Source organism: Carassius carassius, chromosome 24, assembly GCF_963082965.1.
Source record: "Carassius carassius chromosome 24, fCarCar2.1, whole genome shotgun sequence".
Lineage (NCBI taxonomy): Eukaryota > Metazoa > Chordata > Actinopteri > Cypriniformes > Cyprinidae > Carassius > Carassius carassius.
The window spans coordinates 19,945,464-20,233,821 of NC_081778.1; the positions used below are offsets into that span (position 1 = coordinate 19,945,464).

At 37.5% G+C, this 288,358-nt stretch overlaps 14 protein-coding genes and 2 long non-coding RNA genes across 27 annotated transcripts; 9 read left to right on the forward strand and 7 right to left on the reverse strand.

Moving 5' to 3' along the window:
* Positions 1 to 6,325: 6,325 nt before the first annotated feature.
* Positions 6,326 to 20,235, forward strand: LOC132103109 (E3 ubiquitin-protein ligase TRIM33-like). Its single transcript, XM_059507947.1, has 17 exons — positions 6,326 to 6,693; positions 9,783 to 9,874; positions 10,635 to 10,773; positions 11,117 to 11,234; positions 12,267 to 12,383; positions 13,837 to 13,951; positions 14,570 to 14,713; positions 14,837 to 14,948; positions 15,051 to 16,942; positions 17,034 to 17,109; positions 17,197 to 17,239; positions 17,893 to 18,022; positions 18,133 to 18,338; positions 18,503 to 18,602; positions 18,769 to 18,837; positions 19,573 to 19,707; positions 19,811 to 20,235. The coding sequence occupies exons 1-17, from the start codon at positions 6,510 to 6,512 to the stop codon at positions 20,084 to 20,086; spliced, it is 3,948 nt and encodes a 1,315-aa protein (XP_059363930.1). The 5' UTR covers positions 6,326 to 6,509; the 3' UTR covers positions 20,087 to 20,235.
* A 709-nt stretch (positions 20,236 to 20,944) lies between these two features.
* LOC132103656 (ras-related and estrogen-regulated growth inhibitor-like protein) lies at positions 20,945 to 23,746 on the forward strand. The gene is made up of 4 exons (XM_059508747.1): positions 20,945 to 21,277; positions 21,387 to 21,440; positions 21,533 to 21,609; positions 22,504 to 23,746. Exons 1-4 carry the CDS (start codon positions 21,166 to 21,168, stop codon positions 22,912 to 22,914), a joined length of 654 nt encoding a protein of 217 aa, XP_059364730.1. The 5' UTR covers positions 20,945 to 21,165; the 3' UTR covers positions 22,915 to 23,746.
* Positions 23,747 to 24,960: 1,214 nt separating this feature from the next.
* Positions 24,961 to 35,353, reverse strand: LOC132103657 (perilipin-3-like). Its single transcript, XM_059508748.1, has 8 exons — positions 35,211 to 35,353; positions 33,777 to 33,814; positions 33,494 to 33,692; positions 33,223 to 33,305; positions 32,253 to 32,490; positions 31,713 to 31,903; positions 28,028 to 28,294; positions 24,961 to 25,484 (listed from the first exon to the last, which is right to left on the reverse strand). The coding sequence occupies exons 2-8, from the start codon at positions 33,798 to 33,800 to the stop codon at positions 25,032 to 25,034; spliced, it is 1,455 nt and encodes a 484-aa protein (XP_059364731.1). The 5' UTR covers positions 33,801 to 33,814; positions 35,211 to 35,353; the 3' UTR covers positions 24,961 to 25,031.
* A 6,434-nt stretch (positions 35,354 to 41,787) lies between these two features.
* Positions 41,788 to 49,239, reverse strand: LOC132103110 (synaptotagmin-11-like). The gene is made up of 4 exons (XM_059507948.1): positions 48,987 to 49,239; positions 44,117 to 45,033; positions 43,173 to 43,293; positions 41,788 to 42,560 (listed from the first exon to the last, which is right to left on the reverse strand). The coding sequence occupies exons 1-4, from the start codon at positions 49,018 to 49,020 to the stop codon at positions 42,250 to 42,252; spliced, it is 1,383 nt and encodes a 460-aa protein (XP_059363931.1). The 5' UTR covers positions 49,021 to 49,239; the 3' UTR covers positions 41,788 to 42,249.
* Positions 49,240 to 49,822: 583 nt separating this feature from the next.
* Positions 49,823 to 60,566, reverse strand: LOC132103111 (mothers against decapentaplegic homolog 4-like). Its single transcript, XM_059507949.1, has 12 exons — positions 60,528 to 60,566; positions 59,633 to 59,879; positions 56,121 to 56,295; positions 55,943 to 55,966; positions 55,486 to 55,677; positions 54,855 to 55,070; positions 54,594 to 54,698; positions 54,190 to 54,243; positions 53,925 to 54,108; positions 53,673 to 53,841; positions 53,287 to 53,425; positions 49,823 to 51,871 (listed from the first exon to the last, which is right to left on the reverse strand). Exons 2-12 carry the CDS (start codon positions 59,867 to 59,869, stop codon positions 51,660 to 51,662), a joined length of 1,707 nt encoding a protein of 568 aa, XP_059363932.1. The 5' UTR covers positions 59,870 to 59,879; positions 60,528 to 60,566; the 3' UTR covers positions 49,823 to 51,659.
* A 1,553-nt stretch (positions 60,567 to 62,119) lies between these two features.
* On the forward strand, positions 62,120 to 65,786 carry LOC132103113 (chromatin target of PRMT1 protein-like). 5 transcript variants are annotated; one of them, XM_059507951.1, is made up of 7 exons: positions 62,120 to 62,251; positions 62,443 to 62,557; positions 62,670 to 62,820; positions 62,916 to 63,072; positions 63,155 to 63,286; positions 63,944 to 63,988; positions 64,800 to 65,786. In XM_059507951.1, the coding sequence occupies exons 2-7, from the start codon at positions 62,493 to 62,495 to the stop codon at positions 65,003 to 65,005; spliced, it is 756 nt and encodes a 251-aa protein (XP_059363934.1). In that variant the 5' UTR covers positions 62,120 to 62,251; positions 62,443 to 62,492; the 3' UTR covers positions 65,006 to 65,786. The 5 variants fall into 5 exon arrangements, with proteins under 5 accessions (XP_059363934.1, XP_059363936.1, XP_059363938.1 ...); XM_059507952.1 differs by having other exon boundaries at positions 62,148 to 62,248; XM_059507953.1 differs by having other exon boundaries at positions 62,126 to 62,557; positions 63,947 to 63,988.
* An 8,772-nt stretch (positions 65,787 to 74,558) lies between these two features.
* Positions 74,559 to 116,149, forward strand: LOC132103114 (atrial natriuretic peptide receptor 1-like). Of its 2 annotated transcripts, XM_059507956.1 has the most exons (22): positions 74,559 to 75,190; positions 76,246 to 77,028; positions 85,649 to 85,833; positions 89,089 to 89,202; positions 89,767 to 89,902; positions 99,465 to 99,559; positions 100,742 to 100,877; positions 100,957 to 101,038; positions 102,647 to 102,767; positions 102,916 to 102,990; positions 103,430 to 103,507; positions 103,865 to 103,969; positions 105,501 to 105,572; positions 105,702 to 105,861; positions 106,011 to 106,166; positions 109,224 to 109,392; positions 111,641 to 111,787; positions 111,888 to 112,011; positions 112,099 to 112,167; positions 112,668 to 112,842; positions 113,059 to 113,157; positions 114,851 to 116,149. In XM_059507956.1, exons 2-22 carry the CDS (start codon positions 76,269 to 76,271, stop codon positions 114,997 to 114,999), a joined length of 3,207 nt encoding a protein of 1,068 aa, XP_059363939.1. In that variant the 5' UTR covers positions 74,559 to 75,190; positions 76,246 to 76,268; the 3' UTR covers positions 115,000 to 116,149. The 2 variants fall into 2 exon arrangements, 1 of the variants encoding a protein (XP_059363939.1); XR_009423339.1 differs by lacking the exons at positions 112,668 to 112,842; positions 113,059 to 113,157; positions 114,851 to 116,149 and having other exon boundaries at positions 111,641 to 111,791.
* A 2,515-nt stretch (positions 116,150 to 118,664) lies between these two features.
* LOC132103115 (GON-4-like protein) lies at positions 118,665 to 135,466 on the forward strand. The gene is made up of 31 exons (XM_059507957.1): positions 118,665 to 118,809; positions 119,331 to 119,578; positions 119,669 to 119,758; positions 119,895 to 120,136; positions 120,311 to 120,385; positions 120,517 to 120,567; positions 120,664 to 120,714; positions 120,816 to 120,914; positions 121,361 to 121,471; positions 121,578 to 121,751; positions 121,835 to 122,054; positions 123,110 to 123,211; positions 123,298 to 123,338; positions 123,409 to 123,521; positions 126,220 to 126,421; positions 126,951 to 127,037; positions 127,521 to 127,695; positions 127,801 to 127,951; positions 128,336 to 128,486; positions 128,825 to 128,941; positions 129,120 to 130,925; positions 131,363 to 131,657; positions 131,766 to 131,929; positions 132,029 to 132,226; positions 132,345 to 132,488; positions 133,132 to 133,437; positions 133,515 to 133,625; positions 133,790 to 133,964; positions 134,678 to 134,951; positions 135,043 to 135,145; positions 135,230 to 135,466. The coding sequence occupies exons 2-31, from the start codon at positions 119,350 to 119,352 to the stop codon at positions 135,341 to 135,343; spliced, it is 6,171 nt and encodes a 2,056-aa protein (XP_059363940.1). The 5' UTR covers positions 118,665 to 118,809; positions 119,331 to 119,349; the 3' UTR covers positions 135,344 to 135,466.
* Positions 135,467 to 136,198: 732 nt separating this feature from the next.
* On the forward strand, positions 136,199 to 139,379 carry LOC132103658 (G patch domain-containing protein 4-like). 7 transcript variants are annotated; one of them, XM_059508749.1, is made up of 8 exons: positions 136,199 to 136,301; positions 136,432 to 136,545; positions 136,690 to 136,763; positions 137,125 to 137,217; positions 137,601 to 137,711; positions 137,797 to 137,915; positions 138,035 to 138,085; positions 138,580 to 139,379. In XM_059508749.1, the coding sequence occupies exons 2-8, from the start codon at positions 136,467 to 136,469 to the stop codon at positions 139,370 to 139,372; spliced, it is 1,320 nt and encodes a 439-aa protein (XP_059364732.1). In that variant the 5' UTR covers positions 136,199 to 136,301; positions 136,432 to 136,466; the 3' UTR covers positions 139,373 to 139,379. The 7 variants fall into 7 exon arrangements, with proteins under 7 accessions (XP_059364732.1, XP_059364735.1, XP_059364733.1 ...); XM_059508752.1 differs by lacking the exon at positions 136,690 to 136,763 and having other exon boundaries at positions 136,268 to 136,301; positions 137,125 to 137,212; XM_059508750.1 differs by lacking the exon at positions 136,199 to 136,301 and having other exon boundaries at positions 136,326 to 136,545.
* A 419-nt stretch (positions 139,380 to 139,798) lies between these two features.
* On the reverse strand, positions 139,799 to 143,174 carry LOC132103660 (C-type lectin domain family 9 member A). The gene is made up of 9 exons (XM_059508756.1): positions 142,959 to 143,174; positions 142,722 to 142,799; positions 142,291 to 142,347; positions 142,051 to 142,158; positions 141,500 to 141,534; positions 140,907 to 141,081; positions 140,677 to 140,834; positions 140,263 to 140,381; positions 139,799 to 139,985 (listed from the first exon to the last, which is right to left on the reverse strand). The coding sequence occupies exons 1-9, from the start codon at positions 143,026 to 143,028 to the stop codon at positions 139,799 to 139,801; spliced, it is 987 nt and encodes a 328-aa protein (XP_059364739.1). The 5' UTR covers positions 143,029 to 143,174.
* A 1,074-nt stretch (positions 143,175 to 144,248) lies between these two features.
* LOC132103508 (nestin-like) lies at positions 144,249 to 149,664 on the forward strand. Its single transcript, XM_059508630.1, has 5 exons — positions 144,249 to 145,061; positions 145,410 to 145,534; positions 146,442 to 146,515; positions 147,163 to 149,579; positions 149,626 to 149,664. Exons 1-5 carry the CDS (start codon positions 144,249 to 144,251, stop codon positions 149,662 to 149,664), a joined length of 3,468 nt encoding a protein of 1,155 aa, XP_059364613.1.
* LOC132103117 (uncharacterized) lies at positions 149,653 to 155,309 on the forward strand. The gene has a single exon (XM_059507958.1). The coding sequence runs from the start codon at positions 149,694 to 149,696 to the stop codon at positions 155,301 to 155,303; it is 5,610 nt and encodes a 1,869-aa protein (XP_059363941.1). The 5' UTR covers positions 149,653 to 149,693; the 3' UTR covers positions 155,304 to 155,309.
* Positions 155,310 to 162,681: 7,372 nt separating this feature from the next.
* On the reverse strand, positions 162,682 to 225,941 carry LOC132103118 (myocyte-specific enhancer factor 2D-like). Its single transcript, XM_059507959.1, is given in 12 exon segments — positions 162,682 to 162,862; positions 162,864 to 162,963; positions 168,317 to 168,530; positions 169,175 to 169,297; positions 171,654 to 171,684; positions 172,785 to 172,960; positions 177,002 to 177,058; positions 178,871 to 179,078; positions 183,113 to 183,247; positions 189,572 to 189,775; positions 192,977 to 193,417; positions 225,718 to 225,941. Coding segments are annotated over 11 exon segments (1,347 nt in total). The 5' UTR covers positions 193,031 to 193,417; positions 225,718 to 225,941; the 3' UTR covers positions 162,682 to 162,817.
* Positions 225,942 to 243,664: 17,723 nt separating this feature from the next.
* LOC132103120 (uncharacterized) lies at positions 243,665 to 263,032 on the reverse strand. Its single transcript, XR_009423341.1, has 4 exons — positions 262,897 to 263,032; positions 251,655 to 251,879; positions 248,782 to 249,355; positions 243,665 to 243,828 (listed from the first exon to the last, which is right to left on the reverse strand). It is a non-coding gene; the product is annotated as an uncharacterized LOC132103120 (long non-coding RNA).
* Positions 248,834 to 252,994, forward strand: LOC132103119 (uncharacterized). Its single transcript, XR_009423340.1, has 2 exons — positions 248,834 to 248,973; positions 252,044 to 252,994. It is a non-coding gene; the product is annotated as an uncharacterized LOC132103119 (long non-coding RNA).
* Positions 263,033 to 272,049: 9,017 nt separating the features above from the next.
* On the reverse strand, positions 272,050 to 279,534 carry LOC132103121 (ammonium transporter Rh type B-like). The gene is made up of 10 exons (XM_059507961.1): positions 279,227 to 279,534; positions 276,925 to 277,111; positions 276,375 to 276,525; positions 275,660 to 275,807; positions 275,417 to 275,583; positions 275,194 to 275,331; positions 274,971 to 275,104; positions 274,434 to 274,555; positions 272,475 to 272,548; positions 272,050 to 272,255 (listed from the first exon to the last, which is right to left on the reverse strand). Exons 1-10 carry the CDS (start codon positions 279,414 to 279,416, stop codon positions 272,178 to 272,180), a joined length of 1,389 nt encoding a protein of 462 aa, XP_059363944.1. The 5' UTR covers positions 279,417 to 279,534; the 3' UTR covers positions 272,050 to 272,177.
* Between the last annotated feature and the right edge of the window lie 8,824 nt (positions 279,535 to 288,358).

A 288,358-nucleotide genomic window follows, 5' to 3' on the forward strand; every position in this document is an offset into this window, starting at 1 on the left:
AAAATGTGGCATTTGGAAATGCTGCCAAAGCCCAGGAAGCTGAAAAGCATATCACACTGGAGTGTGCTTCACTGATGCGTTCAAACACAAATCCTGGTGAGCAGTTTCAGTCTGTGTTATGTTATGTAATCTGAATCATGTAATATAATATATCCTTCATATATGCCGTCAGTTTAGGATTTGTTACTAATTGCTGTTTTCATTTTTATTCAGACCCAGAAATGTCAACATCACACCCATCATCATCATCATCACCATCACCATCAACATCAACACCAGTAGAAACACAGGACAGTTTATGGGAACTTTTTGATACTCGCATCCATCAAACCAAGATGATACACAATGCTACAGCTGATGCCACAGTGGAAGTGAAAAAATACATCAACGATGCGTATTTGCCCAGAACTCATGATCCACTAACTTACTGGAAAGAGAGAGCAGTAATCTTTCCTCATTTGTATGTCCTTGCAAAAAAATATCTTTGTATGCCAGCAACAAGTGTCCCTTGTGAGAGGATTTTTTCAAAGGCTGGAGAAATTATCTGTAAAAAAAGAAGTAGGCTAAGTCCTTCCACAGCAGATAAATTAATATTTTTGAATAAAAATCTCTAAAAAAGTGAGACATTGTGGCTTGATTTCTTTTATTAATATTCATTTTTCATGACCAAAATAACATTATGCACAGTGAGGAGCCTATAGGTTACAAGCTTCACATATTAGAACATTATAATAATAAAAAAACAACACATTTTTTTAATGGCTCGTCAAGGTTGTTTCAGATCAACACCTGCAAGTGACCACTAGGTGTCACCGTTGAGACGGGTGTCGGATTGATTCGAAGCCTCGAAACAATATGGCACATTTGGTTCAACTGTTTCATTGGTTCACGAGGCCTCGATTTTGCCATCACTAGTTAACCCCTCCCTCCTAGCTCAACTCACTCACACACACCGGAGTCTAACTAACTGACTATCTTCATCTCCGGAGGAACTATTGTCCTCGAGAGACAGCCAAACGTAACCCCACAAGTCACCCACCTCACAGCCACTGCTACATCTCATGCACCTCCTTTTCACGAGTCCTTTGATGTGGCAACAGGTGAATACAATCAGAGCAAATCACATAATCACCGGATAACAACGTTCTACAATACTGAGACTAATAGACTGAACTCGGTCTGAGTTGGGAGGGGAACGGCCACTCTCTTATACCTCTTCAAAACAATAAGCCTCGTGACTAAACTGCAGCCACGTCTCAAATAGATATAAAAACATCGGTAATATGCCTCTGGTCGATACAAAAATATCCACGTATGCCGCGTGGCTTGGTTTCACTTCCACATTTTAGAAGGTCAGCATATAATTACGGCTGTTTTGACTATGCTCAGTTGAATACAGGGTTACAAAATACCTCAGGAGATTGGCTGTATTGTCTCCCTTATCAAAACTCAAAAGGATAAAAAATAACTCAAGATGCAGACGTGTGGAACTAAAACCCAGACAAACAAAATCATACAGCTCAAAAAATATATATATTTATATATATATATATATATATATATATATATATATATATATATATATATATATATATATATTTATACATACACACACATTATAAGAAAAAATTTAAGTATATTTATAATAGTATAGTAACCAACAGTACCACCTTGTGGATGATTTTCATGAAATATTAAGCTCGACACTGTACAAACAAGTCAAAAGCATATAATTAAAAACCATGAAAACCCTAATTAATTAATTATTACTTAATTAATTTATTATAACTTTTTTTGTCAAATCCAGGTAATTTACAGACATACAACGTTTTTATAACGTTTGACTGTTATAGCACCAGCTGTGGTCTGATCTACCTGAAACTTTGCATGCTTGTTTAGAATCACCTGTTCAGATGTGCTCAGTGGGTTTGGTGAAGTTTTGAGTTTTCCTTTAGGCTTTAGGGTATATTTGGACTGGGTAAATTTCAACAGAGAATTGCACTGCAGTGTTTTTCTGAGATTGAGCAAAAAAACTAGGACTAGTTTGCAAAAGTAGGTTTTTCACATCTTCCCAATCATTTAAAAAAAGGTTTTTGGTTTTAGACCACAAAAAACGGCAGTGGTTCTAGAGGCAAAGTTGTTTGGAACGAGGAGGTATATCATACTTTATGAATATTGCTTTTATGTGCAGAAAACCACTCAATGCACACCCTCAAAAAATGCAATTACTGGCCCCCAGTGGCCGATTTCTTTAAAATTTCTCACAGATCTTTGGGCTCACAGCAGCTCACCGAGTTTTCGTTCCAATCGGCCTTCGTTAACTTTGTCTGATAGGTGCTCAAACTTTATTGGCCAATGGCAGGTTTTTTTTTTTTTTTGAGATACACAAATTTCCTCTTTTGGCTTGACTTTTGGCACTTTGGACCAAGACCGTGCACAATGATTTTCATGGATAAATGGTAGTCTAGTTATTCCTCATACTGATTACCAATCTTTACGATTTTTTTTTTCCTGTGTCCTCAGCTTGAGCTCTTACATAAGTGTTCAGAGATTGGCGAAGATATCTTATTCCGTTATAGGCATTTTACTAAAAGTGGCCCTTCATAAATGTAATGACTACTGCAGAGGATTAAAGTGGCCCTGCCCCTTTCAAACGTTTTGGCATCCCTTTGCGACGGGTGAGTCGAAAGTTCAAATGTTTTTTAATAATTATTGATATTCAGAGAGAGAATCTTTCTGCACTGGTTTGGTTCCGGTCGGGCAAAGACCCTATGAGTAGTTCGCAAAAGTAATTTTTTCATAAAAAGCTAAATAAAATGTGGGATATGAAATCACCTGAGACCATTCTAACAATTACAATAGGATTTCAGCACTACGCACTTGAACCATCTAGTGTCAGGTTGAGGTGTGTCTGTGCCCCTGGTTAGTGGTGCATGTGTTAGATGAAGAAAATCAATACTGTAAGGACCCACCTGCCAGCCCAAAAAGCGGAACCCAGCGGCCTGGTCGAAGGTCTAATGCATATTCGGTTACTTGCACTTCTGAATTTATCAGGATTTAGTGTAAATTTTAGCCTAGCTCTGTGTTCAGTCTGACTCCAATTTCACATGATCATTAAATTTGGGCAATATTTCTATCACAGATATCGACTGTTTATTTATTTAGATATTTGAGTATTCTGGAAATCACATACTTTCAATTATTTGTTCACTGGGGACCAGGTATAGCATAGGAATTACACTCAGCTGATAGTGAACCCACGGACACAAACTCGTCAGTTATTATACATTTAAGTGAGCTACACCCTGCATGCTCATAACAAAAATGTATTTTTCCCTATAACCACGAGAGCTACATCGTGTTAAGTCAGCGACAGTCAGAAATCTGAAGCCCCTAATGGTGTTCCCCATGGTTCATCCATTGGTGCTGCAGTATGATCTGTCCTGAATGCAGATTTACGGAAATACCACTACACATTAATCTACTTGAAAATTATTTCAGAAGAGATCAGAATAAATCAAATATAACAATTTTAAACTTAACTAGCTTAGTAGTAGCACAAAACAACTATACAGTGTGCTCTATAGGCACAAAGAAACAAAGAAATTTTCAAATCAGTTGTAAAAACATAAAAAGTCATTTTGGTTCTTTAGGTTCCCGTGGTCACATCAGGGTCTTCCCTGGCTGGAGTTAAACATTCTCAAAGACCCCTAAAGGGGAACACACCCCCTTCTTAGCAGAACGCAATTCTACCAAAGTTCTCAATCTTTCTTATAATACAAGTGACTACTTTGAAATTGAGACCAATTTACCAATCGCACAGAGACCTTTAAAATGATACTAAACATTAAGTGGAAAAAATAACATATTCATAAGATATAACATGGCATATGGATATTCTTGCTTTTGGGGGAGAAGAGTGAGAGTCAGAGGCAGGGAGGGGAGAGGAGAGGAAGATGGAGGAAGGGGGTCGTAAATGAGCAAGAAGATAGGTGTTGTTTACTCACCGAAGATCTCTTTTTCAGATCAGTTTTATTGTTTTATTGCATGGCAGCATGGTATCTGTTTTCTGTGAATTCCAGAGATTTGGCTTGAGGAGTTAATTTCATAAGGAAATAATTTCACTCCTTTCAATACAAACATACCTTCAGTGACTGGACCCCTAAAAAGATTGAGAAGTAATGCATTCCTCAGACGCTGCCTGCATTTGTAAAGTAGGTCTGATACCCAACCTAGAAACACATCTTCAGTACTGATTATTAATCAATACAATATTGATTGAATAATAGTGCATCACATTTTAAAAACCAAGTCTTAAAGAAATTGTTTACCAAAAATGAATATTTGCTGAAAATAGCATTTGCGCATTATCAATGGATAATTTTCAATGTAAATGGGTGCCGTCTGAATGAACATTCAAACAGCTGATAAAAACATCACAGTAATCCACTCAACTCCAGCACCACTAACAACTGAAAACAAACAAAAAAACTTTTTTATTTATTTTGATGTGAGAGGACAACAAGGTTATATATGGCAATATATGTTTAAAACACCCTAGTTATGGATTTGTTACTTAGAAACATGCAGCTTTTCACTTTAAGTCTTTGGCACATTAATCTTCATTTTCAGCAATGTTCAGTATTCACAAATTAAATTTTATATTGAGAAGATCCTTTAGTGAGCAACTGATGTAATACAGATTCCACTCCACAAGGCTTGTACAAATATAGGATTCCTCAAGTTTTCTATTTCACTGGGTGGAGCATGCTTGAATATTCATAATCTACCCTATTGTGGGTGTGTCCTTCTGACAAGTAAAAGCATTGGAAATGTTAGTACCAACTCCTTATATCACAGATTTATGGAGTTTGTACCATTTTATATAGATTTAGAATATTAAGTTGATGTAATTTTATGTTGTCGCTGTTTTTGCTTTTTTAAGTACAAAAAACTTCTTAAGTAACAAACATTTCAAGGTTAATTTCCACTATATGAGGAACTAATGAATATTACACAAGGACCCATCCCTCAAACAGAAAAGTTTTAGAAACTAGTGATGTGAAGTCCGATTCTTTTCCGCGAACCGGTTCTTTTCGAACAGTTCGGCTCATTGAACCAGTTCAGATAGCCGATTCATCGGTTCCTAGCGTCATCAAGCAATGATATCGCTATACACATTTCTTCTCTAAAACAACTCAGTGCCATGCGTACAACAAACTAATGTCACAGGTATCGTGTACTGTTATCGAATGTAGCCCAAGTTATTATCTGTTGAACAGTAGACAGCACACGCGGTGTTCATCTAATAAAGATCTTCATCGCTAGCAAATAGCCTTTGCAGATTTGCTTTAATTCAGTGCAGTTCTATAGCCACGTTATCAACGCTGCTAAAGTTAAACGTTACAACTCTGAGTGAACCACTTCAGACTCTCAGCGCACGCGGCAGGGAACTGAACGAATCATTCAAACTGACTCATGAACCAATTCATTCGTTTGCCAACTGGTTTGATCAAGCCTTTGAACAGAATTGACTCAAAAGAATGAATCATTCGCGAATGAGCATCGCTCATTGCCCAGAGAAGTAGACGGCGCGTTTGGAATTAACTGAAGCATTTATAACATTTATTGCATTAAGATAAAGTAACGAGAGGAGCGTCGCCCACAGTAACGGAGTAAAAGTACATATGTTTTTCCAAAAAATTTACTCAAGTAAAAGTACCCATCTTTAAATATACTCAAAAATGTATTAGTTACCCCAAAAATTCTAATAAAAAGTTATTTGTGTGAATGCACATAGCTGAATATTGCCTTTCATTCACTCAAGTTAATGATGTCAGTGGTCAGTTTCTTTTGCGGATACGACTGACCAGTATTGACTAACCTAACTTAAGTTTCCTAAAAGTTTCGCACCTAAAGCACACATTACAGACACTGATGAACAATCACGTATATGTTCTAGATGTCTAAAGTATAAAAAAAATAAACCTGTCTTATAAACGCCTTGATTTCGCTTAAACAACTTAAAATATGATCTGCATGCAGAATAAACCGTGTTAAGGTTTCTCCAGTAACCTTCTCCAGTATCTCCAGTAGCCTATGTTTCTTTTGTTTGTTTTAAGAAACTTTTCGTATCAGGCTCGTTCAGGTTTCGGTGATACACACGCAGTGCAACTCACTCGTCAGAATCCTCGGCAAACTTCGACAGTTGGTTAAACCCAGAGCCAATTCTCATTCGGTTATTTTCGTGTCGGATTTGCTACTTCGGCTGTGCGTACTGCGTCATCAACCCGGAACTAAAGTTCGATTTGTGAATCGGTTCAATTGAACGATTCGTTGAAGAACCGAACATCACTGTTAGGAACGACACAATCATCGGCTAACCGTTAGCTCCACTAATGCTTCATAAAATAATAACCGTAACGCGTCGATTTCCCTGTGTGGCATATCAAGATACCTTTCATCTGCGGTTACACCTCTGATTACATAAATTTTTTCTCAAGAAACAGATGTTTACCCCTCACCAAACGGGGCGTGCAGCGTCGCCTCACCCGGTTTTACAAAGTGTTTACGGACGCTGCGCTGTTTGCAAAGTACACCTAAACTCTTCTGCAGACCCCAGACTTCTGCCTTGCCTGCATATAGTTTGCAATTCGTGCCTTACGAAGATCTGCACAGATGGAGCCACACGAGGTGAGAACTCGCTTTTACTGTTCACAGTTTGACTGGTTTCAATGGGCCGCTCGCTAAAGTCCAACTCTGTAACGTTAACGTTACGTGACGTTATTTAAAACGTCGAAATAGGCTCTCACGGGTTTAAATGACTCTGTAACGTTAGCCCCGACGGTTATTTACATAATGGGTCTTGAAGTTATTGTCCGGGGTCAGGTTGTGTTTTCCATTGGGGGCCAGATGAACAGTTACAACTAACGTTAGCCCTTATATATATAAAAAACATATTATCTACATAGTAGACAAAAATTGTATGCACTGTTTTTAAATAACAATATTTCAGTGAAATTTGTAACGTTTAATTACTTTTTATGAATGCACAGTAATGATCTAACAAAAAAAAAAAAAAAACCGCAGATTACTGATGTATTTCCTATCGATACAGGAAGTTTCGACGATAAATTTCTTTTTTTCTTTTTAAGTCGCCACTTTACAATGCCTGAAAAATAGAAACGCTACGTTTCTTTGACGTTTCTTTGATGTCATGTTTACATAGGGAATATATAATTGCTACTATAATTCCTAATATATATTGGTTTCAATAAAAAGAAATGCAAGCACATGTAATTTTGATTATATTTTATTAACAAGTTTTTTTTGTCATTTACATGTTGCATATAATTTGCATTAACATTAAAGATACCACAGTTCATCCTTTTGCTGAAAGAACTGTGATTCGTTAAAATCAGTTCAATTTGGTTGATAAAACTGTCAAGCAAACAAGGTGTAGTGTAAAAATATTTACCATGCCTGGTAACAATTTATAATAACTAGGGCTGCAACTAACGATTATTTTGATAATCGATTAATCTGTCGATTATTTTTACGATTAATCGATTAATCGGTTTATGTACTTATATTTTAGTTTTTCCCATTTTTTCCCCAAGTAAATTATTAATAAATGGTCTTTATCATTCAGCATAGATTTAAGAGATTGTAACCATTTTGCATTGTCATATCCTCATCAAAAATATACCTGGAGTTTTATTGTGTTAGTAATCCTTTGTCGAACTCTTCTGCAATCAGAACCCTGACCCATACTCTAGCAAATTTCACAAGGAGATTTCAAATAATGTTTTCACCATGGCAGTCCTTAGAGCTCCTAAAGTAGTTTAACATCCTGAACAAAGCTTATTAAGGAATCTTTCAGAACATATTTTCACGAAGAATAAGGATAAAACAGAATAAAATTGCAGTGCATTGTATTTTATTATTTACTGGGAAACAGCTTTATAGCTTTTGCTGTGAAATTGTAAACAATCCTTCAAAAAAAGTGTCAATGGCATGAAACCTGAATGGAACTCACAATTTAAAGTAAAATCCATCAGAAGGTTGTCCAGAAAAAAACAGGACACACACAAAAAACCTGCTGTGTGAAAAAGAGCAGTGAATACTTAGAAAATAAGTGCATTTCAAATATCTACATTTACCTCTCTCATTCAGTCATAATTAGGCTGCACGACTGATTTTTGAACTGGTAAACGACAAACTGATCACAGAACATGTTTGTAAAGCTTTAAATGTTAACTGTTAAAAAGCAATGTTATCAGCTTTTACGACTAAACATTTGCAAACAACATTGTACTGGAGAATCTGCACAAATGAAAGTCTTAGGGGCCGTTCACAAATCGCGCCTAAAAACGCGTGGAAAAAGCTAGGCGCACCGCTTTCTCCTCCTTTCCAAAGCGCTCGCGCAGAAGCGCCCCTGAGGCGTCTGCCTTGGCTAAGCAACCATGACGTGCTCTCTCCTTGAAGACGCGGAAATTTCAGCAAAGGATAAATGGATTTGCAGCTCAAATAAATCGCTTGCAGTAGCTCTGCTACTAAATTTATTTCAAAATGGAAATCCATATACAACTATGATCAGCTGTTCCTTTCATCTTGACTGAGCTTTTAACGTTGTTACGGGAAAGGATGAAGCTGATTGGTTAGTTCTTGTCACATGACCCGCGGTGCGGTTGCGGCATTCTGAAAAGTTTAAATGTTTTTAACTCGATGCGGTGTTGGAAATAACGAACTTGAGCGCGCAAAAGACGCGATATGTGAACGTCCCCTTAAACAGTGCAGTAGTGCAGAGTTTACAGGTTACTCTTCTTTTTTAAAGGCTCAATGTAAAGTACTCCCACATCACGCTGAATGCTGCAGACATAGACATCATATGATGTCTATGGCTGCAGAGACGCTGCTCGGGAAGCACGTGACAAAACAAGGCCAGCTATTGGCTATTCGCTACTTCTCCTGTTGTACTGGCTGAGTAAAACCTCCGGTGGCTCATTACTGCCACACTTTGGTCACCGCAGATTTGAAATATGCACGAAATGAGCCGCTTACGGCAAATAAAAGTTATTTAGCAACGAATCGATGACTAAATTAGTTGACAACTATTTTAATAATCGATTTTAATCGATTAAATCGATTCGTTGTTTCAGCTCTAATAATAACTTTAATAAATCATTAACAAACAATATATAACTCTTAATGGATCATTAGTTAATAAATATTCAAAGAGTTAGAAACGTGAGATAACATGCTTGTTAATGTTTGTTAATAAACTTACTAAACATTAGATGATGTTCAAACAAATCTTTCTGTACGGGTCTTTCTGGACACTTTTTGTCATCGAGAGGACGTTCATAAAGGTATTGATGATTAGTAGACATTAATAAACATTTGCAAAAGATGAACCATTTCCATTTTAAATTGGGTAGTGCAAAAATATGAACAAATAATTAATAGATTATGTGTAAATAGAGGTCTACTCTACAAAACAAACGAAGACAAACGCAGTTGCAGATCATATGAACTGAAAGTTTAAAAACATTTTGTATTCCAATTTGCATTAAAAAAATCATATGTTATCTGTCATTAGGTAATGATTAGTAAGTTCATTATTAAACATTGACAAGAACATTATCTCATATTTCTAGCTGTGTGAATATATTAACTTATGATCTGTTAAGCATTATATAATTTTTGTTAATGATTTATAAATGAAAGTTATTATGAAGTGTTACCGTGTGTCTGAGGCTTTTGTTTCTTTCTTCATCTAGATTGTCCATTATGTGCACAGTCCTTTTGCTTGTCTGAGGTCACAGAATGTGCCATTTTTGAAGACACATCCAACAATAACAAGATTCCCAAGGTAAGAGTGCACAGATTATGGAGAAAGTTTTGAATAAAATGGTACATTCAGTTCACTCCCTACTCATTCTGCAGAAGATTTTGCCAAGTCATATAAAGGGTCATTCACACAAAGAACGATAAAGGCCCTTAAAGTGCATATTGCAGGTTAGAGACCCACTGAGCCAATGTATAGAAAAATTATGTAGAACTAGATACCTAGATTTAGTTTAAAATACACTTATAAATTTGCTACTTGATGCTTCTGAAGTTCTTTTGTGAAACAATTTTTTACTTCTGCATCTTAAAACGGCTAAAATAGAAGTGGCGTGACAGGAGGGAGTGCTGTCAGTTTAAATAAGAGAAGAAAAATGGCTCCCAATGACAGTTCGGATGCTGAGGAAATTGTAAATGTTTATTCATACTCTTATAACAGACCACAGCCATACAATTATGAGCCTGCTGTCCGGCCAAAAGAGCAGGGACAGGCCAGGATTATTTTAATAATAATTCAAGTTTATCCATGCCATTGATCCTGGTGACCAAGAACTCAACTACGAATAATATTGCTAAGAGGTCTTTCTGTCCATGCAAAGAGAGAGAATTGAGATATCGAGAGAGAATTCCTACATCATTTTTCTATACGTTGACTCACTCGGCCTCTAACCTGCAATATACACTTTAAACTTGTCCAAAGAATTCCAGCACTTACATAAAAGAGGCATTTCCTCTTTGTCTTCCATTGTTAATCTTAATGCAAAATGTTAATTTCATCTTTTCAGTGTGCCGGGTGTGAAGAGAGTGAGATTAGTGGATGGTGTGTCCAGTGTGAGGAGGCGCTGTGTTTGGACTGTACTTCTGCTCATCGTAGGGTAAAAGTGACCCGTGACCATGAAGTCACACCCAAAAAACCACCCACAGGTAAGACTTAAAGTCCCTGCACATTTCAGACTAACACTGCTATTGTGGTGGAAATTCACCTGTAAAATTAAACTCAGACCACTCAATGGTTTAAATTATCAAATCAAATTTATTTGCCTGTAATCGTGATCCAGGGTAGTTACAACCAAAACATACCTCAGAGAGCTACAAGATAAGCTCTAAGCAAAACAGAGAAGTTATTCAATATAATCATGCAAATTCATTTAGCATTGAACAAAGGCAGTGACATTGATATACATAGAGAAAATAATATTTTCTGTTACACTATAAACTGTGCTTCTGTGCCTTAGATCTGTTCTGTTCTGTTGTTTGTTTGGTTTAGGTTGGATACAGAGAAGACCCTGTCCCTCACACACTCAGGAGAGCTTGAGGTTCTTCTGTCTTGTTTGTGAAGAGCTCACCTGTAAGGACTGTCAGCTGATCAGTCATAGGGGCCACAGGTATAGTCCATATTGACCCACTCAGAGCAGTGCATGTGAAACTAAAGGTGAATTTTTTTGTGTTTTGGATTATTGTTTCACTATTTGCTTCGCTGTACAACCCTCTATGGACACCTTTGCAACTGATTCGACATTGGCCAGTAAATTGTTTAGTTTACTCACCAGACTATATATATATATATATAAATATATGTATATGTATTATAATGCTTGACTGACTGATGTTAAGAGTGTACTTTCAGATATTTAAAAACTGTGCCTTTTTTACAAACATTAAAACTGTTTTTAAATATCTGAAAGTACAATCTTAACAACCTTATTATATGATGATCAGGTATTATTTAATGATAGAACTTCAGTAATTCGAATTAAAACTTTATAACAATGTATTAATGCATATTAGTCATTTTAACTGAACTGACTGGTGGCGGTGCTTTTTGGTCATTCAGTGTTTCTGTAAAACAATTGGGAAAAAACTAACAAAAATACTGTTAAGATAATAATGATATGAATTATACTAATAAGAACACTATAATAATAACTAAGGATGAATGAGATGCTGGGTTCATGAATATTAATTAGGTTTTGTGCGTTCACTCGAACTGATTTGCTGAAATCAAAACAGGGACGACAATAGGTGAGCGCCAGCCAATGAGATTGACGTTTGCACATTAGCTCCGGGACAACCCGGCACTTCTTAAACTGAGGAATTCCAAAGGAACGCTGTTATTTTGACAAGAAAATACAACAAAGAATATCGTTTACATGTAGAGCGTCAATTCTCTCTCTCTCTGCGTGTGTGTGAGAGAAAGTGACGGCAGGGTTCGTGCCTTCACACTAACTTAGAGTTTGTTAAGTCAAATAGGTGTGTTTCTGCTTCCATTCAGATGAACTGAAAAATATCACAGATCAGCTGAAGGAGAGTGAAACTCTATAACGCTTAATCAGAGAGTGTTCGGCGAGTGAAAATATATCTGTGCTAAATTTATACTTAGCCTTGCCCGTGTTTTTACATGTCCATCTATGTGTCAGTTTTGTGCAGCAGGAGGAAGCTGTGGGATCTCAGAGACAGCAGCTGCAGAGTTTGTTGGACTCCATCAGACATCAGAAAGATACAGTCATCAGCAGCCTGCTGCTCCTAGAGGCAAGGTAACTGAATGGAGCCATGTAGACTTGCATCTTATCTTGGTAAAATCTACACTACACCATTTAAATCACTGGTTCTCAATTCCAGTCCTGGGGACCCCCTGCTCTGCACATTTTGCATGTCTCACTTATTTAACACTCTTGATTCAGATCATCAGTTTGGAGAGAGATCCATGGACTGAGCTAAGTGTGTCAGATAAGACAGAAAATGTGCAGAACAGTGGGTCCCCAAAGCTGGAATTGAGAACCACTGAGATAAATGAACAGTCTGTCAATAACAAACTGGACATACTGTTAAAAGTCTTTCTCAAAGGTCACATCCTTGTTTCACTCATAGTTCTTAAAGGGATTTTATTTAATACACGTGTTTCACAATTTGAGTTGAATTACTGAAATAAATGAACTTTTCCACCACATTCTAATTTATTGAGATGCACCTATGTGTTAAAACAATTAGTAATCAAGTAACTTAATGTTAATAAGATCAGTAAATTAATGTATTATCGACATTTTGGCTTGAAAACAAAGAGAAAAAAAAACAAATCCAGTCAAAGAGCCAAAATTTGATTTTTTCATTTCACATTGCAATATTAACAATGGACATGAAGACAGATCTTTTTACAGCTTTTTCGGCTTTAGATGGTGTATTTGAGGCTTGGGTTGGCAAAGGACGTAAGATTTTATCAAATGTGTGGTGATAATGAGATGAAGACTTTTGAAAACAAAACTAAAATATGCATCATATAGGAAATGATCTACAAATAATAAGTTTCTAATAATAAGGAAAAAAAAAAGAAGACAAATGTTGTTTAAAATCAAATTTCAAATGTTCTAAAGTATATAATTTAATAGGACGAATAAAATATTTAAAGAATTTAAAACTAAGAGTTTACGTAATTATTCCACTTATACTACGGTTACCACACCTCAAGACATCGATCAGATGATATATTTAAAGGGATCCGTCTGGTTTTTGTTCTTAAATCGCTATTGTGAGTAGGATTATTTCTTCAGCATCTCATCCAGTGCCTCTCTTGCTAGTTCCAAAACATCATTTTAAAGCTGGTAATGGAGGCTTGAGCCGTTGATTTAATTCTAATGCAGTTATTAATGAAGTTATTAGAAAGAAAGAGATTGGCCTTTAAGTTGCTACACTATTTAGGCTAACTGATAAAATCGCCAGGGCACCTTTTTGTGCAAACTGCGTGACCGTTATGACTGTTAACTATGCGAAGTGATATGGAACTGTAATGTGGTCACAATATTCTTTTCAGACTGTCATAGCTCACTAAATATCGCAGGACAGTAGCAGTTTCTAACAGATGTGCTTGCAACCAAAGTTGCATTATAATGGTTTTGCTTTGCAGACATTTGATTTTCCTCAAAAACACAATAATTACACACATCTTCCTCTTGTGTGTAGTTATTGTGTTGAGAATATTTTTGTCTTTGTTAGATTGCAGGAAATTAAACAAATTAAAGTAGCAGCAAAGAAGATGTTGACACAGGTAGTCCACTCCATTTATCAGACTCTGGTTCTGAAAGCGACACAGATGTTGAAGCTGATAGAGGTAAGCATTTAGAACTCAATAATCCTCATTTACTGAAGCATGCAGTACATGATTTTTATATTTATAGTTTTGATTGGTTACACTCATCTAGGCAAATAATTTCCCTAGACTGCTTCATAAGACAGATTTAGTTATAGTATACATTTGTACCAAATCCTTTTATGAATGTTGTTAGATCTACTTTTGACCTTCCTAGCTTAGAGCCAAATACATTTAAACTTTTTGGATTTCAGTATAAGCATATCACTGTTAAGAATATGAAACAGTAATTAAGCAAAACAAATAAAAGCAGCATTCAAATTAAAAGGTTTGTATTGGAGCACATTCTCTAAACTCTCCATCAAAGAATTTCCATCACATCATAAAAACGATCTTATACTCTTTCTGTGCAAAAGATTCTGAGCTATAATAAAGGCTGAGGTTTGGTATCAAAGTTCAAACTCTTATGAGAAAGACAAGAAAAGTACTAACTCTCCCTGAGAAACACCCATATACTTTAGCATTACCTGAAAGTGCTCAGCCTTTCCTTTGTATGACTTCCTTGTCATTTATCTCCAGTTCTGTTCAGGAACCTCAAGCCTGTAACTGTTGATTAATTTTTAAATGTTTGATATTAAGGCTGTATTTGCGGAGGAGGTGGGGTGTTTGTTGGAGAAGAAGACATCTCTGAACAGGTTGGAAGGCTGTCAGGAGTATATAGCAGCTTTTATTGACAAGATCCTATGCACAGAGGGCCACTGCCTCCTGGTCCACGCAAAAAGGGTAAGCTGTTCTGTTTTCTGCGTGTCGTTACTCTATTACCATATTTGTGACTAAAACTTGAATTCATTCAGATCCTAAATGTTTGTTTAGCCCCCTGCCATATGTTTTGTGTTTCTAACTCAGATTGAGACCCAGGGGAAAAAGCTTCTGTCCCAGAAGGCATACACCCCTGAGACCATGATTGAACTGCACCTTCAGATTCAGAATGAACTCTGTCAGCACATCATGAAATTTGGTAAAATAAAACTTTCCACTTTTTTATTAGAAAAATGCATCTAAGTTTTATAAAAATCTATGAATTTAATCTTTTTCTTTCTTAATTATCTTTTTTGCCCAGGATTTTTGAGGATTAAAAAGGTTCTTGTCCCATTTACCACTCGGAGAACTGATTCCACTCAGTTAGAGTCTGTGTCTGTGAAAAGCTCAAATCCTAATTCTCCTATAACTGCTACTGATTTTCATCCTGCACCCAGCTCCTCACGTGTTAATGCACAGGTTCCTGGTGAATGGATTTTCAACAGCTCTAAACTGCGTCCATATGCCTCCTCTAGGACTGAGCAAATGAACCAGTCACTTCATAGAGTGCTTGATCCATCTCAACCCAGCCAGCCATCTCATTCTAACCAGGCCCACTCTGCATGTAACAGTGTTGCCTCATCCCAACCGAATCAATCTAAACGTTCCTCTTCAGACCATCATAGTTCATCTTCCTCACCATCTGTCCAAGTCCAGTCTCATGAAGTCATGCCCCAGCAATCCAAGCGTGCTTACAGTTCCTCACTGAACCCATATTTTCCTCAGTCTGCTCCTAAAGCTCACATTCATTATTCTCCGTCTGTTTATTCTCAGCCTCTTCTTCCACTCATGAGCTGCACAGCATCTCAAATAAACAATAACTCTGAGTCAGCCAAACACAGGAAGGCCGATTGCCCCACCATGCAGGTCTCTCAAACACACTTACTCACCCGCCCATTACCAGTCAACAACCAAACACCTGTAACAACTCATCCAATACCAGTCAACAACCAAACACTCACACAAACTCATCCAATACAAACCAACAACCAAATACCTGTACCAACTCATACAATACCCATCAACAACCAAACACCCATACCAATTCACCCAATACCATCCAACAACCAAACACCTATACTAACTCATCAAACATCAGCCAACAACCAAACACTCATGCCAACTCATCCAATGCTAGCCAACAGCCAAACACCCCTACAAACTCATCAAACAGCAGTCAACAACCAAAAACAACCAATTTCAGTCAACAACCAAACACCCGTAACAACTCATCCAATATCAGCCAACAACCAAGTGCCTGTATTAATTCAACCAAGTTCAGTCAACAACCAAACACCCATACTAACTCATCCAATACCACCCAACAACCAAATGCCTGTATTAATTCAACCAATGCCAGCCAACAACCAATCAACCATACTAACCCATTCTTTACCAATTTGCAACCAAGCACTCATACTGACCCATCCAATGCAAACCAATTTCATGGGGCTTGAACATTCTTTTTCTATGCAACCCAATATTCCCTTAACTGTCCTTTCAACCATAAACACACTTTCTTTAAATGACGCTTCTGCAGACTCTAATGTGCACTCCACTGAAGCCTCCAGTGGTAGGATGAACCATTTTCCCCAGGACCCTTGTGCACCAAATCCCTCCAGTACAATTTCTAATGCTATCCCAAGCACAGCTAGTGGTTCTTTACTTCCTGTAAACCCAATGACTTCTGCTACCATTAGTGGCAACGGCACCCACCAGAGTAAGAGCAGCACCTACAATAGCATTAACGTCCCAGTCAAGGCCTTGGCTGATTCTGCCTGTGATCAGGATGCAGATGTGAGCAGCACGAATTTCACTGATACGGATCATCTGGAGAGCAACTTGCACACCTCCCTTGTGTCAGAGACCGCTCCAAAAGAACCTTCACCAGATCCTGCCCACTCCTCTGGCCCATCCAACATTCACCGGGATTCTCTCTCCACCATCACAGAAAAAAGCTCAAGACAAACTCTAGACAATCAGTCATCGACCAAGGATTACTCTGGACCAAAACACTGGAGCGTTGGCATGCCGACAACTTTCCGTCAGCTTGTAGAGACAACAAGCATACCTGTCACGTCAAAAGACAATGTGAACACCACACCTCCAGCGGATTCAACTCCTTGTAGCACATCAGAAGACCTTGACGGGGAGGTTGGTGGATGTTTGATTCTTACAGATAAAAGTATGGAGAGTTGTATGTCAGAGATCTGTGTTTCATTCAAAAGCTTTCTTTTCCTACTAGAGTACAACTCATGACAAGACTGTCAGAAGTGCTTTTGACTACAGGGAGGCGAAAAAAGAAGACAATGAATCTTCAGGTGATTTTTTTCTCAAAAGGGTTGTCAGAAGTATAGTGTTTGTTTTCCTCACTCATTTCTTTTTATTTCTTCCTCTCTATCTTTTAGTAACGCTGGAACACTTCAGGAGACAAATCAAACAACTCAAGAGGTGGACTCAGTATATAGTATATAGTATAGTATTGGTTGAAGACCTTCTTCTTAGTGTAATCTATAGTGCTTATTTACATCCTTCCTGCATCACATTAATTATTAACCTCATTTATGTCACAAATAATGTTTGTAATAACAATTAATAATGTTATTAACAGTATTAATAGTGTTAATACTATTTACACTACCGTCCTAAAGTTTTTGAAAGAAGTATCTTTGCTCACCAAGGCTGTATTTATTTAATCAAAAATAAAGTGTAACACTGTGATTTATATTATTACAATTTAAAATCTCCATTATTTTCTTTTGTAAATTCCATTTTAATGTATTTTAAAATGAAATTTATTCCTGTAATTCAGAAGCAAATACTCCAGTCTTCAGTGTCACTTGATCTTTTTGAGCTGATTTGGTGCTCAAGAAACATATTTTTTATTAATGTTGAAAACGGTTGTGCTGCATAATGTTTTTGTGAATACTGCGATGCATTCTTTAATGATCCCTTGATTAATAGAAAAAGTTCAAAAGTACAACAGTTATTTGAAATATAAATATTTGAGTAACTTTATTATATGTCACTTTTGATCAAATAAATGTGTCCTCACTGAATAAAAGTCTTTGTTTGACCGGGGACCTCTGTTTTCTGTCCAATAGGTCTCTACGTGTTTCTCTTGAGTGTCTGCCCATCTCTCTGCCTCCAAGTGGACAGCCACTCCCAGAGTTCCACCTCACTACAGACGCCTCCACAGGTCACATCTTTGTGCAGGAATCCCAGGGTGGACAGGTAAGGACTGGACACTTAGAGCTGGAAAGACCTGAGAACATATGACTCTTGCTAGAATAAAGCCATGTTAGCACCACAGCTATTATCAGTTGTGCCCTGTTCTTCCCTAGGTTTACCAGGTGTGGAGATGGCATAAAGATCCATTACCATCTAGATCCTCTTCTTGCTCTGTATCCCAAGACAGCGACAGCTCCTCGGCATCTGATGTAGAGTTCTGTGCCGTGTGTCTGTCTGCAGGAGCACCACTTCTGTGTGCAAAATGTGGCTATGCTTTTCACTATGACTGTCACATTCCACCAATTCTCAAAAAACCTCGGTGAGACCGTCGGAAACGTACATTTTATCACACTGTACAATTCTTGATTTTAGAGTATCTATGATTTATAAGAATTCGGAGTTTGATAAGCTTGCGCGTTTAAGAACAATAACTGTTTTCTTTGTCCACTATTTGAATCTTGGTGTATTTCTTTTCTCTTGCAGTAAGGACTGGGTGTGTTTGCTATGTCAGGATGTAAATGAAACCATTGTGTATGGCAGTGAGGAGATGAGGACGCCTAGTCTGAGTCGGGAAGATCAAAGAGTGAGACACCACCGGCCTGAAAGAATCTGCATTCATAGCTACACTTTTTAAAAGGATATTTTAGGAGAGGATTGTAGTTTAGTATAAAGTCATGCGACATATTTTATCTCTTGTCCTAAAATGATATAAAAAATCACACCAATACAATGTCATCTACTCTGTTCAGAAGTGTGAGAAGCTTCTCTTTGGTCTCCTGTGTGATGAGAACAAGAGCCTGCTCTTCAGCGCCACCAAGGTAAATACACAAAAAATTTTGTATTTAGCATAACCTGAGCTTCTTTAGTCCACAATTGACTTTTTTTAACAGTAAAATGTGAAACAGTCACAAATACTGATGATCCTCCAATATTACAATAATATTATTATTCCAGATAGTTTATTGAATGGTCTATGACAAATAAGAATGTGTAAGGTAAAGATATGGTTGATTTAGCTTGTGCTATGTTTTTAGAAATATATTTTTTCTATTCGTGTTGTTTAAAAAATAATAATAAATAACTTTTTTTAAAATTTTTAACAAAAGTTTAAATTTAATTAAAAATCATGTGGTGTAAATATCAATTAAAAACAAATTTTCATTACACCTTGAATACTTGCAAGAGTTTAAATCTTAATGTTCAAATTATATATATTTTTTTATAAATGTTATGCTATTTAATAATATATATGGATGTAAAGAAATGAGTAATAATAATACAATGATTTATTCTTAATTATAATGTACCACCTGACATTTTACAACCTGAACTAACTTTGCCATTTTATAGGCAAATTATTAGATATATTAATAGACTTCTTGAACTTGATACATAGTCATGACAATCTTCAGTCGTTTCCTTATTTGCCTAAATGCTTCTGCCTCTGTCACACCACAAGGTTTTGTAGTTTGCTTCACATTTGAACGTGTTTTTGAATAAATGAATAGATCCAGATTAAAAATGACCTCATGAGCTGTGCTTTGTTTTAAAAGAATTGCTCAAAAACAGCTGAATTTGATATAATACTCGGCCGACTCCAGGGGAAACGGAAGCCGCCTTATCGGACAGTTGCTGAGCTGGTGTCAGATGTTTGGACTCTTTTTGACATCTTGATGATGAACTCTGAGGTAAATCACTGCCATTCAGCTGATCACTGCTAAGCTTCAAACCTAATTATCATCGCATTGAATGTTATACAATAACAACATGCTCTTTTTGTTATTTCTACAGAGGAAAAACATGGTTGTCAAACTTAAACAATCTTTCCAGCAACAGCTGAATGAATCTTTTGGGAAGAGTCTTCATGCTTCTCTCCTAAATCACTCAAGCAGCAAAGATCCAAGCAGAACACCAGAGACAGAGACTGAACATGAGAAGCACAGAAACACTTTGAAACGCATGAGAGAGTTTTTCACGGCGAACTGTGGCACAGCTGCAAAGAAATCCTGCACTGATAAAGGGAAGGAAAAGGATGGCTGTGAAAACACTACAGCTGCTGAATATTAAAGTGCCTTAGTCATGACTTTTGAAAATTCTTCTGTATTCTCTTGTGAAGTGGGAACCAAACCAATTTTGTGTTTATTATTGTAGTTTTCTTATTTAGATTTAACTTTAAGTAAGATGTGTATTAAACAGATTATTTTTATGCAAGGCCACATTTCTTTCTCTTGTCACTTTATGCATTGATCTGCCACGGGACTCAAATTATTAGCATCAATGTTGTCATGTAGCTGTGATGCCAGCAGAGGGCGCGAGGGTCCTTTGGTTGCATGACGTTGCTCTGTTTTCAATGTGACTTATCGTTAGCGCTTATTAAAACAATCATCACTGCATCAGTCTTACACATATATAGGCCTATACCTAACTCATAATAACCCTATATTTAACTTTGTTTAATGTGAAATATCGCATTAAATTGGTTGATGGTTTTTAATTTTATTCTTTCTTTAGATTACAATAAGTGGAATTTTAAGATTTAAATTCTAGAGCGGGGGCTTGGTGAAATAACATCGTTTGGGAAATTTATATATATATATATATATATATATATATATATATATATATATATATATATATATATATATATATATATATATATATATATAGGAAATAAATGAATAAACACAGTTAAAAAGACTTGTCCACCATATACCAAAAAATAAAAACGCAAAAATTATACCTTCATATTACTTTTGAACTGTCGGTTTAAATAAAAGTCAGTCTCTGGAATATAATTATGGCATAAATTGTAGTTGTATCCCAACTATTTGTTATAAAATATTTTAAAACCTTTTTTTATTGCTGTATCTCTTGCGCTAGCTTTAGGGCGGTTTGAGTGGATTGTGGTGGAAAGACGAAAAAAAAAAACCTTGCTGTTGATGTAGCTTGTGGACGTCTAACTGGGCTGATCACGTGGCTACTTTAGATTTTATCGGTTTGCTAACGCGAACAGGCGCACTGTTCTCTGATTGGTTTAAAGTCGGCTCAGCTTCCATAAGCCCCACCCACTGTTTTTATATATAGTTGAAGTAGCTTGTGAAGCTTACACTCCACACTCAAGACATTCACGTTCTTCACTCGGTGAAATGGTTGTTCTGGACAAACCAAATCTTCAGTTGGGCAGCAAAACGATGGATGGAAATCAACACAAAGAGGCCAATGTTCTGCTGCTTGGAGCAGAAAATGTTGGGAAGTCAGGTGAGCACAAAACTGAACTTGACTTTAAATGCAGAAATTTATGTCATGATTCTATGGTCTATTTTGTTAAGCTTGCGAATAATAATGTATTATATTTTTTGGTTTGCAGCCCTCACTGTGCGATTTCTCACCAAAAGGTTCATCGGAGAATATGGGGACATTGGTAAGTTAAATTAGATATAGCCCACTATAATACCATTCATAATAGCATACAAACTATGTTGTTCATTTTAATTTCGATATGCTCTCTTTCAGAATCAATATACAGTCATATTGACAAGACTGATGGGCGAGAGATAGCCTTAAATATTTGGGACTCCCTGTATCCACAGGTATGACGTGTATTTTGTTTGAAATATTACTAGAATGCATAAAGAGGTCAAATTGTGTTATGTTAATTAATTTGATAGGTTCTGTTAATAATAATATTTAATTCCTTGACTCATTCTTGGTCGGTCAAAAAATTTTGTCAGTTTGTTTTATTCTGATTAGATAAAAAAAATAAAGTTAGTCCAAATTAATTTTTACTCGTAGGCTATTAGGACAAATCTGTGTTAATATATATATATATATATATATATATTATTTATTTATTTTTTTCTATTTTACATTAGTATACTATATCATTTCTAAGTATTCACCATGAATGTTCACCATGGAGTTAAAAAAAATGGTTTGTGAGTGTCAATTTTATATTTTGTTGAAAATTTTAATTGTTTATTTATAAGTTTATTTATTAAGCTTTTTTTGGTCCTAGATTGGTAGGCTCTTTATTATATTAAAATAGAGTTAGGGTAAATACAATAAATAAATAAATAAATAAATAAAATACAAAACTGTATAAAATCTGAAATTCTACCTACAGCACCAAAGAAAAGTTTAAACACCTGACTAAATTAATATTTCTAATGAGCCAGCATACTTTTTAGGCTGAGGAAATATGCTTAAATACATTAAATTTGATTTACTGACTAATAAAATTGTGCCTATGAATTAAAGAATGAAGGAAAAGCATAATAATTAGTCAAATATAGTGACAATAATAATCATATTGAATTTTATACTTTATGTAGGTGTGAAGTTGACATCAATAATTTTTTTATCATTTTTAATTATGCTGGAAATAAAGATTAACAACAGCATTTATTGCATTTGTTCAGGTTTTTTAGATCATCCTTTATTGTTGAAGTTGATGTGATTTGACCCTATGAATTCTGATTCTCCAGAGCTGTGAAACAACTGAATCCATCAGTGACAAGCAGCTGCAGTGGGCAGACGGTGTGATCCTGGTCTACAGCATCTGCGATCGCTCCAGCTTTGAGGTGGTCCGGCAACAGGTGCAGCTCATCCGCCGGACTCGGAAGCTGTCCGCATCTACCCCAATCATTATCGTGGGGAACAAGCGAGACCTGCTGCATCAGAGAGCCGTGTCGAGCGAGGAGGGCAGACTGTTCGCCCTCTCGGCAGACTGCGGTTTCTTTGAGATCTCGGCAGCTGAAACTTACCACGGTGTACTGCTGGTTTTTCACGAAATCCTGGACCTCATCAAGGAGTCCAAAGCACTTAAAAAGGGAATGGTTGGAATCAAGGGTATAGTCAGAAGCGTGTCCGCAGTGTTTGGAAAGAAACGAGAGTGAAGAACTGTTGAAGATGATGAGCGAGATGAAGATATGAGGCCCCTGGCAGCCTAGCATCTAAATAGCTGAGAGGAGGACCCCGGCTGATGGGTTTTTGGGGCCGAAGGAAGTCGCTTTTGCCTTGTTAACCTTAATGGATGCTGGAAAGAAGTAGTATGAGAAGACAGCATGTTAAAAGTTCAGAGCCCAGTGTTATGGTGAAGAAAAGTATATGATGTTTGTTACAGCAAGGCGATAAAAGATGTGCTGAAAATAAGTGATCCTGGGCTTTGATGTAAGTTGGTCACTGGGTATGTGTAATGAAATAAACCAAGAGATGGCCCAGATCTGTTCTTGTCATTTCTCACAGAAAGATCTGTCAGCTCTGAACAAATGATTTAGACAAATTCAAGTGAGCTTCTGCTTCGGATTTCAGATGCCTGAAATATAATGATGGACTTTATCTGCCCTGCATTGTTCCCATTTGAGCCTCCACTGCCATTTAGATGTGAATTATTAAATGTGGCAATTGAGAGGAGACTATGTGTAGGTATTTGATGTATATATTGTAATTTCCGTAACATAATTTCCTGGATAGTTTTTTTTTAGGTTGGTGGTAGTATAAATGCAACTTGAATAAAGGCATGTTCACACCGAGGGCGATAACTGTAACTATAAACTTTAATTAATCATTCTAATGAATGATACAAACACTACTGCTGGACAGCCAATCAGAATCAACATGACTTGAGCTTTTATTGTCCATTGGTGTGTATGCCAACATAGTTACAGTTAAAGTTATCGTTAGAATTTTCTTTCTTGGTGTGAACTTAAGAGTGACATATAAAGAAATTCAGAGTGAGATATTAAGAGTGTCTGTACATGTTATTGACTTGTATATATTTTAATCTTTCACTTTTGTATATAACCACGCTGCCTTTTGTTAGACCTTTTTTGGAATGTTTTTATTGCTTGTATCTCAACGATTGATTCAATAAAGTGAAATAAAAAAAACATGCCTTGATTATTTTTAACAATATATTTACTGTATTTTATTTATTGGATTAAACATTTGGACTGTATTTGAATCTATTCAAAAACATTTTACTGACCCCAAAATTTTGAACAGTCGTATTTTCTCTCAAGCTAAAGATTTAACAAAAATAGAATATTATTATAATATAACCAAGGGACATTTACCTTTTTTACACAATCAGCTATTAATTCTATACTCAAATATCACTCCAAACAGCAATAATAATTTATAAAATGTTTTATTCAATTTAAAGTCAATATAACATTTGTAATAGGAAAAAAGTACTACAGGATAAAGGCTGTTAGGATATTAGCTATAAATGTCTACCAAGTCACTTAACACCATTTAGTAACATTACATGTCTGTCTATGTATAACACACTTCATTTTATGTTTCTCACTCCGTAGTTACACATCCTTGATCTTAATACATAAAATACACCATGAATAATCAAAGTAACATTAACAGTATCTTATCCTCTCCTTGGACTGGATGTCAAACCAATTTTAAACGTTTCATTTCCAACTGATCAGAATCCTTGCATCATCTTGTTTCACTCAGTGCACTGATCTAACTATCAGTCATTCATTGACAGTCTATAGATTAAAAACTGCTTCTAGTGTATAAGAACTAAGAAAGCTGAAGAATAGAAAGATTTATTTGATCTAAACAAAATGTTGGGTTACATGCTATTAATGATAATATATATAGAAAAAATGGCGCTCTTTCATTTCTGCTCATTTGTTAAGTTGTTTATTTGCCCCAACTTCTAGAAACAGGCATTCAAAGCTAAAAAGCACTACATATCCAAACGGCACTTCAGAGCACAAATCTGTACTGTTTTGATTTCAAGTAATGCACATAGTTGAAACAATGCTTTATTTTAGCTTTTAAACCATCTACACATTCTGAATGCTAGGCTAATGATGTTATTTAATAATTAGTCACCAGATTAGTTTTTTTAGGCCTACTACAGAAGCCACTGTATGGATTGATGTTTGAAGGTATGTTTGCTGTATTATCAATACAGCCTGTGAGATGCAGCGATCTGCTTTTAAATGCTCTGATTATATTTAAATCTTATGTTTAAGAAAAATGGAGCCTAATGTTCTGTGGTTTCCACCACAGGTATGACCTGATCATCAGATGAAGGGCCAGAACTCAGAAACTCAAACGCCCGTTGGCTCTGTGTAACTAACTGCATAATGGGAGCCAGCAGGACCTCGGTGGCTGAGGAACGGCGGCGGATCATATCGGTGGTGGGCATAGCCAGGGTGTCAAATTCAGGAGTGCCTGAAGGCTGGGAATCTAACTTCAAACTGCCTTTACGGCCATTTGCTGGGACTGGGGTAGGAGTTGGGGAGAGAGCTGGGCTTGATGGAAGCCCGCTGGCAGACCCACGATGGGAGCCGGTGTGAAGGCTTCTGCGGCGACGCGGGCCACCGTCCATGGCCTTGAAGAAGAGGCTGTTTGCAGAGTCAGGGCTGGAGGGACTCTCAGGCAGTTCATCTGGAATTGGACTGTTTGCTGCATCGAGATCAGAAACCTGTTTTACCTGAGAGGAAAGATCAGTCATTTCATTTACTTATATAGCACAAATAAACACAACAGGAGTCGACCACTGAGCATTACAGATTATAAAACTAAGATAAATGACAAAGAGAGAATTGTTGTTGTTTTTTTTAGTCGTAATCCAAGACTATTACTTTGATTAAGGTATTAAGTTAATTTATTATATTTATTGAACAAAATAAATAAATAAAAAATCACTGGTCATATCTGCTCTTGACTGAATAACTCCTTTAGCTTTAATAAGGACTATATATATATATATATTAAATGTAAACATTATAGTATTTCATACCTAAATACTGTTAGACATACCTGAAGAAAAAAAAGTATGCTATTTGGCTATTGCTTGTAATTTGTTCGTAACTGACCATTTATTTTAATGTACATTTTAGTAAATGTTTAGTTAAAGTTTGTTTTGTTCTTTTTTTCCCCTTTTTTCAGTAATTGACACATTTGAAATTTTTGTAATTGTATATTTTCCTTAAGATACTCAAAATATGCAACTTAAATTATCTTCATATAATTTACTGATAAAGTATGTTCTTTTTAATTTTGATAATCCATTACATATTAGAATGGTATATTGTCACTGAAATGAAAGCTATTACCTTCACCTCACTCCACCTGTTAGACCAGAGTTGCACACATTTATGCAGTCTTTTAAAAATATATATTTTTATTAAAATGCATTTTGCTAATTTCGGAAAGCAGAACTATTTACGGACAAAAAGTCCAAATATTGTCAATTTGATTTGAGCTTCAAACCCATTTAAACAGACTGAAACCAAAAGTAAGTGTATTTAGACTATAACAGTTCTTATATGTGGTTGAAGTTTAATTAAGTTGTACAGTGTCTTGAAAGCATTATGTACCTAATCTAAAATTACATGGTAACCTGGAGAGAAAACAAACCAGGCCATGTGATTAATGCAACACACTATGATGAAACAAAGATTTACTCATTTAGTTTTTATGGGAACACAGAGTGATATATTAGACCCTGGACCACAAACCAGTCTTAAAGGGTTGGTTCACCCAAAAATGAAAATTATGTCATTAATGACTCTCCCTCATGTCGTTCCAAACCAGTGAGACCTCCATTTATCTTTGGAACACAGTTTAAGATATTTTAGATTTAGTCCGAGAGCTCTCAGTCCCTCCTTTGAAGCTGTGTGTACGGTATACTGTCCATGTCCAGAAAGGTAAGAAAAACATCATCAAAGTAGTCCATGTGACATCAGAGGGTCAGTTAGAATTTTTTGAAGCATCGAAAATACATTTTGGTCTAAAAATAGCAAAAATTACGACTTTATTCAGCATTGTCTTCTCTTCCATGTCTGTTGTGAGAGAGTTCAAAACAAAGCAGTTTGTCATATTCGGTTCGCGGTTCGTGAACGAGTCATTATCTGACTCGGCTCAGTGTTCATCTTCAGTTCTCTCTTCACAGCAGTTCAGTCAGTGTACTGTTTGAGTAAATTAATTACTCCGGGATATTGGTTTGTTTGAACTCAGAGGGAGTGTCAGCCACATTAAAAAAGTTAACAGCTTAAGTCATTTGCGGATTAATGCTTATTGGAGACGAGAACCGTTACAAACGATTCAGTTCCATTTGGTGAACTGATTTAAAAAGATCCGGTTACATCGAATGATTCGTTCGCGAACCGGATATCACAAACTGCTTTGTTTTGAACTCTCTCACAACAGACACGGAAGAGAAGACAATGCTGAATAAAGTCGTAGTTTTTGCTATTTTTGCAACAAAATGTATTTTCGATGCTTCAAAAAATTCTAACTGACCCTCTGATGTCACATGGACTACTTTGATGATGTTTTTCTTACCTTTCTGGACATGGACAGTATACCGTACACACAGCTTCAATGGAGGGACTGAGAGCTCTCTGACTAAATCTAAAATATCTTAAACTGTGTTCCAAAGATAAATGGAGGTCTTACGGGTTTGGAACAACATGAGGGTGAGTTATTAATTACATAATTTTCATTTTTGGGTGAACTAACGCTTTAAGTCTCTGGGCTATATTTGTAGCAATAGCCAAAAATACATTGTATGGGTCAAAATTATTGATTTTTCTTTTATGACAAAAATAATTTGGATATTAAATAAAGATCATGTTCAATGAAGATATTTCCTACAGTAAATATATAAAAACTTAATTTTTTATTAGTAATTTGCATTGCTAAGAACTTCATTTGGACAACTTTAAAGGCAATTTTCTCAATATTTATATTTTTTTGCACCCTCAGATTTCAGGTTTTCAAATAGTTGTATCTCGGGCCAAATATTGTCCGATCCTGAAAGACCATACATCAATGGAAAGCTTATTTATTCAGACTTTACCGTTATTAAATTTTATTAAACATTATTAAGGTTTTGTGGTCCAGGCTCACATAACATGATTCTAGAGTGTTCTTTGTCACTAGAACATATACTTGGAAGGTTTTGAATTTTTGCATTAGAACAGGTTGTGTACAGTATATGTGTGTGTGTGTGTGTGTGTGTGTTCTCACCAGGTCATAGAGTGGGGTGGTGTTGATGAGCAACTGTATGAGAATCTGTCCCAGTTCCAGTAGGTCGTTCATGATAGTGCGCACCTGGGTAGGCAGAGCCAGTATCTGCTGTACAGGGGGCAAAACCTTCAGTGCCTGTATACCTGACGTGAGCTGAGCTATGAGAAGAGAACGCAGCTCCGCCATGCGATGCACCTGACTCATGTAAAATGACAGAAGCAGCTGTAGCAGGGACTCCACCATCGCCATCAACTGCATTAGACCCACCTGACAAATGACAAACAATCCCTAATCAGGAAATTAGTGACAATGACAGACTTGAAATTAGCTCATTAGGCATTAAAAAGAGCAATACACGGAACTTTAATTAAGTCACGTTTTTATTGCTGAACCTAGTGGCCTGGAAATGGGGTCCACACAGCCCCCAATGCCACATGCAGCCAACCTCTCACATGGAGCTTCATCTGCTGCCAGACAACGTGAGCGTGAGTACACAGAGCAAATTAATTTGGCCAGTCTGGCAGACACAGGCACAAACAGTCCTGCTTTGGCAGTAGGGCCTTCTTATTGTCAGTTCATTTAGGTGAAGAAGAAAGTGGGTCAGCCAAGTTTGAAGGACCCCTCTGTGTTCTCAATTCCCATTGGGCCCCCACCTCGCCACCAGTTCACTGCACAGCACGTGACCAACATGTGAATTACTGTAGGACATTATGCTGCCAAGTCTCACTGATGTATGTTGCTGACAGATCAGCATCACTCTTGGTAGAACACAATCTGTCACTCACATTTCTGCAATCCAGGACCTCTGGGGTGTCTTTAGAGTTTGTTAATTAAGACTCTTTTGAAAAAAGTGCATTTGGGCTTTCATGCTCTCATCCCCAATTACTCTCCACCCTCCTGCTGCGAAAGCACCAAAGGACCCTGTTCAGACAATAGTCCACCTTGACCCTTTGATCCTCAGCACACAAACTTGACTACCCATATTAAACATATGGGTAGACAAGTCTGAGCCTGTCTGTTTGCTAGAGGTCAGTTGAGGTAGAGTCTATCTGGTCACGAGAACAACATTTTCCCATCAGTCTAACCAGGCAGAACTGAGGGGTACTCTATGCTTGATGGTATTGAGTAGAATCTTAGGAACGGTGGTAAAATGGAAAATAATAATGGTGTGTAATGATTATTACTCTAGGGTTAATATCTGAAGATATATATACCAGAGTTCTTCTAATGAAAACAAAATTATATATAAATATATATTGCCACTGTATACAAATAAATATACACATTAATGTACCTCTCACTCTACTGATTTATGTGTGTATATATGTTTTGCAGTTTCTTTATTGGACAAGATGTGGATATGTCTGTCTTAGCCTTTGTATAATAACTCCTTTATCAGTGTAATTTAATTTTTGGATGCTGGTGGGGGTAGGGGGATGGGACGATAAAATGTATATGAAAAAATATTTTCTTTGGATATTTTCATGTTATCTTCAATGTTTTTTTTGTTTTTTTTTCTAAAAAATATGTAAAATATAAAATAAAAAATAAAATACAATGTCAAATTTGTATTATAGATTTATAATTTATTAACAATTTATTATAATTTTATTGTTGATAAAATCTTGATGTTTTTTTAAGTCTCTTATGCTCACCAATGCATCATATTTGATTGAAATACAACAGAAACATTAATATTGTGAAATATTATTTGAAAGAACTGTTTTCTATTATAATATACTATAAAATATAATATATATTCCTGTGAGTGCAAAGCTCAGTTTTAAGTAGCCATTACTCCAGTGTTCAGTGTCATATGATCCTTCAGAAACTATTCTAATGTGATGAGTTGGGATTCAAGAAACATGTCCTATTATTATCAATGTTGAAAAAAGCTGTGCTACTTAATATTTGTATTAGGATTCTTTTATTTATAATATATATATATATATATATATATATATATATATATATATATATATATATATATATATATATATATATATATATATATATAAAGAGCATTTAACTTTCTGTAACAATATAACAATAATTAAGTATTTATTTCTATAAAATAAAACTCTGACCCCAAACTTTTAACCAATAGTATATATATACGTGCTGTCATATATAAATTCTGGCAAACAGAACAGTTTTCTAAAGAAAGAGGGCTTGATTCTCCCGAAAGCTAGCAGAATGTTTGTTCTCCTCATCCTGAGTGTGTTATCTGTGTGAGTTAGTGGGTGTTTAAGTCAAATGCCTCAACCGCCAAACAGCACGTAGCATTAGATCCCACTGGGCTTCCAGCTCAATCATGACCATCTTCTCTCTAAACAAGCACTTCCATCAAAAACACACTGCAGCCAGACTTCTTGATTTCAGCTTCGATTTCTGGGAAACAAAATATTGCCTTCCTTTTACACAAACAGAAACGTTTCACCAATTCTTTTTATTGCCATTTTGAGTCGCTAAAGGACTAATATGCTAGACTATCAGATGCCAAAGTCTCTATCTAGCTTGAACATTAACTTTAAAATGAAGAAGTGTACAAATGAGTGATTCAAATCAGAAGTGATGAATCTACTCAACTTCTAAATGACTAAAAAACATAAATGTAAAATAACATTGTGTTATCAGTTAGGTGTGTTATCAATCTGGCATGGTGTGGATTAGTGTGAAAAGGGTCATACACATTTTGTTATCAGCTCAGGTTGTAATACAGCTTGAACTGTTCTCTCCCCTTCCCCTTCCCAGTGTCCTTTGCCTGAATGTGTCTCAGGGGTCTTAATTTGGAACAAGTTAATTACTGTTATTTTATTCTATGTGGGTGAGACTGCAGACTAGACAGGAAGCCCTGTGGGTGGCAGGGCAGGTTGAATGACTGCAGCATGGTACTGCAGCACGTAGACTGTCTATTTTAACTTCAAACTCCAAGAAGAGGGGATATGCTATGGTTTGAGGATGCTCTGAGGGGGCACTCCCTGCCGATATCATCCTGTCAGTGTACATGGTTGAATCTCTCACCCAGACATGTCTGCATCTATATTTATTTTGTGATTTAATCTTAACATACCACTCTCCATTACTGACTCATGACTCACGTCCTCATTATCCTGGGTGCCCTTCAGTGTTATTTTAGTACATATTTTCTGTTTTCATTTTCATTTAATTCACTCTTTTCATTCTCATTTAATTATTTTGTTGTTTTTGTCAAGGTTTTTTATTATTATGTCTATATAGCTTTAATAAATGTAACTTGTAGTTATTTTAGTATATAAAGTTAAACTTCAGTTTGGCAACTGGCTGAAATAAAAAATAATTGTATTATTTCAAGTATTTTTAGTACTTTAGTAGTAGTTTTAAGCTAAACCTGGTCTCTTTTGAAGGGCCCAAGTACCCCCCCCCCCACTACATTTAGGAAAGTAAAATAAAAACATTTATTTTAAAATATGAAAATTATTAAATTGGCATATAAAAATGGTTCCCCATTTACCAGTGATCATGTTTCAGGACTTGATAACGTGGATTTTTGGAGCCACTGAGAAACTGGTTGATGCAGTTAGTTTGGAAAAAGAATATTTGTACCATCCTCAAATAGTCACTACGACTTTATGAACATTTGGCCAAGCATTTAGTTAAGATAAGGTCAAAGATTTAGCCATTTACTTTTCTAAACAGGGCCTACCGTTTCAGCAGCCGCCCCCAGCATCTGCAAAACGCTGTCTAGTCTTTCTCTCAGCTTCGTAAGTCTGTGGTACAGTTGAAGGTACAGACACAACAACAGGCTACGGATACGTGTCCACATTCGAGGCTCTTCTTCATCATCATCATTATCTTCATCTTCATAGCTCAGCACTCTTCTCTCCCACTCAAGACCTGCAAGACGAGAACGTGCACAGTGGTTGTGATTAAAAAAAAAAAACCTCTATTACTCATAATTCAACTGAAAGAGGTTATAATCAGTCTAAAACTGAACTCTTAGTGTAAAAAATATATCTAATTTGCTAAAATATTAGCCTATGTTATTATTAAATGTTTGTCTAAATCCCTCTGAAAGTGAGATGGTGCCAAACGACTATCAAAACAGAAGAACATTTGCGCCCCCTTATGGTTAAGTCCTGTGTACGTATTTTTAAAACATTTCTTTAAGTGGTTGTTTCATGATAATTTCAGACAAAAAAATATGCGTCTCCCTGTGTGGTCAGAGCCTGTTTGATTTTCGTACGCAGCGTGGGTGGCAGAGGTAGATAGTAGGCCACTGCCGCCTCTGACTGCGTGATGAGCTCATCCAGACCCGCGCTGATCACTCGCCCTGCTGCTGACTCTTGAGCTTCCGCCAGGAGGCGCGAGCTTAGCTGTTTCAGTTTATCCCATCTGTCCACGGCTCTGTCCAGCTCATCATTCACTCGAGACTGCGCATCGTCCAGCCTCGAGAAGAAAGCGTCTTTCAGATCAGCAACCGCCTGAGGGAAGAGAAGGCAAGCTGATGAGTAACAGTAACCGTAAAAAGTAACAGTCAACCTTTTTTATTCTTCACATTACAGTGTCTCGATAACCGAAACAGTCAAAGACGCATGAAAGTCAACTAACAACAACGTTTTCCGTTCAGTGACGCAAACACTGATGAAACAAATAGGCCTACTGTCATTATTTGTACATAAGATTAATGTATATATATATATGTAAAACATAAGCATCAGCCTTAAAAATGACTAATGCACACAGACAAAACATTAGTATAAGGCTTCTGATGCGGTTATAAGTTAAAGATTAATCATAACAATAAGTTAAATATCCATAAATAAAAAATGATAGCAATACAGTCTTCTTGCCCTTTTAATTCTCTTAATGTTTTTTATTTATTTATTTATTTATTTATTTTTAAGTAACTGCTTACACTATTAAGGTCAAAAGGCAAACTCATATATACTGAAGGTCATTTTAAAAAATAACGTAAAAAAAAAAAAAAATTCTTTTGTGTATGTCCAAAAAGATAATAATAATAGTTCAATTTAAATACTTAAAGTCTAATTACTTATTTAAATGATTTAAAATATATAATATGATAATTGTAATTTAAATCATTAAATCAACTAATTTTGTTCAAATAAATGTGCTTTTACCAGACAGCCAAAATGTGGCAGCTGCGATAAACAACTGTTGCTGCAGTTCCTTCCCCTCTCTCACACACTCACCTCATCTGTGGGCTGGTGGAGAATCGGGAAAAGCTTCTCTAGCTGCTCTAAACCCACCAGTGCAAAACTGTTTACTGCCTCAACTGCAAAGGCAGACATACAATGAAATCACAATGATCACCCTTAAAACATCATGTATTTTGTTAAATGTTTTAGAAGTGTATCTCTTTCTTTTATCCATTGATGTCCTGACAAGTATTTGATTTCCATTGGACATTTTTGATTTTTCTAGGTTTATGTTGTTAGAGATACCATATGAGGAGGAACTCACTTTCTGGTTCTAGGTTCTGTAGCAGAGGTGCTGCTTGTTTCAGGGCTGCTGTGGATGCACTACGGACACCTAGCTCTGCTACACCTCCTACAAACCTGAGCAGCGGGTAACGACCTTTCACGCCCATGTAGACAGAAGTGGCCTGCTGCAGCGCTGAGCTGATGAGTGGTAGTTTCGCCACACGCTTTAGCACATTCCCCTGCACAGGCAAGTCAGTGTCTTATTAAACATGGTAATGATGCAATAGATGAACAGTGTGGAGTGACCCTGCAAGAAAACTCACCTCACTGTTTTTTGTTTTAGACATGTCTTCTTTGTGCTCTGGAAGCAGAACATAAAACATTCAAGTATGATTACATTTACATTTATGCATTTAGTAGACGCTTTTATCCAAAGCGACTTATGATGTGGAGGATTTCAGTTATTTTTATTTCTTCTTCATAGTTCTGACAGTGTCATTTAATTTCAACTATGTCAATTCTGTTCTGGATTCAATATTTGACCTACCCATGCCAAGTCAGCTGATGTCACAAGACAATATCACTCTATGTTAGAAACCCTTGCTGTAGAAATTTCATTAAGCATTAAAACCACAAAGGCCAAAATGATCTACCATTCAAAGAGTAAAGTATAGAATATGGGGGGGATAGAAGTCTGTCTTGAAGCCTTAAAAATTACGGTGATCAAATACTGTGACTTTTAGACACACGTTATAAAAAAAAAAAACATGCACTGAATACTAGTTTATTTTTAATTATTATCTGAGGTATATTTGAGAAACATTCTTTCAGTGAACAATATTATGGGATAAAAAAGTGTCAAAAAAGTGGTTTAGAATCTGTCATTTAATCTCTGGTGCCCCTGAAATGTCATGTAAGGTATAATGGCCCCAGGCCTTCATCCAAAAGCAGCGAAACCATCCTAAAACATGTATTTTAAAATGTTTTTGAAGTCTCTCAAACATATCTAAAGATAAAATGGAATCACCAGATCAAAGGGTTCTTCAGAATGTTATCTCTTGGAATAATATCCATCTGTGTCAAATCTGATCAAAGCATTCCCACAGGCCCATTTATAATATAAAATCTGTTTAATTCAGATTCACTCTCACAGATCCCAGTGGAAGTCAGTACTGAGCTTACCTGAAAAAAAAAACTATATCTGAATAAACAATCATATTAAAGATAATCACAACAAAAACACATTTATGATCTGCTTTAATAAAATGGTCTAAAATGGTGTTGTGAGAGAAATAAATAGAAAATGTATTTTAAGGTGAATAACAGACATGATACTAGACTTGTAAAGCTTGTGTGCATTTGAAACAGACCACTGATAAAGTCTCCAATTCTTCAGGTCATGCATGCCTTCATTATCTATAATAATCAGATGCAAGGGAAACTGATCCTAATTCAGGACTCTAAAGGATATGTTAAGCACCTGTATATGTTTATGTTACAGTAAACCAAAATGATCAATCTCTCTCAGATACTCTTTGGTCGTCATCTATACATTTAAAATGTTGCACAAATGTTGTAATAAAAATGATGTATTTTTAATGACATTTATTTATTAAGATTGTAAAAATGTTTTACAATAAACCAGTTACTGAGAGTGGTTATGTGACTACAAATTGTGCGTTTGTCATGCTTTTGGTTATTATAAAGTAGACGGTATGCAGAATGTCATGAACGGTCAAAACAACATCAGTTCTTACCTTTAAGATGAATGAGCGAGTCCTTTGAAATGGTAAAATGTAGAAATAAAAATATCTTTATTATAAACCTACTAGATTTGCCCTTTATATTAGGTCTCAATCCTTGTCTGCTGTGTCTGAAATGAGGGATTGGTTGGATGGTTTTGTCATTTTTCATGGTAGATGCATGTGATGCCCCTCATTTAGGGTGCGGCCAATCCACGTATGCCGAGACATTTTCATGGCGTTTTTGCTAGCTTGTTGGTTTACCTAACAGAGACAAAGACAGTTGTAGGACTGTGTGATTGTGTCTGTTTCTCATATATGACATTTCTCACATATACGCTTCGACTTGCTTGCATTGATTCAGATGAAAAATAGTCTAGGACATGCATGGGGTATCATCATTTATACCATCTTTATTCTTTCAAATCTGTTGAAGGACAATTGTATATCAATGGAGATCTTTATTGTGAACTCTACAGTCAAGTAGAGTTGTATGATTGTATAAATTGAACTAATCTCAAAGAATGTAACCTAAATGTCACTTAAACTTGTGATGTATACAGAGAGTCTAGTCAGATAGTAGTCTGTTATGATTCTAATGTCACAGTTCAAAAGTTTAATGGGTGTTCAGCCCCATTTTATATCAGCATTCCTGTTCTGATTCAGAAATTGAATGAGGAAGCACGGTCTAGCTTAAAGCTTGAGGTTTCTTCCAAGAAAATCAGTCTTTCATTGGAGATGAAGTATATTAGGGTCATCTTACGTTGCCAAGTCATAACTGAAACCCTTCACAAAGGCCCTCTTTGGAGAGTCATGTAGTCTAATATCAATTTGCCTCATTTCCCAACTTAAAAAATGACTCAGTAAACTGGACTTTTTAATAAGTGTAAACAATCATTTGAGCCTGGGGAATTTCTCAGACTTGCCATGAAACTTCTGTATTTTTTCATTTCCTAGTCAAACATGTTTGATGATAACATTTAAATATCAGAATTTTTTAACTATCAATAATTTCATCAGTGATATAAGTGGGAGACAAAAGAACCCCTCCTGGGTAATTTAGTAACTGGTGTAAAATATTTCATTTTAATTGATGTCACTGCTCATACTGTACCACAGATATTTGTTTTGGTTTAGCTTCAATACCATTCATTTACATTAAGAAAACCTTACAGTTTTTCTCAATTGCTTTGGCTCAGTTCTCAAATTATTTTTTTATTTCCCAAAACATTAAGTTCAGATCTCTGAACAATTCACTTCTTTTTCACATCAGATTGGAATTTCTTATTGAGTTGAGCAAAATGCAAATGCTTTGGCACATGTGTGCAAAGAGTATATACAACTGTCTGCAGTTTGGACAACAAATAATTGCATATGGCTTGTTGATCAAAACTGATGACTCGATTCTCACTTACACTGTCAAACACTTCAGAACTTCTCAGATATTTTTTTTATTGTGTAAGCCATAACATTCAAAACGATCTATTCAATTATCATAATTAGTATACATGAATGTATATTCTAAAATATTATTTGTAATGTCTGCTAAATTGGCACATGACCTCTAATTGCATTCGCAATCTAATTGCAAATTACCTCTAATATGAATCAACCATTTAACCATTTAACCAATCAACTTTGGGAGTATATATATATATATATGTAGATTGCCCACAGTACAATCACTGCTGTAGAAGTTTTCGAGAATGGAGGACGTTCACAACCCTGAACTGCAGCTACATGCTCGTGGAAGAGCAATTGGAAGGCGTGTAAGAATATTTGGTGGTGGTAGAGGAAGAAATAATCGAGGAAGAGGTGGAAATAGAAGAGTCAGAGTCTCTGATGAAATCAGAGCCACACTAGTGGATCATGTCATAAATCGTGGTTTTACAATGGAAGAGGCTGGTCGAAGAGTACAGCCTAATGTAAACAGGTCCACAGTGTCATCAATTGTGCAAACCTTTCGTAGGGAAAACAGGTACATATGTTTTTTTTTGTTTTACAGTATGTAAGTATTTTTACAGTATAAACAACAATATTGTAAAGTTAAATGCAAGTCTATTTGTTTATTCTATAGAACTGCACGACAACCTCGTGCTGGTGGCAGAGCAGCACTATTTAACAAGAACAAGAAATTTGCAACATGGTCATAGCCAACAATTCCATCAGGCTAAGAGAGATCCAAAGTGCAATCATAAATGACAATGTCTTTGCAAATATAAATTCTGTCAGCATTTCCACCATAGACAGAGTTTTAAAAAGACATCAGATGACTATGAAACAGCTCTATAAGGTGCCATTTGAGAGGAACAGTGAAAGAGTCAAGGCGTTGCGGTACCAGTATGTCCAGGTAAACCATTGGTGTGCACTTAGTGAGTTTTCCGGGTTTTCTAAGATGCCTGTATTACTTTACTGTAAGTTTCAGAAACCCATAAGAAAATACATTTACTGTTACATTTTTTTCTGTGTTTCTTCATAGAGAATCATGGAGTTAGAAGTACATGAAACGACCCACATTCTTGTTTTTGTGGACGAGGCTGGGTTTAATCTGTCCAAAGGCCGGAGACGTGGTCGCAGTCTCATTGGACACCGAGCCACAATTGACACACCAGGCCAACGTGGGGCCAATATTACAATGTGTGCTGCCATTTCAGAGAACGGTGTGAGCACACATTCCACACATTGGGCCCTATAATACCCAGCTTCTCCTGGCCTTCCTAAATGCACTTTACAGAGACCTGATTCCAGAACAAGAAAGAGGTTTAGTTAGACCACATTTGCCTAATTATGTTGTTGTCTGGGATAATGTCAGCTTCCACCGAACCAACAGTGTTAGGGACTGGTTTGCTGCACATGAAAGGATAACAGTGGAATTCCTTCCACCATACTCTCCATTCTTAAATCCAATAGAGTTTTTTTCAGCATGGAGGTGGAAAGTGTTTGATCATAGACCACAAAATCAGATGTCTTTGTTGGATGCCATGAATGCTGCATGTGAGGACATCACAGCTGACCATTGCAGGGGATGGGTGCGGCATTCAAGGAGATTTTTTTCCACGGTGTGTGGCAATGGAAAACATCAGATGTGATGTTGATGAAAATCTTTGGTCTGACCAACGTGAGCGACAAGATGTCCACCAAGAATAATTTGTTTGTTTTTTTTCCCCCATGAATGTTATTTGTTGTTTGTGTATTTGTGGTAATACACAAATATGAAATGTAAAGTGAAATCTTGTTACTCTTGTCAGTTACTTTACATGTACAGTAAATGCACTTGTATTGTGTCTATACACATGAAGTACAAAAATAAACACTGTAAAAATACAAATGTTCATAGATTTTTTTTTTTCTACATACTATTGACTTTTCTCAACAAATATGAGATTTTTGTTTAAACCTTTAATTTTCATGGTTGACTGTTGGTGAAAAAACAACTAAATATTTTGACCAGTGTGGGTAACACAATGACAAAAATACTTTAGATTTTAGTGGCCTTGGCCAAATTATTGACACAATAACTAGGTTTTGAAGCATGAATTAAATGTTTTGGGTGAGTAACTACATTTTGCAGACATGCTATAAAGTTTTGAAGTTCCTGCAAACAGTTGTGACATTTGCACTCACAGTTTAGAGATTGTTTCGAAAAATGTGCCAAAGCAATTGAGAAAAACTGTAATACTGGCATTTAATATTTAGATTTTCCAAAGGTTCTTAATTTTGTTCGACCCATATCAACCAAGAAGCACATTTTAAAAAATTTCAAATAATATTGGAGTGAAAATATACTAGGAGAGACAATTCAATTGTGTATCACGTTTATTTTGCACATTCAGTGGGTGTTACGAACACTAACATACGGTGGGTGTGTAACATTAGCAGAGATCTCACAGCATTTTGCAGTACAGTATATGTCAAATATTCACAAGATATTTTTTTTAGTTTGCATGAATACAACATATTGAAGTGTCCTGCAAATTCATTTTTGAACACCAAAGTGATCGTGTATAGGTCACAATTTTTTTTAAAATCCTTTAATCTGTTGCTGTTTTTGTGTATTGTTTGTCACATGGATTGAATCTTTTAATATATTTCCTTTTTATTTTTTGGATAGGGTGCGCTTTTATACAGGGAGTGTTGCTTGAGCATGTAAGAAGCATGAATGGAAAGAAGCATTTTTCCATCCAGAATTACAGTTTAGAATCTAATATCTCTATGACAGACAAACCATGTGCCATAAAACCAGCTGACCGCTAGCAGTTCATTTGTGGGGAGTTGATCGGGAATGTTTGGATGTATGTATAGGAAGTGCCACTGTGCATTTTGAGCTTCTCAGATCTGTTATTGTCTCTGCTTTGATGGGGCACATTTCCTGCTTGAGATTGAAATAAGAGTATCATTTACATGTTCTGGTGTCAGTTCTGATTCTCATTCTTTAACAGTTGATTAACAATTATTTTTAATACTTTAAAAAGGAAAATATTTTTGGGGAAAATGCAATTACATTGCTAATTGCCAACTGATGAGTTAATTTCAATATTAAGTACAGTTAAAACTATGCTTATAATAGTCTTTTTAGGCAGCAAAAATGCTATCCAATAATTGACCTTAAATATATTTGACAAAAGTACTAAACAAACAATTTATTTTATTAATATTTATAAAATACTAATAACAAGATACATAATATGTATCTTTAAACTACACATTGTTGTCACTATGATGGATAGTTACAGAAGAGTCATTTTTGGTTCCCCAGAGAAACTTTAAGAGAACATTTCATAAAAGAAAAAAACATTCTTAGTGTAAAGAACATTTTAATAATCTAAAGATCCTTTTTCCACCAAAGGTTAAGGTTCTTCATCGAACCATCAATGCCAATAAAGAACCCTCATTGTTAAGAGTGTGCTATAATTGTGTTGTGTGTTCGATACATTAAAAAGAACTCAGTCAAGAGTTATTTGTTTGCGAATCCTAATATACTGGTTATGCTAAATGATTCTGATTCAGTTTAAAAAAAATAAATAATAATAATTAGAGACCTAATTTTCAGGAATTGCACTTAACTGTGCTGTATGTTTTTGATTCATTAAAAAGAACAGCACTCTTAAAAATAAAGGTTCTAAAATATTCCTCCCATTGATGAAATATAGGAGAGCCATTTTGGTTCCACAAAGAACCATTCAGTCAAAGGTTCTTTAAAGAACCATCACTTTATTACCTTTTTATAATCTGAAGAACCTTCTTTCACCACAAAGAACCTTTTGTGAAACAGAAAGGTTCTTCAGATGTCAAAGGTTCTTTATGAAACCATTTAGACTATAAGGTTCTTCTATGGCATCGTGAAGCACCTTTATTTTTAAGAGTGTGACTCATTATTGGTTAGGTATCTGTACTACACAGTCCACACTGTATGGTTTGATTCAATGAAAGGGCTGAATCATGAGCCATTTATTCTGCAGTTGGACTACACTGGGCTCACTACATGGTTGACACTGTAAATTCAGTAGCGGTGTTGTGGCACTGTGCTGAATAAATTGTGTAGGAAATTTAGAAAACAGGAAACTGAGTTTTTTTTTATAAATGTTAGCCAAAAATGCACATGCGATAATCGTTAAAGAAAATTTGTTTCCAGTATTTCTTTCTTTTTTTGTAATGGAATCAGCTCAGATTTTTGGTTCCCAAACTTAATTCTTACTCCATATAAAACAGTACACTCTATGCCAGATTCAGATCTCATTAACAGTGAGGAGCACCAATCAGCAGGCTATCGGCAGGCACACTGGCAAACCATGACTTTACAAGTTCTCAATATAAAAGAGAGATGTGACAAAGTGGTGTAAGACAAAAAAGTGAACATGAGGTGAAGGAGATATGCTTGAAGAAAAGACTGTTGTTACTGATAGAATAACATGAACATCTTCCCCCTTGACTTTATGAACTACTAATTATAAAATGCTACATATCTTTCCATTTCCCATACATCACACCAAAGGGCTCAGAATGACCCCGTAATATACCAGAGCTTTCCAGCTCCGAACTACAAACACACCTCTTTGTCTATATCACACAGGATTTAAAATGAAAGTGAATCCAATCCACCTTAAAAAGTTCATCTAATGAAATTGGCTAGTACAATCTATGAAACAGTGAACCACTCTTTTACGGTGAAGTGAAGCTCTGATGTATGAAATTCATACAGACAGTGACATTCAAAGTGTGTTTGTAGCATAGCAGTGCAGATTAAGTTATTCAGGGCCAGATTTACTCAAAGTGCATGATGAAGTCATTGCACAAGCAATAAATCAGGCCCAGAGTGCTGCCAATAGGGTTATTGTTGTACAATCACATGATTCAACTTGTAGCTGTGGAGAATGTGACACAGCGGGAATCTCCGAAACATCTCCAGCCAAAGCAGAACAGATCATACTTTAGCGTAGATCATACAACCTCTGTGTCACTTCAGTGTATTTCTCATACAGTGGAGAATCAGTACATATCAGAAAATGCTCGCCACAAGCTCCCTCAAATCAATCACCTTCCACTAACTTTAAATAATGTGGAATTCCGTCAATCAGATGCCTCAAAAAAACAGAGCCTGTTTAATGTGTGCCAGCATCACAAATTCACATAATGTCCTGTTCTGATGTGAAATATGGAGCATTAAGACATGCGTTAAGTTACAGGACAGTTAAAGAACCCCAAACCTCATAAACCTCTAACAGTCTGTCAATATATTTTTGTCATTTTGGTCTCGTTTATCATGTATGTTTGTGTTTAGGCGGTGTGTGTATGTGTGTGTATATGTGAGCAACTGAGCGAGAACGTAAATGTGTACTTGTGTTTTTAAAAAGATTCATTTCCGAGGCCCATCATTGCATTAGCAATGTCATAAAAGTTGGCTTAAGTCTGTTTTTTTAAGTCCTCCTGATAATCAGTTACCTTCTGTGTAGTGACGGTAACAAAGGCATCTTTTCCCAAAACTCTCTCTTTTATCATTAAATGGTTCCTGTGAGCCTGTGTTTGAGCGTGTGTGTGGAGAGAGCGTGGTAAAGCTCTAATATTCGCTGAGCGTGTGCCACTTTGAGATTTGGCGTCGTGGGTTTTGGCAGACCTCCTGCCAGTGGGTGGCTCCTGAGGGGCAGGGGCTGTTTGCGCCGAGCACCAGGCGTCCCAAGGCTTGGTTTTTAGTAGTGCGGTCAAAGTCCATGACTAGGAACTCAATAGAGATGTCTGGCAGCAACTCAGCTGGCACATCGTAGATGAAGGATTCGTTAAAGACTGGATTGAGCGTGAACTTCTTCACATGCGTTTTCTTCTTGGCAATGCGCTTGTGGCCATAGAACACATTCAACTTCACATACGGATCTAGGACACAAAATAAGACAGGTGTAAAAATAAGATAAACTTTTTCATTCTTCATTTTATATTTTTCATTTTCATATTCATTTCATATATTATAATAAAAAAAATGTAATTTGTTAAGGATTCATGGTGTATATTTGACTGTCAGAAGTTTTGGGTCTGTATTTTTTTTATTTTTATAATTACATTTATTCAGCAATTTATCAACATTTTCAGTAAAGATATAGTGTGTTACACATAAATCTATTCCAAATAAACGCTGTTCTTTTGAGCTTTCTATTCTTTAAAAAAAACATCACAGTTTTCACAAAAATATCAAAATGTTAAATAATAAGAACGTATTTTTAAAAAATTATCTTGAGCACTGGATTAGCATATTAAACTCGGGTAATAGCAAAGCTGAATTTTCATCACAGGAATAAATTATGTTTTAAAGTATATTCAAATAGAAAATTGCAATAATATTACTGGTTTACTTATTTTTGTTCAAATAAATGCAGCTTTGGTGAGCATAAGAAACTTCATTAAAAACATAAAAAAATCGTACTGACCCCAAAACATTTAAATGAGTGCGGTAAAAATAAATAAATAAAAAGAATTAAAATGTACAATTACTTCCAAATAGGCCAGTGATGTCCAATTTTGGAAGGTGTTTTGCTTTTAACACCACCACACTCAGTCTGTGAGAAACCGGCTGATAGGACAGAGAGACCAGCAGCTCTCCACGGCTCAAGCACTGCAGAAATAAAAATACACAGACACAAAAGTTAAAAATAGACAACCAGTTTAAGTATTTAAGACAACATAATTATTGAATAGACCTCTTTGGCCTGAATCAACATTACAATACATGTAAGAATATCCCTGGGTTCTCAATGTACCTCTACAGTACTTGATGGAAGAACTGCAGAACAAGCAGGTAAGTGATAATGTGATAGTAGCTATTCAGCACATGGTGTATTAGCAAAGAAACTGATCAGATGCATTAATAATAAGTAAACAATGAGTGGACTGATGACTTGTTAATAACTTGTTTCCTGTTAATCTTCGCAGCTCATCCTTCAGAGCTTGGGTTCTGTGTGGAGGCAGAAGGAGGCTTTCATGTACGTGCCAACTGGATTGTCTACGCATCCTCTAAACCCACTCAGTGAGCAGGAGGATACGCACATTTATCAATGACTCCAAACTTCAGTAGGAGGATGAGACAGTGATGCACAATGATTCAGTGCTGAGCTCATACAAGTGTCAGACTTATAAAAAGACCCCAGATGAATCAGTCACACAGTGCCAACACATTTCTTGTTATTATTACATTGTTATAAATATGCTTTTACAATTTTTACAATATATACTATAAATAATAATAATTATAAAAAAACATTTCTTATTCTTGCATTCAATCTTTTTTCACGCTCCATGTATAAAGCACTTTATAATGCATTGCATTGTGCTATGAAATGTAATAAAAAAATCAAAATTTGAACTAGGTTGAATTAGATGGACTGAGTTGGTGGCTTATATGTATGGTTTGTGTGTGTGTGTGTTATGCTCTTTCTCACCTGCATGCTTCTCTTTGTGATCTGTTGCGTAATATGGACCCGGCCTGTACTCGGGTCCACACCTGCCAGAGGAACCACCGCCTCCCCGATCACATCGTCTCGTGAGAACCGGTCAAAGCTCAGCACCAGGAAGTGCAGAGTGAGATCTGACAGGGAGCTGTATAGCACGCCATAAAATGTAAAGGTCTCATCAAACACAGGTTCCAGAGTCTTCCTCAGGACCCGAGTCTTAACGCGATGTTTCTTCTCTGGGAGAATGGTCATCTTCACATAGGGGTCGGCGCTGCCCGCCTGGCCTTCCACTGCCTGTAACCCCCGAGCCTCAAGGATGGTGACCACCAATGCCTTCTTGGGGAAGATATAGTCGATTGCAATGCTGAGATCTCCTCGGCTGGGCTCATCTGCAGGGGTGAAGGGTGTAGCCGTGTTGGAAACCGTAGTACTGGAGGTCTGACTGCTGCTAGCAGAGCTGCTGTCCAGACAGCAGTGATCAGCACACATGGAAAATTCCCTCTCCAGCTTGGGGACCTCATGGCCACTTTCCCCAAGACTCATCTGCATTTGTTTCTCTCCCAGCAGGCCACTTTCTGCTGCCGAGTCCATATCTATGAGCTCCACTGGGCGGCCATTGTTGCTTTGAGCCCCATCGGTGGTCTGGGATCGGGCCTGGCGTGCCACTCGTATGATCCTCTTGCTGCTGGTAAGCGTGTCGGGGTAGATGCTCATTCCTTTCAACATGTGAATAAACCTGTACGGAGGGTCTGTGAGAGGATCACTTTGTTCAGATTGGATTCCGTGAAGCTTGTAGTTCGTCCTGTTGTAATGTTTTTGACAGCAAGTCCACACAAAGATTACTGCAATGACTGCAACGACCAACACACCAGCACCGATAAACCCCGCAAGCACTGGGGACATATCTAAAAGAGAAAAACAGAGACACAAGAGTAAACTGACTGATGAACAACTAGGTCACGTCTGTCTACATTTACCCAAAGCATATTCCTACCTGGAAATGTTCGCAAGCTTAAATCGTAAAAGATAAAACCACAGTCTTTCTCGAGCTAGATGGTGAAAGCACAACAGCTCTGAACATTCAGACACTGACAAACCCACAGCAGACTCGCTTTATACCTACTTCATGCCCACTCCACCCGCAGATGCAGAGGAACACAATCATCCCACACTGAGACGGTTGCTTCCGGTCTCACTCTGCAACACCCCAGCTACAAAATATCAGTGTGTTTGTCTTTGGAATGTAAATGCATTTAATGGTACGCTACATTACAGATGTTGTTTAAAGGCATCTTTTTGGAAACAAATATGCCAGAGTTTTGATGGACATATGAGACCTCTTCCTACCAACTGAAACTTTTTGATATAAAATAAATAAAAACAATTGCACGCACAGTAAATGATAGAAGACTGAAGGACAGTTTATTTACTGAAGATTTCTGTCTTTGAGTAAAATTAAGACTAAGATAAAGGAAACACTTACTGTGGGGGAGTGTTTGTGTACTTGTTGATGATTTAAGACCAATGTAACAATAAAAGTTTTTTTCAGTTAGTGTTTTCAGCTTATTTATGTGAATATAGAAATATGGCATGCAGATGTTTATATAACAATTAAACTCCGCACACCTGACGGCAACAGACTGGTGCGTAGGAAACAAAGACCATTTTTTGTTTGAAAAAAAAAATAAATTCCTGATGAAGGTCATGCGACCGAAACATAATCATTAAATAATTTTTTTTGCATAGATAGTGTGCAGTTTTTTGTTTTTTTTTGCTATGCTTGTTTATAAGCAAAGATGTTTATAAATATGGGAAATACCATTGAGTGTAAATTTTGATAATCGTAAAATAATCGCAATTAAGATTTCTAGGGAATAATCGATACAATAATCATACAGCCCTATGGTGAAGGAAGACAAAGATTAAAAAAAGGAAGCAAAAGTCATCACAGCCCAGAAAGAACACAGCATGATGGAGCTTCAGCCAAAATTAACAGCGTGAGGCAGACAGAAAAAGATATTTGCCAGCGCTCCACCCAGTCTGTTGTTCTTTGCTCCATCACTCTCACCCAACCCCAGACAAAGACCTTCTCCCCACTTGCTAGATGATGCAAGACTTGGCAGGCTCCGAAAAAAAACAGCTGCTCCAATTACCTGGAAACATCCCATGGGGCATAGACACATATCAACCATATGAAGCACAGGCAAACAAAGAGCAGAGACACCTACACCACCCACACATGCCCACACTTTTGCTTGAGTTTTTCATTTAAAAGGGTAAAACTTCTGACCTCTCAGTGACATCTCCGTGTCTGAATTCTTGCAGTACCACATATTTCTCAGCATTTAAATCAAAATAACCTTCCTTTAGTGCCCTGACAGGTGTGTCTAGACTGTGTCTACAAAGTAGAGTGATCAAATATCAGAAAAAACAGATTTACATCTGTCTAGGGTGATGGTAGCTTAATGATTAAGTCGTTGCTAGTTAAAACATCGCAGATTGGATTGCAAGAAGGAAAGACCTGTGAGGGTTGCTAAAAGAGCCCTATCAATGTTACGCCCTTGAGGATGGGAAAATAATCTGCTAAATTACAAACAAGCACATCTGCCTGTGGGTGAGGATGATGAGTTGATGCATGATGAAATGATGCATGCTCGGACTTTCCCATACCAGAAAATGGCAAGACAATCAATTAACCAACCCTGACAGAAACTAGTACTGCAAGCTATTCCAGTCCTGCCTCAGTGTGGAGACGTCGTTCCAGAACAATACAGCAAAATGTCTACAAAAACATTTAACTTGTCCCATTTAAGTCATGATATAGTTGAAGTAGAGAGAAACCTTTTATTTCACAGGACATTTGTGACCCTGGACCACAAACCAGTTTTAAGTCACTGGGGTATATTTTTAGCAATAGACAAAAATACATTGTATGGGTCAAAATTATTGATTTTTCTTTTATGCCAAAAATTATTAGGATATTAAGTAAAGATCAAGTTCCATGAAGATATTTTGTAAATTTCCTACCGTAAATATATCAAAACTTAATTTTTGATAAGTAATATGCATTGCTAAAAACTTAATTTGAACAAATTTAAAAGTAATTTTCTCAACACGTAGATTTTTTTTTTTTTGCACCCTCAGATTCCTGATTTTCAAATATACTTTATGTATCTCAGCCAAATATTGTCATACCCTAACAAATCTCAGTTTGGAAAAATTGACACTTAAGGCTGGTTTTGTGGTCCAGGGTCACATATATGACAGATTATGAGATCAAAAATAAAAAAATAAAAAAATAAAAGATGCATCACGTTACTGTTCACAGTAAAACCATTAAGTTGCATAAAGAAAATAGCTAGTATGAATTTCCATTTTATTCTGACTTCAAAATCTTAATATTAAATTTAAGAAGTCTTTGATTATAGGGTTTGAGCTGTTACCCAAAGCATTTTTAATTAATTAAAAAAGTAATCACAGATTATTTGGTTGTATCTCAAACAAAAGATCATCCACTTTAAAAAAAAAGGCAAATAAATTGTTTTCTACACTTAATACTGTCTTAAAGGATTCTATACAAGGTCCTAGTGTAAATCCTACATGACTCTGCTCATTATCCAAAATGAGCAGGGTGAAGAAGCATGTCTGGAGGGTAAACGTCTCCCGGATGCTCATGCCAGATAGAGGTGGAGACTGTGGTGCCAGCTGGACAGTTCTTTCCGTCACGTTATCTCACACCCAGAGACACAACTCAGTTTTGCCTTTACATTAGCACTAAAAAGTTATATCAGTTTTATATCAGTTTAGTGACAAAAGTGAAATATATAAACCAGAGTGACAACATAGTTCCACTCCGTTTACAGCTTCTCAACTAAAATTGTTCCCACAGATTTGTTTTAATTCAGCCGTAGTATAGAGGAAATCAATTTTGCATAATTCTCAAAATAAACAAAATGATTTTAAACATAATCCCAATATATTTTGTTTTATACAAATATTATTTACAAAAAAATCCTAATGCCACTTCTATAATTAGAAACTGTAAATTGCCCCCATCCCATCTGAAAGGGGCGAGAAGATCCTCTTAATCCCAACACTTATAAAACCAAACACCCTAAACCAGTGGTTCTCAACCACAGGACCATTGCCCACAGGGGCATTAAAATAAGCTTTGAAGTGTGCAAAAACAAGGTTTGAAATATTCTAAAACAACTAAAAATCTTTTTTTTTGTTTTTTTGTTTAAAGAAATCCCTGCAACAACCATAGGACTGAAACTGGGACATGCGGGTGTCCAAATACCAACATAATTCATTTTAGGTTAAACGTTCCTATAAGAGGGTTTTGGACTATAATGATTGAAACCAGCACGGACGATCACTGCTAGAGAAAACACAAATTTGCATAATTGTGCTTTTGACTCAAACCTGGGACAGAGATTTAGTGATAAATTCCCCACTGTGACAACTAGCCCCTACAGTCTAGCTGGCGCTTTTGAGGACAGATGGGTGGAGACTGCAATCTCAGTGGTGCGCTTGTGTTTTTAACAAAGAGCCCTCGGGTCCAGTCCGGATTAGACATCACATCATTCCTGCTCCCATCCACTGCGCATCACTCCGTTAAAACACTTTTGCAACATGGCGACGTGATTCATAATTTAATGAATCACTACATGACTAAAGAACATACAGGCTTATTGTTTTGGTTATATAGTCTTGATTTAAGAAGCTCAACAAGCACTATCCAAAACCACACAGCATAAATTAGTGCTATCTTAACCAGGTCAGGTGTATCCATAATGCGTAGTAATAATCATATTTCAGGCGTGTCGGGATGTGCTCAGGCCTGCGCTATACTCACCGTATGCTGCACGTATTTCAGTGATCTCAGTCATTTTTAGGGTTGGGCGCAATGCGATCAGGATGACAGGCGTGAAATAAACAATAAATGTCGACGGTTCCTCGTTTAGCTGATATAATGAAGATGATTCGCGGCTACATCTCTACGATAAGCGATGTCCTCGTGTCTGGTCCGATCCAGGCCGTTGTCGGATGCTGCGCGCGCTGAAGGATGCTGAGCGTCGGGATACACTGCGTCAGATCGAGAGTCTGACCGTAAGTACCGCCCACCAGCAGAGCGCTTCTCATGGACATCACCCAAACACCTACAGTCCTGTCTTTTCCAGCATTTTCATATCCGCAGGGCTAAATAAAGTACGTTTCTAATGAGACTTCAAATGATTTTTTTTTTAAGTTTAGATATTGAGATCGCGGGGTCTAAAGTGTTAAAAAAAAAAGAAAAAAAAAAGGGAATAACAAACAGAAATGAATAATTTTATCAATATCCCATGATCCTTCTGGAAAAAAAATAGCTAAAACCATAATTTTAACCTGGCTTATTTATTATATATATATATATATATATATATATATATATATATATATATATGTGTGTGTGTGTGTGTGTGTGTTTATAAATAGCTCAGGTAGGCTAATTACAAAAAAGAAAACCCATTTGTGAATATGCATAGGTCTATATTTAACAGTACGCAAAAAGCATTGTTAAATAAGCAGGATGTCCAAAAATGGTCATGAATGAGAAAACTGCAGGGGCTTCATGAGTTGATGAAAAGCTTAATTAAATCCTAAAATTGTAAAATTAAAATGATTTAAAAATCAAAACAATCCAAATAACTTACGAAAAAGGGTTAGATACTTTATTTGTTTACTTGCATGTCATGTGACCATTAACTGTTACCAGAAAACTGTGAACATGCAAATGTGTTCTTAAATAATTTAATATTAACCTACAATCTCAGAGGGTATTCAAGTAAATATTTCAGGTCAAAGGGGTTCAATTCCTGACCTCTTTGATTGTGAACTAAGCAACCCATGGACCCCATGTTATCTCATGAGACCAGAGGGGTGCTATAAGTACCAAGAAACGTTTTTCCCAATGATTACCATGTTATGCCAGGTGCATCTTTTAGCAGATCTATGCTTAATGAATTTAGGATATTCATATTTTTATTTTGACTGTTGTATGGAAGCAAATAGGCACACGAGTGCTGTATTCTGAATATAGTCACAGCTGAATCAGTGCTGAATAAGGGTCCTGGAAAGGAATTTTTGAAACCCATCTCTTGGAGGCATCCTGCCTAACAACTCCATTTAGTGATGAATATATTCACAATATAGCAAATTCTCTCACAGAATCCTTGAATGAAATACAATTCATAATATATAAAGCTTAAACAGATGTATTAACCCAATTCTAAAATGCAAGGCTGTGCAGGAGTGAATGCAATACTTGAAACAACCACCAGCTGTCCTCACTTCTGTCTCAGTGTTATGGCTTAAGGTTTCAACATTAATGGAAGTTTCAAGACTGTTTTGGCACATAGCTCAGCAATGACTGTTTAAAATCCCTCATGTATAGCCAAGTAGGCAAAAATCCCACTAAACGTTTATCTCTAAGTCACAGAATTATAAACTATGATGGTATTCACAAGTTGATTGTCATTAAAACTGCAGATTTTATAATCTCACTTGAGTCTTTGGTCTCATTTCAAGATTTGTCAGATAAAATATACTGGCTTGTAGAATACAGCACATTTTATATCCTCTCTATTAGCGGTTTTTAAATGCATTTGTTCCTGGACGTCCTGTCTGCACTCAACATTTGGACAAGCTGCCACTTAAGGAACTATGCTAAATAAGATTGAGTCAGAGCTTTAACCCTCAGAGACCGAGCAGAACTGCAATGTTCGTATAAAGCCATTAAAATTAAACCCATACCCATTTTTCACAAAATGAAAAAAAAGAAGAAAAAAAAACCATTCATGAATCAGTGACTATTAAATGAATAGTACAAAATATATTCAATTATATTAAACTGCCATAAAAAACTGCACACTTTGATATAAATATTACAGTTAATTTTAACTTCTTAAACTTACTGGTTAAAAAACATTATCCAAAAACATTTGTGTGCTGAATTGTCAATTCAAAACTTTCACTATGCTTTTTTAAAAATAGTAGTGCAATTTTGCCATGCTAAATGCCCAGCATTCTAATTTTGTTTTAAATTATACCCCAATGTAACTGCATTTATAACCTATGGCTTCTTAAAGAGATGCTACAGGTTTAAAAAAAAAAAAAAATAATGATCAATGGTTGGGTCTCTGAGGATAAAGCATATTAACGGTGTTATCTATATGGATCATCCTCTCCCTCTTAACCAACATACTTGCACATCTTTAGGACCTCCATTAGTGTGAACTAATCAGTAGGGCCTTTGGTCTGTATTACTGTGACAACCAAGTCAACAGCACCCAAAAGTGGACTAAACACTGGTCAGTTCAAAGGCACATTGTTGGTCAAGGCTGTGGAAAGATTGTGTGTGAAGGTTTATGTGTGTGTATGTGGTACTATGAGACACCGTTTGCCTGCATAGAGTGTGTCTCTCTTTCTCTTCGTCTGTCATCCTCGCTGTTTTTGTGACAGGGCTTGTATATTTTGCACTCTCTGTGGGTCAGTTGGCAGGTCCAGGGTCAGCGAGGGGCATGGTGTGTAGGACCTCGTCTAGCAGCTGCAGGGCACGGTGTAGATGAACTTCCACCCAGCACGGTGTCTGTTTGATGGTCTGTCGAGGGTAGTCAGGTCCCCAGCCCTTTACAAAACTCAGCCGCAGGATACACAATCGCCGCAGGTCATCAACACCTATCCCAGCTGCTGCGGACAGACCTGTGAAAATGTATAAGGAAGAGTGTGTACTACAAGAAGCAAGTACAATTTAAAAAATGCATTATTTCAAGACTAGGGCTGGATTCTGTTTTACTAGCTCATGATTTGATTCAGATTCTTTTGGGAATATTTCCATTATAGTGCTAATTTTGCTGACAAATGAAGTAAATTCTCCGTTATAAATTGTACCTTACAGCCTGGTACATTACAAAAATGTTTGAGTCCAAGCATCATGCGTTTGGCTGCCACTTCACACTGAGCTGTTTTTTTGGTTTTGTCTTGTTTAAATATGTTTATGTCCTGAAATTCAACTGCACAATTAATTTTTGCGATTCTCTATGCAGCTTGTTGTGGTGTTGTTTCATCTGGCCTACCTGAACCCGCCGATCTGTCTACCTGGTGGTGTTTGTGGTGTGGATGCTGCGGAAAGATTGTCTACTTCACTGACAAGAGTTTTTTGTGGCATGGTGGACGTCATTGTTGAGTTTTCCTGCTTGCGGTTTGAGCTCTGTATTGGACGCTGTGTCAAAGTATTTCGGTTTATCGCCTGAAGTCCTGGAATTTGCACTCACTTGGAGGTTGTGTTCATGTTTTAATTTGTGAAGCGCTTTGAGCTCTGGAAAAAGCACTATATAAAATGTAACATTATTATTATTGTGATACACCTATGTGTAGTCACAATGGTGATGTCTGTTTTGTGATTATTTTTTTTATTATTATTATTTATTATAATTTTATGAAACCTTGAAGACCTGGAAGGAAAAACATCCATAGAACTGCAGCACCAAACTACCAATTTTCTATCTGTTTCACAGAAGAAAATATTTAGATAAACTCTCAAAAGAATAAAACAAATGTATGTGAACAAAATGCAAGTTTTGGCCATTTGCAATCCATAAAGTACCCGCAGCAATATTTCAATCATTAAACAGTGCCTTAATATATTTAAAACAGTAATATTAAAAGATAAAAATTTGTAATCACTATATTAATGATGCGTAGTTTACATAGACAAGCAGATGATGTTGGAATATGAACACAATCCGCTTAATGGTTGAGTGTTTTCCTTATAATGGTTTTCTATGGGAAAACATTTAACGTGAAACATTGCACAGTGTGTTTATATTCCGGGGTGATATGCTTGCCTGTACAAAATATACATCATCAATAATGCATTTACTGAATTTCAACTTTTAATATCTGCGTTTTAATACATTACTAAATGCAAACGGCGTAAAAATAACTGGTGGTCAGTGGAGCAAAGTTTCGTTTGCCCGCCAGGTGGGCCTTCCTATGAGTGTGACGTCACATGAAAACTATCAATGGGGGGTGGATCAATGGTCTTGTTACTGAGATTATTCAAATGATAATCATATTTAACTGGAAATTGAATGTTTTTGGGACTAGCAACTCACTGATGGCTGGAGCGATTCCTCCAACACTGCCTGGCCCCGGGATGTTCCCAGCCACCGCTGCAGCCTGCGCAGCCGCAGCTGCCTGTGCAGTCGCCGCTTGCTGCTGCATCTGTCTGTGACACTGACGAAGATCAAACACCTGGAGTAATACAATTGGATTAGTTCACCAGCAGGACAAACTGATCCAAATATTTCAGTCTTTGTCCACAACTTTACACTTAATTTATGTATGCTTGTCTCCCGAAAATATACATTTACTATACCAAATACATATGTTGTCTGTAATGCACTGACACAATGTGGTTGCCCTTCTGATTTGGATGTCTGGTAAGATTTAATTGCAAATCTGCAAGCAGTGCTAACGAGTGATGTCATTAAAGGTGCACCTTAATGAGGGCTCCTGGGTAGATCTTGTGAACGGCGTCCCCTGGCGCTCTCCCTGCTTCTCTGTCCAAGTAGTAACTTTGCACGAATACGGCATGGTCACTTAGGCAACGCATCCACACATCCCCCTCCCCACGGCATTCCAGCTGAACACCTTTACCAATGTGAAGCCTGTTTGATAGATGTCAGGTGTTCAAAAGCTTGAATCTGCGGCAATGAATGAATGTGTATAATTATGTTGAATGCACACTGACCGTGCTCTCTCGCTGGCATCTGTTCGGTGAACATTGCTGAGCTGACCCAAACAAAAGCGGTCCCCACCCGAAGGGTCCACATATCCATCCACCGTCACCACAGGACAATTGGCTAGAACCTTAAACATCTCCCCAACCTGCACATCCATCTCGAAGTAGGAGATTGAGCACCAGAACTCTGGGCCTGTAGTACACAACCAAATGACACCAGTTTAATACGGCGTGTGGTAGATGTACAGTGTGTGTGTGTGTGTGTGTGAAGTACCTGGATGGTTGGAGACTTGTTGAGGGTATGAGGCTGGTGTGTGATGCTGAGACCCTGATAACAGTATAAAAAATAACATTAACATAATAAACAACTACGATACAGTGATAGTGAGAAGTATAAATATAATAGTTATATCTTTACATAAAGTGCAATCATTGTATATAATTAATAAGATGAGAAAAAAATCTACATAATTGCAAAATGTATTACATTTAATGATACATGTATTTATATATTATATAAACTACTGTTCAATAATGACCCCAAACTTTTGAACAGTAGAATATATAAATATCATGCATTTATGCGTTTTATTTATTATATGAGATTATTAAATTGTTTTAAAATGATCATTATATACAGTATATTTAACAAAAACCATGACATGTAAATGTGCATACAGAAGTGGCTGGTATGAGGGGGAGGGGCTTGCTGATGACTCCGCCCATTCTGCTGTGGTCCAGCTGGAGAATAGGAGGCTGTGCTGCTCCCGGTCCAGGTTGTTGCTGAAAAGTTTAAAAATAAACACATTTAACATGACTTTATCAATGAAAGATTGATATATGAAAACAATGTAATGTCATATAGATGAACCGCCTTACAAATTTGTAAACGGTCAATAGTGAACATATGATCTGATGTGATTTATCAAAAGAACTCACTGTGGAAAGATCCCGGTGTCTGTGTGTGCTTGGAGGTGCTGTATTCACTCTGGCTGACAGAGGGCTGCTGGGATGAAGGCTGGCTGTGTGTGGGTGCATGACTGTGTGTTGGGGGGGAAGGTGGAGAGCTGGACGTCAAGGACCGTCCCACTGGTGGGGCGATCTGCAACAGTCCATCAGGGCGTTCCACCTGCATTGACAACCTGGATGCACTTGCTTTAGAAAGAGATAGACAGACAGAGGATGAGATTAATGATGTGTCAATACAATTATTCTGAAAACATTATTTTTGAAGACAGCAAGTCAAGTTAAAGTATGTTTTTCCATTGCTACTAACACTGGGCTAAACCCACCAACTAGCAGATTTTGAAAAATTGTGTTATGCACACCCCAATTATAATCAGTCAATCAATTCATCAAAATAATAAATAAAATAAATTGAATTAAAAAAACAAAAAAACAAATAAATACAAAAATAATTTTAAAAAGTGTCACATTAAGCAATTATATGATTTCTTGTTAGAATCATTCAGTTTCATTATTAGATACATGTAATACATTTACTATGTACATTTTTTTATGTTAATACTGCCAACACTGGTTTACTTGGTCAATCCTGTGCTGTACTTACAGGGTGGAGAGAGGGGCAGACTGGGGTAGAGAGTCACTGAGGAAGTGGTCCGCTGGGGTGGCTCTGGGGACATCAGTCTCAGAGGATGTGGGCTGTAGTGATCTGGAGGATGATGGTCTTGCTGTAAGGTCATACTTGACAGACCCTCCATCTGGATGCAGTCATGTATGTGCTCTTCTTTTATCAGCCTGCCTAAGGGATGAGACCGAGTGTCAAAACATCTTTGAGCTTCTATCCAAACTCCTGTTCCTTGTTTGTCTCTTTCACTGCAAGGCGAGTCCTTGCATGTCTCGATCCGACACATTTTATGGCAGTCTGTGTCTGATTAAAGGCTGGCTGCCAGCAGCGTAGCGATCAGGGTCATCACATCAGCAATTAGCCCAGATGAATGCTTTTACATGTGGAGAAGAAATACATGTGCTAATGTCCGCCTCTATTTATTCAGAGCTTCACTCACCTGGGTTTGGCAAACTGAATCCCACTGAGAAGAAAGAAAAAAATATATATAGAGTCAAATATTAATTGCACACTTTCGGTGCCTATTCTTTATCAAAATATTTTCTTGATAAAATTATAAAAGGGATGAAAAATGTTTTGCTAGTTTCATAGTTTGTGTTTTAAAGTAACATACGTACCAATCCCAGGGGACACCACACGCTCATAGTGGTAGGGGTTGACACACACATTATCGTACTTCAGATCGAATGCATACTGACAGAACTTGACATGCTTGAGTTCATTCTTGTGAAGGTCCGGCCATCGCCACAGACGGGCATATATGACATGAGGGAAACCCTTCCGCCCAGCCACCTGAGGAGCAATCACAACACTGGATGTCAGCATACAAAAAACCTCACAATACTGTCATCTAAAGTGTGACATTATAATGCATTTTTACATTTAAATAAAATACACTGCTTTTGGGGCTGTCAACTGTTTCTGAGGCTTGCATGTTTTATCACATCAGCAAATATCTACTGATTTTCTACCTACTGACTTCTCTATATTCTGTTAAAATTTTGGTTGATCATTTATGATCTTCTTGTATCTATTTAGTGTTATTATTACTGCACTGACCAGAATTGTTTTTGGAGTGCATGCACTGGTAATCACTTATCCTCAGTATCATATTCATTCTCCACCCTGTCCTAAAGTCCTAACACTGTTCCAAAGAACTATTCTTCTCTGAGAGAAAAATGAATATGATGATTTTGGCTCACGAGAAAGACATAACTAATGGCTTAGAAATAGATGAGCTTGTTACACTTTTTGCCAAACGAAATAGTAGACTGATGCTGTAATGTGGTGTAAAACACAATTGGAAAATGTGACAGTCACGGTCTCTTATACGTTTAATAGACCTGAAGTATAAAATGAATGTGAAAATTAGAACTCAATAATAATTACTATTAATGTCATGATTTATTTTCATAATGTCAAGTGAATTAGCTAAAAGTTTTTTTATATAACTCTACTGTTCAAAAGTTTGGGGTGACTTAGATGTTTTTTAAAAGTTTCTTATACAAAAAAATATTGAGAAATAGTATTACAATTTAAAATCACATTTATTTGCTTTAATATTTTTTTGTAATTTATTTCTGTGATGTTAAAACTTAAAAATAATAATAATAATAATAATTTCAGCATCATTACTCCAGTCCTCAGTGTCACATGAACCATCATAAATCATTCTAATATGCTGATCTGGTGCTCAAGAAACATTTATAAATATTGAAAAAAATTGTGCTGCTTATTTTTGTGGAAACTGTGATGTTTTTTCATGATTCTTTGATAAATAGAAAGTTCTGAAATGTAAAAATGTAAGGGTTTTACCTTAGTCATTTTTGGTCAACTTAATGCCTCCTTTCTGAATAAAAGTATTAATTTCTTACTCCCCCAATTATTAAAATCTTACCTCCCCCAAACTTCGACATGGTGGTCTATTTTTTTTACTGACTTTTTTCCCCCCCAGTTATATTTAATTTTAAAGAAAATGTTTTAAAGCTTAGTTTACATCATATAAGTATTGTATTAAATATTTAGATAACTTTTTGATTATTAAGCTAGATCTAAATTTCTTAAGATTCTAGGAACTTGTTACTGCTTCACAATTAATCCATATTAAACATTAACTAGACACGAGTAGAGAATGGTCAAACTTTTATGGATGGATGGACATGTCTAAAATCAGAGATTCTCTATCAAAAAGGAGACGGAGGAACACAGAAGATAAAATGCAGAGAAACATTTGACTCTTCTGTCAGACCATCTTCTCTAAATCATGATTGAGTGGCAACATACGGTGACCTCATTTTCTATTGCAATGATATACAATTCTCCAGCCAGGAGACTGACCTTCCTGAGCGAGTCAAAGCGGAGACAGTTGCACAGACAGAGACAGAACTGGTCCACTGCCAAACCAATTACGTTTTACAAACTCACACAAAGACAGAGCACCATATTAAACTCCCAGAACTCTCACATTTTCATAAACATCACATTTCTCCACTAACAAACCCTAACAGCATGCTTGACAAGAAACGGAGTTCAGCTCAAATCCATACTGATGCACACATACTTTTACAACTTGTTGCATAAATGTCCTACTTGAACACATTGCACTCATGCTTCAAATACTGACACAGTCGTCTCTGTGAGACAGACAGGCTTAAGCTTGGCCCTGCCCCTTTCCTGTGTTTCAGACAAAACAACCCTTCCTCGCCCTCCACCCGCCTCTCTCCCCGTCTACAGCTGGGGGAAGGGAAAACTCAGTCTCGCTCTCCACGGGCCTCTCTTCTCTCTGAAATCATGAAATGACTATTTTGGGAGAGAAGATTTCCATGTTAACATCACTCATACCTCGATTCTCCTCCTCTGATGGTTATAAACTCTGCAAAGGTGAAAGTCTGGCAGACTCTTGGTCTTAAATGTGAAAACTGATCATATAACAAAATGTCACACTGTTTTAGAAAACATTTAAGTTAATTACGTTCTTGAAAATTCATTACAATATAGATGACAAGCGCAGTCACGTCTGTCATGGAAGCTGCATGGAAGCTCTAGGAAAAATTTGCTGTCTTTTTCTGTATTTTGACACGTAATTAATGCTGACATGCAGGAGCTTTACTTGATATTGTTTATGTTCAGATTTCATTTGAATTGGAGAACTGGCCACATACCCTGTTTACACCATGTCAGTCACATGCAGAAAAAAAAAATGAACATTGAAAAATGATTGGGCTTTTCCATAATAACAGCCTATTTGTGTGTGAGATGATACCAACATCCTGGTATGCAATATATGACCCTAGTTAAAAAAAAAAAAAAAAAACCGGCATTGCTTACTTAGCATGCAAGTTTCAGTGTTATTTTGTATCATCTATATACTAGGTAAAAATTGATAGCCTGAATGCACTGTAAGTCGCTTTGGATAAAAGCGTCTGCTAAATGCATAAATTTAATTTAATTTAATATACTACTGTAGTATTCATATTTTGAATTGGCTTTTATTTTTATACTCTTCATTTTTATTTTAGTTTGAATTTTTGTAATTTTATTGCATACTTTTGTCATTTTTATTCAGTTTTTGACATCTATATAGCTTTAATTTTATTTCAGTTTTAATATTTTTCAGTACTTCAACCCACTGCTTTAACTTTGCACTCTTTTACTCTAACTTATTTCAGTTAGTGGTCAAGGAAACATTTCTAATTTTGTATAATTTTTTTTATTTTTTAAAATATATTTATTTAATCTTTAGTTAAATTAACATTTTTTAAATAGTTTGTTAAAAATAACAACACTGGCTTGCATATGTTGTGTTTCGGAGGCTGGTACCCAGCCTGGGACGCTTGTCTCTTCACCAGGCTTCTTAACTAGTTTAACTTGCTTGCTTATTCAACCAGCTTCATCAGAAGTCACTAACCAGTTTGTTGAACAGAGTCGGCAGCTAAGTTTTGCATGGATATGTTGGTTGACCAGCACCATACCAGCTGAATCAACATAGCTAGCTAGATTTCAGCAGGATAGATGCTGGTTTAGCTTACATATTGCTAACTTTTACTCCAGATCACATGCAGTCTTGATTGTCATTAAGAGTGATTAATGTGTGTTAAAAACAGATGATGTTGGCCGGTAGTGCTCTGACCTGCAAACGTCCGTCCAGTGTTCTTTGTATGGTGACACACTTGCTTGGATGAACTCCATTTGTGGTGATAGCAGTGATGAGGGAGTCAAGCTCATCTCTTTTCTCTTTGAGTTTCTTTACCAGGCTTTCAATGGCACGTTTGGCGAAGCTCTCGTTCTCTCCTCCCTGGCGGTGGCACATCAGGCTGTGAACGATGCTTAAACATGCATCACTGCTGCTGGGCGCATTCACAGACATTCTGCTCCCACTGTTTTAGAAGAGAAGGAGAGGGGAAAAAAATGGTATATGAATGCGGCCACTTCAACACTCAATGTATGAATGCAATGTCGTTAGACATAAAAACGAAATCATGTAATTATTTGAAAGAAGGACAAAAGCACAAGCACAGTTTTCACACAAAACATTTCACAAACTTTTCAAACATTTCATGTGTGTTAAGTCTCCAAAAGCTCTTGGGGCCACTGCATAGTTTTCAAAGCAATATTGAAAATTGATAAAAATACAAGACAAGAATGTAACTAACATGTCTCAGAACTGAGAGTTCAGACTGGCACTGCTGCACAGGTGAAAGGGAGACTCTGGGATTTAATTTCAAACAACTTAATAGCCAGCTGCACAAAAACATACCGACGTTTTAATATGAAAAAAAAAAATAATAATAATCTAATTCAAAGTCACTACATTTGTTCCTAAACAAATACATTGCTATGATATTCCACCACAGACGTGTCCATCGCTCTTAACTTAACTGGGAAACGCCGAACATTACTTCCTGTAACACACTATTAGTTTTACTCGTGCTGTGACCGCCTATAGTTACTAACACAACCATTAATTACTAAATACATAAAACAAAAACAGCAAATTCGTGTAAGTCAAAATAAGGACTACTTACAATGCAGTTAGGTGTCACATGTACGTATTCGTCGGTGTAGCTATGTCGGTATGTCTGCGCACTTCTGACTAGCTCGTCGTACTGTACGTGCGCGTTTATCCAGAGAGAGAGAGAGAGAGAGGTAACTCCCCTGGCGACACAAATGCAGTGTTATTTCTCAAACACATCAGGCACAGTAAAACTGAAATCTGAAACAGAGACAAAAGGCAACGGCTACAATTAATGTAATGTTATTTCTCAAACACATCAGGCACAGTAAAACTGAAATCTGAAACAGAGACAAAAGGCAACGGCTACAATTAATGTAATGTTATTTCTCAAACACATCAGGCACAGTAAAACTGAAATCTGAAACAGAGACAAAAGGCAACGGCTACAATTAATGTAATGCAATAAAGCTAAACACGCAGAAAAAATAAATAAATACAATACTATGCAAAAGAGTATAATCAATTTTAAGTGTATAATCTAATAGGCTTTCGAGTTTCGAAAACTTTCAAAACTTCTTTTGTATATAATTCATATCTTATGGAAACAGTCACATTTCAATTTATTATTTAATTGTTTCAATTCTGAAATAACATTGGAGTCAACAGGAAAAAAAATGCAATGTAAATAACAAAAATGGACAGGTGCAAAAATGTGACTATAAATGACTATCAATTTCTGGAGATCTTTGGAGGTGGTCTGTTGTTTATATGTGACCATCCTAATCGTTCTTCTCATTTCAGATATTTTTATCATCCTACCACATCTTTCCTTGACAATGGCTGTTCATGGCCTTCCATTTTCTAACAATATTTCTGACTGTGAACTGTGTGTGAGGAGGCAGAGATCTTACACCTTTGTTATATATATATGTATCATTCTCCTAATTCATATTGACAAATTATCCTAGTATGCAGTTCTTTTGAGGTTCGTATGTTGCTACTTTCAATTAGAGCATCAAGAAGCACAACTAGCAATTACTTAAATATAATTTTCCATGATAGGTTGCACCTGCGTTTACAGTGTAAGGTTCACTGAGCCAATCAAATCAATATTGTGTTCTTATCAATAACTGTAAGCAAGTGACCACAGGTATTAAAATCAACACAACTGAAGAGGTGGCCAAACTTTTGCACAGCCTATTTTTCACATTCAACTTTATAGCTCAATACTGCCACACTAAGAATTTCTGTATTGAAAATATCAAATTCGCAGTTTTCTATAGAAAATTAATAGCCTACCACTCTTAACTTATATAGAAAGAGTTCATTATATAAATATTATATAAAATATTATATAAAATATTATATAAATATTATATAAAAATAACCATATTTAAAAAAAAAAAAAAATATATATATATATATATATATATATACATACATACATACATATATATATACATATTCATATATATATATATATATATACATATACATATACATATACATATACATATACATATACATATAATATATATATATATATATATATATATATATATATATATATATATATATATATATATATATATATATATATATATATATTATTCTTTGACAGATTGTAGGGTCCATGTGCCGCTATGTCCGGAAGAGGGCGGTAAACATTGATCCGATCCACAGCGGCGTGGGTGAACCTGTCCCAAATACCGAGCACCTGGCAGAAAACCTCCGACCTACACTGCTCTAGTGACCTTGTTCTGTGCTCGTGTATTGATGCTTACTTTAATGGTGGTAAATCAGTAAACACGATTTTACAATTTTAAAAAAATATGCGATATTTCTGTCAAAGTTAGCACGTCTAACGTTAAATGTTTGCTAAGTTTTGTTTCGTGAGTGCTGAACTAGCCAAGACCCAGATGAACACTGTGAAGGGGTAAAGTTAGATGTAAACACTAATTTGACTTCTCATTCTACCATTTTAGCATTTGTTTGACTGAAAGTCTGACTTTTACACCGCAAGCTGGATGTAAAAATGAATCCTCTGGATCCCCACAAGATCATTCTGAACAGCACATGCACCGTCTCTCTGCATGACCGGTGAGAATTAGTCTTGCTGTCCTGCTATTGCCTAAACATTTTGTTTACAGTGCAACCACTAAGATATTGTGGTGTACTTTAAATCTCTGTCATCTTGTTCTCCTCCCTGAAGCTTCACCAGTTTACTGAAGCATCAGCCAGTGGATGTGATGGCCTTCAGAGCCGCAGTGAAGCAGCAGACTGCAGCCTCGCTGAGCAACCAGCATCTGGCTCTGGAGATGGCCAACAGACCTTCTGTGCTGGCCGCCCTAAATAACACATCTGTCAGGCACATTCTGTTTATCAGAATACAAAACGCTCAGAGCCGATGTTCTCTGATAGTAGACTAAATAGTTTCTGTGACTCTTCCTCTCTGCAGAATATAAATAAACAACTGTGCAAAGTGAGCATGAAGGCGAGACTCGGCCATCCCATGGTGAAAGGGGGCATGATGGGATTGCAGGGGCAAATGAGAGGAGGAGGCGGCGGCGGTGGCGGCAAAAGAGGATTGGTCAAAGGATTTTACACAAGGAGAAGTAAGTGAGATGGTAGATGAGATTGACATCATCATTACATTAAGATTGCATGTACATGCATGCATGTATGTGTGTTATGCAGGCATAAGTTGTCTGCGAGGGGTAGTGTCCTCTCTAGGTGTTCAGAAGGGGTGGGGCCAGCAACAGCATGGCGAAAATGTGATTTGGACTCGACCAATGGGAAGCCGAGGGGGAGGAGCCATTAAAAAAACAGGTGAGAACATGGAGGTTTATAATACCTATCCCAGTAACCACACTTAACGGTCTTTGCACTTGACCACTTGTTTACTTGCATGACATATTTCCCGTATTTGGTCTTAAGTGTTCAAGTGGCCATGAAGAGTGAAGACCGCAAGCATGTGGAGGACACACACACACACACACACACACAGTTATTTTCAATACGCTGCACTTTAAAATAATCTTCTTAATGTTAGTAGTTCCTGTGTGACAGATGGCAATTTAATTGTGGTGGTTCTAAATAAGATAAAAGCAGTTGCAAACATTTAGCAAAATAATTTACTCTTCTCTGTACCAGTAAAATGTGCAACACTTCACTAAATAATTCTAATTCTACTGAAAATCTAATTAATTTAACATACACTAACATTTTTCTTGATATTGCACAATTGCTGCTGGGTATCTGAGTAAAATGCTTGGCCCCAGAAATATGCAACTTGCATGCTGCCATCTTAGCATCTCTAAAACATTTACTGTAAATAATTTACTTTCATGCAACACAAAAATAACAACCTGAAAACCTCAAAAATAACAATTTTACACTAACATTTTTATTTTTGAGACTGAAATGATTAGGGAATTTGTTAAAAATTAACTTCAGAAACTCTTTCCTAATGTTTGGATTCTTTAGAAGGAAATGCAGAGCGGCAGGTGCCACATCCAGGAACAGCACAAGGTTTGGCAAACTTACTAGTTCTTCTTCCATTTCTATATATTTTAAAAAGTAATTTATTCATTTGATGGCAAAGCACATTTTCAGCAGTCATTACTCAAGTCTCTTTATTTATTTTATTTTAATATGCTGATTTGCTGCTTGAGATTTTTCTTTTTCCATAATTGAAAACAGTTGAAGCATTCAGTTCAGTAGTTGAAAATGTCATATTTTTGTGCAATCCAAGATCCTTTTTTTTTCAGGATTCTTTGATGAATAGAAAGTAAAAAGTTTTTTTTGATTAATCTTTTATGCACTAATCATACACTGGTTTATTCAGCTAATTACTCTGATAATGATGTCAAATGAAATATTCTGAAATGGAAAAAGCAAGCAACATTAATTAAAATATATTCCAGATAGCTTTAGATTTGCCTATGTACTGTATTTGATTAAATGTATGAATGTAGTTCCATTTGCTTTTTGGATTTTGACATGTTCAGTGCATTCAGTGAGCATCCGGAAAGATTGCAGTCATATACCTGGTTATAAAAACACTTTAAACAAATTGGCTCTGTTCCATTTCTTGTCAAATGGTGCAAATAAATTGATTTTTCTTGATTAATAATAATCTTTGCTGTGCTCAACAGCTCTGGGTACTAAAAAGCTGCCAGATGGCAAACGTTTCTCAAAAAGAGATTTTTCATACTATAGGAAAATCATGCATATTTTTCCCCTCACTGAAGTGATATGACTAGATTCAGTACATGCAAATGCTTTCATTGATAACCTTCTCTCAGTTTTAGCTATAAAATAAGAGCGTTATTTTGCGCAGGTGGTGGTTGTTTGATGTCTGTCAGTAGGGCCTATTCAGGGTGCAGCAGGGCCAGATTCGACAGCCACCAGATTCCTTCTCGAGAGCAGTTGGATGAACAACTGGATGACTACATGTCCATGTCCAAGAGCCATCTGGACGCAGAGCTGGATGCATATATGGCTCAGGTTGATTTGGATGACATAGTGTTTGGAGACCAAAGTTGAGCTCAACTGCATATTCCTTAGTTTAACCCTAACTAATGGAGCATGTAGTCTAACTTGCAGATAGACTGCTCTGTTACAGGGCTGTTTGTCTTTATTAATTGATTTCAGGAGACCTGAGCTAATTGTCTATAGTTGCTGTGTCCCTCAGAGCTCAGGTGCTTAGGAATCTTTGACTTCCAGTTTGTTTGTTACTCGAATTAAACAGTTATTTTTCCACACAGTCTTAACTGAACAAGAAATAATTGAAAGCTTTCCAAAGGCTTGTGCTGCTTTCTAGGAAACTCCTTTCAGTAATCCAGCATGATGTTGTTTCTGAGAAAAACCGTTTCACTTTAATTCATAAGCAGTTCCATTGATTGCTTGAATTGAATGGACATGAATCATCCCTCAGTTAAAAGTTTACCAGTTAATGTTTTTTATAAGCTGTTTGCAGTTACATAACAAATGCGTTTAATAGCCGTCACGGCATCTGTTTCCTCATGTTTTGGTTGTGTATTGTATCAAGAATCGTATGAAACCAGCAGTAAGACTTATTTGTGATTTAACTTGTCTATAGGAGCTACTTCATGTGTCAGCCTTCCTTTCTTTTTCACAACAGGTTTTTGTATCATTCCGATTCATGCAAGATTGATTGTACATATTTCTATATTGCTGGATTATGTGTTAGGCAGTGAGAGAAAAAAAAAAAAAAAAAAGGAAAGTTCATGTGAAACTGTTTAAACACTTACCCTGTGGTGATAGATGGTTTTTCTATTCTTTAATAAAAGATGTTTGCAAATTGCTGTCTTTGTCTTGGGCTTCGTTTTTCTTTATTTTACAGGCACTGGTAAACAAAATTCTGTGAATGTGAAAATATCCACCCTTCACTTGCATGTCTGTGTTTATAACACAATTTGCTCTGTGATTTTTCTTGTTCTCTCACAGTCACATATGAGCCAAAGGTGATTATTTTGAAATCCCAGACCAAGGGTGAGTGAAATCAAAACACATCTGCTGTATCATTAATATAAAAAAGTTTCCAGTTTGTATCCTCTCTTATCATCTGTAGTATTTTCCTGCCATGTACAGCTAAGTAATGATGGAGGACCGCAAAATTGTTTGTGCAGTCTCCTGTTGCTGTGGAAACAACTGAGTTGGCCTCTCTTTAGAAATCTATTTTTGCAAAAATTGTCCTTTCATGCTGTCATTTTGTAGATCAGTGCTTTTATGTAAGAGAACCAAGGGAAAATGTATTCGAGCATCCTTCAATATGGTACTGTTTATCCTTTTCCTCATAGTGAGTGTTACCCTGGTCTATAGAAGCATCAGATGACTCAATCGTTCAATCCCTCTGACACTCCAACCAGTATCCAGGGTTTCTGCATGTGTGAGAGGAGGATGAGGGTGTTCTTAGCACTCAAACAACTTCACACAGCTCCAGTTATTTAGTCTGATAGAAATATCCTGGTGGGAAAGAAACCAATTTCTAATAAGTTATGTTATTGCCAGAAAACGGAAAATGTGTCGCATTTTATACACACACACACACACACACAAGCTTAGTCAGTGTGTGTATATATATATATATATATATATATATATATATATATATATTTTTTTTTTAAATAAATTATAAAAAATTAATACTTTTATTTAGCAAGGATTCTTTAAATTGATCAAAAGTGATGATAAAGACATCATTTTACAAGAGATTTCTATTTCAGATAAATGCTGCTCTTCTGAACTGTCTATTCATCAAAGAAACCTGAAAAAAATTATATTCAGCTGTTTTCAACATTATCATAATAAGAGGGGTTTTTTTTTTCTTTTTTCTTTTTTTTAGCAGCAAATCGGTATATCAGAATTATTTCTGAAGGATCGTGTGACTGGAGTAATGATGCAAAAAAATTCAGCTTTGAAATCTCAATAAATTACATTTTGAAATATATTCAAATAGAAAACAGCTATTTTAAATAGGCTAGTAAATATATTTCAAAATTTCACTGATTTGCAGTATTGGATCAAATAAATGTAGGCTTGGAGAACAGAAGAGAATTAAAAAACATTAACAAGCTTACTGTTCAAAAACTGTTACTGTTCATTTATTTGATCAAAACCACATTGAAAGTTATATTGTGAAATGATAATTTATTATAACTGGTTTCCATTTTAATATATTTTAAAAAGTAATTTATTCATGTGATGGCAAAACTAATTTGAGCTGAAAATTCATGATATGCGATTAAACGATAGATGATTGCCCAGCAGGGGGTGCTAGATATTTGAAGTTTCAGATATATATGATAGGATAATATGATTTCAGAAAAATCATAGAAAATTTTAATTGCAGTACACTAGTATTTCAGTAGCTTTCAATTTACCAGAACTGCATGTGTAACAGCAATTTATAAAATACTAAGACCAAAAGAATCAGTTATGTATTTTATGCTATTATAGAAATTGATTAGTGAAGGATCTGCCTCCCCTGACATTACCATCACCTCTTTGATCGAAAAGTCATAATCTGAATGTGAGCAGGTGGCGTCACCTTTATTTTCTTCAATAACATGCACAACACAGCACAACCCCTTTATTTTCATGCTTCCATATAGGCAATTCATCTGAAATTTGATGTCAAATAAAAGCTGCTATCAGCCATCACCCCATCCCGCTTGCTCCATCTTTGCCCCCTGCATGTTTTTTATGCTTCAAGCTGTTGGCTGAAACATTGCCTATTTGACGTGGCAGATCACACTGTTTTCGATATCTTTCCTTGGCGGTTATTTTATTTATTTATTTTTACATCCAGAAAAAATATGTGGTCCAAATCCAATCTTCTTTGTCAAATTAGATGTTCTTCATCAAGCCCAAGCTCACTCTGGGGAGCCTGTCGGTGTTCATTCAAGAATTAAGTGTGTGATACAGTATATTCTGCTATTGTAGAGTGTTGTAGGTTTGTTGTTTGTTTACAGACTCACTGTTCTACAATATTCATTGCTTTACTGAATTATTAAGCACGTTTTACATTCCCGCTCTGTCATAGATGAGGGATCATGAACTGTGAAATGTTTCAGATAGCAACAACTTCTGAGCATAAATGAGCCATTTAAGACCCTGTTTATCAATTCAGCCAGTTCTCAGTTGGAAATAGGTAAAGCTATCAAGCCAAACCTTTCACAATCTGTGATGTACATTTTTATTTTAATATTTTTTGCCACTGTCATGCATTGGTTGTTAGCGGGAGCCAATTTGGCTAGTGGGCTGCCACCCTTCTCCCTTCTTTCCTGATCTCTAGTGTTTAGACTCTAATATGCCACTCTGAGGACCAGAGGAGGGTTGCCATGGCATTCCTGCCAACAGCACTGTATGCAGCAGGAGATGATGTCAGAGATGAAAGCAGCTTGGTAGAATGACGCTGGTTGTCTCCCCTTTGGCCCCCATTTGAACACAGTGTAAGGTGTGCAAAGACAGAGAATCAGGAATAAGATTACATGATCAAGGGTGTCACCTTCGCCATCCTGAGAAACTTTTCATTTTGTATGCAATAATAATAATATAATGCAATTATAATATAAAATGTTACTCAAAAGCCGGTATTTATCTTCCCAAGTAGGTGATTTATTACCTCTTTTAAACACTGGTTTTAATGTAACAGCTCCTATATATTGTTTATTATCTATGAGCTTTAGGCTGCTTACTGAGCACAGATTTTCATTCTGTGTTTTATAAAGTTGAGACCGCTGCAACTTCATGGGTGGACAACTTAATGGGTGGTGCTTCAGAAACCATGTTTTTAAGTCCCATTTTCTTAAAGATGGCCCATTTTCTTAAAGATTGCTTTCTAAGTTCCCCCTCAATGTTCCACACATACTTCATGAAAACTGGAGCTGAATACTTCACTTTAATTTTGTCATAGCTTTATACAGCAGAAATAGTCAGAGTATGCTATTATGCTTAATAATAATAATAATTTAATGATTTATCAATAGGTTTGCATCATGGATAGGTGGTTTACAGTAAAATGTATTCTAAGTTATCAAAAACCAACTGAAGTAACGTGTAGCAAAAAAATTACATGCTCCTTGGCAAAATTATTATTATTATTATTTTTTTACTGAAATGTTATTTTGCCCACATTTTTGTAATTGTTTGTATTATTAGAAAACTCGTGACTCTACAAAAAAGCAAAAAAAAACTGTAGGAGCATTACATAGTAACAGTGATGATTATTTATAAAATACATAAAATATTCTATGGAATATTATTTCTGTTACAAAGCAAACAAGACAAAATGCAGCCTGTATAAGTATGTACAGCTGACATATAAAAGGTTCAAAACACAAATAGAACTAGTTTTGGTATATGGATGAAAATCCTTCGTTGTGTTTTACGTTTTTGAATCGAGAACACACTTTGCTTTAAGTTCTTTGTTGTTCAGATATTTCTTGTATGGTAATTCTGTGGGCTTGTTTTTGAAAAGTAGTAGCCGTGGGCATGTGGCGAATTAAAATAATCCCTAATAGGGATACATCAAACAATAGAAATAGGGTTAGAACAAAGGTTTATCTTTTGTAAATCCAGCTAATATTTTGCATGAGAAGTTTGAGGACAATAAGGCCCATGTCCTTAGATTTCTGGGCTTAAGTTGACATGCTGCTTGCAGTGTCAACTGATAATTATTTTAATGTTTGTTTAACTGGATGTTTTTTTTTCTGAGACAGAGAATAAGTGCAAGATAATGTGAAACTAGTTCCTTGTTCTTTACATATTCAGATTTCCTCCTCCAACCTGCTAGAATTTTAAATCCTATAATGACTTTAGTTGTTCCTGCATTAGTCACTCTGAACACACTGTACTCAGATAGCAGTTGATCACAAAGCCCCCTTTAACACAGAGCTAGGAGTTTAATGCCATGGTAACACAGAATAGACTTAAGTTGACAATCTGTAGAGTCATTTTTAAATATCTGTGCTAAAGTCTGTTTTTATTAATTAGTAATCCACACATATGTTGCTTAATAAAATGAATATCATTTATTAGCCTTTTCTGAGTGCAGCAGATCTGATTTGCAAACTGGGTTCTGCATTATGCTAAACTATAATAGATTTGTTTAGTTTAAACTAGTGCATGTAAAGCTCACTCTGTGTGTTTATGCAGTGTTTATACTCCTATATTTCTTCTGCATGCAACTGTACTCCAAAGTCACACAAGCATGTCCAGCTGCCACTGTGTCCTGCTGCTCACCAGAATGAGAAAGAGAGCAAGGAACTGTCCTGCTTCAGAACCAGCAATGATTGTTTAAGGTGCGTTTACACAAAGGCAAAAAGCACTCTGTTATGAATGTCTGTTTGACACATTTGACAGTTTCACTGTCGGTCCAATACTGCTTCCTGTCTGCTGTGTGCTAGGTTTTTCTGTCTCAATGTCTCAGCTTTCCTTAAATAAGGGAATGGTTATAAAGGAATGGAATATGGAGACAGAGATGGAAATGTTGGGAGAGAGAGAGCGGGAGAGGGAGGGAGATGCTATTGTGTTGCATCCTGTTTTAGTAATTCTATCCATCTGACCATCCCTGGCTCTCTGAAGGGGGATGAAAGACAAAGCTAGAACTGACTAAACACTGATCTGAGTTCAGTTTGGGTCTTTTTTTAAACTTAACCTTTTTAATTATATGTAGCCTGACAGTCCCATTGGTAACGCTCAAATGCCATTTTATTGACATCAACTAGTATTGTTTCTTTTTAAATATTACAAATATTCTTCATAAATATTTTTAAATTATCCCTTAAACATAAAAAAACAACAACAATACTATAGGTGGAAAAACTCAGGTAGCACATGTATTCTTAGAGTGTTACTCCCAAAATAAAACTTGATCCCATTATTTTTTTTCCCTTAAAAATAGGGATTCACATTATATCAATACCATATTGATTACCTGCCAAGTTATTCTTAAAAAATATTATATAAATATTTTGTATAATATTAAATATTATAATTTATATTAATTAATTATTAAAGTATTGGCTATTTATTTATCCATCCACATTTATTATTTTTTTTCATATAGATTATCTTTGCTGTCATCTAACTTTAATATTTAATTAAAGATTAATTTGAGTTCATCTTTAAAAACACTAAAAATTTAAATAATTCAATTTTAATATTACTCAAAAATGTGGTCTTTAGCTAATCTCAAAATGAGCATCCATTTTTAACACTGAGCATTTATAATAATATGATAAATGTACTTGTATCATTTTGAATTATCAGGTTTCGTTGTAGACTTCTGTTTTGAATTTATTTAGACAAAATAATATTGAATTTTCTTATCAGCCATTTATCAGTTACTGGCCATAACATTCATAATAATTACATTTATTCACAATAATTTTAATTTCAGTGCATTCCTGCTTAAAAAGGAACGAAATGAAAAATCATAATATTAATTAATGATTTTTCTTCTTTCCCTTGAACCTGCTAAAGTATGTACTTCTGGTTAAGAAACACTACCATAAAGAATTATACACCCTTTTGATTCATTTATGCACTCCAATGTTAAATGTAATACAACAAGAAAAACGTCTATTAGAATTACCCGTAATTGACATTGAAATCTGTCACATTTATATCATATCTCAGTGCTTTTGACTACTACATTAACATTTTGTTAAAAAAACTGTAAGTTTGATTTGAACAGAGGTGGGTAGAGTACCCAACAACTGTACTCAAGTAAAAGTAAAAGTACTTCTAGAAATATTTACAAAAGTAAAAGTACTAGTCTGAATAGTTACTTGAGTAAGAGTAAAAAAGTATCGGATAAAAAATCTACTCAAGTAGTTAGTTACTAGTTACTTTGGGTCATATATACTGAGCCTATTTTTATTTAGATATATAGATAAAATGTATGTAATGTATGTGTGTGTGTATAAATGTATATATTTCATCAGCCTTTACTCCAATTTATGTAATTTATTATAAAACCCTGTCTGTTTACTTAAGTAACAGATATAGGTGTCATGCCATAACATTATATTTATATTAATTGATATTATATTTATATTATATTTATAGACTTTATATTAAATGTGAATTTAACATTGAAAGCTAATGTGATATAAAAATTACTAATCTTTCATTGTTCAGAAAGAGAGCAAATAACATTTAGATTATTAAAGATCATTTTCACTGACAGTCTATCAATCACTCTCAGAAACTCCCATTAAAATCACTGAAACTGTTAACACTGTGAAATCAATATCTTAATTAAAGATTCGTACACACATCTGCACATCTGCACGAGAGAATTCGCCAGAAAGAGGTATTCAGTCAGTGAGCGAGTGAAGGAAGCACCGGCATTTTAGCGATGACTCATCTGAACACCTCTGATTGGCCAATGCTTTCAAAAGCTCAACAGAATCTTGTGTGATTGGTTATAATGCGCAGTGCTGTAAAAACGCATCTATCTCTGGCTCAGCGCCAGCAAGCGATCACAGATCTGAATTTAGCAGCTGATGATATGACTTGACCGATGTGATTGTATTAAAATGAATAAAATCTTAATCTGCTATTTTTTGCCTTTTGGAAGCTGCATTCAACTTGACTCCCCTCTGTTATGAGCCACACACGTACAACAAACTAATGTCACAGTGGTATCGTGTACTGTAATCGAATGTAGCCCAAGTTATTACCTGTTAAACAGTAGACAGCACATGCGGTGTTCATCTAATAAGGATCTCCATCGCAAGCAAATAATAGCCTTTGAAGATTTGCTTTCAATTCAGTGCAGTTCCATAGCCACGTTTTCAACGCTCTTTCTGTTCTTAAACGTTACAACTCTGAGTGAACCACTTCAGTCGCTCAGCGCTTGCGGCAGGGAACTGAACGAATTATTCAAACTGATTCATGAACCAATTCACTCGTTAGCCAATTGGTTTGATCAAGCCTTTGAACAGAATTGACTCAAAAGAATGAATCATTCGCGAATGGGCATCGCTCATTGCCCAGAGAAAAGTAGACGGCGCGTTTGGAATAAACTGAGGCATTTATAACATTTATTGCATTAAGATAAAGTAACGAGAGGAGCGTCGCCCACAGTAACGGAGTAAAAGTACAGATTTTTCCCAAAAAATTTACTCAAGTAAGAGTAAAAGTACCCATCTTTAAATATACTCCAAAAACTATTAGTTACCCCAAAAAATTACTCAAGTAAATGTAACGAAGTAAATGTAACTCGTTACTACCCACCTCTGGATTTGAATATAAATGTCAGAGTTGTGCTGGAACACTGGTGGCTGAAAGCTCAAAAAAAAGAGTCTCTCACAAGTAACTCACAAACATACAAATACCACCAGCTTAAAGAAACCAAAGAAACCAGCTTCATACACACAAACACTCATCTGAAGAAGGTTAGTTGAGGTTGAACTCCAAATGTGTGGTGAGCAGATAGAGCTTGTCCTGACCCATATAGGGGCACATCTTGCTGGGCAGCTGGAAACCGCTCTGACCTCCTTCTCACAGGGTCACAGCAAAAAACAGTGAAGGGATATCTGCTCACAAAAGCATTTCAACCTTTGTAACCTCACTGTGGTCATATTCACCACCACTTTCAGCCCTGTACTTCCTAAGGCACAGTATGGTCTAGTAAAAAAAAAAGTACAAATATTTCCAACCTACTCCTGGAGAACACTTTAAGACTTTACAATAAGGTTCAATTTGGTAACATTATTTATTGCGCTAGGGCACAATACTTTGACAGCATCTATTATGTTCATTTCTACATGCAGTACGCGAATATATTTGCAACAGGTTGTATAAATGAACATCAGTGTATTATGAACAAACAATGAAAGAACAATATTCTATTTTAAAATCAATATTAGCCTTTATTAATAAATGTTAAAATAGTTTTCAACAACTGAATCAAATCGTACGATATCATAATTGGGTACTGGTAAAATATCTGTTTTACTTAATTATTTGTGTCATACTACAGGTCAAAAGTTTGTAATAATTAAAAGAAAATTATATAAAGAAATAATTTTAATATACTAATTTGGTGCTCAAGAAATATTTCTGATTATTACCAATACTTTTTTTTTAAATCAAAGGCACGTTGAATTGATCAAAAGTGACAGTAAATACATTTATAATTTTTTATTTTTCCTGAAAAGACTCCAGGAAAAAAATTTATCATGGTTTTCATAGAAATATTAAGAATCAAAAACTGTTTCCAACATTGAAAATAATAAGAACGTTATTAGTTATTGAGCATTAATAATAACTGAGCACCAGATCAGCATATCAGAACAAGGATCATGTGACACTGAAGACTGGAGTGATGATGCTGAAAATTCAGCTTCGCTATCACATAAATAATGACATTGTAAAATATTTGATGATAAAACAGAAATATTGTTGGAGTAAAATTTCACAATTTAAAAAAAAAGTATTTTGATTAAATAAGTGGAGCCTTGGTGACCATGAGAGATTTTTTCATAAAGTTATTAAGTTATTTTAAACCTTCAAACAGTAGTGTATGTTGCTTGCATACATTTTTAACAGTGATTAATGTTTAGTTCACTTTTGAATATTCCCTAATGGAGAAAGAGCTGTTTGCCCATATTTAACTACCAGCAGGAAATTACAGGGTCATACTAACTAGCCAAACCTTGACCTCTTGTTTCTTATAGGTAATATTCAGCTACGGCTATTCAATGCACAGAAGAAGCTAATGGATTTTGATGCCATTGATTTCCTCTGACTTGAAATTAGAGGAGTGTTTACACTGTTGATGTTTGATAGCTACAACGTTTGGATATGCTTTTCAGACCAAAGGGTCAACCTTTACCCTACTGGAATAGAGAAGAGAGGATGCATTAAAACACATCACGGCTGATCTTTCCTCTCTCTCTCTCTTCCTCTCTCTCTCTTCCTGCCGGAAGTAACTGCAGCTGAGAGGCATTGATACCCTCAGAACTCTGGAGCATGGCAGGGAATGCAGCTCGACATGGAGATGAGGTGGAGCTTTTTGTGAGGGAATGTATTTGAGAAAGTCACTGCTGCTCTTGGTACTCTTGGACACACAGTCAGACTGTGGGGATGAGTTTCACAGAGGCAGGGATGTGATTTGTGCTGTGTTGAGTGGATCGTCACAGGATTTTATCAGCTCATGTTGAGAATACCAGAAGGCACCATGTATAAAAGGTACTTAAGAGAGTTTTCTATTCTGCTTGGACACACTTGGAGTTCTGTAGTGTTTGATGTTTAGTTGATATTTTTTTTTACTATTTCCTATACCCTAGTTTCTTAGTATTTTTTAAAGATAAGTGCTCAAGCTGTACAGTTTGGCTAGCTTTCTACCAAGTGATAAATTAATTTATGCCAAAATATCATGGAGTTTGAAGCATGACCTTTGAAGTGATCATCAAAAATTTAAGGATTTCCAAAATGCTCGATTATTTATATTTGCATTGTATTCTTTCCCCCAGTGTGTTTTCCCTAATTTTTGCAACCCATTGAGAGTTGATTTTCAATAGGGAATGACTTTAATCTGTTCTCTACAAACAAAAGCATAAGATATGTTTTAGCTGTGATTCAGGATTCATTCAAATATCTCTGTCATATTTAGAGGTTTTTTTTTTTTTAGCTCCTTGTATTGCCTTTAGTTGCGTGTTTAACACTGCTTCAACAGTAGTAGCATAGAATAAAGTTTTTTTTCCTTAGAAGATGTTAGAACATTTATTGTTGCACATAAACAATATTATATTTAAACATTAATATTAACATATCAATAAATAGTTAAAATTGTTGTTGTCAATGGAACCTTACTGTGCAGCTATTTTTTTAGTATTTCCATTCACCTCCATGGCTGCTTGGTTGCCACAAGATGGGTTAAGTCTATATTTTTGGACAATAATGTTGATCCAAGATCATCAGAAGATGTTGATCCAGGAACATGTCTTACTTGGCAAAATCACTGTGACCCCAAACTTGGACAGGTTGCATGTTATGCTTTCATCCTTGAAAATTAACTACTAACTGCAATACTAGGGTATAACAATTCTTCTCAGAGATTCAAAGCTGATCCAAATATATACTGTAGTGTACGGGTTAGTAAAACAACAAAATACTTTCAATATACTTAAGAACATTTCCTTGTATTTGAAGTGTGTCTCAGTACAAAATAGCCTCTAAGTATTGTATGTTTACAAATGGGTTCTCATAAGATAAATCTTTGTGTGTCTAGTGCTCCTGAATAGTTGGAAGCTTGAACTGCAGTGATATGAATCTGTTGCTCTGGTTCGGTGGAGGCAGATCATTTCTGCTGCTTTTGATCCAGCTGTGCTGTGGGACCTTGCCAAACTGGACCAAGACCAGCAGACACCAAGGGTCCCGCAGACATGTGCAGAACCACACCAATGACATCATACTGGCTGTCATACTCCCTCAGCACAATACGTCCTACCCCTGGGCATGGCCTCGTGTGGGACCTGCACTGGAACGCGCCATTGCTCAGGTCAATGCCGATCCCACCCTACTGCCCCGGCACCACATTCGGCACATCTTCGCAAACAGTGAGGATGGGGACGGTATCTGCTCAGAGTGTATCGCCCCCCTCATGGCTGTAGACCTGAAGTTTGAACACAACCCGTGGGCCTTCATAGGGCCTGGCTGCGACTATACCTCCTCCCTCGTTGGGCTGTTTACTGCTCATTGGGGCCTCCCCATGATCACGGCAGGGGCCCCTGCTGTAGCTTTCATGCAGATGGACATCTACACTTCCATCACCAACACAGGCCCCACACATAAGAAACTGGGCGAGTATGCCCTCCACCTGTACAAGCATTTTGGGTGGCACCAACACACCCTGCTGATGTTTAGTGATACCAAAATGGGAGAAAGGGCCTGCTACTTTGCCCTGGAGGGGCTTTACACAGAGATGCATGAGGACAACATCACCACCATGGACCTGGTGTTCGAGGAGAACAAAGGGCCTGTTAACTATTCCGAACTCTTGCACAAGATCCAGGATGATGGAAGAGGTGAGTGCTTTGTTTCTCTTGTTTTGCTAGAACAGTCTGCATCTAATTGGGCATCTCTCCTTGTGTTAATAGAAGAATAGAAGCTTCTTCTACCACAAGGAATAGTAAGAGTGAATGCGAAGGTCTTATTGAGTGGCCTTGTACCTCTCTGTGACAGCACATTTGTCCTCTGAGCTTGATTTGTGCTGCTTTCTGCGATTCAGATTGAAATGCTTCAAGAGGTGCTGCTCAAGGCGTATGGACTAATTGCATGTGAACTAACATTATACTAATTCAGCATAATATCACACATATCATGACTGACTGAGTGAAGGAGAAGATTAGAGAGATAGGAAATATTTAGAGAATGAAGTCATCACTGATTTTCCTCCTTTCCTCGGCTATGATTGAATTACCTCAATGATGTAGCTGCTATATATAAATTTTAAATGTAGTTTCGGACTCAGATTCAGGCCAGACTCAAATTTTATGAGTGCCACATTTCAGTATGTCAGAGTACTTTCACTGGCCAACAGCAGGAGATACAGTTTTATAGTAACTATGTAGTGCATCACAAAATTGTGCTTGTTATTGTCTCTGCAGTTAAATGTTCCTCAGTGCTTTGACCTCGACATCAGATTAATGCTTCCTCAAAGAGGACCTCAAAAAACCTGTATCTGTGTTTTTAATGGATAAAATGTACTCAAAAATCAGTCCCACAGGGACATATAAATGTCAACCAAACAACATTTATTAACAGAGGTCATGACCCCTGTAAGAATGCAAGAAATTTTAGCACACATTATCTGATCTGTTGGCATTTCCTGCAAATGCAGAGTTTGTATTAATTCAGTGAGTTTTCAGTCTTTCTAACTGGTAAATTTGAATGGTTCATCATTAGTCACTGGATAAACTGTTGAGTCACTGAATGAACAGTTAGTAAGAAATGGACTTGCAGAATCCTATATGCACATCCGGATGTGTTTTCAGGAGATGGTATCAGCAATATCCCATTTTAACGATCATCCATAAAGTGAAAAGTACAATCAAACTCATGATGTAAAACATTGTACTCATAAAACACCAGCAATAAAGTCCAACTAAATTTAGTTTGCTCTCTCTGAAGGAAAGACAAAAAGCCTCAGTGATTGTAATGGGGTCAGATTGGGGTCTGTGCCAGAATAAGTTAGTTCTAAGTACACTTAATAGAGTCATCCACTGGTAAAATCTGTTATCAGCCAGAATTAGACATTTATTAATTCATGGCATTAGTTGATGTTGGAGATGTTACATTATGTTATTGTTTTGTATATGTACTATTGTTTTTCCACAATTTTTCCCGGTTTTTTTTTTTTTTTTACATTTACATTTGATTTTTGCCATCATCTAATGTTCACTTAAAGTTAATTTTCAAAAACACTAATAGTTTAATAATACTTGTTAATCGTTATCTTTAGCAAGATTCCAAAATGATTTAATATGTTTTCTTTTCTTACTGCACATTACAATGTCGTGATGCCTAAATTCACAAGTGATTTGGAATTCTTTTTACAGAATTGGCCACCAAGTCCAATCAGCCACAACATGAAAACAATTATCTGCCTAATATCAGTGTGTCCTTAAATTACCTTTTTGGGGACAAATTATAGAATGTTTTTGTAGATGCAGAAATCTTTTGGGGTATTTCTGACTTATTAACATGTGGTGATTACCTCTGGAGTCGTACCCTTTTCCGGAGATATCAGAAGAGCGGAAATGCCCTTCCTCATCTCCTGCTTCTTACCCCTCAACCCTGAAAAAGCATCCTCCCATCATCAGCAGCAGGAAGACAACACATGGAGACACACCACTTGCCGAGAGTGTTATCTCTAATGTATCCCTGCTCTTCTACTGGAGTTTTTCATGTGAGTGCTCTCTCGTTTGGAGAGTCAGAATGCTTGTCCTTTGAAAGCTCAGTTCTACATTTATAACTGAGAACATCAAGTGCATTTTATTTGAACAAATCTATATTATCACGAGTCACGACAGGGCAGTTTGGAAAACACCCAGCTTGTAAATGTCAATGAAAGAGGACTTGGCATTTAGAGTTTTTTAGATTACAACTATCTGAACATCCATTCGGAACATAAATTTTTTTGTATTGTTATTTGTTCACATTATTACACAAACCCAGCAACAAATGCACATTCATTCATAATCTTTCAGACTTCTCATTTTCTCTCTGTAGTGCTGAAGTGATGTGCACTTAGCTGCTGCTTTGCTTCTGGATAAAATCTCCAGCAAAGCAAGGCTGTTAATGGCCAGTAGTCAGCAGGTGCTTCAACATCAATCTCTCTCTCTCATACACACACTGTTGATGAGGACTGTGCTCCTCTAGTTGAATTTTTCCATGTACCCAATCAATTCAATCACACCTGATTCTGCACATGGTGGAAACCAGCATCAAAGAGGACCTTCGCTCCAGTGTGCCAACAAGAAGATCTGGTTTTCAGGCCCCTGACCGATTTTGGGACTCTTGAATTCTGAGTTGAGCTCAAATTATGTAAAATGTTTATAATAATTCCTCTTCTGACGGAGTGGCTTGTCGTCTTTTCAACTAAATTGCCGCTCTTTGTGACTAGAGCTTCTTGCCCTCTTCTCATCATGATTGCAGAGCGCAAGAGCGGCCATGCTGAACTAAACTACCCACAAGGCCATGCTCTGCTTCTCCCTGCTTTTCCATCCATCTGGATCAGCTTAAAAATTTATCAGAACTGAGGGGTAGAGAGAGATGGGAAAAAAATACACAAATTTGTCAAATTATTACACACACTTTAATAAACCCAGAACTGCTTCTCTGCTTTCTGGAGGAATGTGCTGTATTTTTATATTTCAAGTCGATATTTCCCATCGTGTCTGACCTTTGGATGTTGTAATGCAGAGGAACTGAACACCTCCAAACTTGAACCCAAACATTTCAAAAGCATCATTCAAGGTTCAAGCTTGTCTTTACTGTATATCAGTCTTGAATCTACCCCATCGTGAACAGAATATTAGAGTTATAATGTTCTCTTTGTGACAGCAGTACATAGGGTTTGTTTAACTTACAGTATGACCTCACATCCTCTAGATTGAGGTAATGTAAGACAGACCTCCCTTACATCACACAGGTTCCGGTGCTAATAGAATTTGTAACTCTATACTGTCTTGTGTTAAACAGCATTAGAAGAGAAATTAACAGACTTGACTCGACAGATAGAAATTAGTTTATTTTTATGTTTTTAGTGGCTTACATTCAAACATTAGATTTATGTTAAGCAGTTCCCTGTAAATGTGCTCAGTTTTTTTTTTCTTAGACTGAAGAAATTTTATTCTGTTGGTCCATTTAAATGTTACTGAATATCTCAAATTTTATGCAAAACCCTCACATCCATTCATTTAAAGACCTATAAAACTTGATAAGCAAGTTTTGTCAATGTGTAGGATCACTCCAAAAAATCCAAAAAAATCCAAAAAAAATCTAATTTGTCTAGGTCATAAGATGTAATGCTGATGTGCTATTTCATATGAATATATAATGCATTAATGTTAATGTATATCCATAAATACAAAATAAATGCTGAAGCAGTCCCGTTAAAGCCAGTCAGACCCTTCCATCTCATTTGCATTTTTGTGCAGAGCAAAGCAGAAAGAGCTCCTGAGAGTTGTGGTTTAAGCTTTCCTTTACTTCCTCTCGGGCCCATTTGATGCTTGTAGAGTGAATCTGAACACATCACTTCAGTTCTTTCATTTTCTGTCAGATCGCTCATGTTTAGATGGATTATCTTGTCAAAAAAAAGCTGAACAAGTAAGCATGGATAAAGCCCATCCATGTCCCTGTCTGCTCCCCCATCCTGGTCAACAGATGCGTTAGAAAATAGGCTTCAAGAATTCCATCCAGATCAATAAAACTGCTGCTGTTTCCTGTTGTAATTACTCTGATAGTTTTTGGAGCGGTGGAGTGTTTTGTGAGTGGTGTGCCTAGGGTCGAAATTCTTCAGAACAATGTTCTGAAACACTTTAATTACAGGATAAAGTAAAACTGTGCACTTTTTCTCTGATTCTGTCTGTCAGAGTAATCGTAGTACGTTTGTGTTAGAGAGCGACATTGCGGCAGTGGCTCAGTGGTTCATGTAGGTTGTCTACAAACCGGAAGGTTGGTGGTTCAATCCCTGGCTCCACCTGACCAAGTGTCAAGGTGTCCTTGAACAAGACACCTTACCCCAGCTGCTCCCGACGAGCTGGATGGCGCCTTGAATGGCTGACACCGCAGTCGGTGTGTGAATGAGTGTGTGAATGGGTGAATGTGAGGCAAATTGTAAAGCGCTTTGGATGGCCATGTGGTCTGTTGAAAGCGCTATATAAATGCAGTCCATTTACCATTGCATTTTCTAAGCTGAGACCATCATTATCATACGAGTGCACTGTGCAGCCATTTTTTCATGCAAGCAGGGCTGTGATTAGCTCTTGTTGGGAGGGCAGGCTCACTCTTACACAAGGTCTAGCTGGTGTGGTGATATAATGGAGTTCAGATTTTTGCATTTATAGACAATTCTTTTGTCTGTATGTAAAATTTTGGAAGTTTTTTCTCAGCTCGTTTTTTCTCCATAACAATAGGAGCCCATATTTATGAAGACTAATTAGAAAAAAATTATATTAATTTGACTAGATAACAAATAGCATAGCATGTTTTTTTTAAATCAAGATTTAAGCTAAAATATATGCAAGTAATGGGTATAGGAGCATTTAAAAATGCCTCCAGGTCCCCAACCCTCTTGATGGACATGAGCGCAACCAGGAGCGCTGTCTTAAATTACAGTAACTTGAGATCAACTGAGTCAAGTGGCTCGAAGGGGGCCCTCTGTAGTCCCACCAGGAACACAGAGAGATCAAATGAGGGAATGAGGCGCAATCTGGGGGATTTAATCTCCTTGCACCTCTCAGGAACCTGATGATCAGGTTGTGCTTCCTCAAGGATCTTCCATACACTGCATCATGATGCACCGCAATGGCAGCGAAATTCACTTTCAAAGTGGAGTGGGACAGTCTTTGCATGAAGGAAAGCACAACGGTGAGTGGGCATCTATGGGGTTGATTGGTAAGGGGAACACCAATCAACGAACAGACCAAGCGGCGACAAGCTGGGTAATGCCGACCCTGTGAGTGCCGGAGCACCATGCCCATCTCGGGACTCAGCTGTGCAGCCAGTGCTGAAGTGGTCACATATATAACAACATGAGCAACATTTCCGGCGGATGCCATATGACCCAGGAAACACCATACCCCGAAGTCAGGACAGGGCACCCTCTGTGAGTTTTGTAAAGAAACTGGGAGACAGGGGCACCCCGAAGGGGAGGATTTGTACTGATATGCCTGACCCTCGAAAGCAAACAGCCTGTGTCAAGGAAGAATCGAGACATGGAAGTACATGTTGATCACTGTAAACCAATCCTGGTGTTGCATGCATGAAAGAATGAGCTTCTGTGTCAATGTCTTGAACGGAAGCCTGTGAAGTGACCGATTCAAGACTTGCAGATCCAGGATAGTTTCTATCCCACCACTCTTCTTGGGTAAAGTGAAATAAGGACTGTAAAATCCCAATTTAATCTCGGCTGGAGGGACAGGCATTATTGCATCCTTGGCCAAAGCGACTTCAATCTCTGCAAGCAGGACAGGGACATTACTGTCTGTCTCTGACGTAAAGAGGATGCCCCTGAAACTGGGATGGTGCCTGGTGAATTGAATAACATAGCTGAGTTGAATCTTTCGAATGAGCCAGCGAGACGGTTTGGGGAGCATTATCCAGGCTCCCAAATTTTAAGCAAGTGGCACCATAGGAATGGTTCCTGACATAAACACAGAGGGGCAGCAGAAGGAAAGAAGAGAGACCAACCTGGGAGGCATGGAGTAAAGCAACCTTAATCTGCGAAGCAAAAATATTAATGAGTGGATGCACACCGCCATCTTATATACCTGTATGTACAGGAAGTGAGTTTTTTTGGGGGCAGTTCACAAAATGGCGTATTCATAACAATAATATAATATAATTGCATAATTGCATATGACGAAATGAATAATACTAAAATAAAGTAAAAAATTAATGAACTGTTTTATGATACATGCTGCTTCGGATGTCAGGTCAACTAATCATTTGCAGTATGTTTTGTAGACTTTCTTACCATAGCAACCAACTATTTGTACACTGAACACTGCTGAGTATATGCAGACATTAAACTGTTTTTGGCCCACAATAATTACACTCCTGTCCAGGGAAAACATGTTCAAGAATGTTATGTGTGTCTAAGAAAAGCAAAGAACTAATTTCCTCAGTGCTAGTTAATGTTTAACAGCATTGAAAATAGCATTTCCCTACCTTAGGTTGGATATCTGCCAGCAGCCCCTCTCAAGGTCTTTATCTGATAATAATGTGCATTTGAGTGTGTAATGGATTGTTTTATCTCAATGACAGGTTGCTCTCACACCCAGATGTACTCCGTTCCCAAACAAAATTGCATTTGTCCCACGGACATTTGATTGCACATCTTAGTTGTTTCTCCTTTCCTTCTCTTTCTTTAATTCTCGTGTGATAGACAGCTGGGTTTTGTCATGTGGGCAGGTATAGGTCTGGTTCAGTGGTAGTTCAGTATTGACTTCAGACACAAAGAACTGAACCTCTGACTCACTCACAGTAGGACTTTTGTAACCTCCTATACACTACCAATTTACTTTGCAATTATATGTTACTTCAGTAGCCTGCAGACTGCTCTGTGTGCGTTTTTCAGATCAAATCTGTTTTATTCTGACGGGGTGAGAGAGTAACATCCAAGATGTAGTGCCACACAGTTTCAAATAGATTTTAGGATGTATGTGTTTTACAGAAAATTCCTACAGAAAATTTACATGCTGCTTTTTCGTAATCTTAGCTTTTCAACCCTTTCATCCCTTCATCCCTTTCATCCCAAACATTGGAGCACATTGACTTCCATTGTATGGATAAAATCTTGCGACATTTCTCAAAATATCTTCTTTATGTTCCACATACAGGTTTAGAATGACATGAGGGGACGTAAACGATGACAGAATTGTCTTCTTGTGTGAAATATCCCTTTAATACGGCATAACCAACTGGTAGTTGGTTTATTACAAATCCAAAATTTCTAGCAGCTTGAACCAGCAAATGACCAGTTTAGATGAGTTACAAGCCAGTGTTTGTGTTTATTTCATATGTACTGAAAACCTCTCAAATTTTTTACATTTGTAGCTCACAGGTTCCATGTTATATTCTGAATTATACGCACATATGTAAAGCTGAGCAAGTTTTGCCTCTCATTGTCATTGTCACTCAGTCACTACTCTGATCGGCAAATACAATGATTTTTGTTTATAGTCTCATATGGATGGATGTTCCCTCTATACTTTAATTATATTACATTATATTGGCAGAGATGCTTATAGATAGATGTTCTTTTGCAAAACTCTTAAATTCTAAATCCTTTTCTCAGCTATACTCATTATTGTCCACATACTTGAAATCACATTGCGTCACATTCGCACTCGCACGCACACGCACGCACACGCACACACACACACACACACACACACACACACACATGTGACTGTTACCATAAGTGTCCTGCAATTACATTCACTCTGCAAATGACTGTCTGGTCTGGAGTCAAGTTCTATCGCTTTCACTCGCTATCGCTATGATTACTTCGCTCATTTGATTAATGAAGCATTTTGTTTTCTTGTCCAGATCTCTTTCTCTCCTTGCTGGTGGTTGCTTCTCGCACCTGTATGTTTTTATTATCTGAAATGTTGAGGAGAAGCTTAAAATCCATTTAATATAAAATCTATTCCTTATCATTCTTATGAAACATCCTGTTTAGCTCAATAAAAATGAGAATGTTTCTGCTGGTTATATTTACACTGCAAAAACCTTTTTCTTTATCAGTATTTCCCTCTCACTTTCCAATGTAGATATCTAAACATCTTTTAAACAAGATTAGTTTACTTGAGAAGCAAAACTACATTAAGTCCTGTTTCAGAGAATATATTTTATTTATTAAATATATATTATTGACCAATCCCATTAGCTTTATTTTTTTCATTTCAAATAAAAACCTCACAACATTTTTTAATAAAATAAATGTAAAAATGTATTTTAATATATATTCTCTGAAAACAGGTTTTAGTATTATTTCATTAATTTTTGCATAAACTTAAGTTTATCTCACAAATAAATGTATGTTGTTTTTAAGATATTTAGATAACTGGAAAACAAGACTGTTTAGGAAAACAATATTATGCAGCGTGAATGAATCATGCAAAACATGTACAGTATGACGTGTCATGCTAAAAGCAAAGAACAGACAGTTCAGGGGCATAAATGCATTAATGAACCATACAGACACATTTACACACATGAACAAAAATGCACACATGTACTAATTCCTGTCTGGATGTGTTAAATTGACACGTTATGCTGAGATAATGACATTATGGTATTGGTAAAAGTGCTAAAGGGAGAACAAATAATATTTGTGCTTTTATCTGTTGTGGGTGATGGAGTGGCTGAAGTTTTTCTCATGTCTTTTCTCTCTCTCGCTCTTTCTCATTACAGTGGTGTTTGTTTGCTGTTCTCCGGATATTTTCCGGCAGTTGATGGTGCACTTCCACAGGGCAGGTCTCCCTAAGGAGGAGTATGTCTTCTTCTACATTGACATCTTTGGACGCAGTTTGGAGTCTAGGCTTTCTCCGTGGGCCAGAGGAGACCCTGATGATGTCTTTGCAAAGGAGGCCTTCCAGGTGATTAAAGCCTTTCATAAAACCTGAGAATGACAGAGATTAGGAGACACATTTAAAAAAAATGAATATACTATATATAGTATATAGAGAGAGTATGTAGTCTCTGATAAAATAAACTTAATTCTAGATATGTTCTAGACAGTCAATTTGTCTTGCTCTGTATGGTGATAACTGTTGTTATAAGATGTCCTTATTAAATTTGTCCCGTAAGATAGGTCGGCACAGTAAAGCATCCCATAACACACACACACACACTCACACTTGCTTTCACATTTTAAGTTTCTCTGTAGGTTTGGTTCTGTGGTTATCAATTAATATCAATTTGATATGATAATGATTATGATGATAATGGAGGAGAGAAACAGTTATGGATCTTTATGAAACGTGTTCATCAGAATTGTTAAAAGTGCCTTGCTTTAAGTGTGTCTGGTGACATAACAATATGTTTAATTTCAACATCCTCTAACGCAAAACAATCAGTGCTGCCTTCATTGGGCTCAAAATCCCTTTTATCCATATTCTTATCAAATACTATGCAATATGGATTCGGTTGGTGTCACAGAACTGCAGTCACCAGCTACTGTGATAACAGCCGCCTTAGAGTGCAAAAGTTTCTGTGCAGAGTGTGAGAAAAAGTCTGATCTCCAGCACTCAGTTCCCTCTGATGAACCCACGCACAGTTACAGATACAGGACATGATGACGCTCACTGGAGCTTAGCTTTGGTAGTTTAAAGATTATGATTGCACACAACATACAAACAGACCATTTATGCATATTCTTAATTTTACTACCTGACCAAATTCATAAACTATTCATACTTAAACGTGCAGTATGGAATTTTTGGCCACCAGGGGTCACTCAATCAAAATAATAACATGAGACGTACTTTGATGACGTCGGGAAAGAGCGTTGGCTCATGGGAGTTGTTGTTCATTGGAACACGCGCTCTGTCGCTCCCCACATTCCTCACTCATTTTAACTGAGGCCGGCGTCTCAGCTGCGTGGCGTGTCAGTTTTTAATTCGGCTCCCATGTTAATAGGTTAGAGCTTGCAGACTGCCTGCGTGAGATGCGTGTCTCAGGCCCGGCTCGAGCCGCGCAGAAAACGTGTGCATGCTAGAAATAGAACCGACGCCTATTTTTCACGCGACACGTGCGCGTGTTGGAAGCGTTTCCAGGCAAAATATAATAGGAAAAGCTGGAAATATGTTTATATGTAATTTTGTACACAAATACATATTAATTCATGACATTTTGATGTTTGAAAGTCTATAGGTTGACATAAATTCAGATACAAATGTAATTTAAAAAAGATTTTCAAATATTGCACCTGTCAAACATAGTCTATTTTGCCGTCAATACTGTTGACGGTGTCCTTTATCAGTAGGCTTTATATTTATGTTCAACATGAAGTATAGATATTGTTGTCATGAAGACAAGAGCCTGGTCTGTCGGCGGTCTCCCCCTATGTCACCTACAGCAGCAGCAGCAGCAGCAGCAGCGCGCCGCGCTTCTGGCACGCAGCAGAGACGCCACGCAGCCAGTGTGTCACCGGCCTTAGTATTTTGACAATCACATATTTTCGAACGGAGAGATATATGAATTATCAGACCCCTATCAAATCAATATTCCATCTAGCTATTAGTAATATATGTTAAAAAAAACACGGTTGCCTTTCGTTAATAATTATAATTAGGCTACGTTTATACTATGATATCGAACAAGATAGTGAACTGCATTTGAAGCTACTTTATCCAGCTAGATATAGAACACATGTAGATTTACATTATACTCTACATGAGAGCTAGTCCGTCTGCGTTTTACACAAGACATCATAGTTTCACAAAATATACGGATAGATATAGTTAGCTGAATGGATGCATACCTGTTTATTAGAATGCAAGCATCTCTCTGTAGTTTCAGCTTGTCACGAAGCTCTCTCTATCTTGGAAATGCAACTCCAATATTTACCCGTGTCTCGTTTCTTCTTCGTCCCAAAACCTTCTCAGGTCATTTATTTCACCCGTACGTTTGCTCTTCACAGAACGTGCAGGCAAAGCATAATCATGATCCATAACTAAGTTATTGATTGAGGTATAAATACGAATATAAACAATATAAATATAAAATATAATAGTCTCGATCAAGGCTAGCTACTACTTTTTCTTCTTCGTCTCGTCTTTGCTTCGGTTCACCTTTGTATTTGGCGGTTCCGCAGGAAGTAAGATAAACTAGAGGGGTCAAAGTTTATATGACACCATAGACGGGCGACAAAACGGAAATAAAGAAATGTGCCGTGTCTTCTAATTAAACTATAATTTTCTCCGGATTTGAAAGTTCTTGGAAACTGTCGGGATAATGTTAGTACACAACCAAAAAATATATATAACATAGATATAGTGATATCTGCTATTTTTAAAGCAGAAAAATTACATATTGCGCCTTTAAGTTGGGAATTATAAGATAAATCTTTCAGTCTGACAAGAAAAGACAGGATTTGATCTGATTGCAGTTTTTCTGTAAATGTTATATGAGCGGTTATTCATCAAATGTTGGAAAAGAGCTTTATAACCAGGCATAAATCCAAATGCACCATATAGTCAAGCACACTTTTGGCATTGTAAAGAGCTGATTCTTTTGTCTTAATCACAGTTTTGATGGAATGGCTTACCGTGCCAGAAAAATATGTCGGATTGCGGTAGTTTGTTGCATTTTCGACAACTTAATACTCAGAACTGACCAACAAGATGGGATTTAGAAGGTTGATTTGCATACTTTATTCATATAAGATAAAAATATTTGATGTATTTACATTATAAAATACCAATCAAAAGTTAAAGGTCCAGTAAGAGCTGCAAGGATGCTTTGAGCTGATCAAAATTGACCATTAAAGAAGTTAAAGTTAAAGTTTAAGACAGTTTAAAGAAAATCTTCAATTTTAAAATATGCTGTTCTTTTGAAATTTTTAGTCTTGAAATAAAACTGAAAAAATTATGGTTTACACAAACATATTAGGCAGCATAAGTGATTTCAGCATTGATGAAAATAGCATTTGTCTTGAGCACCAGATACAGCATATTAGAATGATTTCTGAAGAATCATGTGACACTGAAGATGCAAGTAATAACTGTTGAAAATTCAATTGAATTACAATCTGAAAATATTAAAACAGAAAACATTTTTGTCTTAGCATATTCTTCAGTTTCACAACTTGGAAATGGGTATATTTTGGAAGGTTTTTTTCTTTTTTTCAGAGTGTGAAGATTTTGACCTACATTGAGCCGCAGAATCAGGAGTACAAGCAGTTTGTCAATGATCTAAAATCGGATGCCAAACAAATGTTCAACTTCACAGTGGAGGATTCTTTGGTAAGAGAGAATATTGTGAAGTGATTTATTGTTTTCTTGTTTTTTTTTTTTTTTTTTTTGGTTGTTATATTATTATGCTTTTTACCAAGACTCTATGCTTTCCATCTTTTCTATCTTCCCTTGAAATTAATAGTTATTTCTATCTTGTTAGAAACTCTATATACCTCCATTACAGTCAGGATTGTAACCTGAAGAGCTTAAAGGGACACAAAATCATTTAAATGAATGTATTTTCACACAGAAACAGGAGAGAAAACAGGGCTTGCTGAGCCATTTCATGGGATGTTTAACATAGGGTATGCTTCTGAGAGGAACTCTGTATGTTTATCACTCTTCTCTACCAGACGAACAAGCCATATGAGCACGGCGTCTTTCTTAATTTAACCAGCATGATGGACTTTGGATACTGAACACTGATTTTTAATGCTGATGAAACCATGTCAAATAGGAAATTTGATTTTATGTACTTTGAAAATGAAAGTAAATTAGTTGTTTTACAGTCTATGAGGAGGCTCATGCTGTAGTGTTCATCTCTGTTTTCACTTATGTATTTAATTGTTTCAGATGAACATCATCTCAGGTGGTTTCTATGACGGTCTGATGTTGTACTGCAATGCTCTAAATGAGAGTCTCTCAGAAGCATGTGATCGACCTTCAGGAGAGTCTGTCACAAAGAGAATGTGGAACCGGACTTATTATGGTGAGCACATGATCCAACTGAAACCCAAAATCCAGAACCTGAACTCAGGATTCGTCTTTCATAAAATTTTTTTAAAAAACTAGTTCAAGTGCTGATAATGTTTTATGTGATGCTGTTTTTTTTTTCTCGATTAATGTGTATCACTGGCCTTTTCTGCTCGCTTCTGTAGAGGTCACATGCTGCACAGATGTCTCTCTGGTCTAATATTCTGGTCAGTAAGGATTACTGAGAAAAGAGCTATGTTAATGTTCCTGGCTAAAGGTCAGGCGTTGTAAAAAAATATATATAATTGTTCAATGCCGGCAGTCATATCACCCTGCAGCCCAAGACCGGTTGCCCACTGAAGCTAAACAGGGCTGAGCATGGTCAGTACCTGGATGGGAGACCTCCTGGGAAAATTAGGTTACTGCTGGAAGAGGTGCTAGTGAGGCCAGCAGGGGGTGCTCACCCTGAGGTCTGTGTGGGTCCTAGCGCCCCAGTGTAGTGATGGGGACACTATACTGTCAACAAGCACCGTCCTTCGGATGAGATGTTAAACTGAGGTCCTGACTCTCTGTGATCATTAAAAATCCCAGGATGTCTTTCGAAAAGAGTAGAGGTGTGACCTCGGCATCCTGGCTATAAATTTGCCCATTGGCTTCTGACCATCATGGCCTCCTAACAATCCCCATATCCGCTGATTGGCTTCATCACTCTGTCTCCTCTCCACCAGTAAGCTGGTGTGTGGTGGGAGTTCTGGCGCAATATGGCTGCTGTCGCATCATCCAGGTGGATGCTGCACACTGGTGGTGGATGAGGAGATACCCCCCTGACTATGTAAAGCACTTTGAGTGCTTAGAAAAGCGCTATATAAATGTAAGGAATTATTATTAATTCATCATAAACAGATTATTTTTATTTTCTCTCTTTTTAGGTTGTGTTATGTGTGGGTTTGGTCAAGGTTGGTTGAGGCTTTTTTGTCTGTTAGCAATATTTTGTGTGTTCAGCTCAGAGATCTAAAACAAAGAAACGTCAGCGTGGAAACTCAAAGTGATTTCTTGAGGGATTCCGTGAGTTTATTTGCTACCTTATTATGAATCCCATACACAAATCCCTTGGCACTTCTCATAAAGAGTAGGGGTGTAACCCCCCCCCCCCCCCCAGGCCTTCCCCAACCACTCGATTGGCTGTATGACTCTCTCTCATCTCCACCTGTAGCTGGTGTGTGGTGAGCGCACTGGCGCCATTGTACTGTGGCTGCTGTTGCATCAAAAAAATAACTAAATTATTTCTGGGGAGCACTTAAAACACCCTTACCCTTTAGGTCTTGTGTACATTGCAGCTTAATTAATCATTAAGACAAAGAGAAAAGGACTCTGTCTGTGCCAGATCCAATTCGATTTCTATCAGTTAAACATAATAAGTAATAATGTGCCCTTCAGCAAAAAGTCTGGCATTACAGACCCTCTACAAACAGCTCAGTGAAGAGACAGATCTGGTGACGCACTTTCCAGAATTTTTAATTTGACTTCTAGGACTTCTGTGCAGACACCCACATAGACACTTTTCTAGCAAAGATAGATATTAATTAATTAGATCAATAACATGATAGTTCATGCAACATCTTCATGTGATATACAGGTAGTTTTCATACTGTTGGCTGACTATGCCTTTGCATTAATTTATTATGTATACAAAAAGTGTTGCCTTTATACAGTGTACAGTCCTTTTGTAAGTTTAGGTTCTTATATAACTGTACATCCAAACATGTCCTTCTGCATGTGTAGAGATTAATGAGATTAATTATGAAGTAAAGAAAAAAACTGCAATTAATCATCACCTGGGCGAATGGCTCTCGGATGACGAATCCTGTTGAATGATTGCTGTGGACAATAGACCAGACTTAAGACACTTTTTTAATGTCTGTTTAATGTTTTCATTTGCCAAACTATATATTATATTTAAATAATCTTCTTATGGGGCATTTTAGTTAATCTCTTTCTCTCTCACTTTGTGAAATATAAGAAATAATGATTATTTAATTAAGTATTAGGTAATGCATTAAGTATTAGTCTTAAGTATTATTAGTATTAGTATTAAGTATTATTCAATTTAGTGTGCATTAGAGACAGTGTGCTAATCTTACTTTTCTGCCACACCGATTCATTTCACGTCTTCTCTCTCACAAAAATTTACCCAGACTCATTTGTTGGTGAATTTATTTATTACTTAATTCATAGTTCATATGGCTCTTGGAAGCTTTATTGCTTCCGTGTAACTCTAATCAACTCAGTACAGATGTTCTCGCTCTCTTTCTCTCTCTCTCTCTCTCCCTCTCTTTCACTCCCACTCTATGTTGTGTCTTTCATTCCTTTATCAGTCGTATCTCTGTCCTTCCACCTGTTCCTCTCCCACTCCCTCCTTCTCATAACTCATTCACTCTTCTTGAGATGTTTCTCTATGAATGGCGATGAAGTGTCTAAAGGATATGGAGCCCCAAGGTTCCTTTTTCTCAACTGGTTAGGTTTTCATTAGTCATATTGTGTTCATTGTTCCTTGTCATATCACATCCTTCATGCAGCACCTTGCCTGTCAACACATTGTCAACACACAGTGCCTTTTTTTTTTTTTTTACCATTTTACAGAATTCAATAAATGATTGTTCTAATGTAATTCCGTGTTTAGCCAGTGTTTAGATAACAGGGCGTGATGTGTAATGTATGAGTCGAAAACGCTAGGCACATTCATTTTCACTTAAGCTGGTGAACGATCTCAGCGTCAGCGCACAAAGTGAGGAACTAACTGATCTCTGCTTCGTTACAGTTTGCACATATCGGGCAATCACAACGCACTGGATAGCACACCTCGCTTTTCAGACCGATGAACTTTGTAAAAATCTGCGTGTTTCAGAAGGAGGTGCATAGAGGAGAGACAATAATGTACGTACAGTATGTGGAAAATAACGTTTTTTGGACCTTAAACCGCATAAATACATTTCATAACACCAAATACACCAAATAATGTTCTTTTTAGCAGCATCATATGACCCCTTTAATCATATATTTTTTCACATGATTTGTGATAATGACTGACTGGCTGTATCGCACGCCTACTCATTGTAGTGTCTGGACCAATCAGACACACCATTTTTCATTTGATTTAACAAATCAATTATTCATTAGATCAACAAATGATCACAGACCCCTTAGCCAATAAACATAGAAGGTGCCAGGATGTCTGCGAATGACTCCAACCATGACACCTCAGCAAGACAAGTTCATTCTTTGAATGAACACATACTTCAGGTCATTGTGTATGTTGTTACTGTTCTTGTATATTGGTCTTTTTGTCTTGTATCCTGTTTTATGCATGCTTATGATATGAATTACTCGTTTATTTAATCTTACCATGTTTAGTATCTATGAATTCATCTTCTGATGATCTAATCGAGAGTGTATATTATATGTTGATACCTATGCAACATATTAGTGTTCTAAGAATCCTTAATAGTTTGTATATCAACTTGTCCACTGATCCAGTTACATATGCAAATTACCAGGCTTTCACACAAAGGCTTGTATGACTCCCCAGTATTTCTGAACTCCCGCTTGGAATTTCATCATTTCTCATTGGACAAGCCCTTCCTAATAGAGGCGTGAACCGTCTTAGATTTTAAAAAGGCCCACACACAGTTCTGCCCCACTCTTCGATCTCTTTTCCTTTCTTCTGCTAAGAATATGTGAGTTAGAATTCTCTTGGACCCCTAAGTCCGTGCCAGGCCTCGTGCCTTGACTTTCTAGTTACCAATGATCTTAAGACCTCAGCTGATGTCTCTCTTAGTCCTATTCACTTTCCACTGGGAAGAAACTCCCAATCACCATTGAGTCAGGACATCTTTGGAATTCATCACTCTTCAAAACCGGTAGAACGTGATCCCGACTCCTACACCTCCAAACCATCAAGACTTTGCATCCAGATGCTCATTCCAGGCCAAGGAAATGCAAGTATCATACATTTAACTAAATGAAACAGAGGTTTAGTATAAGCTATAGACCCCGTTATAAACGGCGTGATTGTTTTACTCAGGTGGTTAACTGACTCTTTTCGTATAGCTTCATTCTCTGGTTTTCCTGATTGTATCTTTCATCAAATCTCATTTACCCTTTCCCCTATATGAGTGAATGTATTTATGTTTCTTTGTTTGTTAGACTAGTTTGCGTTAGTGTTTAGTTAATAAAACTCTTGTGCACAAATTACTTGAGATTCTGATTCTGCCTTACAAATCAATGTCCCTTTACGATTCCAATTTTGCTACATCCTAATGCATTAATACTGTATGAAAGTATTTTCTGTGGCCACGAAAATATCCTTTCTTAGAGATGATATGAAATTATGTGGAATGTTCACTGGACGAACAGATTAGTTGATGACAATTTAGTTCTGCTACAGTTACTACTGGCAGCTCATATAAATAATTGTAATTAATCATAATTAATTTTAATTATTAATATACATTTCCCTTTTGAACTTAATTTACTACATTATAAAATAAATGTCAACATGAAATATTTTTATTAGATTTAGTATTTAGTATAGGCATTTTATAATAATGATGTAAATAATTAAATTATTAAGTAAAATTAAATTGCGACCAGGTGGACTGGATCATTTTACATAACTTGTTGCATAAATAACAATCAGGATGGTAAAACACAAAAAAAACACAATGCAATACTTGGACAGCTAGCCTATAATTTCCCTAAGTAAATGAACCCAGCACTGCTTGATCAATGTCGATGTTTCTCTACAACGCTTTTCGATCATTTGTGCAATTGACCAATTAAAACCTAAGTTCTGCGTCTCAATTGATTTCATTAAATTCCTCCATTTTGTAAAAGCAATATTTACCCCCAATATTTACCCTTGTTTTACCCCATTGTCTGTCTCTGAATACTTTGATAATTCTTTGAATTTTGGCTTGAACTTCTGTAACCACATCTGATTTTCTTTTCCCCTTTAACATGTTATCCAGCTAAACAACCTCTGGCTCAGCCTGCTACAGTAGCCACGCCCCAAACGCTCGCTATTGGTTGAGCTGGAAAGAGATTGAACATACTTCTGCATCATTCCAAAGTTTATAGTCCAAAAGTCTTTGTCTAAAAATTTTTTGATTTGTTATTTTATGAACCTGTTATTTTCCTAACAATGATAGATTTTCTATTATTTTCACGTTATGCTCCAGGTAAAAAATGTCTCAATGGGGCAGAGATTCAGTGAATTACAATACTGCATTATTTATGGTTATATGCTCTTCGAAGGACTCACATATGTGATGTATCCTTGTGTGTTTCTGATATGATGTTGTTTTTAATCCCTCTGTGTCACGGCAGGGATCCAATGAGGCACGGAGATAGAACCAATTGCGAGTAAGTCTTTTATTAAGGGCAATCCAAAAGGGTAAACAGTCCAGGCAGAGGTCGATACCAAACAAAACCAAACCAAACATAAACAAACAAGGACACAAGGCAAGAGCACGACAAGATGACGGACATGAATTAAACAACGACTCCGTGACACATACTAAGACAGACCGGGTTATATACACAAAAGGATAATGGGGAAACAGGAGACAGGTGGGGAACAATCAATTAACTAAACAAGGAGGAAGGTGACCAAATAAGGAGACAGGAAGTGATAATATGATAAACACCGTGGGAACTGAGGACACCTAGTGGAACCCCAGGGAACACAACCCAGACACTGTGACAGTACCACCCTTCTACGGAGCGGCTCCCAGACGCTTCAAGACAGACACAAAACAGAGACCAGGAGGGAGGTGGACAGGTGGAGGCTCAGGGGGAGGGACGGAGGGCCAGAAAAGAAAAACATGGGGAACAGGCACCAGAATGTAAACACAACACAGAAGACCAGGAGGGAGGAGGACAGGAGGAGGTTCAGGGGGAGGGACGGAGGGCCAGACTGACAGAAAGGAACAGGGACAGACATTAACACAAAAACCAAAGGAAAAAACAACATGAAGCCCCCCAGGGCGGAGCAGAAGACCACCACACCCTTGTGGTCAAGGCCAGAGCCCTCCAGGGCGGAGCGGAAGACCACCACAACCGTGTAGTCAGGGCAAGCGCCCCCCCAGGGCGGAGCGGAAGACCACCATGTCCGTGTGGTCAGAGCGGAAGCCCCCCAGGGCGTCTTTTATTAAGGGCAATCCAAAAGGGTAAACGGTCCAGGCAGAGGTCGATACCAAACCAAACATAAAAAAACAAGGACACAAGGCAAGAGCACGACAAGATGACGGACATGAATTAAACAACGACTCCGTGACACATACTAAGACAGACCGGGTTATATACACAAAAGGATAATGGGGAAACAGGAGACAGGTGGGGAACAATCAATTAACTAAACAAGGAGGAAGGTGACCAAATAAGGAGACAGGAAGTGATAATATGATAAACACCGTGGGAACTGAGGACACCTAGTGGAACCCCAGGGAACACAACCCAGACACTGTGACAGTCTCTGTCACGGCAGGGATCCAATGAGGCACGGAGATAGAACCAATTGCGAGTAAGTCTTTTATTAAGGGCAATCCAAAAGGGTAAACAGTCCAGGCAGAGGTCGATACCAAACAAAACCAAACCAAACATAAACAAACAAGGACACAAGGCAAGAGCACGGACAAGATGACGGACATGAATTAAACAACGACTCCGTGACACATACTAAGACAGACCGGGTTATATACACAAAAGGATAATGGGGAAACAGGAGACAGGTGGGGAACAATCAATTAACTAAACAAGGAGGAAGGTGACCAAATAAGGAGACAGGAAGTGATAATATGATAAACACCGTGGGAACTGAGGACACCTAGTGGAACCCCAGGGAACACAACCCAGACACTGTGACACTCTGCTGTCACAATTTACCCCTTTTTAATATATCTGTTTTGATTAGTTATAGAATTATTTTATTTTATTACTATTATTATTATTATTATTATTATTTTATTTTTTTGTCATGTTAGATCATGAAAAATATCTTAGACTTACGCCATTGCTTCTTTTAACTAAAGGTAACATTCTAATTTATGCTGTAATAGCAAAACATCATTTGCAGAAGATCTGTTCATGTTGTGCAGTATGTATAACATTCATATTTATTCGAGTGATTATTTGGCAGCTGATTGCAATTAGATCTCTGTAAAATGAAGACTTTCATTCAGACATCTGTAATAGCAGTCGTCCCAAAAACTGAAATGACTAAACTACTCTTTGATCCAGCTAGTACAGTTATTCTGTACTCCTGTTTAAAGACTTGGGCACACAAGGTTTTCACAGCAGTTTAAAGTCGCTGAATAGACAGGAAGCACAGAATGTTCTACATATTGTTCTGCATTTTACATGACATTTGAAAGGGGAAGAAGAATTTCTTAAGTTAGCTTCTTAAAATCATTCATACTCCTTATTGTAAAGATAATTAAATCCTTTTCAGATCTATTGATTGACTGCATAGTTCAGTTACATTGTGCTAGTTTGCACAGCTGACTCAGAAAGGGACTCTAATATCTTCCAAATGCCCATCATTTCAATCACCTTTTCACAATATCTGAGAACTAATTATAATTCATCTAAGGTTTAACCTAAAATATTAATGTTGATATATATATAAAAAAGTTGTTTCATTAAATGATAAGTTAAAACATCTTTATATAGGTAAAAAATTACTCCAAGTCAAAGACATCCATAAATACACTTTTGCAGGAAAATGATGGTATCAAATGCAAAACATTACTGATTGGTTAGTAATTTTCAGTATGTTTTTACTGCTGCTTCCAGTTCTTTCACAAGTCATTCTCACAGTTTAGACAAAACCTCAATTGTTTAGATAACAAAGTTTACAAGGCACAAATACAGACATCAGCTTCATAGGAGATGGGAAATGTGTTTTCCACTTCCATATTTTTGGAGACTTATTTTCCTGCTTTCAGCATCAATCTGCCATTTACATTTTCATTCTGGTAAGCCGTGCTCAAATACTTTCCTGTACTTCCAGCTGAGGTAGTCATAACACTACAATAAATGACATGTCTTCAATTCAGAAGACTTAAACTAACATTACAATTACACTCATTAAAATATCTTGATTACATGGTACAAACACACACTCTCTCGGTCTATCCCTGTTATCCTTGGTGTTTTGTTGTGTGTGCAATAAAAAATTTATGAGCTGGATTTAATATCCTCCAGAATAGTCTGTATGTCTTCTGAGAGAATGTTGGCTGGAGGTGTTAAGTGTCAATGTTCAGCAATATTTCCCTTTATCCTCTAAAGGGAAATATGTGCCAAACCATTCCTCACATTCTGAATGCAGTTTGCACAAGATGGGCAGTCATGGATCACTGTCTATGTGTGTGTCCATTCCTTTTATAACTCATTTGGGCTTATTAAAGCTATCCTTATCATCAGCCGATGTGAGGACATCTCTCTCTTCCTTTCTCCCTCTCTCTCCAATGGCTTTGACATTTCAAGTCTGATAAAGCTTATCAGTCTAAATGCCACTGTGTGTTTCCTCTGAGCTGGACTGGGCCATTATCTGTAGCCCATTTAAAGAGGTGAGTGGCCTCCACAGGAAATTACAGCCTGACCCTCATTGGCAGATGGGCACAACCGGAAACTTTTCAAGAGACTCGATCAGATTTGATTGAACACTTGTATACACATTCTCTATGTATGGGTTGATTTACTATGCTTGATTATAATCATTTTGATTACTCATAATGTGACAAAGAGGTACATGATGTTAATGTCTTCTTATAATTATTGCTCACTTACCAGGATAGTCCACCCAAAAAGGAAAATTGTGTCAATTTGCTCACCTTTATGTCATTCTTAAATCTGTATATCTTTCTTCTGTTTAATATAAAAAAAGAGATTTTGAGTTTTTGGTTCTCATAGACTTCCATTGTATATATATATATATTTTTTGAAGAATTACCAACAAAATTTTCGTTTCTGGAATTTGATTGCGTGGATCCGTGATACTCATAGAAAGACTTCAGATGATCCAGCACCTGTGAAGAGATGATGCTGACCCCTGCGAGGACCCCAGATGACGCCAACTTAAGTCGACATGCACAACTGCCAAATTTTCACTATATTGTAATCATTATGATCCCACTTGTAATAATCGCTTTAATGAGCTTCTGCCTAAAATTAATTCATGATAACTAACTGTATGATTCTATTATCCTGAACTGTTCATTTGTTAAATTAAAGTACTTGGACACATTCACTTCTGCTTTGTAATGCAGACACATGCCTTTTCTGTAAAACTGCTTTGAAACAATGTGTATTGTGAAAAGCACTATACAAATCAATTTAAACTGAACTGAGCTGCACTTGATCATTTGTTTCAAATTGTCATTTTAGCTATGAGACTCCTGCTTTATGGGGTTGAACTTCAGATTTATAGGATGACCAGGTCATCAACTTTAAATAAGTTAAATTTTTACACTTCACTTTATCAACACAAATTTTGATAGTTTGTCACTTGGTTTCCCCAGGTGTCACTGGTCTGGTGCAGATTGATGAGAATGGAGACAGAGAGACTGATTTCGCCCTCTGGGACATGACTGACATGAACAGTGGCAACTTTCAGGTCAGTGATAATCACATACTTTGTTCCACAGTTTTGTCATTTTTTATTGTTATTCTCAAATTAGATATTTTAGTAGGGTAATTAGCATTTATTTTTTTATTAACCACTGAAGCACCATATATTTTTTTTATTTTAAAATATTTATTTATCTATGAATTTCCTCTTCTTCTGCTGCTTCTTTTTATACTTCTTCATCATCTTCTTCTTCTTAATTTATTTTTTTTATGTATTTTAGACAAAGACTTCTAAGGTACCAAGGTGCCACCTTACTTTGAGTAGCAATTCTTCTGTTGTTAGTAATAGATATATGAAATGCAATCAAATTATTATTATTTTTTTGCCGTAGTTATGTGTGTGTGTGTCATCCAAACAGTTTTGCCTTTGTTACAAGGGAATTAATTAAAATTTAACACCTGAATCTCAAAACCAAGTGGCAGATTGGTGACACACACACACACACAATTGTTTCTGAAAGACACTTGATTGGTAATTGGGAGGCCAAGCTGTAGGGAGGTTAATTATACGATACATATTCAGTCAGGGGAATTTTTTTGTTTGTGTGTGTGAGCGAGTACAGGATAGATGATGAATAGATAGAATATAATTTTTTCTTAAAATCTGGAATTTTTCATTTTAACATTTTTGATTGATTTTGCCACAATTAATGCAGATTATTCACTTTGCATTTGCTTTTCAGCTTTTTTTTCTCTCCTATTTTGATGTCAAGTGGTCATGGTTCAGTTAGCCCCATCTGGTAGATGCCATAACTGTAACATCTGGACACACACACACACACACATACACAATTAGCTGTGTATTCTGATGGAATAATTATTTTATGCCAGATTCAGCAACCATTACTTAAGTCTGAAACATTCAATCTGAAACAGTGTAACAAATTGTAAATGTCTTTATTGTCATATTTGATCAATTTAATGGATCCTTGCTGAATTAAATGCATTTCTATTAAAAAAGTGGGAAGAAAATACTGACCCTAATCTTTTGAGCGGTACTATAAATGTCCTTCAAACTAATAGATATGAACTAAAAGCCACAATGTTTTATTTCATTTTTGGTCTGTAAGATTCTTTCCATTTCCATTTAGAATTTAATTTATTATATAAATACAATTATATAACTCCATTGCATTTGTTCTCTTTTTTCTTACATGTTGTCCTGCAGATTGTGGCGGTGTATAATGGCACTCAGAAGCAGATTAAGATTCTTTCTGGGATGACCATCCAGTGGCCAGGTGGCAACATTCCCTGGGATGTGCCCCTCTGCGGCTTTAAGAATGATAACCCTGCCTGTCATGCACGTGGGTATCATACAGTAGTTCTGCAGTCCAGCTGCTTATCAGCCTCCCACTATCTGTCACATTCCCTCTTTCCTTTTAGGAACTATCGCAATGCAACAGATGATTTCCATTGTCGTTTTCCTCATCCTCATCATCTTCACTGTGACTGTGTTTATATACAGGTGAGAGCTAGCTAGATGATTTTGATAACTGACCAGTAATTCATAAATGTGATTCTGTTTTACAAATACAGGTGCATCTCAAAAAATTAGAATAGCATGGAAAAGGTCTTTATTTTTATTTTTTTTTGTAATTTAAATCAGTGCACACAAACTGAAATATTTCAGGAGTTTTTTGTTTTAATTCTGATGCTTATGACTTACAGCTTAGGAAAATAAAAAATTCAGTATCTCAAAAAATTTGAATATTTTCTCAAAGATCAATCAAAATAAAAACAGAAATGATCGAGATCTCCAAAGCAGCATGCTTATTGTAAAGATAATTTACAGCATGGAGGCGATCAGCCTGTGGCACTGCTGAGGCGTTATTGAAGCCCAGGTTGCTTTGATAGCGGCCTTCAGCTCCTCAGTATTGTTTTTCAGATGTTACTCATCTTCCTCTTCACAATACCCCATAGATTCTCTGTCAGGTTCAGGTCAGGTGAGTTGGCTGGCCAATCAAGCAAAGGAATATCATGGTCATCAAACCACTTGGAAGTGGCTTTGGCAGTGTGGGCAGGTGCTAAAGTCCTGTTGAAAAAGGAAATCAGCATCTCCATAAAGCTTTTCAGCAGGAAGCATAAAGTGCTCCAAAATCTCCTGGTAGATGACTGCATTGACTTTGGACTTGATAAAACACAATGGACCAACACCAGCAGATGCCACGGCACCCAAAATCAGCTCTGACTTCAGAAACTTCACGCTGGACTTTAGATTCTGTGCCTCTCCAGTCTTCCTCCAGACTCCAGACCTTGATTTCAAAATGAAATGGTAAATTCATTCCACATTCCACATTCCTCTTTTCAGATGAAATTACTTTCATCTGAAAAGAGGAATGTGGACCACTGAGCAACAGTCCAGTTCTTTTTCTCCTTACCCAAGGGTAAATTCTTCTGACATTGTTTTGTGGTTCAGGAGTGTCTTGGTTCTAGGAATGTGACAGCTGTAGCCCTTTTCCTGAAGACGTCTGAGCGTGGTGACTCTTGATGTGCTGACTCCAGCTTCAGCCCACTCCTTGTGAAGTTCTTGAATTGGCTTTTCCTGACAATCTTCCCAAGGCTGTGGTCATCTCTGTTGCTTGTGCACCTTTTCCCATTACACTTTTTCCTTCAAGTCAACTTTCTATGAATATATTTTGATACAGCACTCTGTGAACAGCCAGCAATTTCAGCAATGACCTTCTGTGGATTACCCTCCCTGTGGAGGGTGTTGATGATCATCTTGTGGATAACTGTCAAATCAGTATTCTTTCCCATAATTGTGGTTTCATTTCTAAACTAACCCAGGAGGAACCCAGTATTTATACTCAAAATGAATCAAACTAATCAAGCTCAAAATGGAATATAAAACTTTTTTGAGATGCTGAATTTTTTATTTTCCTAAGCTGTAAGTCGTAACCATAAGAATGAAAAAAAAACTCTTGAAATATTTCAGTTTGTGTGCAATTAATCTAGAATGTAAGAAAGTTTGCTTTTTTAATTAAATTACAAAAAATAAAGACCTTTCCATGATATTATAATTTTCTGTGATGCACCTGTAAGACATACTGTACTAAGGCAGAAACATACACAGAAAGCTGAAGCTGGAGAAGGAGTTGGTCGCTCAGTTATGGAGAATTGCTTGGGAGGACATTCAGATGAGCAATCTGGAAAAGGCCATGAGGAGCACCGGCAGCAAACTCACACTCTCTCTAGTAAAATACAGATACAGTACATACTACATAGTGCACACTCATATTTTTAAATGTCTTCTCCGGCTCATTGGTTTTAATTTAAATACTTTTTTGTTGTTATTGTTTAATTTTCATCACCGAGTCATTTGATTTCCTTCATTCTCTACAGAGAGGTTCAAACTATGGATCACTGCTGACAGCTGATGGTAATTTCCAGGTGTTTGCTAAGACTGGCTATTTTAAGGTATCATTCTGTCAAGCTCTGGTTTAAATGTTTGCTTCGTAACCTTTTACAGGAAGGTTAAATTCGTTAGAATATTTGGTATTATGAACTAACAAAAAACAACATTATTAACAGCATTTAATAAAGTTTTAATGGGTTAATGACAATTAAAAAATATGATAATTGCTAGTTCATGTTTGTTTGTGATACATTCAATAATGTTACAGTTGAAATGTTAAAAATGTATTAGTGTTAATGCTTTAACAGTATTTTTCATTGTTAGTTTGATGATACATATAATTAATGATAACAATGAACCTTATTGTACAGTGGAACCTTTGTATGCATGTTAGAACTTTAAATTGCAAATCTCATTGCATACATAGCGTGTGTGTGTGTGTGTGTGTGTGTGTGTGTGTGTGTGTGTGTGTGTGTGTGTGTGTGCTTGCTTTTTCTCCAGGGAAACATTGTGGCCATTAAATACATCAACAGAAAGCGCATTGATTTAACGAGGGAAGTGTTGTTTGAACTAAAGCATGTGAGTGTGTCATGCTGTTATTTTGCTCTACTGAAGAATTATTCTGCAAATCTGATTATAATCATTACAATTTATTCACCAAAAACCGACTACATTGTAAAAAAAATTAGCAAAGTTGTAAATAAAAGTGATAATTGTTTTACAAGAAAATACTATCTCAGGTTGTCTACGTTAACATTTCAAGTTTAATCCAATATGTTACTTGCCATTCATTTGTAATTAATGGTGAAAATGACTAGCGATTTCTGAGTGAAATCAATTTCTTCACCCTTAATTTAGTGTAGTAGTAATAGTATTTTAAAAAAAAATTGTAAGGATATTCTGTGAATTTAAAATAATATTGTGTTTGTTCCCCAGATGAGAGATGTCCAGAATGAGCATTTGACCCGTTTTATTGGTGCCTGCATCGATCCACCCAACCTCTGCATTGTCACAGAATACTGTCCTCGAGGCAGCCTGCAGGTATAGATACTCAAGATTCATGTTTTCTATCCTTTTAAAAATGTTATCCTTATGATAGCATATTGAGCCACACTCATGCTTCAGTAAGAGCTATGTGCCTGTGGAAGATCTCAGGTTGGCTGAAAACTTGAATGAATTGATCTTTTAAATATCCTGAATATGTAATTATCTGCCTAAAGGTGCGGTCACATTAGTGAAATTTCAGAGTCAAAAAGGGTCCATTATCTATTGTCAGTAGTGTCGCGATGTATTAAGCATAAATAACACATTATTCTCTGTCAAACCACACACAGTTTTGATTTTCTGAACAATATGACGTCATGTTGATTATTGAGACTGTTTAGGTCTCAAGTTTGGCAGATAACCAAACTTTTATTTTGTGAAGACAGTTGGTAAAACAGACAGGTGGAAGAATGGAGTCAGGCTCTGTAGATACATAAAGTTATGTATTATCACCATAACAATAGAATTTAATACCGAATTTAGAAAAGATATTACCAAGTGGTAGAAGATATATAAGGAACAATATGGGACATAGGACAGAGCCTTGGGGGACACCACAGCTAACAGTAAAAGGTTGGGAATTTAAATATTTTTTAGTTGCACAAACTGTGTGCGGTTTGAAGGTATGAAGTAAACCAGGTAATAGGAATACCAGAGATAGAAATAGCAGATAAACGGTTCAACAAAATATTGTGTGAAATGGTGTCAAAAGCTGCATTCAAAACAAGAATAGATAAGGAACTGCCTTCAACAGCCGTTGACAGATCATTAGTTACACTCACCAGGGCAGTTTCCATACTATTCTTAGTAGAACTAATCCTGACTGGAAACACTCATATAAATAGTATTACAAAGGTTAGCATGGACCTGTGCTGCAACTGATTTTTGGAAATAAAAGAAAATTTGAGAGAGTACGGAAGTTATCTAGATGGTTGGGGTCTGCACCAGGTTTCTTAAGAATTAGATTATAGCAGGTGTTTTAAAAGATGATGAAACAATGCTGGAGCTAAGGGAGGTGTGAATAATACTGGATATAAGAAAAGAAGGAGAAGTAAGATAGGCTTTTACCAGATAATTTGTTATAGGATCGAGTAAACATGTGGAAGAATTAGATATGTAAATGAGATGTGAAAGTTCTAATTCAGACGGCAAGGTACAAGAAGAAAGATGAGTAAGGAGGAATCAGTTGAGACACTATATAGTGAACTACAGTATGGGTTAGCCGAGGAGGCAAACTGCTGGTGGATAGCGGTAATTTTGTTATTGAAAAAAAGACATAAATTCATCACATTGAGCAGTGCAGTACAGATGTGAAGGAAGGCTGTCAGGTGGTATCAGAATACGATTTACAGTGGAGGATAAGGCTTTATGAAAATGTTAATTATAAAGCTCCCTATGTACCATAAGTCCAGTTGTTATCTAATGCATTTGTTCATTATTAACAAATATTTAAAAATATTACAATATTTTTTGGGCCATATAGATATGTATATGCACTTATCTCAGATTTTTCTGCATCTGTGTACAGGACATTTTGGAAAATGAAAGCATCACACTAGACTGGATGTTCAAATATTCACTAGTCAGTGACATAGTAAAGGTAGAGGCCCCTCTCTGTACTTTCAATGTGCATTTATTTTCCATGATAACGTTCCAAAAGTGATTAAATTCCTTTTCTCTGATTGTGCTCTGTCCCTACACTCTTGCTTTCTTTTAAACTTTCCCTCAGGGCATGGCTTTCCTTCACAACAGTGTGATTGTATCCCATGGAAACCTGAAATCATCCAACTGTGTGGTTGACAATCGCTTTGTGCTAAAGATCACTGACTACGGGCTGTCCAGCATTAGGACAGAGTCAGAAACAGAGGACACCCACTCTCATTATGCACGTCAGTCATGTGACCTTTCAGCTTTGTCATTTTGTGTCAATTTGACTCACGTAGCTAAACGCTTGCATGCAAACCTTAGTAATGGACTCTGAAATTCACTGTCAGTTCCCTGTCTGTGTCTGTGTGCATCTGCATATGCCTGTGTGTAGGTAAGCTGTGGATGGCTCCAGAGCTGTTGAGAATGGAGTGCTTTCCTCCAGGAGGTACACAGAAGAGCGACATTTACAGTTTTGGCATTATCCTTCAAGAGGTGGCTCTGCGGAGAGGAGTCTTTTACTTGGAGGGAGACTCACTTAGCCCCAAAGGTCAGAGATCAAATCTTGCCAATACATGTTCTGACATCTTTCTTCTCTCATGAACATCTAGAGCCAATTTCGAGACTTTTTAGTGAATAACAACTTGAGACTGGAATACACTACATGATTTCTGAATTGATTATCAGTCCGGAGGAGTTGACACTAGTCGCTGAAAGCCAGAGTCAGTTTCAGATAATGGACAGTTCAGTATCTGAGTTGTCAGATTTTTACAAAAAAATTGCATGGTGTATGATAGGGATATACTTTTTTTTTTTAGCTTTAGACTGTGATTCCATCCAGTCAGAAGATATCAAACATGTTTGATATTTTGGAACACATTGTTTTTATTTGTCATGCATCTCCTAGCAACAAGATGTATGTTTCTTCATCAGTTTTTTGTGTTCAGAATTACTTGAATGTCTGATAGTGTATCCCAGAGGTTGTAGTTTATAAGTATTTCCTCTGTAACCAATTTATTAAGTCGGCAACTAAGTGCATGATGCCTAGTGTTTTAAAATCTGTTTAGATTTTAAATTGTGTTTATTCCTTTTCCTTTAAATTTAGTTTCTGCTTCATCGTTTTCTCACAAAGCCTTAGTTCCTATTTATTTGGCAGAAAAAGGCAATGGAAAATTGTTTTCCATTTCATTAATAAATTAATATAATAAAAAAATTTAGGGTCTGAAATACCTAATTGTCTGAGAACAATTTTAAGAGGATGAAAAACTAGATGGTCATGAGCTTTGGGTCATGACCAAAAGGACGAGATCCCGGATACAGGCGGCCGAAATGAGCTTTCTCCGCAGGGTGGCTGGGCGATCCCTTAGAGATAGGGTGAGAAGCTCAGTCACCCGGGAGGAGCTCAGAGTAGAGCCGCTGCTCCTCCACATCGAGAGGGGTCAGCTGAGGTGGCTCGGGCATCTGTTCCGGATGCCTCCTGGACGCCTTCCCGGGAAGGTGTTCCGGGCGCGTCCCACTGGGAGGAGACCCCGGGGAAGACCTAGGACACACTGGAGAGACTATGTCTCCCGGCTGGCCTGGGAATGCCTCGGTGTCCCCCCAGAAGAGCTGGAGGAAGTGTCTAGGGAGAGGGAAGTCTGGGTTTCTCTGCTTAGACTGCTGCCCCCGCGACCCGGCCCCAGATAAGCGGAAGAAGATGGATGGATGGATGGAAAAACTAGATTATCTGCCTCTTTCCCAAACACTTTAAAATATTGATGTATGGCTCAGCACTCAGAATACTCAGCCAAATTACCCTCAAGAGCCTCTGCAGTGACACGAATGAAAGACCATGAACCAGGTTCTTCAGAGAGGTCAACAAATACACAACCATACGCCATTCACAGCTGTGCTCACACACATACACATGCAGATTCTCACATCCCCGCTTTACCACAAATACATCAAAGTTGAATCTTTTAACATAGGCCTTCAGTATGTATGTATAATAACACCCTGACACACTCTTAATTTGCCAGTCCACTACCCTTTTCACTCCGCTGCTAGAGAGTTTGTCTGAAGAGGAAGACACTTGACATTATCTTGTCATCCTGCCAACATACTCACACACATTGCATCCCCTTCTTATGGTTCTTGTTTATAGAGAACAAGCCTTGATACACAGAAGATATTTTGTGCCAAACATTTTGAGTCCATATGAGTATACAGATTTAAAATCACGACATACCAAAACATCTCTGAAGTTGTAAAAATGCCTCCATTGCATCTACAATTTCTATGCGAATGAAATTAAAACAAAACTGTATAAATCACTGTCACTTTATATCATTTTCAGATACACTAAAAGGTTCATTTGTTCTCTCTCACTCTCTCACACACAAACACACAAACACACACACACACACACACACACACACACACACACACATCCATCCATGCTTTTCTCTTTCACTCTCTTTTCCTCTCTAATCTAATTCATGGATTTAATCATATGATTCAGAATACAGATCAAAGAGTGATGTGTGTGTGTGTGTGTGTGTCTTCTGCTACACCCACAAACACATAGGCTATCATGTAGGCATCCCTGGACCTTGTGATATCAGCACTATACTCAGAACTCAGCTGACATAGAAGAGAAGATCATATCAATCTTCACACATGCATTTTGGCACCTTGGTAATAAGATTACTGTTGTCGATTATGGTTCTGGTCTGGTGAACAAATCAGTCTAGTGAATTCCTGGTCAAACAATCAACCTGGCATCACTGGCACACATATAAATACAAAACACAAACACAAAGAAATTGTGCAGCAGTAAAGAAGAGCTGTTTCTTATCAGGCCAGATCGTCAGTGAAAAGCCTCAGATGGAGCTGAGAAGAGGTGTTTACTAGAGTACTACAACACACAGCCTTTCAGGCTTCAGAGCTGTAAGAGCCTGATTAATAGAGCTGAGAGAGATCAGGAAGAGGATGGAAAACAGAGATAAAACATTGTGGGAGTTTGTGGGAATAAGACTGATGGAAAATGCTCTGATGCAACAGATAGTAGAGAGAAAAGGAAGGAGAGCACTTCAGGCAAAATGTCTTCAGAAAGCTGACACTGTTAGAATTAAAGGAGCAGTTCAACTTAAAAATGACTTATTTTATTTTATACGCACTCCAATATTGAAGTTGTGACATAATGGAATAATATTTACATCTGAATAGTGATTCAGGGCTGAATCTTAGTGTAATTCATAATTGTTGATTGGAAGGAGGCAGATCTATTAAATTTCAGTACAGTTTTGTTAATAAATTAAATTCACTCAGTTAAAATAAATTAAAATTACTCATTTTAATTGTTACTTGTGAACATACAGCACTATGTACAGCGTACAGTATGTAAAACGGACATTTTGACATTCACTAAAGATTGTGTTTATGTTTAAGTGTTGTTATTAGAGTTTTTTAAGATGTTTTATAAATGGGCATTAGATGCTTGAAAAGGTTATCTAAATGAAGAAATATGATTTTGATTGTGAGTATATGATGACAGAACTTTCATTTTTGCGTGATCTATTCCTTTAAGCTCAAAATCTCCTCACTCTTTTTTTTCCCTTGTGTATAGAGATTGTGGACCTTGTAGCTCTGGGTGAATGGCCATATCTCCGGCCATCACTGAACCCTCAGGCCCACAGTGAAGAGCTGGGTCAGCTGATGCAGCGCTGTTGGGCTGAAGAACCATCAGACAGACCAGAGTTCAACCATATTAGTGCGTTACTCCACAAACAGAACAGGTCTGTCGCATTTTTGCTGTATTGGCTCACTTGTCTGTTCACATTTTTATAGTTAAGTCCTTTAAAAAGCACTTTTATATGTCTTATAGTTTACAAAGCATTAGTGTCACAATGCAAACATTGTGGAAACACCCTAGGGTATTATGGCAGGAAATACGATATCTGTGGCTTTGTTTGTGGCTGCCAAAAACCTATTACACAAGGTAGGAGAAAAGCAATGTAAAGGACCAGTAGCAGATGACAGCACAAGACTACCAGCTTGCCTAGCCTTTATGGATGATATTACTATAATGACTCCATCATTCCAGGGATCTCAGTAGATCCTAACTTCAACTGGGAAAATGGCTACTTGGTCATGTCTACAAATTAAACCAGGTATATCTAGGAGCTATTGTATCCTGAAAGAGAAGTTGCATGTTGAGGAACACCTTCAGTATTCAGGGGGCTACAATTCCAACTACTGAAGAACCAAGAATTTGATGTCTGTGAAAATGCTATGACTTCACTCTTAAGGACAGCACAGATCTTAAGGAAACTATATCTCAATTGACCATTTGGCTCAAGAAAATAGACAACAGCCAGCTGATTGGGAGGTTTAAGGTATGGTGCTTCCAGCATGGCATCAAACCCAGTCTACAATGACCATTCCTACTTGACTTACCCTTGACTCAAGTGGAAGCGATGGAGAGGCTGTGCAGCAGATTTTCGAGAAGATTCCTAGGTGTTCCTCCAACTTTCAGCTCAGTCAATTTGTACAGCAAGACCTCTAAGCTCCGTTTACCAGTCTCATCGGTGGTGGAAGAATTTAAAGCCGCCAAGGCAAGAGCAGTCAGCACTCTGCTACTCTCTAAGGATGAGAAAGTTTGACATGCCAATAAGACAGTCATGTGTTGCAGGAAGTGGAAGCCACAAGAGGCAGTGAAAGAAGTGGAATCTTACTGGAAACACCAGGAAATCATTGGCATGGTCTGTCAAGGACGATTGGGACTGGGAAACTACAAAGCCAAGAGTTGGAGTAAGGCCGATGCCAAAGGTAGGTGGACATTTGTGTGCAGAAGAAGACCGATGTGTAAGAGCAGTAAGGCTCGCATCTCAAGGGCAATAGATGCAGTGAGATCAGGTACTTGAGCATTCACTGTCCTGAAAGGAACTCTGGAGTGCTGACCAGGGCAAATTAACTTTCCTCTTGCGAGCTGTAGCTGACCCATTACCAACTCCAAACAACCTAAAGATCTAGGGCAAAGATGAGAATCCATCATGCCATCAGTGCAGAGCAGTCCTGTGTTCCCTGAACCACATTTTGACAGGATGTCCCAAGGCACTGGGAGAAGGATGCTACAGATGGGGGCATGATGGAATTACCAAAAGGACAAACTTACAGAAGGTTAAAGCCACTGAACGGAAGGCACCTCCACCCAGAGGAGTCAGTTTCCTAAGGCAAGGAGATAAGATAAGATACTCCGCCTTCTATTTTATATCAAGCATCAGACTGGGAGATGCAAGTGGACCTTAAAAAGAAACTTGTCTTCCAAGAAGAGGTGCCAGTGACTACACTCCACCCAGATATGGTTCCTCTGTCCAGGAACACAAAAAATAATCTTAGAAGTTGAGTTGACTGTGCCCTGGGAGGACAGGCTATCCATCTCTCATAAGTTAAAGAAGGCTAAGTCTCAAGACCTGATTAACCAAGCTTCTATTAAAGGATAGAGGGCAGCCTTGTTTGCTATCGAAGTCGGCTGCTGTGGCTTCCCAGCTACATCTGTACACTATTTCCTGCAGAAGCTTGGGTTGGAACCTAAACAACTGAGGAAAGATAGCAGCAGCAGCAGCAGCAGCCGAAACTAGCTCAAGGTGGTTGTGATTAATGAGAGATCGCAAGTGGAATCCTTCTGCAGGTGAAGACTGATATGGTCTTCGCTGCCCCGCTCAGGTGAAGCATACAGGTTAAGGGGCAAAACACTTATGACCCTGAGGAGTCTGTTGAAGATGCAGAGGGATTACCAACAATATCAGCACTTGGACCATGCTGCCTCCAATGGCTACCATGATTATATTGCATCTGTAGTTGCTCCTGCAGTTCCTGCTTGTGGCAAAGCATCACTGATGTTTATTTCACCTTCAGTCTAATAGTGTCACGATGCAAACATCGTGGCCACACCCTAGCAACCATTTGGTTGAAAATGTACAGATCTTTTTATTATTATTCACCTTATCCTGTTTCTTTATCTGTCTTTCATCCTCTTTTTAGGGAGCACAGAAGTAATATCTTGGATAATCTTTTGTCTCGCATGGAGCAATATGCTAATAATCTGGAGGAGCTGGTAGAGGAGAGGACTCAAGCCTATCTGGAGGAGAAACTCAAGGCAGAAGCTTTACTGTACCAGATCCTCCCTCAGTCAGTTGATTTACATAATAAACAACAAATAAATGAACTATAAAAAAAATCATATACACACTCGGCTTACTCTAAAAAGACTTACTTTCTGTTGTGTTAGTTCAGTGGCAGATCAGCTAAAGAGGGGTGGGACGGTGCAGGCGGAAGCTTTTGACTCTGTCACCATCTACTTCAGTGATATTGTGGGCTTCACGGCTCTGTCAGCAGAGAGCACACCTATGCAGGTATCTTACAACTGAACCCGAGAGTAATTCTGCATTGTTTTTAATATTTCTCTCTAAAGATTTTAGGTGGATGTGTCTCTCTTTTAGGTTGTCATTCTCCTCAGTGACCTCTACACCTGCTTTGATGCCATTATAGATAATTTTGACGTTTACAAGGTATTGCCAACTCATACCTGACTACATATTTGCCCCATACAGCTGTATAAAACGTATCTTTTGCAAACAAACAACAAATGAAATGTATTCCTTATTTAATTATTATTATTATTTTTTAAATTTTATTTAAAAATTTTAACTTTAAAAACGTATTAAACTCAAAGAAAACATCAAAAAACAACAAACAAAAATAAATCTTGTATTTCTGGTAACTGTAAGAGGGCTTTATTTAATTATTTTGCATTATAATTTTATGGGACATTTAATTCAAAGGGTCATGATCCATGAAGTATTGATTGAGAAGAAAAAATTAATGTTCAATATGTTAATAAATCTTGTATGAAAACGAATAGAAAAATGCGTATTTTCATACCCCTTAATGTTCATTTAACTCTCTTTAAAGCATTTACTGTATTTAATATGAAACATCTTCTTTGTTTGTGCCGAGAAGAATCATTAACTAATTAATGCTGTGGTGGTTTTGTTTCTTATTGGCTCAGGTGGAGACAATAGGTGATGCCTACATGGTGGTTTCAGGATTGCCGGTACGGAATGGGAAACTGCACAGTCATGAGATTGCACGCATGTCCCTTGCTCTGTTGGAGGCTGTCAAAACATTTAAGATTCGCCACCGACCTGATGAGCAGCTCAAATTACGAATCGGCATTCACAGTGGTAGGAATGATAGCTTCAAAGCTTACTTAATTTGAACTAGACTTTTTAACATACTAATTTTTAATTAGCAGAAACTGACAGGGATTCTTCTGGTTGTAACGAGCTTTGTTAATCTGTACACTCCGTACAGATGTACTTTTCAAACTCTCCCACAGAATAGAACATTTTTATATTAGCATGCATCATTTTGAACAGCATTTCCCATGTGTGTTTCAGGTCCTGTGTGTGCAGGTGTAGTTGGGCTGAAAATGCCTCGGTACTGTCTTTTTGGAGATACAGTGAACACATCTTCTCGTATGGAGTCGAATGGAGAACGTAAGAACCCACTGTTCCCAATCCCACCAAATAGCAACTTGCTTATAACCATAAAGACTGTAAAGTTCAAGAGTTCAGGTCAGTTTTTACAGGGTTAGTGGTTTGAGCATGACTCTATAATAGAGTATAAGTTATGGTATAGCATACAAGGTATAAGACAAGAACTGAGGCAGCACTTGGTGTGTTTCATTTCAATTCGAGATTTGGGATAGAAAAGAAAAATTTCAATCAGTGTATTGGTTTTTTATAATTTTATTCCTAAATTATCTTTTTTGGACATCTGCTTCAATATTTGAACACAGAGCTGCTTCTTCAGATGTTGCATTATCAACACCAGTTTTCCATAATGAAATTTACAATCATTCACGAAGCAAAAATAAATAATGAATAATAATGCTAAAAAAATTGATGAAAAGATTCCATTGTATTTCACATTTAATCACCTATTTCCCCATATAATTGCTGCCAGATAAATGAGAACTATCAGTGTTAGATAATGCTTGACAAAAGCAAAACAAATTGCAATCAGGAAAGGAATGAATTGTAAGCATTTCTAATCTATTTATCACAGGAGAAGATTAACATATACAGTACTGTGCAAAAGTCTTAGGCCATTAGTATTTTGACCAACAACAAAAATATATATATTTTAAGCCAGTTATTTCTATATCTTGCTGTAGTGTGTCAGTAGGAAATATCAGTTTACCATTCCAAGCATTCCTTTTGCCATTAATTGTAGTACTCTAGTGAGATTTTTATGTGCACAGCGCTCCTGCTCTGGTCTGATCATCTGGGTTTACATGAAGAAACAGAAAAAACTGAGACAGTCTACATCCAGAATAACTGTGGCAACGTCTACAAAACACTTGAAGAAACCTACCTCCAAAGCTACCGGAAAAACTATGTGCAAGTGTACCTAGGACAAAGGTTGTTTTAAACAAAAAGGGTTGTCACACCAAGTGTTGATTTGATTTAGTTAATAGAAGTTAATTGATAAATAAAATGTATTTATGACATTATTTTTGAAAGGATCCTCACTTTACAGCATGTTTACACAAGTGCCTAAAACTTTTCACAGTACTGTTGCTTTGCAGGGAAGGTTTCTTCAAGCATCTTGGAGATGTTGCCACAGTTCTTCTGGGTTTAGCCTGTCTGAGTTTTTTCTGTTTCTTCATGTCATTCCAGACAGGCTGAATGACAGTGAGATAGATCTCTATGTGTAGCGTTGGCTGTTGTCAGATTCCTTGTGCATACAAAGATCTCCCTGGATTATTACAATTAATGGCAAAAGGAATGCTTTAAAATGCAAACTGACACTACAGCAAGAGATAGAAATAACTGACTTAAAACCATTTTTTGTTGGTGAAAATACTAGTGGCCTTGGTCTTTTGCACAGTACTGTATATCTGCCCAGACCATCACAATCCTGACTGAAACGCTGTACTATAGGAATGCACATAAGAGCCACAGTGTACAGTACAATATTATATTACAATAACAATATTATACAAATAGTGCTAAACTAACACTGTGTGTGCCAATAAAAATTATTGGCCTGCTTGTATGGAAAGTACATGCTTAAATCATGTTTGCCAACACACATTAGTTAACCCAGTGAAGTAAGATGTGCGAACGCAACTAATCAGGATTTATACAGTAACACTGTAATCATTCACACGCTGTTTTCCTGCAGCTCTGAAGATTCATGTGTCATCTGCCACTCGAGATGTGCTGCAGGAGTTCAACTGCTTCCAGCTGGAGCTGAGAGGAGATGTGGAGATGAAGGGAAAAGGGAAGATGAAGACCTACTGGCTTCTGGGGGAAATAAACAACAGTGATTGAGATGGTGGGGAGAGAGAGAGCAAAAAAGCTCCATGGGACCAATAAACACACACTGACTCTAGTCAAACGCATCCACAGGAAAACCAAGCAAGACTGTTCTGTTGACCAAATGCACACGTACATAATCTTGTACAGCATTGGATGATGTCTGATCTTGTATATATGTACTTTAAGATGTTTAAGATGTAAACTATAAGAACACCAGCTGCAGCTGTAAATGGAGTGAAGGATGAGTGATTGAATATCATCCCCTGGTGGATAAGTAGCAGCACTGCTGGCTTAAAATATATTAGGTTTAATAAACATAACTTCCAGGATGAGTGTAAGAAAAGACATGTAAATATTAAATATAAAGAAGTATATCGATTTTAGTTCACCAAAAAAATCTCTTGGCTTTCATAAATCAAATGTTTTGAAGACAAACATTAATCACTTACTATTTTGTCATTTATTTCTCTTGAATGATATTTAAAAATTCTTCTATTCCAATTTTTTTCTTTTTTTTTCCCCCCAGTCAGACTCTTGCACTCATATTCTGCAAATTGTTTCTCAAGCCATCTAGATACATTAATCTCTGGATCATCTCCCAGATGTTTCTGCTGAATGAGAAGGGCTCCATTTTTGAGAGACAGTTGTTATTAATAGTTTTTGGTGTGATTGAAGGAACATTGTTGTGAGCCACACAGACCTAAAGCACATTTAACAAAGCATAGATAATCCATAAAAACAAAACCAAACTCCTTAAATTTTTAAGTTTGAACTTAGATCTTTTGCCCAGCTGTTTGCCCGTTACACTTGCAAAGCCTATTGGTATGTTTCATGAGACATTAATGACACTTTTTGATTTGACAAATAAGAAGCACTTTGCCTTTTTATTATTTTACATGCTTGTATATTTCCCTGTGTTTCTGTTCCTGCAGGACAGTTTTACTTGATTTCCATGCCTTCGTCAGTCAGTAAAGCAGTGTAACGGTACTTTGCATAGTGCTTGAGTAATAATACATCTGGCAAGATAGTTATAGGAGCCAGCAGACTATTTGCTGCATACAGTCTCTTTCTAAATTACTCACATAAGGTCACGACTACACTGCAGCACATTCATACAGACCCTGACATTATTTTCTTACTGCAATCGAGATCTGAATCCACGTATAGTCATATTTAATTTCTCACTGTTCTCTTGAGAGCCTGCACACTTCAGTTACCTGCTTTACACTTCAATTACTTTCAACCACCTTGAAATCTCACTGATTTTAGATTTTAGTCATTCCCTTGAGCACTTAAAGGTGACAGTATTATTAGTTATAAAAGAGTTATAAAACGGATCCTGATTGATCATTGCATTAAGGACACACATAACATAAATATTGCCATGTCATATAATTTGAAGCCCCATTTAATTCTCATTGCACCCATTATAGTGTTAGAAGCACAGTTGGCATTTAAACTTCATTGTTATATTATGAAGTTATGAAAGGAAAGGCTTAAGTTTATTTTCTGCTCAAATTTTTTCTTTGATTACCAATGTTGTGTTGTATTCACCATTATTATTTTTAATTTAGAATTAATTTTAGCACTACAGACTTGGAAGAGGAAAACACTTCGCTTTATCTTTTAATGATTCATTTCTCACAATTTCTTGCTCAAGCTAAATCTGTTCCTTAATATACATAATAACAGTGTACATAATGAGTCATTTTATTTATATGATTAAAATATGGTACTCATTCATGTATTTGAATATACACGTTTAATGGCAATGAATCAACATATCAGACAGTGTGTAAAGTGTACCATTTATCTGCATACTAAACAATACAAATATGACCAAACTAAACCAACACTCTTAAAAATAAAGGTTCCGGAAAGTTTCAAATGCACAAAAGGTTCTTTATAGTGAAAAAAGGAGCTTTAGATTATTAGAATGCTCCTCACACTAAGAATAAACAAATGATTCTTTGAAGAACCATTCACTGAAAGTTTGTTCTACAATATGACATTTATACATTATATACATTTGTTTTATATATTGGAAAATGCTACAAGTGCATTTATACAAAGTCAAAATCACACGAGATATGATGGATGTCCGATCTAAGTGGTGTTTGTTGGTGACAGTTTCTTTGGAAAATGAGACCAGGGAGCCTTACGTAAACACTTTATCCATCCTTTTTGTAAGATTCCATAGCTGAGGTGAGCAGGTCTCACTCCTTCTGAATGGTTACATGATTGGATCTGCAGAGGAGCAGAGTCACACGAGGAACGCGCGGACAAAGTTTTCACCTTTCCAACTTGTAAGAAAGAATAAGCCTGGTTCTTTGGTTTCATAGGACCTTGCGTAGTTAAACAAGGCGCACGTTCTTCATTTCTGAGAAATTCCTGAAACCTGTTTTCCTCAAAAAACAATGATTCCCTTCTGCAAACGCACGGACTTTCACCAAGTGTCAGAAAGCCGTAAGGAGTGGTGATTTTGCTGAGATGAGGTAATGACATTGCAGCTCTGGTGGTCGGGTCTGACAAAACGTAAGTCTGGAGATCATCCATGAAGCTCAGGTCGTGCTCCCCTGTGAACGGGCAGCAGCCTGTGAGTGCTCGGACCAGCGAGGATGGGTGCGTGGACCGGGGAATCGTGTGCCGCCGTCCACTCCCGCCTCCAGCCTTCTTCCTGCCGCATCCCATGAGTATCTCCGGGCACAGTGAGGGGATGGTGAACTCTGGCACAGTGTCAGGTGTCACCACCAGATTCCAAAGAGGCATATGCCTCGTTGATGTCGGTTGAATCTCCCGAGCGCTTGCTTGCCAAGGTTTTTCTCGCGTAGCAGGTGCAAATTCTGCAAAATCACGAGCTGGTAGATTTCTGCCCATTGTTTACACCTGGCATGTAACTTTCAGGTTTAATTAATGGTTTCGCTGGTTGTTAAGGGCATTTTCATTGCAGTCCATTTATTTTAAGATTTTTCAGAGCTTTCGAAAGTCTTGCTCTGCTCCACTTCTGGACAAGAGCGAAATACTCAAGTGCCAATATACAGTCGACAAGAATAAACTCCTCCCTTTTTGATGACAAAATTAAAAAGAGACTTAGGCAATATCAAATTTCATATAGGCTATATAAAGTTAACATTTTCTCTGTAAATGTGCAAAGCAATAGAAAACTATGTAGGCTATCTGTTACTTTTAATATGCTAGCCTAGTATAAGGAAAGATGAAGATCATTCAGGCTACTGTATGTTCTCTAACGAAAAGAAAATAATTAAGATAGACCGAAAAGTCTCTGTTTGTATAATTATTGTATTTTATTTTATTTTGTTTAATTTAATAAAAATTTTATTTTCACTCCCTGACTGTAGGCTATCGATGTAAAATAAAACATAATAATAAAAAATGTAGTTTTTTATAGCATAAATAGACTCACAGTCCGACAGCAGTCATAAAAACATATAATTGTGCCTAGAATAAAAAATGAGGAAGCATATCAGACGTTACAGATAATAGAAATATAAACGTTCATCATTGTCATTTTGAGGAGCTTTTTTCCATCGGGGAAGAAAATGTTTTGGCCGCCGTCGAAGCGCCATATTTTTAGCTTCTTTTCTTTCCCCTCGCAAAACGCTTGTCAGATTATTAATCTAATCGAATGTATAAACTATTGAAATATTGTGGTTGTGTGCACCTCTACGGAGGCGAGGGAATGGTTTGTCATCGCCTGTGTTTGTCAGGGAAGGAAATGAGCGCAACACCCGCCGTTTGTTGTGAAGCGGCGGGCTAATGTGAATTAGAAAACTACCGATGGCCTCAAACACTTGTTCGTGGGTAAGAGGATATTACATGATATTACATTACATGATAAAATGTGAACATAGCAAATAACGTCCTTCCGTGTCAAATATTAACTGTTTCCAAGTGGTATGTATTATTTAGGGGCGCAATGCTAACTTCAGTTAGCCAATAAGCTAACATATGTAGAAACAAACATACAAATTCACTGTTTGTGATTTCCATCTCTCTATGCTTGGTTAACAGTGACTTATAAATAAAAAAATGCTTATACTGTTCTTTTACACCAGAAAAACATTCACTGAATATAAACGAAACACTGCTGTATTTATAATTTATTACTTTCATTAATTGGCTCTGTTCCATACTAGTGAACTGTCTAGGCTTGGTTTTGAGACATAACCAGAAAGAATGTTGTACTGTTAGTTTTGTTTATCTGACTCTTAATTAATTATCATTATTATTTTCATAATTGCTTGAATACATACTTTAGAGGATTAACTTTGTTGCAAGACGTTAGTTTGTTTCACTAGGTTTTTTTTTACCTGTCTTTTCAGGCTCAGAGACAGATTGAACATGGGTTGGAAACGCAAGTCTTCTTCTTCAGAACCACAACCGAATCCCGCCAAAGCACCTAAGAGAGAATCTATCAGCAGATCTCCTTTCTCTCTCAAACTCTCTTCTAGTTCACGGAGGACAAAGGTCTCTACCCCCACTAAGAACAAAAGCTGGACCTCAATCCAGACACTGTCTCCAGACAAACATTTCCATCAGTCCATTTGCCATGAGCAGGACTCCAGTGCAGGTAGTGTAGAAACAAGCAGTATTACTTGATTGAAGTTTAGAGCAGAGCTTGATATTTGGTTATTTCCTGTGTGTGTCGGCCATGATTAAGATGACAGTGGCAGTGTACAGTCCTCCACTCCAATTTCATCCCCACTACAGTCAGAGGAGGATGCAGAGCTGGGTCTGGTCATCACTGTGGGTGAGTCAGACCATTTAGCCTTGCCATTAACCACTCTTCATTTAATTATGTTGCTTTCTATCTAAGATAAACAGCACTATTGAATTGAGTTGTTTTCCAATGTCTGATTGAAGTCTTATTGCTTGTCAACCTTTAGATGAGGACAGGTGTGAAGGGGAGGAGTGGCTAAAGAAACAGTATGGAGTGAATGTAAAGAAGAGTGAAATGACTCAGGTGGAAGGAGAGATCCCTGAGAAGAATGGAGATCTGGAGAAGACTACAGAAGAGCTTGAGGAAGACGATGAGAGTGAGGAAGAGCTGAGGAAGCTGGACAGAGATTTAACGCTCAAATCCAAAAAGCTCAAGCTCTCCTCTGTCAACGTTCGTAACATCATCCACGTGAGTCTGATTTCAAGTCCTTTAGTTTTTATGCATGTGTTCTTGAGACATTGAACAAATTATCTTGTAGTAATTAATCAATGAACCTTCAGGAAAAATAACATCATTATAAGGAAATTTTACCATCAAATCAGTAGTAGTTTTTTAACAAATAATTTTTTTGTTGGACCTCAGGAGGTGGTAACCAATGAGCATGTTGTGGCCATGATGAAAGCTGCTATAAGAGAGACACAAGATATGCCCATGTTTGTAAGTTCCACCTCTATTTTACTCTTATAGTGGATGTCCATTTGAAAATTGTAATTTTATTTATGTAATATTGTTCATTTATGTTTATTTATTACATTTGATTTATTATATGTATGTCCTGTTTTATGTAGGAGCCTAAAATGACCCGTTCTAAGCTCAAAGAAGTTGTTGAGAAAGGGGTGGTGAGTGTGATTTATTAATATTTTTCTTATGAGAGAAAAATGGTTTTGAAAATTTCTTACATGTGAGGGTGTTGATTTTTTTTTTTTTTTTTTAAGGGGATGGGCAATTGGGACATCTCTCCAATAAAGAAGCCAAGTGAGATTAAGGTATCAGATTATGATGTATCACCTTTGAGAATTTGTATTGTTTTGGGGGGGGGTTTTGGTTGATGTTCACTGCTAATCGGTAAATGGGACTCTCTCCTTAGCCACCCCAGTTTGTGGACATTCCCCTGCAAGAAGAGGAGGACTCCTCTGATGAAGAGTATTGTCCCGATGAAGATGAGGAAGATGAAACCGCTGAGGAGGTGCATATCACAAACACAATATATCATACTTATTAAAAAATATATATGTACTGGTAAATAGGACTTTTTTATTTAAATTATTTATTTGAATTGTATAAATATCATACACTACCTTTGAAAATATTAAATAAGAAATTCATACTTTTATTCAAAGAGAATAAGAATTGTATTTGTCAAATGTTCAATATCAATTTAAAATAATGATCTTTTTTTGTTAGAGGTCCATTTATAATACTTTTTTTTTTTTTTGCAACTTTTCCCTCTTTTTGGCCGATAGAATTTAACTGTCCATTTTTTATGCCTTTTAAGAATGCCCCTTTCACATGTGAAATTAAAAGGGATTTACACAAGCTGTTGTTTAATAATCACTTGTTTAATACTACCCTATTCTACAGTAACAGCCTCTTGACTGATTTCTTAAAGAATATATTTGAATTTTCTCTCAGACGTTTTTGGAGAGTGATGTGGAGAGCACAGCCTCCTCTCCACGTGGCAGCAGACGTTCTACCTCTCATACGCCTCGCCAATGTGATGATGCCAGCAACAGCCCCAGACTGGTACTTTACATAGTATTATGATCACATACACACTCATATTTCATTATTTTTGCACATTGTTCAAAGTTTAATTCTCTTTTTTTCCTCCTCATCTTTGTCACAAAAGCCCAAGCTCTCCAGGCACTTGAGAGTTGAAGCAGTGCCTATGGGTCCTCCTGCTCCACCTCCTCAATCCTGTGGCATCTCACGGTCCCTTAGGGCCCCTGACCCCTTCATTGAGAAACTACATGCTGTGGATAAAGAACTTGAACTCAGTCCTCTCTGCATGGAGCCTTACCAGGTACCAGATCACACAGACTCAAAAATCTTTTTGTCTAGTTTATTTGGTTCTCTCTCTAAAATGTATCTGCCTGTCTGCCAAAGGCTTTGAACAGTGGTGGCGGAGGGCAGCTGAATGACAGTCTGGTAGCTTGTCGTACTCGGTCAAAACGTCCACTGAGGGACGTTCCTTTAGATCAGCTGGAGGCAGAGCTCTGTGCACCGGACATCACGCCAGACATGTATGATAACGTCTCCACACCAGAGGACCCTGAATGGACACAATGGCTGCAGGGACTCATGACCTCTAATCTGGACAATGAAGGTTAGGAGGTGTAGCGTCTACTGCACATGATGTTCACAAAAAGATTATATTTCATTATATTATATATAAATATTATTATATTTAATTTGCTTTTATTTCTGTTAATATTGTAATCATGATTAAATCATAAATACATTCATTAATTTGAGTAGTATTTACTTTAAAAGTCTGTATAATTTTTGTGAAGTGTTCGGTACTTATTTACATGCAGACCAAAGTTTTTAGACAAGTTCTTACAAGTTAGAAGAAACTGTACTCTTAAAACTATTTTGAACATTACCCAAATAATAAATATTTAGCAAGGATGCATTAAATTGAAAAGTGAAAGTATATACTTTTGCATTTTTACTAAAGATAGAAAAATAAATAATTGCTATTCTTTTGAACATTCTATTGAAAATGATACTTTGGTTTTTACAAAAATATGAAGCTGTACAACTGTTTTCAACATTGATGATAATAGAACACTTTTCTTAAACACCAAATCGGCATATTAGAATGATTTCTGAACGATCATGTGACACTAAAGACCGGAGTAATGGCTGCTGAAAATTCAGCTTAATAAATTTGTTTTTTAAAATGGAAAACAGTCGTTATAAATTGTAATAATAGTTCACCTATTACTGTTTTTTACTGATTTTTGAAATAATAAATGCAGACTTTGTGACCATAAGATTTCTTTCCCCTAACCTTTGAATGGTAGTGTATTTGATATTATTTGGGGCTGTTTTTGACACCTCTTATTGTTGTGTACTGGCCTGGGCTGAACCAGTGAACCTCCAAGTGTGATCGTGTACTTTAAACAAATCACTGTCATGCCTGTTGCACACAGATGCTGTCAAAGCACTTTTCTTAAATGTCTTAATGGCTTCCTCTGGGTGTGAGTCTAGTTTAATGTGTGTGTGTGCCAGCGGTTAAATACTACCTCTGCTTTTTCCACTCATGTTTTTCATCCCCTGACCTTTTCCCCAATTTCCTCTCAGCATCACTGCTTAAGGTGTGTTCACACACATAACAGATACAGTTCTTCTGACGATTCTCTCTCTGTATTTCAGAAGAGGCTGATGAAGATGATGACCCTGAATATAACTTTTTAGATGATTTAGACGAGCCAGATTTGGAGGATTATCGAAATGATCGTGCTGTCCGTATCACAAGTGAGTTTTTGTACAGGTTGTAGATTGGATAAAACACTCAGTTTTAAGTATTTGCTTTAAGTAATGATTTCATCTCTCTTTTGCAGAGAAGGAAGTCAATGAGCTCATGGAAGAGCTATTTGAGACAGTAAGAGGACTTAACACTAACAGAAACTAAATCCAGTCACTCCTCACTCATTTTCCCTCCTATTTTATAGTTCCATGATGAGTTGGCTGCCAAAGAACAAAATGAGGAAGGTCATGAAGAAGAAGAGGAACGTGATGAGGAGGTCAATGATACGCCACAATTCAATGTCCCTCAAGCCATTAGGTAACATACCCCTCCCCCCAGCCCATGTCAAGGAATCAACAGTAAGGTTTTATTTTTATAGGATAGGTATTCTAGGAACATTCATTTCCACTGGCTCATCGTTTTTATGTGTGTTTATATACTTAAATTCATATATATATATATATATATATGTATGTATGTATGTATGTATGTATGTGTGTGTGTGTGTGTGTATGTATGTTTTGTTTAAACACATTTAATTTTCATTTTATTATAATTTTTTTTTTACTTATTTGTAACTGTATAATATATTTTTACATTTATTATTTAATGTTTGAAATATAGTTGGAAATTATATATTTTTTTGTATTACTAATATATTGTTATATTATGATTATTGTAATATTATGCACCATTTTTTCACATATGTAATTTTTCCCATACTTTTAAAGGAGCATATCTCTGATAACTATATACATACAGTACAGACTAAAAGTTTGGACACACCTTCTCATTCAAAGAGTTTTCTTTATTTTCATGACTATGAAAATTGTAGATTCACACTGAAGGCATCAAAACTATGAATTAACACACGTGGAATTATATACATAACAAAAAAGTGTGAAAAAACTGAAAATATGTCATATTGTAGGTTCTTCAAAGTAGCCACCTTTTGCTTTGATTACTGCTTTGCACACTCTTGGCATTCTCTTGATGAGCTTCAAGAGGTAGTCACCTGAAATGGTGTAGAGTTCCCCGAGAGATGCTTAGCACTTGTTGGCCCTTTTGCCTTCTGTCTGCGGTCCAGCTCACCCCTAAACCATCTCGAGAGAGAGAGAGAGAGAGAGAGAGAGAGAGTGACTATTTTCTTAAATATTTGTTTTCTTATTGTTGAGCCTGTATTTATTTAATTGCATGTGCATAAATGTTGCTATTAATTTTAATGTAAAGAAAGCCATATACAGTTGCGTTCGGATGAAACTCTATTTTCTTGTGCAAAATGCAAAGCAAAAAGACATGCTATTACATCCTCAAGTTGGGTCCTCCCTTTGGGACAGAGCAGCAGAGTAATGCTGTTGTCTGTTTGGGTAGGGAGGCAGATAAATGCTCTGAAGTGTCCCAATTGTTTCACTATAGACCCTGGACACGGAATGGACACAGCAGAGCTACATATACACATTCACTATAGTCTAAACACACTCTTTCCCCCATCCCCCTCCCACCACTGCTGTGTACTGTACAGGTGCAGGTCTGTACGTCACTGTAGACGTGCTGAAAAGATTTCACCTACGTGCGACATGCAGAATCCAAACACAGAGGCTTTAAATAGAGCTCATTTACTGGAAAACATAACCGCTACATGCACGTACGCGCGCACACACACACACACACAATCAAACCTCTGACACCTACTGAAAGGGCATCCCTTAAACTGTATGCCCTTTTTCTGATGTTATTATCATGAACAGTCCCTGTTTGAGGCCTTATTTAAAACCCATCATATCAAGCTTGTAACTTCTATGGTTTTTAAGAATGTATGTAATTAACAATCAATCAGTTAATTACAATCAGTACAAAACTATCTTGAGATGGACATCTCGCACACTGTTGCAGCTTATTATTTACCCTGAGAAGGGGTCATTACAGGTTGTAGTGTGTGTATGTGATCCACGTGCGTCGCTGTGTTCTGTGTGCAGACAGAGATGTGGTTGATGGGGGTTTTAAATGTTAACGAGGTACATTGACGTCTGTTCTGTATTTTCCACACTGAGAGTGAGTGTGTGTGCACAATGTCCCTGTAATGCTCATGCTCTAGGGTACAGAGGGTATAAGATGTTTGGTCTGTTTAATTTGCCAGTAATATTTGATGACTGACGTAACCGTGATTAGTTCTTTAATGAGTGTCATCATTTATGCTGAAGAAAATATACAAATCATTGAGTCATAATTCTGTTTTCTGTTGGTAATTCTATTATACAATTAGTATGTATGCAGCTGTCACAATTGAGCACTTTCATTTAGGTTTGGCTCCATTTTTATATGGAATGCCCATTTTTCTTGATCCTGTAAATTCTCTCTTGATAAAATCAACTCGCATTAATTTCTCCTAGAATTTCTTCACAATATGGAATTAAAATGAAAAGTAATTTATTTCATTAATTTTTGTATATTTATTCTTAATATATTTTTTAAATTCTGGTATGCTGTTGATAAATTGCTATCGTATGGCCTGTAACTGATAAATGGTGTATAATAAAATTTTACACTTGTTTTACAAATAAAAAATTATATATATGAATTGATACAAGTAAATTTGGGCATGAAATTGTGATAATGTATGAAATAATGGCTATTTACTATTAGATTTGATAAATATTAAATTGGAAAATTAAAGTGTTTTTAAACAATTAGTATTTGTAAAAATTAATTTGAAGTTGATTTTAAAGTGGTTAATTTACCTACAAAGGTAATCTAAATAAAAAGAATGAGGAAATGAGCATGTAGAGTTCAAGAGACAAAATCCAATAACAGCTGATAAAGTAAATTAGATATTCTTGTATATTGGCCAGTAACCTATAAGGTACTGATATATTATGTGTCCCTTATTGAGAATAATATTTTAGAAGTTTTATGTTTCATCAGAATGGCAGTTCAGCAGATTTTCTTGAACGTTTCTTGTGCACATATAAAAACATCCCTTAATCTCTATCGATTCACTGTTTCTATTTGTCATCAGGTTTGAGGAGCCATTGGCTCACATGTTGACTGCGTGCAGGCGGACAGTCAGAGAGCAGCTGGATGCTTTGCAGCAGCGACGGGAGAACCAGGTTCGGTTCACCCAGCATGCAACTGGGCCTGGCATGTTTCTTGTGCAGCCCACCTGTCCTCTGGTGGTCACGTCTCCTCAGAGAATACAACTGCAGCAGCAAATACAGCAAGTAAGAGAGTTTTAAACATCACAATGAACATGCTTAATTTACTTAATTTATCTTGGTCTCAAGGTCTGGGAAGTCATGGCCTAATGGTTAGAGAGTCGGACTCGCAATCGAAAGGTTGTGAGTTCGAGTCTCGGGCCGGCAGGAATTGTAGGTGGGGGGAGTGCATGTACAGTGCTCTCTCCACATTCAATAACACGACTTAGGTGTCCTTGAGCAAGGCACCTAACCCCCAACTGCTCCCCGGGCGCCGCAGCATAAATGGCTGCCCACTGCTCTGGGTGTGTGCTCACAGTGTGTGTGTGTGCGCACTTTGGATGGGTTAAAAGCAGAGCACGAATTCCGAGTATGGGTCACCATACTTGGCTGTATGTCACTTATAAATAAATAAAAATAAACCTAGTCTTTTGCCAAAATGCTGTTGCTCTTTATCTGAGTGTGATTTATTTAACACATAGGGGACACATCTTGTGTTATCTTGATATGATTTAATTTTGGTTTGAAATTTACCACCCCCCTCCCACCTCTGCAGCATGTCCAGTTACTGACACAGGTCAATATGCTGTGCAACCCAGTGAAGGCACTACAGAGTGAAGCTCAAACCACCAAACATTTCCTGGTAAGAAAATTTGGAATTAAACACACCAGTGTCTTTTTTTTTTTTTACAAAACAACAAAAGACTTTTTTTTAAGGCACAACAAAAGACTACTGAACATGTTTCAGAATTGACACATGGAAATAAAATGTTGTCTTGCTTGACAGATTTTTTTTTTTTTTTTTGCATGGTTATTGAAATTCAAAAAGTAGTACGGTTAGATTTTTACAAACATTTTCTTCCTTAATTTTGAGTTTTAAAGTGTCATTTTCCCCTTTATTTAGAGATTGTAATTTTTCAAGATGTTATGTTTTACATGAATCTATTTTTTGATACGTTCACAAGTACTGATGTATTATATACAAAATTTGTGCAGAGAATGTGATATGATAACAAAGTTTTAACATCTTTGACATCCCTTTATATATCAAAATCAAATGAGAACTTTCTCAAAAATTGAGATGTAATTTTACAATAATTGTTTGTTTCCTGTCCTGTGTTGACAGGGGGAGTTGCTGTCATTTGCAGAGCGGGCAGAGGAGGAGAGATCAATGGTTAATCCAGGTTTTAGAAGCATGTTTAGGGTGTGTAACTTGCAGTCCTCCCTCAACTTGTTGGAGGAGTTAAAGCAATGTCCTTCTCCTCTGTATCTTCCTCCCAAACCCATTCACCCAAACTCAGGTTAGGCATCTCATATGTATTTCAAATAACCCAGTTAATCAAATCAATTGCACATGCGTATATGTGTATGTATATGATGGATGTATGCTTGGTTTGTTTCTGTAGCTCATTCGTACCCGCTGCTTCCAGCTGGTCTTGCATGGTTGTTGGCCACACGCTCTGTGTTTCTGTACCCAGAGCTTCTTCCACACTGCAGGCTGGATCCAGTACTGCATCCCCCACGCAGCAAACATTCTTACACCAAAGGAGAAGACGGGTACAAATGGCTTTGACTCTCTACCCCATTTAGATTCAGTCATGGGAGTAAATGCTTTAATGTTTTAATCTATAAATAATTGAATTATCTATATATAGCATACCATCTAGTGTTTGTATATAATTTCACTTTTTAAAAACGTGTACACAATTTTTTTTTGTCTGAGAAGTTAAGATTCATCTTTTGCTTTCAAATGACTTACCAATAATACTGGAATTGGTCAGTGAAGAAAGAAATGTTAATATGGGTCTTTTGCAGAGTCGTGTTTCAAAACACACAATTTGTGGAGTTTGGACAAGTGACAACACCTAGTAAACACTAACCATACCTCCACCCAGTTTACCTTCTGCCTCTCTTTCATCCCCTGCTCTCATCTCTTTACAGTCTCTTAGTCTTGGGGTTAAAGCACTTTGCTCAAACAGAATTCCCATATCACCTTATAAGCCGCTATCTGATCCGGCCCAAGCGTCAGGAGCAGCTGCGTGTGCGTGTGAAGGACATGATGTCCCCCAGAGCCCCACCCAACATCATTAAGGTGATCTATCTGTTCATCATCTTCATATACACTAGTATTTGTGGTGTTGGACATTTGCCCCTAGTTTTCCCCAGTTTCTGTCATAATAAATACGAAGACGTATCGAATGGGTACAAAGACTATAGATATACAAAGACGGTTCACTCCTGTTATTTATGAATGGGAGAAACTGCAACTTGCAATTTGGCAGAATATGTCCCGCTTTCTAAATGAAAGCCAATCGCAGCTTGGTAAAGTTATTGCATCATTGCAGTGGCTGTTAGAAGTGCCTGTTCACATATAATCTTTGATGGGGGTTAAACGTTTTTATGACAATGTAATTTTGTTGTTTTTCTTAGTTTTACTGCCAGAATCGTGTGGTTCCTCCATTACCTGTGATGTGCAGACCTGTGGTGCCTGGAGAGGAGTGCCCTCCTGTGGAAAGAGAGCAAGACGTGATGCCCAACTGGTTGAAGGTATTACAACCTCAAACTATTACAACCTGAAGGTATTACAAGACCAGTGGTTCTCAACCTCAACCTACATGGCCCTCAACCTCAACCTTGAATGCCTTAAACTCACTAAAACCATTCTAAAATAATTTGATCCATCTGATTTTAAGTGCACTCCTGATGGTTTCAAAATTCTTTACAGAAAAGCTTGCCATACATCCATAGAGCAGTTTGTCAGAGCAGTTTACAGGGGACCTCCACCATCAAGTCTCCTACCCTTGTCTTCCCGAAAGGAACACGCTACCCACAGTTCCTCCCTAAAGGCGTCACTCTGCGTCTGCACCCTTCACAGAGACCAATTCGTGCTTCACAGCCCAAATCTCGACCTCTACGTGGTTTTGCCTGTCCTACTCTCACACCACTGGCTAAAGCGCCTCCATGTCCCACAGGTTCAGGAAATGTATTGACAAATGTGTCCACACCACTTCCAGCACATGGTGTAGTATTATTGACCCAAACTTCTATCACTCCTATAAATGGGGTGTTCCCATTGGTTCACCCCCATTTGACCCCTGCTCATGGGACTGTCCCACTGAGCACGTCTTGTCCTGTTAATTTCCAGTATGTTACTCCTGAATTGGGGGCTGGTAATCCGGCACACCCTCCTGCCAACTTGCCCCCCGCTGTAGTTCAGATACCCCAGTGTGATATCCCCCTACTTAGTACTGGAACAGTCAAGGCGTGTGGCATGCAGCAGATATCAAATAATCAGAAAAAACGTACCATACCTAGAAAACTTGCTCCTTTGAAACCAGCCCCCCGGTTACCCCAGCTATTGCCCCTGTCCTCTGGTAATATGAAAAACGTAAGCAGCCCTGCTGTCATTATGGACCAGCCAGTATGCATGAATGTCACACAGAAATTTCCATCAGATAACGTTGTTGTTATCAAAGCCCATGAAAATGCCGCCCCACACAGATTGGTCACATCTCCCTCTCAGGATCTTGTCATACAGTTAGTCCCTGGTACACAGGCCTTGGGACATTCCTCAAGTCCCTACACTGGAAAAAAGATGACGCAGAAGTCTGATTGTGTGATTTTGCAAACCATGAAGGATGGCACTCACATACAATATAGTGTGGAAAATGGTCAAAGGACTGGCTTCTCTCCTCTGACAGCAGCACCAGCAGAAGACAATTCTCAGTTTGTGCTGGTTCAAACCGTTTCATCTACAGGGGTTCCTCAGTTTGTACTTCTGCCTCAAGACTCCATCGTTCTGAACCAACCTGCTCTACTTCCTGCTGAAGGTGCACCAGGAAGTTTATCCCAGAAAACTGACATTCCTACTGGCTCCGTAATCCTAAATAACAAGGCTAGCACTGAAGTGCCTTTAAACATCATCACACCAGACACGTCATCGCCAATTGGAGGAGAAGATGCTGGGGAAAGAAAAGAGGATATTGAGGAAATGGTTGGAGACAGATGGGAAGAGGAAATGGCAGGCGCTTTGTTTGGTAGTCCTCTCCTGGCACTCTCAGAGTCCTCTTGCAGCCCTGACTCCAGTTCGACCAGCACGGACGGTGGTGATGAAGCTTCTGTGAGGGTGGAGATGAATTTTGTAGAGTGTCCTCCTGTCCAATCTGCCTCTGGCAAACAGGAAACACCAGGAGTGTGCGAACACGGCACTGGAGATGGGAGGGACCAACAGTCCAGCGGGGGAGAGACACAGAACCGTGGGAACAAGGAGGGACGGGGCGAGGAGAGGGAGAGTGGGGGAAATGAAGAACATGATGAAGATGAAGGCGAGAAGAGCGGTGATGGAGAAGGTGGCAGGAAAACGGATGGGGATGGAAGTGGCGACAAAGATAGGGAAGAGAAGGATGGAGATGGAGAGAAAGATGGAGATGAAGAAGAGGAGGATTTTGATGACCTCACACAGGATGAGGATGAAGAGGAAGTGATGTCATCAGCATCAGAGGAATCGGTGTTGTCCGTTCCAGAGCTTCAGGTTTGTCTAAATAAATTAAAACTAAAATACTAAAAATTCATATCAGTCATTTTAAATGCTACAAGTGAATTTAGGCATCACAGCATTAGAATATGCAGTATGAAAATACATAGTCATTTTGAGATTGCAAGGACACATTTAAATATGTTATTATAACACATTAAGTGTTTTTAAAGATTAGGTGAGTGTTAGATGACTACAAAGATAGAAATCTAAAAACAGATTAAATGATACATGCACAATTAATATATAACAGATACCAATAAATCAATCTTTAACCAATTTGGTACTGATATATAGTGCACTCATAAATGTGATGTGGAGTATTATGCTTGAATGCTTGAAATAAGTTCAGTAGACAAATATAAATGGAGTCATTTTAATCAATTTCTTTCTACAGTTTTATTAATTGGTTTCCTCTGTGTTCCCTTCGGTAGGAGACAATGGAGAAGTTGACCTGGTTGGCATCAGAGAGGAGGTTGTGCAGAGAGGGAGATTCTGAGGAGGACAATTCGCCCACTTCCCCAACATCCCCCAACTCCCCAAACTCCCAAAACTCCCCTGCGTCACAGAATTCGCAGGAGGAGAACTCAGAGGACGAGGATGATGGTGCGATGAAGGGTGATGAGATGGAAGCGGGGGAGGGAGAAGGTGGAAAGCTTCCTGAGGGAGAAGCACTGCCTGGTGATGACCCTCCACAGATCAGCGGGAGAGGAGGGGGGCGTGGAAGAGGTCAGCACAGCTTGTTTGTTTTCAGTGATGTTAAGTTGAATTGAGCTGTGGTTTGGTAAATTTTTCAATATGAAACATTCTGTTGATTCAGTTTATTGACTCTCACAGGCCGTGGTCGCCCACCCCCTCGTAGTCTGAAGCGTGTTCGACGCCAGGAACGAGGAAGTAAAGATGCCTCAAAGCTGCTCCTGTTGTACGATGACCACATCTTGGACAACGATCCAATGAGAGAGAGTAAAGATATGGCTTTTGCCCAGGCTTATCTCAACAGGGTCAGACCACTTGACTCACTAGCATCTCCTTTACATCGATTAGAAAAACAGTAATTGTTCCTGTCTCTCATCTTCCTTCCCTTTATTTTGCTGTTGTAGGTGCGTGAGGTCTTGCAAGACATTCCTGGTAAAGTGGAGGAGTTTTTAGGGCTGCTTTATGAGTTTGACGAGGCAGGGGAGAGTCGCAGTGTTGTAGAGTTGTTCTCCCAGCTGAAACTTCTGCTCAAAGACTGGCCTGAGCTCCTCAAGGACTTTGCTGCTTTCCTTTTACCTGAGCAAGCTCTGGAGTGTGGACTGGTAATTGCAATCATTTTACAGACAGAAAAGAGTACTGTGGAAATAAGTCATTTGATCAGTGTTGCTAAAAAAAAAAAGAAATCAAAACTATGTCTTATATATTCCGTCCCAACCCCAGTTTGAAGAACAGCAAGCCTTTGAGAGGAGTCGTCGGTTCCTGCGTCAGTTGGAGATCAGTTTTGGGGAGAATCCATCTCATTACCAGAAGATAGTGAGAGCGCTGCAGAGTGGAAGTCCTCTCAGTCCTGCTGGGATTGAAGAGGTATAGGATTCATTAATAAAATGAATTAGAACTTTATCAAAAAGTTGTAACATGTCTCTAGAACAGACATAAGTCAAAATAATCACTAAGTAAAGGTGTGACAAAATGTCTAATCTATGTGTTGCGCCAGGTTCACACGTACTCCATCTGCAGTGCGTATACCGTATGTGTCTCTCCTCTCTCTCAAACTGTGTCCTGTGTACTCACAAATCTCTCTATGCTCATGTACTAGATAATAATTATTTTCGCACCTTTCTATTTCTAACCTTTTCTGTTCACATATTTTACCGCATGCAGTGTGAACGTTATGATCCGTTAACATGGGCTCGGAAAAACCCGGTCTGCTCTGTTCTCGCACTACATTTAGGCACGCTGCATTCTGATTGGATCGAGAGGTCGGGCTGTGGAAAATCGTGCTATAAAGCGATTTAGAATTCGCGCACACTCAAATAGTAATTTTATGACAATTTAGATTAATCGCACAGCCCTAGAGTCCTATAGAAATACACAACCATTGTAAATGAATGTAGCATTAGTTGATATTATTGAATCACTTGTTTGTCTGTAACTTCACAGCAAATACTTAAAGTTTCTTAGACTGTTTGTTTTCCTAAATCCTGTTATTTCTGCTTTTGTAACTTAGCTCAAAGCACAGATGGCCACCCTTCTTAAAGGCCACACACACCTACAAGGAGAATTTTGGATGTTTTTTGATGAGATGCGTCCACCCCCAGCACGTCCTGGCCAGTTTGAAGAGGCAGTTTGGCCGGAGGACGTGGGCACTGGGACAGATGGAGAAGCGGGGACGAGTTTGGCCTCTAGAGGTGGTGTATGGGGAGGATTTGAGGAAGTCACTCTGCCTGATCTAGAGGAAGATGAAGAGTCTCACAAGATTCGACAGATCAGGAGCAGGAGGAGGAAAGAAATGCGCACACATGGCAACTACAAGGTGTCTTCATTTTGTTCATCCCAGTGAATTTGTTTCCCCCATTCTTGATAAGTTGTTAATCTCATGCTTTTTTTCAGGACTGTGATTGGCCTGAAAAAGATTGCTCATGTCCCTGTCATGACTCCGGCTATGAAGCCAAACATCGCAGGCATAAGAGGAAGGGATGCTTGCGTTGTAATGGCAACAAGGTGCTTGCTGTGCTCAGTTTTTGGTTTGACACAACAAAGCCTTGAAATATATGGATTGCCACAATTATTATAAGATGTTTTGATAGAGACTATGTTTCCTCAAAAATTGTTTTTCACATTGAGGAGGACTCCTAAATGTTTTTTATTTTGTTTTTTGTGATCAGGCCACTAATGGCTCCAAGGTACTGAAGAGTCGCGATTCTGCATTTCCGTCTGCGGATGCACAATCTGAAAGAGGAAGGGAGGAAAAGGAAGAAGAAAGAGTACAAGGGGAGGATGGAGAGGCAGAGAAAGAGGTTAAAGATGAGACTGGCAGTGGAACAAACAGTCCACATGATGGTATAGCATAATTTATTTCTGATTTACTTTTAGTTAGGTTTTTAATAATTATATATATATAATTGTATTTATTTTTTCCCAAAGAAATGAATGCTTTTATTCAGCAAAGATGTTAAACTGATCAAAACTGACAGGAAAGAGTTTTATAATCTTACAAAAGAGTGCCATTTCAAAAAATTCTGTATTTTTGTATCAAGGCTTTTGCAAACATAAGCAGCCCAACTGTTTTCAACGTTGATGATAGTCAGAAATGTTTCTTGAGCAACAAATCAGCATATTAGAAAGATTTCTGGAGGATCATGATGGACAATGTTGCCATCACAGAAATAAATCTAAATGTTAGAATATATTTAAAATAAAGAAACTGTAGCATTTAAAATGGTAATAATGTCCCAATATTGCTTTTATTTTTATTTTCAAATAATTGTATCTCGGCCAAATATTTTCCGATCATAATACACCATACATCTGTGGAAAGCTTATTTATTCAGCTTTCAGATGGTCTATACAACAAAATTTAGAAAAATTGACACTTAAGACCAGAATCATATATATATATATATAGAATATCGATTTATGTATTATATATACGGTAGTATAATATATATTTGTTTTAAAATGCAGGAGTGTTCATTGTCATATCTACAGTGTACTGACAGTTTACTGGAAACTCCTGATGTTAAAAAAAGAAATAATCTTTACCTGATTTGCAGATGGTGATAGGACTGTATGGGAGGGAGATGAGAGACCCACTTCCCCGGTCCTAGAGGAGCAGAAAATACAGAACAAACACGATGACAAGAAAAACGAAGAGGAGATGCATCATACAACTGCACTAAAGCACAGTAGGGATGAAGACGATTCAGCTGAATCAGGAGAGAGAGATGCCAGTCAGCAGAGCACACTGAGCCCAGTCTTAGACACACCTGTGTGTGCCAAAAACATCTCCCTCACTCCCAGTGGAGAGAGGGTCATTCTCTGGACTAGGTGAGCACAGCCATAGATCATGATGTGTTTTCGAGCATCGTCTGATGGTGCTTGTGTTTTACTTGGCCCTCTCTTATCATCTGATTCACAGGGAGGCAGATCGAGTGATCCTTACTGCCTGTCAGCAGCAGGGAGCCAATCAGAGCACCTTTCAGGCTGTGTCAGAGCAGCTCGGCAACAAAACAGCCAGCGAGGTACCAGAATTATAAAGATTCAGATCTTAGTAGCATTCTGGCATTCTTTTTTCCTTGCATTTTTTAACATCAGTGCCTCTGCAGGTTTCAAGGAGATTTCGGGACCTGATGCGTCTATTCCATACATCAGCATGTCAAGCCAGCTCGGAGGACGAGGCTGCCGAGCAGCAGTCTGCCACTGATGAGGAACAGGACTGAGCCCTGCAGTCATAAAAGGATCAGACTTTTCTCCATTCATATGAACTGCTGACTATGTGCATTAAAACACGGATTCAGTTCTTCTAGTTGGAGACTAGTCATGCACCTAAATCCTATGACTTGCACTTACACCTGTCAAAGGCGTATTTTAAGTATGGTGACAAAGGGTCAGAAGGTCTCTGTAACATATGAAGTATAACTCCACTAAATATGAAGGTGTTATCAAACACATGCTAAACACAGAATCCAACATACACAAAAGTTATTACTGAAGAATTGTAGCACAAAAATGGCTCCGGTTCTGACAGGGCCTGATTGTTGTATTATCGTTGCTGGGTAGATTTTATAGCCCTTTGAGCACAAAATTTAATTTGATTAGTGAAAAGATACAGAAAAAAAATTGTTTTCAATGTAAAGCACTAACCAGCAGATTCTCACCAACATCGTCGCCAACTGACTTATTGTATATTCTGTGAAAATATGAACATATAGGGGGTTAGGGGTTTATGTACAGTATTTTTATATTAGGGTGATTGTTTTTATTTTGCTTCTGATGTTAGTTTTGTGAATAATGCACAAATTGTTGGAAATCTGGAGAGAAAATTGGTAAAATTATTATTTATACTGAGTTTTGTGTAAGACTGAATACTAAAAAAAATGTGGCTCTGTGTGTATCACACGCAGTATAACTTGTTCACTGATTTTTATTATTAAAAAAACTGAAATCCATTACGAGTCTTTCAATATACTGCATCTGATTATCTGTTTGTATAATATTTACTATTTCATGTGTATTGGTAATATTATTTTTAATAAATATGTAAGATAAAGCAAAAAAGGCCTACGTAAGAGCGCTGAACCTTTTCGTTTTCCGTAGTTGCGTGTCCTTCTGGTGTCATGTCTCCTCCCTTGCAGAACACGTGGTAGCGATTATTGCCCATTTTCCTCTTTTATAGCGGTACAGCCTAAATTTATTTGTGTTATCGGATTTACAGTTCTTTGACAGTTTAAGAATTTATTTGGTATTAACAGATATTTAAAACCGCTATATATGTGCAGTAGCCTAATCCGTGTTTTACTAACTGCAGCCTCCTTGTGCAAGTTCTGAGAAGTTATTGTGGAAATGGCAGAAATGGTCCAAGAAAAGAGCACAGGACTAAAGTTCGCAGAGGAGCAGCTTCTGCGACACGGATGGGAAAAAGGTAAATCAGAACAGATAATAGGACCCGTGCAGACAGTTTTATACATCGGAATCACTGCATAATCTTTGGCGTATTCACGTAAACAATCGACTGACACAAGCCAGGTCTGTTTGATGATAACTAATATTTAGAATTGTATTGCAGGTAAAGGTCTGGGCAGGTCAGAGAATGGCATCTCAGAAGCTATTAAAGTCAAAATTAAATGTGACAAAAGAGGGGTGAGTGAGAGAACATCATTTTGTCATTTGATAATTGCTCTGAATACAGCATGTAGGTAGTTGACAACATGGACATGATGGTTGTTTGCAAGCATTTTAGTTATGCATAATGGACAGTTATGGTGCTCTAACTGGTTCACCCTGTATTTGCATTTTACAGTCTCTTAATATCAGGTCATAAAACCAGTGTGTTTAATAATTACACATGAATTTGAAATGTTGGCGAAAAGGAAAATATAGGCATATCTCTGTGCAAGTCAATTGTTTTTACACATCTAGCCTTTGAGATTTTAAGCTACCTGCTGTTATAGGCCTTATATGCACATTATGTTTGTATTTATTATGTACTGTTTGTATTCAGATGGGCCATAAGGAAGGCGAGCAGTTTACTTTCCACTGGTGGGACCATGTTTTTAATAAAGCCTCGTCCAATCTGGTTGTGGAAACAGGTCAGGTGAGTAATATGAAGAAGATTTAAGTACATTTTTACAATTACTTAGAAATCCTCTCTTTACAGTGGGTGTTGTTGTTTTTTTCGTAAGCATTATGTATCACATTTTGTGACTATATTTATCACAGCTCAGTTTTATCCAAAGCCACTTACAAACAAAAAAACATAACTAGCAAGGTTATCAGACATCTAGATTAGGAAATGCAAGGGTGAAATGCAGAAAAAATATATTTTTTTTATATAGGTTGTTTGTGATTTGATAAATCTGGTTAGTAAAAACACAAAATTTTAAGTTGTAAAAAATAACATTTATAGCAAACTGGGTTTTGTGTGAATGAGGGCATATTTGTTTTGTTGGATCATCAGATGTTGTCATTGTGGTTTAGAACGGTGTGGTGGTGAAGAAGTCAGATGACGGCAATGATGGATTGATCTCCAACAAGAAGCCACGCAAGGCTCAGCAAGCCAGGTCCATGCTTTATGGATTTTTTGTCAAGGTACAAATAATCAATAAAACAAATCAGTAGTGATTCAGTATTTGGATTATGCTGTTGTTGTAATGTCCTGTTTCTCCATTTTTAGTCAGCTACGCTGCTGTCGGGTGAGGAGCAGTCAGAAAAGACCGCTGAATCAGATGACAGCAGCAGCAGCAGCAGTTCTGAAGATGAGGACCAGAAACTGGACCTTTCCAGTACTACCAAGTATGAGCTGCCAATATTACAAAATCCTACACATTCCTTTAAAAACCTCATAGATTGAATACTACCATTGTTTCATGTCAGCCAGCTCAACTGTCTGTGTTTCTGTCTGTCTCTTTTAGGCTGTCAGATACAGATCTGCTGAAAGCTTGTGGAGGACGCACAGCACACAAGTAAGCTCTGATCTCTTCAGGTTTGCACGATGATGCATCCCAAGCTGCAGTATCCTTACATTAATGTGTGTTAGTCAAACTGGTTTAACTTTTAATACTAGAACTTCCTGCATTTAACCATTTCTATCGATCACATTTGAGCAGGACTTCAATCATAGATAGTGTAATATTATCAAATCAGTGTTATTTTACTAGAGTTATATATTATTATAGTATTAATAACCTGAATTAGCATTTTAGATTTTAAGTTATCACTTTAAGTTTGTCTGTTTGTTTATATTAGATTTTTTAACTTGATTTTTATTTTGTCTTTTAATTTTAGTATTTAAACTATTTAAGACTAAACATTTAAACATTTCTAATTGTTGCCTTGGTAATAGTACCTTTTGGTGTTTTGTCTGGGTGTGTGTGTGTATATATATATATATATGATATGATATGATAAGATAAGACATGTTGGTAACTTAAACACTGTTTGTTTGTTGTGTGAATAGAGGAGCCAGACATAGACTCACTATGAGCGCCAAACTGGCCCGGCTTGAGCAGCAGGAACAGGAGTTCATGATCAAGTATGGTAAGAAGAACCACACTGCTGAAACATCCACAAGCAACACCGATTGTCTAAATCCTGATGGACGTCCAGATATTAAAGAGAAAACAAAACGCAAGAAATCAAAAAGGCAGGAGGAACGATCAGAAAATAACATCCATGAGGATAAGATGACGACACGGGTGCTTTCGAGTTATGATACTGAGGACGGCAAACCCAAAAAAAGGAAAGAGTTTAATGATGCTTCTGTGAATGATGATATGATCGCAGATTCAGAGCCGAAGAAGAAAAAGAGAAACCGCAAAGAGAGAGAAGCACCTGAGGATCGTGTTGATGGAGACTGCAGCATAGATGTGAATGAGGCATTCACACACAAATCAGAGGAGCAAGACACACACCTGCCGACAGATGACAGCATGCACAAGAAGAAAAAGAAAAAACGGTCCAAGGTGGCTGCTGAGATGGCTGATGCAGATGAGATCAGTGAGGAATCCACAGACGCACACAGCAAACAACCACAGGAGGGCAGTACTGAGTATCAACAAACATCTGATAATACCTTCAAGAAGAAAAAGAGCTCTACCATGGAGCACTGCGAAGATGTGGAGAACTCAACTACAGCAATGACGGTAACAGAAGATGCTAGCAATGAAGCACAGATAATGGACACACAAACAGAAGGACAGGAGAACGACAGGAAGAAAAACAAGAAAATGAAACGAAGCAAAAAGGAATAGCACTCAATTCTCCAGTGACAGACTTTTAGCTGAGAGACTTTACTTGAAAAAATGCAATCCTGTTCAGATCATGTTTGTTATGCAGCATTCATATTTATTCTTACAAATTATAGTCAATTTTTAAAGCTTGAGACCCACAGGTGACATGAAATGTTTTTATTTGACTGATATGCAATACATTTGTATATCGAAAATTACAAAAATGTGATGAACTGTGAACAGTTTGGAGTGATTGATTTGTGTGGCTGAAGTATTTATTCAGTCACAATAAAGTTGGATGTTGTTTGCCCGACAGGAAGGATCGTGCATAAGTCATTTTCCTACAGTAGGCATCTCTCTAGGGGCTGTAACTTGAAAACATTGCTAACAAATCAAACTTCAACTGAATTTGAAAATAAAATCATTCTTGAGACGGTTGTCTAATGCTCATGTTGAGGGGCCACTTTGGTTTTGTTGGGCTTGTAGGAAGGTTGGCCATGTTAAAACTTCCACTTCGCAGATGTATCGATTCCTCATGTTACAACGTGCTGATATCCAGCTTTTCAGTGGGTTCTTGCTGGGCATTGACAGAACGCATTCCATGTATCCTTTCAAGGGGTCATAGACCCAGAAACTGAAAGGAAAATATGGAAAGCATAAGGTGGTTGCTTTTTAATTGTAACTGATTAATTTCTTTTTTGATTATTTTTTTCTTTTTCGTGGTTTTATCAAAAGGAAATTTATTTTCAGTTAAAAAAGAAACAAATATATATATTTTTAAATATATAAATACTGCCTGTTACTTCAGTAAAAATGATCAAATAATTATAAAAATGAAATAGTTTAGTTAATGACATTTCTTATTATTATTATCAAATTACTCTTCTGTTGCCATTTTTTTTTAGACTTACCCTTCCTTGAGTTCAGCGCCAGTGGTCCAGACCCAAGTTTCTTCTTTCTTTTCAGAGAGTCCGATCCAGTACCCGTGATATTCATCAAAATATGATTGGGTGTGCTGATTGATGAATTCCTGAATTTGCATAAGATTATAAGAACAGCATTATAATCATGGAAATCATACAGTAAATTTACTGTTGGCAGTCATTTATATTTTGTACAATGTAAACCAGATCCCTGATCTGTTGATCACAATGTCAATGTTTCAAAGTCACTTTGAACTCATCAGAAGAGATTTGTAGTTCTTTGCGGCTAGTGGAAAGACTGTAAGAACACTGACAAACTATTTTTAAGTTCGGAGATTAAGTCTTTGAGTTAGAGAAAAATTAGACCATTCTTGTTTATTTTTTATACTTCATTTTATATACCTGTTCCTCAACACTGTCTATTATGGCCAGATGAGCTCCATATTCCTTGCAGTATTCCCGACTCTCTGTCCACGATTTCCAGGGCCAGTCTTTCATGAAATAGTAACAGCTGGAGCCATTCTGAATCCAATTTTGAAAACAAGGTGTACACTGCACCCCTGTGATTGAGAATAACTCCGGTTAACTGGAGGAAAAACAAACTTCACTCCTGATTCAGTAAAACAGCTTACCATTTCCAGTGGACTGATAGTACTCATCCACTAAAAAGCGTCTCTTCTTCAGTATGAAGTCCAGTGTGCCATTCATCTGTTCCCCCTGTGTCATCAGCCTGGCTCTCTCTCGCTCCAGCACTTCCTTGTCTGCCAGTAGTTGCAGATTGGTGGCTTTCTCTTGAATGTGCTGGGCCTGTATAAAGTGATTTCCTGAGGTTAAACATTATTAAAAGTCATTTTCGTTAACCAGAGAGGAAATTATAACTATTTAAAGGGATAGCTCACCCAAAAATGAAAACTCATAATTTACTCACCCTTGAGTTGTTCTAAACCTGTACAGTTTTCTATATGGACACAAAATATATTTGAACAATGTGGGTAACCAAACAGTTTCTGGTATTGAATTCCATAGGATTTTTTCCATAGTATGGAAGTCGGTGAGGACCAGCAGCTATTTGGTTACCCACATTATTCAAAATATTTTATTTTGTATCTTCTTTTATGAAATTCATACAGGTTTTGATCAACTTAAGGGTGAATGATGACAGAATTTTCATATTTTGGTCAACTATCCCTTGAGGTGCTGTATGTCTTTCAGGCTTTACTCTTACCAGAATGTTGTTGTATTTTGACATGTGAATGTAGTCTGCAAGGCAAAGAACAACAAACGAAAGAAAAAAAAGGCAAATTGTTAGTTAAATATAAAGTACTTGTAGACTCATGCAATGCAGTGGTTTTGTGATATTTGAGTATTTATGAGTTTAGTAGGCATAGTCCAACCTGGTCTCATATTCATTAATCACTACATTGGCTTATATTACACCTATATACGCTTGTAAGTAATTGTGAAAGTTCTGACATAAGACAACATGACACTTGAGAAAGTTTCCAGTGTTGTCACACAGCAACATTTCTCTTCTTGACACATTTGTAAATGTCTATGTTGGGAATTTCTTTGAGGTTACATCAGGAGTACCCTTTTAATTTTATTTGTTTTCTTCTTATTATTTACTTTAGTTCTAGCTCTGATTGAATATACTTAAACCAGTTAACCGTGGTCTTTGAGCTTCCTTGCACAGGGCTAGAACGCAACCAATTGTGAACATCCAAATGTAGGACTGAATGATATTTTGGTGTTGTGTATATGAGTGGTTTTCCTTACTGAAAATGCTGACAGCTGTTAACCCAGCAAGCAGCAGGAAGCAGAGCAGCCCCAGAATAACTGTAGCTCGTCTGTACACTGAAAAGGTTGGGGTGGTGGCATCTTTTGCTGAATAAGATTAGTACTAGTTTGAGTCCAATAGTACGAGCTTATGATAGTGCATGGTAACATTTGACAAAATAAGACTTAAAGATGTTCTGTTTTGTTAGGATTAAATCATAGGTATACAATTTTCTGTACCTTCCGTCAGAGAGTCATGTGCTGGCAAAACAGATTTGTCTAATGAACACTCGGCAGCTGTACAGGAAAGAGCAGAAAAGGAAAAAGTACCATGTAACGTATAATTTTTTTTTTAAAGAAGTGAAATAATTTGTATGTCATTCAGACTTGTTAAAAAATCCCCCAATTTAAAATTGTGTGTGTATATACATATACATATATGTATATGTGTGTGTATATATATATATGTATGTATGTATATATTATATACATATACATATGTGTGTGTGTGTATGTATATATATATATATATATATATATATATATATATATATATATATATATATATAGTATCAGTATTACAGTTGATTATTTTAAATATGCTAAATACATAAATATAAAACTAGTTTTATAGTTAATGTCATGTTTTTTTTTTGTGACAGATCTCTTACCTGAGGTCTCAGGAGCTGTCTGTGAAGTTGATTGTTTTATGTTCACCTCCGCATATACAGACTCCTCTAACTGTGCCACTTTTACATTAATAAGACAAAAATTCATTAATTAATTAATATTCTGATTATTCAAATGAATAAAAATAAAAACTACTTTAAAATATTTCAAGCAGACTGAGCAAATGTTAATATTATTGTAAGATCTTGTGTTTCTTTGCCATCACTAAAAAAAAAAACACATACCTGTAGATTTCTGATTATCAAATGGCTTAAAGCAGACTGTTGAATAGCACAACTCTTCTTCCATACTCGCTCACCTACATAATCCACAAACAGAGAGAAAGCAGCAGTGTGATTAAATCCAGTCAGTCAGATTGAACAGAGACATTTGTGCCAATCAGAATTTGGTAATAACAGATTTCCCGGACAGCAACATAGTGTTGGCCCAGATCGTGAAATGTCTGGGTTTGGTCAGAAAACATGTCTCATTTTTCATATTCATACACAAGGAGGTTTCTGAAGTGTCTGTTAATGCTACATTCTACCTTTAGGGAAGCTTAATAACAATACAATACAACATTTCAATTATTATTGAAAGCAGAAGTGCTATCTTTCAAAATTGTGTTCTTCCTGCACTATGGCATAAACTTGTATGCTTTGAGTTTTGAGGAAGGTTGATATGTAGTCCTATCACTAAGAAAATATGAATTATTTTCACATATAGACATTATTATAATGTCTTAACTGAAACTTGACAGTAAAAAAAAAGTCGATAGATAGATACAAAAAAAAGTCGATAGATAGATACATTTGACATTTTTATCATAAACTTATATGTAAATGTGTAAAAAAGCCATAAACAATTAAGGCCTCTATATACACAATAATGAAGCAATATAGATAATTTTCACTGAAAGATCATTTTCATTCTGCCATTCATCCTTGGTTGTCAAGAAACTAATTTCTCTGATGTATTGTCATCTTATTGCCACAAGAGGGTGCAGTAAATTAAATTGACAAAATGTAGAGAACATCAAGAATTATTGGGATCGTTCAGCCAAAAATGAAAATTGTCATTATTTACCATCATGTTGTTCCAAACAGACTGGAACTTTTACTGTAAAGAAAAAAAAAATAGATGCACTGAAAGTGAATGGTGACTGAGGATGTCAGTTCCTAACATTCTGCCTTATATCTCCTGCTGCGTTCCACAGGAGAAAGAAAGTAGTACGGGTTTGTAAGTAATCCAGCAGTGGTACGGTTAACTCTGCAAATTACATCACTGCTTTCCCTGCATTCTGATCATCCACCCCTCCTCCTTAACTCCTTCGCCCTTCCCCTTCTCATTGTCTATGAAAGGAGGGTCTTTCTCTCCCCTGTCCATTCAGCCGCTGGGCACTGGGACTGTGGTCCAGACCTCACCCTCAAGCCTGTCATTATAATCACTTAGCAGTCACAAAGACCTCCAGCCCTTCACAGGCTCTGTGCACAGTTCAAGTGAGACTTAATATTAAACACCACTCTGAGATGGAACTTCTAGGTGGCCGAGTGCCCTTCACCCAGTTTCAGGAGGAAAAGTACCAGATGCTGGAACTGAACCAGCGACTCGAATCGTACTTAGGCCATGTGAAGCTTCTGGAGGAGGAAAACAAGCTACTGCGAGAGGAGATCCACACTCTCAAGAGCAGTAAGGAACCACCAGGCCAGCGCAAAGCTCAAGAGGAGGCTCTCAGCCAGGCCAGGAGGATGTTGGAGGAGGCCTGGAGGAATAAAGATCGTGTGGTAATGGAAGTGGAAAACTTGATGGAGGATATAGAGGTAGTGAGTATTCAAAGACAGAAGGCAAAGAATGCACAGGCAGAAGCTCAGAGAAAACTCATGGAGAGCAGGAAGGAGCTGGAAGAAGAAAATAGAGCTCCGATATGGCTCAGAGAAAAGGCTGGCCAACTTGAGAAAGACCTCTTGCTACAGATGCAAGTCCACCAGAAAAACATGGAAACCTTGCATGCCTCTCTGAAACAGACAAAGCAAGTCTTGATGGCTCCACAACCCACTCAAACTACCAGGATCCCAGACCTGGGACAAGAGTACAGCTACAGAGCAGCTCAAGCCTGGCAGGAGGCAACCAACAACTATCAGAGACTGGTTGGACGCCTGGAAGAAAGTCTAAACCAAGCCAAAGCTAACATGGCAAAGATTCATCAGGAGAAGAGAGAAAACCAGCATCAAGTTCAGCATTTGGCAAAGGAGCTTGAGAGCACTAAGACTAAAAGACAGATGTTGGAGAAAAATGTAGTGCAGCAGAGAGAAGAACATACACAGGAGCTTCAATATCTTCAGGTATTAGTTTCAACTTATGGCCAACCAATTCAATTTCTGTCATTGTTTACTTACCTTCATATCTTTCCAACCTGTGTGACTTACTTTCTTCTGTAAAAATAACATATTTTGAATAATGCTTCATCTGTTTTTGTCCACACTCATTTGGGTCCAAAACTTTTTTGTATGAACAAAAAGTACTGAGACATTTTTCTAAATATGTTCCACAGAAGGTCATACAAGTTCGGAACAGGACAAATTTATTCATCTGTGCTCCTTTCTAATATTGTATAAGAAATAATTAAATTTTCTGCATTCTCTTCACTTTAACATATATTTTTGAAGAAAACGTCTCATATCTTTGTGCAGGCCCAAGTAGATGCTCTGGAGCTGGAGAAAGACAGCCTGGGGCAGCAGATAGACAGCCTGATGGTGGACAGACAAAATCTTCTGCAGGTCAAGATGTCTCTTGGAATGGAGGTGGCCACATACAGGTACTTCTCCTCAACATCATCACCAATACCAGCAAAATACAACCTCCCTTTATTATTATCTTCAGACCCATCTTTACATGAAGTAAAATATGGATGTAGCTTTTGATGAGTCTCCCCTCCTCTGCACTGTGGAATTTATAATTTATGGAGGCCCAACTAATATGATCAGTGGCTCTAAAAAGCATCTCAGGCACCCTGAGAGGGGTAACTTTAGATAGGTCAAACCGAATGGACCCTCTCCATTTCCTACCTGGCACTGACCCTGATCCATCAGCGTGGAGGAGGGGCATTAAAACGGGGGTGGGGTGGGTGGTGTTATTCATTAAATTAAGTTTTTCCCAAGCATTTTAGCTGTTTCTCATTACTTGGTCTTCCATATGATGAAGTTGTATTCCATTACATGCACAGATTATTAAGAAGGATAGGGGAGGGTTTTAAATACGTGTAATTATAAGAAATGTGTACACCAGTTTATTATTACGGTACAATATGATGCCAGTGTCTTTCAAAAGACTTTTAAAGACATATTTTCTTTAGGTCTTTTAAAGTTTTTGAATACATATATATGAAGAAAGATCCACATTTGTTGTAAAAATGAATTGTGTATTGTTTTTGTTCATTACAATACATGCATTTGGCAGGATACCCATTACACTAACAGTGTGTGTACATTTGTAAATTCCAACACTTGCATATGTTCAGTGTTGCATACAGGAGGTAAATTAATTGATGCCAGACTAAATCCTGCAGATGGACTGACAATGGCAAATCTGACACACTATTTGCATAACAACAGAACTAAGCACAGGACTGCAGCTCAAGAACATGGCTCCATCTCGTTTAACCCAACCTTCACATAAAAGAAAGTGCTGTGATGCTGACAGCTGCTCTGCTGCTTCTTTTACAGAGCTTTGTTGGACAGCGAGGGCCAGAGAATTGACAGACCAACAACAAAAAAGACCAGTTCTGCTTTCTTTTTAGGTAACATTCTTTTAAAAAAATATATGTATTTTTTCCATTTATTTTATTATTCTTATTTTTATTATTTTCTTATAGTGTTGGCTGTTCGGACAATGGGGAAGTGAAATAAAACTTTTTTAAACTTAGTAAATCTAGCTTCCTGTGCTAATCCCATAGATCACTTGTAGCAGATAGCTTCACTTTCCAGTAATGCAGGCCTGGAAAGCATAAAGATGTTCAATACATCTCCATTACAGCTCATTCACAGTTCACGACTAGTGTATATTCTGATGACTCCCCTGGGAGGCAGATCAAGGGTCTATGTCTGTCTATTTCATACTGTCTCCATCTATCTCTTTAGCCTGGGGCTTTATTCATTCCAGTCAACCACATTTGTTCCAATAGCATCATAGTTATCAGGGCATGGGACATCAGCCACTCTGTATTTGAACTGTTAATAAACTTCCTCATATCTGTTGCATTATTAAAAGCTTACAGTGCAACCAGTGTAGTCAGAATCCTGAAACAATGACTTTGAAGATTTGGTTATTTTTAGTGAATCAAACACATACATCATACAACTAACTTAGAGACAAATCAGTGTAGCAAAAGCTTGCTCTGTCTGTGTGACAAAGCCTGTCTCACCAACTTCTTGTTTCTTGTTACAGATGTGCTCTCAAAGCCCACTGGGACCCAGCCAGCCTCACAGACTACTGCTTCTTCCTGCCATGTCAGCAATACTGTGTCTACAAGTCACAGATCAATCACCTCCTCTCACACTCTGCTGACCAGAGCGACTCCATCATGGACCCCGACTCGAGGGACTCCACAAAGAACACCGACCAGTACCTCAGTGACAGAAAAGACAAAGGTTCATATCTCAGAGGAGACTGAGAAAGCTGCTGAGGAGTCTGTGGATCATGTACAGCAAGAGAAAGTCCATGAAGACATGGTCCTCAAAACAACACTCCCCGCTGCAGAACCAGAACCACAGCTCAAACCAGAAGATACTGAGATTAAGGAGGATGAACCAATACAGTTCATGAAAGCTCAGATGGCTGAATGTAAAACTGATGCATCTGCATTCATAAGTGTGTCAGCTGACCAACCAAGTAAATTGTCCCAAACTTCAGAGACAGAAATCTGGGCTGGTCCATTCACAGATCCTGCAGGGGATTCAGAAGAAGGGAAGGATGAGGACACTGAAGTGTCTTTTGAAATGGCCCAGTTCTCACATGCACCTAAGGTTGCTTGTGAAGAAAATAAAACCGTAGCAAAGGACAAAAATGATGATGCCTCTGAGATGGAAGTAAGATCAGAGAACATCTGTGAAAGCCACTTATTTGCATATGGAGATGCAGAGAATGATGATGATGATGCATTAAAATCTAGCCATATCAGTGCAAACACCAGTATGATGGGTTCATCGTTCCTCGAGCAAGGAACTTTAGATATGGCTGGTGATTTTGGCTATCATGAACATTTAATGGAGGTAGATAAACAGGACAATGTGAGCAATATTAGTGAAGAGGGAAAAGAGCAAATGAACAGTGAAACTGAGGCAGTGATCGATTCAATGAATGAGTTGGATAGACAGGAAGAAATTGAACCAGAGAATGAGATGAAAGATGTGAGCCCTGACTCTGAGGAGGAAGAAAAAGATGAAATTAACATTGATGCTGACACAAAGGTTAAAAAAGAAGATACAAATGTGACTGAAATAGAAGAAGAAGAGATAGAAGTGATTAAAAGTGACTTTTCTATGCTGGATGAAGGTGTAGATTCGTCTATGAACAGTGATCATCAGGAGAGTTTAGAAAAGACTGTACTGCCAACTGAACCCTATTCAGATCAGACAGTAAATGAAGAAGATCTTTCGAAACCAGAAGATACTGAGATTAAGGAGGATGAACCGATACGGTTCAAAAAAGCTCAGATGGTTGAATGTAAAACTGATGCATCTGCATTCATAAGTGTGTCAGCTGACCAACAAAGTAGCTTGTCCCAAACTTCAGAGACAGAAATCTGGGCTGGTCCATTCACAGATCCTGCAGGGGATTCAGAAGAAGGGAAGGATGAGGACACTGAAGTGTCTTTTGAAATGGCCCAGTTCTCACATGCACCTAAGGTTGCTTGTGAAGAAAATAAAACCATAGCAGAGGACAAAAAAGATGAAGCCTCTGAGATGGAAGTAAGATCAGAGAACATCTGTGAAAGCCACTCATTTGCATATGGAGATGCAGAGAATGATGATGATGATGATGATGATGCATTAAAATCTAGCCATATCAGTGCAAACACCAGTATGATGGGTTCATCGTTCCTCGAGCAAGGAACTTTAGATATGGCTGGTGATTTTGGCTATCATGAACATTTAATGGAGGTAGATAAACAGGACAATGTGAGCAATATTAGTGAAGAGGGAAAAGAGCAAATGAACAGTGAAACTGATGCATTGATCGATTCAATGAATGAGTTGGATAGACAGGAAGAAATTGAACCAGAGAATGAGATGAAAGTGGTGAGCCCTGACTCTGAGGAGGAAGAAAAGGATGAAATGAACATTAATGCTGGCAAAAATAATAAAAAAGAACATGAAAATGTGACTGAAATAGAAGTAGAGATAGAAGTGATTAAGATTAAAAGTGACTTTTCTATGCTGGATGAAGGTGTAGATTCGTCTATGAACAGTGATCATCAGGAGAGTTTAGAAAAGACTGTACTGCCAACTGAACCCTATTCAGATCAGACAGTAAATGAAGAAGATCTTTCGAAACCAGAAGATACTGAGATTAAGGAGGATGAACTGATACGGTTCAAAAAAGCTCAGATGGTTGAATGTAAAACTGATGCATCTGCATTCATAAGTGTGTCAGCTGACCAACAAAGTAACTTGTCCCAAACTTCAGAGACAGAAATCTGGGCTGGTCCATTCACAGATCCTGCAGGGGATTCAGAAGAAGGGAAGGATGAGGACACTGAAGTGTCTTTTGAAATGGCCCAGTTCTCACATGCACCTAAGGTTGCTTGTGAAGAAAATAAAACCGTAGCAGAGGACAAAAAAGATGAAGCCTCTGAGATGGAAGTAAGATCAGAGAACATCAGTGAAAGCCACTCATTTGCATATGGAGATGCAGAGAATGATGATGATGATGATGATGATGCATTAAAATCTAGCCATATCAGTGCAAACACCAGTATGATGGGTTCATCGTTCCTCGATCAAGGAACTTTAGATATGGCTGGTGATTTTGGCTATCATGAACATTTAATGGAGGTAGATAAACAGGACAATGTGAGCAATATTAGTGAAGAGGGAAAAGAGCAAATGAACAGTGAAACTGATGCATTGATCGATTCAACGAATGAGTTGGATAGACAGGAAGAAATTGAACCAGAGAATGAGATGAAAGTGGTGAGCCCTGACTCTGAGGAGGAAGAAAAGGATGAAATGAACATTAATGCTGGCAAAAATAATAAAAAAGAACATGAAAATGTGACTGAAATAGAAGAAGAGATAGAAGTGATTAAGATTAAAAGTGACTTTTCTATGCTGGATGAAGGTGTAGATTCTTCTATGAACAGTGATCATCAGGAGAGTTTAGAAAAGACTGTACTGCCAACTGAACCCCATTCAGATCAGACAGTAAATGAAGAAGATCTTTCGAAACCAGAAGATACTGAGATTAAGGAGGATGAACCGATACGGTTCAAAAAAGCTCAGATGGTTGAATGTAAAACTGATGCATCTGCATTCATAAGTGTGTCAGCTGACCAACAAAGTAACTTGTCCCAAACTTCAGAGACAGAAATCTGGGCTGGTCCATTCACAGATCCTGCAGGGGATTCAGAAGAAGGGAAGGATGAGGACACTGAAGTGTCTTTTGAAATGGCCCAGTTCTCACATGCACCTAAGGTTGCTTGTGAAGAAAATAAAACCGTAGCAAAGGACAAAAATGATGATGCCTCTGAGATGGAAGTAAGATCAGAGAACATCTGTGAAAGCCACTTATTTGCATATGGAGATGCAGAGAATGATGATGATGATGCATTAAAATCTAGCCATATCAGTGCAAACACCAGTATGATGGGTTCATCGTTCCTCGAGCAAGGAACTTTAGATATGGCTGGTGATTTTGGCTATCATGAACATTTAATGGAGGTAGATAAACAGGACAATGTGAGCAATATTAGTGAAGAGGGAAAAGAGCAAATGAACAGTGAAACTGATGCATTGATCGATTCAATGAATGAGTTGGATAGACAGGAAGAAATTGAACCAGAGAATGAGATGAAAGATGTGGGCCCTGACTCTGAGGAGGAAGAAGCGGATGAAATGAACATTAATGCTGACACAAAGGTTACAAAAGAAGATACAAATGTGACTGAAATAGAAGAAGTAGAGATAGAAGTGATTAAAAGTGACTTTTCTATGCTGGATGAAGGTGTAGATTCTTCTATGAACAGTGATCATCAGGAGAGTTTAGAAAAGACTGTACTGCCAACTGAACCCCATTCAGATCAGACAGTAAATGAAGAAGATCTTTCGAAACCAGAAGATACTGAGATTAAGGAGGATGAACCGATACGGTTCAAAAAAGCTCAGATGGTTGAATGTAAAACTGATGCATCTGCATTCATAAGTGTGTCAGCTGACCAACAAAGTAACTTGTCCCAAACTTCAGAGACAGAAATCTGGGCTGGTCCATTCACAGATCCTGCAGGGGATTCAGAAGAAGGGAAGGATGAGGACACTGAAGTGTCTTTTGAAATGGCCCAGTTCTCACATGCACCTAAGGTTGCTTGTGAAGAAAATAAAACCGTAGCAAAGGACGAAAAAGATGAAGCCTCTGAGATGGAAGTAAGATCAGAGAATATCAGTGAAAGCCACTCATTTGCATATGGAGATGCAGAGAATGATGATGATGATGATGATGATGCATTAAAATCTAGCCATATCAGTGCAAACACCAGTATGATGGGTTCATCGTTCCTCGAGCAAGGAACTTTAGATATGGCTGGTGATTTTGGCTATCATGAACATTTAATGGAGGTAGATAAACAGGACAATGTGAGCAATATTAGTGAAGAGGGAAAAGAGCAAATGAACAGTGAAACTGATGCATTGATCGATTCAATGAATGAGTTGGATAGACAGGAAGAAATTGAACCAGAGAATGAGATGAAAGTGGTGAGCCCTGACTCTGAGGAGGAAGAAAAGGATGAAATGAACATTAATGCTGGCAAAAATAATAAAAAAGAACATGAAAATGTGACTGAAATAGAAGAAGAGATAGAAGTGATTAAGATTAAAAGTGACTTTTCTATGCTGGATGAAGGTGTAGATTCTTCTATGAACAGTGATCATCAGGAGAGTTTAGAAAAGACTGTACTGCCAACTGAACCCCATTCAGATCAGACAGTAAATGAAGAAGATCTTTCGAAACCAGAAGATACTGAGATTAAGGAGGATGAACCGATACGGTTCAAAAAAGCTCAGATGGTTGAATGTAAAACTGATGCATCTGCATTCATAAGTGTGTCAGCTGACCAACCAAGTAACTTGTCACAAACTTCAGAGACAGAAATCTGGGCTGGTCCATTCACAGATCCTGCAGGGGATTCAGAAGAAGGGAAGGATGAGGACACTGAAGTGTCTTTTGAAATGGCCCAGTTCTCACATGCACCTAAGGTTGCTTGTGAAGAAAATAAAACCGTAGCAAAGGACAAAAATGATGATGCCTCTGAGATGGAAGTAAGATCAGAGAACATCTGTGAAAGCCACTTATTTGCATATGGAGATGCAGAGAATGATGATGATGATGCATTAAAATCTAGCCATATCAGTGCAAACACCAGTATGATGGGTTCATCGTTCCTCGAGCAAGGAACTTTAGATATGGCTGGTGATTTTGGCTATCATGAACATTTAATGGAGGTAGATAAACAGGACAATGTGAGCAATATTAGTGAAGAGGGAAAAGAGCAAATGAACAGTGAAACTGATGCATTGATCGATTCAATGAATGAGTTGGATAGACAGGAAGAAATTGAACCAGAGAATGAGATGAAAGATGTGAGCCCTGACTCTGAGGAGGAAGAAGCGGATGAAATGAACATTAATGCTGACACAAAGGTTACAAAAGAAGATACAAATGTGACTGAAATAGAAGAAGAAGAGATAGAAGTGATTAAAAGTGACTTTTCTATGCTGGATGAAGGTGTAGATTCTTCTATGAACAGTGATCATCAGGAGAGTTTAGAAAAGACTGTACTGCCAACTGAACCCTATTCAGATCAGACAGTAAATGAAGAAGATCTTTCGAAACCAGAAGATACTGAGATTAAGGAGGATGAACCGATACGGTTCAAAAAAGCTCAGATGGTTGAATGTAAAACTGATGCATCTGCATTCATAAGTGTGTCAGCTGACCAACAAAGTAACTTGTCCCAAACTTCAGAGACAGAAATCTGGGCTGGTCCATTCACAGATCCTGCAGGGGATTCAGAAGAAGGGAAGGATGAGGACACTGAAGTGTCTTTTGAAATGGCCCAGTTCTCACATGCACCTAAGGTTGCTTGTGAAGAAAATAAAACCGTAGCAGAGGACAAAAAAGATGAAGCCTCTGAGATGGAAGTAAGATCAGAGAATATCAGTGAAAGCCACTCATTTGCATATGGAGATGCAGAGAATGATGATGATGATGATGATGCATTAAAATCTAGCCATATCAGTGCAAACACCAGTATGATGGGTTCATCGTTCCTCGAGCAAGGAACTTTAGATATGGCTGGTGATTTTGGCTATCATGAACATTTAATGGAGGTAGATAAACAGGACAATGTGAGCAATATTAGTGAAGAGGGAAAAGAGCAAATGAACAGTGAAACTGATGCATTGATCGATTCAATGAATGAGTTGGATAGACAGGAAGAAATTGAACCAGAGAATGAGATGAAAGTGGTGAGCCCTGACTCTGAGGAGGAAGAAAAGGATGAAATGAACATTAATGCTGACACAAAGGTTACAAAAGAAGATACAAATGTGACTGAAATAGAAGAAGTAGAGATAGAAGTGATTAAAAGTATCTTTTCTGGGCTGGATGAAGGTGTAGATTCTTCTATGAACAGTGATCATCAGGAGAGTTTAGAAAAGACTGTACTGCCAACTGAACCCCATTCAGATCAGACAGTAAATGAAGAAGAGCCTTTCCCTGATGAAGCTGTGGGAGAAGAAGAGAACCAAGGTGAAGACGATGACTCCCCAAACATAGCCTTTTGGAGAACCGATCCTGGTGAGTGTGACAGCTACAGTCAGGAGAACACACTGGCAGACACTCAGCCCTTGATTCATTATAAGAGTGATGAGGAAACAAAAGGGAATGTGCAAGCCTCACACCTCATTGGTGAGACTAGTGATAGTGAGGATGAGAAAGAAAGAATGGAAGGAGGCAACTTGAAAGAGGGGGCATCCAAACACTTCAACACCATGGAGGATCTCACAGAAGAACCAGACATGGAGGTCACTGGAGAGATGGTGACAGAAGATAATGCTTCTAAAGAAGAAGTGCAAGAGAGTGATATAACATGCATAAAGCCTCAAAGTGACTCTGAAGTCCACGAAGGAATTGAGCTCAAGGGAAACCTGGAAGAAGATAGTGATTTTATTACAGAGATGAGGAAAGATGAAGATCATGATGTCAAAGTTTATGGGCAATCACAACTGACTGAAAACCAGCATATGCACACTGAACAGCCTGAGGATGAAGCAGTTCATTCATATGAAAGTCAAGAACATCCAATCTCATTCCCTGAAACATCTCATCAACTTAAAAACCTCTTTGAAACTCCATCAACTCTGACCATGTTCCAAGATGCAGTTGCAACCAAAAATTCAGAAGATCTTATGGAAGCTTCCATGCACACCAACGTGGATCTCAAGCTGAGTCGCTCTTTGGAAAGTAAAATAAGTAGTCAACCTGACAGTATGACATCAGACATTCCCAACTCAGACCAGGAAGAGGGCAATAGCTCAGAAGATGAGTCTCCAAATGCCAGCCAGTGTTTCCAGAGCACAAGCCTTTTAACAGTGGCTACTCTTAATAAGCTGCCATTCACTTTCACTAATGGAGTCAAGGCTGACTCTGTGTCTGACGTCAACTATTTGCATGAAGAAGCAGTTAGTATGGAGAAGAACACTGAAGAACCTAAAACCCCTCAGACTGATGACTGGGAGAATTCTGACATCTGGAGCAAAAGCATGAATGCTCCAGATGCGACTGAGATCATGCATGCATCAAGTATTGATGAAAATACAGGCGTTTTCCCAGTAAATGAGACTGAGAGTTTAGAAATTCCAAATAAAATGGCAGAAAACATCTTTGGAAAATTTGAAGAACAATTTGAAAGGACAGTGGAGAGCTTTTCAGAAAAAGTGCTGACTGTGATGGACTGTGAGAGAACCAGTTCGGGAGATAATGAGGAATTTCAGTCAAAGGAAAAGAAAAGTGAGATTCATAGCTTTTTCAGCACTAGTATGAAGGAGGATTTTTGGAGTCAGGGGAAATTGGAGATGGTAGCTACCTATGACCCTGCCAAGACTGAAGACATAAACCAGGCCATGGTCTTTGGAGAGGAGTGGAGAGATATGGAGAGAATGCCAACAGCAAATTTAAGTCCTAAAGAAAAGATGGCCATTCTCAAAGGACAGGATGAGAAGCACAAAGATAAAAAGCCAACACAAGGCAAGATGGTCTTATCTGATGACTCTGTTGATGAGGGAGATTCCTGGTCTTCTGGTGATGAGTAGCAGCTTTGTCTGATGATATTTTCTCATTTTAGACAAAAAACAAAAAAAACAAAAAAAAAGTAGTGCTCATAGATGGACAGATTTATTACTGAGACGAAATGAAAATTCATGGTGGAATACAGCAACATCAAACACAAAGTACACAAAAAAAACACCTTCATACATTCACAGAAATTAAACTAGACAAGATTGCTCAGCGCAGTGTGTGTAATTGTAGAATGTGATCTCTGTAATGTGAGTTAACAGCTGTCGTCTCGGGATAGGAAGGCGTTGTACTCCATGACAGCCACGGGCTGAAAGGATTCTTAAAGATTTACTATAAAGCTTTACTTCATGCTTGTTGTTTCTGTACCAATTAGACCAGCAGTCAGTGTTAAAAATATAATACTTTTGTGTATTTTCACTGATCTATGTTATTATGGAAAAACCACAACATTTTGGATTAAAACTTCAAAATTGTAAAATTCTGAAAAGATTAATAAAAAGTAAAATAGCAAATCATTTGAGTTGGTGTTTCCTTTTTATTATTTTTTTCATTTTACAATTTTGATCATTATTTCGTTAAACTCACACTTTTTTAGACATTTAACACTTTTTTTGTGTGTTTTAAAAATACAGTTAAATATAGATTTAAAGTTCTAGGTTTTATTTCTCCAACCATTTCAGTTTCAGTGAATCAGAACTCCACTTGAACAGGCTAAAGTCTCTCGGAGTTGGAACCGAGTGCTGGTAGCCACACAATAGTGCTCTGAGACAAAGAGGCCACACTAGAAGAAAGAATGAATAATAGATGACATCACTTCCTCATCTCACTCTCTGGTGCCACCGATGGGGGGTGAAATGGGGCAATGGTGGCTTTATTGGATGAACACATCAGCCCTTTACCAAACATCACTTTCACCAGAATACATAGTCAGATAGGAACTGCTGCCATAACATCCTGTATAAAATAAAATAGAAATTAGTAGTCATATGACCCACTAATACAAGTGGGATTTACAGAGTCTTTTAATAGCTAAAACAAAAGTGAGGCAGCAGCTGGGTGGTCAGATGCTTCAACACCTGTTTCATGTGGAAGAGGACGCCACACAATCACCCCTGATGCAACCGCGTGCAACTGCACAACCAGCCTATTGAAGTGACGATCTGATCCTGCTGAAATGACAGAGGCTGTTATTTAAATCTGATCTCGATGGCATTCACACGTGTCAATGTGAGGGCTATTTGAGAGGAATGACCACAGAATCCCGAGACCACAGCTCTACAAATAAATCTCAATAAGCCTGAAATCTGTTCAGAGGCTGAGTGACATTCAGCTCTCTCTACCATCTGTCTGTGTTATTGATTGCTATTGATTATCAATGTCAGATAGTGAGTGACTGAGTGTTTTAAAGATTAGACAAGACCCGACATTCATCATCATTCATTTAACTTCTATATTCTAATGCAAATGTGTGACAAATCATTACTAATACTTAATGTGCATGCTGTTGTTTCCTCTACCAAAAATTATGTCTCTTCCTGGATGATGTCCTTAAGTAACTTTGGTTAGTACACAGAATACTACAAAACAGAATGTAAAGTAAAAAACATATGGATAGACGACATTTTGATTGTGGAAAGAATATATATATATATATATATATATATATATATATATATATATATATATATATATATATATACATATATATATATAAAGGGAAATGTTCTTAATAAATTGCCATTTTTAATGTCGGAAGTAATTTGGTAATGAAATAATTTTCATTTAGAAATTTCTAGTAAATTTCACAAATAATTGCAAGTAGCACAAGTAATACACTTAATGAAAAGACATTTTAAAGAAGGAAGACTGAAGTATATTATTTTCTTGTAAAACATACTTCAGTTAACTTGTTTTATTCACAACGAGTTTAGAGCTAGCAATATTATTACAAATTTACCCATTCAATTATATAAACAAATATAGATTTGCGATAAAACAAATGTAAATAATATGATTATATTTTTTCAAAATTGCGATTTGAATATTTTCTTATCCATATAATAAATATATAAGGGTAAACCAATGGCCTTTATAAACACAATTTAAATGAAAAAAATTATTAAGTTATTATATTAGAAAAGCAAATTGAATTGAAACTATAAGCTGGTAGCTTTATAGTTTGTAGCTGATTTTATTAATTATATATTTATTTTTTTATATTAAAAGCTAGAAAACATAGAATGCATTGTAACCGATCCCTCTGCCTGAGGGAAGAAAATACCAGCTGATCACGAAGACTAAGATATCTCATTGCATTGTGAGATTTCATATTGATCTGCCGTGATATGCATCCAAATATGTCTGTTTTGATGAGTAATTAGTAGGGTCTGTTTAAGCAATGCACGTTTGTTTGCCTGTTTCATACTCTCAGTCCTCAGACAAACGGTAGCCTGCTGGAGAGCTGAATCAATCTTAGTACAACTGTTAGAGAAATAATACAACAATACAAATAAAAGAGCACAATTATGCATGAAACTACATTAGAAATGGTTTGTGTGTTTAAATGCGAAAAATAGGTTGATTTGTCATCAAATAAGTGGGGACCTGTTACAAACAGAAGCACAATGGTTGCACCAGATTCCACAACTGACAAACTCAGCTGACGCTGTGCTCAGATGAACACAATGTCATTGAACTCAGTGCCACACCACCAAAACACACAATCAAGGTCATGTCACTGTGGCTGAGTCACTGTGATCTGTTGGTGAATTATTTGTGGCTTTTATTTCCAACAGCAAACCCAGTGTCTCTGAAAGGGGAACCACATTCTTACACAATTAGCTCAAAACCCAAAATTTTATCTCAAAGCAGTCTTTCTAATTAAATTTGGGTTCAAATAAACTTGGGATAAAACGAAACCGGAGACCTGAATTTCCTCTGAATTAAAGCATGTAGGTATAACAGAAAACTGATTTGATGAGGGGAAGGACAAAAAAACAGAAAAACTTTGGTTTAAAATTGTGAATTTTGTAGCAGTGTAGATGTGGTGAAAGGCTGACATCTAGTGGCCGGATATGAAAATGCCTTAAAGGGAAATAACGCAGCACAGTTTAAATAAAGATATTGTAAAAGGAAAGGCCATAACAGTCCCCTAAAGTTTCAAAAAGCCAGGAGATATATATATATATATATGACATTTATGTTACAAAAAATATTTGAAGTTTGCATTGTGAAAAATAAATATTAAGCAGCACAACCTGTCATATGACACTGAAGATTATATGTATATATATATATATATATATATATATATATATATATATATATAGATATATATTGTTATAATACTTAACAATATTACTATATTTTTGATCAGCATTAGTGCACAAAAGTGGGTTAAAACATTTGAATAATCTTACAAGCATCAAAACTTAAGTATTTACTTTTAGGATTTTGTCATACTTTTTATTGTTTGAAAGACATCTCTGCTTGCCTTCTTTGTTACTTTATGATTAAAAACGATTACTTGTTTTTCTACATTTGTCAGTCACTTTAGAAAAAAGTGTCTGCTAAATATGTAAATATAAATCTTATGAGTGTACAGACAACAAGACAAACCAACTTACCGTTTCATCCAAACAGAAACTTGTAAAAGACAGACTCACACTTCGGTGTAGGTCAACTTGTCTATTTAATATATAAAATACAATAAAACATACGCAAAAGGGGAGGGTCATAAAGGACAATGGATACTTTGGTACAATAACAAACACTCTTTTGTAAAAGCAGTATAGAATTTGTAATAACATATTCAGTGCATACTTTATTTATGAAAATATACACAAATTGTATATCATTCTCCGAAAACAACAGAACTTTTTTTTTTGTCTTTTTCTTTTTGAAAACAAAACTCAAAGCAGACTAGCCGAACACAATATATTAGCTATAATTTTTCTTTTTTAAACTTTTTTCTTCAATTTCTATTCTAGTTTTGTGTGGTATATTCTTACCGAAATTACATTTCAGTTTATTTATAATATGACTCATTCTTTGCTTGTCTGATGCCCATGCATTGTGTCTGATCAGAATAAATTAAAAGTGTGGGTGTCCCACCTTAACTATGTGTAGATACTATTGTACAATTGACTAAAAATTGCAGCATTGAACTGGTCATTCTATTGAACCTGTTTTATCGCTCCCCTCAGTTAGCAATAATTACTAATATTACTACAACGGTTTTGTTTTACTTAATAAATCGTGCAATATTAGTAACACCCCTCTGAAGGACAAAAAAAAAGACAAAAACAACATAAATGAAAATGAAAATATATTTATATAATATTCATATATAATCAAATTAAATGAAAATAAAATTGGATGTCTAACCTATACGAAAAAAAAAACAGCAAAAAATAAAAACCGTCTCTCTTAATTTATCATTATTATTATCATCTGTGATGATAACCATAATGGTAATGATAATCATCATAATAACAATTATAATAAACACAGACAATAAAACTGTCACCAGCACAAATTAACACGAGAAAAAGTTATGTGAGAATCTCTAGACATCATACAAAGGTAATACAGGGGCCAAAGTGAACTATTCACCCGACGATTGTCTTTTCTTTGATCACTCAGATTCCTAATTTTCTCACGAGGTCCATGCAAGAGCTTTTCGAACTTTGTCTCAGCCTAAAAATCAACATAGCCAGCGCTTCGAGGCACCGGACCATCCCTGGCACGACGCTTTACCGTCACCGGCCGTCATTTTATAAACGTACATAGAAATCACTGCATTTGTTCATAGCTCAGGACACAACAGTCTTTAAGTCAGCGGGAGCACTGCAGAGGCCTCGCTCTGCTATGATACGGTTCTAGAAAACATCCGCCCAGTAGCTTTAGAACCTCAGGGATACGAACGCAGGGCTGTGATGAGTCCCAACAAACGCTTACTCTCCCGGTACTGCATCCATCATGTGTGTGTGTGTGTGTGGAATCTGGTTTAACAAAAGGTAGGTCACCTGTTGAGGTGAAATTAAATGGCTTCTGTCTTCCTCTGTGAGTGAAGGAGTGGGGAAAAATGAGAAAAAGATAAGATAGGAGAGGATGACGGGAGAGGTAGAGAAGCCAATGACCGACAGGTGAGTCTCACCTTCAATATAAATATACTAGCACTTAAACTCGTCTTATTTTAGAGGAGAATATGCCATATTTGAAATAATTCCCTTCTCTAATGCTGTCTTCACTTAATCTGTCGTCATTTCTCAAAATCGTCTCGGAAACATCCTTCATCTCTGTCACTTGGAGAATACACTAATGCACAGAAAACGATTTGTGTACACAACTGTCACATCTGCAACACGTGTAAAGCCTAATCTAGATTTCAGTACAACAATCTTTTTTTTTTCTTTGTTGTCTTTTTTCTTTTCTTTTTACAAAACGTGACATATTTCTTCTATTTTTGTTCACAGTTAAACGTGAAGCGAAAAAAAAACAAAACAAAAAAACGCCCTGAATGCTTTAAACGTCTTATAGGAGGCTGTATTCCCTTCGGAGCTGTCAGGGAAATCATTCTAGAAAATTCTTGTTGGGGGGAATAGAGGTGTAGAAATGGCGAATAGTGGACTGACTGGTCGTGAAAATGGAAATGCGAGCAGGCATAAATCCCTCACGTGTCTGTCTAAAGGGGTGCGAGCGGGCAAGGGGGAAAGATTTTAAAGTGCGTGCCATCAGCATATAAATGACACAAAAGAGTCACGCTTAAAAACAGTCAAATCCTCCTTCGTCTGCTTCTCCACCTTGCTAACTTACAACATGGTACAGTTTATTTACAGGTAGAGGTTGACAGAGACGGTTCCACTGAGATTACAGCGCGGTTTCAGAAAGACCCAGCAGAATATATGTGAACATACATCGCTATGTACAATCTCAACGCTTCTCACACACACACACACACACACACGCACACAGCGCTACACCATCCTCCATCTCTTTGTCAGCTGAAATGAGCTAGCTGAGATGTGTTTGCCATCAACTCTTTCGCTATAGACTTGTTCTGAAACACTGAGAAATTGTGTATATATGATCTCAAACATCTAAAAAAACTCGCCATTCTGAGTTAAACAACTTTTTTTTGACCACTTTTCACTTATTCCTGGAATCTTACAAACAATAATTAAGCATACTCATCCCATAAAGTTAACTAATCTCTGAATTACACAGCCAGACGAAAATAATAAATATAGCATAATGTGGCCGACCGCTGGACAGTTACACTGCAGGCTGATACGAACACGTCTGTGTTTCCTGCATGCCTGGATCTCATTAGTACAGATAGATCTACATTTCCATCAACCACACCACATTTACAGTCCACACATATGCAGAAAAACAAAGACGCGGAGTGGCATTTGTGCTTCGATCTCTGCTGATAGACACACGCGTCTGAGTGTGCAAGCGAGGGGACTGGTGCGAGGTTACAGTTCGACGAATGATGGAAAACAAACATGATCGAGTGGAGCTTTTTTGGTTGAATTGTGTTTAGCGATCGAATGAATGAGCACCTCTGTCTCACAGCTGACACACGCACGCACACTATGCGTAGTTTTTGCACAGTTAGAAAAACAAAGATCCTACTTAAAAGTTGTTACAAAAAGGAACGGGAGCGATTCTAAAAGGCAGCTGCTCAAACAGATAGACAAAAAAACAAACAAAAAAAAAACTTAAAAGCAAGAGAGAAAGAGTCAATCGAGAAGATAAATGGCAAATTTAACCATTCATACAAAAACAAAACAAAACAGAAATCAATAATAAAAAGAGATTGACAGGCTTGTCTATGCAACATAACAAGCTGTTGTTATGCTTTTTCGACAGAGCAGTTCTGATTGGGTCGATGGTAAGGCCTGTAAAAGTTGATCTGAGATCCAGACGGCCTTTCTGAGCAAGGGGCGAGGATATCAGAGATGTAACATCTGGTACATCTCTTTAGTCTCGTATACGTGAATACGTTTACACCTGGATTGGCAAGTGTGTGTGTGAGGATCTAGTGCGTGTGTGATCATATATGCATATTTTATATAAATATATACACACACACCAGTAAATATGAGTGTGTCTGAGAGTGAGACAAGAGTGAGAGAGACAGGAAAAGAGAGAAAGACAGAGAGACAGGCGCATGCATGTGTCTAAGTGCGGACTGAGATTGGCTGCTGAAAGCAGGTGCCACTAGGGGTGTGTTTGTGTCGGTGTGTGTGTATGTGCGCTTTCTCTTTCAGCGTTTATGTGACCCAGGTGTCCAGTCTCATGCGTTTGACGCTGGCTGACTCCTGCTGCTCTGCTTGAGCCGGTTGCTCTCCGGAAGTTCGGAGGAGACCCAGGCTGGCGGAGCTGAAATCAGGATGGCGCTGCTGCCTTCCGTCGTCTCGGTCGCTTCCCTCGTAAGAGCTGCCGTTACTGCTGATGCTGTCGACCGGAGAGCGGCCGGTGGGCTCCAAACGCAGCGTCGCTGGATACTGGGTCACAGTTAGGCCTGACACGCCACCTGCTGCCCCGGCGGTGGAACAAGGGGTGCTGCGATCCCGGTTAGGAGACACTGGCTCGGATTTGATGCTGACGTTTGGGTTAGTGTTAACCGTCAGAGTAGCTCCATGAGGGATCGTTCCCACGGGCCTATGGTAGAAGGGGAAAGAGAAGAATAATTAACATCATGGATATTGCTATCAAAAAAGATATAATATACATTTTAAATTTGACAGACATACGGCACCCAAAGCTTTACCATGTTTTGCACTACCTCTGAACAGCCACATTTCAGCATTCCATCAATAATAGTACAACAAAGCAGCTATAAGATGCACAGAAGTCAGACAAATTATCTCTGTCCCTTAACTCCTGTTAGCCATGCAGTCACAACTTGATCAGCCTCCTTTCACAAAACACAACATGCCACATACCCTTTACTGCAGTGAGTGTGTTTGTTTGTGTGTGTGTGTGTAGTTAGACGGCAGCCTAACACACTGTACTTAGTCTATTATTGGGATTAGACTTAACTATTCCTGTGGTTTTCTGGAAAGAATTGGAAGGGAAAAGGAAGGAAAGGGAGGGGAAAATGGAGAAGAGAGGAGAGGAGAGGAGAGGAGAGGAGAGGAGAGGAAAAAGTAAAGGAACTGAAAAGAAAAATTAAAGGAAAAGAAACGGGCAAGGAAAGAATAAAAGAAATGGGAGAAACAGTAAAGGAAAAAAAACTGAAAAGAAAAAATTGAAAGGAAGAGGGAAGGAAATGGAAAAGAAAAGGAGAATAAATCAAAAAGGAAAAAGAAAAGGGAAAGGATGTGGATGAGGATGAGGAAAAGCAACAAAGAAATAAAAAAAAAACAGAAAAGGAAATAGAGAAAGGCAAACAGGAAAAAAAGGAAAGGAAATGGCAGAGGAAGAGAAAATAACAAATTTAAAAGGAAACAAAAGGAAATGAAGAAAAAGAAAACGAAAGAATGTAAGTGAACTAAGGGAAAGAGAGATAGGACAGCGAGAGGGTGAGTGGAAAGTGAAACATGGAGAGTTTGGTCTTGTGGTTCTGTACAGGTTGATTGATGATGGTGCAGGTGCTGTTTCAGTATGTTCTAATGCAAAACAGAAAGAAAGGCCAACTCAGCAAATCACTGACAAAGACAAAGCCCAGCTTCCTACAGCAAAGCAGCCAGAGACTGATAGAGAGAGAAAACAAAGAGAGCGAGCGGGAGAGTAAGCGCCATTAGCGCACAGAAAATGGCCACAAGACAGACAACAAACAGAGAGAGACGGAGAGAGGAAAAGCCAGATACAATACCAGCTGATCCCTTCCTCCCTGCCCAAGAACAAGCTGCCCTGAGATGTCACACTGCAGAGAGAGAGACAGGCGAAACCAACTCTAGCATCGACAGTAATCAAAGTCATGTGACAAACACACACGTACATCACAGCAGTTACTCATCTAAAACAGTTGAGAGACAGACAGGTGTCTGCACACAGTTAACATGGACTGCTCAGCAGGAGAAAGAAACCCAACTGAATGCTTACTTCTAAAAACAGAAATACATATCCCACTGTCATGCATAGCGGAAAGAGTGAGTCTTCACCCGTCTGGTCAGGAAAGGCCAGGTCACGCAAGTCATGGCGCAAGGGAAAATTATTTGAAGACATGAAAACAGAAGACAGGGTGGCAGAGCAGCGGGGAGCTCTCATGGCTCCATTAGCATTTATATTAGAAGGAACAGAGAGTCAGGGCCACAGTGGGACGTAATGACAGGTTCCTCAGGCATAACGAGAGAGAAATTCATTTGGAATTCACTGTATATTTGCACAGATCGCAGCAGCTGCTGCCAGGAGGATGGGAAGATCTGATAAAGTGGTGTGAGGTTTCTGTATTACTGATCAATGAAATCTGCTCGTGGCTGTACCGAAGACATGACAATACTGTCTCAATCCTGCTAAACCTAATACCTACAGCATATCTGGAATAATATTTTCTTCTTTGAAACAGAGTATGGAGAAGCCACTGATTATGGAATGTATTAAAACTACTTTTACATCTTCTTGAGGTCAGTGAAAGAAATCAGTTAAATGCACAAAAAACTTGTAGTTGAGTTATAGAGGGAAAGGCAGGACAAAACAAAAAATACAAAAATGATATGATGTGAATGATGACATTATATCATGTATAATAAGGAAACAGCTAGTGACAGAAAACCTACATTGATCTTTTGCTAGGCTCTTCATGCCTTGGTTACAGTTGCTCACTCAGAGAAGCTTTAGAGAATGTCCCATAAGAGTGAACTGTGCAGTGAAACTTTCATCGCTTGTACTATGACCTGACTCGACATGCAAATTAATTAAATACTTATGTTTAAATAAGCTGCTGATGTTTTTTTCATTTTCATTTGGAAATCCAGAGCATCATTGTGTTTTTTTAAATTTTTTACTTTGGTAAATAAATACCACCCTTATCCTTTCTGGATAACTTGTATCACCACTAAATGTGCCCTTGAAACAATGTTTTACTATATTATTGGATAATATCATTACAATTCTGTTTGAAACGATCAAAACACAGAGCATAGATTTACATTAGAAAAGATGTAACTATACTGCAAAAAGAAAAAGAAAAAAAGATTGTTCACGTGAACACAAAACAAAGATAAAGTTTTACATTAAATTTAATTTGTTACCATTTCTTTGTAACTTTGTGAACTTTTGTAACTTTATTAGCAATTTTGGGGTGACACCTGTTTGTACACCCAATTATTATTATTATTTTTTTTTTTTTTTTCTGGTGTAATAATATGGTGAAATGCAGCCATTGCTATTGTAGAATTGGCAACATATTCAAGGCAAGGCTTAGTGAAGGGTCAATTATTTATGAAAATTTCAGTAGTACAAAATCACATTAAATATATTAAATTCAGGATCTTCAACAGAGAACACTTTCTTACCAAAGTGACTACAAATAATGCACAAATATCATATTAAATGGGATCTACTAGCACCGGCATGTGAAAAAAGCAGACCTAAGAATTAATATGTGCAATATTTAACTATATTGCTACTAAAATAATACATTGTATAGCGTATTATTGTGCATTGCTGTCTATCAAATGATCATCTTAAAATAGTTGCAGATAAAGTTTAAAAGCATTGACCTACTGCTGTGCTGAACAGCCTGGTTTATATAATGTGTGGTTGCTTGAAGTGATTCAGAGCAGGATATGCTGGCGTGATGCTGGCCGGTTACAAACGGACGGACGAATGAACCCCAGAGAGTCCTGACCCACTTGGGAGGACATGATGGAAATGTCTGTCCTACTTTCGAGTACTAATCTCTACCTGCACAGTTATCAGGACATTAAGTGCTACATTTATTAGAAAAGCACTGAATTCTTGTGTAACTCTGATCATGTCGCGCACAGGATGCTGGACAGTAAACAATGAACAAGAAAAATATAAAAAGACACACATAAAATGCTAAATTCGGATTTAACAAGCAGAAATCTCTGATTTTGAGATGGTCATCTGTGAGAAGACGAAAGCGTGAACATTCTTCAGCATGGTCCGAAACGGTAACCATGACAACTAGGCCATGGCAGGTGACAGACAGGACAGCGGCATGTAATAGGCTGACACACTGCACCCACACAATATGACTGGCAACACAGAGAGCCCACGGTTTGACTAGCTGACACAAAGCACCCATAAGGCCCCATTCACCTGAGATTAGCAGCCAGACCAGAGATGCAGTGAGCCATCTCTCCGTTCTGTTTGTCTGAGCCCCACATGCTGTAAACAAATGAGAGAGAGCACACAAACACACACACACACACGGCAGGTTAGACCTGCACTAGAAATCAGCAAATCTGTACTCAGCATTAACAGAAGTGGCCCCTCCCTCTAAGCTAACGGACACACTAATGAGAGCGTAGCACAGCACTAACCCCGCTGTTAGCAGGCATTAAAGCCAGACTAGAACACCTCCATGTTCACCCCCCAAAGAGAGCAATGAAAAAAAAGGAAGAAAAAGAAGAAAACGTCTGTGTGGGAGACCAATTGACAGTTATTTAGGTCAATCTCTGAGGAAGAATACGCAGACATTAGGTTGTGCGCTACTGATGATCACTAGCCTCTGCGGTCATTACTTCTTGCTCATGTGATTGCTAATATGACATCATGACCCCTGCTATACTAATGAATACGACTGAAAAAAAAATAGCAAAATCACACCAAAGTATATGTATGCGCCGGCTAATAATATAGCATAAAGCTGCCCTTGATCTGTGCCCCAGACTATTATGTAGGTAGCGCAGGCTTTCAGCGGTTCACGTCCTGAACATAAAAACATCATATTCAGGGTGCCTAGATGTCCCTGTAACATAGTTTTGACTCACAGAGTGGTTGTGATGCTTTTTCAAGAGCTGATGAAGCAGAGACACAAAATGCAACTAGATTAAAGTGTTACATTTATGTGTAGTAATAAGATTGCAGATTTATAATGTAACAACGAATGAGCTGCTTAACTTAGGCAATAACGTCCATTTTTTCTAGGAAGGACACTAGTTAGTGCGAATGCAGCCTCTTAAAATTTATTTTAGCTTTAATGTTCTATTTTAATGTTAAACAGTAAGACTTTACAACAAGGTGTAATTAATTCATGCATTAGGTATCTCGAACAGACAATGATTTTTTTTTTCATTTATCAATTTCATAGATAATCATTTATTATCTAAGTTGATAATTTAAATGAACTTATACCTGAAATGTATTAGTATACAGTATGTAAAATGAATATTTTAACATTTAATAAATAAATACTGTAAACAAAAGGTTTGGAGGTGATAAGATGTTTTTGAAAGAAGTCTCTTATTCTCACCAAGGCTGTTTTTATTAAATCAGAAACACTAAAACAGAAATAGTGTGACATATATTACAATTTAAAATAACTGTTTTCTATTTAATTTCTCTTAAAATGTCAGATGTGATCCTTCAGAAATCATTTTCTGCTCAAAACATCTTTTATCATCAATGTTGAAAACAGTGCTGTTTAATTTTTTTGTGGAAACTGATACTTTTTTTTTTAGGATTATTATTATAATTATTTTTTATTAATAGAAAGTGCAATAGAACAACATTTCTATGTTTGGTTAGAATTTTAACCAAAAGCCTTTAATATGACGTTTGATCAAATTTAGTGCATCATTGCTGAATAATTATATTTAGAAAAATATATAAATCATATCCCAAACTTCTGAACAGTATATTAATTTTGACTTCATGTTATCTTCAGCATTAAATCTATTAAAATATATAACCTTATTGTAAAGGGTAAACTTTACAATATCTACCTAGATACAGAAACAGTCATCTCTACACTGAAGACAGGAAGTAGATGTGGTGCATGTGGGCTCACACGACGGACATGTGGTTAGTGAAGAACCAGGTGCATGTGTGAGTAGGTGCGAGCAAGAGACAGAGAGGCTGTAAAAGGCAGAAAACCTACACAAGGTTACTGAGGGAGGCCAGAGTTAGCTGCTGGGGTTGTTGCTGCTGCTGCTGCTGAGGCTGTTGCTGGGATACGGATGGCTGCTGCTGTGGTTGCTGGGATACAGATGGCTGCTGCTGCTGTTGCCAAGTGGTCATGTTGCTTGGCAACAGTGAACCCGACGGCGTAAAGGCCTGGAGGGCTGTGAGATCTGCACTTGTTAGCTGGTACTCTGCATGAAAACAAAGATAAACATTTTATGCATACCGTATTTTTTGGACTATAAGTCGCACCTGAGTATAATTCGCATCAGTCCAAAAATACGTCATGATGAGGAAAAAAAAAACATATATAAGTCGCATTTATTTAGAACCAAGAACCAAGAGAAAAAATTACCGTCTACAGGTAGACTACAGAAGCACTGAGCAGCATAGAGCGCCCTCTCGTGGCTGTAGACGGTAATGTTTTCTCTTGGTTCATTTCTCTCGGTTCATGTCAAATTAATTTTGATAAATAAGTCGCAGCTGACTGTAAGTCGCAGGACCAGCCAAACTATGAAAAAAAGTGCGAGTTATAGTCCGGAAAATACGGTATTTATTTACAGAGCGCTGTAGTTCTGATGATTTATATTCATGTATTTTTTCCTTTCATTTTCAAAATAAACTATTAAATGGAGCCTCGAAAGAGAGGTCAAAAATGGGGAATAGCAGAATATTAAGTGCAAAAGAATGAGAACAAGTAAAAGAACGCAAGTAGAGGAGATAAATTAGCCATGACCTTGATTTTTTCAAATCTCTCTGGAGTGTAAACTCAAGCAGCAGAGCACATTCATTGGTCTCTAATGTGTGCAGGCCTGCGGAGTGACGTAACTCTCACCTGTGTTGTAGGCGGTTGGCATGGAGAATGGAGTCAGGAGGCTCGGCGTTGCCACCGAAACCACTGGTGTGGTAAGAGGCTGGGTCACTTGAGAGGCGCCTAACCGCTGAGCATTCTGGAAAGCCAGAGGGACAGAAAACAAAAAGAGAGATAACATAAGATGACTGAGAAGCACATGAGCTCACTTTCTGGGCAAGGAAAGAATGGACATAAACACCTCTGAAAGATCTGTACATGTATGCATATGAATTGCAATCTTCAAATTTCAGACACTTCTGAAGATTAAACGTTTTAGATCATTTTAGAGTACTCAATGCAATCTTGATAATAGTAATAATCAAATATTATAACTAACAAAGTCCATGCAATCAACGTGAGCTCCACAGCTTCAAGCTGTCACTCTAAACATCTCTCTAGACTCTAAACTGAGTGAAACTGAAACTCTGAAGGGCTCAACAATAAGGATGGTTGAAGGCAAGTGTGAAAGCGTTTCGGGTCAGGTGACAGAACAGATATTTCTACTCTTGGTTTATATGATGTACTAGGGGTTGCACCGACTAATCGATTAGTCGACTAGTCGATTTCAATGCTCTGCCATGACGCCTTAAGCTTGATGTCGACTAGTTGCTGGTCCTATAGAGGGTCGCAACAGAGGGAAATAGATACATACTCCGAAAGTGCTCCACAAATCATGTGTGATTATATTACTGGATGCTTGAAACTGAACAGGAGAATGCACGTTTTAAACAGCTTATTGTAGAGTAAATTAATTGCTGTTCTAATCTAATGCGCTGCTGAACTCTAACGCACACACATAGGCTACAGACAGCAGCTCGTACTTCACACGCAGATTGCACACAAAGAATCATTCAACGCTATTCTGTGATTTCTCAGTAAAAAGCTTAGAAACTAAAAAGTTCTATTAATTATTTCTTTATAACTAAATCCTACAGCTTCACAACTGGTAGAGAAACGCTGCCATGTAGAATTAATTCACACATGCAATCGCTCTCACTAATTCATTCATATAAATGTAATCTTTACTGTGCTCCTTTATCTGTAACGTTATTGGATTTAGAATGAGCAGAAATCTGTGCTAAATATAACAACCCAAAGACAAAAGAACCATGTGGGCAGCGCTGTCATGTGCCATAGCTGTGCACAAGGTGTTTTTTTTACAGCTCCAAGCTTATGTTCATTAATGATGTCATCAGTGACTAGTTGACTTCGATTGTCGTTTTGAACATACTACTGAACATTGTTGTGAATTCTGCTCATTAAAATATGCCACTAAGGTAATATTATTTAGACCATTATTATTATTTAGGTAATAATGTTTTTATTTTGTAATATTCTTGGAAGTATCAAACTAATATAATATTTTAAATCATATGCAATTATTTGTAGTTTTTAAAATAAAACTATAAAAATATATATATATAAAATTAAATATATCAATATATTTTCCTTAAGAATATAATATCATAATATAAAATAATATGAAGAAACATAATAAGATGTTGCTAAAGATAAAATGAATGTATAAATTAATATAATAAATATATACAAAATAATATAATAAAAATAAAATAAACTAAATCATTCTTTGTGGTGGGGCTGTGGGAAATGTTGAGACTCACCACACAAAAAATCCTCATTGTTGAGCCAACTTCTCAATCATGCTGAAAAAAATCTAAACACTTCACTACAAAACACACAGTAACAAAATTGGTTGAGTGTGTCTGCAGGACAAACCAGTGTCAAACATTTGCATTTAAACCCCATGGGCGCTTGAAAGTCTTCTTGGTTCTAAAAAGGCACTGAGAAAGAGGACAATTTTTTTTTTGTCAGAAAGACTACCATGATTCAGCAGTCACTGGATATTGGTTTGCCCTGCTCATGCACGCACTCACAGATCCAGAGGCTGAGATGGTTTAAACTCCCTCCCTTTCCGCCCAAACTCAAATGTGCATGCACTACACTTAATGTGTCATTGGACCACAATCATTAGAGGAAAAGACATCAAGAAGTTAATGTAGGTGGGAGAGAGACAGACAGACAAATTGATCTCTGGAGTGAGGTCTTCTGCTCCGCTGAGCTCCACATTTGATCTAGTGTGTCTGACTCATGTGAGATCAACCCATGCATATGTGCATTTCGCCTTGAGTGTGTGCATTCATTTAAAACCGTACACAATAATCAGGCAGTCAGCCTGCAACTGAATAAACAGCACACATTTATCTCCAATTCACTGACCACCAATTAGATCATATATGAAAACACTGTATACACATTTTTTTTTTTTTTACAAATTAAACTCTTTAATCAATAAAATTTGATCAGTGAATAATGGCGTGAATAAAAAAGGTGAAGAAAAAAAATTGTTCAATACACAACATCCATTAACCATATCAAACACTTGTCAAATGTTGTGAAACCATTCACAGCACAACAGTCAAAAAAATTTGAGCTGTATTCACCTCACTCACCAACTCCAGCTCTTCATCTGTCTGCGAGGCCAGAAACAAATAGATAACAAAGATTACAACTCCAAAACACAAGCCTTGTTTTACACCTAGTTTCTGTCTCGGATGATTTGAAGTGACCACTTCTCGTCAGAGTTTGAAGGAAAGAGTCTTTATGATTGCACATATTACTTACATCAGTATGATACTGCATTCTGATGTATGTGCAAGAAGTAAAAATAATAAATATAAAAATGGGGGAACACTATTCAAATATACTTATTTTTTAATTTTAAACGAATTGTTCACTACTCATTTTTTTTTTAAATCAGTCACAATTATGCATAGACGGTGGATTATATAATCTGATTTAAAAAAAATAAGTACTTTTAATTAGATTAGATTCTTAATGTATTATTATTTTCCATAATTCTTCCCTTGTTTTCTTTTTTACATTTCTCTTTACATTAAAGTTTTTTATTGCTTTTAATTCAAAAAGTTGTTCAAAAAATTATAGATATATTTTTTTCATTAAGTATTCATTTTTCATCAATTCATGAACCCCAGTTCACGAAACCCTGACATAATGTGATGTTTAATGCACTTCATGCTGTTGATATTTATTTTTAAATAAATACATACATAAATAACCTTTTAATTAAATTAAATTTGAATAAATAAATAAATAATATTTTAGTTTATTTTCCTTTTCTTTAAAAGCTGCTTGAAACAAGCCCTGCTCTACAAAATGCTAGTTGTGGTGACAATTTTTCAGACTGGTTGACACCTTTATTTAGCACTACCCATCTGTGATTGAAGCAATCTGGATGGATTTTAAGAGCAGGTGCAAATGAGGTCACACACACACACACACACACACACACACACACACACACACACACACACACACACACACACACACACTGAGAGCAGACAGATGTGAATGAATCAGCTTAATGTATCTGACAGCTTTACTTCACCCTCTCACAGTCCCTGTGAGAAATTCCTTTGTAGCATCACATTGAGAGTCTAGACCTGTTCCCATCTCTAACATTAGCCCTCACATGAAGTAACACGGAACAGTTTTGAGATTTGATGATGTTTGACCCATTGAGGCTCCTGTAGAGTAATGTGGAAGTGCTCACCAGCTGCATGAGACCCTTGCTCTGGGAGGTGATGACCCGAAGGTCCGGTTTACGACTGTTCCCCATCTGAGTGCTGGACGGAGGGGGAGATTTAGCCTGGACTGCTTTCCCCAGGTTGTTTCCGTTGGAGACTGAGAGGAGTCCTGGGGAGGCCCTGGCGCTGATGTAACCATTGGCTACAGAAACAGAAAGAGAACCAGGAAAAGACAGCAAGACGTCAACAGAGGACTGCTGTTTATTTACAAAAAAAAATATATAATAAACCTTGATTGATTTTTTTTCTCACCAACCCTGAGAAACACTGCATTTCTTGAACAAAGAATTCAGATACATGACCACGGTCATATTTTCTGTTTTGTATCATTTGTATTGATGGGAAAAACACAATAATTACCCACCATGGAAAATAATCCTATTAGGGTCTCCCTCACCATGGCAGATGTGTTTTCAAATACATTGTGCTGCAAACCAAATGCTCTATTTTTTTTTTTTTGGATTACAGCTCTATTATGTTGTTACAGGATTATTAATTGTTACTGGTTTTTAGGTTGGAGAACTGCATTCCTGTCAGGGAGGAAATGCACGCACAAGCAGACACACACAGGGAAGGGATCAGGGTATTTAACTGACACCAGTTCATCCTGTTCCTCGACTTTCTTCCCAGCTTTGTAATTGAAATAATTTTGCTCTATTTTGTTTATGACGTTGTAGCACATGTAATGGCTGATCTAATCTGATTAGTAGTCAAACTCAAGGCCAGTGTTTGCAGAGTACATTATGATCTGCGTGTTATAGCAATGGCCGAGAGAGAGAGAGAGAGAGAGAGAGAGAGAGAGAGACTGGGGACTTTCCCAATGTTTTCCCACATTCTGGTACTGAATACCACTATTCTCTCAGCACAACATGAATGTCACTTGATAGTGCTATGGCAAAGTACTGATGTCTCAGATGTATAGAAATATCCAAAATATTTATACTACAAATATTTTTTGCAGTGCTATTTTAAGATGCTGCTGCAGGGGAGACGGGGTTGGTTGGCTACAAGAGTTGGATGGCACAGGGTAAATTTATGGTTCATAATAGGGTGCTATCACAATGCAGCACAGTAACATGGTGTAACTTCATCTGCATTCACAGTCATAGATTCTATCAAGACTATCATGACTAAAACCTGTCTGACAAAACAAAGTCTAATAAATAAATAAATAAATACAGTATATATATATAACAATCTATGTTAGTTAATTAAAATGGGAACCAATTATATTTTAATACAAGACTTATAAGAAATCGTGTTTTGGCAAATTCTTTTGGCCAAATATATGAAAATGTGTTATATGTGCCTGTTTTATTATTTTTATAACAATAATAATATATATTATATTTATGACAAGAGTTGGGTTGGTTTTATATACAAAAGATAATGAATAAAGTGAAAGCCAACCAACCCCAGTCTTCCCTGCTGCTTCTAAACTATAAGATGAATATAATACACTAAATTAAAAACGCCTATTAAAATTAGAGGTGTTCAGTTTATGAATCATTTAAGAGCTCCAGACTGGAGAGACATTTGCAGTTTGATATTTTACCTTATCTGAGCTCTGGTTACAGGGCAACAACAACTGCGTGTTGGGTCGCTAGACATGTGTGTGTGTGTGTGTGTGTGTGAGATCAACAACCGCGTCAGCAGCTCTGAATGGAAAGAGATTGCAAAGGGAGCTGCAATTCCTTAGCAGTAGAGAAGAGACATGCTCAGCTGTTCTCTGCCTCAGGAAACACAGCATTAAGTTCAGTCTGGTTTTTAGAGGGGGGCCGAGACAGAAACATATGTATAAACACACTTGTTTATGCTCTATGAACTTGGGTCAGAGAGTATGCTGGAAAATATAGTGGATATAAGCATGTATATGTGAGTGTGCTGTTTGTGTGAGTAAATACGTGTGAGTGTTGGTTGTAAGCCTCAGCTTCTACTAATCTCCACTTCAAAAGGACTGACTGCCTTTTTTTTCCGTCTCTGTCCATGTCTCTCTCACTCGCTGTCCCTCTCTCTCTTGGGAATGGTAGGAATGCTACATGACGTCAATGCTGACATTCCCAGAGCAACAGCTGAGAATGGAGGGAAGGGAGGGACAACGGAAAGCGCGCGAGAGAATGAGACTCAAGGAGTGGTTATAGACAGAGAGATAAGAAAGTTTCTTATGGGAAGAAAAAAATAAAAATCACTCCACATATACAAAAAGTTTTTCTTTTGATAACACTGTTCAAAGTTGAGTCAGATGAAGAACAGCAGTTTGGTAAAAGCAGCATGGGAATTCTTTGTCAAATTAATTAATTTATGTAAAATAATAAATAAGGAAAAATAAAAAATTTTTTACTAGGCTAATAATTTAATATCCATTAAACATTAAAAGTCACAAGTATGCCATTGTTTTAGTGTTGCGTTTGTCAATGAAAATTATGAATAAAATATAATCATCAACGAACCTTCATCACGGGACGAAAACGAGACGAGACGCAACATAAATGCTAGTCATGTGACTATGATTATAATTAAATGTATAATGCAATATTGTTGACGAATAAAAACGAGACTAAATGTGGTTTACAAAATAAAAACTATGCTAAAATGTCTCTTCATTTCTGTTGAACAAAACGAGACTAAACGAAATGTTATAACGTTAATTTGTCTCATTTAGTCGCGTTATTATTATTATTTTTCAGTATTTCTGTTTCCCGAGTATCACTTCAGGTGCTGCATTAGGTCGCACTGCACAGACGCAGGCGACGTCACTTCCTCAAGCCCCACTCGCGGCATAATTTAGAAGACGTCAACAAACAAAGTTAAGTCTGACACAGAGACAGGGACTGATGTGTGTACTTCTAACATGTTTGGTTGGTAAAATAAATTATGTAAATTCAAATCAGAGTGTCTTCAGTGTCTGGAATGGATGGAGTCTATAAGGCAATAATAATATAATAAGATAACCTTGTTTGAAATGGGTTTGGCTAAAATAAAATTTTGGTTTTGTCTATACTACTAGGTACTTATACTATATTAACTGGGTTAAATAGAACTGCATTACTAAAAAGAGTTTAAATAGACTAAATGTCATTAGTTTTCGTCGACTAAAAGTAGACGGAAATAGTCATGGATAATTCTGACTAAATTAAGACTAAAATGCTCATACTTTTAGTTGACTGAAACTTGACTAGACTAAAAAGGACATGGACATGACTAAAACTAATAAAAACTAAAATGACAGCTTCACACAAAGACTAGACTAAAACTACAATTAAAACAGGCCACCAAAAACAACACTACATTGTTGTATAATTTTTTTTCTCAATTGAATTCTTGGTTAAATTTAGGTTTAAATTGAATTCTTCACATAAAAAACTAACTCAAAAAAGGCATGGAACACCAAAATAAGGCATATTCATTGAATGTGCCAAAGAATACACCCACAATCCCGAGAAACCATGGGGGGTGTTTTTCAAGTGACTCCACAGCCTCTTCACTGATTAAATGTTCACATTTTAAATGCCCACTTAAAATGTCCATGAGACTCATGTGCTCTTTGATGATCAGAGGCAGGAGAACCTACAGCTGTCAGGGACTGTCAAGATTGGCTGTGAGGAGAGAAGGGAGTGTGACAGAGTGGGAGGGGAGGGGACAGAGCATGCTGGTTTAAGCTGGGCATTCAGAATGTCATGAGTGAGATATGAAAAACAGCTGAGAGGGGAAGAGTATGGGAAGACATTTATGCAAGGGCACATAAATGGAGAGGGAAAGAGAAAAAAAACCTAAATGATAATATAAGAAAATGGAAGGACGGAGTAGGAAAAATGACATCTGTGGTGTTGACCCATAACATTCATGTAACTCGGGCCCCATGGTCCCATGACGGTGTTTACGAGCATGCTTGGAGGGCACAGTTAGAGCTTCAGCTGTCACGAGTAAACAGGTGTGTGAGTGTACAGTGGATGTCGGATCTGATCAACCACTTTCAGTTTGTTGTGTTCGGACAACCTCATTTTCATAGTCACAGTCAGATCAGCTCATATCTTATCGGATGAGATTGAAAACTCTCATTCCACTCTGCAGGTCTAAAGCGTGCCCTTCGATTTCAAGCAGTTTGACTCACACTGATGCATTATTCAGGTGAAAATGAAGAGGCATTATCAGGGCCCTCTAGCTAGTAGGAGAAAAGACTTACCCACAGGGCTTGGGCATGCTCCATTTGAATTGTTGAGGTCACCTCCCAGAAGAGCACCTGGAAAAAGGACAAAATAGCTTACATGAAGGCTGAAATTTCAAGTCTAGTGTACAGAATCTAAATCGAGATTGAAAGCCAAACGAATTTGGAACAAAACAAGTTTTTGGACTAATGGAAATAACATTAGTCTTAGGTGATTTGATCACAAATAGTCAGCCAAGACAGACTGTTGTTTACACCAGGTATGAATGTGGCTTTTGGGGCATGGGATACAGAATTTTAAGGGAGAGTCTTATTTCTGGTCTATATAGATTAATTTTGGTGTTTCTTGGACACCAAATCAGCATATTAAACTGATTCCTAAAGGATCAGGACACTGGAGAATGAGTGGAGTAATAACTGCTGAAAATTCCGTTTTGACATTACAGAAAAAAAAAGGCAACAGTTATTTTAAACTGCAATAATGTTTCACAAATGTCCTTTTTTTCTGTGTTTTTGATTAAATAAATGCAATCTTGGTGAACAAAGCATTTAAAAAAATCATACTAACCCCAAAAGGTAGTGAAAATATTGTGCATACTGTGCAATACAATTGCTCATGTATACTTTTAAACGGCCTCATTTATGTTGCACAACTGTGGCTATAACACTGTCCACCTTCCCTGCCTTGTGGAAATAAAGCTTTTATTCCATTCTTAAATAATTAGATCAAGCAGTTGTTTTATTTCAAAGCTTTTTCTAGCAGAGATTACATGTTATGTGAGTCAGTAGTCCTTCGAGTTTCCAAGGATGCATCAGGACAGGCGTTTACACTACAAATGCGATGTGTCCCTGACCACCTGCAAAGGAGCTTTAAGTGATCAAATTACAACGAGACTGTTTACAGTTGTATGCCTCAAGATGTTTATACCAGGTGTACATGCTACAGCTCAGTTGATACTGACATACTGAAATGAAAACTTCACAGAATTGGCTGAGGTAAGACTGCATGATGTAAGGATGTATAAATATTACAATTCGGGTCAAAACAAAGATGCTAATTATTTTAATGTTATGAATGATAATTGATAAACGACCTGCATTACAATTTTGTCTTAAAACTTTACAAGAAGCTTCCATTAGTTAAAACAGGTTAAAGCACTAACAATCAATGATCAATAATACAGTTTTGAGTATTTTTTTATTTATTTATCTTTTTTTACCATTAGTTAATAAAATAACAACTGTTCATTGTTAGCTCATATTAGCTCAGGCCCATTAAATAATATTAACAGATTACAACTTTTGATTTTAATAATGTATAAGTAAATTAACATATTTTGTATTGTAAGTTCATATTAACTAATAACTAATGTTAACAAATATAACTTCATTGTAAAATGTTACCAATTCTATAATGTTTTGCCAAATAAATAAAAAAAATACATAAACACTAAAATCAGTCATTTTAAATGTTGCAAGTGTGATTTAGGCATTTACAAATGTATAATGTCCAGTAAATTTGCTTAAGATAACATTTTACAGTGTTATTCAACTGCCATTAAGTGATGACAAAGGTAATCTAAATGAAAAGCACAATTTCAGTATATATTCAATATCATCCAATGCCAAATAAATTGTAAAAAATCTGTAAGATCAGCTAGAAACAAAATAAGAAAGATCAGTACTATGTAAGCACTCCAGGAGGAGATGAAGGTTTGGCAGTCACCTTTATGCATGAAGCAGTGGTTTATATATCTCTGAAACAGTTGCACCAGGTAAATCTGACACCCACAAGGCAACATTATAAGCTCATGTACACAAAATGAGCTACTACTCTTCTTTCTGTTTTGCTTACTGGTAGCACCATTGATCTGCTCAGGATTTTACCTGCACTGGCAGGTCTCTGTGGCAGGCCTGGAGACACCGTGTTCCTCTGCAGCTGTGGTTGCTGTGGCGACAGCAGGCGTGGGTCTGTGAGAGTGGAGGTGACGAAGGAAGTGGTGACATGGCTGCTGGGCTGGCTGAATGGCAGAGGGCTATGACTGGACACCGGCACTGTGACTGGCATGGAGAAAGTGGGCGGTGGCACTGTGGACTGAGAAACACAGATAGAGAGGGAAACGTTATTGGCTTAAACTCGCCCACCTGCATTCACATCAAGACATTGCGCAAACGGTCACACACTGGTTTTAATAGCATGCAGAGACTTGTGCAAACATCTTCAAAGCAGAGCATGTGAAGCTACAAGGTGCGGAGTTAATTTTGTAAGACGTAAAATCTGTTGATGTTTTAGTGTGAATAATCCAGGCTTGAAATGAAAGGAACATTTGCATCTAGATTTCACTGAATCATCCGGTGTTTACGGTTTTATTTTAACACTTGTTTCGTAGCCCAGGATTTTACTCAATTTTAGTCTGCAACAGTTGTCTTTAAACTGGTAATATGGCTCTAGGGAATAACCCACCACACACAGTAGGCTCAGGTGTTTCAAACAACGGGCATGTGGCCATGACAACTCCTGAGTCAGCCGATCTTCGTTCTCTTGCTTTGTGAAGAACAATTAGCCAGCTTCGGCAATCAGTGTGGGCTCAAACTGTCCAGATGCTCTGATGGAGACCCATTTTCCCATGATCCTCAGCAAAACCAGGGCTTCTAAATTTAGAATGTGGGCCACAGTAGGCCTTCTGTGTTCTGAGTGGGACCCAGTTTCATAGAGTTGGTCTGGCTGTTCCTCTGTCCTTCTCCTTTTCTCCTCTAGCCTCTCTGTCTGAGCTTCAGCAGAAAAATGTAGTTTGAAATGTGCAGATTATAGTCACTACATTCTTAAAAATAAAGTTTCCAAAAGGGGGTTTTCACAGTGACGCCACAGAAGAGCCGTTTGGGGTTTCCAAAAGAACCTTTCAGTGAACAGTTCTTAGTTCTTAGTGTGAAGTACATTTTAATAACCTAAAGAACTTTTTTTTTTCTTTTTTTGCAATGGAAAGGTTCCATGGAAGTTGAAGGTTCATGGAATATAGATGCCATTAAGGAAGTTTTAGTTTTAAAGGGATAGTTCAACCAAAAATGAAAATTTGATGTTTATCTGCTTACCCCCAGGGCATCCAAGATGTAGGTGACTCTGTTTCTCCAGTAGAACACAAACAAAGATTTTGAACTCAAACTGTTGCAGTCTATCACTCTTATAATGTAAGTGGATGGGAATCACAGCTAAAACATACAAAAAATAAAAAAACATACACAAACAAAACCAAATTAAACTCTGCAAGTCGTGAGGGTACATTGATGTGTAAAGACATGATCGGAAAACGATCGGTCTGTGCAAGAAACTGAACAGTATGTATATAGTTTTTTTACTTCTGATGCACTGCAATGGCTGAACTGTATGAGCGCCTCATCAAAACACGGCCCAGCAGGTGAGGCATCTTCTTCTTCTTCTTGCTTTATGGCGGATCACAAACTTATAAGTGCATTAATGCCACCTATCTCTTAAATGGACCATCGACACTCAATCTACAATCTCAATTAGGAGTGTCAATGGTCCATTTGAGAGATAGGTGGCAGTAATGCACTTTTAAGTTTGTGATCCGCCTTAAAGCAAGAAGAAGAAGAAGACGACGCCTCACCTGCAGGCCGTGTTTTGAGGAGGTGCTCATACAGTTCAGGCACTGCTGTCCATCAGGGGAAACAAAATATATAGATACTGTTCAGTTTCTTGCACAGACCGATCGTTTGTGTCTTTACACATAATGTATCGTCACAAGCCGCAGGGTTTAATTTGGCTTTATTTGTGTGTTTTTTTTTTTTGGTTTTGTTGTATGTTTTAACCATGATTCCCATTCACCTCCATTATAAGACTAACAGACTGCAATGGTTTGAGTTCAAAATCTTCGTTTGTGTTCTACTGAAGAAACAGAGCCACCTACAGTACATCTTTGATGCCCTGGGGGTAAGCAGATAAAATCAAATAAAAAAAATTAGGTGAACTAACCCTTTAAGATTGTGAGAGTGACAGCTGGGTTTTGACCTCAGACAGCTTTATTGTTATATCCGAATATGGGTAAACATTTCCTATAAATACTGTTGGTTTTGCAGAAATTACTTCTAATGAGATTCTACTGATGTCAAAGCTGCTTTAAATGAATATTCCAAATTAAACATATCCAAGCTACGGTTCTGGAGGGAGTAACCAATGTAACATATGCTATATGGATAAGACTGCGGAAGAAGTAACTAAGTTCCAGTACTGCACGCAGGCCAGGCAGGGTGAAGGAAGGATCATTAGTGTGAGATAAGCAGCTGGTTTTAAAATATGGAGCACCAAGACAGAAATAATCTAATTTGCTAGTCTAATTTCTACTTTCTCAGCCAGAAAATGCAGTCTTACACTTCTGATGTGCCTTTAACAACTGAATATAAATACAACAGACTCAAGATTATGTCAGTCTAGACACACAGACACGCGATAGTCAACTGTGATAAGAACGACACTTGGTACAGAAAGAAAGACCGTGTTACGTTGACGAAAACATGACCAGTAAAGTGAGAAAGACTGACTGGTTTAGGAAACAAGTCGGCAAATCATATTCACATGAAGTCCCTTTGGCTTGGAGATTACTGCAGATCATGAGGAATGACCTTTCAGGGTCAATAAATAGATTTAATTTACAATATATATTTTGAATATAATTTATTCTGGTGATGGCATTTTCAAACTTTTTAATGGTAGTGTACATCCAACATGAACCGATACAAAAAAAAAAATATATATATATATATATATATATATATATATATATATATATATATATATATATATATGCTGATGCACAATACTGAAATATTACACTTTTTTTTTTTTTTTTTTTTTTTTTACTTAAATTAAAAAAGATAACAATTCCAGAATATATATTTTTTTTTCTAGGAAGAAAAAAAAAATCTCAAGTAAATTTCCTCACAATCCAGCGGCATCCACTGAAATTGCCATTTTGACAGTAAGTGGTGAATATATAAAAACTCATTACAAACTGATCATTTTCCGGCCTGTTAAGTAGAGCTTGTAGTACACATGCTGCTGGGTGTCCCCAGTGAGAAGGATTAAGGTTTTAGCTTTCCTTCCTCGGGCACTCATGCTGGGATTATGTGGGAGAGAAGAGAGAGGTGCTGGATGACTCTCTTTGTGCTCCGGCCCGTGAGTGGTGCACTGGGCAGAGAACGGGAGGGAGGCGAGAGAGAGGAAAACTGACCCTCCATCAGGTGACGAAATGCTTTTTGGATGTAGCTACCAAGCAATTTCTATTGTCCAGTCCCATTAGCATTAGAGAGAAAAGAGAACGCAACTTACTACACTAATCAGTCTCTGCTGCCCACATCATGTTGAGTCACGTTCATCATGTAAATGATATCAAACTTGAGCCCACGATACACTGAGAAAGCGAGCAGCACTTTCTTGTTTCTGTACCTTCTGAGAAGAGATTCCTCATGCAGAACTCATGCATAAAGCATCATTGACAGTGCTTTAATGAAAATTATCTTCACCGACGCCTGAATCGGGACCCAAATGAGTCAGAAGTCTATTCCTGGCAAACACGATACAAGCATCAGTCAAAGCAGAACATAAGAAACAACAGAACACAGAATCAAGCCAGCTATAAATCACAGGCGCATTTGAAAACGTGGATTGTCAGGATCAAAGGGATGCGGCCTACACTCGCCCTCTTGTCCCCGACTGCCCTCTCCTGGCCCAAGCACACACATTCAGAGGGGATTGAGGGGTGGTGGGAGGGGAATGGGGTGAGAGATGGTTGCTAGGTGCTCTGTGAGTTGGTTGCCGGGCCGACAGCAGGCTGTGTGAGTTGGTTGCCGGGCCAAAAGCAGGCCTCTTCACACAAGTACTCACTGAAAGCCTATAGCTCTGCATCATTTTATCAAACTCCTCGTCTATCTTTTTGTACTTCTCCTCTGTGTGAGGTGTTAGGGAGAATGGCTCCTCGGGGTCTGGGCTCTCCGAATCCCGATGCTCTTTCTTGTTCAGAGCCTTCATTTATTTCCGACCGAGGATAGAAGAGAGAGACAGAGAGGAAGAAAGAGAAGGAGGGAGGTTAGAACAACAAGGTAAAGAGGAATACTCACTCCGTAGCGTTTGAAGAGGTTGTCCAGCTCATCGCTTTTGTGGAATTTGTCCTCTTGTAACGGACTTTGGTCAATTGAATCGTCCCCATCTGGCTCTGGACTGTTGCACCCGTTAAAGCCTTTCTTTCTCAACGTCTTAAAGTATTTGGAATAGGAGAAGAAAGGGATAGGAGCATATTTCACATTTAGAAACACAAATGTCAATCAGAAAGAAACAGCACTGATTTATTAAACTTACAGAGTAATGTGTGACACATAAACCAAGAACACTGTACATCAGCAGATTGTTTCTTGAAGAAGTGAAGAGGCTAAATTAGATTTTACACATCGACTTGGAAAATGCTGAAAATGCACAGCCCATAGAAAACCGTGGGCTGAAAATAAGTTACACGAGGCTGAAAACGAGAGAAACTCAGCCTGAAAACAGACTTTTTTAAAGAAGATTTTCCAAACAAGATTTTCTCTAAGTAGCTTTGATGGGGGTATCAAGGCTGAATGGAAAACAGTTTTCAGCACTGCTTTATTCCTTTTCATAGAGGTCATAGTGACATTAAAAGTGTGCAAAGAAAATACAGCATAAAACAATGTAACCAAGAATTTTTTTTTTTTACACTACCGTTCTAAAGTTTGGGGTCAGTAAGATTTTATAGTTTTCCAAAAAAGTATCTTATGATAAAATACAATAAAAGAGTCATATTGTAAAAAATAATTCTATTTTCTATTTTAATATTTTTTTTTGAAATGCAATTGATTCCTATGATGAGCTGATTTTCAGCAGCCATTACTCCAGTCTTCACTGTCACATTATATTCTAGGAATCATTGTAATATGCTGATTTGGTTCTCAAGATTTTTTCCATGATACTTTGAATAATAGAAAAATAACAGCATTTATTTGAAACAAATCTTTTTTAACATCATAAATATCTTTACTGTCCCTTTTGATCGATTTAAAGCATTCTTACTGAATCTTACTTATCCCAAACTTTTGAACTGTAGTTTTATATTATATTACATTAGTAAATTAATTGAAATTAACTAAAATGCAAGTGGTGAAGCCTAGGGTGTTGTCAAACTGTTGCTATGCACTTGCTAAAGGTGTTTTGAGTGGAAAAAAGTATAATCACTTAGAAATTTAAGAAACACACCTTTCCACAAAACGCTGTACAATTGGAGGCTTTTTGAGGTCACAAATCAAGCATTGAAATGAAATATTAAGAAATAGGGGCTGTTGAAATACCTAACCCAAAGAATGAGCCTTAGCAAGCAATGCTACCAATTTATGGATTTGATGAATGAGGACAAAAATAAATAAATTTCAAACATTTGAACTAGCTCGATCGTTCAAACATAACACTCTCTCGCTCTCGCACACACACACACACACACACATAGAGAGAGTGGGTCAGCTGATCAGCCTGTCTCTGAGTTGGCTCCATCTGTTCACCTGTCCCTGTATTTCTCTGCCTGCTGTCTCTCCTTTATGGGGCGGGTGCGTGTTTGTGTTGCCAAGGGAAGATTCCCCTGCAGAGCTCCGCTGCCTCTGACTGGCTAACCTCGTTCAGTAGCGCTCCTCCCCCTGCAACCGCTTTCCTTCCCTCCCTCTGTACGGACCCCTCTCTCTAGCTTCCCCTTCCTGTCTTTAAATTATTTCATCTGTTACCCTTCGACCTTCACTTTCTTTCTTCTAATGTTTCTGGATGTTTTTTTACTTCGGGTCTCTTTTATAATCCAGTAATGCTCTCATTCTTCCAAGACTTACTGAGCTGACTCATTTCTGTCCTCTATTCCCTCCATCCCATATCCTCTTTTCAAACTCCCATTTTCTATGTGGGATGTTAAAAGATTTGAGAGGGGCCAAAGGTAAAGTTTAAGAATCTGCCATTGAAAAAGACACTGATCTGAAAATGAGGGGCCAATGGTGGTTCATGGTCTCAAAACATACACATAACTCAATTTCTCAAGTGTGTGCTGATATCTAATGCAGGCAGAATGTCATGTCACCTTACATGTGAAGTGTGTAAAGCAGAGAAGGCTGCAACCCCCCCCTCCGGCCATCTCTTGAGAACATGCTTAAAGCCTCGGCTTCGCCACAGCCAGCCAGTTTACACAGAAGACAGCATCCAGATACACCCATCTGACAGATTAGCGGCCCCTCCGAACCCTCCACACCTCCTCTTCTTCATCCTTCCATCTCAATTCCTCCTTTAAAGGCAGTGTGTCTGCCATTATCAGGCGAGTCTGACTGTAACTCATACATGAGGCTAATGGAATCATTTGAGCAGCTGATCTGGACTGATAGCTCACGGCTCAGCCCACTGTGGAGGTGGATCTGAGAGAACAAGCTGAAGTACACCATCTCGATATCGAAGAGGGCTTAGCCAATGTCCAGCACACACAGATTTCTCTCTCTTACAGACAAGAGGTTAAGAGTTCACAGTCATTTCATCTCGACAATCTAACGCTAGTGGTCACACTTGAAAGGAACTGCTGCTGTCAGGCATGTCAAAAGTGCTGGTGGTGCCGACTATGGTGACAAGCAGGTACTCAAATTCTATTCCGTCTGTAGCATTTGTAATTTAGACTATTACATTTTGTACCTAAAAGCTGTCTGGTGACTCCTGAAGACTCATAAATGTGCACTTCCTGGTCAAAATCCCAGCTTGGCGTGGCATCAGTGTAAACACAGCAGGTTTTTGCCACTGTCTATTATTGTAATTCATAATAATTAAACGGTAATGCTGATAATAAAAAGAGAAAACCACTTACTGTGTTACTTTATTTGTTCTTTATCACCATTTGTTTTAATAAAACTTCATTTTAAAACTTTACTTAAAACTTTTTAATTTAACTTAATTGACAAATATGTCAAAGGCTATATTACATTTTCTACATTTAATTTGTTAATATTAATAATAATAATATCAACTTTTTTTCAAAATAAAGCACTGTTAAATAGCACATTAATATTTGCTATGGTCTCAAGCTTAACCTTGATAATTGTGAAATTTAACTGGTATTGTTATTGTTGTGACAAAACTAGCCAATGTTTTTAACACTTAACTTTCCAGCTCAATATGGCAATCAACATTCATCAGAGATGCTGGGCCTTCTGACATGCACATCAGGTCCTATAAAACCCAATAAATGATGCCGCCTGAGCTGTTTGAATCTTCATTTTATCTAGTCGGATTTGACTGGATTGTGAAAAATGAATTATGACAATATTAATACTATTATTTTCTTCGCCCACATGACCTTGGTTATGTCAGAAAAATAAACATTGTTTCAGAAGCAGAGAAAGTTATTAGATTTTGATGAAAGATTATCATATTTTTCATTAGAAAGGTGAGGATGATGAATCACACCAACCCATTTATTAAGAAAAAAAAAAAAAAAAAAAAAATTATATATATTTATATATATATATATATATATATATATATATATATATATATATCTCATGTTGTTTTTAAGTCCCCACTGCCTCTTCATCTGAGCTGCTTATGAAAAAGGGCAAAGCCTTCTTACCACCTCTTTTCAATCTCAACTGATATCTACAGGATCTTCATCCTTAAACACCCACTCTTCATCTCTCTGTCTCTTTCTCCCTCTCTCTGTCTCTCTTCTGATTGGGATCTGCAGTCAAGCAGATTAACAAGCTCTGGCAGAAAAAGCAGGCAGCCCCCATACATTCACACACGCACACACACACACACACACTCTCACACACTAGGCACGTGCAACACGAGACAAGCGAGGAAATGAGAGCAAAGAGAGAGATGTGGCAAGAGAGAAGAAGAGAGGCTGTGTGAGTACATATGCATCTGTTCAGTCATGCATCAGTGTGAAAGCATGCCTGCCTGAATATGTGTGTGTGTGTGTGTGTGTGTGTGTGTACAGTGAGCTGTAGTGTGAAGGTGAATGAGGGTTTTTCTCTGGGTAAATGTAAGCCACTTCATAATTTATAAACAACAAATCTCCCTCACTTTATTGAATGGCCTCGTTTTGCCTGCATGTCTCTCTCTTCCTGGTCTCTTCCTAAGTCAAATAACCAAGTAAAGCAGAGAACATGTTTTTAATTGGGCATGAACCACAGAAAGGGCCTTCTGAATGGTACTTCCCCCGAAAACATCAGGCCAGACACTGGGATCTCAGTGCCAGGTCTGCCTCTACTGTCACTCTGCCTCTCAATATTGCATGAGACAGCCTTCAGCCTTTACACACACAAAGCAGCCCAGTCAGGCTTGAGCTGATGTGGCCCACAGCGGCCTAACGCCCTCACCACAGTGCATGCACACACACACACACACACGCGCACGCGCACACGCACACGCCCACGCCCACACACACACACCCACCCACCCACCCACCCACCCACCCACACACACACACACACACACACACACACACACACACACACACACACACACACACACACACACACACACACACACACACACACACACACACTCTATCTCAAGAGACTTCTGCAGCTGCACCCAACAGGAAACATGCACCTGTACCACTGGGGGCTTCTGCAAAAGAGTCATCAGTTTCTCAACATCAAACACTATACAGAATTATTCACCCTCTGATGACTGCATTGTAAAATGCAAGGCATTAACATCTAATTTTGAAAAGTAATTCTAAAAATCTACAGAAATAAACTTCTGTACACACACACACACACAAATTTTAAGTTTAAAAGGAACAGTTCACCCAGAAATTACAATAATGTTATGATTTACCCACCATCATGCAATTTCAATCAACATTCAGTTATTTTTATATTATTTGACTCATGTGACTTGTGCACTACATCCTGGATCTTCCTAAGTCATGATAGCTTTGAGTGAGTAAAAGACCCAAATTCAAGTGAGCCGAACTTGAGTACCAGTTCTATCCAATAAAAAGAAACCATACTATCTGAGACCATCTCTTACTCTTCCGGTGAGATTATATGATAGTTCTATAAGTTGTTGTTCACTAATAATCTTCTTTTCCAGTGAGCTGTTAACTCGAGGACCAAATATCCAAATCATTGAGTCAGTGAGCTAAACTTAAGAACCAAACCTGGTCCATTTGCAATATGAGCCATTATTTTCAACAAACCGCATTTTCCAATTAATAAATTGCATTGAGCTACTCATTATGGGAAACAGCTGCATTAAGGTGCATGAAGAGGAAAAATAAAACAGAGTACAGGTTCAAAATACCATGAGGGAGAGTAAATGACAGAATTTTCATTTCATACTAAGTAAACTATCCTTTTAATTCATATTGTGTTGAATACTATCTGAGACATTCTTCCACTGCTGCTGTTCTTTCCGAGTTAATGTTACGCGCCCCATAACAACATGCCACACACATGCAGTCGCCATCTTGTGTTGGACAGGACAGACACCGGATGGGCACCGTGTGTGTGTTTGTGTGTAAGCCACTTTTTCCTCTCTGGCCAAAGGCAGGAGGTGGTAGAGGGTGCAGCTGTCCCTACCTCTCCTGTCCCACCATCGTCCAGGCAGTTAGCCAGCGGAATATAGAGATCCACAAGCCTCTGAACAACCCTTCACGCTCTCTAGACGTGCACACACACTCTTTCTCTCAGATGTGCTCGGCCTCCTAATGGAAGAGTGTTTAGCTATGCAAAAGCCTTGGCATTTCTTGAAGAATTTGCAATGTTGTGGATTTACACTATGGTATAACCAATGTATTTTGGACATGGTAAAACCATAATATTCTAAGAAGCAGGGCTGTGCAATTAATCGCATGCGATTGTCATGGACATCTCATTAGTAAAGCCTCATCAGGATCTGTGTATTAAATGCCGCTCCATCTGAAAGCAGATGATGGAGATTTACTACTAATCAAGGAACTGGCTTTACTGATGAGATGCGCATGACAATCGCATGCGATTAATTGAACAGGCTTACTTTTTAAGAACCTTGGAGTAGCACGTAAATAAAGCAATATATAAATTAAGTCAAATTAGCATCGTAATAGCATGGTTTAAATCAATAATGAAGCTTCACTATGTAATAAAACAATGAATTTAGCTTTAGTTACAGTATTAGATAAAGGTCAAAATAAATTAGGAGAAACGTTATGAAAACAAGTCATTGCAATTACAGACTTTTCTACTTGGAAGGGATCATTCTCAGAGGACTTGTGTGTTGGGGGGAAAACAGTACGTAATTTGCTCTGCGGTTTTAACAAGGTTTTTGTGAGGAAAAACACAAATTTACCTGGCCTCCTCAGGGAAAACTAGTCCTGACCAAATTAGGCTATTGACTGAACTACTGCAACCGAATTAACACGGTTCACCAAAGACAGGGAGGAAGGAAGGAGTGAAGAGAAGGAGCAAACAAATAAAGGATGAATGAACCCAACAAACAAACAAAACAATTTCCTGCAACCTGAAATTGGAAGGATTCATGGTGGGTTTGTACGTCTGTGTTACCTCAATGATATCTGCATTGGTCCTGCTTTCGTGCGGCTCATTGTACTCTGTGTATTTGAGGAGTACTTTGTCCATGTCGGTGCTGGCATACTGGAAGAGCTTGTTTGAGTGATTGAAAATAATGAGGGCAATCTCACAGTCACACAACACACTGAGCTCATAGGCTTTCTTCATCAGACCAAACTTCCGTTTGGTGAAGGTCACCTGTGGATAGAGAGAAAGATGAGGTTGATGATGATGGAGGTGAAGATCTTTTATTTGCAGTGAAACAAGAAAGAAGATACTAAAGTTATTGTCCACTTAAAACAACCAATTATGCACATTCATGTTTTTCCAATCCCATATAGCTTTCTTTCCTCAGTGAAACTTTAAAAGAAGATATTCTGAAAAATCGGTTTTGATTTTCAATTGAAATTTAATTATCACAAATGAGGATTGGAGCTTTCAAAATTCAAAAAGGATGCAAAAGCACCATTATTATATCATAAACATGTTATCTTAAAATAATAACGATAAGATATATGATTATTTAAAGGGATATACTGACATTTAAGACAATCTTGACGTGCTGAGCTCTTTAGAGTTCACTTAACAGTTAACTGGGGAGATGCACATGCAAATTTGGCTATAAATTGCCATTAAAAATGCTGTTAAAAATGACACTAAACAAGGAGAAAAATGTTGTTAAACATTAAGAAAAAGAGGAAGACAAAGTTAGACAAGGATGAGTGAAGAGATGAGAACTATATCTAATGCAATTTTCTTCTCAGGTAAATTTGTCTTATTTTAAGGATGTTAGATAACTTTGGGAGACAAAGTCACAATTTGCACTATGGTGTCACAATGGTGCTTTTGTGTTATTTTCAAAGCGTGAAAGCTCCAGTGCCCATTCATTGTCATAGAAAGGTGAAGATGAACCAACTACATTCTTCAAAACATCTTTTGTAATTCAACAGAAGAAAACAAAGTCATAATGGTTTGGAACCACATGAGACCGAAAAATATAGTGACAGGATTCTTTAAATATTTTGTGAACTACTCCTATGGGAATTTTTGCAGTGCACAGAGGTTGACTAGGTATTAGCCACAGATTCTTCTCTCTCAAAATTTACCGGCTTTCTACCACTTTCTTGCTCACTTTTAGCAAAAGTGCCACCTCAAGAAAGAAAGTTTTTCTGCTTTAACCCAGGACTCCTTAACCTTAACAGCTCGACAGTGTTAGCAGACAGTGATTGCATCTCTGCAAATAAAAGCCCTTTTCCTTTGAGTGAAAGAATCTTCTCCAGCTCAACAATCAAGGAGCTGATGTTCCTTCTCTCCACGGCAGCACCAGGATAAACACCAGCAACATAATTGCCATCGAAAATAGAAATCGCAGGGTAACCAATGGCAACAGGAGAATACAACTTTATCACTGTGAAGAATACTGAGGTAGCGACCTGACTTCTTTCCACTTCTCTCTCAATCCAATTAACCTCAGGGCCGATTGCTTACCTACTGACCTTTACCGCACACGCAGACTCAAGCTCGCTCTCTCACCTGCTGCTGTCTGTCAGTTCCGGACGCCTCCGTTCTTCTACATCTCTCTTCTCTACTTGACTCATTGCTGGAGTTTGGTAATTAAAATGCACATTTTATTGCAGCAAAGACTGTAGTTCATATCCTCTTTTCATACTCTTTAATTCTTTAATTGCCCAAATACCTGTTACACCACAGGAAGATCGGAAGGACAAGATGTAGAGAGCAGAGTAGTTTTCCAGAAGGAATCTCAATTAAAAGTGATATTTAGTACAAATTGAGGCTTAATGTGGGTCAGACAAACTACACAACTCTTTTTTTTGTAACTTAAATATGATTAGTCAGGCACACCTGAGGGAGACAGAGAGCGCTGACACAGCGAAGCAGGCTAAGGTTGAGTATGCACACCTGCCCCGTTCAGAGTGACTACCACTATCAGCACAACTGTGACCAAAAAAACATTTCCCATACCTTCACAGCCATCTTTCTAAGAGATTACACACTAGTGAGTGGAATTTCTAACTCTAAACCAAACACCATAATTACTTTCAAAGCTTTCAATTGGATACTGTTATGAAGTTTGTGATTTAACAGGTTTTATATGAGAGGTTTACATGAGTGGAACATGGGGAGCCGAGAGAACAGAAATGAACCTTAGGTGAACCCCACTTAGCTGAATATAACAAAATAGCAAAAATGAAAACAACTTCTTATGTATTAATCTAAACAAGTCAAACATTGCAGTGTTTGTATAGTTAATAAAACTGCTTAAACAAAACGTACACAAAAAACTATTATATACTGTATATTTATATCATTTATTTGTTTCAGTGCTTGATTAAAAAAATTCGTTATCTGTTTGATCTTTTTTATTTATACTAAATTATACTAATTTATACTTTTATTTATACAGATTTTTTTTGTGGTTAATTTATTTTTTTACATTTTCAAACAGATACAATTGTTCATATTTAAATTTTATAAGGTAACGCATTACCTATGGCAGCCCTAAAATACTACAACTTAAAATTAAATGTACTCATAGACTAAAACAAACTAGTGATGCACAACATTATAAATTTAGCAGATGATAATTATTTTCATGTTATGGCTGAAAACTGATATAATTGGCCGCTATGACATTTAAATTTTTCTAAATAAATTCACAATAAAGATTAAAATCAGTTAGAATTGAATGTATGTATCACAAAATTAGAATGTACTGTATAAAAAATAGATATTTGATTTTCTAAAAATCAACTATATTATAATTATGTATCCAGTAATATCCAAGGTCAGACAAATCCAGATGAATTAATTTAACCAAAAATCAGGCAGTAAACAATATGGTACCGATTTAATGCACATTTCTGAAAAAAAACTAATACTAAAGCTCAAATTAATGTAAAGTAATAAAAACGGAACAAAATCCTGCTGCATCAGTTGAGCCATAAACTGAAAAACTGCACCACTCAAACAAACAGCAATGCTTTGAAAGCACCAGTGTTTGCATCCTAAAGAATGAAAACCTATCAGTAGTTAACTTGTAGTTGTCTCTGCTTATTAAACTATTATAGGAAAAAGTACTTAAAAAGAAAAAAAAAATCCACACCTCAACTATAAATCAACCAAAACCTTGCACTGGAGGAGTAAGATTTGATTTTGCCTCATGCTGTTTGCCCTCTACAAGATGTCTAACTTACAGACGCAACTTAAGGCAACTCAAGAGTCACAACTAATAAAAAGGTTTCCAGTTCTAATCCTGTGTATATTCCAGAGATAGCTGACGAAATGAATTATTTTCAGTTACGTATTCAAAACTGAAAACAATTCTCATATGTTCAGCTAAAAACACTGATGCTGCAGACCGTCAGGCTTTGCACTCACCTGTCTGTTACGCTCGTCTGTGATTCGCTGGATCTGGATCTTTTTCCTCCCCATGGCTGCTGTGATTGGCCGAGCAGGGGTGGGGGCAAGGTTGGAGATGTGGTGAGGTTAGAGGTCAAAATTTCTTGAGGCAGTTACAGGAGCACGAACAGCGACTAGTCGCCTCTGTGTATGAAGATGTGTATGTGAGAGAGTCTCTCTCTCTCTCTCTCTCTCTCTCTCCGTATGCCACCTGTCTGAGGCAGCTGGGCTCACCCGTCTTCCTCCACTGATAAAAAAAAGGAAGGAGGGAAGGAAGAAAGAAGTATGTGGCCTCCTGGTAGGGCCTTCAGATCATGTTCTGCTCGGGGTGCATGTCATCCGACAGGTGTCTTTTCTGATATCCAAACCCCACTGGAAAAAAATCTGGTGATGAAGATGATGATGGTCTTGTGATGAATTCTGTAAAAGAAAAGAGACAGAACTTCAGACAGAAGAAATAATTTTCTTTTCTTTCTGTGACTAAATTACTTTGCACATGTATTTAGATCAAAGTCATTCAGAACAAAAGACAAATGGGCTCCTTACAATATTATAGCAAAAAAAAAATATTATATTTGCAATACTTTTTTTGATATACTAAAAATGTATCATATATGTTGGTTAACTCATCAAATGAAATTTGCAATGCATCACATATACACAACTGGCTTGGTAAGAATATTTTTATGTTTTTGAAAGAAGTATATTATGCTCACCAAGGCTGCATTTGTTTTTAATCAATGTGTTACAATAAAACAGTAATATTGTAAAAAAAATACTACAGTTTAAAACAACTATTTTCTATTCTAATATATTTTTAACTTATTTCTGTGTTGACAAAGCTGTATTCAAGTCTTCAGAAATCCTTTTAATATGCTGCTCAAAAATGAAACCGTGATTATTATCAATGTTGAAAATAGTTGTACTGCTTAATATTTTTGTGTAAACTGTTTTTCTTGAATGACTTAAAAAAAAAATCTTACCAGCCCCAAATTGTGAACAGCAGTGTATATCAATATTAATATCATTTATTTATTTATTTACATAATTATTTGTTTAATTTTATATAATTAATTGTACTCATTTAAGAGCCCAACAAACTCCAACAGAATTTCGATTATATGTTTCTGCTCATGTAATTTTATTGTGTCATAAAAAACTTTTTGATTAAATAATCCTTTTTTTTTTCATAATTTCAAACACAAAGCCTTTACCACTGGGCCTGTCAAATATCTTGCGGTCTGTGATTATTGTGTCACTTGCTCATTCACCCCTCCATCTAATCAAATGAAGGGTGAAATTTTAGCCTAAAAAAACTTTAGGGTTCCCGCACTCTCGTCAGTAAATTTCCATTGTTTTTCCAGGATTTTTGCAAATCCATTTTTAAAGACTGGACTCAAAAAGAGTAATTTTTAGCTTAAATACTTCAACTAATCATAAAATAGAATAAATGAATTTCCATGACTTTTTTTTTTAAAGACAATGTTACTTTCTTTTTTATGCATGGAAATCACACTTTTGAAGTTCCCCAATATTGTTAGGTGTGACGAGTGGGGCGGGGCCGAGGGACATGGGAGCGAGGCCGGGGGAGTGATTGGAGATGAACTACACCTGTTCGTCCCACCGGTCTCGAGGCCCATGGAGGAGATGGAAGGATATAAAACTGGAGCGACGACAGTGAAGGACGAGAGAGGACCAGGCCTGGGCTTTTAGTTGTGTTTTGGTTTTTATTTTATGCGCACCAGTCGTCCGTGAGGGGCTGGTGCGCTGTTTTGTGTTTATTTTGTTATTAAAATGTTTTTGATTGTCCGCCGGTTCCCGCCTCCTTCTTCCGGATGAATACAAAGGTTTTATCGTTACAGTGGTACCGAAACCCGGGAGAAGGAGGGACGCGCTGCTGAAGATCCCTCGCCGCTGTGGTGAATCCGCGGTGCCATCGAGCTGGCGAGGAGTGTGCCGCCATGGACGCTCGAGGCGGTGGACTGGAGCGAGTTGCCGGGGACGGGCGAGCTCGCTACCGGCCGCCCACGATGTGGAGAGACGGCTGCCGTCCGTGAGGGAGCGGAGGAGTCGGCGCCGTTCGCCAGGTGGCCGGAGCCTGCTGCCATCCGCCGGAACGGGGAGGAGCAGGGAACGGGGGACTCCTGCCGGCTGCCCAAAACCGGAGGAGCCGTCGCCGTCCACCGGGCGGCGGAGGAGTGTCATGCCGTCCGCCGAGGGCCGTCCAGTGCCACCGCCAGGCACCGCGGAGGAGATCACCCAGCTGGTGGAGGGCCGAGCAGCGGTGCGTCTGGGAACCGGAATTTTTTTTTTTTTTTTCCTCTCTCCCCTCTCTCGTCTCTGTCGCTCCTCCTTCCATCTCCTTTTCTCTCGCCTCGCCTGTCCTACCCCCAGGTTCCCGCAGGTCCCCGGGAGCGGCCCCCCCGGAGGGAGGGGGGGGGGAGTAGAGCGCAGTCTCGGGAGTACCCCCCGGCCTGCGAGGGGCGATGGGGGTATGTGACGAGTGGGGCGGGGCCGAGGGACATGGGAGCGAGGCCGGGGGAGTGATTGGAGATGAACTACACCTGTTCGTCCCACCGGTCTCGAGGCCCATGGAGGAGATGGAAGGATATAAAACTGGAGCGACGACAGTGAAGGACGAGAGAGGACCAGGCCTGGGCTTTTAGTTGTGTTTTGGTTTTTATTTTATGCGCACCAGTCGTCCGTGAGGGGCTGGTGCGCTGTTTTGTGTTTATTTTGTTATTAAAATGTTTTTGATTGTCCGCCGGTTCCCGCCTCCTTCTTCCGGATGAATATGAAGGTTTTATCATTACATTAGGTTTCAGGACCATGATGGGAATCCTGAAGCTAAAGATCCCCTAGACAGAATAAGCAAACCTCCCCTCAACTATCGCTGGGTTAGCGACACGTAGCATGACATCCTCATATACGGCTGGCCAGAGCCCCTTTCTGCAACCTGCCAAAGCCTGTTTATGTGTTCCTGTTCACAAACCACCGATGCCGATGTGGCTTACAGACCTAAAGCATCTTCACCTGCAGGGAAACACCTGCTGAAGTGTCTCTGTACTTGAGTGTGTCATCCAGCAGCACTCACAGCGCTCTCTCAAGAATAAGTCTCCCTTTTAGTTGTTTAGTCAACATGGATATTTAGCTGCGTTTGAAGGATATGTTAATTTTTCACTTTAGAATAATATAAAAACATGCTGAAACAAACAGTGAGAACAGATGCCTGGGAGTGAGACGGCACAAGTTTGTGTGTGCATGAATGAATGGCTGCATGAATGGATTTACTGCCGCCTAAGAACTGTCATATGGGCCAGAGTAATTTTAAAACATGTTATTATTATCTCTGCCTTCGATTAAAAAGCAGCCAGGGGCTTAAAACAGAATTCTATATATACATCCAGACTGTACACTCTCACAGTCACACTCACACATCCCCACATGACTGCTGACACAAGCTGACTCCCTGATCAGGGAAGCCTTCAAACTTCCTCATTTCCTCTTTTCAGGTCAAAGTGCACATGCTCAGAGACAATCTTATGAGAGTCTGCCCAACTCGAATGATTTGTTTTTACTTCCTTGCCACTTTCCTCACAATAAAAAGCAACAAATAGCCCAAATTTTCCCTTTCAGTCCAGAACTAACATGAAATCTAGGCCTCTTGGAGAAAGCTAACAATTAATAAGTGTAGTTCAGAGTAATTGTTGAGAAGAAGCATATTAAAGACTGCAAAAAAAGCTATTCTACCTAATTTCTGACAAACAAAGGGGTGCCGTTTGTTTGCACCAACTGTCATGTCAAAATTACATCATAACAATCCTGATCGGCCGATGGCACCGTGAAAATGTAAAAGTATCAACTTTTTCTTTCTGAAAAGCAGACAAGAAATATATTTCCCCACTACAAGCTTAAGAAAAGTAAACAAAAGAACAAATACGTCTATTATAACAAAATTAAATTTTTACCAAAAACAAAGCAAATAATGGTGTAGTTATGGTATCTGAATAATGGTGGATGACTGCATGGAAAAGATGATCTACATGTTGACAGGAAAGGTTTCCTCAGCCGGCCGTCAGCAGCTCATGCTTGAGTTCAGAGCGACTCAGAGTCCGTCTGTGTGTTTTGGTCTGTGGGGCCAGCACATGAAAAGACTTCTTTATCTGCAATGAGAGTCAGAGTTTGACCTTTCACCCTGTGAGCTCTGAGAGGGGCTAATTCCCAGCTCTGATCTCAGTCGCTTGACAGGGGACCTGGAAAGTGTCCTCAGCCTGCGGTTCCTCACAGTCAGACTCTCTAGCCACAGAGAACTCGTGAAGTACTGCTTGATAATGCTGAAACTTGATAACATTATTCAAAACTGGGGTCTGCAAGAGGATGTTAGAGGATCCACAAAAAAAAAAAAAAAAAAAAAATAATAATAATATATAGATAGATAGATTTTGGCGGCCACCAAAACGATTTTTTGTCCCGCCAAAGCCTTATTTGATCTGTAATTGGGATTTGTGAGTGAAGCAGGCTACTGACGGAGTGACGGAGAGAACCCCCGCGTGGGCACTCTAACACAAGAAAGCATTCAAACACAAGACGTGGAAAAGCTCAACTGAGAAGCTGTTACTCTCGCGCTGTGTTCGGTGAGCAAGCGGAGAGAGAGTTCTCCTTGAACTTCCTTCTGCACCTGAACGAACAACTACAAATCGCAGTTTATACAAACAGAAAAGGATGTGAAAGAGCCCAATTCAGCACCGCGGTGTTCTGGTGTTCAGAGCTCATGCAGAGAGAGGCGTCTCAAAACACTTGAACACTGAATTTGCCTTATTTTGCTCTTGTATCGTCAAATACAAATACCGTCAAAATCATACCGTCTTGGAAAGTATGTCTTAAGTGAAAGTAAAAAGTTTAGAAAAAAAATTGACGTGTATTATATTGGATGGATTGTCTCTTAAAGTGGCCGCGCCTAATTTAGCTATATAGCTGCTGTAATGTTAATCCAAGAAAATGGAAAAAAGAAAATCACACACTGCTCTTGACTGAATTACTTTGTAGTTTTAACAAGAATTAATGCACAGTCAAACCAGCAATTATTCAGACACCAGATATATTTTTTTATATATTTTTTTGGTGCAGGACACTATAATACATTTATGCAGGTGAGTATAGCAAAATAAAGTGAACTGCGACATATTATACCCAAAAATTCTTCATACAGTGGACCACTAGTGAATTTGATTAATAATAATAATAATAATAATAATAATAATAATAATAATAATAATAATATTGATAATGATAATAATAATTAAATTGGGACCAAAAATTATTCAGCACCATATAAAAAAAATAATAATAAAAAGAAAAATCTATACAGTTATGAGGTATTTTGTGTGTGTGTGTGTTGACAAATCTTTCATGATGTCCTAACAGCCAGGATTCCCACACAACACGTCCGCTAAAGTCTGATTTGTGACCTAATGACTCCTTTGAGCTGATTCATTATAATGAATGGTTAAAGCAATTGGTCTGCCCGTCAGTGTCTGAATCGGTGTATAACAAACACTGTTGGGAACGTTACTTTAAAAAAGTAATTAGTTATAGTTACTCACTACTTGTTCCAAAAAGTAACTGAGTTAGTAACTGAATTACTCTATAATAAAAGTAACTCGTTACCAGGGAAAGTAACTATTTGCGTTACTGTAAAAAAAAAAAAAAAAAAGTTGCTAAATGTCAAATAATTTTTTTTTTTTTTTTAGCAGTTTTCACAAGTCAGTTGAAATAAGTAGAACAGACAGGTGTTCGTACATAACTTTAGAGATTTATTGCACGTCAACAGACAGCAAGAGTTTTATCCTGCACTCTTTGTAAGAAAAGTGTTTTTGGCCACTAGCTTTGTAGATGCGTGTGTGACACATTACATGTACACATTACATGCACGTTCTTGCCTTTGACTACAATGAATTTGAAGTAGTGCTTATATCTCCACCTTAAAAATGGCAACTTTTCATCGGATTGCTCCTGACTCGCCATTTCTGCTGCTGCTGCGAATCTCTGTGTAGCTGTTGCGTGTGTGTGACTGTGTGTGTTTGGCGCCGCTGGCGCGTGTGTAAAAACACTGGCTCTGATTGGCTACCATGAAACACATGACTCTGCCTTAGCCAATCATAATCGCTTATCTCGTTATTAACCCACCTGCTCACTCGCTGTGTGAGCCAGGGGTGCGTTCGGATTGCATATTAAATGAAACAGTTCAATGCATAGTAACGCACCGCATTTAACGTTCAGTAACGTTAACGGCGTTGTAACGACGGGAAAAGTAATTAGTTAGATTACCCTGTTACTGAAAAAATAACGTCGTTACCTAACGCCGTTCTTTTAAACGCCGTTATTCCAAACACTGATAACAAATCATTACTTCTTAGAAGAACATACACATCTGAAATCAGAAAGTAAGTGTGCTTACCCCATTTAGCAAGAGTGTTAAGTAAAATTTAGCCTTAATAATCCACAGTATGTATAGGCCTGTGTAGTAAGTGTAGTAAATTACTTATAAAATAATTTAGTTTAAAGTTAGACTGGAGTGAGATGAAACTAGATCTGTTGCTATAGCTAGCTGCTAATTTTATTAAATTTTATATGGTAAAAAATACACTATTACACCTTTTAACGTTACATTTTTAATTGATATGATTATACTAAAATAATTATCAGGTCTATCAAAAAAGGATTTTATCTTTCTTAACTATGAAAGCCAGTCGTGGCTTTTTTTGCAAAGAGGGCAAGAAAAGATGGCAGTGATCGTTTTTTCATGAATAGGATAAAAAAAACAACTGTTTCTTTGTATTTGTTTTAAATTTAACATTTATTGTCAATATTGGACTTGTGGACCATGTGGGTACTAGGGTACTCTTTGCTGTGTGTGGATGACCATGTCGGTCAGCCACCACGAAGACCAATTTTGACCCAGGAAAAACCCTGTAGATAGATAGATATTTTGGGATACATTAAATATTTAATATAACTTTTTAATATAACTTTTAAATTTTTTATATTATTGTAGAAAATAGTCATATATTTATTAAAACAAACTGAATACAATATGACTAGAATAGTTTATAATATTTACAGAATTATGTTTTTTACAGAAAAATTTAAAATCAAAATGCATGTAATTTTATGAAGAAAGAAAGAATGGTGTATGATTGACTAAACTAATTATTACATTTTCTCAGGAAAATAAAAGTAATTTTTGCCCCTGCAACACTTGCACCACAAATGCCAGGGTGTTAGGCAGTAACTATATGGTTTTTAGCACATTTATGCGGTTGCTAAACTGTGCTTGAAGTCAAAAGAGTCAAAAGGGTTGACGTAAGAACTTTTTTTATGCAGTTTATTGTCCGGCAGGTAAAAAACTAAGTCTTTTTGCTGAGAAAAATTACAGCACACTTCCAACAGGCTGCATGGTTTGAGGTATTATGTAAGTTTGTAGAACAAACGGTGTGGGACAGGTTACATGGCGAAGTTGGGGAACTCTGGGGTTTGTTTAGATCTTTAACCTTAAGGGTTAGCAAGCACCACAATTAAACAATAAAGAAAAAACAAAGAAGGTCACAGATAAAACACTGGTTCCTTTCCGTTTCTGTACTAGGGGAACCCCCTGCAACAAAGACAAAAATCTTCTTATCTTGAAAATTAGTCAAGCTCATGGAAGTAAACTGATGTACAATTAATAAACACACGTTTATGTACACACACACACACACACACGCGTGTGCATTTCTCATTGCTCTCAGAACAAAAAGGTGAGCCGATGTACAATGCAGCTGTCATATACACATACAGGGGGAAGGTGTTATAATTTTGAGCTGTGGCTTTGCTCATACCACTGAGGAAATCCTGCGGAACCAAGCTTCAGCGTGCAACACAAGCAAAACAACATTTACACAAGCTTGCAAACAAGTGAAAAAACACCTTGGTGTAAACACATCCAAAGGCACATGCTGCTAGTGAAGAAGAACCCAAAAGGAAAAAAAAAACAATCACAAGTTTGTGAGCTTTCACTAGATCAAGTAATTCTCCATCTTTGAGTAGCTCAGACCCACCCGTTTGGGCTGCAATGCTTCTTGCAAGGACTCTGAAGTACCAGAGCTCCGCTGGGATAAGCGCACGCTGCCCTCATCCATGTGTGGGCATATGGTATTCTGCGTGAGCGTGTATGCATGTGTAAGCATATCTCCTCCACAGGGTGTGTGTGAGAGAGTCCAGTTTTGTTATCCCTGCCTGTAACTAGAGGCAGAGTGGCCTGGGGCTTGGAGATAAGGGACCGTGCCAGAACTGAGCTTGGACCAGGTCCAAAGCTTTGCTGAGAAATCCATCACCTTCCCAGCTCAGAGCAGGAGGTCACCGACTGGGACAGAGAGTTGTTTAATTCGGCCGTTTACAGTTTCCGAACATTGGTGCTATACAAAACGCCCTATGACCACAGCTCTGTCACTGCTGGCAATATCTCGGCAGTCTTAGAGCCAATAAAAACTATTCTGTACTGAGGAAGAAAGCTAAGCGTGCTGATTGAGATAATGTGACACAAGAATGTAAAGTATAATGGATGTGAATGAAGAGCAGTACCCTAAAGAATGCATTTGTAATACAAATCATTGATTGCAAGTGGAAATTTCCTTTTACAAACTTGCTGAAATGGAAATGTATTTTACAAAGTTGTCAGTAAATAGGAACTAATGATGTGCATGTAATGATGTATAGAGGTACCTTTTATCAAAGTAATTCCCAATGGATAAAATCAAGCTGAAGTCTTGTTGAATATCCCTTTTTGCTCAGAAATAAAGTAAATAAGCCACATTATGGATAAAAATGGAAAATATTTTGGTACCATATCAGTTATTGGCTGTTATTAAAGATTTTTTAATGTACAGGACAGGTTTTAGTCAATGCTCATTTCCCCTTTTAACACTGTTAAATTGAATCTTAACTGATTCCCCAAATAAAACAATTTTTAACACTTGTAGCATTAACAATTCACTTTAGTGTTTATTTATTCATTTATTTAGATAAAATAGCACATCATTTTAATTTCAGCCATTTATCAGCCATAAATCTCACCATATAACCAATAATCGATGAATCATTATCAGCCAGATTAGTAATATCTCTCATTACAAAAGCAAAATGGCTTACAAATTATGTTTCATGTTGATTTTAAGCTCAATTCCCAAAACTATACTAGAGTCACTAGACTCTATATACTCTATATATTTCCTTGATACTAGAGAAAATCAAAGCAAGCTTGTCTGCTATATGACTCATAAAAGACAACAAAAAACAAACAAAAAAACAAGCTTGGCTGGTCCAACATGGAGCCACAAAGCCATTGTAGTGGAGGAAAGGTGTTCTGAGGAGACACCCTCAAGCTCGTGGACTTGTTTTTTGAGCTGAGTGCTCTTCAAAACATAAGCAGTGGCTAAACTGGGGCAAAAATGGAGCCCTGTGAGACCCTCCAGCGATTTACTCCAACCTTGGGGTTGTACTGCCAGCACCAACTGCAGGATATTTCCAGCCTGTTGACTCAACCTCCCCGCACGGCAGGAGCTCACCCTGTCCAATATGGCTACTCAGCTGCTGACCGCAGCGCATGATTTGTGTTTTTCAACACAGCCGTTTGTCCAGTACACAACGTATACTGATGATATGAGGGTGTTCGATGCTGAGTGCAATCACTGGACTTCCTCCAGGAATGGGGAGATAGGTGGCGTAATATCTGCCAAACCACAAGTGTAACCCAATCTCTGAGGCGGGGGAGGGTGATGGGTAAGGCACTGCAAGGACAGCATTTCAGGGGGAGGGGTGTAATGGATCTGTGGTCTTCAGCTTGTGTATCACACCACTGCTGTCTGTCCCGTCAACTCTGAAACAAACTACAATACTAGGTTACCACTTTCAACCCTAATTTATTTTTTATTTTTTTGGTGCCAGGCCGTAGGATTCAATTCATTTTTTTTAATTCTATACTAATTTGACAAACAAGACACTTGTGTGAACAGAAGAAACAGTTGTCTGTTGTGTCGTTTACAGTACTATAGGCTGTTGTTTACAGCAGCTTATCGTTTCCTGCATCAGTGTGGACAATGTGGTCAAACTTGTCAGTTAACAGCACTTCCATTCGGCCAAACAAACCAAGTAACCAACTAACTCTCAGGCTACAGGCATGAGCCTGCAAATAATAACATGCTGTTCTGGGGTCAGGTAAATCTGTTTCCCTCACACCCACCATGACTCTGATATGCCACTGAAGGTCTTTAAGACACACACACCTTACTTTGTAGCATAACGTTGGTGACATCAATATGACAATTGGAAAGGAGGGTGTGTTGCCAGCGGTTCGTCACGACCATGTCACAAGCGGTTGATTACACAACAAAACAAAAGATTTTTTGCTTCGAACAAAAGATAAGCTTGTTGGTTCAGTATTATATCATAATCATAATCAGAAGACAAGCTAGACAAGGAAAAGGTGTCCTTTGTGTTTCTGCAGAGGACTAGAACAACGTTACACTGGAAAATGACTATAATTACTGTATAGACATACATGACATGAATACTGATCTTTCTTTCCTGGTAATATTGACACACGTTTTCAAAAATGGAGTCTCAATGCTTTTCTCGGTTAATTTTCACCCGGAAATGAATGAATTGTTTAAAAAAATTCAACTATTATTAAGACTGAAACTGCTGGTAAAATCATTAGACGGTATATAAAAAAAACTAGTGGTTGACCGACATCATGGCTGGACTGGCCATTGGGCATACCGGGCATTTGCCCGGTGGGCCGACGTGCTTTTTGGGTTGATATCTCATACTCATACTTTTTTTTTTTTTTAAACGGCCCATAAAATTTGTACATCGGCGGCCCATTCGTTTTGTTTTGCTTAATTGGCGGCGCTGGGTTTGTGCCGGTGTAATGCATTGGTCAAAGTCAGTGTTAGTTTTTAGATTATTAGATAGATTATAATAGTAGATTATTTCCACATCTGCATAGTTGACGATTAACGCAATTCACTAGAAATTTAATAAGAGGCGTTTGTAAACCATGTTTTCCGCCAAAATAAAAGCTTGATGCAGTTTGCGTCAAAATAAAAGATCATGTGCTTATCTCTTTCAAGTATAGAAATTGGTTACTAATTAACTTAATTATTAAACTAATTAAGAAAGTTTCCTTTATTTTTTTGTGCATTTGTTTTACAAAATATGGCTATTACTGTCATTGGATTAATATTATAACTATTATTATGTATAGGTGTAATGTAAATAGACACTGTAACTAAAAGAGGTTTGAATTTTTCTTTGTTTAATTTGCACACTGAATATGGGTTGGAGCTTTTAATTTTGAACTCTCAAAGTGCACCAGATTAATGAATTTAACATTAAAATGCACAAAATTTTGTCACGGGGGGGCATGTCCCCGAACCCCCCTAGAAGGACCGAGGACCCACCACCATAGTTTTAACAAAAATCCTGTAAGAAACACTGGTATTGCTATGCCAGAGCCGCTTATAGCTTGTTTTAGGATTCGCTGTGGAGTATATAGTTCAACTGTATTAATAAATATTACATTTTGACTTATTTCATCTGTTAACTCTCACTCGTTCCTATACTCACTCATTACATGGCATTAGTGGTTTTAATGAATAGGAGTTGGTATGCATATAATTAAGGGCGTGCAAAGATGGGTGGTGTTTATGATCATATAGTGGGCCAGTCTGGGCAAAAATGCCCGGGCCGATTTTTTGTCCCAGTCCAGCCCTGACCGACATTGGATTTTTTGACAGCCGATGCCAATATCTTGGAAAGCAGGGTGGCCGATGGGCAATACAAAGCCGATATGATTTTATTTATTTTATTTTATATTTAAGAAATTGTAAATCATAAAATTTTTCACAAATAAATATTTAATAAAAATATAATAAAAAAATGAAGTAAACACTGTAACCAACAGGGCACTCAGTATTCTGGGTAGTTTGTGTGCATTGGGAATCCAATTTTTTCAAATAAAGCCAAGGTTACACTCATTTTACATACAGCACACAGTGAAAATGACATTAATATGACATTAGGCAAAATCATGAAGTGCAGGATAATTTGAAATCATGAGTTTAAAGTTTGTCGATCGTGCATCTCAATGAAGCTGAATTCTCCTGTCCCCATTTGATTCACACGGACTGACCGTCACACAGAGAACACGCAAACATGCAGGATACAAATGCACACTTCATAAGATCTCACAGCTGGATTTGACTTAGTTTGCAAGATTTTTTAAATTAGATGTTCATTTGTCATTCAAAGATTTGTTTCAATTATATAAATGCATATTTGCTGAATGCTGATGACAAACGACAAAGTATTATAATATTTGCCTTTCTATTACTAACAATTTAAAAGCAATCATTTTAATAGTTTTTTGTATACATTTTAATTCCTTTGTTTAACAGTTCTATCTGATTATTAGATAGACTTCTGTCTGTGGACAGAACTGTTAATGATGACAGTGAACAAGAGGGAGAATGCCAATCTCTGTGCTGTCAAAATAAAAGTCCGGCGCGCCTTTAAAAAAAAAAATCCATCACGAACACATCGGCCAAACAGAAAAACTTATCAGCCAATACCGATATTTGAAAAACGGCCTTGGCGATATATCGGTTGACCACTAAAAAAAAATTCAACTAAATTCCTATTCAAACACACTGAAAAGAAAGAATATTGTGACAAAGGTAAACTAAAAGCAAAAGAAAGACATGCAGACAGAGCTGTCATGCATTACAGCACATGGTTCTGTCACACCACGCCACTCTTCAATGCTCGGAAATACCCTGAAGGCAATCTCTTAGTGAAGTTTATGGACTATACAAATCTAAAAAACAAACTAGTAAACCATTTTAGGATGTTACTGCTCTATTTTTGTGTCACATTGAGTATTTTTTCAGAAACCAAAGTGTTTAAGTATGAAACTACATAAAATGAAACTTGAAGTTACACAATCTTAAAATAGCGTTATTGGCCTTGCATTAAGCTTCTTCTTACCCCTTATAAGTAAAGATGAACAAAAAGCCTCCTCACGGTCTCATGTGTCTACAGTTCCTTTCCAGTGGCCCAATCAAGCATCAAATAAAATCCAAGCAGACTACAGCATGGCTTGTCCCATGACCTATGTCAGGCTGACAGTGTAGACCAGTTCAGCAATGAGCTTGTAATGCAGAGAGCAGACCCCCAGCCCTCCTCTCAGATCCCTCCACCCTCACCCATTGCCCTAATATGCCTTTAGCAACTGCCTTTAATCCATCAGTGTCTTTGGATGTAATTGAGAGGGTTGATGTGTGTCAGGATTGGGACGCTTGTCAGTATGTCAGATCCTCTGTTCTCCTGTCTGTATGTGTGTGTTAAATGTAGTGGCAGCTGCCTACACACCTTTTGTTCCGACACCCCCTTGCGACATCTCTGCTGTCACAGATGTAGCAAATTCAACTATAAAGCCGCGTTTCCACCGCAGGAACTTTACCCAGGAACTAGGGACTTTGGGCTGGTACTTGGTGTGTCTCCACTGCAGGAACCAGGATCTAAATAAAGTTATGGTTAAAAAATTGCCCCTCAGGAAGTCCCTGCTGGCGAGTTAGTACTTTTTCAAAGGTCTGGAACTTTCTGGGGCATGACTTGGGCGCAAAACATGCTGATTGGTTGAGTACACGCAGCATTGTGATTTCAACCTCCATTTATTCGGATCATTTTCAAAATATTACTGTTATTGTGTCATAAAATGTAGTTTTAAAAGTATTTCAGACGAGAATGTAGTTATTTAAAACTCAAATATGTGGTTTATTTGTAAAGACAGCGCCTATTTAAAAATGTGTTTAGCCGATTTCGGAGTAAATCAGCTCCATGTGATCAGTGGGAGCTCATTTCTAATGTTTACCGTCAAGAGCAATCTCGACTTGGCTAGTCCTTCTGACATTTGCCGCTGGCTCTGGTGTCTCTTTAGTGGCTAAACATAAAATATAATTTGTTTTGGGTAAATCTAACAGGTAATCTTTGGTCTTTGTTTTATTGTAATGTAGGATTATATAGGCCTACACATTTCCCTGAACTACAGTTCTGCGGCTATTAATATGTTTTAATGAAAACGAAAGGAGGCAGTGGTGTTTGATATCATATTTTGCCTTATTGTAAATATACAGTGAGGGAAAATTGCAGTAGCCAAGGCGAGCGGACTGATGTTATCAAGTACGCTGTTGTTTGGAGAATTACCGGACTTGCGTTGTCCCGTCCGCGGGAGATCACACTCCTGAGACGAACTCGCAAAGTCTGAACTACCAAGAATGCAAGTCGGAAATTAGCGCACTTTATATTGAGAAAGTAGGCAGACCTATGTCACCAGATTATTTGCCTAATTTTCACGGTACTTTTGACCGTGGTGGAAAAGCAGAAAGCAACAGGTCTGGGGGTAAAAAAGTTCCTGTGAAAAAAGTTCCTGGTACAATTGTTCCAGGTAATTTCGGTGGAAACGTGGCATATGGGACCAAAGTTACTACAGACGCCACCCCACGTCGGAGCTTTAAGTATGGAAACCTTTTCATATATAAGTGCCAATAACCTGTTGTTTTCAAGTCAACAGTCTTTTCTGAAGAACAATCATGATTTCACCAAGACCAAATCTCAAGATTTGCCCTTTCCTGGCCTCAAAATCTCAGAAGGGCTTTGGTGGGAGTGTGGGAAACGCAAAGGCCATGGGTCTGTAAAACTGCAAGTGAGTGAGTTTCCAATGAGAGGGAAAAAAAACATTTAGGGCACAAATCACGCTCTGGCACTGAGAATGTTACGGGTTGAGGAGGACATCTGGACACTGTGGTTTCTCACAAAGAGTAACTTATATGGATAAATGGTGTAGATGAGGGGGGAATGAAACCTCCCTATGCTAAAATCAAGCTGGAAATCTGCCATTAGTGAGACAAAATACACAAACATCTTCAACATAACACACCTGAGCCAAAATCAAGAGGACACAATTGCTAGAACAACAAAAATCATTGACATCAGCCTGCTAAGATACTGTTTCCTTTTTAACTCGCTTTATTTATTTTGTAGAGAAAGAATTATATTTTCAGGTTTGGGAGGTGGAAAAAATGTAATATCATTGAACAACATGCATCACAACCATGTAGAAATACATTATTATGCGTATTGGCCATGTCCCCCATAAATAGTATAGAAGTTACATTGTACATGGCATCATATTATATTAGCTCATATATAAGGTTGTCAAAAATACAAAAATGGCTTGTGATAGTTTTGAAAACAAACCCACAAACTAATCAGATTAGTTTTTTTTTTTTTTTTTGCACGGCGAATGCCATGGTTTTTCAGCCAAAGTGTTCTTAATTAATTTATGGAGTTACAATATAGCTGTATTAATTTATGGAGTTACATTAAAGCTGTTTTTTCCAGCTTTTTGCAAATTTAAATACAAATTAATTTAAAGAAATAACTTTTGTAAATTATCTTTTGACTTTTCTTAAGAAATAAAAACAATTTAATATTTTATAGATAAAAATAAAATATTTTTTTGAAGACAATGCCAGAAAACCTATTTTTTTAAACACATAAAAATACATTGAAAATAAATTGATATATATATCAATGTACTGTTACACCCCTAGGGCCCTATCTTGCACCCAGCGCAATTGACTTTGTACACCGACGCATGTGTCATTCCTATTTTGCACCCGGGCAAAGCGTGCTTTTCCCTCCACAGAAGCACGTCGCTAAACTAGGGAATGAACTTGCGCTCCCTGGGCGGTTCAGTGCAAAAAAGGAGGCGTGTTCCGGCGCAAACGTTCCTTCATGCTATTTTGCAGGTTTAGAAAACAATTGCGCCACTAACCAGGAAAAAATAGTTTAAAGTCAGTGGCGCGTTGCGCATGTTATTCATATGCTATTTTAAGGGTGCATGCTTAGATAGATAGATAGATAGATAGATTTAAAAAAAAAATTTAAAAAATGTAAAAAAATTTTTTTAACCGGAGTTATTTTGGGTGGGTTTCTCCATCCCCAATGTCCCTGACGAGAGCGTTGCTCTTCTTGGCTGTGAACCGCTCCTGGCGTGCGTCTGGCAAATCCGCCGTTATAATAGGAATCCGCTTTAGAACAAGCGCGCCTGCTCTTAAAGGGAATGTGAGATGATGCTCTGATTGGTTTATTTCACGTAACGCCCAAACCACACCTATGAATAATGAAGCTACTTCAGACCAACCCATTTTAGATTTGCGCCTGGCGCAAGAGCCGTTTATCCCACCGGGAAAATAGCAACAGCGCCGAGACCCGCCCACAAAGTTACTTGCGCTTTGCGCTTTGACACTTGCGTTTCAGATCGTTAAAATAGGGCCCCTAATGTTTACTTTTTTTAATAAAATTGTATATGGAGAATGATATCTGACTCCAAACTAATTTAAAATTCTTCAGAATATGAACGAAAGAAGATTTTACACAGGATATGAGCAAAGATTGTTTCGTTTCCCCTATTTGTGCACCATCATATACAAATACAACACAGTGTAACCATAAAATTGGGAAGAGGTTTGATTTTCAAGGATTTCTTAGTTCCACATATGAGGGTGTGGGCAGAAAAAACGTCAGTTACTCCATCACATCTTTTCATATCCCCTTTCCCAGAAAACATACAGTCAGAAAAGGATTGCCATATCAGGAACAGCTGCATACATGTGGCCTTTTAACCAAGCAGACCAAATAACAGAACAAGCACTGTTCTATTTAAAATACTTGAGTTGATGTCAGCAGACGAATATCACTGTTAAAACCCATTATAAACATGGATTAGCCTGGACATTATTTAAAATAACTCTGAAAATCATATACAACTAGGATGGCTTGAGGGTGAGTAAATCATGGGGTAATTTTTCATTTTTGGGTGAACTATCCCTTTAATACCAGGTGTAAATGGGGCTATAGAGAATTGAGAGTGGGCTCTTTTGATGAGTGCCAGTAAATAGACCCCTAGCAACCCCATAGTAAACTTGCTAAAAAACCCTTAGAACCTGAATAGCAGTGCCTTGACAACATCCAAGGATTGTGTCATTGGATTTTACACAAGACTGCTCGATTTTTCTTCAGTAAATGTGGCTTTTAAAATTTAAGTTTTAATCAAAAATACTGTCTATATTGCTTTACATTTTTGTGTTTATTTTCTGTGAATATCTAGACTGAATTCTGATAACGGTCACTGATCTGGAATAAGTCATGGTTTAACACATGCTCTGGCTTGTGCCTGCTCAAGAGTTGTTTGAAGGGTCAGAGAAAATGATTTCAGATTGCGGCACTGACTTCTCGAGTGGCAGCTGAAGGGGCTTAGGCAAAGACAAACAGGTTGTGTTTCTGTTAGGACACATCTAGCTCCTCTTGACCTTTACCCTTTAGCTGTGACTGTCTGTCTAGGACGGGAGATACAATGTTTCTCTGAATTACAGAGGGTTTTTAGAGATTACAACGGGATGAAAGATTTGACTTTTTAAGCACATTTCTTTTATATCAGTGCATGAGAACAGCATGTATATTCTTCAGCTGGATGGATTGTTGGATGATTTTTCACTGATGGACATCTGAAACGTTAAAGTACTTCTGGAAGCAGTTTTTAACAGTGATATTCGTCTGCAGACATCAACTCAAGTATTTTAAATAGAACAGTGCTTGTTCTGTTATTTGGTCTGGTTGGTTAAAGGTGCCATCTGTCATATCTGGCAAAAAAATCAAGTCATACTCCACATTCCATACCAGATGGGGGCAGTATGCCTCAATAAAGTGAATTGGTCTACTCTAGAGTAACAAACGAGAAACAGCATAGTCTCTATGCTCCGCCCCTACCTTCACAACAACACTAGAGCATATCCGAAGCCTATAAGACAGCGGTTCTCGATTGCAGACCTCGCGCCCCACTGCTCTGCACATTTTGAAAGTTTCTCTTAGAGCTTCAGACATTTGTTCTATTCGAACATAAGTGCCCTGCGAAGTAGACATCACAGGATATTCAGCCATGATTCCAGTTCGAAGTGACCGTAGCTATATGTTCCAATCAAAGTGCATTGAAGTGTGCAAGACGTGAATTTAAATTGTATTGATTTACAGAGGTATATGATGTCACAGTTGTCCATGTTTAAAGACGCTGCACAGCACAAATCAGTGAATGAATGTTTCGATGTGAGGTAAACTTCAACAGATTTCCCCTGCTCAGAGATTAGGGAGCAATGAACATTTGAAAAACAGTTCATGCACGGAGTTCATTTCTAACGAGCTGATTATCTGAATCAGGTGTGTTAACAAAGAGAAACGTGCAAAATATGCAGAGCAGTGGGGCGCGAGGACTGGAATTGAGAACCGCTGCTATAAGAGGACGTTTTGCCTCCAGAGGAACGTTGGGTGATGTCAAGTGATTTTGAAACATGACATCTTCAAGCTACTCCCCTTCACCTTTACCAGTGAATATGTTCATATTCATTTTGTTCATATTACATTGAGCTGTATATACACATTATTGGAATTAAATTAATTTGACAGACAACATTCTGTCAACATCAAGCTAGCGCCAACCAACGCAACCAGAGCTGCCAATTCTCAAGTATTCACCGTGAGACACACGCAATTGACTCTTTTCACACGCTTTCACGCCACACATCAATTTTCTCACGTACAGAAAAACCACAAGCAAAGAGGACACGGAGACCAACAGACTAGACAGAGCAGGTTACTTATGATATAAAAATAAGTTATATAATAAAAGTTATAGCTAGCTAATTATCAAACGCAGCTACGGTTAGCCATCGCTAACATTAGCACGTTTATAGAACAGCCTTCGATACATTTCTATGTTATAACTTCCCGAAGAAAAATACACAAACATATAAAACAAACTTCAAGCGAAATACTAACAGCATCTAACTTATCAATCCAAAAGAAATGTTGCAAGTTCGGTGTCAAACCTCATTTCTTTCAGGTCCATCAGTTGTCTCCAGCGATTGAAAGCAGTGCCGATGTTTACTCTGGTTCGGCTCCTTTTCTTATCGGATTTGATTTGTGTTTCCGAGCGCGGTTGTTTCCCTCTAGCGGGTGGTGGTCTCTTGCCAAGGGCTTCAACCATCCTTCCGCTTGATTGACATCAGGTTAGATTACGCCCACAAGCCATGCGAGTTATTCGTGTATTGCAGGTTGGCTGGTGGTTATGTTGCCCGCATACAGCCTCCCATGGCCGAAACTGGTATTACGACACCTGTCGGGCCGGGGCTAGTAATGCTACTACTAATTAAGGTTGATATCTCTGCAGCACTATAACTTTACATTTTTTTAATGACATTATCGCCCTTATTTCTTCTCATACTTTTGATGCGTGTAGGTAATTTTTTGAATATTTTTAGCTCAATTTTTGCACATGGCACCTTTAAAAGGCCACATGTATGCAGCTGTTCATGGTATGGGAATCCTTTTCTGACTGTCCTTTTTTTTAGGAAAGGGGATATGGAAATATGTGACGGAATAACTGACACTGTATTCATCTGAAAGAAGAATGTCATATACACCTAGGATGGCTTGAGGGTGAGTAAATCATGGGGAAATGTAAATTTTTGGGTGAACTATCCCTTAAACATGAATTCTCTCTGATTTAATTTCTGAAATTTGACGGTGACCTGGGAACAAATCGAACCACATTTAATGAAGGTGTTAATGTAAATGTGTTTGCAAATTCAAACGCACAAATCCAAACGCATCGTTTTTCTGCCTCTATTTCTATATATTTATTCATATCACAACTTTGGATCAACATATAAACATACAAAACTGTCAAATATTATCTTTGCTATCGCAATAATATTATTATATTAGTCAATAGGACCACAAGTTGTTATTGCTGCCTAAAACATTTGATGTGTCTGCTGAACTGAACTGAATAAATTATGTTAACTAACCACATAAAATGTATTATATCTTTAGTATACTACTGCCATATGATAACCAAATACTTCCCAATTTTAACATTGAAACAAGCATTTTCTGAAAAGACAGCATTTTCTGTCTACAAATGAATTGAGGCATCACAAAATTTGCCTTTACTTTGACAAAGAGTCATCAGATGTCAGTAAGAGGTGATGTCTTCTCTCTACAATGTTATGGAGGGTGAGGTGTGATGGGTCTCTGGTGTTAAAAAAACTAATTCTCAAAAGGTATTTAACGAAAGAAGTGGACCCCACACACACACACCTTCTACCATCCTACCAAACATTCAAAGGAACTCACTCTCTCTCAAACACACACACACTTCACAGAAACAGCTGACGTTTCAATAGGTAACAGCTGACAGGCTACAGGTGGGAAGGGCACAATCTCTTTAACCCTGTACATCCCCTCAACCCCCAACACACAGCCCGTCCTCATCCTGAATTTTTACACTCTGAATCACACACACACACACACACACACATATAGGCACACCTGTTAGTACCGCACATAAACTGTGCTAAACCCTTTCTCCACCGCAGGTTATTTATTTTTGATAGCGGCCTCCCCGTCTCCCCATCACTCTTCCTCCTTGGTTTCCTCAGTGCAGTGAGTCTCCTTGTTCTGTCGGAGTCTTTGATAAACTCTTTTTTTTTTTTTCACTGTGTGTGCAGAAAGCAAAATATTCAGATGGCAGAGTCACGTGGGTCTGACATGCCAGCCTTGTGAAGGACTTTATATTTTTTACTCAATAACTGAAAAACTGTTTTTGTTTCTTTAAAATGTAATTTGGTCCTTGTAATCAGGCAAGAAAATAAAAAGTAAAAATGTGCCAGAGCAGAGGAAAACAGGCTATGTGTAGCTAGGTATGCACCAATATGGAATAAATGGCTGATACCACAAATTATTTCTTTAAAATAAATAAAAATAAAACACCAAAAACTACTGTTGCTACATGCACACAGCAACTCAAACAACATATACTTTATAATGTTACAAAAAATTGTCCCCAGCAACTCTTATTATTGCTGCAACTACACAAACTAGCTGGGAACCATTTTCAGGCGCTGCGTAATATCACTGCGTCTGCTGCATCCATGGTACGCAGCAAAGTTCCTTGAATATTATTGAAAATTGCAACTTTTCAATTTCTGTCGGTCTTAGTACACTGTGTATCTACAGAACTGTCAAGTTTAAAGTAGGAAAAATATAGAAAAATTTTGGTCATTTTTAAACGAGATGCTAACGGTCTAATTAGATTCAATGATCTACTGTATGCTAAGCTAAGTTGAAAGTGCTACCGTGAGACCCGGAGATCGGCTGAATGGATTCGAAAATGGTAAAGCACAACTGTTTAACTCTAGGGGAGTTGGAAAATGAACCTTTTTTTTTTAAGTGGAGTGTTCCTTTAAGAGGAAAGCATGTAGCAGCTTCTGGTTTGGCTGCATTTGCTCTCTGAAGCGCGGTGTCGTCTTTTATTGGATTTCATCTGGGTGGGCTGAATTACATTCTTGCGCAACAGCACAACACTGGTCAAACAGCGTTATTGCAGGATCTTACATTAGGTCATACGAGATCAAATGACTATTCAACGACTAAAATATTTTGTTGTCAATTTTTTTATTGCCAATTGCCGATAATGATAACAGAACACAGCTCTAAGTCAAATGTCCTAAAACGTCTATATTTAAACATTTAAAAACCCAAACATAAAGTAAACAAACAACAAAATCTAGCCTTTTTAAGAGATCTGTAACATTCTGGTAAAGCACTTGATACAGACTTGCAAAGCAGAAGAAGGAGAAGAAAGAAAGAAAAGTGCTGTCTGCTGCCCTCAAGATGGACTGTAGGAGTGCTTATGTAGCATCTGAATAATATAAACATTGGCTGTAATCCCCAGAAGAAAGCATGTAGTGGTTAAGATTCACAAAATCCTTGCTGAAGGCAGATCATGGAAACGATGTGTAAACAGTCACGTGTAAGCATGTGTGCAAGACAAAAGAGAGGAACAGCTAAGAAAAATACATATTTCACTAATCAATTAAATCCAACTCACCAAAACAAAAAAACAAAACAAAAAAGCATTAACATGAGGTAATATTTTATAGACCTCTACAAATAAATATCCCATGGCTGGATATGATTTGCCAACACGGCCTTGTTGTTTCAAGTGCACGATTGCTTTCAGAGCGCCATCTGAGAGAAGCGTGCATATTCACATGAGTAAACACTCACAAACACTCATACACACACACACACCAAGTGTGTCACGAAGTAGGATGAGGGGAATATTTTCTCCCTGTCCCTCCTCCCGCTCTGGCATATTTCCCAGCTCTCCATACTGCTGCCTGCATCTCCTGTGAGGAGAAGAGGCCAGCCAGCAATCTTCCATTAAAATATGGCGGAGATCGGCTAAACTAAGCTTCAAAAGCGAAGGAGACAATGTGTGCAGATGGCCCTAGACAAGAACCACAGCTGTACCGCCATAGAACTGTATGGCCCCATGAGAGAACGAGACAGCAGCAAGTAAAATAGCAGAATAACGAGAAATACAGCTGCAAGCAGCAATTTCCGAGGCCAAGCACCATAGGCATATCATCTATATTGAACTGTATTCAAATGTAAACGAAATTACAAAGTTACAAGAGTGAATAAATATATTCAGATTTGACCATTAGTTGGTGCTGTAAACAAACTGCTTTGTTGTCTTTAGTGCATGATGGCGATAAAATGCGGTCTATGATTGTTGTCCAATTAATGTTGCTGGACGAAGTTGGTCTGGTCCAGGTCCAGTAGTACGACTTCAGTAAAAACAGCTGGTACAATTTCAGTCAAACACAAAGCCTTAACAGTACACTTTTACAAAATGTTTTACAAGCATTTTAAAAAAAAAAGATATTGCTTTATACTGTCTATGTCACACACCTGGACTCATTTTGTGTATTTTTGCCCCTGTGACCCAGTTTCTGTCTCTATGTGGTTTGATTAGTTCCCAGGTGTGTCTAGTCATTTCCGCATGTGTTCCATGTCCCTGTTAATTTAGTCATTCCATCCACCTGTGTTTTCCCTATTATCCCTTGTACAAAAGCCTTGTCCTTTCAGTTCTGTTTCGTCGGGTCTACTCGTCTACTTGTTACTTGTTACCTGTTACTTGCCACTTGCCACCTGTTATTTGCTACTTACCTTGCCTATGTTTGATTTAATAAATCCTTGTTTCGTTTATCCCTCGGCTCCGTGTTCCTTCCAGCAGCGTAAGCCGTGACAGAAGACCCGACCTAAAAAGTTAAAAACTGCGTGTTTTCCCTCCGTTTTGTTTTCCGTTTTTTCACAGTCTTTTTCTTTCCGTAGTGTGTAATGGATCCCCTCTATCGCCCCGAATACCTCCTCCTCCTGCTGGAGCAGGAGGGACTTTCTCTCGAGGACCATACTAGACGGTTTCTCTTCCTAGCTAATGCCACCAGCTACCCGGACCGCGCGCTCTGCACCTTTTATCACGCCAGCCTGAACTCCAGGTGCAGAGCGTTGTCGCCCGAAGATGGTCCTCGGGAGGATTTCGCCGCATTCATAGAGTGGAATCTGGTGAGAAATGGGTCACCTCTCACGGTCGGCCCAATGGAGGATCTCGCCAGGTCCACTCTGGACCCAGAGCCAGGCCTACAATCTCCCCACGGTACGAGGCATAAGCCCGAGCCCACCGATGACGGAGAGCCAGAGAGCAACCCGTCAGACCAGGTGCGAGAGCCGGCGACACTGCCCACCACGAGGGAGCAAAATGAGGGGGTTTCCAATTCACCTATGCCAGATCCTCTGTTAAGCCCAGGAAGGGCTCCTGATCCTCCTGTAAGCCCAGGACGGGCTCCTGATCCTCCTGTAAGCCCAGGACGGGCTCCTGATCCTCTGTTAAGCCCAGGAAGGGCTCCTGATCTTCCGTTAAGCCCAGGACGGGCTCCTGATCCTCCTGTAAGCCCAGGACGGGCTCCTGATCCTCTGTTAGGCCCAGGAAGGGCTCCTGTTCCCCCGTTAAGCCCAGGACGGGCTCCTGTTCCCCCGTTAAGCCCAGGACGGGCTCCTGATCCTCTGTTAAGCCCAGGACGGGCTACTGATCTTCCGTTAAGCCCAGGACGGGCTCCTGATCCTCTGTTAAACCCAGGACGGGCTCCTGATTCCCCGTTAAGCCCAGGACGGGCCCCTGATCCCCCGTTAAGCCCAGGAGGGGCTCCTGAACCCCCGTTAAGCCCAGGACGGGCTCCTGAACCCCCGTTAAGCCCAGGACGGGCTCCTGATCCTCCGTTAAGCCCAGGAAGGGCTCCAGCCCCAGAGCTTACTCCAATGCCTGCTCCTCCAAAATTCCCACCCTCCCACCCACTCCTGCCTCCTCCTCCGCTGTCGTCTGGCTGCCCCTCTGCTCGCCCTCAGCCTACTATCATTGTGGTGAGAGCTCAGCGGGACCGCCATCCTCCAGCGACGCCTTGGTCGGCATCTCCCTCACCTCCGCCTCCAGCCTCTGAGGCCCGTTGACCCGTCGGCTCCACCATGGCTCCTAGCTCCTTCCTCTCCGCCGTGGCCCGGCAGTCCACATGCTCTGCCTGGCTCCCTCGTCCCTCCGGCTCCGCCTTGGTCTGGCGTCGTCCATCCTATGCCTCGGGACTCCACTCCTCCGGCTTCGCCTCATCCCTTCGTCCCTCCGGCTCCGTCAGGCTCCTTCATCCCCTCGGCTACACCTCAGTCCTCGGTCACTCTGGCCTCACCGCGGCCTTCCGGATCCACATCGCCGCGTCAGTCACCAGAGCCATCAGTTCCGCCTAGGACCTCCGGCTCCTCCCCGTCACCCTGGCTCTTCGGCTCTCCGTCTCCACCTCGGGCTCCTCCTCCACTTGCTCCGTTGCCGTGGGTCGAGTCCCTGGAGTCGGTCACCATTCCTCCTCCATGGCTCCTTCCACCGTCGGCCCCACCTTGGGCCGTTATGGCTGTGGCCTGGGTCCTGCTGGGTACCTCCTGCTTCAGATCCTTCCTGTCTCCTCCCTGGCTCCTCCCTCCGTCATCTCCTCCCTGGCTCCTTCCTCTGTGGTCCCTGTCTGCTGGCCCCCTCCTGGGAGGCTGTCCTCCACCGGAACCTCCTCTTAAGTTCCCACCCACGCCTCCCTTTGTTGTTTCTACGGTGCGAGGACGCACCTACCGGGAGGGGGGGGGGGGGAGTACTGTCAAACACCTGGACTCATTTTGTGTATTTTTGCCCCTGTTACCCAGTTTCTGTCTCTATGTGGTTTGATTAGTTCCCAGGTGTGTCTAGTCATTTCCGCATGTGTTCCATGTCCCTGTTAATTTAGTCATTCCATCCACCTGTGTTTTCCCTATTATCCCTTGTACAAAAGCCTTGTCCTTTCAGTTCTGTTTTGTCGGGTCTACTCGTCTACTTGTTACTTGTCAACTTGTCTACTTGTCCGCTTGTTACCTGTTACTTGCCACTTGCCACCTGTTATTTGCTACTTACCTTGCCTATGTTTGATTTAATAAATCCTTGTTTCGTTTATCCCTCGGCTCCGTGTTCCTTCCAGCAGCGTAAGCCGTGACAGTCTATTAGTTGGTTGGTATTTTATTGCATATCAAGCTTCCTTTGCTATTTTCATTGCAAAGGTTTTTAAAGTTTACATTAAAATATTCATAAAGAAAATGTGGTTGCACTTTATTTTACAGTACGTGTAATAACATGTACTTATAGTGTATAGTGTATTTATCTAAGAAAGTTCTGGTAATACAAGGTAACTACATGGGGTAGGGTTAGGTTTAGGGGTAGGTTCAGGGTCAGTACCTAGTTATTACATAGTTATTGTAATTACTATAATAAGTACATAGTATGTACATGAGGAACAGGACTGTAAAATAAAGTGCTACCGAAAACGTTTATGAGCTATCAGACTCTGGCATGAAAAGCATATTGTTAGATCTTCATTTGATATTAAGAACTTGTGTGTGATTCTTGGAATATTCTATTCGCCATTGTATATAAATGATCTGATTCCAGCAATTATTGAAAACTTTTACCCACAGGTTAATTTCATACGATTTGTTGTTCGTACATTGATCTCATTCCTTTTGCCATTTGTTGATGATGACGTAAGATACTATGGTAGTTTTAAGAAATAAGGGACACTTTAGAAGTATGGAACACTTTCACATTAGTCGGTCTAAAATCAAAGTAAGGGAGAATGAGAGAAATGAGAGATGAAGGAGTGCACAGTTTCGACACTTGGCTTCAGTGCTTGGTTTTAGCTTTGCGGGAGTGATGGCCAACCGTTGCTCTCACACCACTGTAACCCCATTAGTCCGTCCATTACCCGACACATGCAACGCTAGGTTGTGCGGTTGTGCCGTCTTTGTGTGCTTAGTTTTAAAAGCATTTTGCATTCCATTCATTTGCTGCAGGTTAACGGCAGTGTTTACCAAGTACTGGACAATACAGGCCATTAATGCTGATGCAAAAGACCTATGAATATGAATAATGTATAAAAGGTCCAATATCCTTCAGTAAGGACTGAACTCATATGTTTAAATGATTCACAATGCTGCTTCAGATTGTGCTGTTAATTAGATTTGTTAGAACTGCACAAAAATTACAACAATTTGTATGGATATACATTTTTACTAAATGCAAAATGAGTGTGAGTTAACGGGATACTCCACCCAAAAAAATAAAATAAAAACTAATGTCATTGTTTACTCCCCCTCATTTTGTTCCAAACCTGTATGATGTTCTTTCTTCAAAATAACACAAAGGAAGATATTCTGAGAAAAAAACTTCAGCGTTTTTTTTTTTGTCCATACAGTGGAAGTCAACCAAAACTGTTTGGTTATCAACATTCTTCAAAATAACTTCTTTTGTGTTCCATAGAAGAAAAAGAAATGCAGAGGAGTATATGATGAATTTTCATTTTCAGTCGAGCTAATCTCTATGTTAGGTCATATATCATTAGTAAGCCAGTTACTGACAGGAAGAACAGAGGAAGAGTTCCTGTTATCTCTGTCTTTATAAGAACATGGGATTGAAATCATTAGGATCTTATTCTATCTTCTCCTACATCCCGCTACAGAATCAGGTACAAGGTTGCAGTAAATGACTTTGTGCGTGTTCCCAAGGGAGATTTCTGTGTTGGGTATGCACAGGTTACACGAGACCTGACAAGATGACAGTGAGTTCTCTGCTTTGTTCTGGAAGGAAAAAGCACACAGAGTCAGACAGTGACAGAGAGCTGATGGGTAAATTAGAAGCTATTTGGGAAACACATATCATTGTTTTTTTGTCCATGCAATGAAAGTCAAGAAGATTGGACTTTATTGACTTCAAATGTATGGACAAAATATCTTATATTGTGTTTTACAGAAGAAAAAAAGTCATACAAGTTTGGAACAACATGAGGGTGAGCCGAGCGCCAACCTCCCGCTCTCTCTCATGAGGCCAATAAGGAAGTGACTAAAACTGCAATTCATCGACTGGCGGCTTGAGGCTGTCTGCAAAAGGGAGTCAGTCCCATAGACTCCCCATGTTAAAATGCCCAACTTTACAGCAGGAAAAAACATGTTTACAGCCTGGTTCAAAAAATGATTTTGGTCTAAATAGCTAATTTTGCCCTTCATGACAACTGTGAGCGGGGTGAATTTTTTTTATAATTCATCGGTTTAAATTATATTAAGACTTAAAGTTCTGCATAATTAAGGGCGTAGCGACTTGAGTGACAGGTGGACTGCCGCTGCTGACACTGCCGTCGTGCTAGGTGGGTGTGGCTACAGCAACTAGCTCCCGCCTTTTTGCCCATTTTTGATTGTCCGGGAGAGTCGTGCGATGACGCGCTGCCAAGATGGCGACGGCCTGCTCTACACACTTTAGGCTTCAAAAACTCTCTTCAGGAGTCTACGGGTGACGTCACGGACACTACGTCCATGTTTTTATACAGTCTATGGGGTGAGCAAATAATGACAATTTTTCAGGTGAACTATCACTTTAAGTACAGCAATGTATTCAGTAAACAAAAGGAAAAAAAATGGATCTTCATGAGATAAATATAATACATGTGAATATCAAAACAGCATTTAGGTCATGGCTGTTGGTTTTATGCAAGTGGATTTCTCATCCACTAACACTTACATTCAGCAGGAAATACAGAGGGGGAAAAAACATAATCTGGATAAATTGATGACTGAACACCACCATCATACAAGAGCCACAATACCCACACATATGCACACAGAAAGGAGAAGCCATTCACCATATTTAGAAGCTAACTTATAATGCTTTGCATAGATTACTCCAAAACTAAAAATAAACAGAATTAGATTTTTCAGGTTCTCATTTGTTTTCCTTTTAACCGCACGCCTGGAATGAGGTCACCACACATCATTTTAACTTGGGGGGGATTTTAAGGAATTTAGTACTACTGATGATGGCATATTTTGAGCTGAACTGAACAAGCCTGATTCACGATATGGAAATCAGTTTTTGTGGCGACTACGTGAAAATGTCTAAGCGTGACAGATGTCTGAGCTGCTTGCGTTCATTAATCAAGCATTCGCGTGTTAACCAGCATAAAGGCAGCAATTTCATCATTTACCTAATAATGCATTCAGTGTTTGGCATGATAAAATGATTAAAAGATGTTCACATGAGAACCAATTATTTATGCTGATGTCTTACTACAAAAAACAAAAACAAAAAACGGTTCTATGGTGTGGTTAAGAATACTGTGAAAGCATTTGTGCTACAATTACTTCTCATGCGGTGAAATGGAAACAGAAAATATGATCCAGAAATAAGATATGCACATACAGTATGCATTAAAGAGACACTAAAGGTTAAACTTGGGGGCTCTTCATGCAGTAAGAGCAAGAATGGTGGTCTGTCTTTTTAACCCATATGTTTGTGTGAATGCATGAGTGGTGGTCTTTATAAGGGATACAGCTGCTCTCTCCTCAGTAAGATGACACCAGTACTTCAGCCCTGAGGTGACCACACTGTTCTCTAGACCTTGTTTGGACTTCAAAATCTAGTCCAGAAACCTTTAACCTTCCAAGTCAGTCTTGCAAATTCATGCCGTCTGAAGGACACAGGAACTTGGATGAGGTCTTAACAATAATACTAAAAGAATAAACTGAACTAAAAGATTAGAATTTCATATAAACTTATTCACTAATTTATAAGCATTTTGTAATAACCGTCATTAATAATCATTATTACATTAAATAAAACTACCTGAAGAGTTGTCACGAAACGTCATGCTATTTTTATTTAGTGATGCACTGATGTCAAAATTCTGGCAAATAATTATTTTCACGTCATGGCCGATAACAAATAAATTATACATTTATTTTTAACTGTAAATTTGATTTAAAATAAAATCTAATTATAAATTATAATTAAAATAACTCATTTTAAATGCTACACGTGAATTTAGGCATCACAATATTATAATGTTAAGTATGAAGACTACTGTAGATATTAGTTTTGTGATTTGTTTAAGAAATATATAACTATTGGCTTGGTACCTATTATTATTCACATTCAAGCAAATATATAGATTAACTTAAGTATATAAATATATATAAAAGCACATTATTTATTTATTGATGGATTTATTTATTTTCATATAATAAAATTCACATTTAATATGTGCAATATATATAAAGTGTGTGCGTAGTTTGTGTGTGTGTGTGTGTGTGTGTGTGTGTGTGTGTGCGCGCATATACACACGTATTCACACAGCTGACTTGTTAACCAGAAAAAAACATTTTACATTTAAATGTTTATTGAAATAAAAAAGGAACAAGCATCAGCTTCCTCTCAAGTCTGAGATACCAAAGCACAATTTAAAAACCTAAACATTCCTGCTACTGATAACATTTCAAAAGCTCATTTTAAAAACATGCAACTCTGACTGCTTGTCAAAACCCCTAAAACCCTGCCAGTCTCGTCTCCTCTCCAGCAGAAAAAGGTTGCCCTCATCTTCAGTGGTTTCTTTCATACTGCTCATTACATTAATTGATGTTTAACCCCTAGATCAGCTGATGACGGCTCAATTAAGAGCTTGCTGGAGGAGAGATTAATAACACAGGGAAGGAGGGCTTCAGCCCTTCAGCGTGCCCTACTCCACCAGCCGCACAGCCAGTAAGGACACTGAAGCCATTTTGAATTGCCCCCCCCCCCTCCTCCTCATAAAACGTAATTTAATCAGCAGCGCTATGACCTTAAAGTAGATTTGTTTCCAATAAGATGCTGGCCAATATCACATGCCACTGATCAAGGACAAAATAATTATTGAGTGCAGAATGTGTTTTGTAATAACTGTCTTCTGTCACCATTTACACTCCTTCATGTCGTTCCAAACTTGTATGTTGTTCATAACACAAAAGAAGATGCATATGATGTGCCAGTGTTGCGTGTTTTTTTTTTCTTTATACAGTTAAAGTCAATGGGGTCCAGTGTTGTTTTTGTATCTTCATTTGTATTCCACAAAAGAAAGAAAGTCATAAAGGTTTGGAACAACATGAATGGGAGTAAATGACAGAAATTGTATGAGAGCTATTTCTTTAAACTCACCCGTATTTTACAAAAAAAAAAAAAAGTAGGTAGTGTGGGTAAAATCCACAGCAAGCATTTTTGTAAATGGAAAATGGATTAAACATGTGACCAGAGGACATTTCACAAATTTCACAATGAGAACAAAGTGAAGACCTGCTTTACAGGCGGCAGAAGACCTTTGACACATGCGAGAGCACATGTAATAAAATCCCCACATCAAATACAAGACAGCCAGATAGGCATCTAATAAAAACAGTGGTAGCATGGTCATAAATTTGTTTATGTGGAAAACCAGATAAGAAACCCTGGATGAACAGTCATTATTTTGACTTCGTGGTGATGAAAACATCACTATAGATGATCAGGATGAAGACATAACACTATTTTTGTTCTGTCATGTTTTGCATCATCCTGACCTGCTTAAATGGGTTTCACGTTCCGTCACAACAAAAGCATTTTCTGAACTGCATGCGCTTAATCATTCCCATGCAACAAACTTCCCAATAGCAAACAGCGCTTTTTCACAAAATGAATGCGATTGTTTGCAGGATGCTTGTTATTTTCTGAAACCTTATTTTTTTAAGCATTTCAAAACAGCAGTCGTAGGTTTCTAATGTGTGAAATAATCTTTTCTCTCTGACTGTTTTTGATACCCCAGGTGGGAGGTTTTTGGAGGTACAGAGCTGCCACCCTGCTGGGAATCATGACAGCACAGTACCTGTCTGCATGTCCTCAACATTCAGCTCATTATGAGAATCAGCCTATAATAAGAGCTGGAATTCTGATGACACCAATCAAAAGCTTTGTACACACACACACACACACATTACACAGCAAAGCATCTAGGACAGACGCACTTCACACTCACAACTCAGCCTGTGGAAACTTCAAACTAACATATTTATGAGAGACTAAAGTCACACTTTTACAACTTGTTAAAATGACATTTCTTCTCTAAATGCCTTAGGACAGGGGTTTTCAAACTGTGCTCTGAGTACCTTCAGGAGGTCAGATAGGAACATTTCAATGACCAAAAAATAAAATAAAAAAATGCAATAAATTATTATTGTTGTTGTTAAATGTACCAAAACTGCCATTATATGACATAAGCTCAATAATGAATATTATATCCTATTAATGACACAATTTAAATTTTATAGAAAAAAAAATGACTCACAAAAAAACAATGCTAAATTATTATAATAAAAGGCAATTATTTAGTTTTACAAAGTATTTAACAGTTACTCGTTTTCATAATATCAGAATTATTATTTTGATTTATATATCAGGAAGAGGATTTCTTTGCAAGGGGGATCATCGTGTTTGGTTGTCCTTGGCATCAAAAGTTTACTTTAGAGCCAGCAAATGTGCACAAATAAATTTTTTAAGAGTACGAATACACCAAAAACACATGTTGTTATTGCATAACAGAAAGAGAGAGGGTGGTGTCGCAGAACTGCGTAGGTTAAACCAAACTTTTGTTTAGAGTCCATGAGCAGGATCAACCAAACTTGATTCATAAGTGGCTTGAGTGCTAAAAAAAATATAACATTCAGACTACTCCACCCAAACACCCCTCAAAATACACAGTATCAGTAATTAACGCATAACATGTTATACCTCATAACACATGCTGTGCTGTAGCGCGCTACGCAGTGAGCCGAAATGTGTGTGACGGCATCAAATTCATGTTGACATTTTAGACATCGACTAAATCTGACAGCTCGTCAGAAGCACCACAACAATGAACAGCGTTCATATTGGCCCAGTGAGTCACGATTTACAATAATACACTAACTTTAAGGTAGATAATTATTTTAAAAGTCCCGTTATTGTGATGGGTTATATTTTATGCCCTTGTCACCAATTGGTTATTAAAAGCCTAGTCTGAACCTCCGTATCTCACTAGCTTCGATTACAGTCGCGACTCTTACACCCTTTGATGGAATAAAAAGACACATACAACAAATGACCAGTGTATGTTTGCTTACTGAAGCGAACTAGCCTTCATTTTTATATTTTAAAAAATAAATTCAGAGATGTGATGGCAATAATTCGCCACTGTAAGAGCTTCAGCTAACGTTAGACTGGACGAACGACTTACCGGAGCAGCTACAAGATCCACATCTGTGCGATAAACACCAGGTTTCTTACGGTCCGATGCGTGAAAGAAGTGTAATAAAGCTCAAACCAGGCAAGAATATAAAAAACACCGAGCAGATATCAGTAATTACATGTGAAATCCTTAACCCCTGTTTAGGGTTATTATTTAGCCCGTACAGTCAAAAGCCTCCATGTACAAAGTGTCCTATCCACCATGACTGGCAATGCATTATGATTGACAGATAATGTGGCCAATCAGAGATGAGCTTTGAGTGTTTCGTCCAATAGAGTTAAAGTATGGTCACTTCTGCGTAGAAGCAGAAATGTGGGCGGGGCTGATGTGCAATAGGAAGAGATCACGCTGATGTATTCATCCGCCTCCCCATCTTTAATGAAGAGATCCTGTAAAATTCCCCTCCGTGTTTACATGTGAGAACTGGAATGTAATAATTACACGCAACTGTATTTTATATTTGAAATACTTTTAATATATAAATTTCCTGAAAATTAACATTCAAGCATGCTGTTGTATTGTACTCGCGCGCTATAATAAAAACGTTTTATTATTTATCAGATCAGATGTGCAGGGTTCAGTAGGATACGTCAGCAAGTACATTTTTTCAAAACACAAATTACGTCAATCAATCATAAGTAGAATTTCATTCATTTCTTTTATTCGTAACTCGCTTAACCACGAGGAAATATTTGATATTAAAAAAACAGCCTATTTTGAGCAAAATATTAAAAACAGTGTTTGACCTGGCTAACTTAATGGTTCATGGTAGGACATTTTTGCTCAATCCAATAAAAGCATGGAGAGCCCTACTTTTCGTGGAGGAATATGGTGTTTACAGAGGGAATGGTGGTGATGCATACAGAGAAAACTGAAAATGTTCGAGTGTAGTAGGTAAGTTTGAAGGCAGCTGAAACGGAAATAGTTTAACTGATCAATCTGAAAATCAGCTCCACGGGTTTTGAAATAACACAAGAACCAAAAAAAATAAATAAAAGGCCGAGGTCTTATTCAAAGATTTTGATTGATGAGAATGCACTTGCGACACTTAGATCAGAGCTGCTTGCGTCACTGCGATGGAGGAACACTTACACAGCTCGAAAACAAAACTCAAGTCTGCGTTTTATTTGAGATTTAATACATGCAGCCAAAATACTCTTGAGGAAATTATCACATAAATCAACGAGCAATGTGTAAATTGTCTTTATTATTATTTTTTATTATTTTGTTTATTTATTTTACTTTTATTTTAGTTTAGTTTTTAAATTTAGTCAAAAGCAGCTATTTCATATTTAATAAGTCACTCGAATGAGTTGCAAACGTCATCAATAAGTGAAAAACAATATGTTGTATTTAACTAAATTTTAAAGAGAAAAAAACATTGATTTACTTAAAAGATGCAACAGGAATGTAGCCCGTTGCACAGGTCTACCTGTGGAGGAGAGAGATTACTCTGTTTTATTCCTTATGTAAGGAGCTTATGCACTGGGGTTTTGTGGAAGAACATTTATACAAACAGATGGACACCCTGTTGCCCTCTCTCAGATCACTCGCTTCCTACACTCAGCCTGCGCACTCAACAGAATGCCATTCAGCCACGAAACCTTCACTGCAGGCAAAAACAATCATGAAAGTGGGGCTGCAATGACAGAGATGACTCAGACAAGCCCTCTGATCTTGGAGCGGTTATTGACCGAACACTTTGGGCAGTTATGAGAGAGGAAAAATCTCAGATTACATTTTATTCAGCTTTGGTGTGCATAACAAAACACTGTGCAGTGTGATTCTAGATCAGTATGTACTGTATAAAAGATGTTAAACTTTAAATTAGTTTAATATTCAGCACAGGTGATGTTTCCTTGTTTATTAGTCATTATGGGGCTGCAGTGCCTGCGTGCTCAAACACGTGTTTCAAAACAGCTGCTTTCAGAGCTGAGAAGAGCTGGAAATTACTCTTTACGGATGGATTCTCTTCTCATATCCTTCTCTTTTTCCCCCACTCACACTCTTTCGTTGACACACAGATGCACCTGCAGATGCACACTTGCTTCTTTCTCTCCATGCATCGCTCTCTATCTGCCTCATTCTCTCTCTTTCTCTTTTCCTTTATTTCTGAATGTATTAATCCAGATGAAAGGTGTGTGGGTGAAAATTTTCCTATCTGCAGTGACCCGCTGATCTGCTGCACTTGGCTTTCGTAGCATCCTGTCTGCTGCCTAGCAACTCTCTGTATCTATGACAACAAAGCCAACAAACCCTCCTGCCTCTATCAAACGTACCCCCTCAATGAGCTGCTATAAGTATGGCAATCAGGAACAGACAAGAATTCAGTAAGTGGAAAAGCTTAGATTTATTTTTTTTTCATAAAAAAACGAATAATTCTTAAGTGTCTAGATGTCTCTCATGTTCAAATCGCTACTGTAAAGAAATGCAGCATCATGTATGATGAGGCTGTGTTATGTAATTACTATAATATCGTGCTGGATCTGTCCGCTACATGGTTAACCACCGGATCCTCCTGTAAACCCTATTGGGAAAGGGCATCTCAGGAACCGCACTCCAGTGGTTTGAGTCTTATCTCTCAGAAAGTTCCTTCAAATTATCTTGTAGAAGTAGTAGGTGTCCAAGTCACAACATCTACATTAATTACTGGAGTGCCTCAGGGCTCTGTTCTTGGACCACTTCACTTCTCTGTCTACATGGCATCATTAGGTTCTGTCATTCAGAAACATGGCTTTTCATACCACTGCTATGCTGATGACACTCAGCTCTACCTCTCATTCCATCCTGATGATCTGATGATAGCTGTACGCACATGTCTAACAGACATTTCTTTCTGGATGAAGGACCATCACCTTCAACTCAACCTTGCCAAGACAGAACTGCTTGTGGTCCATCAAACCCATCGTTTCATCACAATTTCACCATCCAGTTAGGCACATCAACCATAACTCTTTCAATAACAGCCAGTAAACTTGGAGTTATGATTGATGATCAGCTGACTTTGTCAGACCACATTGCTAAAACTGTCTGGTCCTGCAGATTTGATTTATTCAACATCAAGAAGATCAGGCCCTTTCTTTTGGAACATGCTGCACAACTCCTTGTTCAAGCTCTTGTTCTGTCCAGGCTGGACTATTGCAATGCCCTCTTGACAGGTCTTCCAGCCAATTCTATCAAACCTTTACAATTAATTCAGAATGCGGCAGCAAGATTAATTTTTAACGAGCTGAAAATAATGCATGTCATACCTCTGTTTATCAGTTTGCACTGTTTACCAATAGCTGCTCAAATAAAATTCAAGGCATTAAAGTTTGCCTGCAAAACCAGCACTGGCTCTGCACCCCTTTACCTAAATTCATTACTTCTGACTTATGTGCCCTCTAGAAGCTTGCGTTCTGCAAGTGAATGTCGCTTTATCGTGCCAGCCCAAAGAGGTGCAAAATCACTTTCAATGACTTTTAAATTAAATGTTCCCTCCTGGTTGAATGACCTGTCCAACTTATCCCTCTTCAAGAATCGGCTAAAATCACATCTCTTCCATCTTTATTTGACCCTCTAACTCTAGCACTCTCTATTCTAATTCTATTCTAAAAAAAACATGCCCCTTTTACACTTGCACACTATTTATTTACTAACAGCTTGTTTTCTTCCAAAGAAAAACACCATCTTCTCTAATCTTTTTGTATTTTGTTTTCTTTTTTATTTATTATATAATAAACAAAAGCAAAAAAAGGCCTCTGACTCTTGCTCTATTCTTTTCCTATTCTATCTTTTTATTTAATTTTCATTGTCTTTCTGTTTATTATGTGATTTGAAAAACCTTGCAACGTGTACTGCAAGCTTACTGAGACTTGTTAGTTGTTATAGCACTTGCATATCATTGCCATTGTCCTCATTTGTAAGTCGCTTTGGATAAAAGCCTCTGTAAAAAAAAAAAAAAACTAAATGTAATTCAGTGCAAATAAATCTTAATATTTGCATTTGCATCAGTTAAATAATATTTTCCCAGCTACTGTATTTATCCCATATATGGTTGCTGTTTTAGGTATGATTTGAAAGATGCTAATTAATAACAGCATGCTAATTAATGCATTACATTCTGTTGTTCTTTCGACTTAACAGAAAATGAAAATTGTCAGCATGGAGTATAATGTCTGTACGTTTTAATTTACAGTATAGTTAGTATTTGTTTTTTATAATCACTGTAAATTTCGTGATAATGTGTGGATAATCTGGAGAAATTTAGTATCCAAAATTTAACCTGCAAATGGATGGTGACGTTGTGTCCTCTAGTGGTCATACTGGGACAAGACCAGTGCAAGAAACAATCGTACGAGTCATATAAAATAAAATATTACTTAAAATTGTCAAAGACCTACAAGTGCTCCAGAATGACGTCATCGCAGAAGAGCGCAGTCACCTGCAAACTTTGTGATACTTAAACTTCTTTCACTGTGCAATGTAATAGTTACTCTATTTACTATTATTTATAGAACATAATATAATAATAATAATAATAAGTAAATCATAAAAATGTTTTATTTCTAAAATAAAAATGAAGGCTGCATCATTTTGTCTTTCTTTTTTCCACACAAGTAACTGCTCTGCATTTCGAAATACAAAGAACATAAAAGAAAAAGAGAGGGAAAAGATATATAGATACAGTACAAACAGGTAAAAATATGAAATCTCAATCAGTAAGAAAGATAAGATCATAGTCCTTAGTAAGAAAGTATTTTACAGTACAAGAAACTTTTGTCTGATTAAAATAAATGCAATGCAAAACAAATACATTACCAATATCTTGGTTGCTGCCAGAAGAATAGTCAGAGAAAAGTTTAAATCACATTTTATAAAATGAGATGAATAACAACTTAAAGTCTCCCAGTGGATCAGATTACACTGATATATTGCAGGTTTTGGCTAGCCGGGGCCTTCAGGTGGAGGCAAAATAAATAAATAAATACAAATCTTAAAGGGATAGTTCACCCAAAAATGAAAATTATGTCATTAATCACTCCCCCTCATGTCGTTCCAAACCTGTGAGACCTCATCTTCGGAACACAGTTTAAGATATTTTAGATTTAGTCCGAGAGCTCTCAGTCCCTCCATTGAAACTGTGTGTACGGTATACTGTCCATGTCCAGAAAGGTAATAAAAACATCTTCAAAGTAGTCCATGTGACATCAGAGGGTTAGAATTTTTTGAAGCATCGAAAATACATTTTGGTCCAAAAATAGCAAAAACTATGACTTTATTCAGCATTGTCTTCTCTTCCGTGTCTGTTGTGTGAGAGAGTTCGAAACACTGCAGTTTAGTGATATCCGGTTCGTGAACGAATCATTCGATGTAACCGGATCTTTTTGAACCTGTTCACCAAATCGAACTGAATCGTTTGAAATGGTTCTCGTCTCCAATACGCATTAATCCACAAATGACTTAAGCTGTTAACTTTTTTAATGTGGCTGACACTCCCTCTGAGTTCAAACAAACCAATATCCCGGAGTAATTCATTTACTCAAACAGTACACTGACTGAACTGCTGTGAAGAGCGAACTGAAGATGAACACCGAGCCGAGCCAGATAACGAATAAAACATTGACTCGTTCACGAGTCAAGAACCGGATATCACTAAACTGCAGTGTTTTGAACTCACTCACAACAGACACGGAAGAGAAGACAATGCTGAATAAAGTCATAGTTTTGGCTATTTTTGGACCAAAATGGATTTTCGATGCTTCAAAATATTCTAACTTACCCTCTGATATCACATGGACATCTTTGAAGATGTTTTTCTTACCTTTCTGGACATTGACAGTATACCGTACATAAGTTTTCAATGGAGGGACTGAGAGCTCTCGGACTAAATATAAAATATCTTAAACTGTGTTCCGAAGATGAATGGAGGTCTTACGGGTTTGGAACGACATGAGGGTAAGTTATTAATGACATAATTTTCATTTTTCAGTGAACTAACCCTTTAAATTGAGAAATCCTTTTGTAATTATTTATTAGAGTTTTATTAGCTTGGGTGGTTTGCTGCAACCAGGCCCCGGGCTGTAAAATGTGCTAATGGGGGGAAATATTACAAATTCAAATTTACTTTGGAAATAACAATAATAATATTACAATAACAGGCACATGAAGAAAGCATTGGACAAATCCATCTACAACTCTTTCTGATATGGTTCTCATACAAGAAATGATAATTTCAGTACAAACTGCCTTCTGTGGTTTTCTGTATCACAGTTCAGTAAAATAAATTGAAGTTCAAGCTAACTATGTGACTGTATTATATTATTACAAATATATTACCTTGAAAGAACCATTTAAGATACTTGTGAATTACCAATGTGAAGATGGAAACGCAGCTGGTTTTAAAAGAGTGTACGACTCTAAATGACCACCAGATGGCGTTCAAGGCTTAATCATTTTGCATCGGAAAGCGCTACAGTCCCCAAATTTGCAGATCACACACACACACACACACACACACATATATATATATATATATATATATATATATATATATATATATATATATATATATATATATAGTTTTGAGGAACCCATTTTATGATTACATTTTTCATCATTTCGTTTTAATTTGTATTTTTTTATCAATAGGCACTCATATAGAATCACAATATTTATAGTCTACCATATCAACCCTCATGCTATGGATATGTCACAGTAAAAGATATACAGATAAATGCCACTGAGTTTGTTTAAATGTACTGTTTGGAATATATCTCTCTCTCTAAAAATTATCAACAATAGAGGAGAAGTGTCAGTAGCCTATGGTTCCCTTAATTTCATTTTAAATAAATAATATAATGTCACTGTAAATGTGGTCTTCAGTTGTCATGTAGGCAAGTGAAAACTTTATAACAAGTCTATTAAGTCATAGTGATGGGGATGGAGGACATGGGAAGTGATCTGCTGGTGTCTGTGAATAAAGAAGACTAATCTCTGCCTCTCTTGCTCGGTTATTGTGTGGGCCCAGGCCAGCAGAGGCATGGGAAGGTTGGTTTGTTGCCCCCTCCTACTGAATTTTAGCGTGTGAACAGTCAGCTTGTTCCTGGGCCAACAGAGTCCCTTCTTTCTTCTTTAAGAAGACCGCCTGCGCGCGGAATCTAGAACCCTCTCTCAGTCTTAATTTATGTGCATATTAATTATGCTGCATTGTAATTTCTATGTGGGATAGAGCATGCAAATGAGCAGTCTATGTTTTATGTAGGCTACAATCTCCCTCAGGAGGGTGAAATTTAAACCAGCATCCAGGCCTGTTTTCATGAAGCCTACCTAACTTCTAATTTGAAGAAGCCTCATTTTAGAATTTTTTTGCAAACTGTGGGCCCTTCTTTGTGCCTTCCAGCTTCTTTCTTTATTCATCCCAAACTGTAAACATTCGATTTAGTTTAAGGTTACTTCATTTAATACCTGTCACTTAGAGTCAGAGGACTGGTTCTTTTATCATGGCAGCATGGATAATGACTTAGCATAAACAAACGTTTACCTAGACATCTACATGTAGACATTGCATAGACTTTTATTGTTTTTACATAAATCATTTAGTATAATAGTATTTACAGAACGCATTTTTACAATTTAATTTAAATAAGCTTGTTCCACAGACACACACACACACACACCACATACACGCACACACACATTTTAGAACAATATATTATCTGTTCCCGTGTTAATTGATTCAGAAATATTATATAGACCAATTAGGCTAATTATAACACTCTTGCACGTAAGACGCAACAGTAATATTTATTTCAGAATTCAGTAGGCTATTATCGCTAATATTTGAATTCATAATTCTAAAATGTGTCGTTACCGTGTGATCTTTATACTGATAATCCTCAACAAATATAATTTTAAAAGATTATGCGTTAATATAGTTACATTTAAATAGAAAATTATAGTCTCTATTTCCACATATATTCATTTGTATTATCTTACTAATAAAAATCAAATTGTATTTAAAAGTATAAATTGGTACAGTGCTTTAAAATCGTTTATTTATTTAATTGTTTTCGGGAAGACACCTGGACCAGGTTCAAGACGGTTAAATATAAACTCTGTGGAGTTTGTGGAGCTGTCGCTGCCACAAGTGATGAACGATATAGCGGAATATTTTGTCAAAATCTCGAGGATCTTTTTTAATCGTCAATATTTTAAGAAAATACTACAATATTTATTTTATTTAATATATAACATCACTGGAAATAAATTATTATGGCTTTAAGAAAGCGCTTGACAAGAACAATGTCAGGGTATTTTGTGCACTAACATTTACACTGTGTAACAAAATGTTGTATATTATATTATAAGTTATTATATTAAGTTAATTTTAAAGTTAAAATTCATGTAGTAGGCTACAACTTTCGTATAACGCAATGGACTTACGCTATTAGTCGTTTAAAGTGACTATATTTGCTAGTCCACTAGAGTATAAACTATAAAGAAGGCTACAATGAAGACCACTGTTTACGATGTTAAACTGCGCCATACAGGGAGCTGTGTACTTCGTTTCAGATGCGTTCGTCTGGATGATTAGGTTTAGATGAGGAGGTTTGCCTCATCTAAGAAGCCTACTGTGCAAAAGTAGTTGCCATGCTGCGCCACATACTCTACACAGGCTAGGCCTACTGTTTTCGGAGCAAAAGGAAGGGGACGACATGGAGAAAGACAGAGACGCTCCATTCTCTTTTGTTAAACCTGCCACATAACCAAACTCTATATTTAACATGTAGTATAAATAATATTGTAGTACAGCATACGGACATCATATGCTTTAACAAGACTTTTTCTGTCTCATTATTGTGTGTATTTTATATACATGGTCCAAAGTGACATTTACATGTAAGTCTTCTCTCGTAATATGAGATATAAACAGTGACGTTATTTACGAAATATTTCACGACTCCAGGCCCACAGATGAGAGCACCACGTGTTACGTCTCACTGTAAAAAATAGAAATTCAAATGCAAAGTCGGTGACGACTTGAAATTCCATTAGGTTATAACCGAGAATAAAAGTTTAACTTCATGCTAATTTCTTCAAAAGACTATCTGTAGCCTACTATCGGTGAACCGTGAAACTAAACATGGACAGCTAAGCTTTATCTACCTGAGCCTTAAATGTTTTTCATTATAGTAATCTCAGGTTGATTCAGTTATACTGAATAATATGTTTGAATAAAACCATTTATACGTTTTTTTTTTTTTGTTATTTGACAAAACATTTTGTATTATAGGATTAGACGAAATTGAAATGACTTGTTATAGGACTAACTTCAGCACTGTTTCACGGACAGCGACAGAAAGTTAGAGCGGCAAGCTTAGTCATAAACTATTCCAGTACAACAGAATAGAATAGATTTATACATAAGCAAAGTCACAAGTAATCATACTGTAGGAGTTTCTTGTTCCAAGTCAAGTGAAATAATTGAGCAGAATGATTTAGTCCTAACTGCCATCGGTGTGATGAACAACAAAACTACACAACAAACAAATAAGAACAAATTATTAAATGGTGGAATCAGGTGAAGAGTATGGAACTATCTAAACTCTCAATTCTTCATTTCATGTATAGCCTATATGTCTGGCTGTGGAGTTAAGCACGTTTTGTTAACGGCTGAGTTATTTTTTGTAGTCTGACCAGGTCCTCCTGATTCAATCTTACACTTATTTTACACACTATAAGAGAACCATGCTGATATTTCAGACGCCTGTTGTTACACTCAATGAGAAAGATAATCAGCCCTGTTGCCCCCTGCATCTCTTTTTCCTCTTTCAGTGTTTTCCTTGATCCCATAAAAGAGAAGGATTGGTCAAACAAGTCACCGAGTCAACTCTATTTCCTTCTTCTTTTATTAAGTCAGAAAGGGAATAGTCAGGGTGGAAGTTTTCCAACGACGTCCATTCATCCTCTTCCCCTTCCATCTGCTGTGGGAGAATAATTACTCTTATTATTGTAAATATAATAGCACTATAATAGATGGGAGACGAAATTTGAAGGTACTGATAAGATTATCCCTCAACTTTCACCCCAAGTATTTATCATAGAAATAATGATTGATTTATTGCACTTTTGCAAACTTTTGCACTTATGAAAAGGTAGACTATGGCAGAAAAATATACATTTTATTGAAACAAAAAGCGACACACATAATATCGCAAAGCATTGTCCCTCTGTTTATATATATATATATATATATATATATATATATATATATATATATATATATATATATATATATATATATATATATATATATATATATATATATATATATATATATATATTTCTCTATATTGCTTGGAAATAATGACCTCGGTAAAACAATCAAATACACACATACAACGACACCTACGTAGGCCAAGATAAAAGTTGGCACGGTTTCAGTGGTCAGATGATCTGGATTTACTTTAATAATTTCGTTAATTGCAAAATAAATTCGTTAACTCATAATCTAAATAAACCAAATTCTTACAGGTAAACTGCCGTATTTTATATGATAAATTCATAATTAGCTACTGTAATGGCAGAGGTCACATTTAAAGACTGTTGGAATTTCTTTCACACAAGCTGCTCCTTTTCCACATTATAAAACGGGAATAATTTCACGACATCAGGTATGCGTTTAGGCACGTTTGATTAACATTTCGTCAAATGAACACGACAAACATGCATTTATTTAATTTATATACACTGCAACAAATTCTAAACACGTAATCTGTTCGTAATACAATAAATATTATGACTAATGTCTTATACAGCCTGCAAAAAACAAATACAAAATAAATAAATAAACAAATAGACTGCTTTATAATCGTTCCATTTATGTACAATAACATTTGACTCATTTAACTTGAAAATTAAACAATTTCGTACAATTTAGTCTAGGCTTATAGTATAATAGTAGAAACTTAATAAACTCACAAACCCATCAGTTAAGCAATTAATTCAGCAGTCGATCTGCGCAACGAATGGCTGCATGATGAGATGCTTCAACACTATTTGAAATACATGCTGAATTAAAGTCCCAGACTACTCAAACAAGCTACTTAAGCAAAAGGCTACAGCATAAGGTTCTATCACTGAAAGTAATTCAGAAGTGTTAACTATATTCCATTGCAGAATGAACACCTAAAATGTGGTACTGAGAACATAACCATTGCCAGACTAAGAACAATGGTTTTAATCAGCTTCAAATAAATATTCTCTCATCATTTCAAGCCTAAAGATTACAATGGCATAAAGTTGTGCATTTAATCTCGGAGTCGTCTGCAGCTTCACTCAACCCCATTTTGTAGTCAAAACGAATTTCCAGATAATTTGCATATGCAAATTAGTGTTAATTGCAAACCCTGTCAGGCAGTGCGTGGGAGATGTCAGAACGCCATTTTTGTTTTTCATTTAGACCAGGCTTAGGGATTTGTCATTGAGAAAACGGTTCTTACGGTTTCCAATAAATTATATTCGCTAAAACTTGTTTATGTTCAAGTACAAATAGATGTGGATCAATTTAACCAGCCAGTGCCTATATGTTAGGGTATCTTCCCTGAAAGGAAACAAAAGCTTATTGATGATTAGTAAAAATGATTAGTTGAGAGTACATTTCAAGGGAACATTTCCAAAATGGTATGAAAAATGGCCATTTATTTATTTTATTTTATGCATTTTTTTGCAATTAACCAGTACAAGAAGATGCGCACGCTCCTCTGCTGAGTACTTGGATTTATGGGAACAAAAGATGACATTTAAGTTGCTTATCACGTACCGGGTTCTGAACCGACAATCGAAACCAGACCTTAAAAGTACAGCCCGTACGTCTACGTCAGCACGTACATCAGCTCACAAAATCTTTTTTATACAGTCTTTGTACACGTATTCTCTCTCTCTCTCTCTCTCTCTCTCTCTCTCTCTCATAAACACACACACACACTCCTTCAAACATTCACGTGTGTGGACTTACCTTACTTCCACCCTATCCTACCCATGTGCAATAAAACGATTATATAATGTCTTTACTTGTAAAAATATTTGAGAATTTAATTTTAGGCTACCTCTTAACGCTGAATTCACGTGACAAAAACTTACACCTGATAGCTGTTAAGAATCAGCAGAACCAACCATACTCTATTGTTGCATACAAATGTGATAGATGGTTATCATTTTTGAGGAGAAAAAACTGTACAGAAAATCATTATTGACTGGATAACGGGATGGCTCCTGGGCCAAGGTACAGTGTGTTCCCCTGAACGTAAGGGGAGGCCAAATGTGAAAAGGCCAGAATAGCTCTGCCCATGCAATACAATCCTTGTCATGAGTTGTACTGCACATAATCGCTTCGAGAGCCTTAGCACACTTTCGTGGCCGAAAATCGTTGTGCTGAGTTGGTCAAACGCCTTCTTAGAAAACACGTGTTCTTACTAAGAATTAATCTCAGCAGCCTGACTTCTGGAGCGCACGCTGCAGTTTTTGAATATCAGTCATTTCGCCCTGGCAGCGTCTCAAGCACACAAGTGGGCACATAATAATGCGAATAATTCGTATTTAAAACGTCATTATAATATTTTTATATATAGAAATATACTTAAATCTATATATGCTTGACTCGCAGCCTATTTAGCTACTCACTGGGAGGAGAAACTAAATTTACTTTACTTTACTTTCGCTTGTCCTTCCATGTTCACCACCACTGTCCTAAAGCCTGAGGTCTAAAAGTGACAAAGTGTTTAGGACATCCTCCTAGTGATAAAAACGTGTTGGAGAATCCCTTGGAAAACACGGAGATGTGTTAAAGCAATGGGCTAGTGGAAACATGTTGTTGGTCGATAATTGATAATAACCCGACATGCCATCACTGAGCAGTGTCTGATTCTCACAGCATCTCTGGAGGACACGATGCTTAGGCGCATTATCTCTAACTCATTATTTCTCGACGGGTTGCCTTTCACGAAGGGTTCGAGGCCTGTATGCCCCGGTGCCCTGGTAACTGCAGCTTTCGCGTGCTATCCAAATCTGGAGAAAGGACAACAAGCGATGGACATCGATGGAATTTGAGACAGAGAATACATTAAGAGTCTGAACTTGTAGAAAAGGGGACTCAGACGACTGATGAAAAAACCAAGAGCATGCAGCGGCCTCTGACAGAGTTGTCTATTTGGCAGTCGCGCCTCCTATTGAAGCGGTAATTTATTCAAAGGAGATTTTTATCCCCGGCGTTTTGATTCTTATGATAATCATCCGACTAAGACCCCTTTCTGTCCCCTTGTCTGGGGTCTACTATTGGTCCTGACGGTTAAAGCTGATTTGCACGGTTTCACCCTGCCGATTCAGTGGTCACATTCCTAGACACTTACAGAGAGAAAGCCAAAGACAAAGGGTTGCTGGGAGCGAGTGCACTTGATTTAGACTGTGGGTTAAAGTACAGTTAAAGAAGTCTCTAAGTCAAAGTGTTCTCGGTTCTTCTAAAAAAGGCACTTATTTAACCACTGCACTCCTGAGGCTCAGATATAGAAACTCCATATGATGAATACAGCAAATATTCTTATTTGAGTGTATGAAACTAAATAAAATTTAGTCATTGCATGTCAGCTATTCATTATAAATTTTACTACAGAGACACCTTAGCCTAGGCTACTATAGACCGATTTTTTCTTTTTTACAAAATAACGCAAATTAAAATGCTTCTCCTTAAGTTTAAAAAGCATTGCACTGCTAATTCAGGAGGGTGGGGACAAATTGTAACCGCAACGTGTCATAAGGGGAGGGCTTTAAATATGCTATATGTTTTTTGGCTTGCAGGTTGAGGCCCACAAGCGTTTAATACGCGGAATGATAAGAGGGGGGACAACGAGCAGCTCATTTCACTCTCCGTAGGGGAGGAGAGGAGCATCTCTATGGGAAATATGGGTGAAAAGACTGCGTGCAGCCCGATACGGGAAAGATGAATGGATGGGGCCACTGCAACGTCACGCGGAGCCGCAGCCATGAAGCGGAGGACCGAACGCTAGACAACATTCTGGAGTGCACGCAGCTGGCACGCGCACATTTATCATTGCGATCCGTCCTACAGATCGTCGGTGCTAGTGGATAGGAGTGAGTACATTCTAATATTTCCGCCTGTTTTGTAAAATGCAGTCATAGAACCACTGCACGAATTCTGTAATGGTGTTTTTTAAGGATAAAGCGAGAATTGATAGAAATAGCCTAAGTCCTAAAACGGGTTGCGCGTGTAGCGGTCCTTGTAGGGTTTGGCGCTCGAGACACGCACGCTGAGGTGATCAGGGTGCGTGCATCCTTCTTGGACGCAATTAACGGAAAATAGTCAATCGTATCATATAGTCATCTCATTTTTCATAGAAAGAAGCGAGTAGACGGTTTAAAGGTTATAGGAATTCATGATTCTCTTTCAGACTCAACTCATAAGTCTGTAAATGGACCCCATAATCTAATTTGGTAAATTATAGACAATTAAGAAGTCAGTGCTTTTGTTGGAATTTGTTTGCTTTATTGTTATATTCACATCTCTTTTATCTATAAACGACAGCGTCAATTGTTTTTATTTTATTTATTTTTTATTTATTTTTTTCAATGATAAATTAGAGTTACAGGAGTGAGCTTAATGTTTTAATTAAATGCTTTCAATCCAAATAATTATCAGTTTTGTGATAAATAGGTAGCCTAGTGTGGAAAAGCTCCTTTGACTGAATCTTCTTCTATCATTAAGCCACAGAATAAAACAAGAATATTTAATTCGCCTGATTCATTCAAACCACATGACGCGGGAAAAGCTAGCCTAATGTATATTTAATGAACAAGTAGGCTACTTTGCAGCAAACATACTCAAGAATAGGTTTTAAAAGCCTTGGCCTCAATGACTGTAATTTGTATTGTATGGCGTTTATTGTGAAAGAGGCCTGTGCGCGTGACGTGTCTAATCTGATGGCCAGCATTCAGATTTATCACAAGGCCAAATATCTGCTCTCCACGTGCCTCTTTCAAGCGCGTTTCTCTCTGTCGCTTGTAACGAACACTGAAACACGTTGTAATTTATTATATTATGTAATTTATAAATTCTGGTTTCATAGGTTTCTAAATTATAACACAGACATCATGCATATACTGCATGTGTATTATCTCCATGCCCTCACCGCACAACATCACAAAATATTAACAATATTGTGACAACCGACCTAAGGATGACTGACGTCAAACCTTGACTGTCCGACCATATCACAAATCTCATCCCCTCTTTTGTATTATACAGTATGTTCATTGATGCAGTAAGATATCAGCAGTCTGAAGTATGTGAAGAAAACTGTACATTTTGTGACAATTTTTTTTATTAGGTTATAGACTGTCGTGTTCGTTTAAAAATCCCCATCACGGACGTTAAGATTTGGTCTACTTCTCTTTTGCTTAGACAGGCTGTGTTAAAGGCTATATCATCCCAAAACTTACTATATATCGATGTAACACTCGATCGATAGTCTATTAAAGTAAAATAATAATAATAATAATAAGTTAACTTTTCTCACGTTGTTCTCTCTTTGCTTCTTTCTCCCCATGCAGGAAGTCCTTTAGAAATAGAGAGAGAGAGAGAGAGAGAGAGAGAGAGAGAGCGAAAGAGAGGGAGGGAGAGATTTTACGCGAGGGACAAGTTACACAGCTACACATATAAAAATATACTTTTTTATTATTATTTTTTTTTTTACTGTTATCGTATTATATGGTCTATACACACCCAGATAAGCTACACACACACACAAGTACGGACCCATTCATTCAGTGTGTGAAGCAGAGAGCATTGGATGACGATCGAAAGAGCAGGACACCAACGCTTTACTGTATACTTCATTTTAGCCAAAGAAAATTTAGATTTGTATTTTTTTTATCTCAGAGTTAAAATATTGCATCATCGATAGGAATAAAACGCACATAAAAATAATAACGACCAGCTGACGACAAAACTCGAATCATTCCAATTATTTTTAAAGCAATTTCTCTATAAATGTAGACCTATATGACAATATTTAGTGAAAAGTATAAAAACTTTCTAAATAACAAGTTTCGTCCAAAAAGTATTTTTTTTTCTTTTTAATGTAGTCCTGTAGCATAGTATTTTATTCGTATTTTTCTTAATCGTATTTTTTTATTTATTCTCACGTTCATAGTTTTCAGTTTCAGTTACTTAAAATTGATTGCATTCTCCATGTTGTCATGTATGAATTGTAAGATAAAATGAAGGACGTCTCCTCTTTAGTTGCTTACATTCTTATTAGGCCTTATTATCATGAATATTTTGAACCAGTGGCATTTTATCTTTCAATGAAAACTTAAGGACAAATTATTGTTATTTATTCTATTAATAAGTGATCAATATATTTTTTTATTCGTTTGAATGATTAAGATTAAAGAGAGAGAGAGAGAGAGAGAGAATTTTTTTGCCTAGTTATTAGCTTCACTAAATCACACAAAAACTAGATTGTTAGAGGACTAGATTTAAAGATCGGTTTATTAGTTTCAGTCAAGTCTAACAGATTAGTTAATTAGTGTACCTTTCCTTTAACTTTTGACATCAATTTTTTTCAGCACAAAAAAAACAGGAAACCTTAGAAGTGACCCAACATGTGACATAAATGTAAGCAATGCGATTATCTCACCACCACCATCATCACAACAATAAAAAACATGCATTAAATAAAAAATGTAAAATATGACAAAAGAAAATAAAAATAAAAAATAAAAAAATAGTATAACTAATATATTATTATTATTATTATATTTATCATCATTATTATTATTGAATTCATAATATTTAACTTTGAAGCTTTTGTTTTGGCTTAAAGCATGCATGTGTCTACCCGTTCATTTATAGGGAAATATTCTATAGCATTCTGATTTACAGTCAACAAGGTCTGTTGGCTGAGGACGTTTTGTCCTGTTACCAATGTTCTGGTGCTGTTAGTAAAATAATTAGATGATGAGCTGTGTGTAGAGTAAATAAAAGTGTTTGAACTCGCCCCTGTGTCGCCATTTTCACTAGGCTTGAAAGGCTGTAATAAGTGATGACACACTCTCCCCCCTCTCTCTCTCTCTCTCTTCTCTTTGATTACAACACCTCTGTGAGTGTATGGGGTGGGGCTCCTCTCACACAAAAGCTTTTAATTGGACCAGCTCCTCTTTTATTTGCATAAAATCAGATTGACTGAGAATCCTGAGAAAGAGAGAGTCTGAGAGAGACCTCATGATTCTGCCACTTAGCCCTGAAAGAAAGGCTTTTTAAACGCAAACAACAGCGACTCTTTGCGGAAAACTAAAACAGCCAGTGTTACTATTCTTTTTGCTTTTTTCCGTCAGCACAGTCAGGGTCTTTTTTCCCATTTAAAAATAAATCCCAGCCTTTGCAGGATGCGTTTGAAGCCATCTCTCACCCAGGGAGAATGATCAGCCTGCAAAGTAAGACAGAGACAACAAGCAGTGAATGAACTACTTACATCTCTAAAAACCAGTTTAGACTGGTGAACTCATAGCCAAGTTTATACTAGCGAGTTTTAACCAATCAGCTACCAAGGAGATATCTGAGAAATAATTAGTAGTCTAAAAGGAAGACTTTCCTTGCTCAGTCAGGGTCATTAAAGAATGACATGTTAAACACATCAGCTTTAATTAACACTAGTGTTCAATACTAAATACAGTTGACTTCAATCCCGTTGTAATTACAAAATTAATAAAAAAAATCTTCCCTTTGCAGGTCCCAGTTCAACCCCAGTTGAATTTTTCATATGGTGGAAGAGAAGGGGTGGCCGGAGGGGTTGGCTGTTATCTTTGGTTATCTAGCTGTATGAGTGTTATTCATTCTTCATAAAGCTAGATAACCGAAAGTAACAAGAATCCCATTACACACCTGAAAGGCATCGCCCTACCTTGAGATCTGTACTCCTCCCCTCTCCTCTTCTCTTTCCCTTCCTAAGTCTCCTTCTCTCTCCTCCTCAATCTCTGCATCTTATTGCAAGATCAAGCTACAAAATGGCCTCCATCACTACTGACAGAGAAGGTATGCAGCATCTTTTTCTTACATGGTTATTTTTCATGTGACAAACAAGCAATAATTGTACCCCCTTCTCATATAAAGTATTATGCAGCAGCATCTTTCCTCATAATGCCTTTGTCACTACCCTCTTTATAATGCATGTAAAAATAGTGCTTCCACTCTGGGATTGGGCTAATGCTATTGTAAAAGGTGAATTAAACCTAGAACTTAAGGAATATGCAAGTACAAAACAGCTAACCCTTTTTTTTTGAGAAGCATGTTATGGGGCTTTTTCATATTTGTCATACTAATTCAGTCTTATGTGCATGAAAAATAAAAGCAAACAAATAAGAGCACATGTGAAATTTTCAAACTTAACTGCAATGTCTTGATGTAAAATGAATTACTCAGGGACTAAATTTGGCATTAGACAAATAAATGGTGTGTTCAATTCATAGACCTGTTGTAAACAACGAAAAATTTATAGAAAGACCAAAAAAAAGCACATTCACGCCAGTAGGCAACAACTTTCATTACAAATAATGCATAGAATGAAAGTAATGCTGAACAAATATCAGCAGGATGCACTGATTCAATTTAGTTTTTTTTGTAGGAACGGGAATATGAAACAGGATGTTTTCCAATATGTAAAAACTGTGTATTTGTATGAATAAAACATAGTTTATGTGGACATGCAGGGCAGTGGTATGTTGATCAAACATGATCACATTTAATCTGTAAGCTGCTAGTCTCAGAGCACAAAGCAGCAGGCCAAGGCTTAACACAAGGGTCACATGACGATCACCCACGGGTGCCTGTGGTCCGGTGCTTTCCACAGTATTAGTCTGCAGCGAACACTCAAAGCTCATTCAGTCGTTACCTTTGTTCAACAAGGTTGGTGATTTGAGACCACATTATCTTTTTCAATACCAACCCGGACTCACTCAATTCAACTCATGCATCAGAATAATTAATGGGCTAAAGCATTCCCACACAAATTTGGCTGCTATTCTAAGCTTCAGATGCATTCGGATCTTGAGCCAGTGCTGAGAAACAAACGACAATTGTCTGAACTCGAATTTTTTAAGTTTGTGCTGAGAGGTTCTTGATTGGATGTGACAGCCCTGAGTTATGAATAGGGCTGGGATGGAGCCAGCTCCGGGACGGCTACTTTCTAAAAGTGGCAAAGCTTGTTGGGATGGTCCTGCATACAGGTCTTTGGGTTCAGCAGTTGAAACTGAACAGTCTTGGGGTATTAGGAGGCCAATTCCTTAGTTCCCTTGTGCTCAGTGGATGGATTTCAGCCACCAGATCATCGCACCTTTAAACATGTTAAATTAGATTTAAAGGATCTCATCTGGAATTAACAGATCACAGAGGATTCAAACTTCTGGTTTAGTAATGCTAATTAGTAACAGGTGCATTTTAGATGTTGAAAATGTAATCTATATGGTGTGAGGCATTGTTATTCTACCTGCTTCACTGCTGTAGCCACAGACAGTGCTGCTGCTTTGCTGGTGCAGGGATTAAACTGTAAATTTCTCAGAGCAAAACACAAATAGAGTTTGAATGTTTGAATGTTTGTTTGATTAGGGTTGGAGTTAAACTTGGCAGTAAAGTGGATCTCGCAAGCCAGATTTCAGGATCACTGGACTAGATCATGTCCTCCAATGATAAAATGTTTCGGACTGGTTTCTACTGAACAGATTTATTAAAACCACTGACAAAAGCTGCCATTTGTGTAGGATTGTTGCCTTTCATTCACTAATGGCAGCTTTCAAACTGGTGGTGAAGCAGCCGTTAATGAATAATGAATTTTCAAATGTATCCACCACAAATAAATAACCATCAAAACATTTGAAAGAAAGCCTTGGTTGGTTTTCTAGAGCTAATCAGAATTAAATTAGTTACTTAATACTTCTAAAAGAATAATTTTGGACAATTATTTATAACTACCCATTTTTGAGTAATAGTTTTTAAAGAATAAAAAAATTATATCTGTATTTCTCACCTCACACTTATAGTTTTGATTAGAATACTGTAGGCCTACATCACATCCAGTCTGGGGGTCGCATATGGTCTAGTCACAAAAGTATTTCACAAATATTTCAACACAACCAAAGCTCAAATCAGATCAGAAGATTCTAGATTCCCATATTGTCACAACTTCACACAGCTCCAATGCACAGCTCTCCATTGGACTTCCAGTCTATTGTTTGTCAGAGATTGAGAAAAGGCAGCTTTAGAGTTTTTGGTATAATTCCCAAACTATGTTAAATTTTTGCAATAACGTGCGGCAGACTCTCAATTTGTTTTGTCCTCATTTTGCCTACTTTCCTGGTATTAATTCGTTATCAAAAAGACCTAAACTGCAATTTCTATACTGCACTTACCTGTATGTAGCAGATCTTATCAGTCATCAATGTCTTGATTTGGCTTGATTTGCATCACTTGGTCATTATCCGTTTCTTTTGTTGACTCCTTTACACCAGCATAGCAGTGAAACTTCTATCTTGGCGTAGTTACAATAAGCGCTAAACCACATTCAATTACAAAATGTCCTTAAAAGTGGAATGAAAGAAAGATCTTAGAGTACATTCCATAGGTTTATGTTAAAAAAAATTTATGTGATGCTTCTCTGTAACTTACTTGAATGGTTAGCATACCTTGATTGTTTAGTGTGAAGGCAGCATTCAAGTTGGACACGGCAAGGTGTGTGAGAATTAATGAATTCTAATCTTCTAATCAAACTCAGAATGGTCTCCTCTCAGTTTGTCTGGAGAACAGGGAACAGAGGAACGCAAAGAAAAAGCACAAATGTCAGTTTTCTTGCACTTAGCATTTCAAACTTCAAGTGTCAACTAGAAAAGCAGGCATTGTGCCCTTATCTTAACCACCCTCCTCCCTTCTCCTGTCAACTGTACTGTCAATAGAGCCAGTTCACTTGTCACAGAGACAATGGATTCCTTTACCAACCTTTTGAAAGTGTCCTAGTCACATTAGCCAGGCTGCTTTTGCTGAGCACCGCTCTGATTCCTGCCCCAGGCAATGCTTCGCTTTCTTTGGACGGAACTCACCAACCGAGCCCCAAAATGGCTGCACGGTTGGAGAGGAAACTGAGGAATAGACGCTGTTCTCTCTGACCCCCTCCCGCCTTGACATCGCCCCAAAGAACTGTGAATTTCCTTTAGGCTGCTAGAGAAGTCAGTGGGCCCACACACACAAAGGGGACTCAGCAGTAACAGGTGTAGCCAAACGCTGTCCTGACTATGAAAGGCTGATTCATCACACATGCTGTACGGCGACTAGAAGACCACACCGTTCTCATTTAGACATTCAAATTTAGTCTAAAGGAATGACTGGATAATAGCACAATGGGTTCGTGTTTAGACAGTATCTGAAAATAGTTGAATAATAATATTGAAGCTACTATATGTATAATTTTCACTCAAGGATTTAAGAAATGTGTTATTGGAGGAGCAGTTAAATAAAACAAATATTCAGATGTTGTAAAATAATACATCTGCTTGAGTGTCCAATTTTAATAGGCCATTCTGTTGAAAGCTTGGCACTCGCTCTGGTGAAATGCCTTTTTTTTTCCCACTGAAGCATCATTTGGATGGCTTTTCACATGCTGTCCACTCTCTGCCACATTGTCCTGTGCTCTCTTCAACACACCTACATGTCCACTGAAAGCACGCAGTCCTATTGTTACCTCAGCTGTTAATGTCAGAGGCCTGACAATGGTTCCTATTTGCAGCATTTGCATAAGGCACTTTTCCAGCAAGCATTTGGAGTGGTCTTGAGAGAGGGTCCACTTTATCCAGCCACAGCAAAAAAATGTCAAGTGCCAATTAGGGAAGGTTTGCTGCCTTTCAGCAGAACCCCACCCCTCCAATCCCTCTTTATTTACCCCTCAGCCAACTCTCTCACACTTTGGCCCAGCTAACGGCACCTTAAAACAAAGACCATTTCTACCTCAGTTACCTCAGAGGGAAGTAAACTGCTCTATGTAAAGACTAACCCACCATGCTGAATTGTTTCCCCTTGTGAGGCTGTCCGTCAGACAATAAAGACTCCCACAGCTTCCAAGATGATTAACGGGGATTCAATATTTAATAATAGAATACAATACATTTTCACACACAAACACACACACACACACACACACACACACACACACACACACACATATATATATATATATATATATATATATATATATATATATATATATATATATATATATATATATATATATATATATAAACATAAACTGTAGCTATTTATTCAATACAAATGTATAAAATCTAATATAAAAAAGTAAAAGTGGTAAAATTGTTTTTGTCTGGTGGGCAAGACATTTACTTTTCCACCCTGATTCAAGTTTCATCCCTCATCCCAATGAATTTTTCAGTGTTGTCTAGAACATTCCCTGTGTTGTATATGACTTCCAATTCCATTATACTTACAAAGCTCCTACAGAAAACCGTCAACATGTGTACTTTCAGAGATACTATATTTCATTTAGAACTATGACATGGATCAGTAGCTACAGTACAGATATTGTGAGCTTTTCAATACTCAAATAAGTTGTGTGCACAATAACATACTGTGTAGAAAGTGTGTTACAATCTTAAATGGCCATTTTTGTGCTCTTTGGGACACCGTTGTTCCTCCACATGGCGTTTAGTTCTGTTAGCCGCCTCCTGCCACCCAAAAGGATTTATCTTTCACTCTTGGTCTCTTTCATTCAATATCTCTGTAGATTTTTTCCCAGCCTTGATTCTCAGATGGTTGGGTCTGATTTGCATGCATTTGCATAATGAAAGTCATTTGCATGCTCAGGGCAGACTTTACCATGAGAACAAACATGAAAAGGTGTGCGTGTGCGCGTGCATGTGCAATCTTGCTTATGCCCTCACATGCTGATGCATTTATGCCCTTCTTCCCTCATCTTTCCGTTTTCACTCTCAAACAGACCACACATCCTTGATGCCAGGGAAAGGAAAGAGTGAAGAAGTAGGGCAGGTCGGTTGTGTGGCTGCTGTCCTGCTGGCGTTGCTGCTCCCCTCCCCTTCGCTGCTCGCCTGCCCCCTTCCTCCCATCACGAGATGCAGTTTGCACAAAGCCACCATCTTAGAGCATGCGGGCATTAAATGGAAGTGGAAAATAAGCAGGTATGACCCACCATCACTCTCCTCACATCTCACACCCTCCTCTCTTCTATTCCACATACGGTCCCCTCTCGCTCCTCCTGCTCGAAGGCACTGTTCATTACAGCAGATGTGTTTGTTAATTGTGAATATCACACGTCCTGGTTGTGATAGGCGCTGAAGGGGGCGGGGAGATGTTTTGTAGTCGTTTGCATTAAATCATTCCTCTGTACAATGGCTGAGGCAGAGCTGCATCTGCGGGCATCAACGGTGAATAGATCGCCATCAGGGATTCTGCTGCCCCGTCGTTGTTCCATGCCAGCCATGGAGATGGCGTGCTGCCATAATTGAGAAGAACAGCAAGACTTCCCTCCTGCTTTCAGCTGTAGGGTCATCATGAAATTAGCTTTCCCATGAGAGAGGAGTTTAAATGAGCAAATGGGTAGCCATTTTTAGTCTTACATAACTATAGAAACCATAAGCTAATATCTTGGATTATTTAGCATCTATTTAAAGACAAATTCATGGGAAAACATGCTAAGAGAGAGCAAGAGTAGGAGCAGAGAGTGTGATAGAGAGGTCTCAATGAGGACGGGCACCTTTTGTACGTCTTGGTTTCTAAGAGTCATGGGCCAAACAAGTCCAGTATTGTTCTCCATGGCGAGCTTGCTGTGGCACACTGTTATTAAGACCAGGAAGCTATAAGTTTAAAAACCGCTTAACCAAAACACCCATTAGAGCCGACTGTGCCTGATGAAGTGAGGTAGCAAAGTAAATAATACAGGCCATTGTCCTTGATTCTCTCAGAGGGCTGCCTTTGTTTAAGTCCCATCACTGAAAGTCCAGACAATACCCTGAGCAAGAAGATACAGTGGAGGACTAGCTTATGTTTGGAGCTCTCTGTAGTATCTCTGTTCAAGAGAAGCATGTATACACTTGTGCCACAAATGCCACCACAGTAATACCATGTGGTAAGGTGTTACATGGCAATACTATGGTACCATGGTATTTACTTGGTATCTTCATGATATGACACCACGAAAGTACCAAGATACATGTCCAAAAACACATTATAATAGTTTTTTGTAAGTTTAGCACTGATTTTTACCAACATAAAGAAGCACTATATATATCAGAAACTTTGTTTTGCTTAAAAATACACTACTGCTCAAAAGTTTGGGGTGGCAAGATTTTTTAAAATATTTTTGAAAGAAGTCTCTTTGGCTCACCAAGGCTGCATTTATTTGAAAATGCAGTAAAAATACTTTAAAAAATGTAATATTTTGATTATTATTATTGTAATATTTTACAGTGTAATTTATTCCTGTGATGGTTGAAATTTTAACAGCCATTAATTCAGTCTTCACTGTCACATTATCCTTCAGAAATCATTCTAATGTGCTGATTTGGTACTCAAGAAACATTTCTTACTACTATTACTGTTGGAAACAGTTGTGACACTTCATATTTTTGTGGTAATTGTGTACATATTTTTCAGGAATCTATGATGAGAAAAAAATTCAAAAGAACAGCAGTGAAATAGAACTCTTTTGTAATACCATAAAAATCTTTACTGTCACTTTTGATCAATTTAATGAATTCTTGCTAAATAAAAGTATTCATATCCTGAAAAAAAAAATTTCATTCTGACCCCAAACAGTAGTGCATAACTAGTGCAACCACTAGAAAAGAATGTAAATGTAAGCAAATCAAACTTGCAGGACAGGAACACAAAGAGTTTTCCCACAAATGTGATTGCACAATAACTGCCTCATCGCAAAATGACTGCAACAATGAAACTATTTACTTTTTATCACATTAAAAATTACCTTTGAATCATTAGAATTAAATTGTGCACGGGTGATAAAACTCTTAATGCAGGTAGCACAGAATTACAAGATTGCAGTCACACTGGGTCTACAATCATGCCATTGTTTTCAGTAATCTAAGTGCGCTGCAGTAAACAGGTGGCAAACCGGGGAAGAGTGGCTGAGAGGGAACGGCACAGTAAATTATGCACAGTAAAAACAAAGCCAAAGCACATCAGATAAAAAGGAGCAAAGAATCTGCAGCAGCTTGTGTCTGGGAGCATGCGAGGTGGCTGGGGTTTGGGCAAAGGGGCAGACACCCGTCTGCACACACACACACACACACACACACACGCACACACATAAACACAAGGCTCTCCTCTTCTGAGCAGCTGCTCTTGCCTTTCCATGCAGGCACAAGCCTTGGGAACCACCACGACGAGGCTCCCCCAAAAAATGGGCACCGGGGGCCCCCAAAGTCTGAGTCTGTCTGCCCCCCCCCCCACTTCTATGTCTCTCTTTCTCCCCCTCTTGATGATGATGCTGGGTGCCTGGGAAGGACTCGGAGTTCATGGTCAGACTGCCTATTGAGCTGACAGGCTGACTGTTTGCTCAATTCAGTCTTCTATTCAGCCAGGACAGGAGGAGGGAGACCAAGACACAGTAACACTCAATGAGTATTCATTTAGGGAAGACAACCGGAGGGAGAAAGGGAAATCACGAAAGAAACAATGAAAGAGAAGCAGAGAGGGACATCCATTTTTTTGGGGACGCTGACCATCATACACAAACTTCGATCCACAGTTTTAAGACAATGAAAGAGAAGGATAGAGTCATTGCTACTCCATAAATATGAGCGAATTTGGATGTTTGATCAGCTCTTGTGTTCTTAATCACCTGCACGCCTCGAGTTGCTTGTTTAAGCCACGTGGAGCGATTAAACTCAGGAGTTCTCCGGGTTTAGGTTGTGTCACATGCCTCCTCTTTGCTTCAGTTCCACATTGTACCAAGAGCACATGCACCGTCAACTTCGGCCTCAATCTCTCAACCTGGCACTCGCTACGGCCCGCATGAGCCACAGCCGTCTGAGGTGTTCATTTGCTGCAACCTTCTTAAAGAATCCTATAAAATAGAAAATCCAATAGCAGAACACCTTAAAATACAAAAGCCAGTCCTGATGATGAGATAAACTGACAGTCTTCATTAATCAAATGTATATTCTGTTTTAATTTATAACAAATATTACTTCACTAAACACATTTCTCATTTCTTTTGTGTCTTTTCAGGTTTTTATAGTCAAGTCGAATAAAGTGACATCCATTAAATGGAGGATCGGAGCTGAAACGGGCTGATGGAATCAAACGGGTCTTTACAATGCATCAGCCCCAACATCAGATAAAAGACAGCACTTTAATTGTTCTACATTATTTCAGTCTTGGCATTTTCTATGCAGTTATACGGCTGTATGTTGCGAGTCAAGTGTATGTGTGTGTGTGTGTGTGTGTGGAAGATGAAAGAAATTCTTTATACGGTTCTGAGTCAAAGTACTCAACAAATTGTGTATTTGTACAAATGCGCTTGCTGGGGATTCTCCAAGTAAAAAGGTTTTATTCGGGTAGTTCTATAGTGAATTTAATGAAGGTTTTCTAGAAAATGTCGTTTCAAAGGCCAATCTTTTAGGTAATTTTTGATAAAAAGAGTTTAACAATCTCAGATCTAGTTTGTCTTGGTACAATCTTTAGCATAATGCACTTTATAACACACAAACTGATTTTTTTAGTTCAGTACTTTTCAATATAAAAAAAAATGTAGTGGCTTGTGTTCATTCCCTTATGTACTTATCTAATAACTAATTACTAATTAAATCTAACATGAATTATTAGAAATGGTGTGTGAGGCTCTGTAGATTCTGCATGTATGATTGTGAGACCCACTGCAGCGGTGAACGATACTGCACTCTGATTGGACAGCTCAGTGTGTTGTGCATCACACACTTATTGGACAGAGAGCTGTTGTCTTTAATTTCTATGCAATTGTGTTGGGCCTGTAATCACCTGAAAGAGAAGGCAGATCAGAGCAGCAATTTATGACAGCAGGTTAAACTTGTTTTAAGGTGAAAGGAATATTTAGCAGAATATATATGAATATTTTATTTCTGCTAAAAATGGTTTCAACAGCAAACTGTGAAGTCATTGAATACTGAGAAGCAGCTTCATCTAGCTTTTGTTGTTTCATTTTTTTTCAAAATAGAAACAAATTTAAGGGGTATTAAATGCTCTATAAATGTCTCTCTGTATTTTGTGTTACAATCAATCATGGCTGAAAAGAAAATTCAGTTCAATATGCAAATGTTTTACAAATGTATTACAATTTGAAGAGAATTGTGCAATCTATTTTATAATTATTTTTCTTAAAATATTTTAATCACATGTGCAGCATTATCCTTTCAGTAAAACTGAGATAATCTGTTTGTTTTTTTTCTTGCAAAATTTGACAAATCAAGTGACTGTGAAGACAATGGATTGATGAAATGGGGCCTTTTAAATGCAATTGTAGTTTTTTTCTGTGATTTTCAACATCTAACTGTAGGTTTTCATTCCACATTGAATGTGTATTTTTGTTTTCTTATGTTTTTGTATTTCCGCATGTGCCTTTTAACAATGTCCTGAATATTAATAAAAGTTTACTTTGAAAATAAACTTGTGCTGTTATCGTTAATATTTTTAAGAACAAATTTCATACATATTGGATTAAATTCAAGAATCCTAAAGGCACCACGTCAGATTTAGCATGAAACGTAAACTCATTCTAAGATGGTGGAAGCATGTATAAGACTACCTCATTTTCTTTTGGAGGTTGTTGTTTTGTTCTGGGTAAGCAATGAACCACATACAGTTTAGTGTATTAGTGTCTAGTCCAACAACAATATCTTGGCCGCTCAGATCTGTATGGCTGTGTGCCAGGAGACAAGGTGCATTAGTTTACTGTAGCCCATAATGCTGCCGATCCGCCACGCACTTTGGTGAGACCCTGAGACGGTGCCTGAATTTTAACCAGTCAATTAAACAACCAAAAATTAAGCTTATTCAGTTTTGGCATATAAGGCTAGGTCAATGAGTTTCTAGACATACCAATTATTTTTGGAGTTTTAAAAAAAGAATATTAGTTACAAAGAGTGCAAAATATGACAAAATGGCATCACAGAATGAATGAGACAGCATGTTGCAAATGGTGGTCTCTGTACTTTCTGGGCTGCAAAGAGAACACAGCAGAACAGAAAAAAAACATCTTCTTATACAACAGTGCTGCCATTTCAATACTGTATAAATCAGGTCAGTAAATGAACAGACAGAGAATCTGTGAGTGACCATCAGAAAGATGTGTCCTTAGGCTGCGGCCATTCTACCCCGTTGGTCAATGACTAAACAGTCAGTGATTTGTAAGAACGCTTCAGACAGGCTTACAAGTGACCAGAACTTCATACATTTAACATTTGGATTTGCCTCATGGGAAAGTGAACAGCCCCAGAGGGCGTGTGCAGCAGGGACGAAGTCACCGTAGCCCACCGTGCTGGTGTGAATGACGAGAGACCGGAGAGAGGAGGCAATGCAGACAACACAACAATGAGAGTTTAAGGGTGAGAAGGAGAGGAACAAGAGAACAGACCTGAGGTCAAGTTCAAGGCCATTCTCACTGTCTGGTGATGTAAATCAGGTTTAACACACACACACAGACAAATTCACACTTTTCCCAGCCCACACAGCGTTCCCTCAGTACAGTCTCTGCAATGAGCTTATGTTTGTGCAACTATTATTTTGCAGATTTAATAAGCTGTTTACATGAGAGCTAATATCTGCCTAAAAAAAAAAAACTTTGACTTTATTTCCCAATTATGAACTGATATTGTGCATTGTAAAATAACGTTATCAGCTACATGAAATAAATGTACATTATAATTTTTTTATGTTTCACTCTGAGGTGGAGTTTTATCAAATGCATCATAGCCAAAAGTGATATTTTATTAGTGTTTTCAGGCTATATTTTTCATTTGCAAAATTATAAATCTAGATTCTAGATCATTCAGCAACACAGATATTAACACAATCAAAATACTATGTTGTTCAATAATGAATGAGAATTATGAAATTTAAACTCCAGCATCTAGAAATGTTAACCAAAACATTCCATAGGACCAGATGTTTCGCTCCTTTTTCTTCTTTTAGTCTTTTAAGGAAACATGTCTTTAGAATTCAAATTCTTTTGTCTACCTTACAATCTTAAAAAATAACGGTTCTTCATTGGCATCAGTGGTTCCATGAAAAACCTTGCACAAAATGTTTTTTTTTTTGAGGAAAAAGGTTCTTTAATTTTTTTAAAAAGCTCCTCAGAATAAAAAGAATAAAAAAATATATTTTATGAACTCTTCACTAAAGGTTCTTTTGGGAACCAAAACATTCACCATACGAGACATAAGGAATAATGTCTCAGATGGTGAATTTCCAGCACATTCTGCACAACATACACACAAAGACGAACCACATTCTACATTAATGAGTCGAAACGGCTGTCACTAGCTGATAGACTGTCAGATGGATGCCTGTTAATTTGTTGAAAAAATAGAAAGCTAGCTGCACAGATTCACAAAGATTCACTGATAAATATCAGTACTTATTTACAGATACAACGTTTAGTCGTAACTGCAGACGAATTATACAAAATATTTTTTTCCCTACAGTATAGAATTTGGTATATGATTATGTGCTAATAGACAGGACCACACGCACACACACACAGTCTCTCTCACACCTAGAGAATGTGCACAGCATCCCAGTGCTGTTCCACAGCTGCTGCGAGTCGGCTTTGTGCCATGCTCCATCTCACTCTCTCCCTCAGTCTTCTCTCGCTAGCTTTCATGCTGCCTCCTGGTTGCCGTAGCAACTGATGGCACTGACTCAGAGAGGAAAGAGGTCTGCAGCAGGGAACAACACTTGTGAGCATACACACACACAGAACACAAATATATGCCAACGCACAAACAAACAAACACACGCAGTCATGGGAAAATACACTTGCACTGCTTGCACGCACACACACACACACACACACACACACACACACACACACACACACACACACATATATATATATATATATATATATACATACATACATACATATATATCTACAAGTTTTGAGAATAACATAAATATTAGTTTTCAAAAAGTTTGCTGCTAAACTGCTTTTAGATCTTTGTTTCAGTTGTTTCTGTGATGTACTGAAATATAATTACAAGCACTTCATACGTTTCAAAGGCTTTTATCGACAATTACATGACATTTATGCAAAGAGTCAGTATTTGCAGTGATGGCCCTTCTTTTTCAGGACCTCTGCAATTCGACTGGGCATGCTCTCAATCACTTCTGGGCCAAATCCTGACTGATAGCAACCCATTCTTTCATAATCACTTCTTGGAGTTTGTCAGAATTAGTGGGTTTTTGTTTGTCCACCCGCCTCTTGAGGATTGACCACAAGTTCTCAATGGGATTAAGATCTGGGGAGTTTCCAGGCCATGGACCCAAAATTTCAACATTCTGGTCCCCGAGCCACTTAGTTATCACTTTTGCCTTATGGCACGGTGCTCCATCGTGCTGGAAAATGCATTGTTCTTCACCAAACTGTTGTTGGATTGTTGGAAGAAGTTGCTGTTGGAGGGTGTTTTGGTACCATTCTTTATTCATGGCTGTGTTTTTGGGCAGAATTGTGAGTGAGCCCACTCCCTTGGATGAGAAGCAACCCCACACATGAATGGTGTCAGGATGCTTTACTGTTGGCATGACACAGGACTGATGGTAGCGCTCACCTTTTCTTCTCTGGACAACCCTTTTTCCAGATGCCCCAAACAATCGGAAAGCGGCTTCATCGGAGAATATGACTTTGCCCCAGTCCTCAGCAGTCCATTCACTATACTTTCTGCAGAAGATCAATCTGTCCCTGATGTTTTTTTTGGAGAGAAGTGGCTTCTTTGCTGCCCTTCTTGACACCAGGCCATCTTCCAAAAGTCTTGGCCTCACTGTGCGTGCAGATGCGCTCACACCTGCCTGCTGCCATTCCTGAGCAAGCTCTGCACTGGTGGCACTCCGATCCCGCAGCTGAATCCTCTTTAGGAGACAATCCTGGCGCTTGCTGGACTTTCTTGGACGCCCTGAAGCCTTCTTTACAAGAATTGAACATCTTTCCTTGAAGTTCTTGATGATCCTATAAATTGTTGATTTATGTGCAATCTTAGTAGCCACAATATCCTTGACTGTGAAGCCATTTTTATGCAACGCAATGATGGCTGCACGCGTTTCTTTGCAGGTCACCATGGTTAACAATGGAAGAACAATGATTTCAAGCATGCAATGAACAGCATCTTTTTCCTACGACTGCCTACCTCTCCAGCAATTTTACACTGGCAATTCACTGCAACCACAACAAGAAGCTACAACCATAATTGTTTCGGAATCTGAATTAAACCAAATTCTGCTGGTTAAACAGCGACCGATCAAACTCAACCATGATTAATAAAACAGAGTAAAACAAATAAACAAACAAAAATGTAGTTTTTAAGTTTAGCATAGAACTTCTAATACCAAAACAAAATGATCTTTAATTCCAGGTGTTTGAGAAGGAATCCAACCCCATAACAGGAGGTGACAGAACAAATCAAGGTCTTAAAGGTACAATTTGTAAGATATTTGCAGTAAAATATCCAAAAACCACTAGGCTAGTGTTATATATTTTGTCCAGCTGATTACTAACAATATCTCTAATGTTTTCAACTACTTGTAAATCATGATAAAATTCCCATTCTAAACAGTGACACGGGGCAGTGCAGTTGCCTGTCAATGACGTTAGTTACCCTTTGTTACCGCCTTTACTGACGTAGAAACCACGTGACAACAGTGTTGTGGACAAATGGAAGTAGCTTCGCGACAAACTTCAACTAGAAAGAGATGCCGATCTCGCTTGTGTTTTACTCGACAGGTGAGTTGTTTTGATTCGTATCTTTACAGGAAATGTATGCTATTATAACGATCAACAAGATTAGTATTTTGGGTCATACACGCCAAACACAGGGTATCGCGTCTCTAGACCCGAGCAAGGACGCGTCTGATCCATAGTCTGATCCATAGTCTGATCGCGTCTTTGCATTGACTTTGTATGTAATCTACTCGCGCAGATTGTTGAACTCGCGTTAAATCCATGATTTATCTTACCGTCTGATTGATGGCCGTCAGCGGTTGGGTAGAAGACAACAAATTCCATCATTCCACGCTCCTTGTTAGTGTCATCATACAATGCGATTGTTATTGTTTTGGTAGTGCGCCCTCTAGTGGCAGGTCCTACAACCTGTACCTTTAAGTAACACTTATTTTGCCAATAAACAGACAAGTGTTTAAAGGCATAGATCATCCAAAAATGACAAATCTATAATCACTGATTTACCCTTAAGTTGTTCCAAAACTGTATGACTTTCTCCTACGGAACACAACTTTTAAAGAATGTTAGGAAATGTTTAGAATGTTTATATATATATATATATATATATATATATATATATATATATATATATATATATATATATATATATATTTTTTTTTTTTTTTTTTTTTTTTTTTTTGTGAACTATTTAGTTTATGAGAGACACCACTCAGAAGTTCCCACAAAATGTCACCCACGATTCAGACAGATACGAGTCCATTCATTATCATGGAGTGACATGAGATTTGATGAGAAAGGCTCTCTCTGTGCCGTGATGCTGTAGACACAGGATGCAACCGTAGCAGTCTGAGAGTGCTCTTTAATGCTGTCCCTAATATATCACATATGGTCTCGGGATTAAGCGGAAGGCAGTCAGGAACACACATAAAACAGAGGGCCTGAACACTGGCTACACTCCACAATGACACTTTTAGGGGGCTGGAACCCTTAATTAAAGCACAGACGTGAACAGGGGGCGCAGACAGAGAGGAGAGCAGAAGAAAAGCAAATGAGATGGAGTCCTCTAGACTGTCTGGGAAAGAGTGTGGGAGCGTGTTGCCCCTTGTGCATGTGTGCATATGTTTGGGGGGGGGGCATTGACTTATATCAAACTGATACATGCACACTAACACTTTACTTGTTTCATACTAATGTTCAATGCTGTTCAGATATTTCAGTCAAACACGTCACCATACTACAAGTATAGATGTAGGGCACTGCACATATATACCAATCTTCTGTCTGAGAAGCACAAAGAGTAGGGGTGAAAGGTCAAATAAGCGCACTAAGATGGGTGGCTTTCTCATGCTAATTGCCATACCCATGCACCCCCAGTTCTGTCTGGTACAGAGTTTGGGGCTCCATGATGGCACTGGGTAACATCTACCATGAGCATTCTGGGAAGTGGGTGGTAACTGATGGTATGTGTCAAGGATGGATAAAAAGTGAAATATCGTTTAACATCATAGGGGGAGAAACGATGACAGGCCGAGACATTAGAGACATTGTGTAAAGAGGGACGTCTAGACACGAATGAAAGATATTTGAGACCGCATTCAGTAAGATCGGATTGTTTCTTTTAAATAAGTCAAGCTATCAAATGAAAATCTGTGTTGCATGCACAGATTTTAAATGTTGAGAAAAATGATTAGATTTATTCTGTTTCATGCACATTAGGGAAAAGCAACATCAATATCAGAGAATGTGACATTTTTGAACTGGAAGAACTGGTGGAATTCAGATGGGAGGTTTCTTTAGTTCACGCAGTCTTGGATGTTTAGAAATAATGCATGAAGATGCATGCATCAATAAATAAATAAAGTGAAACACACAATCAGCAAAATAGGCAATGACAAAACTTAATTTCTAAGGAAAGCACCTGTAAGATAAGGATGATTTTCACTTTCTGGAGTGAAAACCATCATTTAACACATCAACACACACAGTTTACTTAGCTATCTAAATAAGGCATTGCATATACGTCAATTGTTTTTATGTAAATATGTAAACCCAATCCACGAACTAAAGTTATCTCTAAGAGAAAACATTCTGAACTTTTGCAATTTTATAAAAAACTTTGTGATAAAAGCATTACATTATTATTATTTTTTTTTACATGTTCCTAAAATATGGTTAAGGTGCACACACACACAAACACACACACACACACACACACACACACACACAAACATACACACAAAAACAAGCAATTGATACAACAGGAAATAGACAGAGATAAGCAACATATATCAACAGGCCATTTCTCAACTGTGTGTAATTATTTTTAAGTACAGTCAACCTGTTAATGCAGTTACTTGCTAACCTAATAATGATGGTGGATGTAGAATTTTGCTGACTTGGAGCAAACTTCTGAAAAGAGAGAGAGAGAGAGAGAGAGAGAGAGAGAGAGAGAGAGAGAGAAAGGGAAATCCATTAGCCTAAACTATGTGCCAATTAAGCCTTATTAGCTAAGAAACTGTTTGGAAATTCAAACCTCACACTACCCTAATTCTCTCACTTTTTAATCACCCCTTTGTCATTCTCTAAACTGCATTCATAGAAACAGTCTACATAGCTTCACGATCAATGTATTAGCGGTTTCAGTAGCTGTCACTAACGTGACAATCCGTGAAATTGTAATGAAGCGAATCCGCGCGCGGCCGCAGGGTGTGTCTGGGAAATCACAAAGCACTACTGGTTTCTTTCTGAAGTAACCGTGATAGCGACTCGCCTGGATGAAAGGGTTAATACCACCAACTTGCCGTACAATGTAAAAGTGAGTGATCAGATCAGACTCTGATCGATGTGCCTCCATCATCTAGGCTATGCTTGGGAATCGGATATGGTATAAATATTCTACAAGACAATCAGATTTATAAATAAATAAATAATTGTGTCGGTTAGACTGCATCAGCCCACTCAGTGTTGTTTACTTTGTCTATTTCTAATTTTTGTCTTATTTATAGGCTATGAAATTCTGCTTTGGTGCGTCATTAAATCGATGTTTAATATTTGTTTCATGTTAAAAAATACAGAGCGAATAATAATTTATATTTAAGGAGGGAGATGTCAATAATTAGAAAAAAAAAGAAAAAGTGTGTGTGTGTGTGTGTATATATATATATATATATATATATATATATATATATCGTTGGTTCTGTTTTAAACAAACGTTCATAAAGTCTTCCTTAATTATTGAATTATTTTATATTAAGTAAAAAAAAAAAAACCTTGTTGCTCTTAAAACTCTAATGCAACTTCTGGTGAATAGCTAACCAAACTATAGGCTACCGCTTCATTTACATATAAAAAAAAGAAAAGAAAAAGAAAAAAAAAATGTTTTTCGTTCTTTTGATTTTAGACATAATTGCATGGCCATACAGTTCATGGTGTGGAACTTTATCATGCCTGTGTTGAGAGACAGGAGCCCTCATTAGTGCGCGCTTAATTTTTCTCCACCGAGGAATTATGTGACGTCAGCCTCAATTAACACCACACAGGGTCAACGGGATTAAAACACAGGCTACCAGTTCTCACAGTTTCCCTCGCATCAAAGTAAAGAGCCTTTTGTTTACTGCGCCTCTTTAGCTGGACTGTGTGCATTCTATACACTGCAGGATCCAATTAAAAACCGGAAAATAGTAAATGAAGGCAATGAGATCATACACTGACCCGCTGATATTCGTTCCAACCAATCAGAGAGAGCCAAATAAACCCAGTGATTTTCTAAACGCAAATAAGGTTTGTGATTGGGATGGGGGTGCAGACTCATTTCCGAGTGACTGAAACGTAAACATCCTTTTAAAGGCATATTTTTGCTATAATATTCGTTGCAATTGGGTGATCTAGAATACGTCTGTTTAAAACCAAATAGGCTGTTAAATGTCGTTTCATTTCTGCTACTTTAGCTGTGGAGATACAAATGTAGGCTAAACTAAAACGTTTTATAGCATTATAACAAATATATTGAAAATAACAAATATGATCAGCATACATAGCAATAGTAGGGCATGTTTGTTAAGATGTATCAAATATTAAATAATTTATGTTAATCTGATTATTTTCGTTTAAATGCAACCTGTAACCAACTGGCAACCATCAGTAGCCTATCAGTAGGCTAATATATTTAGCTTTATAAAAATTTTGAGTTTTTTTAAAAGAAACTAATAACTTTGAATTAATAAAAAGCCAAATATTTTATTGCTAAGAAAATGTCAGCATTTTAGATTTTCTTTTTGTTCAATTGTTGTTGCGTCCAGAAAAAAAAATAAGCTAACAATTTCTCTTGCCAGTTATCTTTATGATGCCACTTAATTTTAGATCTAAATCGTGTGTTAATTTGATAAAAGAGTGATTTATTCAGGACAAACAACTAAATCGTTTTCATTTCACATTAATTTTACACAAATAGGCTAAAACATCCCAAACGTGAGAAATATAAACTGTAAAATGCAGGAAAAAGCAGACTTATAAATGAGACAAATAGAAGTAACTTAACTATACTGTATGAATAAGAGGTCCAAATAGAACATGGACGTTTTTACAATCTGATGATAATTTACATTTTTAATTATTCTCGAGTTATTTAGAAACCGCGTATGTCCTACTAGTAGCCTAAAGAACTATGAATGTGGATATTTAGAAATTAAAAAGTCTATGGTGCTGCAAAGAAGGATTGCCTATATTTGTAGAGTTATGTTGCATCAAAGGCCTGGAGCGGAACGAGGTAACTTATAGTGAAGCAAGAGTAAAAGCTGTATTCCAGAGCAAGAGGAACATTTGCCAGCAAAGTGAGGATAGCTAGATGATCCACAGGCGTGGGTTGCCTATACACTTTTTCCGGGTTTCATATCAACCGAAGGGTGGCTAATGAGAGACGACAAGCGACTGACAAAGGGACGAGATGTAATTGGCATGGAGTCCTGGGAAACCACAAACAAACAGCTGCCAATGGCATTTTGTTTTTCTCATCCCTTGTACTAGTGAAAAGAACCAGAAGCAGAGCTGCTCACTGGCAGCTGGGAGCAGAGAGCTCACGAGAGGCCCAAATAATAAGCTTAGGGATTATATACAGTGTGCCACTGGCATAACACATCACAGGATCATGAACACTCACCATTAAATATTCACTGTATCCGACTGATCACAGAGAAAACTCCTCATTTTCCCATCACATCTCCCGTTCGTCAAAAACACGTAGCCTACCTTTTCATGGCAGACGCCATTTTTAATTGTTCGCCAATTAAAACAAAACAAATCCTTGTGGTGACAACTAAATAAACATTATAGAATATTAAATATATTTTATATTAAAAATATTTTTATAAATAAAATAAAACTGAATTTTCAAACAGTTTGATATTCATTACTGATGATGAAAACAGATTTTTAAATATGAAAACTCCATAAAAATGATTAGCTGAGATGTAATTATGAAAAAAAATTTTAGCGTGTGTGTCAAGCAGAGACAGAAAAAAAGATATAAAAGTTTCATAAACTGTTCCGGAAAAAAAAAGATACATTTTTAACTACACGACAAACGGGGATGCATTTTAATTAATGAAAATAAAAACCTTAATCCGAAATGATGGTCCATTAAAACATTTTTTTTCACCGCGAAAAGTTTCAATTATATATATATATATATTTTGTATTTTGGTTTAAAAAGTTTTTTCTGTAGCATACAATTTTTTATTGTTTGTGATCATTATCAAATTATGGTGATGTTAGTTTAAGCAGGGAAGTTTATAATATACCATAGCTGATTCACATGAATAGCTTTAGGGCAGCGATGAATGAACTGATATATGAATGTTGGTTTAACCTCACAGTGGGATGGAGATACCCTTAATCAGTCATAAGGTGGATGTGAAACATAAGGAGGGGTCCCTGGGGTAAGCCCTCAGGGCATATCCCTCCCTAAGCATGCCGCTATCCTTGTGACCTGCTTGTCCTTTCCTAACAGGGTCAAGCTTCCAATTAGCCAGAGGTAAGAGGTCAGGGTCCTCTCCTCTAACATTTTGCTCTATAGACTGATGGCCTGCTCTTCAACAACAGGTCAGTGTCAGCCATGCAATGTTATGTGAACATCCCATTTTAGAAATATTCTTATGTAAAACTGTCTAGGTTCAGTTGGTCCAGTGACTTACAAACAAAAGGAACTTAATTTTTTTCTGGATTTTCTGGTTTTATTAGCTTGCATGCTTGAATATTTGTATTTTTTAGTATATGATTATTGTTGATCAAGTTTACAAATATGATCCAGAGTTGCCATTATGCCAGTTCCTGTAACTCTGTTTCATTAAATTAAAATAAAAGGCCAGCTGGATTTCCCACAATTCTTGTATGTACTGAGCAAGCGAAAGTCAGGGACAAATAGATTTAGTCAACAAACTAGCTTGATTCATATTAAAGAAAGCATTTTAATCTATGTGCACATGTAATGGCTTTATCAGAGGCAGAAATAGTTCAAAAGAACTGTACATTTAATTCAATTTAATCTTGAATTCCAAATCTTTTTTTTTTTAACTGCCTATTCGTGTTTTTCATGTAATCGTGAATGCTTACTTTGGGATTGATGAAGGCACATAAACTTCTCCCCACCATGGTGTCGCAAACGACATCTTTTGCAATATATATCCTAGCAATTTGGGGTTTGGAAGGAAAATGTTAAAAGGGCACAATTGAGCCAGTCATGCATGTTCTGTGTATTCACTCTGCGTGGGCGTAATTCTCCAGAACACTTTTCCTTTGATTTCTTTCAGTTTTCACAGTGTCTCTCAAATGCCAATAATAGACTTGTCCATCAGCCTCTCCCTCCCTTGGAGTTAATTGGAGCTGTGGAGAATCAGACCAAGTGCTGAAGTTTGATTCATCATTGGATCACTAGATTATTAGATGAATCCTTCCCAAGATTAATGCCCCACCTGGACCCCCTCTACCCCCCTGCCAGGCTATCATGCCCCTTCAATGCCCCTAACAGCCCCTGGGCTCTTTGATAAGGCTGACCTGTACCTTTTCAAATTTCACTGGGATGTGTGTGTGTGTGCTCATAGCCAACCATCAGGGTTGTTTGCTTACAGTAGACTTTTGCAGAAATGCGTCCTGAAAATAAAGAGCTAAAAACTCTATTATTATTATTTTTTGTGTTTTTCTTTTTTTTTACAATAGCAAACATGTATGCTTTGTTTTTAGTTTAAAAGAAACAGCTATGGATTTAAAAGACCACATACAAGTCTCTTTGTTGCAGTCCAGCAATGTTTTTAATAGCATTTTTATCAACAGTCAATGTTTATCAATGTTTATCTCCTTTCATAAATGTTTATTTTACCTTAAAATCGTGTTTATACCTGTTGTAGTATATTTCATTATAATCAGTGTCACAATAATAAAGAAAAATGTGCTTAACAGAATTCTGCTTAAAAAAAGAATACTAAATATTAACACTAGTGCTTATATACATATATTTAAAAAATAGCACTGAATATTAATATTAGTTCTTAAATGGTCAGACTTAATTCTTTTTTATTTTAAAGATAACACAAACATTAACACTAGTGCTTGAATGTTCAAATAAAATATGACTGTTCATTTTTTATATATATAAAAAATGATAACAATAAAACTTAACACTAGTCTTTGAATGGTCAGATACATTTTGCCTGATAGAAATATTTTCAGCAATATTCCGATCTCATTTTCACGTCTAATTCCAGACTGATTGACACAAACCCATCATCTGATGCTCCTGTCAGGACTAGCGAGTTGCGCATCCTTTCACAGCAGAGAGCAGTGTGGCACAAAGAGTCAGGCTAATGAGGCTTGAGTGGCACTGGCACATACAAAATGCTTAGTATCTCTTGGCAAGCATATCCTTCTATCTATCTGCTCGCCCTTTCTGCTCTCACTCTGTCTCTCTCTTTCTCTCATCATCGCCTTTGCTGGCTCTTTCCGCCAGGCCCATGGTTTCCTGGCAGCGATGCCCGTCTCTGTATGCCATCCTGGGAGGCGTCATATCCCGTCAGAGAGCTGGCCCCTGTTGCTGATGGAGCCTTTCAGTCCAGAGAATGGGGGCATTGTGAGGAATTGTGGGTCATGGCCGGAGTAGGCGGCAGTTTGCTCATATACAGGCCCCTCACACACTCACACCGGGTGCTTAGAACTGAGAGCCAAAGATAGACATCCAACCTCTCAGCTTTAAAAATGCCTCCTCAGGAAGTAGCTGTGTGAGAAAGTGTGTGTGAAAGAGGTGCATGGCAACACTGGAAGTATGCTTGCAAGTGTTTGTGTGTGTGTTTCTCTTTGACCGCTTTAAAGCTAAAAAGAAACAATTTCACAGCATTGTGGAATGGTGTGTTTGTCTATGTAATTTGGTGCATGTAAACATGCATTCATTGCCTCCATGTTTGCTGGAGAAAGTATTTTTGATTGCGGAGTATTGTCGGAGGTTTGTTTCTTCGAGTTGAATTAACCTTTTCTAATACATCTTTTCTATGATTAAAAATCCAGGCTGTAAAATGTAATGTGGTGTGAGACCACAAAAAAGTTATGATATTTATGAATTATGAATTTATTATATATAACAAAAGACATTTTTACTTGAACATATGTATAAACTTTTTGAACAGTAGAATAGAAGGTGTAAGAAAATGTATGCATTTATTTTCACGGTTACAGCTCATGAAATGTTTCTTGTATGACATTTAAGGGTCCAGAATGTTGAAACGTTTCTTAAATGTACACGTTTTTCAAAATCAAAAGAAAATTAAAAATATGTTAACCTAGATTTTTTAAATATTTTTTATTTCTTATTTTTATATTATTATTTGCCATTGACACAATATAAATACGTAAGGTCAAAACGTTATTGTATCGTGTACTTATGCAACAAAGCATCGATCAGACGTTCATAAAAATGCTGGATGATGTCTAAGGGGGAAAAAGAAACCGCATATACATACATACTTACATGCATACTTAGGTTTGGACTATATTTAAATTAGAGACTAAGCACGTGTGTATATCTGTAGTTAGTGTTTAGTATAGCATCTAAACTGCGGTGAAGCTCAGTCAGGGTAGTGTAGAGACAAACAAGCACCAGCTCCGTCTCAAAGCTCACTCAGCTCCACCTAGTGGCTTGAATAGGCCACACAGTCATTCAGCCATTCACTGCATTTTCTCCCTAACGTCCTGGATATACCTCTTACACATTCTCTCAATGCATAGTGCTCACTTCCCCACCGCTGGCAGCCGGAGTGACCGGAGGTGTTTTGGCACATGATGTATCCTTCCAAAAGCGTAGGAAGAAAATAGTACCAGTGTTTTTTTCCTCTGCTCATGCAGCCCATCCACGGACACCCTGCCTCATTAATATTCAGCCACTGGACTCTTTTCTCCCATAGTGCTGCACTAAGACAAAAGAGCATTGTGGAGACACCTCCTGTTTTAATTATAACGAGAAGGTGCGGAGGGGTTGTGAATCGTGGTGTGTATGAGAGAGAAAAGCGAGAGGAGAGACAGCGAAAGCATTTGTGTGTAAACGTGACATTTTGTGCCTTAAGTGTGTAAATTTGTGTTTTTGTATGGGGTTTTAAAGGTAGTGTAGGCTCTCTCTCTCTCTCTCTCTCTCTCTCTCTCCCTCTCCCCCTCTGTGTGTATGTGTGTATTTGTGGTGCAGCTGCAAGTCTGTTGTGGCTTGTTGCCATAATGCAAATTGGCATCTGATAAAACAGCATTGACTGAATTTGCTTAAGGGATGTAGAGGGAAGGAGTAAATAGGAGAGAATTAGTTCTTGTTGCAAAACCCATACAGCCACACAGCATTTCTCACTCTCTCTCTTTCTACCTCCATGCCCAATGAATCATCCCCAAATGAATAACCCAAAATCTTCTTTGAACTTGAAATAGCTTTTCCTTTGTCTTTTTATTTCTTTGAAAAATATATGTAGATTTGATGACTGACACTAAACTTTGATAATCTAACTTTACATGAGCTCTTGATAGACCTGCACTGTGGTCAGACAATGTTATTTTTAGTTACATTTCTATTTCTATCTATAAAGTGGCCAGTGACTGAGAAGTGTATATCAGCTCAGTGTTAATGATTTAACTTTGTTTTATTAGTAGTATTTGTTTTATATGTCAGCTGATACTGGGCATTTAATAATTTCAGATTTGTTTCTGTGTTTGTGATTTAAATCACCATCTAGCACAAATTTAAATTGTTTAATTTATTATTTAAAATATTATTATTATTATATTACTATGATATAGTGTTGTTTGTATGCATGAATTATAAATTCTATAAATATTTTTTAAATGATATATATATATATATATATATATTCAATAGTGGTGCATCCCTCGTTTAATTCATTTGATAAAGGGATATTTTGCATTTTTGAGTGTGTAAAGGGTATTTAAAAGAGAAAAATCAACAAGTAAATGATCATCAAAATTTGGAGTCCACTGCAATGTGTACAAATCTTTGAAATAAAATTTCTTAAGCGTATGTCAGGAACTGCACATTTTTTCGTCATGATCATGTCTATACGTGGCCTAAGACATCCAGACACACTTCATGTAGCTTTAATAGTACCCCACTCCAACAGTTGAGCCAGGTAGAGCCCCTCCACTGTCACATCCTCATTCTACAGCACCAACTCAATTAAGACTCAATGATGGCTTCACCCCACTTGACCCATACTGACCTCTGACCTTAAGGTTCACACCTCCCAAAAATGTCAAGCATGCATGTGGATATGCTCGGCCAAGAAGGGGGGATTGCGAGGGTTGCTAAAGGGCTTTTATCCCCACTATGTCCGGCCACCCTCTTTCACTAAAGTATGCTGTCAGTGCTTTTGTTATATTCCTTTGAATGTTATGGTCCCTGAGGGAGGGCTTGTGAAAGCAAAAATCCCTTAATCACCACACAAATATGAGTTTAAAGTCAGTTTTGTGAAATTGAAGACTTTTCAATTTCTTTTTTTTATCTGAGTTGTAAAGATGTTTTGACTCAGTTTTGTCTTTTAATGATGAAAATCACCATTGGTTAACTAGATAAGTTGGTATTTTATTTCTCATGAATTGTTGTTCATTTTGTTCTGGCTATGCTCTCCACTTAATGAACCTCTTGATCTTTGCTGCCCTTGGTGGAAGCAGGTGTGAGTTCCACTGTGAACATATTTGTCTGAATCTCTTGTGCTCTGCTCCATTCAGACCCAAACACCTTCACTAGCCAAAGTGGAGAATATGGGAAACTCACATATACTGACAGGAGACTTCCTGACCACAACGGGCTTTGTTAATGTTCATATTAGCACTCTATTGTTCTGTAAACTATACAATCAAAAATTTAAATTAACTAGTTTTATTAAGTCAAAATTACATCTTACACTGGTAAAACAAAATTGAAAGTACTCATTACATTCTCAACCCTTTTGCTGTGATTAAAACCCTTTAACAATTTTGGTGTTTTTAAATATTGCTTGTAAACCTCCCATTATGCTATATTGTTACCAAATATTGGATTTTATCTTTTTATCAACTTGTTATTGTATTAGCACAGGTTTTGTATTTCTTTGGATTGATCTGAGCTCGAGCGTAAAGCGTTATTTATGGGTAATTTTGGCGACCTTCACCAAAAACTGAGGTGCATAAGCTCAGATCAGCGAGGTCAACAATCAATCAGTTAAGAAAATAAATACAAAACCTGTGCTAATTTAAAGAAAAAACTTGATAAAAACATTGAATTCAATATTTTATTATAATATAGCCTTTTTTTTGTAGTCATTATTATGTAACAATAGGCATAAATAACCCCAAAACACTAAAATTATATTTTGGGGGAACTTGATAAACCCGGAGCAAAGTCATTGAGTTTTAATTCAATGCAATAACATTAATTAGCATTTTAAGAAAAGAAAAATCTGGGTCAAAATAACTGGAACACAACATGAGGATTAAAAAGGTTATTTTTTGGCATCTGAGTTTCCATGAAGAACCTTTAATATCACTGTAAACTTTCCATTGTTCAAAAGGCTCTTAAGTGAAAGAACGTTCTTTAGATTAGAAAACTTTTCACTGAAAGGTCAGGAATTCAAAAATGGTTATTCTATGGCATAACTGCAAAAAACACATTTGGACCATAAAGAATTATCTCCTTTAGATAACATAACAGAACAGAATAGAATAAAATAGAATAGAATAGAAAACAGTGCACCTTGTAACTGTACATACTGACATATCCTCAATTAGCCAAAGTTCTGTTTTCAATTCAACAAATAAATATATCCAAGGTTGTGCCATTGTCTTTGTAATCCATTCTCTCTATTTTTCTCGTTGTGCTGTTTGTGGAAGCACTGATCAGAGGGAGGCCTGCGGTTGAAAGAGTCCATGGCCCCTGAGCACAGCCTGCCTGTAATCCTGTTAATGTGAGCTAAAGAGAGGCACTCTCCCCATACAGACAGGCTTTCAGATAGCACACCAGACTTTCCTTTCAGTACACACTCCCACTGACCCACTTCTGATGGGGAAAATGGATAAACTTCAGAGGAATTGGTCATACCTGATTCAGGTCTTTTACTAAAAGGTAAATGCAGAATGAAGGGAATCAAGTCCTGATATTCTAGAAAAAAATCTTGAGGTTCTCTAGAGTTAACGTAACTAGAATGCATTGTTCTCAGAACACTGTGAGGTAAGAACCTAAAAACAACATATATGGAATGTTTCTAATGGTTATTTTTAGGTTTTATCTAAAAAAAACATACACTAATTAGTGTGCTAAATTATCTTGATGGGTTTAGGTTTAAAAAAAAAAAAAACTTTTGGACTAAAAAACAACAATTAGCCAGTCTATCACTTGGACTACAATCTCAAGCGCAATTTCATTTTGAAACCCTTAAAGCTCAATTTCAAACAAAACGCACAAACAAATCAATCTAAATACCCTATTACGTGCAGTTATTCTTCATTTTTTTGCTGATTATAAAGCACAATTAAGCACTTCAGCATTAGTGCCTATTCACATCCCAGCTGTCCACCTGTCTGAGGCCTGGGAAAAGAGCTTGGCGCTGGTTCACGCTGCGCGCCGTCTCTGTAAAACACGCACTGCACGAATGAAAGGGGGCGTCGAGCTGCTCCTCGCAAAGCCCGCGAGCTCCGAGCGCTTCTAATAACGTGCTATCAAAATAAGACCCCCCACTTTCTCTTCTCCGTTTGATCCTAGAAAGTGAAACTGTGCTAATTACGCGACGGAGACCATCTGGACTCTTCGTAAACCTTTTTCCGCAGTGATTGTTGGTGCCATTAAGTATTCTTGAATTAAACAGCGCCTTCGCTAGGAATCAGCGTGAGTCGTTGTTTGTTGTCGAGCTGAATGAACTGTACAATTCACGTCCGCTTGACTGACAAAATCACTTACATTTTGAAACACACACACACACACACACACACACACACACACACACACACGCATTCCCATTAAAAAAAATAAACAGTGCATTTCTCTTAAACACCTTCAAAGGATTAATGAAATAACAATGACTTTTTAGCAATGTAAATCTAAACAATTTATTTAAATGTCACTCCATACAAATACAGGTTATGCCGGGTAGAAATAATCGTTGTAAATATTTTTTTTTCTTATAGACTATAACTATATAGGCTACATTTAAAATCTTATATCAATCCAAATATTTTTCTTTCAAATTTAGTAGTCATTAAAACATGTTCATCAATGTCCCAAACTCACAGTATTTATAACCAATACATTTAAACTGTGAATCAAATAATATAAAATTCTCACATAGAATGTGTGCTCATAGGAAACGTTTTAGAAAATCTCTAAATCACAGAGAGTTTTATGCTTTAGATATTAAATTCCAGCTGTTTAGGATTACTATGTTTCATAATAAAGTTTAGAAAAAAAAACAAAAAAAACAAATGAATACAAAATATTTCCCCATACATTCCACAACAGATTATCATTGGTCTTGCAAAAATATTCAAAATAAAGAGAAAGCATAAACTGTATTTTGTAGTTAAATTACAAATATTTCTAGAAGTTAATCATGAGAATAATCTTGTCCTCTGTTGAACCATTGATAGCTCTGCATCCCCATCTAGCGGTGTTATAAGGAATCACATATTTGTTGACTCAGTTGTACATTCTTTTTTTTTTTTTTTTTTTTTTTAAATTCTAAGTATTCCTCAGGTAAACTGGGCTAATAATTGTATATAATAACATATAATGATATTAACAATAATGGAACAAAGTTTACCATTTTATTTTAAGAGTTTAAGTAAAATAAATGACACCTGCAGCGAACATCACAAGTGATGGGACTTGTGCAGGTTAATGCAGTAATGAACAAATGCAAACTGGTGAACGCAGTTAATTTAGCTGCTGAGTTTTTCTGTTTCATTTGATGAGGCCACTTCTTTAAGCTCATTATGACCTTCCTCCTCCCCTGGTATCTGAAACACATTTACATTTCCTAATAGCACACGGCCAGACTGAGTAAAGTTTAAAATACTCAAACAGTCTCTGCATATTGTACATACAGAGTCCCATAATTCATTACTGCACATAATGCAATAATGTCTAATAATCAAGGAAACTTTGGTTGAAACAGGCTTATGGAATTCAGCATAATCTATAAATGCTATAAAAATTATATAAAAAACAATATTCACCTCCCAGTAGAGTCCATCCTCAAAGCAGTGAGTATCTGGAGGACTACCGTAGATGGGCAGCTTCAGAATGAACCCTGAGAAAAACACAGGCATATTTTGTTTGATCTGAATTAAATAAATCACAACATACCTCGCACACATGTACAGCGAAGCATGAACAATCTAGAGTTGTCATGATGATCAAATTATGGTTGATGATTAACTGCAACTATAATTTAAGAATTAATGCTTTGTAAACAATGACTGAGCATTACCCTTACAAAAATTAACTATGGTTTTACTACATTACAGTAACTCTAACTTTGTGAAATTATGCTACATCAGACAGCTGCACAAAACAAAAACAGAAGACTGACTGAAAGAAACTTATGGAACAGCATGCTGTTTCAAAACCCACAACAACACTGACCAAGCAAATAAATATTGCAAACAATCACATAAAAATGCCAAATAATTTTCATGTTTAACATGTACAGAAAGCATTCCCTTTCTCCAACTCTCTCTTATACAGACCAACACATATACAGTAGTGACACTCACTCTCACACACAAAAACACATGCACAGTAAAACATGTTCAGTAAAATATTTCAGCAACTTAAAAGCTAACTGTCATTTCTTACTAGTGAGGTAATATGGTGCTGTTACTGAAGCAGATGAACTGTAACAGTTTTGCTATTAGTAGAGATGCTGCTGCCGAACACTGTTGAGAGACGCACAGACTAATTCACACACACTAAATCTCTCTCTCTCTCTTTCTCTCTCTCTCTCTCTCTCTCTCTCTCTCTCTCTCTCTCTCTCTCTCTCATAGGATGAGATGTGTACGAAATTAATCCTACACATAAGAGCATTTTAAGGACAAAAACCTCACTGATGTCTTGAAATACATCATCTGAATAATGTGTTGGGGTGTGGTCACCATAGTATAAGCGGAGTAATTGATGACGGGACGTTGAATTATTTGAAAATAATGCACACCTGATTCAAGTCATGGCCGCATCACCACCTCGGGCCCGTCGTCAATTATTCCTTACTTATACAGAGAAAAGAAAATGAAAAGAAAACCTTTTCTGAAGATGGTTCCCCTCAGAGATACATTCATATAACTTAAGCATCTTTAGCATCTTTGGCCTCTGTTAGCCTCCTGTTAACAGACTTTGTAATATTTCCACAAAAATAACATTTTGGTAAATGATTGCAACACATTTTGTGTGCAGTTCGAGAATACAGATCAGCCAAAAACTAAAAAAAAAAAAAAAAAAAAAAAAAAAAAATCAGTTTTATGGCTGGTCGTCTGATTTATCTCTAGAACCCAAAACTTTCCCACACTGATTTAAAACAAGCAGGTGGTTTTTCAAGCCCTTATGTGCCATTTGAACTCGCCGGTCATGGGAGCTTCTCATTTCTAATTTGTGCATCCTAGTTTTCTTTCCTCACTTTCCTTTACTTTCTGTTTATCTTTATCTTGTTCATGACTCTTAAGGAAGCTTCCTCGCTTCTTGTTCCTCGCATCCTCAAGATGCAATTAAGAGAATTGAGATGCCCTTCAAGATAGCGGAGTTCGATCAGTTTCCGGGTCACAGGCTGGAGGAAAGAGAAGCGAGGAAATGAGGAAGCATCAGTTTCAGTATTGAGAAACACCCGTTTTGGGTTGGTGCATAGATCGTCTCTTCTTCTGCTCGTTCCTGTTGTGACAGTTAGCGCTGCATTACTGTGCATGCTCCCTTTTGGATTAATCGCCATTTTGCAATTAATAAAACATTAAGCTCTATGCATTTTGCCTTGTTTATATTTTCAGTGTGTGGCGCAAATGAGCGTTTCGTAACTATTTCATATTTACTTCAAATTCTCTCATTTGAATGGCACAGTATGATAACAGCAGTAAACTTAAAATAGATCAGATCAAATGATTGGCCTAGTTGAAGCATGCACTCACTGCACTTTCCAACTTTACACCCACCTGTAACTAGACCACCAAGCAGAGCCACTGCTAGTGTGACAGCCAGGGAAACAGCCTGAAATCCACCCCTAGATTGAGGGTCCCATTTATCATCTTTAGCATCAGCGAAAACTCTCCCCAGTCTGTGTGTGATGGAAAACAGAGGCACACATGTGTCAGTTCTCACACAGAATTAGTTCTGCAATATTTTCGGCCATGACACACAAGTATGCAAAACAAAGCAAAAATATTAACCTTTTTAAATAACAGTAATAAACATATTAAATATGAAAACAATCATAATCATCATGTTCCTAAGCAGTAATAAAATAAAGATAATGTTGACCACATCAATAACACAATCACAAATCATTAATTAAGCAAATAATTACACACAAACACACACACACACATATATAACACAATCACAAATCATTAATTATGCAAATAATTACACACACACACACACACACACACACACACACACACACACACACACACACACACACACACACACACACACACATATATATATATATATATTAACTGCTGACTTACCCATTTCCATACACCTCTTTAGATGCCATGGCAGAGGTGATGGCACCCACCACAGCTCCCAGAACCCCTGGCATTCCATGCAGGTTATGAATGCCACAAGTGTCCTGGATCTTCAGTTTTGATTCCAAAATGGGCTAAAATAGCATAAAACAGCAACAAGCATAATACTGAGGCTTCTTGTTGACATTCACAGTTATTTGTCAAAGAAGTTTGCACTACTAACCGTGAGGTATTTGTATCCCAGTACTGAAATAGTTCCAGCTAGGAATCCCACAATCATAGAGCCAAATGCAGTCAGCATCATCTCTCCAGCTGTTCCCACAGCAACACCACCAGCCAGAGCGGAATTCTGAATGTGCACCTGAAAAAGACAGAGGCTTGTATGAGGGTTTGCAATGTTGAAGATTGTAACACAATATCAAAGATGGCCACAAAGGGATATTCACCATGTCCAATTTGCCTTCTGGGTTGACTAGGGCAGAGAAAGCGAATGTAGCCAGTGTGCAGGCAGCCAGAGAGTAGTAAGTGTTCATGGCGGTTCTGTGCTGGGGGTCGCCGTAATTTGTAATGGCTGAGTTGAAGCTGGGCCAGAACATCCACAGATAGATGGTACCTGATCAGAACCAAAGTTTTAAAGGATCAAAGACTTCTAGATGACTACAGGCTAGAATTGTATTCAAGTGACTCACCGATCATAGCAAAAAGATCAGAGTGGTAGACAGATGAGTTTCTTTGTTTGCTCTTGTCCAGGTTTGGCCTGTACAGGACACGGGTCACCACTAGGCCGAAGTATGCACCAAATGTATGAATGGTCATAGATCCTCCAGCATCATTGACCTACAGATACCATTGACATTTAAATTTTTACTGTTATGATAACACTGATACATGTTTGCATTCAAATATGTAAATACTACTTCAGCTTATTTATATTAGTTTTCTCTGTGGATATTTAAAGGGGTCATGTATTGAGAAATTAACTGAGTTTTTGATATATAAGAGGTCATCGCACCAAAAGAGTATCCTGTACATTTCAGAACTGAAAACATCCTTGTGATTGAAATAAAAGCTTTTATTGACACCATGCCCAGTGAATGCCAGATCCTGGAATGTGCCAGCCTTTAACAGGTTAAACTCCACCTCCACAGAAGAATATCAACGCCTAATTCTGTAGCCCCTCCCACTGATTTGCACATGACATATTAGGTAAATAACATAAGTGGTGCTAAACCGGATCGAGTAACCAAGCAATAAACTTGCCGTTAAACATCATAAGTGGACCGCTGACAAAAGTATAAAATAATTTTAAAAGCCAGTTCATGAACCCTTTAAATGTAAAGTAAATGGAAATGACCTTTTTTCTGGTGCTCTTGTAGATAAAACAGCTAGTGTGTTCACACTTACCCCAAGGATAGAAAGCAGGATGAACTCATTGACGGCGAACAATGTCACCTCAAAAATGGCCATTACAAGTAGCTGCACAGGACTGGTCTTCCCCAAAACGGCGCCAAATGAGATCAGCACAGAACCAGTGCAGAAGTCTGCATTTATCATGCTGCATAACAAACATATTCACTGTGAGTAATTATAAATACAGCAGTGCATGAGCCTGTGAGTCTGCACAGTCTACTCAGCTGCTCAACTGCCACGTCCACTTGGTGGCGCTGTGTCCAGTTGCAATTCACTTTACACACATGACCACAGCAGCAGAAAATATGAAGCCTCACCTAATACTTACATGAACAAACAAATACATCATTTTACCGGTCCTTTTTTTATTAATTAACTTTTACAGAAGCGTTAAGACTGTTGAAGCCCATTTTGTTTCCTTTGATAACAAATCTTTATTAGCCACTACTGCTGCTGATCTTTAGACATTACCAGTCTCTTTTAAATACAAATTACTGGATGTAGGAAACAGAAATGTAAGTCTTATGTGTGATTCAGATTTTACCTAGTCACACCAACATGGATCTTGCCATGGTGCAAGCCGTGGAAAAATCCCTGCATAAGTGTGGCCCACTGTAGGGAAAAGGCTGCGATGAGGAAGTTAAAGCCGACACTACTGAACCCATAACGCTGCAGGAACGTCATTAGGAATCCGAAGCCCACGAAGATCATGACATGAACATCCTGGAAACCTAAAACACACAGTCAGTTAAGCTGTTTTCCTATCGTTTTTTCCTCACATTCCCATAGTTTTACATTTTAATAGTAATTTCATAAACTTTAACTGCTTACTGATATCTGTGTAAACACATACAGAAAGATGTTTTTCATGATGCGTGTACTTAGCAGCACCTTACAGGGCCAATTTTACACTATGGATACACTGAACCCAACATTAACCCCTGTGTTCTTTTCTGTGTAGAGCCATTCATTCACCCATTTCATTTCTTTTGACACAATTACACTGTTGCCAAGCAACTGGACATTGACATGGGCACCAATGAGGATCGCATAGCCTCTGTGGGCAACTGTCCTGCATACTTCTCACACTCGCTCTTTTCTGGCACCCCATAAATAAGTCTAGGAGCTCTATGTATAAGCTGAGTTTACTTCAGGACAAATGGGTCTTAAAATGGATAGTTAACTAGTTAACCCAAAATGATACTAATGTCTCCCCAAATCTGTATGCATTTATTTATTTTTCATCTCTTTGTTTTTTATGGTCCATTCAATAAAAAGTCGATAGGGTCCAGCTTTCACCGTATGGACAAAACATCTTCTTTTGCATTCAAAGGAAGAAAGAAATTCATATAGGTTTGAAACGACATTATGGTGAGTACGTGATTCATAAATAATTTTTAGGTGAACTACCCCTTTAATGAAACCAATAAGTGCACTGTGAAGCATATATTCGCATCCTTACAAAGCAGACAACCTAAACTGTGATCAGCAGAGACCTCTCAAATAATTACCATACATTATAATTTACTGTATTTGAACAGATAATATATAAAAATGTGATTCATCAATCACCGTACACCTCTAAATGCAGATTTTTCTCATGTCACACCTGCTGTGTATATGTCCTGCTGTTGAGCAGTGAAAAAAAAAAAAAAAGAGGCGACCACACCCAAAAAGGTGAAGATGCATACTGTTGAAGATTATTGACTAAATACTGAACAGTTGTTGTGTTTTACACGACCAGTATTCCCCACACATAGATTTTACCCAATATACCTGGGTGGATCACCAGAATAGCACACATTTATGCCAAGCAATTACTAATAAACTCGAGTTGCTGAATTATAAAAATGTCGACTTTATGACCTATATATATTATGTTTTAGATAGTTGTAAGAATCTGTCATCTGAAAAATCAGCCTGCAATAATATATACATTTCAAAATAAGAGTCCAAAATAAGAGGGGTATATCTGGCTTGTAAAATTTTTGGTTTTTCTTGAAAGAAATGTCAAAGAACATCCTTTGACATGTATTACTCAAGCAAAGTTTAGTTTAGTTTCACTAAAATCTGTGTCCCATTTACTGAGAGAGAAAACTATATGATAAAGCAAGGAGAACTCTATCATTTAAATGCTGTCATTTTGCATAATTTACAATGAATCATAATTTTTAATGAGAATGTAATTAAATGTTATTGTAGCCAATAATATTATTACAAAAATATTGTTAAAAAAATCTCATATTGTTTATTATTTGTCAGATGTAAAAGACCATTTTTGTGCTGTGGGTTTTCCACCTGTCTACCACTGCTAGTATATTCCAAACCTGTGGAAAGCACTGAAGACAATAAAATTAATTTGTAGAGGATTTGCCCCATTCTGTCTTTATCCTACCTGATTTATGAAGAATTCTGTTAAACCTAATAAGTGAAGTCTGTGGGCTTGCAGTGCAGACACAATAATGGAATGCAGAAAATTGAATTTAGTGCTTCGGACGCGTCTAGTGCTGAGGGTTAAGTTTAGTGCAAGATTAAAGTACAAGACAGTTTTAGCAAAGTGAGGTGGGTGGGAAATTCAATTAAGCTTCACTTAAACCAGTCAGACTACTCAAACACAAATTACACAATTTAGACCAAAGTTCATCTGCACCATTCAAACACATTCTTAGATTATCAAGTTAAAGGCACCACTTTCTACTGGTGAACTTACAAGCTTTATAGATTCATATTAATTTTTAATAATTTAGCCAACTGCATGATCATATAGTTATATGTCAATATGTTCTCAACAATGAGTGCTGAATATAAAATCCAGCTCTATTTTTTCATTTAAAAGAGCCACTTACTGGGATAACGATAGTAGAACTCATTCTCATAATCATGTCTAGTAGCATTATGGTTTTTGTTTTTATTCCACAGCTTGGCATCAGTGTCGTCATTATACTCCACCAGCGTCCCAAAGAGGATGATGAGAATGACTTCCAAGATGATGCATAACAGCGGCAGACGTAGCCTCAAGTTAGTAGACTCAGGCATGGTGCTTCCCCTTTGCCAGTATCCTTTGCTCACTCTCTTTCCCCTTTTACCCTAGAGTTTTCCGGTGCAGGGCACAGGCTCTTATAGGTCTGGAGGCAGAGTGCAAGAGAACATAAGCTGACAAGTCTTTTTATTGTTAGTTTGGCCACTTGATGATCTAGGTAACGCCCACCTGCTCTCTCAAGTCTGCTGATTTGCAACAGTTCTGAGCTCCACCCTCAATTTGTTTGCTCATGATGTGCACAGGGACTACATTTTGGGCCAATGAGAATATTCAAGTAAAATGTAAACAGTGATATTATAACAGCATTTTTTTAAACAGGAAGATCAAGGAGATCGTAAAAGATTTGAGTGGAAAGGTGAAAAATGTATTTCTGGATTTTTCACTGGATATGGGAGGCATTAAATAACTAACTGTAAATGGGTTCAGTGTATTGAGACCAATAATGATCACTGTGCCATTAATATTGCCAGTGTCGGATGTAAATAGAAATCTAAAGGTGAGGCATGTCTCATGTTTTAACATGGTGGTGTATGTTTTGTCCACATTTAAAGCAGTTAAACCATATAGCTACAAACACACATTTTCCCTCCACAATATTTTTTTTTCTTATTCACTTTCAAATACATTCCACAACTGACTCATACATTTTGAATTGACAAGGACATGAACTCAAAACCTTCAGTATTGGTACTGATTGATGAATAGTATCTGTCTTTGTGACAGGTGGCATTTCAGCTAGAGATTGGATATGAAATTGTAAGTGACGTAATGACCTGAACTGTTTGCCTCGGATATACAGTGAAAAACAGTTTTACAATTCCACTGTCATATATTTATATTCAACATATATATTTATACTGACAGTTTTAAAATGTAATTTATTCCTGTGATTAATTTTCACCAGCCATTACTCCATTCTTCAGTGTCAAGTAATCCTTCAGAAATCATTCTAATATTCTGGCCCCAAACTTTTGAATGGTAGTGCCTTTATATATTAAATAATAGCTCAAAATATTAGTAAACATATATGTGTAGGCAGGAGAAAAACTAGAAAATGTAACATGACATGTCAAATCCAGCAAACATCCCAGGCTGGTTTAAAAAGTATCTTAATTCACAGGAATCATTTACACTGTGATGTTTATGCAACACCGTTGATAAAGGCCTTCAAAGGAAATCTCCTAATCCAGTGCTGACAAGGAAAACATAAAAAAAGAGGATTTAATCCCTCCTTGCACTCTTGTGGCTGAAGTATGATAGGAGGATGAGAAGTAATTATACTCGCTTTGGAAACAAAATAAACAAACAAGAAACTTTTGAGTGTTACCTTTTGGTGTGAATGTGCTAGTCCCCAAACCACCAAACTGACGTCATCAGAGAAGGAACATCGTTCCAAAAGAGAAGCAACTTTTCAGATTTCAAAAGGTTTTCTTTTTTCTGTGGATTAATTTGCACAGATTAACCACAAGACTAGTAATGTGTGCTATCAAAGAAAAAAGTGTCCGTTTTGATTTAATGTGGCCTTTAACAAGCTGACACAATTTTAAAACAGCTTTACCAAAAATTAACTAAGAACTATTTAGCCACAGCTGTCTGGAGTCTGGACTAACCCCAAAGCTACACCCATCAAGTGTCACTTTGACTCTTCTGGTCAAAAGTGCTTGACCTTTCACCATCTCTTTTACCTCTGCTATTATCTATGAGTAGCTGAAGAATGCTGGGTTTACAAACAGCTGTCTGTACAAGTCCTTTCTAAATTCTCACTTTTCCCTTTGAGACTGAAGCCTTGTGAGAACTTGTGATATCTCAGGTACCAGTGTTTCAGAAAAAGCTCAGCTCAGAATAAAAGTGGGTTGGATATGTTTGTAGGGGAAACAATAATATGATAAGTGCACGCTCTCCTGTCCGAAGAGCTTTTAAAGGAGAGTGAGAAAAAAATAACATGACAAAAGCAATCAAAAGAAGCAGTGTAGGTCTCATGAACAGAAGTTTTAACAAGACAAATATTCTCTGTGGGAACCAGCACATTGTACACCAGAGGGAAATTCAAGGTGCAGGAAAAATCAAGTCAAACCTGCACTCCCACTCAAGTTTGTCACTGCTTTTGGTGCAAAATACAAAACTGAACAATTATTGAGTGCTCAGAGGTGGACTTGGTGGTAAACAAGGCCTGTAGATAAATCGGTACAAGATAACACCACTTTCAAGAGATTCTCTTCGCCATCAACAAAGCTACTGAGATCCCATACTCTAGGATTCCTTTACATGCAGCTACAGGCCCTGGTACACACATACAGTACATTCATCATCTGATATTGTACGAGAGAAAACAGATACCTTAAACTATAACCAGTGAACTGTTAAATGTCTTTCAGAAACTGAATGTATACTTTTATATAACTGCCATGAAGGAATGCCAAGTGTTCTCTTTCTGACAATGGGGAAAAAATAACAACATGCTTTATCCAATGATGAACCATGCAGCTACCATTAAGGAAGCAGAACCATTAAGCTTGCATCATTGCAGGACAATTGTGAAGATTGATTTGAAATGTCTTATTTAAAATATTGTTAGTGATCCAATTATTTTAACAGCTACTGATAGGAAGGTCTATATCTTTAAAAAATGACAGAAGTCATATCTGAACCCATTACTTTATGTATTAACTGGGAGTGAGTGACCTCGTAAAAGTGTTTAGAAACATCAACAAATGTCTTTTATTTACAGTAAACAAACAAGAAGCCTAAGTGCCCCTCTTTGAGCCAGAGCCTAAAGGTAAGGACAGGACTGTTACCAGGGATAGGATTAAGGATTAGATCGGATTAAAAGTTACAGTGAGGATATTTACAACTTTAAAACTCAGCATTTCTAAAAGATGCTCCTAAAACATGCATGTAATTTACAATAAACATTTTATGTCCAATGAACACACGAATACAATAAGGTAGGCCTATGGATTATATAACTGTTGTTTTACACACTGCATACCTGACTGGACTAGAAAAAGGCATTAGTAAAAAAAAAAAAAAGGAAAAAAAGGCGCAAAGAGTAAACGAAATTAAAGGGGTCATAAGACACTGCTAAAAAGAACATTATTTTGTGTATTTAGTGTAATGCAATGTGTTTATGCTGTTTAAAGTAAAAAAAACAAACAAAACAAAAAAAAACATTATTTTCCATATAATTTAATAGTACATTATTGTTTCTGTCTCTAAGCCCTGCCTTTCTGAAACACACAGATCATTGTTCTGAAAAGCGAGGTGTGCACTGATTGGCCAGCTATCCAGTGCATTGTGATTGGCCAAATACCTCAAGCATATGACGGAATTGTTATGCCCCCGTACCACACTGTCAAGCCCCCCCCAACCCCCCCCACGTTACGAGACAAAACCAGGAAAACCCATTATAAACCAGGCATTTGCTGCATCTAGTGGGGACATATTTACTGATTATAATGACTTATACTGTCTTTTTAGGCCTTGCATTGCGTATTGCGCTGCATAAACATAAAACCAAGTCTGCAATTGTGATCGGAGAAAAGACAAACAAGCAGCGCTACTCTACACATCTCAAAACTTGTGTTTGGATCACCAGTGGCAAATCCTTTAAATATATAAACATATTTCATCATGACATAGACATGTGGGGGCATGTTAGAACAAGAGTTTTAGGTAAGTTTGACTCTAAACTTTTATATCTCTTTGGATTTGAGACTTTAATCTTTGCAACTTTACAGATCTTCTTTATGTACCAAGAGCTCGTAACACTCCAAAGAGAAAGGAAAAATTAAAATTGCATCATATGACCCCTTTGTGCAAGTATCCATTTGCAGTGTGGTAGGTATGTGGTGCAGAAGCAGCACGGGCTCATTGTGCTTTCACCTTTGTAGTGCTCTATGATCCCTGAACGTTACTAAAAACTCTAAAGCAGTGTTTAAAAAAAAAAAAAAAACAGTAGCTAATACAGTCTTTAATATACGTTTAAGTGCAATATATTAAAACGACTTTTGTAGCCTATATATTTAGATATTAAGTAGGCCTAGCTGCAAGCAAGTGGCAAAACATGTAAACGGCCTGCAGTTTACATTTCTTACGTTAAAAGGTAGTAGGCTATCACAAACATTTTAAATGAAAACTTACCATTAACAGAAACAGCCATCTTGCGCCTTTTCTTTTGCATTACATTCTTATTATAATCCTGCTGTTCATAAAAAGTTTTTCTAACTCCACGAGTACCATCTATGTTGCAATAGCTTATTTATTTAAAAGGGTACTTCCTTGCTTTACCCCCATTGCTAAAAAGCCGTGTCAACTGTAAAAAAAATAAAAGAAATAAAAGTCATTTGGCCTACTTATTTACATTTATGGTGTAATTAATAAAATTTGTATCAATCCCTGTTCATTCTTACTTTAATTTAGCATGTGCAGCACAACAACAATAGACTCGGCGCAGAAACTCTTGGCAAATGACCACTGCAATGATAAACAAGAATAAACAAATTAATAAGTTTACATTTGTGTGTATTTTTGTATGCAGTGTATTTATTTTTAATATCAATGCTGCATAAGCCTCACCATCCCCTGACCACTATAATGTGACAAATTCATTAAAGAATACCTTATTTAATTCTGATTTAGTAAAATCAATAGGCTATCGTTATTTACATTATTTAAAAAAAAAAAACGGATATATATATATATATATATATATATATGCTATAAAACAATAGTTTACAGTGTTTATTGTAACTGTGGAAATGCATCATCACAGTGTGAAAAAGCTCTGACGTTGCAAATTAAAAGCTTTGCATGATCAGCTGTGTGTCCAGGAAAGATCTGAACATCTCAGGCATTCCAAACAATAGAGAAGCATAAAAACCTAATGATCATGAGTTCTTTACATCTTGAACGCATCTATTTTCGGGTGCCATCATATAACTCACACATTTATTTCAGTAAATTATTAATTTTTTTTTTTTATATTTTGTTTAAGTTTGCTTTATTTTGTACAGAATAACCAAATTTTATGTAAGATTTCAACATTACATAAATATCATTTTAAAATGCACAAACAAATGTTGCATAAGACCCCCTCCCCATGCACCCTTCATCCCACAAAATACAAATTCTTGCCAAAACCGCCATAAACATGCCATGCATGCAATAGATTGCTGTGAAGTGTGAGTTCGTCACTTGATCATCCCTCTTTATCTCTGTCAGATAACACAATCAATTGATCAGGGAGTATACATGGGGGTGCAGTGATAAAGTAAGGAACATAAAGGTAACAGAAGCAGCTTCAGGAGACGCCAGCCAAGATCCCACAAGATAAAAACATGACAAGACCTGCCATTACATAACAGACACATACATAGCCTACACATCGAACTTCAAATATAAATCAACAGACACTGAATATAAAGCAAAACCGGCGAAAAGGAGAGAGTGCTTATAATGCATTAAACATAAAATCAGTAGTGTTTCTCTATAAACAGTATTTTTAACCTTTTAACAGATTTTTTTTTTTCACACAGTTGCTCAATCTTAAACTGGTCATGTGCTTTATGCATGCTTTCTGAATGAGGATCACTTCAGGGAGCTATAGGCGAGCGCTGAGATGTGTGTGAGTGAGATTCCTTTCATGTGTGACCGAGAGAGAAAGAGATTTATATCTAGATGTGTGACTGTCACGTGGAAACACGTGCCCAAAAAAATTATCTGCAAAAAATTTCACCCATCAGCAATTTTAAAGACATAGATTTACTGAAAGGGATAGAGAGATTAAAAAAGAATTTTCAGCACAATGATAACTGCAACACTGTGACCATAATTAAAATGTATTCAATACACTACAACTTATTTTCTATTGTTTGACTGATTCATTTTTTGTATTATTATTATTATAGTTTTTTTTACATGAGAGCCAAAGCACTGCAGGTGCTGTTTTAGTTATGTGGAGAAACTTTAAATCCCAGCATGAGTACCCTAAAATTTACCCTAAAAAATTTAAATAATGCATTAATTAACAAACTGATAATGAACAATATAGGTTTTACAGCATTTATTAACCTTTGTTAAAGTTAGTTAACAAAATTAAATGAACTGTGCATAAAAAAAAAACGTTTTTAACTACTGCATTGTCTTTTATTATTTCTTGTAGATTTATTTTGATGATTTCATTATTTAATTTGCTTGCGTATTGTAAAATGCTATACACGCAGAAAAAAACTGTAAGTAGTCCAGTGTGTTCTGAGCAATATAAATGAGTATTGCGGAGCGCTTTAAGCTAGTAACACCTGAACAGGTGTGTTCTTACACTGCAGACTTTGCATGCGAGTGAATGACACAGTCCATCTTCAGAACTTTATCTGATCTGAAGTGCAGTCCAATCTGTTATAAGAATCTCAAAACTAGTGGCAGACAATGAACATCTGACCAAAAAGAATGAAATGGCTATTCATAGAGGAATGTGTGAAGATAACCAGTCTTATCAGTCAGCCCATCAGGGACTGCAGACTCTGCGGCAAAAATAGAATTCCTGATAAAAGGGGTGTAAAACAGCCCAGAGATGTTCCTGTCAGGAGTTGTCAACTGAAAGTGAGAAAGAGAATTCTTTCAAGACAATACAAAAAGGATTCAGTGAGTAAATAAAGTAAAATAAAAGTTTTATAATACATATAATGGAAAAACACGAACAACGTAAATGCATGGTAGAAAACTAGCTCTCTTACAGATTTATCTAAAATTTACATTGCTTCTTGTCTGACACCAAATGATCTTACTGCATTTTTTGAGTGCATGAAAGAAAATAAATGTATACAATACTATTATAACTCCACGTATATCTTGAAACTTTTTTGGCAACATTTAACTTCTAAATACAAATGACATAATAAAGATAACAAGAACCTGAAGAGCTCTTTTATCATATTGTTGAATATGTCATGTTTGACTTGGAGTCTGACTCCAACTAGACTGAACCTGGTTTGCACTGTACACATTTTCAGACTTCATGTTGACTTAAAAAGCCTGACTAACCTGCTATTGTTTATACATAGAGAAAGAAGTAATGTGTTGGGTTATGATAGACCCACATACTGTACACATGATCAGGTATGGTGTTGATAATGGTAAGAAACCTCCATGGAACACAAAAAAACACCATAAAAGTTTAGCTACACAAGTTTGTGTATAACATTTTTTTTAACATTTTTTTATGTTTTAATGTTTAAAATAAATATTTTATTCCCACCAATACTACATTTAATTTATCAAAACAGTGTAAGAAATAAATCTGTAAAATAACAAAAAAAGTACTGGCAGCTCATTACCAGTACATCATCCATTCATTTTACAGTCATGAATGCAATGAAATTGTGAAATTCAAAATAAAATACCTGTAAAATAAAACACACGCACGCACGCGCGATAGATAGAATAGATAAAGAATAGAGCAAGCTATAGTGTTAGAGGTCTTTTTTATAATTGTATAATAAATGAAAAGAAAATGGATAAAATACAAAATGATTAGAAAAGTAGATAGATTTTTTTTTTTTTCAAGATTAGAATTAGAATAGTGAGTGCTAAAGTTAGAGGGTCAAATAAAGATGAAAGAGATGTGTTTTAAGCCGATTCTTGAAGATGGCTAAGGACTCAGCTGTCCGGATTGAGTTGGGGAGGTCATTCCACCAGGAGGGAACATTTAATTTAAAAGTCCGTAAAAGTGACTTTGTGCTTTTTTGGGATGGCACGATAAAGCGACATTCACTTGCAGAACGCAAGCTTCTAGAGGGCACATAAGTCAGAAGTAATGAATTTAGGTAAAGGGCTGCAGAGCCAGTGTTGGTTTTGTAGGCAAACATTAATGCCTTGAATTTTATGCGAGCAGCTATTGGTAGCCAGTGTAAACTGATAAACAGAGGTGTGACGTGTATTCTTTTTGGCTCATTAAAAATGTATCTTGCTTCCGCGTTCTGGATTATTTGTAAAGGTTTGATAGAATTGGCTGAAAGACCTGTCAAGAGAGCATTGCAATAGTCCAGCCTGAACAGAACAAGAGCTTGAACAAGGAGTTGTGCAGCATGTTCTGAAAGAAAGGGGCTGATCTTCTTGATGTTGACTAAATCAAATCTGCAGGACCGGACAGTTTTAGATATGTGGTCTGAGAAAGTCAACTGATCATCAATCATAACTTCAAGTTTACTGGCTGTTTTTGAAGGAGTCATGGTTGATGTGCCCAACTTGACAGTGAAATTGTGACGATAATATAATATCTGATTTTATGCTCAAGAAAGATTTCTTATTATCATCAATGTTAAAAACAGTTGCTGCTTAAATTGTATTTATTTATTTATTTATTTAGGGTTCTTTGATGGACTTCAAAGCATCAACAGAATGCTGTTTATTTTTATAACAAAATCTGTAACAAGCAAGTCTTTACAAGTTGCTTTTGATCAGTTTAATGCTGAATAAAAGCATTGATTTCTCTTAAGACACTAAAGTGTGTATGGGAACTATTCTTTCAGATAATCAGATTTCCACGAACACACAGCAATATGATACTGCTCAAACTTGTTTGATGGTTCAAAAGATATGAGACCCAAAACAAAATGATATATGAAGGTGGCAGTGTGGGGGCTGAGAAACAAGGAAATAGCAAGCCTGGGCTTGACATCACAGTTAGGAAAACGGTTATCCTCTGAGGCGAATCTATCATTTATCAACTACTGTCTCTGGTACAGAGAGCATATGCATCATTAGAACTACACAACCTTGACTCAAACCCCACTTTCCCAGGGGCTGGGTTAATATGAGGTTAAAGAGTGAGCCTGGGTATGTGTGTATGTGCATGTGTAGTTTAGGAGTGGGAGTGAGTCGTCACTGATCAACTATGCATGCTAAATTCCCTAAATTTTTCTTAAAGAAGTCAGTATATAAC

What these genes read in the sequence shown, in the direction of transcription:
- LOC132103109 (XM_059507947.1), top strand. Translation starts at nt 6,510, where the DNA reads ATGTTTACCCCTCACCAAACGGGGCGTGCAGCGTCGCCTCACCCGGTT. An exon ending in ATCAGTCATAGGGGCCACAG is followed by an intron (nt 11,235 to 12,266) that starts GTATAGTCCATA and finishes TCTATGTGTCAG; the next exon opens with TTTTGTGCAGCAGGAGGAAG. An exon ending in TGAGTCGGGAAGATCAAAGA is followed by an intron (nt 18,603 to 18,768) that starts GTGAGACACCAC and finishes TACTCTGTTCAG; the next exon opens with AAGTGTGAGAAGCTTCTCTT.
- LOC132103656 (XM_059508747.1), top strand. Translation starts at nt 21,166, where the DNA reads ATGGTTGTTCTGGACAAACCAAATCTTCAGTTGGGCAGCAAAACGATG. An exon ending in CGGAGAATATGGGGACATTG is followed by an intron (nt 21,441 to 21,532) that starts GTAAGTTAAATT and finishes GCTCTCTTTCAG; the next exon opens with AATCAATATACAGTCATATT. An exon ending in GGGACTCCCTGTATCCACAG is followed by an intron (nt 21,610 to 22,503) that starts GTATGACGTGTA and finishes CTGATTCTCCAG; the next exon opens with AGCTGTGAAACAACTGAATC.
- LOC132103657 (XM_059508748.1), bottom strand. Translation starts at nt 33,800, where the DNA reads ATGTCTAAAACAAAAAACAGTGAG. An exon ending in CTAAAACAAAAAACAGTGAG is followed by an intron (nt 33,693 to 33,776) that starts GTGAGTTTTCTT and finishes TTGCCTGTGCAG; the next exon opens with GGGAATGTGCTAAAGCGTGT. An exon ending in CCACCCCACTCTATGACCTG is followed by an intron (nt 25,485 to 28,027) that starts GTGAGAACACAC and finishes CTTTCCTCTCAG; the next exon opens with GTAAAACAGGTTTCTGATCT.
- LOC132103110 (XM_059507948.1), bottom strand. Translation starts at nt 49,020, where the DNA reads ATGACTGAGATCACTGAAATACGTGCAGCATACG. An exon ending in TCACAAAGAGAAGCATGCAG is followed by an intron (nt 43,294 to 44,116) that starts GTGAGAAAGAGC and finishes TTATTTCTGCAG; the next exon opens with TGCTTGAGCCGTGGAGAGCT. An exon ending in CATCACTGGCCTATTTGGAA is followed by an intron (nt 42,561 to 43,172) that starts GTAATTGTACAT and finishes TTTGTGTCCTAG; the next exon opens with ATCCGTATGTGAAGTTGAAT.
- LOC132103111 (XM_059507949.1), bottom strand. Translation starts at nt 59,869, where the DNA reads ATGTCTGTGAATGCGCCCAGCAGCAGTGATGCATGTTTAAGCATCGTT. An exon ending in ACAAGTCTCCAACCATCCAG is followed by an intron (nt 54,109 to 54,189) that starts GTACTTCACACA and finishes TGTGTACTACAG; the next exon opens with GCCCAGAGTTCTGGTGCTCA. An exon ending in AGGAATCGCTCCAGCCATCA is followed by an intron (nt 51,872 to 53,286) that starts GTGAGTTGCTAG and finishes ACATTTTCACAG; the next exon opens with GTCTGTCCGCAGCAGCTGGG.
- LOC132103113 (XM_059507951.1), top strand. Translation starts at nt 62,493, where the DNA reads ATGAATCCTCTGGATCCCCACAAGATCATTCTGAACAGCACATGCACC. An exon ending in ACCGTCTCTCTGCATGACCG is followed by an intron (nt 62,558 to 62,669) that starts GTGAGAATTAGT and finishes TCCTCCCTGAAG; the next exon opens with CTTCACCAGTTTACTGAAGC. An exon ending in AGGAGCCATTAAAAAAACAG is followed by an intron (nt 63,287 to 63,943) that starts GTGAGAACATGG and finishes TGGATTCTTTAG; the next exon opens with AAGGAAATGCAGAGCGGCAG.
- LOC132103114 (XM_059507956.1), top strand. Translation starts at nt 76,269, where the DNA reads ATGAATCTGTTGCTCTGGTTCGGTGGAGGCAGATCATTTCTGCTGCTT. An exon ending in TCACAGTGGAGGATTCTTTG is followed by an intron (nt 89,203 to 89,766) that starts GTAAGAGAGAAT and finishes TAATTGTTTCAG; the next exon opens with ATGAACATCATCTCAGGTGG. An exon ending in TAACCCTGCCTGTCATGCAC is followed by an intron (nt 100,878 to 100,956) that starts GTGGGTATCATA and finishes CTTTCCTTTTAG; the next exon opens with GAACTATCGCAATGCAACAG.
- LOC132103115 (XM_059507957.1), top strand. Translation starts at nt 119,350, where the DNA reads ATGGGTTGGAAACGCAAGTCTTCTTCTTCAGAACCACAACCGAATCCC. An exon ending in TGGAAGAGCTATTTGAGACA is followed by an intron (nt 123,339 to 123,408) that starts GTAAGAGGACTT and finishes CCTATTTTATAG; the next exon opens with TTCCATGATGAGTTGGCTGC. An exon ending in TGCAGCAGCAAATACAGCAA is followed by an intron (nt 126,422 to 126,950) that starts GTAAGAGAGTTT and finishes CCACCTCTGCAG; the next exon opens with CATGTCCAGTTACTGACACA.
- LOC132103658 (XM_059508749.1), top strand. Translation starts at nt 136,467, where the DNA reads ATGGCAGAAATGGTCCAAGAAAAGAGCACAGGACTAAAGTTCGCAGAG. An exon ending in GCGACACGGATGGGAAAAAG is followed by an intron (nt 136,546 to 136,689) that starts GTAAATCAGAAC and finishes ATTGTATTGCAG; the next exon opens with GTAAAGGTCTGGGCAGGTCA. An exon ending in TTTATGGATTTTTTGTCAAG is followed by an intron (nt 137,712 to 137,796) that starts GTACAAATAATC and finishes CTCCATTTTTAG; the next exon opens with TCAGCTACGCTGCTGTCGGG.
- LOC132103660 (XM_059508756.1), bottom strand. Translation starts at nt 143,028, where the DNA reads ATGGAAGAAGAGTTGTGCTATTCAACAGTCTGCTTTAAGCCATTTGAT. An exon ending in ACATGACTCTCTGACGGAAG is followed by an intron (nt 142,159 to 142,290) that starts GTACAGAAAATT and finishes AATCTTATTCAG; the next exon opens with CAAAAGATGCCACCACCCCA. An exon ending in CTATCAGTCCACTGGAAATG is followed by an intron (nt 140,835 to 140,906) that starts GTAAGCTGTTTT and finishes TCTCAATCACAG; the next exon opens with GGGTGCAGTGTACACCTTGT.
- LOC132103508 (XM_059508630.1), top strand. Translation starts at nt 144,249, where the DNA reads ATGGAACTTCTAGGTGGCCGAGTGCCCTTCACCCAGTTTCAGGAGGAA. An exon ending in AGGAGCTTCAATATCTTCAG is followed by an intron (nt 145,062 to 145,409) that starts GTATTAGTTTCA and finishes ATCTTTGTGCAG; the next exon opens with GCCCAAGTAGATGCTCTGGA. An exon ending in ATGGAGGTGGCCACATACAG is followed by an intron (nt 145,535 to 146,441) that starts GTACTTCTCCTC and finishes CTTCTTTTACAG; the next exon opens with AGCTTTGTTGGACAGCGAGG.
- LOC132103117 (XM_059507958.1), top strand. Translation starts at nt 149,694, where the DNA reads ATGATGGGTTCATCGTTCCTCGATCAAGGAACTTTAGATATGGCTGGT.
- LOC132103121 (XM_059507961.1), bottom strand. Translation starts at nt 279,416, where the DNA reads ATGCCTGAGTCTACTAACTTGAGGCTACGTCTGCCGCTGTTATGCATC. An exon ending in TGATCTTTTTGCTATGATCG is followed by an intron (nt 275,584 to 275,659) that starts GTGAGTCACTTG and finishes GGTTCTGATCAG; the next exon opens with GTACCATCTATCTGTGGATG. An exon ending in AGGATGGACTCTACTGGGAG is followed by an intron (nt 272,256 to 272,474) that starts GTGAATATTGTT and finishes AATGTGTTTCAG; the next exon opens with ATACCAGGGGAGGAGGAAGG.